Consider the following 288,358-nt stretch of genomic DNA (forward strand, 5'->3'; position numbering starts at 1 on the left):
TTGGAGGTCATCCAAACTTGCTGATATACAGTACATTATATTTGGGGCAGAATCATGGAGCCATTTGGATCAAATAGTGTAAGGATTAAAACACAAGTAATATAAGGAAAGCAGAAGCAGAATCCACTATAATATACCCTGCTCAAAAAAATAAAGGGAACATTTAAACAGCAGAATATAACTTCAAGTAAATCAAACTGTCCACTTAGGAAGCAACACTGATGGATGGACAGTCAATTTCACATGCTTTGGTAAATAAGTTGACCCCCTCCTCTTTAATAATAATAATAATAATAATAATAATAATAATAATAATAATAATAATAATTTATTAGATTTGTATTGGCAGTTCTGTGTTAGCAAAAACTTCAGAAGAAAAGGATTTAGGGGTAGTGATTTCTGACAGTCTCAAAATGGGTGAACAGTGCAGTCAGGCGGTAGGGAAAGCAAGTAGGATGCTTGGCTGCATAGGTAGAGGTATAACAAGCAGGAAGAGGGAGATTATGATCCTGCTATATAGAGCGCTAGTGAGACCACATTTGGAATACTGTGTTCAGTTCTGGAGACCTCACCTACAAAAAGATATTGACAAAATTGAACGGGTCCAAAGACGGGCTACAAGAATGGTGGAAGGTCTTAAGCATAAAACGTTTCGGGAAAGACTTCATGGACTCAATCTGTATAGTCTGGAGGACAGAAGGAAAAGGGGGGACATGATCGAAACATTTAAATATGTTAAAGGGTTAAATAAGGTCCAGAAGGGAATTGTTTTTAATAGGAAAGTGAACACAAGAACAAGGGGACACAATCTGAAGTTAGTTGGGGGAAAGATCAAAAGCAACATGAGAAAATATTATTTTACAGAAAGACTAGTAGATCCTTGGAACAAACTTCCAGCAGACGTGGTTGCTAAACCCACAGTAACTGAATTTAAACATGCCTGGGATAAACATATATCCATCCTAAGATAAAATACAGAAAATAGTATAAGGGCAGAGTAGATGGACCATGAGGTCTTTTTCTGCCGTCAGTCTTCTATGTTTCTATTTGTATGCCGCCCCTCTCCAAAGACTCTTTGTAGCAACTTCTCAAACACCGGACCATTGCTATCAATATTCAGTGCAGAGATGGGTTCCTCTCAGTTTGGACCAGTTCACCTGAACCGGTAGCAAAACTCTGATGATGTCATGATGACATAACGGAACTGGTTTGGTTGGTGCTGGTCTGTGGATACCGCCATCTTTTAAAAAAATGTCTTTCCAGGGTTTTTTTCCTTTTGTGCATGCGCTGTGCATGTGTCGCCATCTTTGTTTTGGCTTTTTTTGTGGCTTTTTAAAAAAAGTTCATCACTGAGCACTTGGCCACATGGCGCAGGAGGAAGCAAACCATCAGCAAGGTAAGTTAATACCCACCCTTTCCCTAGTCCTTCTTTTTGTCTTAGACTATTTTATTTATTTATTTATTCATTCATTCATTCATTCATTCATTCATTCATTCCAATACACAATGAGGGTTTTAGTGGGTGTATATATATACATATACATATACATATACATATATATATATATATACATACATACACACACACACACACACACACACAGTAAAATACATGATGAAGGTTATAGAGGAGATACTCATAGTAAAATGTATCTAAGAAATAATAGAAAAGAAGATATAGTAATAGAACATATCAATGAAAGAATAGAAGAAGAGATAGAGGAATAGAAGGAAGGTATAGGAGATATAGGAGAGCAATAGGACAGGGGACGGAAGGCACTCTAGTGCACTTGTACTCACCCCTTACTGACCTCTTAGGAATCTGGATAGGTCAACTGTAGATAATCTAAGGGTAAAGTGTTGGGGGTTTGGGGATGACACTATGGAGTCCGGTAATGAGTTCCACGCTTCGACAACTCGGTTACTGAAGTCATATTTTTTACAGTCAAGTTTGGAGTGGTTAATATTAAGTTTAAATCTGTTGTGTACTCTTGTGTTGTTGTGGTTGAAGCTGAAGTAGTCACCGACAGGCAGGACATTGTAGGATATGATCTTGTGGGCAATACTTAGATCTTGTTTAAGGCGTCTTAGTTCTAAACTTTCTAGGCCCAGGATTGAAAGTCTAGTCTCACAGGGTATTCTATTTTGAGTGGAGGAGTGAAGGGCTCTTCTGGTGAAGTATCTTTGGACATTTTCAAGGGTGTTGATGTCTGAGATGCAATATGGGTTCCAAACGGATGAGCTGTATTCGAGGATGGGTCTGGCAAAAGTTGCCAAACACGAAAGTTTGCCAAACACAAATCTCGCAACCATTCTTCATATGTTTTAGTCTACGGCAAAAGGTGGAAAAAGCATCATAAAATGGAGCAAAACACACTTGTCTTGCTTAGCAATGAAAATGGGCTTTTGATTTTTTTTATTTTATTAATTGCTGTTCTGTTCGGGTCTATTTGACCCGAAGCCAAGTTTGAGTCCCTGTAAAAAATTTTCCCTGCATATCTGAAACTTGAAATTTCATGACTATTCATCATTTCAGGGGTTCTCTCTATGAGAATTTTTTGGGGGGGGCTGGGGGGCTTAGTTTTTGCTGGGCAAAAAAAGTTAAAAATCTTCTGTTCCCGGGTCACCCTGACCCGGACCGAAAACTCTTCATTTGCAGTGCTTATGTTTGGTCTTTTTGAAAGCTTTTTTCACTTGGAAAGTAGTCTGAACATTTCTGCACACAATGATATGAAAATTGAACTGAAAAAATTAAATCTTATTGGTTTATTTTGCTGATATAATGCAGCCCCCCCGTTTTTGTGAAAGTTTTTTCAATTTATGGATAGTTTTGCTTGCAAAATGCATTCTATTTTACTGAAGTTGGTGTGGGATTGGTACCTTGAACATTTCTGAATATAAGAAAAATATAAAGGAACTGAAAAAAATGATTCTTACTGGTTTTTTAACATCAGAAATAAGGCCTTCCCCCCCCCTCAGCTGCTTGCAACCATTTTCACTTTTTATTTTTTTATGCTCCAAATCCGAAATATTCTTTAAAATCTTAGGCATTCATTTACTCAATTTAACAATGCTGATCATCAAAAAAATATTTGTGGGGGTGGGGGAAATTTTTTTTTTCTGGGCAAAAAAAAAGTCACGTTTAGTCTGTTCGGGTCATATAGACCCGGACCAAAATGATTTTTTTTTAGGTACTTGAATTTGGTCTTTTTGAAAACTTTTTCAACTGGAAAACTAGTTTGAACATTTATGAACATAATGATATGAAAATTGAACTGGAAAAATTGAGACTTATATTTTTATTTTGATCAAAAAGCCCCTCCCCCCATCCTTTCTGAATTTTGTGTCAATTTCTATTTTTTAAGGCTACAAATCCCCAAGGAATTTCCCCCCAAAAGGTTTGATATACTAAATTGAACATTTATGAATATAAGAAAAATATAAATGAACTAGAAAAATGGTTCTTATTGGTTTATTTTTGCCACAAAAGGGCCACCCCCCCCCTCGGCCTTGCTGTGTGCCATTATTGTCACTTTTTATACATATTTGGCTAGAAATATTTGGAATATCCTTTTGAAAATCAACCACATTGTAGCCAGAGAATTAATTTTATGAAACAAATCCATTTTACTAAAAAAAAGTATGTAAGTTTGAAATTAACAGCATAATTTTTATATAAATTGAAATAATTGAACATGGGGGGAGGCATACATTTATGTGCAAAATAAACCAATATGCATCAATTTTTCCAGTTCAATTTTCATATCATTATGTTCAGAAATGTTTAAGCTACCAATCCCACACCAACTTTAGTAAAATAGAATGTATTTTGCTAGCAAAACTATCCATAAAGTGAAGACTATTTAAAAAAAATGGGGGGTGTGCATTTCATCAACAAAATAAACCAATATGCATCAATTTTTCCAGTTCAATTTTCATATCATTATGTTCAGAAATGTTCAAGCTACCAATCCCACACCAACTTTAGTAAAATAGAATGTATTTTGCAGGCATAATTATCAATAAACCTTAAAAAAATTCACAAAAATGGGGGGGGAGGTATATTTATGTGCAAAATAAACCAATAAGGATTAATTTCTTCAGTTCAATTTTCATATCATTGTGTGCAGAAATGTTCAGACTACTTTCCAAGTGAAAAAAGTATTCAAATTGACCAAACATAAGCACTGCAAATGAAGAGTTTTCGGTCCGGGTCAGGGTGACCCGGGAACAGAAGATTTGTAACTTTTTTTAAACAGAACAGCAGGGTTAAAAATAAGTTTTATTTGAATACATATGTACACACAATACACAAGACAAAACAATAACATTTTTTTAAAAATTGGACGGATGTGTAGAAAATCTATATAACGGTTCTATCTGACCTCACATTCTATTACATATCACCTTTTAAATACTTGTTATAAAGCACTTTTTAAAAGAAAACAATAATCATAATTGATATAAGTAATCTTATATCGCTATTTCCCATCACACTATTTGTCACCAAGAAATAACTCTTTTTAATTTAATTTTTTAAAAAATAATTTAATTTTTTTAAAAAAAAGAAATGTTGGGCTCATGTTTGATAAGTTGAGGACTACCTGTGCAATAGCACTGAAAAAAGTGACTTATGATGGGTCCGTACACCTACAACAGTTATAGCCTTCCACAGTAACGTCATCAAAGATTGGGCTCAGTACAGGCGGGGGTTGCTATCTTTTGCCACTATTGGAACACTCCTGAAGACTGGTGCGGGCATGCCTCCTGGCGTGAGATTTGGCTTCTGCGCATGCTCCAGAAGTCAAATCCCACATTAGGATCTGTGTGGAAGTGAGACTTCGGCAATTTTTGCTGATAATTTTGCTTCCGCACATGTGCGGAAGCAAAAAACCACCGAAAATGGGTGAAATCATGTGCAGGAGAGCATCCTCGCATGAGATTTTGCTTCTGGCGCATGTGCAGAAGCCGAATCTCACATTGGCACGCACATGTATGCATCACAGGCACGGAGATGTGTGTGCATCTCCATTTTCGCTACTGGAACCCCAATCCCAGTTGTACTGGGTGCAACCCATTACTGGCTGGGTAGTCTTGAATTGTGAACATGAAGCTTCTTTAACTGAGAAAGGCAGGGAAAGAAAAGACGCCACCAAGTCGCCTCTTTCTATACACTCTGCAGAAAATGCCAAATTGGTGCATCTCATAGAGGGTGGGGGAGGGGAAGTACGGACAAGCAAGGAAAAACAACTTGGGAGCATGGCTGGTTCCTCCCGATCCTTTTTCCTCTTGCATGTAAATGATTAATGGGAGATATTGTGGAAGCAGATGCGGTTGCCACAGTAACCAAGGGGAGTTGTGGAAAAAAAAAGGCATGCACAGAATACTAAGCCCTGCTTGCTCCTTTGCAATGCAGTAATCTTAGCCATCCTGAGATCCTCACCCAGCTGTCCTCACCCAAATGAGCCCATTTAAGCATGTGCATAGATCAAAGGTGGCCTAGTAGCACCTTTTTCTACTAACAGGTTTTGTTTGAAGACTTTCCTGAGCTGCAGCTGGCTTCATCAAATGCACAGAGCAGAGGTGTCAAACTGGACTCCTTCAAGGGCCGGAGAACATTGTAGTTCTCCTCCGTGGGACAGCTGGAGGGAGCACGGAGACAGGATGGATGCCTCTTGCAGCACTTTCCCAGCCAAAGCAATCCCCCCTGCATTTCAGTTTCAGCCCAGATGACCTCCTGCAGCACTCTGCTGGCCAAAATGGGGTCCAAAGGGCCCCCCTGCCCCTGTACCCCATTTTTGGCCTGGATGGGCTCCTGCAGCACTTTGCCAACCAAAATGGAGTGTGGCAGGTGGCGTGCAGCCCTCCTGCATCTCATTTTGGCTGGCAGGGTGCAGTGGGAGGCTCACCAGGCTGAAAATGGGCATAGTGGGGTGCTTGCTGCCCCTGTGTCCCGTTTTGGCTGACAGAGGCAGTGCAGGCCGCTCCTTTTCTATTTCCAGCCTGGCCTCACGGCCAGATTTAAGCACCATGCGGGCTGGATCTGGCCGTAGGCCTTGAGTTTGACACCTCTGGCATAGAGGCTTAGACTGGTGCAGGATTGGAAATGGGGTGAGGTACGGGATGGGGTTTCCACTTACTTTCCCTACTGGTTCGCATTGCGATGGAAGTGCGCCTACGTCACGTCGGGGAAATAACTGCCTGTGCATGCACAGAGAATTCTTTGCAAGTCGCTTTCCAGAAGCGGTGACCAGAGGACTGATTCCTGGGCGTGGACAGTCAGACATCGCTGTCGGCTTGGTGAGCGGGGCAAATTTCCACCACTGGTTTGGGCAAACTGGTTCAACTGGCAGCACCCCACCACTGACGTGGTAGGGAAGAGAGGGTAAAGGAGGTTGGTTTTGCAGAAGCAGGTTACAAGGGAGCGCATTGCAAGAACCTTGTATATATTGTCTGTGCCTTTGAGTCAATGTTGACTCCTGGTGGCTGCCTGGACTCGTTTTCTTGACAAGATTTCAGAAGTGGTTTGTCACGATACAAAAAGGATGCCAATGAGACCCTAGAAAGTGTGCAGAGGAAAGCAATAAAGAAGATAGAAGTTCTGCAGGCTACATCGTGTTTGATGAACGGTTGAGGGAATTAGGTATGTCTGGTCTATCGAAGAAGAAGGATTGCGGAGGGACATGACAGCTGCCTTCCAGTACTTGAGGGGCTGTCGCAGGAGAAGAGAGGATTGACGTATTCTACAAAGACTCCAGAGGGCAAGGCAAGAAGTAATGGATGAGAGTTTGTTAAAGAGAGATCCAACATAGAAGTAAGGAGAATTTTTTCTGACAGTGAAAACAATTAATCAATGGAACGGCTTACCTCCTGAAGTTGTGGGTGCTCTCACTTGAGGTGTTCAGAAATAAACTGGACAACTATTTGACTGAGATGGTGTAAGGACTCCTGCCGTGAGCTGGTGGTTGGAATAGAAGAACTCCAAGGTCCGTTCCAGCCCTATAATTCTTTTTTTTTGTTGCCTCCTTCCTAGGGATCAGAGAGAGGAACCAGCCCAAGATCACCTAGTTGGCTTTCCCCAACTAGAAGCCACCATCTCTCTGTTTGTAGCCTGCTGTCTTACCCACTACAGGTAGTCCTCGACTTACAACAGTTCATTTAATGAACTTTCAAAGTTTCACCAGCACTGAAAAAGTGACGTATGACCATTTCTCACAGTTACAACCTTTCTAGCATCCCCACGGTCCCATGTTCAAAATTCGGATACTTGCCCACTCACTCATATTTATGATGGTTACAGCGCCCCAGGTCATGCGATCACCATTTGTGACCTTCTGGCAAGCAAAGTCAATGGGAAAGCCAGATTCACTTAACAACATGGTTACTAACTTATCCACTGCCGTGGTTCACTTAACAACCGAGGCAAGAAAGGTTGTAAAATAGGCCAAAATTCTCATAACAAATGCCTTAGTAAACAACAGAAATTTTGGACTCAGTTGTGGTCATACGTCGAGGACTACGTTCATTCCAAGCCAAAGGTGAAATCCAGCAAGTTCTTAGAAGTTCTGGAGAACTGGTAGCGGAAATTTTAAGTAGTTTGGAGAACTGGCAAATATCATCTCTGGTTGGCCCCAAAATGGGGAGTGAATGGAGGTTTTGCAGAATCCTTCCCCTGACATGCCCTCCAAGCCACACCTGCCAGGCCACGCCCTCCAAGGCACACCACGCCCACCAAGCCATGCCCACAGAACCGGTAGTAAAAAAAATGGATTTCACCCAGTGATGGGCTCCTACGGGTACACTCAGGTACACGGAACCAGTAGAAAAAATTTGGTCAGGTACGCAGAACTGGTAGAGAAATTTTGATTTCCCCGCCCCTTTTTTCCCCTTCTGGGCTCTGGGTATATTTTTCCTATCACCATAAATGAAGTTGAATGTGTATAATTTTAGAAGAGCTGTGCGTGTGTGTGTTTGTGTACATACACATACAGTTTATATAGCAGATAATGTATATTCTTGTGTGCCTGTGTGTAATATATATGTAGACATATGGCATATATACATAGAATTAAATAGTATATTTTGGATGTTCAATAACAGTAAATAGCTAAGGGAATTGTATGTCTTTGACGCGAGGAGAGGCCAGGCATCCTAACCCTAACACTTGATGTGAGTGACGTCAAATTAGCCACGTTTAAAAACCAGTCACATGACCTTTAAGCCACCCCCGGTAACATGATCGTCAAGCCACTCCTACCTGGTCACATGGCCAGCAAGCCACACCCACAAAATAAGCCACGCCCCACAGTGTGGTAGTAAAAAAAATTGCAGCCCTTCACTGATTTCACCACTGTACCAAAGTTGCAGGGGTAGGTAAAGATGGCTCTTCTATGACATGTGGATTTCAACCCCCAGAATTCCTGATCTAGCATGATTGGCTCAGGAATTCTGGGAGTTGAAGTCCACAAGTCATAGAAGAGCCAACTTTGCCTACCCCCGCACCAAACTAACCTTGTATCTTCAAGTCAGTGTTAATTCCTGGCAATGGACTGGTCTAGTTGCTGCCATTTTCTTGGCTAGATTTCAGGAGCGGCTTGCCATTTCCTGCTTCCTCCTCTGGCTGAGCCTGAGAGACTGGCTCAAGGTCACCGAACTGGCTTCATGCGTTAGGCTGGACTAGAACTCCGCGACTCCCTGGTGCCTTAACCAGTACACCAAACTGGCTCTACGAGTACCTTATCAGATAATAATTGCAACTTCTTAAAAACCCCATTGAGTTTGTTGAGAACTTTGAGGATTGCCTGAAACCTTTTGAATGAGTTTCAGTTCTGCAATCTATTGCTCAATTGGGCTGTTTAAAGTCTCCTTTTTCCAAACTGGTCTCTTTGAGGTGTGCAACTACTGTGCAAATGCTGTGATATTACTGAGAACTAAACGGTCTGCTATTACTTTGTCCTAATTCTGAGTCCTGATATCAACCTTGTGCCCATTACTGCTAAAGGTAAAGGTTTCCCTCGCATATACAGTGGTACCTCTACTTACGAACTTAATTCGTTCCATGACCAGGTTCTTAAGTAGAAAAGTTTGTAAGTAGAAGCAATTTTTCCCATAGGAATCAATGTAAAAGGAAATAATGCATGCAAGCTCATTAGGAAAGAAATAAAAGCTCGGAATTTGGGTGGGAGGAGGAGGAGGAAGAAGAGGAGGAAGACAGTCACTGCCGAAGGAAGAAGGTGAGATGAAGGGAATCAAAAAAATCCAAAACTTTAAGGTTTTTTTAAAAAAAGAGAGAGACTCAGAGGTGGCGAGAAGGAGCATGTGCCTCCCAAACACTCAGCGCGAGGCTGCCTCCCATACACTGCACCAGAGAGAGAAACCCAGGGGGAATGGCAGGAAACTGGCTGGACCTTCGTGCCACTCTCAAATTTCCTGGGAAATTGTTCCGGGCTCGGGTTCTTAAGTAGAAAATGGTTCTTAAGAAGAGGCAAAAACTTGAACACCCAGTTCTTATCTAGAAAAGTTCTTAAGTAGAGGCGTTCTTAGGTAGAGGAACCACTGTATATACTAGTCATTCCCAACTCTAGGGAGCGGTGCTCATCTCCATTTCAAAGCCAAAGAACCAGTACTCTCTTCAGCATGACTAAATGGCAAAGGCGCATAGAACGCTGTTACCTTCCCTATTTTTCTACTTGCATTTTTTACATGCTTTCGAACTGCTAGGTTGCAGAGGCTGGGAACAGTAACGGGAGCTCACTCTGTTATGTGCCACTAGGGCAGTGATGGCGAACCTTCCCCCCCCCCCAGGTGCTAAAAGAGTGTGCATGCATGCTATCATGCATACGGAAGTGCCCACGCCCATAATTCAATGCCTGGGAATGGGAAAACAGTTTCCCCTGCCCCCCTGGAGGCTCCCTGGAGGCCGGAAACGCCCTGTTTCTCAAGTTCTGGTGGGTCCAGTAGGCTTGTGTTTTGCCCTCCCCAGGCTCCAAAGGCTTCCCTGCAGCCTCCCCCCCCCCCAGAGACTCTTTGGAAGCCAAAAGCGCCCTCCCAGAACCTCTGTGAGAAAATCAACTGGCCGGCACACACATGCACATTGGAGCTGAGCTAGGGCAACAGCTTACGTACCAGCAGATATGGCTCCGCCTACCACCTGTGGCACCCATGCCATAGGTTCGCCATCAAGGCACTAGGGATTTGAACTGCCAACCTTCTGATCAACAAGCTCAGCATTTTAGCCATTGGGCCCCCGTGTCCCTCCACTACCAGTAGCCCTTAGTTAATGACCACTCACTCAGCGACTTTTCAAAATCCTGAAGGTGCTGAATGAGGAGACTTATGGTTGGCCCACAAAGTAGTGGCTGGGGAAATTTGAGAGTTGAAGTCCACACGTTGCCAAGATTGGTGAAACACAGCACTTGTGAATCAGAATCCCTTGTGTGTAAAAATGACATCATGGCTTCCAGGAATCTCCAAAGATCTGATTTAAATTATTTATTGGATTGATTGAGTGCAGATGAATCGATTCAATTCAGGTCAAAAACTCTGTTGTTTCAGTTTCAAAGTTTATTGGTTAATCAGGTTAATTCTGGACTGCCAAGTCAAATGATTAAAGTGACTTGATTTTTTAAAAAATGTATGTTTAAGTGTACGAACATTGAATTTTCAAATCTATTTAAAGCTATTTGGCCTGGAACATTGAACCCATTTAACAATTTATTCAAAGTGGCCACTTGTGACTTTATGCAAACCTAATGAATTCCTTATTTGTATGTGGTTTTTAGTGAATTCACTGGATAATTGGTTTAATAAATTTAATTTGGTGAATTAAATTAATTAGGTGATGCACTGGCCTAGAGGTGGAGCTCTCGCCTAACAATCAGAAGGCTAGGAGTTCGATCCTAGGTAGAGGTAGATATTTCTCTCTCTGGGAACAATGAGGAATATATTTACTGAACAAAAGCAAATATAAAAGCAAATAGTCCTCGGAGAGGGGTGGCATATAAATCAATCAAACAAACAAACAAACAAACAATGAATGAACGAACAAACGAACGAACAAACAAACAAACAAACAAACAAACAAACAAACAAACAAATCTTTGCACTTGTGACAGGGAGGGCATCCTGCGAGTAAACATTCTGCTAGCTCCATTCAGTTGCCCAGACTCCACCCTGCAAGGGATTTTAAAAGTTAAAATAATAATAATAATAATAATAATAATAATAATAATAATAATAATAATAATATGATAATAATAATAACAACAACAACAACGAGTTGGAAGGGACCTTGGAGGTCTTCTAGTCCAACCCCCTACTTAGGCAAGAAACCCTACACTACTTCAGACAGATGACTATCCAACATCTGCTTTAAATCTTCTAGTGTTGGGGTATTCAAAACTTCTGGAGGCAAGCTGTTCCACTGATTAACTTTTCTGACTGTCAGGAATTTTCTCCCTAGTTCTAAGTTACTTGTCTCCTTGTTTAGTTTCCACCCATTGCTTCTTGTTCTACCCTCAGTTGCTTTGGAGAATAGGTTGACTCCCTCTTTGTGGATACTGGAAGACTGCTATCATGCCTCCCCTGGTCCTTCTTTTCATTAAACTAGCCATGCCCAGTTTATGCAACTGTTCTTCACATGTTTTAGCCTTCAGTCCCCTAATCATTTTTGTTGCTGTTCTCTGCACTTTTTCTAGAGTCTCAACATTCTTTTTGCATCGTGGCGATCAAAACTGAATGCAGTATTCCAAATGTGGCTTTGCCAAGACCTTATAAAGTGGTATTAACACTTTGCATGAATTTGATTCTATCCTTCTGTTAAATGCAGCCTAGAACTGTGTCGGCTTGATTTAATAGTAATAATAATAATGGATTAATAATAATTTTAATTTTGTGCATTTTTCACATTTTGCCTTCTAGAAAAACCATAGCGTATAAAGAACCTCCAAACAGCAATAGCAATTAGACTTATATACTGCTTCATAGGTTGAGTGTGTACGAGTGCATAGTTGTGATTTTATGATATGGACTATTTATATTAATGTTTTAATTGACTTTTTAAAATTTAACATTAGATTTGTCATGTACTGTACTACTGTTATGTTGTGAGCCATCCCAAGTCTTTGGAGAGGGGCGGCATACAAATCTAATTAATAATAATAATAATAATAATAATAATAATAATAATAATAATAATAGTGCTTTACAGCACTCTCTAAGCACTTTTCCACTTTTGTTAGTGAAGCTGGTGGGAAAAAAAAGCTCCGCAAATACTTTGACTGGATTGAACTGTAAAGCAGTGTTTCTCAATCATTTTCTGTTATGCCCACCCCAGGAAGAAGTAAACATTTCGCACTGCCGGGATAATTGTTTGCAATATTCAGCACATTTTCTTTGGAAAAAACTCAAGTGGCTTATCAGCTTTATTGGGGTGTAATGTGTTCAAGTGACACCTTAATTTATTTGGCTTCATGCTGTCTACTGCCAACATTTTTATACACAGTAAACATACCGGTCTTTCCTCATCTCCCACCGTAGTCACAGTGAAGCCAAGCGCTACATACACTTTGCATATTTCCTCGTCTTAGCTTTCAGGAGACTTAACATTTGTCTCATTATTTCCATCTCTCTCCTCCTTTCTTTTCATCCCTCTTAAATATTTTTCTTTTTTCTTTTCTTTTTTTCTTTTCCATTATAGATATTTATATCAGCAGATTACAACATATCAGGATGGAAATTCTAACAATGAAATTAGTACATTTTTATCTTAACTTTGAAACAGCCATAAATCCTACGCAGGCGTCTCTTCTTCAGATCACGAGACTTTGAGCCACTTCACTTTCATAATCACTTTGTACACAGGTAACTTTCATTTTTATTCACTTTCATGACAAGTTTGATACATGTGCTTTAATTCATGTATTATAACTAATTTTTTCAGAAGCATACTGTATGATAAAAGTTTTACTAGTTATATTGATACCAAGCATCTGTTTCAGAGGTGGGTTCCTCCCGGTTTGCACTGGTTATATAGAACTGGTAGTAAACTTAAATCCCTCTTAAATATTTTTCATGGTGTCTCTTAAACGTTTGTTATATGCACTTCATATCTCCTTCTCTGTGCTGTGTACTATTGTTTGGTGCAAAAAAAAAAAAACCCTACTCCCTGCGGCAAAAAAGTACATTTTCCAGGGTTAGGTGTCCCCCCTGACATTGCTCCATGCCCCCCCAGGACCTCCCCCCCCCATTATTTGAGAAACACTGCAAAAAGGAAACAGACCTGGTTCCCAAGATGAGCCTTGGCCTGCTGCCCTCTATTTCTTTTCCTTTTCTAATTTTTTAAAATTATCCTTCTATTTCTTCCTAATGAATCAGGCTTGCAGCTCTTCTATCTTGCTTTTAGATCAACTCCTTGCTCGAGATAGCTTGAATGGAAACCTCTGTCCGCGATCGTGGCATGGCTTTAGCGCTAGATAACAATTGGCCTTCGTGGAAACATTGACAGGCAGAGCAGGGTGCCAAGAAACAGCTCAACATTGTCAGCAATGTCCTCGCCTCCCCCCATTGTTAAAAATCAGGCAAACGTTCACCCCACCCACCAGAGCCTTCCTGACTTTGATAACGGAGGCGATCTGGCAAATTTTATGCTGATCCGTAGTGGCTCCAGGGATGCCATCGTCATCCTCCTTCAACGTAAATCATGCCTTCTGCACTTCCTCATATTGCTCGGGGCTTCCTATTATTTCATTTCTGGTTTTTGGTAGGACCTCCGGCTGAAATGCCCTCTTGAACCTGACTGTTTTCCTTTCCCTGGGAACTCCTTGGACTTTCTGAAACCACAACAGCAACACAAATGTTATTTGGAAGAGTGTGGAAGTCGCCCCCCCTCCCTCCACTTCTGTGGAATGTTAGGCGTCCTCAGATTCATGGAACCTGGATCCAGTCTTTGTTCTCCCGAGTCTTGTTTGGAGGTTTTTTTGTATTAATGGTCCTGGTTTCACAGGATCTGCAAATGCCACGGTGGCAGAAGTTCACAATTTTCCCTACGGGTTCTGTGGGCGTGGCTTGGGTGGGCGTGGCAGGGGAAGGATGCTGCAGAATCTCCATTCCCACCTCCCTCTGGAGCCAGCCAAAGGTGATATTTGCCAATTCTATGTACTACTCAAAATTTCCACTACTGGTTCTCCAGAACCTGTCAGAACCTGTTGAATTTCACCCCTGCATGAGGGCCTGCATTTTATTTGATATTTTATTTATTCATTTCATTTATTTATTTTGTCATGTACGTATTGTTAGTATACATAGATATAACAATCTACGAAAACAAAGATATAACAATGTTTATACATTGATACTATATACATGATACTAGTAAGAGAGGAACATTAGGACAGGGGATGGAAGGCACGTTGGTGCACTTATGCACGCCCCTTATCTTCTATATCACATGCTATCTTCTATAGCACATGCTTCAGAAGCAGATTTATGCTACAGATTGTGCATAGCCGCCCCGAGTCTATGGAGAGGGGTGGCATACAAATCTAATAAATAAAGAAATAAATAAAGTATAACTCAGCTTACTGTCCTAGTGCTTCCCACTTCTCTTCCTCCTCCTCCCTCTTCTCCTCCTCCTCCTCCCTCCCTTCTTCTCCTCCCTTCTTCCTTCCTTCTCTCCTTCCTCCTCCTCCTCCCTCCCTACTTCTCCTCCCTCCTCCCTCCTCCCTTCCTTCTCCTCTTCCTCCTCCCCCTTCCTCCTCCTTCTCCCTCCTCTTCTCCTTCTCCTCCTCCCTCCCTACTTCTCCTCCCTCCTCCCTCCCTCCTCCTCCCTTCCTTCTCCTCTTCCTCCTCCCCCTTCCTCCTCCTTCTCCCTCCTCTTCTCCTTCTCCTCCTCCCTCCCTACTTCTCCTCCCTCCTCCCTCCTCCCTTCCTTCTCCTCTTCCTCCTCCCCCTTCCTCCTCCTTCTCCCTCCTCTTCTCCTTCTCCTCCTCCCTCCCTACTTCTCCTCCCTCCTCCCTCCCTCCTCCTCCCTTCCTTCTCCTCTTCCTCCTCCCCCTTCCTCCTCCTTCTCCCTCCTCTTCTCCTTCTCCTCCTCCCTCCCTACTTCTCCTCCCTCCTCCCTCTTCCCTTCCTTCTCCTCTTCCTCCTCCCCCTTCCTCCTCCTCCTCCCTCCTCTTCTCCTTCTCCTCCTCCCTCCCTACTTCTCCTCCCTCCTCTCTCCCTCCTCCTCCCTTCCTTCTCCTCTTCCTCCTCCCCCTTCCTCCTCCCCCTTCCTCCTCCCCCTTCCTCCTCCTTCTCCCTCCTCTTCTCCTTCTCCTCCTCCCTTCCTACTTCTCCTTCCTTCCTTCCTTCTCCCCCTCCCCCTCCCTTCCTTCTCCTTCCTGCTCCTCTCCCTCCTCCTCCACCCTTCCTTCCTTCTCCTCCTCCCTTCCTTCTCCTCTTCCTCCTCCCCCTTCCTCCTCCTTCTCCCTCCTCTTCTCCTTCTCCTCCTCCCTTCCTACTTCTCCTTCCTTCCTTCCTTCCTTCTCCCCCTCCCCCTCCCTTCCTTCTCCTTCCTGCTCCTCTCCCTCCTCCTCCACCCTTCCTTCCTTCTTCTCCTCCCTTCCTCCTCCTCCTTCTTCCTATGGAATGAGACCTCCTTACTCAATTACTGTGCCATCTCCTGATTTCCCCATCAACCAGAAAGAGCTCAAAAACTTTCCAGCAGGGACGAGATGTTCAGTGTGCTAATAAAGACCAGGTGGGGTAGAGGTATTATACTGACAGATGAATGATTGACATTTCTCTGTCAGTAGGCTGTTTTGCTCAGCCCGCATGCATCTCTTTTATATAGACAAGTGTCTGCCTGCCTACTGTACTAAGAGAAACCTCAGAGTTATTCTGTCTAAATTTTCTTTCTTACTTACTGTACTGATTATTCTGAATTCATTTGTCATGAACTGTAAATATGTTTATAGTAAGGATCAAGGTTTCTCTTGCTCTCTCTTTTTTAATTTTTTTAAATTAAATACATTAAAAACAGTACCAAAAATACATACATTACATACAATACATACGAAAAGAAAAGCAAAACAAGAAAAACAAGAAATAACACAGAGAGACAAGAAGAAAAAAACAATACCCCAATATTAATTAATTCATTCACTTGACTTACAACCATTTGTTCAGAGGTCATTGGAAGTTAAAGTGGGGCTGAAAAGTTTCTTCACCTTTACAACCACTGCAATATTCTTATGGTCACAAGATCTCTCTTGCTTGTCAACCAACATGTATCTTCGATTGTGGAATATCTGTGATCACCGTTTATGAGTTTCCCAGCCAACTTCAGGCAAACTGGATTTGCTTAATGACCATATAGGTAATTTCATTAATTTTTTTCTCAATGCATACATCCATACAGTGCAATATATCATCTGTTTTCCATACAGTAAAAGGCAATATAGTATTAGTAAATCATATATCATCTAAAAAACCCTTAATTCATCAATTTAAATTCAGTATCAATCACTTCTTTTTCACCACCAAGTTTCTAATTTTGTCATCCAGATAAACCCAATCATATTCTAAATATATTTCACATTATCATTCCTTCCTGTATTTAATACAAACAATGTCTCCAACACATCAAATGTTAAGCCGTAGTGCCTCTTTCTTCTCTTTATGCATTTTCTAAAAAAAGCTAAAAACCCTTATATGACCTTTATTATTAAAAACTAAAAATAACAAATAAAAACAAACAAATTTGAAACTTTTCCAACTCCCTCTTTGTAAAGCAATACATATTAACTAATCTCAGGTTTTAAATTTAACTCCAAACCTAATTAATATCCAACCAAGTAATAATAATTAATTCACATCATCAGACCTTTCCCCTCTTCCTTTTAATAACAGATTTTTCCATAGGCTTAAATTTCTATATTTCTATATCACTCCCAATTAACACTCAATCCATTAGCAATTCAATTAACACTCAATCCATTAGCAATTCAAATTTCCCTCTGCATATAATAATAAATGCACAATAACAAAAAAGAGAACATCAATATGATGCTTATCAATGTATCATTTTATATCTCATTAGTAAATTTCATTTATAATACTTATACAAATCAGTTTGTAAATTAACCAAATTTAATACCACTACCAATATTAAAAACCAATTCAAAATAATTTCTTTTAAAAATACTATAACCCCCCCCCAAAAAAAACCCTAATCATCCGTTTTCAAACTGCTGATCCCTTTGTTTAAGATCAACCACTTTCTGTTCAAAATTAAAAACTTTCTTGTCTTTTTGTACTGCCTTTTTATTCCCTTTCTCTTCTTCCCTTTCCTTCTTTACAGATTTTAACACTCCATTTTTCCTTGTCTTTTTAATTTCCATTTTACTTTTAATTTATTTTTTTTTAGTTTGCCAAATCCTGTGCCTCTGCTCACATCTTCTCCCTTTTTTGTCATATTAATACTAGCATTAACTAGCATTACTCCCATTAGCCCATTCATTAACCAAACCATTTTAAGTTTTTTATTTTATTTTATAGGAATGCAAGGAATACCATGTCACCATGGCGGTTGAGCATACCCCCTCCACTTAATGACCATATGATTCCCTTAAGAACTGAGCTGATTTGCTTAATACCCCCTTGGCCTAAAGATTGCAAAACCAGGTGTGACTCACTTAGCAACAGAAGGTCTGGCCCCAGTTGTGGTTTTAACCTATGGACCAACTGTACTCTATTCCAGGAAATTTGAGAAGGGGAATTAAAAATGGTAGAGCTGAAAAATGGGCAAATAGCTGGACAGAAGGACACTAAGATAAGGAACATAATCTTAACAAAACGTAGCTATCACTATGGTCTTTGTTGAAGCTCAATCCAGATATTTTGAGGAAGGGCAACTGACTTCATCTGAGATTATGGTTTTGAATATCATGGATATTGTTCAATTCTTCAAGATAGGCCAGGCCTGGAACAATCACCAGAACATCCGGGGGTGGGGGTGTTTCCTACCAGTTTGGACCAGTTCGGGCAAACTGGTAGAAGCGGCAGCCGGGTGTCATCAAGAATGCTCTGCACATGATCCAATTCCTGAACCGGTAGCAAAAGTAAGTGAAACCCACCACTGGTACAATACAGGTAATCTTCAACTGATGGTCATCATTTTGCCCTAGATAATGATTTTTCTTGCCACAGTTGTAACTGTGGTTGGCTGAAGTGGCAAAACTTTTGTTTTCACATGGAAACCATTTCTGAACTTTGTGTTTGAGATGGAAAAGAATGAAACTTTGATTCCGGGTTTTACAGATTAGACTGATATAGCTTTATATAAATAGCTCATTTATACTATTTTGGTAAAACAAAAAGTTGTGATTTGTTGTCAGTGCCTTATTCTACTGTAAGACAGAGTCGGAAGTCAATGTTTCTTTTTCTTTCCCTACCCTTCCTCACTTTTCTTTCCTCTTTACCCTTCCCCTCCCTATCCTCTTATTTGCTTCTGTATTTTATAAAACTTTAAAACCTAATAAAAACGTAAAAGTAACAATGGTTCACAGTGTCATGTGATCCCTGTTTGTGACCTTTGGCAGAGCAAAATCATTAGGGAAGTCAGATTCCTGAAATAACCGTGTTACTAACTGAACAATACAGTAGTCCCTCGCTATACCGCGCTTCACCTACTGCGGCTTCACTTCAGCGCGGGTTTCTGAGGAAGCCGATCGGCAGATTTAAACAGCCCGCCGAACTCGATCGGCAGGTTTAAAAAAAAAAAAATCTAAAATTGTAAATACCGTATTTAAATACTGTATCTAAAATAAATACTGTGTGGGAAGGGTTTATAAACACTTAAAACAATGAAAACTTACCAAACAATTACAATATAAATACTTAAATAAGTACTATCAGTTGATAAATTCCCCATCGCGGATTTCACCTATCGCGGCCAGGTCTGGAACGTAACACCAGCGATAGGTGAGGACTACTGTAGTATGATTCACTTAATAATTGTGGCATGAATGGTCATAAAATGGGGCAAAACTCACTTAACACATGTTACTCTTAGTGACAGAAATGTTGGACTCAATTGAAGTCGTAAGTTGAGAGCTACCTGTATTTTTCCCTCTTTCTCTTCTCTCTCTCTTACCAATCTTTCTGTTGTGGTTAGCTCTGGCCCAGCTCCTGCCCCAAGGACTGTGGATGTGGGGGAGACATCCACATGCTGCAGGCCTGTTTTGCCCCAGTGGAATCTGCTGATGAAGGCTCCTCTGACCAAGAAGACATGAGTGACAGGGAGGAGGAGAGTGTGGCAGACAGCTCAGAAGCAGATCAATTATCTAGCTCCTCCTTGGATTCAGAACAAGAGTTAATGATACAGCCATGCATGCGGAGAGCGATGCATAGGCAACAACAACTGAGAGATTATTATCAAAGAAAATGAGGCCACCTGTGGTTGGGCGGGGCTGTGGTAATTAGTGAGGCTGCTATAAATAGCAGCCTGTGGGTTTGGCCATTGAGGAGGATTATCTGATCGTTGTGTTTCGTGCTTGCTTTGCTGCGTTTGACCTTTTTTGTGCTGATTTTTCCCCGCTTTGAAACTAAACCAGAGCAAAGTATGTTTCACTTTGTGAAAGAAGAAGGACTGTGAATTGCCTCACAGCTGCAAGCTAAGTATCACAGAACTGATAAGGGACTTGTACCAATTACCAGTTTGTTTGGAGACGAGTGCTCTTGGCTATACCAAAAGAGGGCTTAGTTTAAGTGAATTTTCATTATAAAGAACATTGTTTTGAATTTTCAAGCGTGTGTGTGTCTGAAATTTGTACCTGTGAATTTTAGGGAGGAGTCTACCAGAGAGCCCGACAGAACACTTTCTATTATCTATTTTCTATTTATACACACACACACACAAACACACATAGACACAAATGAATATGGGACTGAGTGATGGGCAATGTTGAAAATATAGAAAGGTAATGAAATAAGAAAAATAATTGAAAAAGGCATTAAAAGCAATAAAAAGTAACATATAAATCTACCATGCACTTAGATTAAAAAAGCATTATCCTTGGGCTTTGTTTTGTTTTTTGCAAAAAGATTAAGAGGGTTGCATTTTCTCCTTAAACTATATATAATTGTGATGTGTTAATTTGAGAATAAATGCATTCATTTTCTTTTACCAGTTATACTTTCTTTCTGCCCATGTTTGGCTTGTAAATAGCACCACTAATGGTGTAAGAAACCACTTCTCCATGTATCACTGGCACATTGTTGATATTTCTTAGTTTTTAAAAAAGGCAGGCCTCTCTATTGGTTGAAAAATATATTTCTTTAATAAAATGGTAATATAACAAACCCTCCTACTGGTAGAAAAACTGAGACTGCGTTCATAATTAACCAGGTCAGTTACAAGTGATATTTTTATATTAAGCAAAGCTTGATTGATGTTAGCCTTGGTTAGTAGTCTTGTGTTTTAAAATAATTTAATGCATTATGCAATCTAGACAATGATATATATACACACAAAAATTAGGTGTAAACAGTCAGGTTAATCAGAGAAGTATTTGTTGTTGTTTGCATTATGGTTTGCCGGATCTCTTTTCCGATTCTTGTTTTTAAAATCCTTCACGATGCAGGATGAAACTTCACACCCTGTGGTGAGAATCCATTCCACTGAACTAAGGGAGATTTGCTTGTGAGAACATCTGTATAAGATTATAGTGCAATAAAGACAGACGAGCAATCCCCTTCCATTGCTTTCTATTTCATATCGAGGAGTAAGAGGAGGGTGAGAAGGATGAGATGGAGGAGGAGGATGAGAAGGAAGAGAAGGAAAAAAAAGAGATGAGAAGTGGTAGGGGCAGGGGAAGTAGATGGAGGAGGAGGCGGAAAAAGAATAGGAAGTTGAATTGGTGGTGGTGGTGGTGGTGGAGGAGGAGGAGGAGGAGGAGGAGGAAAGGGAGGAGTAGGATTAGGAGGAGAAGAAGAAAAAGTAATAGAAGAAGAAGAAGAGTAAGTAGAAGAGTAGGTAGAGACTGTAGTAAAGGAAGCAGAGGAAGAGGAGGAAGAAGAGAAGGAAGAGGAGAAGGAGAAAGAAGAAGTGAAAAAAAAGGAAGAGGAGTAAGAGAAAGAAGCGGCGGAAGAAGAGGAAGAGGCAGAGGAGGAGGAAGAAGAGGAAGAGGCGGAGGCGGAAGAAGAAGAGGCAGAGGCAGAAGAGGAGGAGGAAGCAGAAGAGGAAGCAGAGGAAGAAGCAGAAGAGGCAGAGGAGGAAGCAGAGGAGGAGGCGGATGAGGAGGAGGCAGAAGAGGAAGAGGAGGCATAAGCAAAGGAGGCAGTGGGGGAGGAGGCAGTGGGGGAGGAGGAGGCAGTGGGGGAGGAGGAGGCAGTGGGGGAGGAGGAGGCAGAGGATGCAGAGGCAGTGGGGGAGGAGGACTTAGTGGATGAGGAGGCAGTGGGGGAGGAGGAGGCAGTGGGGGAGGAGGAGGCAGAGGATGCAGAGGCAGTGGGGGAGGAGGAGGCAGAGGATGCAGAGGCAGTGGGGGAGGAGGAGGCAGAGGATGCAGAGGCAGTGGGGGAGGAGGACTTAGTGGATGAGGAGGCAGTGGGGGAGGAGGAGGCAGTGGGGGAGGAGGAGGCAGTGGGGGAGGAGGAGGCAGTGGGGGAGGAGGAGGCAGTGGGGGAGGAGGAGGCAGAGGATGCAGAGGCAGTGGGGGAGGAGGAGGCAGAGGATGCAGAGGCAGTGGGGGAGGAGGACTTAGTGGATGAGGAGGCAGTGGGGGAGGAGGAGGCAGTGGGGGAGGAGGAGGCAGTGGGGGAAGAGGAGGCAGTGGGGGAGGAGGAGGCAGTGGGGGAGGAGGAGGCAGTGGGGGAGGAGGAGGCAGTGGGGGAAGAGGAGGCAGTGGGGGAGGAGGAGGCAGTGGGGGAGGAGGAGGCAGTGGGGGAGGAGGAGGCAGTGGGGGAGGAGGAGGCAGTGGGGGAAGAGGAGGCAGTGGGGGAGGAGGAGGCAGTGGGGGAGGAGGAGGCAGAGGATGCAGAGACAGTGACGGAGGAGGACTTAGTGGATGAGGAGGCAGTGGGGGAGGAGGAGGCAGTGGGGGAGGAGCCGGTGGGGGAGGAGCCAGAGGGGGAGGAGCCGGAGGGGGTGGAGCCAGCAGAGGAGGAGCCAGCAGAGGAGGAGCCAGCAGAGGAGGAGCCAGCAGAGGAGGAGCCAGCAGGGGAGGAGCCAGCAGAGGAGGAGCCAGCAGAGGAGGAGCCAGCAGAGGAGGAGCCAGCAGGGGAGGAGCCAGCAGAGGAGGAGCCAGCAGAGGAGGAGCCAGCAGAGGAGGAGCCAGCAGGGGAGGAGCCAGCAGAGGAGGAGCCAGCAGAGGAGGAGCCAGCAGGGGATGAGCCAGCAGAGGAGGAGCCAGCAGAGGAGGAGCCAGCGGAGGAGGAGCCAGCAGGGGAGGAGCCAGCGGAGGAGGAGCCAGCGGAGGAGGAGCCAGCGGAGGAGGAGCCTGCGGAGGAGGAGCCAGCAGGGGAGGAGCCAGCAGGGGAGGAGCCAGCAGGGGAGGAGCCAGCGGCGGAGGACGCAGCAGAGGAGGCAGCGGGGGAGGATATTTGAGGCTTTTTTGTTTCTGTCCCTTCTTTTGTCATCTTGGGCGTATTGATCTAGCAGAGTTTTTGCTTCAAGAAAATAATTTTGCAAGCATCCAGGCTTCTGTTTAAAAAAGTTTTCCAAAAGAATACAGTTCAGGACTAGTGCATCTTCCTAGATGAAGAGTTGTCTTCTAATGACCTCAGCAATACCGGGTAGCACACCATAAAGGTTAAGATATCGATATAAACACCTACGTAGGGAGGAAAAAACCAGACAATTTAATACAGGTCTGCCAAGTGGTGTCCCCCTTTTGCAGCAAAGCCTGCCGTGGAAATGGCATTTCTAAATAAGTCATGAGAGGTTTGGGTTTGGGAGGCAGTAGCTGTCGTGTGGAGACAAAGGTTCTTCTCAGAAGAACTTTTTCAGGTTTCTCTCTTGGGGTGGCTAAGCATTCTGTGTTACCAAGGATAGTCCTATATCAGTGGTGGGATTCAAATATGTTTACACTGGTTCTGCGGCCATGGCTTGGTAGGCATGGCGTGGCTAGGGAAGGATATTGCAAACTGCCCATTCCCTCCCCATTCCAGGGGAAGGATACTGTAAAACTCTCCATTCCCTCCCCACTCCAAGGGAAGGATAATGCTAAATCTCCATTCTCTCCCCACTCCAGGGGAAGGATACTGCGAAATCTCCATTCTCTCCCCACTCCTGGGGAAGGATACTGCAAAATCCCCATTCTCACGCCACTCCTGGGGAAGGATACTGCAAAACTCTCCATTCCCTCCCCACTCCAAGGGAAGGATACTGCTAAATCTCCATTCTCTCCCCACTCCAGGGGAAGGATGTTGTAAAATCTCCATTCTCTCCCCACTCCAGGGGAAGGATACTGCAAAACTCTCCATTCCCTCCCCATTCCAAGGGAAGGATACTGCTAAATCTCCATTCTCTCCCCACTCCAGGGGAAGGATGTTGTAAAATCTCCATTCTCTCCCCACTCCAGGGGAAGGATACTGCAAAATCCCCATTCTCACACCACTCCAGGGGAAGGATGTTGTAAAATCTCCATTCTCTCCCCACTCCAGGGGAAGGATACTGCAAAACTCTCCATTCCCTCCCCATTCCAAGGGAAGGATACTGCTAAATCTCCATTCTCTCCCCACTCCAGGGGAAGGATGTTGTAAGATCTCCATTCTCTCCCCACTCCAGGGGAAGGATACTGCAAAATCCCCATTCTCACGCCACTCCAGGGGAAGGATGTTGTAAAATCTCCATTCTCTCCCCACTCCAGGGGAAGGATACTGCAAAATCCCCATTCTCACGCCACTCCAGGGGAAGGATGTTGTAAAATCTCCATTCTCTCCCCACTCCAGGGGAAGGATACTGCAAAACTCTCCATTCCCTCCCCATTCCAAGGGAAGGATACTGCGAAATCTCCATTCTCTCCCCACTCCAGGGGAAGGATGTTGTAAAATCTCCATTCCCTCCCCACTCCAGGGGAAGGATGTTGTAAAATCTCCATTCCCTCCCCACTCCAGGGGAAGGATACTGCGAAATCTCCATTCTCTCCCCACTCCAGGGGAAGAATGTTGCAAAATCTCCACTCCTTTCCTACTCCAGGAGAAGGATACTGGGGACTCAGCTGGGACTCAGGAGGCAGAGAATAATGGGGGCAGGGCCAGTCAGAACGTGGCATTTACCAGTTCTCTTAACTGCTCAAAATTACAGCTATTGGTTCTCCAAACCAGTGTTTCCCAACCGGTGTGCCGCGGCACACTGGTGTGCCGCGAGACATGGTCAGGTGTGCCGCGAAGAAATAAGCTCAGCTTCTGGTCTCGCAACTTTTTGCGAAGAGCAAAAAGTCGTGAGACTGGAAGCTGAGCTTCCTTCTTTGCGCCTTCCAAATTTTCCAGCAGCTGCAGCGCCCCGCCCGGCTGGAGTTTCCCTGGTGATGGCAGCGGGTGAGCTTTGGGGCTTGGTGGGAGGGCAGCAGCAGCGGGAGGGCGGCGCACAGCGGGAGGGTGATGGCGGCGGCAGCGGGCAGTATGGGGTGGCCAGCTGTGAGGCGGAGCTCCGGAATGGAGGCACCGACCGGCGGCGGCTGGACATTTTGCTGTAGCCATGGGGCGACGGCAGGGTGATCAGCTGTGAGGCGGAGCTCCGGAAGGGAGGCACAGACGGCGGCGGCTAAACGTGTTGCTAGACGCCGTACATATCTAGCGCTGGGCATGGACGCAGCCCCACGTCCATGCCCAGCGCTAGATATGTACGGCGTCTAGCAACACGTTTAGCCGCCGCCGTCTGTGCCTCCCTTCCGGAGCTCCCCCTCACAGCTGATCACCCTGCCGTCGCCCCATGGCTACAGCAAAATGTCCAGCCGCCGCCGGTCGGTGCCTCCATTCCGGAGCTCCGCCCAATGCCGCTGCTGAGAGAAAGAGAGAGGGGGGAGAGAAAGAGAGAGAAAGAGATAGCAAGAGAGGGAGAGAGAGAAAGAGAGAGGGAGAGGGGGGATAGAAAGAGAGAGAAAGAGATAGCAAGAGAGGGAGAGAGAGAAAGAGAGGGAGAGAGGGGGGAGAGAAAGAGGGAAAGAGATAGCAAGAGAGGGAGAGAGAGGAAGAGAGGGGGGAGAGAAAGAGAGAGCAAGAGAGGGGGAGAGGGGGAGAGAAAGAGATAGCAAGGGAGGGAGAGAGAGAAAGAGAGGGAGAGAGGGGGGAGAGAAAGAGAGAGAAAGAGATAGCAAGAGAGGGAGAGAGAGAAAGAGGGAGAGAGGGGGAGAGAAAGAGAGAAAGCAAAAGAGTGATAGCAAGAGAGAGAAAGAGAGAGGGAGAGAGAGAGGGAGAGAAAAAGACAGCAAGAGAGAGAGAGAAAGCAAGAGAGAGAGAGAAAGAGGGGGGAAGGAGGGTGAGGGAAAGACATAGAGGGAGGGATGGAGGGAGAGAGAAGGAGGGAGAAAAAGAGAGGAAGGAAGGGAGAAACAAAGAGAGATGGAGAGAGAGGGGGAAAGAAAGAGGAAGGAAGGGAGAGAGAGAAAGAGGGAGAGAGAGAGAGAAATAGAGCGAAAGGGAGGAAGAGAGATATTTTTTTGTCCAAACTTTTTTTAAAACACCCCCCCCCCCCCCAATGTTCCCCAGGATTTTGTAAATGTGAATACTGTGCCGCGGCTCAAAAAAGGTTGGGAAACACTGCTCCAAACTACTCAAAATGTTCACTATTGGTTCTCCAGGGCTGATTTGAACCTGCTGAAATCCACCTCTCTCCTATAACCCCCTCCATTGTTTTGTAGGGCTATGCAATCCAATGAAGAATTAGAATAAAAAGACAAGTAGAGTCCATAAAACCATTGAAGAACAGTTAGCATTTTGGAGCCAACTTAATAGGCAGGAACATGGGTCAAGTCCCCCAATCACAGCCCTTCTGCTAAAGTAAAGTATAATTTTAAATATGCATACCTAATCAACAATAATCTCTATTTATACCTACAGCAGGTCCTTTTAAAAACCCAGAATACAGTCATACCTCGTCTTACGAACCTAATTGGTTCCAGGGGGAGGTTCGTAAGATGAAAGGTTCGTAAGACGAAACATTGTTTCCCATAGGAAACAATGTAAAGTCAATTAATCTGTGCAACCCCCAAAAAACCCCCGCAAAAAAACGTTGCCGCGCGGCTGTCACCTTTTAAAACAGCCTGGGGACTTCTCAGCGACCTCCCGAACGCCGAACGCCAAACCCGAACTTCCGGGTTTGGCGTTCGGGAGGCCGCCGAGAAGCCCCCAGGCTGTTTTAAAAGGTGACAGCCGGGCGGCGGGGCTTCCCAGCAGCCTCCGAACGCCGAACGCGGAAGTTCGGGTTTGGCGTTCGGCTTCGGGAGGCTGCTGGGAAGCCGCCCGGCTGTTTTAAAAGGTGACAGCCGGGCTGGGGCGCTTCCCAGCAGCCTCCCGAACCCCAAACCTGGAAGTTCGGGTTTGGCATTCGTAACACGAAAAAAGTTCGTAAGAAGAGGCAATTTTTTTCTGAACCCCGGGTTCGTATCTCGAGTTGTTCGTAAGACGAGGGGTTCGTATCTTGAGGTACCACTGTATTGTAATGATGGAAGACCTGTTAGCAGACCATAGTTTTAAAGGAGAGTGGATTTCTGCTGGTTCGGACTGGCTCTGTGGAACCGGTAACGGGAATTTCCTGCTACTCGCTAAATTGGCTGGACACGCCCCCAAACCATCTATCTCGGTGCCACCATTGTTGGCACTCTTGAGGAAGTGAAACGGCAGTGAAGTAAGTCAGAACCCACCGCTGTTTTAAAGATACCTCCAATGGCTGCAGGAAAGCAGAACAAGGCTTGGGTTATTACCCCTCCTCTTTTCTTTATTGGTTGGGGGGGGGAGACAAATTTCCAACATTTTTTGGAAAAGAGGGAATACATTACCAAGAAAACTGGGACGACTTGTCCAGGGAGTTGCCAGAAGTCAAGACTGACTTGAAGGCATCAAAAAGTTTACATGAGCTCACCAATCTGTGGATTAAAGCAGAAGGGTTTTTTAATCACTTACAGATTCCTAGCATAATTTAAGTGTAGATTAACATTAAAACTTTAGCACCTCCAAATGTTTTGGATGATAAATTGTCACCTATCTTCTTCTTCTTCTGCTTCTTCTTCTTCTTCTTCTTCTTCTTCTTCTTCTTCTTCTTCTTCTTCTTCTTCTTCTTCTTCTCCTCCTTCTTCTCCTTCTCCTTCTCTTCCTTCTCTCCTTCTCCTTCTCCTTCTCCTCCTTCTTCTCCTTCTTCTCTTTCTCCTTCTTCTTCTCCTTCTTCTCTTTATCCTCCTCCTCCTCCTCCTCCTCCTCCTTCTATCTTTTCTTTTACGTCCACTGAGAGCATATGTCCCAAAGACAAATTCCTTGTGTGTCCAATCACACTTGCCCAATAAATAGTTCTGTTCTTATTATTATTATTATTCTTCCTCTTCTTCTTATTCCTCCTCCTCTTCCTCCCCCTCCCCCCTCAGACTATCTCCCCCTCCCCAAAGACCCCCTGTTCAAGCAGGACCCTATATCATTTCAGATAGTCTTTTCTTAAAAACCTCCAGTGATGGAACACCGACAGTTTATGGAGGCAAGTGGTTTCACTGATCAAGTGGTCTCACTGACAGGAAGGCTCTCCTTAATTTCAGGTTGCTTCTCTCCTTGATTAGTTTTCACCCATTGCTTCTTGTCTTGCCTTCTTGTGCTTTGAAGAATAAGTTGACCCCCTCTTCTTTGTGGCAGTCCCTTAAATACTGAAATACTGCGATCATGTCACCCCAGTCTGTCTTTTCTCTAGATTAGCCATACCCAATTCATTCAACCGTTCTTCATATGTTTTTGTCTCCGGGCCTTTAATCATCTTCATTGCTGTTCCCTGAATTTTATCCAAAGTCTCAACATCTTTTTTAAAAATGTGGTGACAAAAATAGGATGTAGTATTCCAGGTGGGGTCTTACTAAGGATTTATAAAGTGGTACTAATATTTAACATGATTTTGATTCAGTGCCTCTCTTTATACAACCAAGGATTGTACAGTGTTCCCTCGATTTTCGCGGGTTCGAACTTCGCGAAAAGTCTATACCACGGTTTTTCAAAAATATTAATTAAAAAATACTTTGCAGTTTTTCCCCCTATATCACGATGCCCGATGATGTCATATGTCTTGCCAAACTTTTGTCCACCTTTAATAAATATTTTTTAAAATAAACTTTAATAAATAAACATGGTGAGTAATAATCTAAATGGTTGCTAAGGGAATGGGAAATTGTAATTTAGGGGTTTAAAGTGTTAAGGGAAGGCTTGTGATACTGTTCATAGCCAAAAATAGTGTATTTACTTCCGCATCTCTACTTCGCGGAAATTCTTTCTTGTGTATAAGTTTCATTCTGTTCAATAAATAATTGTTGAAGGGGGAAAAAATGTAGTGCATTACTTTCTGGGTGACCCTCTTAAGTATTATAGATGTCTCACAGATACCTCAAAACGAAACAAAACAAAATATATGGAGCTGTTTTAATTTCTCCTACTTGGACAGGGAGTCATTGCTCACAGTCGTTCATGCCCTCATACTGCAACACTCTCTACATGGGGCTACCTTTGAAAAGTGTTCGGAAACTTCAGATCGTGCAGAATGAGGCCGCGAGAGCTATTGTGGGGCTTCCCAGATTCGCCCACGTTTCCACAACACTCCGTGGCCTGCACTGGCTGCCGATCAGTTTCCGGCCACAATTCAAAGTGTTGGTAATGACCTTTAAAGCCCTACATGGCAGTGGACCAGAATACCTCTGGAACCGCCTTCTACCACACAAATCCCAGCGGCCAATAAGGTTCCACAGAGTTGGCCTTCTCCGGGTCCCGTCGACCAAACAATGTCGTTTGGTGGGCCCCAGGGGAAGAGCCTTCTCTGTGGTGGCCCCGCCCCTCTGGAATCAACTCCCCCCGGAGATTAGAACGGCCCCCATCCTCCTTGTCTTTCGTAAATTACTCAAGACCCACCTACATCGCCAGGCATGGAGGAACTGAGACACCTCCCCTAGGCTTTTATATTTTATCTTTTTGGTATGTATGTGTTGCATGGTTTTTAATTGTTGGGGTTTTATATATTGTCCTCTTTTAATATTAGATTTGTTGCAATGTTATATTGTCTTGATTATTGTTGTGAGCCGCCCCGAGCCTTCGGAGAGGGGCGGCATACAAATCTAATAAATTATTATTATTATTATTATTAATTATTATTATTCTCCATCTCTAATTTATAAAACACCTTCACCTTTATTGCTTATCTGTGGGCACAGCTGCCACTGTCTACCCATATCCATGATCTGTTGTATGCTTTTCTAACCCACCCCCCCACCAAGAATTTCTCTGCAAAGGGGCCGAAGTTTGGGATGTTTTCTGAACAAATTCCTGTAGACAGTTTTGCGTTGTAATTAGCACACACCCAGCATTGGAGCATGGGGAGGAAGGGCAACTAAAGGCAAGCTAATGAGGTCAGAGGATGGCAGGCTGCCATCCCACGAACAAGGGAAACAAAAAGAGCAAGGAGAAAGCCATCTGCCTAGAAACGTATCCCGGGGCTCTGGTGTCAAATGCAGATGGATTTGTTGAAGAAGCTGGAGACTTGGAGATACTTCATTCTGTTTGTTGTTTCAGAGGCTAATTGGGTCAATGGAAGGCTTGTCAAATCGAGGCAGACTCTGCCTTTGTTCAATCTAGGGCTAATACTTTTTTATTTATTTATTTATTTATTTTGTCCAATACACAATGAGGGTTTTAGTGGGTATATATATCTATATACACATATAGTAAAATACATGATGAAGGCTATAGAGGAGATACTCATAGTAAAATATATCTGAGAAATAATAGAAGATATAGTAATAGAACGTATCAATGAAAGAATAGAAGAAGAGATATAGGAATATAAGAAAGGTATAGGAGATATAGGAGAGCAATAGGACAGGGAACGGAAGGCACTCTAGTGCATTTGTACTCGCCCCTTACTGACCTCTTAGGAATCTGGATAGGTCAACCGTAGATAATCTAAGGGTAAAGTGTTGGGGGTTTGGGGATAACACTATGGAGTCCGGTAATGAGTTCCATGCTTCGACAACTCGGTTACTGAAGTCATATTTTTTACAGTCAAGTTTGGAGAGGTTAATATTAAGTTTAAATCTGTTGTGTGCTCTTGTGTTGTTGTGGTTGAAGCTGAAGTAGTCGCCAACAGGCAGGACGTTGCAGCATATGATCCTGTGGGCAATATTAGATCTTGTTTAAAGAGCAAAACATCTTCAAAGAAAAAAAAAAGACAGTGGTTTTTTAAAAAAATCCTATCTTTATTACACTGGTCAACACAAAAAAAATTATCAGCAAAAGTAATATGTCTGTTTTATGGAGTTTGATGTGCTGATTCCAAAAATATGCTTAGTTTTGCTCTATCACAAAGTGTCTGATATAGAAGCATTTTTGTTATTATGTTTTCTGATCTGTAGATGACTGTTTTCTGAATGTTGCGAGTATATTTCTTATACCTTATAATAATGATGCTGCTGCGTGGAAAGTATACCTGCTACAGAAAAACTACCGTATTTTTCAGAGTATAAGACACATCTTTTTTTCTCCCTAAAAGAGGCTTCAAATTCAGGTGCATCTTATACTTGAATTTTTTTCTGAAGCTTTTTTCCATCAGCCCTAAGTGCTAACAATCTTTCCAGCTGTTATCTTGCAGGTTCTTTCATTGTTACTGTTTGTGAAGAACATTTTCCAAGCCCTAAGTCTTTGCAGAGTTTTTTCCATTGCTCTAACTTGCTCCAAGTAAGTTTCTTTCCAGCCTTAACCAGGTGCTAACAATTATTATTATTATTATTATTATTATTATTATTATTTATTAGATTTGTATGCCGTCCCTCTCCGCAGACTCGGGGCGGCTCACAACAGTGATAAAAAACAATATATATTGACAAATCTAATAATTTAAAATCTAAAATAGCAATTGTACATTTAAAAAATCTAAAAACAAGGAACCCCAATATAAAAACATACATACAGTCATATCATGCACTAAAACTACATAGGCAGGGGGAGATGTCTCAGTTCCACCACGCTTGACGACAGAGGTGGGTTTTTAAGGAGTTTACGAAAGGCAAGGAGGGTGGGGGCAGTTCTAATCTCTTACCCGCTTGCAAGCTCTTTCACTGTTACTCTCTGTGAATAATGTTTTCCAAACCTTGTCTTTGTAGGGTTTTATTTTATTTTTCTACTTGCTCCAAATGGTTTCTTTCCAGCCCTAACCAGGTGCTAACCATGTCCCCAGGTCTTACCGCTTGCAAGCTCTTTCACTATTACTCTCTGTGAATAATGTTTTCCAAACCTTGTCTTTGTAGAGTTTTTAAATTTTTTCTACTTGCTCCAAATGGTTTCTTTCCAGCCCTAACCATGTGCTAACCATGTTCCCAGGTCTTACCGCTTGCAAGCTCTTTCACTGTTACTCTCTGTGAATAATGTTTTCCAAACCTTGTCTTTGTAGGGTTTTATTTTATTTTTCTACTTGCTCCAAATGGTTTCTTTCCAGCCCTAACCAGGTGCTAACCATGTCCCCAGGTCTTACCGCTTGCAAGCTCTTTCACTATTACTCTCTGTGAATAATGTTTTCCAAACCTTGTCTTTGTAGAGTTTTTTAAATTTTTTCTACTTGCTCCAAATGGTTTCTTTCCAGCCCTAACCAGGTGCTAACCATGTTCCAGCTTTTATTGGCTTGCAAAGTCTTTCATTGTTACTCTTTTCGAAGAATGTTTTCCAAGCCCTAAGTCTTTGCAGGGTTTTGTTTTCATTGCTCTACTTGCAATGAAATAATTTTTTCTTTCCAGCCCTAACCAGGTTCTAACAATGTTCCCAGCTCTTACTGGCTTGCAAGCTCTTTCACTGTTACTCTCTCCAAATAAGGTGAGGATAAAATAATGTGCTGAAACTGACCAGACTAAGGACACAAGTCAGATGAATACTTGGTAAGCAGATTCCCACCCCCCTATTTCCTCCCCCAAAACTAAGGTGCATCTTATATTCTGGTGCGTCTTATACTCCGAAAAATATGGTATATACATTTTTTAGATCAGAACAAAAAATGATTCAGAAACATACAAGGTCAACTGTGATAATTACAAAAAATACTTTTTGCAGACCTGTGTTATTTTTATAAATAAACTCATACATACCTCATACTCCTTCTTTCTCTTTTTCCCCACAACAACAGTCCTATGTGGTTTGTTGGGTTGAGGGAGAGAGACTGATCCAAAGTTACCCAGCCAGCTTTCATGCCTAAGGCGGGAATAGAACTCTGAGTCCCCTAGTGATTGGCCCAAAGTCACCCAGCTGGCTTTTATGCCTAAAGCAGGATTAGAACTCCCAGTCTCCTGGTGATTGGCCCAAAGTCAACCAGCCAACTTTCATGCCTAAGCCGCAGAGGTAAGCTAAGTTGGCTCTTCTATGACTTGTGGACTTCAACTCCCAGGATTCCTGAGACAATCATGCTAGCTCAGGAATTCTGGGAGTTGAAGTCCACATGTCATAGAAGAGCCAACTTTGCCTACCCCTAGTAATGCAATTAGAACTCACAGTTTCCTGGCGATTGGCCCAAAGTTATCCAGTCAGTTTTCATGAACAACAACAACAACAACAACAGAAGCAGAGCTGGGAGGGACCTTGGAGGTCTTCTAGTCCAACCCCGTGCTTAAGCAGGAAACCCTACACTACTTCAGACAAATGGTTATCCAGCATCTTCTTAAAAACTTCCAGTGTTGGAGCAACCGGGGTGGCGCAGCAGGTAGAGTGCTGTACTGCAGGCCACTGAAGCTGACTGTAGATCTGAAGGTCAGCGGTTCAAATCTCATCACCGGCTCAAGGTTGACTCAGCCTTCCATCCTTCCGAGGTGGGTAAAATGAGGACCCAGATTGTGGGGGCGATAGGCTGCCTTTGTTAAAAAGTGCTATTGCTAACATGTTGTAAGCCGCCCTGAGTCTAAGGAGAAGGGCGGCATAAAAATTGAAATAATAAATAAATAATAAATAAATATTCACAACTTCTGGAGGCAAGCTGTTCCACTGGTTAATTGTTCTAACTGTCAGGAAATTTTTCCTTAAGGGGAGGGGAAGGGAGAGGAGAGGAGAGGAGAAGAGAAGAGAAGAAACCAGGAGAAGATTCCTGCCAAAAACGGTGCTTATAAAAGACTTGGACTTCTATTTAAGATGCAGGAACAATGATGCCAAATGAATGTTCGGAAAAACGTCTCAAGAGCAAGAACATTTTTGGCCCTGTAGCCAATTTCCAAGGAAGGGTGTAGGCTTCTCTGCACTGGATATGTGTTTTCAAGTAGACGTGTCACATAAGGAAATTCTCTGGAAATGTCATGCAAGAAAAAAACAACAACACCCTCCACTTAAATGTGTGATTTAGGATTCAAAGTTATCTGGAAGTCATATCTCTGCCAGCTAAATCCAAAAGTGATTGGAAACAGGTCACTCAAACATTGCCACTGCCAATGAGTGCCACATTGTCATTCAAGCAATAGGCCATCACAAAATCTGCATGGTCATGCCTCCTTTAGGATGATTTATTTGTTTGTTCGTTCATTTATTCATTCAATTTTTATGCCGCCCTTCTCCTTAGACTCAGGGCGGTGTACATCATGTTAGCAATAGCACTTTTTTAAAACAGAGCCCGCCTATTGCCCCCAACAATCTGGGTCCTCATTTTACCCCCCTCGGAAGGATGGAAGGCTGAGACGGTGATGAGATTTGAACCGCTGACCTACAAATCTACAGCCAGCTTCAGTGGCCTGCAGTACAGCACTCTACCTGCTGTGCCACCCTGGCTCTTAATTGATTGCAAGGTTATTGTAAGAGGAGAAAAACAAAGCTATTGGGTAACGTAAGCTTAGTGTAATTCACCTAGAACAGTGATGGCAAACCTATGGTACGGGTGCCACAGGTGGCACGCGGGGCTATATCTCCTGGTAGGTGAGCCATTGTCCTACCTCCATTCTAACATGCATGGGTGTGCCGGCCAGCTGATTTTTGGCTCTCACAGAGGCTCTGGGAGGGCGTTTTTAGCTTCCAGAGAGCCTTCGGAGGGATGGGCAGATCATTTTTACCCTTCGAGCTTCAGAGAAGCCTTTGGAGCCTGGGGAGGGTAAAACATGAGCCTACTGGGCCCATCAGAAGTTTGGAAACAGGCCCTTTCCAGCCTCCAAAGGGCTTCCAGGGGGTGCGGGAAGCTGTTTTCCCCCTGCCCAGGCATTGCATTATGGGTGTGGGCATTCACGCATGCGCGATAGCACACAGGCATGCTCTTTTGGCACCCGAGGAAAAAAAGGTTCGACATCACTGACCTAGAAAATTCCAATGTATGAGTTGTTGGCTTCAGAGTTCTGTGCCATGCCTACCAACCTCCATTTTTGGGCATACTGCCCAGAGTGGTTCTGAGGTTAGGTGGTCATGGATAGATGATAGAGACATGATCAGTGAAGGCCTGCTACTGGGATGTTAAGGTGCTATGTTCTGGTAGCGATTTTGGAGATGTGTGCACAGCTATGCGCCCCTGACATGCTCACATGCACCCCGTGCAAGATTTGGCTGCTGCGCATGCACAGCAAGTGAAATCTTGTGTGAAGACTCTCGTGCAACTGAGATTTCAATGATTTTCAGCTATTTTTTTGCTTCTGCGCATGCGCGGAAGCAAAAACATCAGCGAAAATTGACAAAATCTCACTTTTGTGCACGTCCTCACACAAGAGTTTACTTGCTGTACATGCGCAGCAGCCAAATCTCACGTTGACGGGCGCGCAGGCACAGGTGCACCCGCAACAGCCTCGGAAGGCGCACCAATAGCATCAAGGATGGCATGTTTTCTCTGGACATGATAGATATAAAATGATAGATGTCAGCCCTGAAAACCATTTTGGGAGCATCTTCAGGGCTGCCGCAGCAAGGCCAGGTGGACCTGTGATAATGTGAGGGGGGGAGAATAGAAATAGCGGGGGGGGGATGTGTAAGCCAAAATAGCATTCTTTTCTATAGGAGCCAAGGATGTGCTATCAGATGTTGGAGGGGCGTGGACAAAAGCCAGCCGGAATTGGGACTGCAATATGATTGGACCATGTGATAGACGTGTGACCCGGCGACAGGAACTTTGGGTTTTGATTTGGGTGAGGGAAACCCCGGGTCCTTCAGAGTTGGGTTTTCACCAGCTGTGCCAATATGACATTCCTAATGAAGTTGTGCTTTGAGGGAGTGCTAAGCCTCAGAGTTTTGATTGCTTTGGGTTTGTTATTTGGAACTCTGGCAATAGATAGATGATGATAGATGGATGGATGGATAGATAATAGATAGATGACAATCGATAGATAGATAGATAGATAGATAGATAGATAGATAGATGGATGGATGGATGGATGGATGGATGGATGGATGGATGGATGGATGGATGGACGGACGGACGGATGGATGGATGGATGGATAGATAATAGATAGGTAGGTAGGTAGGTAGGTAGGTAGTAGGTATATACATAGATGAAAGATGATATATAGGTAGGCAGGTAGATAGGTAAGGTAGGTAGGTACAGGGATGGGCTGCTGCCTGGATGGGGGGAACGCAATGGGGGTAGCGAAAATGGAGCTCCACCCCAGAGCACCCAATTTGCACTGAAAGATATTGAAAGAAAATGTAGGGCATCCTTCATAAGCCACACCCACAGTGTGGTAGTAAAAATTTTGGTAGCTTTTCACTGGGTAGGTACTCTATTTGGATACTCTGAAAACACAACCCACCCCCAAAAGAAGGCCAGCACTGTTTTGTGTACATGTGTTAAAATTAAGCCCTACTCCTAAAATTTGGTCCTATTGAAGTGCATGCATGGCCAGATTTGCCAGAGTGGACGACGGCAGACTTTTTCTGGTAGACAGCAACTGGTAGCTGGAGTAACCATTACAGGTAGACAAGGGGAAGCGAGGCGCATGGGTCTCATCGCTTGCGATTTTCAGCCATGAAAGAAGTGATTAAGTCAGTGATGGCGAACCTATGGCACGGGGGCCACAGGTGGCACGCGGAGCCATATTTGCTGGCACGCAAGCTGTTGTCCTAGCTTAGCTCCAACATGCATGTGTGTGCTGGCCAGCTAATTTTTGGGTCACACAGAAGCTCTGGGAGGGCTTTTCTGGCTTCCAGAGAGCCTCCGAGGGGATGGGAGTGGGCATAAACTCCTTAAAACCCACCTTTGCCGTCAGGCATGGGGGAACTGAAACATCTCCCCCTGGGCACGTTTAATTTATGCATGGTATGTCTGTGTGTGTGACTGTTAGCATATGGGGTTTTTAAATATTTAAATATTTTAAATTTGTCTGATTGCTTATGATTTGTTTCTACATGTTGTGAGCCGCCCCGAGTCTTCGGAGAGGGGCGGCATACAAATCTAAGTAATAAATAAATAAATAATAAATAAATAAATAAATTTTTACCCTCCCTTGACTCCAATGAAGCCTTTGGAGCCTGGGGAGGTTAAAACACAAGCCTGCTGGGCCACCAAAAGTTGGGAAACAGGCCATTTCCAGTCTCCAGATGGCCTCGGGGGTAGTGGTGAGGGAAGCTATTTTTGCTCTCCCCAGGCATTGAATTATGGGTGTGGGCACTCGTGCATGTGCAATAGCATACGCGCACGCTGTTTCGGCACCTGGGGGGAAAATGTTTTGCCACCACTGGGAAAATAAGACACCTTTGAAAAGAAGGCCCAGCCATTTTTTTCGGGGGGGTGAAACAAAAATAAGACTTGGTTGTATTTTCAAAGAAACAAAGTATGTAGGTAGATAGGCAGGCAGGCAGGCAGATATGCTTGTTGTCTACCATACAACGAGTGTAAGAATTTTATATGCAATGAATGGACTGGAGTTCCTTCTTTTTTTGAGCGACTATAGACATTCTTGATCATCCAGGCTATGATTGTCCCCAAAGTACTTTTTTCAGGAGGCGACTGGACTTTATTACAGTGATCCCTCGATTTTCACGATCTCGATCTTCGCGAAACGCTATATCGCGATTTTTCCCACCCGATGACGTCACTCTCTTCCTTCCTTTCTCATCTTTCTTTCTCTCTCTCTTTCTCTATCTTGCTTCTTCCTCTCTCACACTCTCTTCCTCCCTCTCTCATCTCTTTCTTTCCTTCTCTCTCTTTCTCTATCTCTCCCCCTCTTGCTGGCGGGCGGCGGGCGGGCGGGCGGACGAGCGGGGGCATCAGCGAGGAGCCGGGCTTTCCCCTTTGCGTGGGCGGCGGGGAAACCCCGATCTTCGTCTGCTCGCTGCTGCTGCAGCAGCAGCAAGCAGACGAAGATCCGGGTTTCCCCGCCGCCCACGCAAAGGGGAAAGCCCGATTCGGCTCCTCGCTGCTGCCGCCGAGCAGATCAGCTGCTGGGCGGCCGCAGCAGCAGCGAGCAGACGAAGATCCGGGTTTCCCCGCCGCCCACGCAAACTCCACCATCTGCGCATGCGCGGCCATGGAAAAAGGGCGCGCATGCGCAGATGGTGTTTTTACTTCCGCAACCCTACATCGTGAAAAATCGAGGGGTCTTGGAACGGAACCCTCGCGATAATCGAGGGATCACTGTATTTGGTATTATATGGTTAGTTTATTATGGCTTTAAATTATGGCTTTATAGTTCATATTCTATATTTGACTTCTTCTTTACTGTTTTTGTATTTTATACTGTTGTAAACTGCCCTGAGTCCTTCGGGATTGGGCGACATAGAAGTCGGATTAATAAATTCATTCATTCATTCATTCATTCATTCATTCATTCATTCATTCATTCATTGGATTTCTATGCCATCCCTCACCAAAGACTCGGGGTGGCTTACAACATATACTGCTCGAAAAAATAAGGGGAACACTCAAATAACACATCCTAGATCTGAATGAATGAAACATTCTCATTGAATACTTTGTTCTGATTGACAAAGTTGATTGTCAATCAGTGTTGCTTCTTAAGTGGACAGTTTGATTTCACCGAAGTTTGATTTACTTGGATTTATATTGTGTTGTTTAAGTGTTCCCTTTATTTTTTTGAGCAGTGTATATAAAAAACAGTAAATTACAATAAAATAAATCTAATTAAATTAAAATGATAAAGCAATCTAAAATCCCTAATTAAATTAAAAATCAATCATACCCATTCGTACAACAATCATACAATCATTCAATGGCCAGGGACTAAGATCTAATCGGCCCAAGCCTGATGACATAAATGAGTCTTAAGACTCTTACAAAAGGCGAGGAGGGTGGAGGCAGTACAAATCTCTGGGAAAGCTGATTCCAGAGGGCCGGGCCCCCCACAGAGAAGGCTCTTCCCCTAGGTCCTGCCAAACCACATTGTCTAGTTGACAGGACCTGGAGACGGCCGACTCTATGGGACCTAACTGGTCGCTGGGATTCATGTGGCAGTAGTTCGGTCCTGCAAGTAATCTGGTCTGATGCCATGTAGGGCTTTATAGGTCATAACCAACAGTTTGAATTGAGTCCGGAAACCAATTGGCAGCCAATGCAGACTGTATTGTTTTTTCTTTGAAGACGTCTTACTTCTTGGATAAAGAGCAAAACATCTTCAAAGGAAAAAAAAAGACAGTTTTTGTTTAAAAAATCCTACCTTTATTACACTGGTCAACACAAAAAAAATCATCAGCAAAAGTAAGATATCTGTTTTATGGAGTTTGATGTGCTGATTCCAAAAATATGCTTAGTTTTGCTCTATCACATAAAGTGTCTGAAATAGAAGCATTTTTGTTCTTATTTATTTTATTCATTTGTCCAATACATAGCAAGAAAAATAGACATGTAGTAATATATATAAGGGTAAAAGTGAACTTAGAGGAGAGGATATATGAAAGAAAGAAAATATATATGATAAGTGAGAGAAAGGAAAGACAATTGGACAGGGGACGAAAGGCACACCAGTGCACTTATGTACGCCCCTTACTGGCCTCTTAGGAACCTGGAGAGGTCAATCATGGAGAGTCTAAGGGAGAAATGTTGGGGGTTAGGGGTTGACACAATTGAGTCCGGTAATCAGTTCAACGCTTCGATAACTGTTATTCTGTTTTCTGATCTGTAGATTACTGATTTCCGAATGTATCTTCCTTGAAATACAGTGATACCTTATCTTACAAACGCCTCGTCATACAAACTTTTCGAGATACAAACCCGGGGTTTAAGATTTTTTTGCCTCTTCTTACAAACTATTTTCACCTTACAAACCCACCGCCCCCGCTGGGATGACTCGCCTCCAGACTTCCGTTGCCAGCGAAACACCCGTTTTTGAGTTGCTGGGATTCCCCTGAGGCTCCTCTCCATGGGAAACCCCACCTCCAGACTTCCGTTGACAGCAAAGCACTTGTTTTTGCAATGCTGGGATTCCCCTGCAGCATCGCAAAAACACCGAAGTCCAGAGGTGGGGTTTCCTATGGAGGGGAACCTCAGGTGAATCCCAGCAGCACAAAAACGGGCGCTTTGGCTGGCAAAAGGGGTGAATTTTGGGCTTGCACGCATTAATCGCTTTTCCATTGATTCCTATGGGAAACATTGTTTCGTCTTACAAACTTTTCACCTTAAGAACCTTGTCCCGGAACCAATTAAGTTTGTAAAACAAGGTATCACTGTACCTTCCTTCTGTGGCCGCTTCTGGGAGGCTAAAACAGCCATCTCTGGACCCTGGGCTAAACCGAGGGTGGGACTTAATGACCTCAAGAGCTCCTTCCAACCAACGCTAGGCTTCTGTCGTTTATTGCCAGATTGAGTGTCCTTTGTGGCTTTATTTGGGAGAGAGAGAGAGAAAGAGTCTTGTTAAAAACTGCTCCAACAGAAGGCTTCGCCTCTTGCCTCTCAGGAAGGAAGCTCGGTGCCAATCTGCATTTCTAATCTGACGCGGATAAAAATTATTCCTGGAGAAATGGTGGATGACAGCCTGGAGCCTACTTATTCTTTTCTCCTTAACGAAGAGGCCCCGGCAGCTCCCATCCCATATTGTCCCTTGGATAATGGGAAGGACGTTCTTTCCATTTCATTTCCTTCCTCATCACCAGCCTTTCCTTTTGTCTTGCTTCTCCTTTAGAAATGTTAATTCTAGCGGATCTATCGACAGTACTCATTTTCCCCGCATTGTCATTTTCAAGAGAACTTGCGCTTTTATTTTTGCAAAAATAAATGAAAGAAAGGGGGAGGGAAAAAAAAGACGGCAGAGTGGGCCAAAGCAGCTGCACCGCGGAAGGGAGGGCTACCAATAATGACTGGGATAATTAGAATAATAATAATTTTCTTCAGGCGGGCGCGGAGGGCAGGCGGGGGACCTGCTTGTAAACTACTGTTCTTGGAGCATCGTGACTTTAGTACTTTCTGAAATGTGGAGTTAAGGATACAAAAAGAATGAGTGTGTCGGGCCTCATGTTGCTTCCGCGTTAGGAATTAGTGTCTTTTTTTTTCAGTTTTGTTTTTTCTTCTTCTAGTGCATTGTTGCACAATCACACAAGCCCAGGCTTTTTTAAAGAAGAGGGTGGGGAATTGAAGCCTGCGTTAGCATGATATCTTTGTCTCATGGTTTTGAATGTGTCATCACATTTTTCCCCATTACCGCCCTTCTCCTGTTTTTATTTGAGGGCTGACATCCTTTGTGTATGTGTGTGTGTGTGTGTGTATGAGATTTACATACATAGATACATAAGTACATACATACATACATACATACATACATACTGTTCTGCCGGGCTCTCTGATAGAAGCCTCCCGAAAATTCAAGGATACAAATTTCAGACACACACACGTTTGAAAATTCAAAACAATGTTCTTTATCACAAAATGCAAAATAAACAAAGCACTCTTTTTGTATGGCAAAGAGCACTCGTCCCAAAACAACCGGGTACTCTGTACAATTACCCTTAAGCAGTCATTAAGTACTTAGCTAGCATCTGTGAAGAAAATTCACACCCCTTCTTTTTCCAACGAAGTGAGACACACACACACACACACGTTGCTCTGCTTTGTTTTCCAAGGCATGAAAAAGCAACAAAGTCCAGAAGACACAGGATTCCTGACAAACTGCGATCAGATATTCTTCCACAATGGCCAAACCCACATGCTGCTATTTATAGCAGCAGCCCTAATTACTGGAGCCCCACCCAAACACAGGTGGCCTCCCTTATTTCCTGTAATATGTTCTTACTTGGTCTCTTCTACGCATAATTCTGTGCTTGCGTGGGTCCAAAACTTCATCATCTGAATCAAAGGAAGATAATGGAGATTGACTGCCTGGGCTGTGTGCCAAGCCCTCCTCTGCCGAGTCACTCCCACCTTCTTCTTCGTCCAAGGAAACTAAACTCTGAACTGATTCTGTCGGCAATAACACAGGCCTGTGACATGTTGAAGTTTCCCCTGCATCCACCTCCCCATTCCCTGGGGCAGGAGCTGGGCCAGAGGCAACCACAACACATACATACATACATACATACATACATACATACATACATACATACATACATACGGGCTGATGAGACCATAGCAAGATCAAAATGGATCTCTAACAGGCTCCCTTCCTTTTCAGAAAAAATATTTAACCATATATATATATGGTTGTTTTCTGGTATCACCCTGGTATCCCCAAATATGGGAGGAAGCAACTTTGCTTTCCTTTTGCCTCTCGGCCCTTCGCAGGGGCCATTTCAAGGCAAATATTTTTTTTAATAGTTGACAACTATAATTTACATGGTTACATATTTTTGCTATAGTGAAAAGAAAGAGAGCCAAGTATAGATTTATTTTGAGCTTGTTATGCTCTCGTTAGCTAGACATACCCTTACTGGGATTTGAACTTGTGGCCTTCTGCATGCAAGGCAGGATATTAACTTTAAGATACCAGGGTGATTTGGACAGAAAACAATCATATGATTCTTCCCTGGTAAAAGCTGATTCAGAGGTGAGCCTGTAGCTTTGAGGTTAATATCCTGCCTTATATTCAGAAGGCTACAAGTTCAAATCCCAGTAAGGGTATGTCTAGCTGACAAGAGCATAACAAGCTCGAAATAGATCTTTACTAGACTCCCTTTCTTTTCACTATCAGCACAAATATGTATCTATGTATGTATGTAGGTAGGTAGGTAGGTCTTGGCATATTCAGGTCTTTTCACATGTAAGATTGATATATATACAGTGGTGCCTCTACTTACGAACTTAATTCATTCCGTGACCAGGTTCTTAAGTAAAAAATGTTTGTAAGAAGCAATTTTTCACATAGGAATCAATGTAAAAGCAAATAATGTGTGAGATTGGGGAAACCACAGGGAGGGTGGAGGGTCTGTTTCTTCCCAGGAGATTCCTAGAGAGGCCCCACGGAGGCTTCTCCCCGACTTTTCCGGCCCTGTTTCCTCCCAGGAAATTCCTAGAGAAGCCCCACGGAGGCTTCTTCCTGCCTTTTCCAGTTACAGTTTCGGAGGCTTGGGTTTGTAAGTGGAAAATGGTTCTTGAGAAGAGGCAAAAAAATCATGAACACCCGTTTTTTATCTAGAAAAGTTTGTAAGTAGAGGCATTTGTAGGTAGAGGTACCACTGTATAGGATGTCAGCCATCAAACAAACAAACAAACAACAAAGAAACACACACACACACACGTGTAATGTGTATAATTTTTATTGATGAGTTTTATACAGCAATAGAAGTGAAATTAAATTTAAGAAAAATAAAGAGTAAAGAAAAGTAATGAATAGATAAATAGAAGAAAAAGAAAGGAACAAGGGTAAGGAAAAAGATATAAAAAGTAGCCTCTAGGTTTCTTTACAGCAGAGGTCCCCAACCTTTTTTGCACCAGGGACCGGCTTTCAACTAGACCAGTTTTCCATGGCCCGGTGGGGGGGGGGGGAGCTAGCTGTCAGCGGCGCCGTAAAAGGGGCGATCAAGAGAGGAATGGGTGAATGAATGGACGGAGGGTGGGAAGGAAGGAAGGAAAGAGGGAAGGTACAGGAACAGAAGAAGGGTGCAAAGAAGCAAAGAAAGGTGTGAAAGGGGAGAGTAAGAGAGGAAGGAGTGAAAGAAGGGAATGAGGGAGGAAAGAAGGGAGGAAGGAAAAGGAAAGCAAGAAATGGAGGGAGGAAAGGAAGGGAGGAAAGGAAGGAAGGAAGGAAGAAAGAAGGAAAGAGGGAAGGGACAGGAACAGAGGAAGGAAGCAAGGAAACTTATGAAAGGGGAGAGTAAGAGAGGAAGGACTGGAGGGAGGGAGGGAAGAAGGTAGGAAGGAGAAAGAAAAGAAATAGAGGAAGGAAAGGTAAAAGAGAGAAAGAAAAAGAGCAAGAAAGAAAGAAAGAAAGAAAGAAAGAAAGAAAGAAAGAAAGAAAGAAAGAAAGAAAGGCAACTTCAAAGAAAGGCTCACTGAGCATCTCTCACTCTCTCTCTCTTTCTATCCCTCTTTCTTTCTTTCTCTTCCTTTCTCTCTCTCCTCTTCCTTTATCTTCTCTTTCTCTCCCCCCTCTCTCCCCCTTTCCCTCTCTCTTTCTCTCTCCCTCTCTTGCTATCTCTCCCCCCTTTCCCTCTCTTTCTCCCTCTCTTTCTCTCTCTCCCCCCTCTCTCTTTCTCTCTCTCTCCCCCTCTTTCTCTCTCTTCTTCTCACTTTCTCTCTCTTGTTTTCTTTCTGTCTCTTTTGCTTTCTCTCTCTCTCTCTTTCTCTCTTGTTTTGTTTCTCACGCTCTTTCTCTCTCTTGTTCTCTCTCTCTTGCTATCTCTTTCTCTCCCCCCCTTTCTCTCACTCTCTCTTTCTCACTTTCTCTCTATCTTGCTGTCTGTTGCTTTCACTCACTCTCGTTCTCTCTCCGTTCTTCTCAGCGGTGACGCGCGCACGCCCTGCCCGCCTCACATTTGCCGAGAGGACTTTCGCCCCGGGCTCTCAGCAAGGGGGTTTGCATGAGAGGCGGGGCCGGCGGAAGGTGATATTCAATGTCGGGGGCGCACGGGCGGTCTTGCGCGCGCTCCCTATCTCCCTGCTAGCCCACTCGGAATACGTATTCAAAATAAGAAAAGCCTTTGCCGGCGAAGGCTTTTCTTATTTTGAATACAGTATTCCGAGTGGGCTAGCAGGGAGATAGGGAGCGCGCGCAAGACCGCCCGTGCGCCCCCGACATTGAATATCACCTTCCGCCGGCCCCGCCTCTCATGCAGCCCCCTTGCTGAGAGCCCGGGGCGAAAGTCCTCTCGGCAAATGTGAGGCGGGCAGGGCGTGCGTTCCGGGTGCGGGAGGAGCTGCGGTGAAAGGCAGGAGGTGGCAGAGGAGCAGAGGGGGCAAATCGGGCGGGCGGTGGGCAGCGCGGAAAGGCCGAGGGGGCCCTGGCGCCGCGGACCGGCTGAAAACCCCCAGCGGCCCGGTGCCGGTCCGCGGACCGGCGGTTGGAGACCCCTGGCTTAGACCATGAGTCTCCATTCAACCTTGGCAACTTTAAGACTGGTGGACTTCAACTCCCAGAGTTCCTCAGCCAACAAACTGGCTGAGGAATTCTGGGAGTTGAAGTCCACCAGTCTTAAAGCTGCCAAGGTTGGAGACCCCTGGCTTAGACATTAATTTGCTGTATTTCAACCTGGCCTTGAAGGTCATTTGGAGGTTTCAGCTAGTTGAGCAGATGGCTGTCCAGTTAATTATAAGCACTCTGAGGATTGCCCATATAACACCACTACTGCGACAGTTGTATTGTTCATCAGTTAGCTTCCAGATGGGTATACTGCTCAAAAAAATAAAGGGAACAGTTAAAGAACCCATCCTAGATCGGAATAAATGAAATATTCTTATTGAATACTTTGTTCTGTACAAAGTTGAGTGTGCACAACAGCATGTGAAATTGATTGTCAATCAGTGTTGCTTCCTTTTTTTTAAAAAAATATTTTTTATTATTTTCAAAAAAGGACAAACAAAGACATACAACATTAAACATTTAAGGAGCTGCCATTGCTCCGCTTATTGTAGAAGTCTAACTAATACAGAATATAAAAAACTCTGACTGTTACCACATCTATGCAGAAGTACCACACTTGTGAATTACATTCTTGTTGAATTTAATTCTATGTTTTTAATATTAAACTTGTTAATTAAATTTCTTTGTATTTTAAAAAAGTGATATACTTGTGTGTGTGTGTTTGTGTGTGTGTGTGTGTGTGTGTGTGTGTGTATATATATATATATATATATATATATATATATATATATATATATATATATATATAAAGAGAAATAAACAAATTATTAGTAATACAGAAAAAAGATAAGATAAGCACTTCTAAGTTAGTTATAATATAAACTATTTCATTCTATCTTATAATTCTTCAAATAGTCATTTATTCTTACATATTTAATTTTTAATACTATTTTTAACATTCCACCAATCATATACTTTATCCCATATTTTATAAAATTCTGTTTCGGTTTGATTGTTCAAACGTTTAGTCATCATGTCTAATTCTGCACATTCTATCATTTTTTTGAATACCTCAATATCTTTCGGTATCTTCTTTTCTTTCCATTTCTGTGCAAATACTATTCGTGCCGCCACCAATATATGTATTATTAAATAATAAATTTCTTTTTTATACTTTATATTTGAAATACCCAATAAAAAAAGTTCAGGAGATTTTTTAATCCTCTCCTTTGTTATTTCATTTATCCAATTCTCTACTTTATTCCAAAATATTTTGGTCTCAGAACAAATCCACCATGTATGATAATATGTGCCGACTTCTTTTTTGCATTTCCAACAAATAGGCGATACAGATGGAAACATTTTAGAAATTCTATATGGTGGAAGGTGCCATCTATAAAACATCTTGATTTGGTTTTCTTTAAAAGAAATTGATTTTGTTATTTTCCAATTATACAGTGTTGCTTCCTAAGCGGACAGTTGGATTTCACAGAAGTTTGATTTACTTGGAGTTATACTCTGTTGTTTAAGTGTTCCCTTTATTTTTTTGAGCAGGGTATATTTCTAAGACCTCTTTCTCTGGGTTGAATCCGTCTCCGGAGTAAATGGCTTGCTGAGGATACCACTCTCAAAGGACTGAATCTAGGCTGAATCTGATGTCAGATCATCTTCTCACTAATAGCTCCTTCCCAGTGAAGGGCTGCAAAAAATTTTACTACCACATTGTGGTGTGTGGCTTATTTTGTGGGTGTGGCTTGCTGGCTATGTGACCAGGTGAGAATGGCTTGATGATCATGTGACTGGGGGGGATTGGCTTAAAGGTCATGTGATTGGATTAAAGGTGGCCAATTTGACATCACTCCTTGCCTCAAAGAGATACAATTTCCCTATCTATTTACTATTACTGAACATCCAAAATACACTATTTACTTCTATGTATATACGCCATATGTTTGCATACATATTACACACAGGCACACAAAAGTATACATTGTCTGCTATATAAACTGTACACACACACACACATGCACAGCTCTTCTAAAATTATACACATTCAACCTCATTTATAGGAAAAACCCAGAGCCCAAAAAGGAAAAAAAGAAAAAAAATCAAAAATTTTCTACCGGTTCTGCGTACCTGAATGTACCTGTAGGAACCCATCACTGCTCTTTCCCTTTGGAATAGTTTAACCCTGAATATCGATTCCTTACTATCTTTTTAAAAAACTGTGAAAACTTTTAGGATAGGGGTCGGCAACTTTAAACCATCAAAGAGCTACAAAGGTCCTAAACCGGAAGTCCCCCATTCAATTTTGAGACCCGGTTTCCCACCATATGTTCTGTCTGGGTCCCTCCAGAAGCCAACACCAACCAAAAAGAGAATCCAGACACACTGGTAAAAAGCAACGGCAGTTTATATAATTCAAAGCAAACACAGGTAACAGAAACTGTTCTTACAGACAGGAACACGCTGGAACCTCACAGAGGTTTCACGAAGGCCATGAAATAAAACAGCATTCTTGCTGTCAAAAACAATGCTGGAGATAACAAAACCCACGCCTCCCCCAAGTCTTCCAGACTTCTAGGCCACAAGCCAAGATCAGAGACGCCGAGAAGTGAAGCAGGGTCACAGAACTTCCAGTTGATAACTCTCCACAAGGCTGCAAGGGCGGGCCTGCCTTTTAAACCCTGCTGAGGAGAACCACACCCAAACCCAGCTGTTGCCAATTCAGGGATGCAATTACCTTTCTAATTGGTCGCGTCTCTGAGCTGCACGTCGCTGCCTCATGTCAATTATAGCCTGTGCTTCTTCATCCAATGAGTCCAGGCTACTAGCTGGGGAGAGCCCCCCCACGGGGCTCTCAGGCTGCTCTCCCTCCTCCTCTTCCTGACTTTCCTCTCCCCCGTCTGCCTGGTCCTCCCCCTCCTGTTCACTGTCCTCCTCCTCTGGGCATGGATCCAGCAGAGACGCAGCCGGTCCCTGAGGAGCCTCAGGCTGAATCACAACACCATAGAACCTCGTCCTAGCACAATGTCCTTTTTCTTCTACTTGTCCTAACCAAAAGCTGTAACGATTGTGGAACTTACTGGAAAACCCACCCCTTGCCACAGAGTGTCCTCCTACCACGCCCTGCTTCCCCACAGCCTAACCAGAAGCTCCTCTCAAAATTGTGGTGCCGATCGGCGACAGAGAGCCACAGCAGAGGGATGAAAGAGCCACATGCAGCTCAAGAGCCGCGGGTTGCTGACTCCTGTTTTAGGACCACAATGCCACCAACTGGTTGGGCATCAGGTTGGTGTCGATATGTTGAAAATTACTGCCAAACTTTTATATTTATTTCTGCTGGTTTGTGGCAAGTGGGGGAACACCATGGAATGTAAATAGTAAAATAATCAGTAAATCAGTGAACAAATTCCTACAATTCCGTGCATGTCTAGTTGGTTGTAGTAAATAGAAATTGGGTACATAAATTTTCAGCAGCTGGAAGACTTTACATTTGGGAGGTATCCATGCAGTGGCAGGCAGCAACTGGTGTGCCCAGGTACCCAGTTCCGGCAGGTCTCATGCACCCAGGGGCACAGCTCCAGTAATGTCTGGAGCCATGCACGCGTGCAACCAGCGAGATACTGGCGATTTTTGCCAATTTTTGTATGGGAAAGTAGGAATAAGTAGGGAAAAATCACCATAATCTCATGAGCGTCCTCACGCAAGCAAAATTTGGGCAAAAATAGCAACTTTTCACCCAAATCTCGTTCACGCGAGGACGCTCATGCGAGATTTTGGTTGCTACGAATGCGCAGCAGCCGAATCTCATTCGAGTGAGTGTGCAAGCACGCACGCACCGAGCGTACTGTGAGCTCCGGTGATTGGCGGCCCATCACTGTATCTATGTTAGGAAAGATTGCTCTGGTCTAGAGAATAATAGCATATCCATCACTGTGAGTTGCTCCCAGTTCAGCCCAGTTCTGTGAATTGGTAGCGGCAGAAGCCGAAGACTCTGCCCACCTGCCCGGGATGCTTCTGCGCATAGCAGAACTGATAGCAACGGGTTTTAGGACCCACCATTGATATCCATGTAGTAACAATTATTCAGCATTAATTTAAAAACCACAACAACCTCTTAAATTCCTGCTCTTGCTGAAATTCTAGCCTCTATAATTAAAAATATGTTCATTTCCTCCCTCCCTCCTTTTCATAACAAGCTGTTCAAACACAATGCCTCTTGATGCCTGGGAAGCGCGTTTCAAATCTGTTCATTGTTTACAGTGAAAGGGCAGATTTGCAACCTATTTATTTATTTATTTACTTACTTACTTACTTACTTACTTACTTACTTACTTACTTACTTACTTACTTACTTACTTACTTACTTACTTACTTACTTACTTACTTACTTACTTACTTATTGGATTTGTATGCCGCCCCTCTCCGGAGACTCGGGGCGCCTAACAGCAACAATAAAGCAGTGTACAATAGTAGTCTGATGTTAGAAACAATTAAAAACCTATTAATATAAAAAACCAAACATACATACATACATACATACCATGCATAGAATTGTAAAGGCCTAGGGGGAAGAGGGTCTCAATTCCCCCATGCCTGACGGCAGAGGTGGGTTTTAAGCAGCTTACGAAAGGCAAGGAGGGTGGGGGCAATTCTAATCTTTGGGGGGAGTTGGTTCCAGAGGGCCGGGGCTGCCACAGAGAAGGCTCTTCCCCTGGGTCCCGCCAAGTGACATTCTTTAGTTGATGGGACACGGAGAAGATTCACTCTGTGGGACCTAACTGGTCGCTGGGATTCGTGCAGCAGAAGGCGGTCCCTGAGATAATCTGGTCCGGTGCCATGAAGGGCTTTATAGGTCATAACCAACACTTTGAATTGTGATCGGAAACTGATCGGCAACCAATGCAGACTGCGGAGTGTTGGTGTAACATGGGCATATTTGGGAAAGCCCATGATTGCTCTCGCAGCTGCATTCTGCACGATCTGAAGTTTCCGAACATTTTTCAAAGAGAGCATTACAGTAGTCGAGTTTCGAGGTGATGAGGGCATGAGTGACTGTGAGCAGTGACTCCCGGTCCAAGTAAGGTCGCAACTGGTGCACCAGGCGAACCTGGGCAAACGCCCCCCTCGCCACAGCTGAAAGATGTTTCTCTAATGTGAGCTGTGGGTCGAGGAGGACGCCCAAGTTGCGGACCTTCTCTGAGGGGGCCAGCTACTCTTCTTCCAGTTCCTTGTTGTTGGCCTTTGCCACCAGCCGACATTCCCAGGTCTCCTCTCTCTGTCTCCTCTCTCTTTTCTCTGTCCGGCAAATGATATTGTTCGGTGTCCAAACACTCCTAGCACCGCCTCGGCGTCGCCTCAACCTCATCCCCAGCCTCCTCACTCCTCTCATGGGTCTCTTTCTCAGTGGCAAAGCCAGCCCGGTCTCTTCACCTGACAGATCTTCTGATGTTGGGTGTCCCCACCTAGCAGTGCACCAGCGTTCCTGGTTTGTCCGGAGGGTCCCGCTGTTTTTGGCCGCTTCAGGCAGCAACACCTCCAACCAGCAGCCTCTAAGACTCCCGTTCTCTCGAATCATCCAGGGCAGCCGCCATGATTACTCAGCAATATCCCCGTTGCGAAAGTGATTAAACCAAACGCCACGGAGCAGGGGGCACCGGAGTCTTCATAGACTGGATGCAAAGAAAAACTTTCTTCTGGGAGTTCCTGACCTCCTCTCTGTCCTCCCCAGTGTGGATGTACGAGAGGAGGCAGCAGGCAGCGTGTCGCAATGTTACAGATGACAGGCGGCTCAGTTTGGTGTCGCGGCCGCCATTTTCTGACGCCCAGCTGATTAAAGTACCGATTCCGGGGCGAAGAAAGAAACAGAAGAAAGGAGCAGAAAACAACACAGGGGACAGGAAGCGAGGGTTTTCTTGTCCAGCGGCTACTCACCTCACCAAACTATAGTGTCGCAGATGACAGGCGGCTCAGTTTCGTCTCTGTTTCAGCTCATTGTCAGTTTCATCTCGCTGTCATGATCGCGTTTGCCATTTTCCGGAGCCCAGCTGATTATAGGCTCCAGACGAAAAAAGACAGCGCAGAAAAGTGCAGAACAGCATGGAGAGACAGAGAATGTGGATCTTCTTGGGCAGTAACTGCTCAACTCTCTGAACTATAAGTCCAGTGCTGAATAAAACCACAGTTCCCCTATATTTCTTGATGTTATCGCCGTAGTCCTCAGATTGTCTACAGTTGACCTCTCCCCTTTTCTAATAGGTTTTTATACACCGTGAACTGTAATTTTCTCCAATTTGCTTAGTGACTTTTGTAACCAATCCCCAGACATTTTGATAAATCTTCAGGGAAAAATTTGCACTTTTAATACTGTGCCTTTAAATTTTCTCCTCACACACTCCCCAACTGTCACAGAAATTCCATCTACGGCAGTTAACACCACCAACTGCCACAGCTTTGCTGCTCCTCTTAGTTGTTGATGTAGCTTTTGCTGGGAAAGCACTATTCCTTCTAGACAAATTTGACCCAATTCACTAGCTATTATCCTGATTTTATCCTGTTATAAATTGGAGAATATTTTTTTAGCTTATTTCCTATTTTTAACCTATTTTTGACCTAGCGTTAGGACTAGCAATGAAACCTAAGCATCTACCCAGGTCGCCATCTTGATTTCCAATTTTGGATTTTTTTGATTCCCCTCCCCTTCTTCCTTCGGCAGTGACTGTCCTCCTCCTCTTCTTCCTCCTCCTCCTGCCACCCTAATTCTGAGCTATAGTTAGACTCAGACTCGTCTAACACCTGACAACTTCAAATATCAACCAACAAATGCTCTATCCTCCATATTGGCAAAAAGAATCCTAACCGCACATACGAACTGAATAAACAATCTCTCACTGCCAACCCACATTCTGTAGAAGACCTTGGAATACTAATATCGAATGACCTAAGTTCTAAAGCCCACTGCAACAATATCGCCAAAAAAGCCTCTAGAGTTGTTAACCTGATCCTACGCAGCTTCTGCTCAGGCAATCTCACTCTACTCACAAGAGCCTACAAAACTTTTGCCAGACCCATCTTAGACTACTGCTCATCTGTCTGGAACCCATACCACATCTCAGACATCAACACCCTTGAAAATGTCCAAAGATATTTCACCAGAAGAGCTCTTCACTCCTCCACTCGAAACAGAATATCCTACGAAAATAGACTTACAATCCTAGGCCTAGAAAGCCTAGAACTACGGCGTCTAAAACATGATTTGAGTATTGCCCACAAGATCATATGCTGCAATGTCCTACCAGTCAATGACTACTTCAGCTTCAACCGCAACAACACAAGAGCACGCAACAGATTCAAACTTAATACGAACCGCTCCAAACTTGACTGTAAAAAATACGATTTCAACAATCGAGTTATCGAAGCGTGGAACTCATTACCGGACTCAATTGTGTCAACCCCTAGCCCCCAACATTTCTCCCTTAGGCTCTCCACGATTGGCCTCTCCAGGTTCCTAAGAGGCCAGTAAGGGGCGTACTTAAGTGCACTGGTGTGCCTTTCGTCCCCTGTCCAATTGTCTTTCCTTTCTTTCACTTATCATATATATTCTCTTCCTGTCATATATCCTCTCCTCTAAGCCCACTTTCACCCTTTTTATATTATCACATGTCTATTTTCTTCCTATGTACTTGTGTATTGGACAAATGAATAAATAAAAAATTTCCAACTCTTTCCAAGGCAGAAGGCTCTTGCAGTTGTATACAAAGGGGCATCTCTCCTTAAGCAACTGGAAAGGAAAACCACCTGTTTTTTTTCCCTTAGACCCAGCAAATAACAGAGTTGGAAGGGACCTTGAAGGTCTTCTAGTCCCACCCCCCAACTCAGGCAGGAAATCATCAGCCCTACCAAATGATCTTGAATGTAACAGTTTTATTTATTTGTTTATTGTATTTATATGCTGCTCACTCTGAAATGGACTCTGAGCAGCTAACAACAGTTATAAATATAATACAGATAGAAAGAGCAATAAAAAAACATCAATACAAAAACTACTATATAAAAAACCCCATACGTACTAACATTCAATCTTAATTCTAGGCCTGCCGGAAAAACCAAGTCTTGATGGCTTTCCGAAAGACCGCTAGGGAGGAGATAATGTGAATCTCTGGGGGCAGTTGATTCCACAGAGTCGGAGCCGCCACAGAGAAGGCTCTTCCCTGAGGTCCTGCCAATCAACATTTTTTGGCGGATGGGACCTGGAGAAGGCCGACTCTGTGGGCACTTGCTGGTCGCAGCAAGGTATGAGGGAGGAGGCGGTCATTAACTTTTTAATGTTTCTTCCTCATGTATTTCACTCTTTTCCCCTTTGGTCATATCAAAACTTACATTTTGGCACTATCTTTAGAAATTATTTGACGCCATGTTATTGGAAGAATATTATTTGCTGGATTTCTCCACTAAACACTCGGAGACATCTGTTGCATGAATAGGAGTCTGCTAAATTCTGATATCTTGAGGTTCTCCAGAATTGCAAAGAGTTAAATATTTATTTATTTATTTATTTATTTGTTTATTTATTATTTATTTATTTATTTATTTATTTATTTATTTATTATTTAGGTTTGTATGCCGCCCCTCTCCGCAGACTCGGGGCGGCTCACAACAAAATGAAAAAACAATCTACAACAAATCTAAATTACTGTTTAAAAATATTTAAAAGACCCCATTTTCTAAACACACATACATACAAACATACCATTCATAAATTGTATCTGCCCGGGGGAGATGTTTCAGTTCCCCCATGCCTGACGACAGAGGTGGGTCTTAAGGAGCTTACGAAAGGCAAGGAGAGTAGGGGCAGTTCTAATCTCCGGGGGGAGTTGATTCCAGAGGGCCGGGGCTGCCACAGAGAAGGCTCTGTGTTTAGTTGACGGGACCCGGAGAAGGCCTACTCTGTGGGACCTAATCGGTCGCTGGGATTCGTGCGGCAGCAGGCGGTCTCGGAGATATTCTGGTCCAGTGCCATGAAGGAAGAAGAGAGAAATTTGCTGCAATTCACACTTTTTTGCTAGAAGAACAAAAGCATCTCGCGGGGATAGTTGCCGTGATCTTAAAAGGATTGGATTAGCCAGTTTTATATTATGCACAGGGGACAAATTGCCCTTCCAGCTAATTCAATCTCAGTTACGGTTGACTTGCTGGTTAATTTGATCAAGAGACACAGAGCTAGCCATTTGCATTCCCAGCTTTGCTGCGCGTTACGATCCATTGGGCCATAATTCACTTTATAGTAATATCTTAGTACAAGTGGGAAAGAAAAAACCTGGTGTCTCATTTCTGGAGCTCATTGAGAGCTCATCCATTTCATAAGTAATATTCTCTGTCATTTGTTGGGATTATCTCTGAAAATGACAACACTGGAGCAGTGTTCCCTCTAATTTTTTGGGGGGGGAGGGCGGAAAAGTATAGTGTCTGAGCGGCAGTCCCTTTGGGACTGGGTGGCACAGAAATAATAAATAAATAAATAAATAAATAAATGAACGAACAAACAAACAAACAAACAAACAAACAAACAAACAAACAAAAAACCCACCTTGTTTTGCCTCAGAAAATTTCAAAATAAAATACTGTACTGTGTGTCTATAACAGTGAGCTCATAATAGGGCAACTCTATCAATATCAAAATGCCACTTAAATAGTTGAGCTAGTTTCAAACTAGATTTTGATTTTCTTTCTCTCTTCCTTACTCCCATTCTTTTTCTTTCTCTTTTCCTTCCTCTCTTTTTTCTACCTGTTTCTCTCTCTTCCTCTCTTCCTCTCTCTCTCCTTCCCTCTCACTCTTTCCCTCTTGGCTTCTGGGCAGGTTTGGAAAACTCTGAGTTGATGATGATTTTTAAATGAGCGATTGCTCACTGCTCAGCTTAGAGGGAACTATGGTTAAAACCCCACTATCATTAAAATACAATTGATACTACACAGTCATAACCATAGCAAATAACTAAGTAAAGGAGAAAACATTTGGTGTCCATTGAGTGATGTGTCAACATTTAACACAGAAATTTCACAATCAATTTTTCTCCCGAACGATCGCAATTTCAAAGTAAAACTCGAACCCTTATAGGGCAAGTATTTCAACCTTCTCTCATTGAGACAAATGACAGCTGTCTAGGGATGACACTTATTTTGGTGGTTGAATTCTTTTGAATCAGATGTAATCCAGATCATGGATTAATTCTGACATCTAGTGGTCACATCCTCTATTTGCACACTTGTGTTGTACATCTATTCCACAGGTCTACCAAAAAAAATATTTTTTTTTGTAATCATTGCAGTTGACCGTGTACTTTTCTGAATCATTTTTGTTCTGATTTCAAAAATGTATATAGTTTTCTGTAAGCAGGTATAGTTTCCACGGAGCAGAGATTAGAACTGCCCTCACCCTCCTTAAAACCCACCTCTGCCGTCAGGCATGGGGGAATTGAGACATCTCTCCCGGGCCGATACAGTTTATGCATGGTAACTGCTGTTATGGTTTATGTATGGTATGATTGGGTTGTGTGGTATATTTTAACGATAAAGGTTTTTGTTTATTATTGTTATGAGTCACTCCGTGCCTTTGGAGAGGGGCGGCATACAAATCTAATAAATAATAATAATAATAATAATAATAATAATTATTATTATTATTATTATTTTTTTTGTTGTTGTTATTTCAGACACATTATGTAGAAACCTAGCTCTCTTGCGAAGGCTCTAAAGCTGGGAACGCAATGTGGATGAATTCAGTTACGGTGGCAACGGGGTTTTACCCTTTGAAATATCCCCAAAGGAGGAACTGAAACTAGAATGAGTACTAACTTATTTGGAAACTGTCCAGTAGAATAAGGCTGCTTTTGATATGGACAAAAATTCATCCAGGATCTCCTATACTCAATCATTTGTTTTTAAAGCCGAGGCTCTTTAGGACACTCTTCCAGCATTTCCATTCAAAGACCTTCCTACTTTGGTAGTAGGAGGCAACATGCATTTTTACTACATCGATTATAAATTTTCAGGATTTGTATCAAAGAAGCAGGGCACTCTGTTTCCTTGAATATTGTAGGGATTAAAGCAGAAAAGAAGAAGTATGCAGCTCTGAAAAGTATCTTCAGTTCAATGGAACTTGAGAGATGGACAATAATATAAAGGACATATTTTGCCGTAAAAGATCCCTCCCCCAATTCTGGTATGTCAGAGTTGAAAATATTGTATATGCCAAATAAGCCACAAGAATAGAACCACTTTTGTAAGTTAGAGCAGCTAGTTTAGAGAAATAGGATGGAGAGAAAATAACTTCTGGCACGTAAATATTGTCTTCATTGGCATCCTGAAATGCTTTGTGAATGATTGGCATTGCGATTTTAGTATTTTAAAGTAAACGCTGTCAGCCCACTGTCTTGTCAGCTATATAGAATTAAAACAATGCAAAATGACATTCCCAGTGGCAATTCTGGGCAGTTGTTTTTCATAAAGGGATGGGGGCTAAATGATCCAAGATTCAGTCTCCCTAGCATTCAATGGGATGTCATTAATACAATGGAAAAATATAGCCCAGTTATAGCACTATTAGTTGCATTCTTAAATTATTTATTTATTTATTTATTTGATTTCTATGCCACCCTATTCCCAATGGAACTCAGGGTGGCTTACAATATGAAAAAAATACAATATAAAGGAAGTCAAACATTAAATTAAGACAGTAAAACCCTATATTAAAACCTACAAGGCAAATAATCCAATACAGTGATCCCCCGAGTTTCGCGATCCCGATCATTGCGAATCGCTATATCGCGATTTTTCCACCCGATGACGTCACTCCCTTCCTTTCTCATCTTTCTTTCTCTCTCTCTTACTCTATCTTGCTTCTTCCTCTCTCACACTCTCTTCCTCCCTCTCTCATCTCTTTCTTTCCTTTTCTCTCTTTCTCTATCTCTCCCCCTCTTGCTCTCGAGCGGCAAGCGAGCAGCAGGGCGGGCGAACGGGCAAGCGGCAAGCGGCAAGCGAGCAGCCGGGCGGGCGGGCGAACGGGCAAGCGGCAAGCGAACAGCCGGGCGGGCGGGTGAACGGGCAAGCGGCAAGTGGCAAGCGAGCAGCCGGGCGGGCGGGCGAACGGGCAAGCGGCAAGCGAGCAGCCGGGCGAGCGGGTGACGGACAAGCGGCAAGCGGCAAGCGATCTTGGGGTTTCCCCTTTGCCTGGGCAGCGGGAAGACCCAGGGAAGGTTCCTTCGGCCGCCCAACAGCTGATCTGCTCCGCAGCGCGGCAGCAGCGAGGAGCCGAAGATGGGGTTTCCCTGTTGCCTGGGCAACGGGGAAACCCCATCTTCGGCTCCTCGCTGCTGCTGCGCTGCGGAGCAGATCAGCTGTTGGGCGGCCGAAGGGTCTTCCCCGCCGCCCACACGCAAACTCCACCATCTGCGCATGTGCGGCCATGGAAAAAGGGGCGCGCATGCGCAGATGGTGTTTTTACTTCTGTGCCGCTACATCACGAGTTATCGATTATCGCGAGGGGTCTTGGAACGGAACCCTCACGATAATCGGGGGATCACTGTATACATACATACATACATTCCACTCATACACAATTTGGCCATGACAGATGTAATATTCATGGTTTCCACGCCTGCTGGCAAAGCCAGGTTTTCATGGCTTTTCAGAAGGCCACTTGGGTAGGAGTACGGACATCAGGGTGGAGTTCGTTCTATAATTCCTAAATGATCACCCTGATTCATAAATGATTCCACTTACTGGGCTCAGGGCTGTTCAACATTTTAATGATTTGGACAAAAAGGGGAACGTATCAGTGCAAAAACTAGGAATGTCTCACCCTTTGGAAGAGGAATGCAAAAAAGAAGCTTAGACAGAGGACTGAAACAAATGGGATGATATTTATGAAGAAATGCAAACTTTCTCTGAGAATGGAAGGGCAGAGGGGCCTGACTTGGCAGGAAGAAATGAATCTAGGTGTCGTTTTGAGTTGTGCATGAGCCATTAACTGTGGTGCAGCTGCTAAAAAGACAAATGTGCTTGCTAGTATAGTTGAGGATATACGGGCACAAAGCCAGGCACATTACAAGTTAATTCATTCCCCTTATCTTCTTGTTCAGCCCACTTGGATTACAACTTCTAAATTGAAATCGGGATAAAGGAACTGTCCCTATTTTGCTACAGAAGATCAGTCTTGTTTGTGGCTGCCTTTCAAAGTGGGGACAGGACTGGTCAATTATAGCTACAATTAAATATACTGCTCAAAAAAATAAAGGGAACACTCAAATAATACATCCTAGATCTGAATGAAATATTCTCATTGAATATTTTGTTCTGTACAAAGGTGAATGTGCACAACAGCATGTGAAATTGATTGTCAATCATTGATGCTTCCTAAGTGGACAGTTTGATTTCACAAAAGTTTGAGTTATATTGTGTTGTTTAAGTGTTCCCTTTATTTTTTGAGCAGTGTAGATTCAAGTTAGATATTAGGAAGAATTTACTGAGATTTCAGCTGCCAACCAGCAGAAAGGGTTGCCAGGAGTAACATGTTCTTTTATTGGTGATCTTCAACATTGCTTCAGCAATCCCTCCACTGAGAAGGTTGACCCTTCCCTTCCTTAGCCCCAGTTTCTTGTTTTAAAATCTGGGCTGCCCTGTGCTTCAACTAAATACTATTTAGTTGCTTCAGAATGTTACCTGATGTAGTAGCATAGTTAACTTTCTGCTACTTTCTAAATGCAGTACTTCCAAAATAGGTGCAAAATATAAAAAGAACCAAAAAGCATTCCAACAGGCTTGATCATCAGTAAAAAAAAATATTATAATTTAATGGATATCATTTAATATGGTGGAACTTTATCTCAAGCAATTAACTGGAGACAGTAGGACTGATGAGGTTGCCCATTTTGGAAATATAACATCTACAAGAAAATCACAAAGTTTAAAGAGCACCAACGGTGCATTTATTTTGAGAAGTTAATAAAAACAAGGATATAAGTTAAGGCAAGGATGTTTTTAAAGGCAACTATAAACCATAAATTAAAAATTGCTTAAAAGTTTTTTGGAGAATACATCTTGAAAACTCATATTTAACTAATGTACACTTTAACAGGGATATTTGCTATCCACAACATTTCAAATAGATACTAACATATTTAGAAATTTTAAAAAGATTCCCCCCTCCTTTGATATTCTGTTAATTAGCACCAAAATATCAGTTCTCTCTCTCTCTCTCTCAATTTGGTCGGGGAGCTGCATTAGCCAATACTGTAGACAGATGTCATATATTCATGGAACTGAACAGTCTAATCTAACCTCAACATGTGCACAGAACCAGATTTAACATTTCCCCAACTCTTCTTTTTTTTTCTTTTTTTCAAAAAATAAACACAACTATTTATGAACTTCCCTCAGAAAGGTCATCAGGTTCTTTCGTTGGGATAACATCAACCAGGGAGGGGGAAACTTTAGATCTTTCAAGAACGACCACTGGCCGCATGTAATGGAGTTGTTTCAAGGCTTGTTGTGCCCAGCCTGTCAATGTGTCGTCCAAAATGGTCCTCAGGTTCTCCACAGAAGGGAGGGAAGGAGACTCCGTGGATGAGAGGGGCTGCATTCCTCTCAGCTGCCCATCAGCTTTGGCGCCATCGTTTTTCTTGGACATGGCCGCAGGGGGGACACTCGCATACAGGCCCCTGCCCTGTGACACATCCCATTTGGAATTTTTGGACTTGACCACACAGTCGACTCCATCGGGTCCAACTGGCTTCCTCTCATTCTCAAGGAGGTCAGCGTTGTCGTTTTCTTCCTCCTCCTCCTCTTCTCGTTCTTGGCTTTCCTGAATGAATTTTAAAAATGAAGATTCAAAGCCCATGGGCTTGAAAGACTTTAGATCAAAGGGCTTCTGGACTTTCTCTTTTGGAGCAGGAAACGGAAGGTTTTTGGTCGCCTCCTCTGAGGTGGACTGCCCGCCAGCAGCATCTTCTTCTCTAGGTAACGGCAGGTTCGATTCCGCAGAGTCAGAGGTGTTCTCTTGTCCATGATTTCTCAGGACATTCTCTGCCTCGGGCTGCTGAGGTGAAGCCACTTGGTTACAATCTTCTGAAGAGTTGACTTTGGAAGGATCGGTCTGTTTTAAAGTGCCTGAATCCACAGGGACAGCTGCCTCCGCGGAGTCCTCCCCTTCAGCATGCTGACCCAGTTGGCTGCCCTCCTCGTTGCAACCGGAGTTCGGAAGATGGCTCTCACTTTTGTGCTCATCTGCAGGGGGTCCTGCGACGTCCAGGTCAGAGTCACTGTCCCGCTCTGAACTGGCTTCCATGCAGAGGTCATTCAGTGTTGTGCCGCAGTCGACACACAGGACAAGCTTGCCGTACTGCTGCTCAATGTAAGCACTCGTCATCTGATGGGTGCGCTTATAGTGCCTCACAATGCTGCTTTCCAGCTTGACCACGGAGGGACATCGCCGCACGATACAAGGGTACTGTGTCTGATTGCAGTTGTTTCTGCAGATCTTCAGGGCTTCCACCCTCGTTCTGAAGGCATATGTTTTCCTTTATTTCGGATGCTCCACCTTTCACGTAATCCTCTGACTGGCCTCCTCTTCAGGCTTCTATCAGGTGGACTGAGGCGCGGATACTTTAAGCCCTTGAGCCCCTCTTCGTCGTCAAGGTCTCCCCCCTTCCTTTTGGCTCCCCGCAAGGCCCCGTGGCGCTTCATTTTGTGCTCGAGTTCTCCGTCCAAGCTAATGTTGAAAATTGACATTGAATCTTCTGTGCTGTTCAGCACATCCTCAGCACATACATTCATATCCTCAAAGCTTTCACCTGCAAAAAGGTTCTGGGCAACTGATATGTTGCCAAGTTTATGCTTGCTTCTCTGTTCTTTGGAGAAGTGGTCAGAGGTAGATTCGTCTTCAGAGTTGGTAAACTTCAAGCCCAGGAGAAGCTCTGACATGCTGTCTTCGACAATTGACATTTCGGAATGAAATGAGCTTTCTGGGGAAAAAGGACAAAGCTCTTCCATCAAACAGTTTCCGCTGCTGCAGAAATGGTTACAATCTCCAATATCCTGAGAGTCCGAGTTCATCTCTTCCATGGGGCTTTCCAGCTGACGGATATCTTTATTTTTCCTTCTTGGTATGAAATGGTAGGGATGGATCCTTCGTAGAAGCTTCTGTACCCTCTTTGAATGTTTGCATCTTGATCTGCAGCCTTCAAAACCACAGGTGAACTTTTTCCCATCGAAGTAGACAGCCGTGTTAGAGTCGCGCTCTTCCAAACTGGAGGGAAGACAGGCTTTCTCCTGATGTAGCACAGCCTCTGAAATGCTCTGGCCGCAATCCATGGCATCAGTCACCGAGGTTGTCGAATTCTCACTGGCCAGTAATAAAGCGTGATTTTTAAAGCTGCCGTTGTTTTGGCCATCCTCTTCTCCACCAGAAAGGGGCTCTTGTTTCACGACCAGTACTTGTTCTGTCTCGGTAGATCCAGAAGGCAAACTAAGATTTTCCTGCTGATCAGGAGATTCTTTTTTTTCTAACGCTTCCAAATTCAAAGGGCCGGCGACTCCGTCCTGAGAAACATTATCAAAATTATTCTCTTCCCTGCTTTCTTCAAAGTCACTGGGAAGACTATCTAGGAGCTCAGTTTCGTTGAGTGACAACACCTCATTAATGCTCAGGTCGTCCTCTGACTCGGAAACTTCTTCCCCCAACAATTTGAGGCAGTGCCGCCTCAAGGTTTTCCAGTCCCAAAATTCTGGATCGAAGGGCCAATACGCCTTCAGAGCTAACAGAAGCTCACAACGGAGTGAGTTTGGAATGGGTGCATTTTGTTCACCGAATTGCTGATCTGGTTGAATATGCAATGCTTCTAGTTGACTGTATCCTTCTTCACTTGGCTGCAGTAAGTATTCGGTGAGCTGGCAGGCCCTTCTGACCTCAAGGTCTTCTGGCAGCAAATATGCAATAGTTTTGCAAATGTAGGTCTTCATATCGTTATATTCATTGGACTGGAGCTGCAGAGCTCTGACACAGAGAAAAATGCCCACACCAATGCCGGCATCTTCGGCCTGAGAAAATGAAAAGAAAGAAAAGGAAACACAGACAAATCAATGACTTGTTTTTCTCTGAATTTTCTCTCAATACAGTGGTACCTCTACCTACGAATGCCTCTACTTATGAACTTTTCTAGAGAAGAACCGGGTGTTCAAGACTTTTTTGCCTCTTCTCAAGAACCATTTTCCACTTACAAACTTGAGTCTCCAAAACTGTAACCGGAAAAGGCAGGGAGAAGCCTCTGTGTGGCCTCTCTGGGAATCTCCTCGGAGGAAACAGGACTGGAAAAGGCGTGGAGACCCCTCTGTGGGGCCTCTCTAGGAATCTCCTGGGAGGAAATAGAGCTTCTACCCTCCCTGTGGTTTCCCCGATCGCAACCATTATTTGCTTTTACATTGATTCCTATGGGAAAAACTACTTCTTCTTACAAACTTTTCTACTTAAGAATCTGGCCGCGGAATGAATTAAGTTCGTAAGTAGAGGAACCACTGTACTTTTGGAGGGTAACAAGTTGGAGAAGGCTAATCTGTTTCCCCCCCCCCCTCCAAACTGCAACATCCAATATCCAACAATAACACCATTCTTACTGTACCATCTCCCAAACTGAATAAAGAGGGGTTTGAAAATATATATCTTTAGCTTAATAAATGGTGTTTTATAGGAGTCTACGGAGAGGGGCGGCATACAAATTTAATAAATAAATAAATAATAATAATAATAATAATAATAATAATAATAATAATAATAATGTGGGCACTTAAATTTGTAGAGGACTCAGCTGTAAGTTTGAAACTGGCCAGAGATGTTAGTAGCCAGACGTCTATTTCTAGATTATCTTCTGATGCAAAACAAGAAGTCTCTCTCTATTGCTGTGCAATTCCTTATCACTTCCTGTTTCAGCTCCAGGCTTTTACACTGTTGAATTATTTCTCTTATCTACTCAGACAGAAACTACTGTGAAAAATCAGCAGAAGAGCAACATAAACAGAGTGCAAATGTTTGCAAACTGGGATAAAGAGGCCTTGAAAGATAGGCAATTCCACTGGCAAGAACTCTCTAAAAGGCAGCCTGAAGCAGAAGGAACCTCAGCTAGCGAGAGTAAAGAAAGCTTTAGTCTCACAGGTTGAGCGAGAATAGAAAGAAAGATGTGCAAGCTAGAAGGCAGCAAGCTATAATTTTTAGTGGCAAAAATATGAGTTGTGTAAGTATACAAACTGTCAATGGAATCTTCAGTCTATGGAATCTATCCATACTAAAGTGCAATCAATTACCTTGCCTTCTGAAGTCAAGGCAAAAATGCACCTCCAAGTTATTTATATATATATATTTAATAATCCTTACACACAGTCTCCATTATATGATACACTTTCACCCTCCACAAAATCAAACAGCAGATGTTAGTAGACCGGAAATAGATACGTACTTCAGATTGTAGGACTTTTATGAGGAACAACAAGTGTGGCAATGTTCTGGCAATGATGCCAAATTGTCGACATCTCTCTATAAATAAATCTAATGATGGTTCAATACTTAGTTGTAATTTGCTCCAGAATAATGTAAGTTCCCTGAAAAAGAAGTTTAGGGTAGAAAAAAAGGAATTAGAGGGAATGTAAGACAATTCACACAACTTCCACAATTGCCAGTCAAACCCAGCCAAAACATGAGCGAATATAGCCCAACGTATTTATGTAGTGTCAAGCCTGGAAAATAGGATCTAGGGTAGAGGTCTTCAAACATGGCAATTTTAAGTGTTTTGGACTTTAACTCCTGGAGAATTCTGGGAGTTGAAATCCACAAGTCTTAAAATTGGCAAGTTTGAGGATCCCTGATCTAAGGAAACATCTGAGTCAATTTTATCATCTAAGTCAATTTCACCTTCTTTTAATGGGACCCACAGATTACTTTAAAATAAACTGAATATCCAAGGATGCAGAGTCCAGGTAATAATGTCCCTTAGGGACCCAAAACATACAGTCTCTTTTGTATTTAATTTAAAAAACCCAAATGATACAACTAACAAGGATTTAACACACTTCATCTGCTTTTTATTTATACTTAAAACAACCTGGAAAATTGTTCTTGAATTTTAATGATGCAGGTGTAGTAAATTGCAAGAAAAAGACCTGCACACCTGTTGCATTCAGTTAATTTTACCATGTGAAGTAGGACATGGCTTTTGTTATCAACACACTATTACTTATTGAAATATAGCAGCAAATATAGCAGACTTTAACATTTTTAAATATTTGGTTTCTCTTTTATTTTAATGCCTTCCATCAACAGACCAGAATGCACCCTAGTGTATTTTTGTCAGCTGTTGAATTAGAAACTTTTAAACGCTGTTTTGGTTACAATGGGAAAATCTGAAAGCCAATTCTTGGACAGGCCACTTACCAAGAGCAAGACACGTTTTCCGTGTGAAGTTGGAGAGTGAAATATATTGTGCAGAGAGCGAAAGCAATGCCGACTTGTCCTTCGGCTTCTAAATTACTGATCATCTCTAGGACCTCTTCGCCGTCCACTTTTGAAATCTTTTTGAAAAAAGAGGGGGAGGGGATTACAAGGTAAGTACCGTAGTTTAAGACAAAACCTCCTTTCTTGCTAAACAAGGTGTGATAAAAATATTTCCCCGACAAAAAAGTAAACACAGATAAACCACAAATAACACGTCTTGCTTTGAGATTCAGAGATTTATTACAAGAGCAATTTAGATCATGAAGGGAAAGCCGTTATTAAAGATACAACTTACATCAATAACTCATTGCAATGAAGTCCAGGGACAATGGCTAGGTCCAGCAAGGAGCAGCTACAATCAATGGCCCAGATTTGGGACTCATCCACTGTTTTTATACCTTTTTTCATTTGGCCATATATCATAATTGTGCAAGCACATAGCAGATTGCAAATAGAATTTCATTTTTGCACAACCATTCTCAACCAAATTGTGCTAGTACAAATCCGATAAATAAATAAATAAATAAATAAATAAATAATACATAGCAATTATGTTTGAGGCCCATTATTTTCTTCCGATGTTTGAAGACCCCACGGTGGGCTTCTCACAAAGGTAAGCTACCCACCCACCCAGAACCTCTGCATTCTGTTCTAATACTGGGAGTTAATTTGGTAACCTGTTTAAAGTCCATGATAGTTAATCACAATAATAATAATAATTGAATGTGGATTCCTACATGCAGTAGCTGCAAAAGGTGAGGCTTCTGACACCAAACAAGAAGGTACATTTATTTTTATTTCTGATAAGGACAAAGAGAAATAGCACAGGGCTAACTCACACAATGGAACCACCTGTTTCCTCAAACCTTCTTCAGAGTAGAAAGAGGGTTCACACCCTGCTGAGATGGGAGCCAATCTTCTGATACCTTTCCAAATTTGATCACATCACAGTTTGGATACTAAAATTAATATCAGTTGTCTTAAGAGTAACAAGCTATATAGTGAAAGGCCATTTACCTCTATGATGGACTCTTCATTTAGAGGCATTAAACACAAGCATGTGATGTAGGACTGAAGAAAAGGGGAGATGTCGGCAATTTCTGTAGATTCCGTACATAACCGAGATAAGAAAGCAGCCTGAGAAAGGCGTTGTGTCTTCATCAAATGTCTTATTCTCATTTGCAGAAATGACACGCCTTCATGTTGAATCAATTGATTCACTAGAAAAAAAGGCAATAAAATGTTATTAAGTACTAATGTTAAATACTACTTTATTATGAAAGCTTAGATGTTCAAGGGAAAGATCTTGACAGCAACTACTCTCTAAGAATTCCTGAATGCCTCACACATTACTTTCAGTTTATTAGGAAATTCACTAGGAAAATGATTTGCCCTTTTTTGCTCCTACTAGACAAATATTTGTGGCACTGGACTGAGACTGTATGATCCACCAAATCTCTTCTACAAGATTGCTCATACATCTTTTGATGCAGAAGACTGCATTTTATCTGTTAGTTTTGGCAACTAAGACTTATGGACTTCAACTCCCAGAATTCTCCAGCCAGCATAGTCCACAAGTCTTAAAGTTGCCAAGTTTGGGGTTCCCTGGTCTAAGGCAAGACAGTGTGGATTATCTGTTTTCAATATAACTGATTTTAAATAGAGATTTGAAAAGTAAATAAATAAAAGCAGTGGCGAATTTGCAATAAACCATAAAGAGAAAAACAATCATAATATTATAGTTTCTCAAGAACTAATATCTAATATTTTGCAGACTTTTAAAAAATGCTTTCGAAAGATGAAAATAACTTTTTTTTAAAGGGGGGGGGCTTCTTTTACTACAATAGAGGAAGGTGCCAATCTAAATAAAAATGGTGAATAAGTGTAAGTTAGGAGACTTAAAATGACAGCTCAATTATTATTTCAAGTTTGTTATGACAGTAGTTCTCCATCTTTGCTCCATAGACCCTTGGAGGGGCCCACAATGTCATTATATACGGGATTTGCAAAGGCTTGTAGAAGTGTTATGATTTAAATCTTGAATTAAGTCTTGGGGGTCCATGATGAAGAAAAGGTTGAGAGCCACTGTGCTTATTACACATAGCAGTTTTTCAACGTCTATCTTCTTGGTTGGCTCCTCAGAAGCAAAATAAAACAAAATCCACTGTGAAAAGACAGATTTGGTTTACACTGGAGAGGAAGCAAAGTAACATGAATGCTCAAAAGCACAGCTGAACAGCTTACCTTCTTCGGCTTCTACCGACTGATGGGAAAGGATCTTTACAAGGACTGGATTCTTCCATATGCCTTGTCTTGAGATATCAGCTAGAATTTCAAAGCTATTATCTAGAAACTCAAGTAAAGTCCGATGGGAGTCCTGCAAGGGGAGGAAAAAAGCCTTTGAAATTGTTATGCTTAACTTGGAATCATTGCTGTTTATGACATCTCAATTTGAATGTTAATATACAAACACATTACAAGCATTTTTACAATGCTGATCTGTATGTTTTGGAAAGTTTTCACATTCCTCTCTTCAAATCCATAACCACCCACCCTTCTACTTCTTTGATCAACTGAACCAAAGACAGAGGATATTGCAGGAAAGGAGTGAATTAATATTACGGAACAAAAATGTGTCCTTGGGTTTCATCTATGAATTAATAAACATAAAGTTTCTATGCTTAGGTTGGATTCACGTTTTCCTTAACTTAATGTACCGGTAGTCTGTTTTTGCTTTTAGCAGGAGATGTGTCCAGTTTACTTTCTAAACCAGGGGTCCCCAACTTTTTGGACCTCAGGGACCACCAAATTCATAATTTTAAGTCCTGCAGACCACTAATATGTTTTTTAAAAAAAGATAAATATATTTGCAAAATAATGATCAGAGAACTTCCATTTTAATATGAAATGCACCTATTTAACTAACAAAATCATAAATGCTTATTTAATCATGACAAAATCTTTAAAGGTTGTTTAATTGTAACAAAATTATTAAAGATAGTATAATTATTACAAAATAATTGAAGCTTATTTGACGGTGGCTTGCTGATGTTGGGAAAATCATTCCTATATTCCACAACTTTAGCTGTAGTCCCTTCCCTTTCTTCTTCCTTTCCTTTCCTCTTCCTGGACTGGATTAATTGTTCGGCCATATCTGGCCCATGGGCCAAGATTTTTTCACAAACTACCTAAATTTTCTCGTGGATCACCAGTAGTCCACGGACCACAGGTTGGTGACTTGTGTTCTCTAAACTACAGTTCATAGCTTTGGGAATTATACCCTGGTTGGTTCAGTTAATGAGGATTAAACGAGTTGTGGTTTCACCCAAATATCCCAACCAGGCCTTGATATCTTTCAAATAATCACACACAGACATAAGACTCATTGATTATGAATGACAGATGTTGAAACAATGTTTTTTGCAGATAAAACAGTCAATATACTTACCTGTATGGACTGACATAATCTAAAAAGTGATTCATCTTCAGCTACAGAAAGCATTTGTTCAAAACAGCTCCTGAAATAAGCAAGTTGTTAAAAAGACAGGAAGTGGCAACTGTTATTGTTGAAAAAGATATACAAGCAAGGTAAAAGTTCAAGGACTTTTTATTTAGCCCAAATAAATTTTGTTTTAATAATTTGTGAATAAAGAATATGCCTTCCCATAATTGTGGGAAGGCATGTTCTTTATTCACAAATGCCAGTTTAATACTAAAGGATGGCGTTTCACAACCTCTACATTTGTGTAAAAACATGGAATTGCACATTGTAAATCACTGTGGAAATCTGGCCTCTTGCATGAAAAGTTCATGATGTTGAACGCCATTGATTTGAGGTTTCAGCATAACAACATAACTGCTAATAATACACAGACATGGGGGGGGGGGAGAATCAAGATTTTTAAACCATTTTTATATATTAGCATCAATGTAGGGTTCTTTTTTTTAAACAAAAACCCCTCCTTTCCACAATTCTTCCTTCCTATAGTTCTTAGGATCTCATGGATACCATCCAAAGTTGTTGTTGTTTTTTTAAATTCTACGTAAGATATGTAACTTGGTATCTTTCATATGTTTTGAACTGGGGTCTCCAACCTTAGCAACTTTAAGACTTGTGGACTTCAATTGCCAGAATTCCTCAGCCAGGGAGTTGAAGTCCACAAGTCTTAAAGTTGCCAAGGTTGGAGACCCCTGTTTGGACTACAATTCCTACAACAGACACCTCGTTGGGGCCAGAATAGTTGGATGGTGCTAGACTGTCTGAATATAAAATAGGCCACAGGTGTATATATATTAGAAGAGAAGAAAAGATTTTATCACAGAACAAAATTTCCATTAAAACAAAATGCCTGGAACCCAACGTACAATGCTAGCTGGCCAAGTACCACAAGAACATCTTCACAATTTGTATTCAAGAAAGGCCGGGCATTGGCAAAACTCTGAATGGCCACTCGATGTAATTCCGAAAAAGGCAAAACTTCCTCCGAAGTCTCCTGATTCCCCACATGTTGTAACAGTGCCTAAAAACAAAAACAGATCAGGAACAAAAATTGGTTATCAGCTGGACATTTGAAAATTCTGGGCTGCCAAGCAATACTGGATTCAATAGCAACACGCTTCTCAACCCTCCGTTGATTGAGGCTGCAAGGAAGGAAATTGCTTGGAGGGAGAGGCAGAATTTTTACTTTTTTGTGCTAATCAGACTGCTGAAACTATAAATGTCTGTGGAATGTTCAAATTATTACTTATTTCTTAAAGACTGCTTTATTATTGTTTTAGACGACTTAACAAAATGAAGCAGCTTTTTAAAATTAATGTTTGATCTGAAGAGGCCCAGTGCTTTTGTATTTTCTTTTAAATAGCAGAGAATAAAGTATAATTCCAGAAAGCCACATCAATTTTAACAACATCTGTACAAGTATAGTCTGAAATGTAACAGTGTCCTGTTTTAGTAACAAAATTAAGCAGCAGAGTTAGACCCTGACTTAGTCATTTTTTTCTTTCTCTCCCTCCCTTTCTCTCTATCCTTTCATTCCCTCCCTCTTTCTCTCTATCCTTTCTATCTCTCACTCTTTCTTTCTCTCCCTCCTTCATTCCCTCTTTCTTTCATGTCCAGTTGGGTGGGCGTTGGGTATATTGTGTGAACGCAAAAGTTGGGTCGCTTGGATACTCCGGGCCTTGAGTTTATGTAGACCAGTGTTTCCCAACCTTGGCAACCTGATGATATTTGGACTTCAAGTCCCAGAATTCCTCAGCCAGTGTTCGCTGGCTGGGGAATTCTGGGAGTTGAAGTCCAAATATCTTCAAGTTGCCAAGGTTGGGAAACACTGACATAGAAGGTCAAATAATCCAAGGTAAGTAGGCACTGACTTTGAAATTATTCAGCAACAAAGTAACATTTTTTACATTTTTGTATACATAAATTGTTGACATTTTCAGCTTCATACTATTATAAAAAATATTATACTGTCCAGAGGAATACCATACAAAGATTAATTTCCAAAATATTGACAAATATATTATTGATCTCAGATTTCATTATTATTCTCTCCCTCCCTTTCTCTCTTTCTTTTCTTTCCCTCCCTCTTTCTCTCTATCCTTTCTATCTGTCACTCTTTCTTTCTTTCCCTCCTTCAATCCTTCTTTCCCTCCCTTTCTCTCTTTCTTTTCTCTCCCTACCTCTTTCTCTCTATCCTTTCTATCACTCTTTCTTTCTTTCTTTCCCTCCTTCAATCCCTCTTTCCCTCCCTTTCTCTCTTTCTTTCCTCTCCCCCTTTCTCTCTATCCTTTCTATCTGTCACTCTTTCTTTCTGTCCCTCCTTCATTCCCTCTTTCCCTCCCTTTCTCTCTTTCTTTTCTCTCCCTCCCTCCCTCTTTCTTTCTATCCTTTCTATCTGTCACTTTCTGTCCCTCCTTCATTCCCTCTTTCTCTCCCTCCCTTTCTCTCCCCCCTCTTTCTCTCTATCCTTTCTATCTGTCACTCTTTCTTTCTGTCCCTCCTTCATTCCCTCTTTCCCTCCCTTTCTCTCTTTCTTTTCTCTCCCTCTTTCTTTCTATCCTTTCTATCTGTCACTCTTTCTTTCTGTCCCTCCTTCATTCCCTTTTTCTCTCCCTCCCTTTCTCTCCCTCCCTCTTTCTCTCCTGGGGCTGCCTGTGCCTGCCCTGCAACCCCCCCCTTCGCCCCACGGACGGACAGTGTTCGGAATCGGCGCCTCCCCCTCCCACCCCACAACGGTCGGCAAGAATCTCGGTGTTAAGCCGCTTGCCTTTCAGCATCTGCGCCACTCCCCCACCCCCGCCCACGAACGGACATCGGGCTGGCGGCTCCGCCCCTCCCAGCCCCCTGGACTGTCCGCTCCCTTCTCCCCTCTGTGGTCCCGGCGCAGGAAAGCTTTGCTGGCCGGCGCGTCCTCCCCTTGGCTCTGCCTCCCGCTCGGTTACTCTCTTTCAGCTCAGACCCATCCAGAGGGGCAGCCTGACTAAGTCGGGGGACCTATACCGTCCGCTTGGTTGCCTTCCTCCTGCAGCTCAGACCCATCCAGAGGGGCAGCCTGACTAAGTCGGGGGACCTATACAGTCCGCTTGGTTGCCTTCCTCCTGCAGCTCAGACCCATCCAGAGGGGCAGCCTGACTAAGTCGGGGGACCTATACCGTCCACTTGGTTGCCTTCCTCCTGCAGCTCAGACCCATCCAGAGGGGCAGCCTGACTAAGTCGGGGGACCTATACCGTCCACTTGGTTGCCTTCCTCCTGCAGCTCAGACCCATCCAGAGGGGCAGCCTGACTAAGTCGGGGGACCTATACCGTCCACTTGGTTGCCTTCCTCCTGCAGCTCAGACCCATCCAGAGGGGCAGCCTGACTAAGTCGGGGGACCTATACCGTCCACTTGGTTGCCTTCCTCCTGCAGCTCAGACCCATCCAGAGGGGCAGCCTGACTAAGTCGGGGGACCTATACAGTCCGCTTGGTTGCCTTCCTCCTGCAGATCCATCCAGAGGGGTAGCGTCACTAGATTGAGGGGTCTAGACCAGTGTTTCCCAACCTTGGCAACTTGAGAGATATTTGGACTTCACCTCCCAGAAACCCCCAGCCAGCTGGCTGGGGGTTTCTGGGAGGTGAAGTCCAAATATCTCCAAGTTGCCAAGGTTGAGAAACACTGGTCTAGAAGATCCGCTTAGTTACTCTCTTTCGGCTCAGACGCATTCAGAGCGGGTAGAGCCCGACTCGGTCGAGGGACCTTACGGGCTGTTCCGTTACTTGCCTCGGGATCCATCCAGAAGGGTAGTCCGAGTAGGTGGGCTCAGTGGCTAACACCCTCCGGAGATCGTCGAAACAAAATCGGTCGACCGTTTTGAATCTCAAAACAGGGTCTCCTGCGTGAGAAGGCGGGAGAGGTCGTACTACACGACCTTCCTCCCTATTCCCGACACTGCTACTGAGAAGACGGTTGAAAGCAGGAGAACCTTGCGCTCCCCGGGAATCGATCCACGCGGACAGTTCAAACCTTCATTAAATGAGAACTAAGTATATTAAGTTCATTGCAGACTTGAAACGTAAGGGTTTCAACCTACCAAAATCCTGGGATTTTGAGACCCAACTGGGTGGATTTTTTTTAAAAAGATAGACTTGGGCTTGTGAGCCGCCCCGAGTCTGCAGGGGCGGCATACAAATCTAATAAATAATAATAATAATAATAATAATAATAATAATAATAATAATAATACTGACATTAAGAAAACAGTAATCTACATATTAGAAATAACGTAATAACAAAAATGCTTCTATGTCAGATAGAGCAAAACGAAGCACATTTTTAAAATCAGCACATCAAACTCCATAAAACAGGCATATTACTTTTGCCGATGATTTTTTTGTGTGTGTGTTGACCAGTGTTATTTGCACAGAAAAGCAATGGCAAGATGACTTCTGTATTGTGCTAAGAAAAGTACACTACACAAATATACCCATAAAATCAGCAGTTATAAAGTCTTTATGTTACAGGAGAATGCCATAAACCTGATTCACATGTCATGCTAAATTATAATGTGAATTTTGGTTTTAGCTGTTATGTGAATGTGGGCACTGTGGCTTATAAATCAGGGTTTGTGCTTAATGTGTTGTATGAATCCAGTCAATTGTGGTTTCTTTAAAAAAAAATCAAGATTAGGCACACACTAGCTTAGTGAAGTGTAAAACCAAGCCACCTAATCCTTGCCTCTAATGTCACTTGAAAACTAGCTTTAGACTTTAATCTGAAAAATTGAGTAGCTCTAAAATAGCCTTGTTCAGTTGCTTCTGATTCTTCATGAGTTAACTGATCAGCAGAATTTTATATCTGGAAATGCTTCTTTGAGATCTTATAAACTTCTAATGGTGTCATCAGTCATAGCATCAAGTCAACTTGTTCTCTTTGGATTTATTTGTGGATTGCCTTTGATTTTCCCACACATTAAGATCTACTCCAATAACTTTTGCCTTCCTCTTATATGGCCAAATATTTCAGATTTAGCTTTATTATTCCTGCATCCCAAACCAGTCTGATTTTATCTCATTTCTTTTTGAATGAATTTTCTTGAATCAAAGATACAGTGGTACCCCTACTTAAGAGCGCCTCTCCTTAAGAACTTTTCTAGATAAGAACTGGATGTTCAAATTTTTTGGCCTCTTCTTAAGAACCATTTTTTTAAGAATCTGAGCCCAGAAAAATTTCCCAGGAAATTTGAGAGCGGCACGAAGGCCCGGGCAGTTTCCTGCCATTCCCCCTTTAATCCCAGCCATCTCGGTCTTTTCTGGGCTGCGAGAGGAGCCTTTCGGTGGTGCTTAAGGAGGCTTTGGCAGTCCAGAGCAAACAAAGCGTTTTCCTTTCTCTGGCTGCTTGGAGAGGGAATAAACCTGAGCCTTCACTCTGGGCAGGGACTGTCCTTCTCTTCTTCCTCCTCCTCCTCCTCCCACCCAAATTCTGAGCTTTTATTTCTTTCCTAATGGGTTTGCAAGCATTATTTGTGTTTACATTGATTCCTATGGGAAAAAGTGCTTCTTTTCTACTACAAACTTCTACAAACTTTTCTACTTAAGAACCTGGTCATGGAAAGAATTAAGTTCTTTAGTAGAGATACCACTGTACTCTCAACTGTTGTCTCTGGTGCCACAGTTCAAAAGAGATTTCCAATCATCCAGGTCATGGTTGTCCCAAATGTGCTTTTTCAAAAGGCAAGGATAATGACTACAAGGAATATAAATCCTTCCATTACCCAACATTCAATCAGAACTGAAGAAGCTTCCTGGACGAGAAGCAAAACATTTTGAAGGAAAAACCAAGGAAGTCCAGTTGCCTTTTGAAAAAGCACTTTTGGGACAATTCAAAGATATCTCCTTTTCTGAGTTCAGCCTTTCTATTGTCCAGTCATCTGTTACAATTGGCAAAGCCATGATCTTAACAATACACTTCTTTGTTGTCATTGTGATGTCTTCAATATGTTGTCTAGATCTGTCATATTTCATGACTACAGTATTTCATGGCTAGTTACCATCCCTGTGAATTTTTGAGCCTGGAAACATGAAACCTGTCAATTCTAAAATGTGCTCAAATATCAGGTAAGGTTAACACTACATATCATAATTTCAGGGTTTTTAAAAAAATACTATTGTCAACAGAGCTTTTGCCTTCATTTTCTTTCTACCAGTACATGTATGGGTATTTTTCTTCTTTTTAATGTCACAACTTTCAATCCATAATTCTTCAAGCAAACAAATTTAATCCATTAAATTTTTCTTTCCCCTGTTTAGAAAAATCTATGTGACCTGCAGAACTTTCAGTTCATTATGTGCCAGAAAAATTCATTTTGGATTCCCAGGGACAACTTAGACCAGTGTTTCTAAACCCTTGCAAACTTGTGGACTTCAACTCCCAGAATTCCCCAGCCAAATATGTAGGGTGGGTGATTCTGGGAGTTGAAGTCCACTCATTTTAAAGTTGGCAAGTTTGAGAAACATCGATTTAGATAGGATTTTCTCCATGGTCGTCTGATCCTAACATGGTCCTTCAGTTCTTCCAAGGGTGCACCACATCCATCACCACTGTAACTAAGTTCATCCATTTTACTGCTTGCCATCCTCTTGCTCCCCAGCTTTCCCAGCGTTATAGTCTTTTTGTATATTTATTTTGCTACATCTTTGCACAATATGTCTGAGTAGGATAATTTGGGCAGAGTCATTATTGCCTAAAGTTATTGTGTCCAACTTTCACTTTGATAGGCTGCATTGCTATCTTTAATTTCATGTGTGTGACACATGACACACTACTATCTCGTGTCTCATTACTATCTTTCATATGTCATGTGTGACACACGATACATGAAATTAAAGATTTGTATCTTTAATTTAATCTATCTTTAATTTTGTGTATTGTGTGTATCACACACACACACATGAATTTAAATTGCCTTGCGTTGAGTTCTCACCAGTGCAAAATGGCTGTGCTATACTAGAGATCAAATAAATATATGTAAGCAAATAAATCGATGCTATTCTATCAGGACTGCATTGCTAAATACGCTGCTCAAAAAATAAAGGGAACACTTACACAACAGAATACCCTGTTTCCCCGATAGTAAGACACCCCCGATTGTAAGACGTATCAGGGGTTTCAGGGGGGTCGGCTAATATAAGCCATACCCCGAAAGTAAGACATATGTCTTACTTTCGGGGAAACACGGGGGTATTGCCGCCTCCCTCTCATCTAGCTGCGCACCGCCTCCTGCCCACGTCCGCACCGTCCCCCTCTCCATACGTCGCCGCGTCTGCCACCTCCCTCTGATCTTAATGAGCGCCGCCTCCTGCCCACTTCCGTGCCACCCCTCTCCATACGTCACCGCGTCTGCCGCCTCCGTCTGATCCAAATGAGCGCCGCCTCCTGCCCACTTCCGCACCGCCCCCCTCTCCACACGTCACCACGCCGTCCCCCTCTCCATACGTCACCGCGCCGTCCCTTGCACTTGTCACTGCCGCCTCCTGCTTAAAATACGGTAATGCACACAGTATTAATCATACATCAGTAAAACATACACACTGGCATACTGGGGTATCATCTGCTGTTTTGTGGTGAATACAATACTGTTCAGGTTGTTAATAAATGTTAATTTTATGGTTAAAACAAAAAAATTGACAATTTTTTCCCAATATAAGACATACCCCGAAAGTAAGACATAGTGGGGCTTTTGGGGATAAAAAGAAAGTAAGACACTGTCTTACTTTCGGGGAAACACGGTATAACTCCAAGTAGGCATGGAGTTATATTCACTAGGCATGGGGGAATTGAGACATCTCCTACAGGCTTATATAGTTTTATGTATGGTATGCTAGTATTGTATGGTTTTTAAATGTCGGGTTTTTATACGTTTTCTTTTAAATATTAGGTTTGTCACATTGTACATTGTTTTATTATTGTTGTGAGCCGCCCCGAATCTGCAGAGAGGGGCGGCATACAAATCTAATAAATTATTATGATTATTATTAAATCAAATTTCTGTGAAATCAAACTGTCTACTTAGGAAGCAACACTGATTGACAATCAATTTTACATGCTTTTGTGCAAATGGAATAGTTGTGCAAATGAAATATTCAACGAGAATATTTCATTCATTCAGATCTAGGCTGTGTTAATTTGAGTGTTCCCTTATTTTTTTTGAGCAGTGTATATATACCCTCTCTCTGCCACTTTTGCTCATTCATTCTGGCCCGTTCAATTTCGGTTTCTCGGAGACACGCCCCCTCACCCCGCCCCCTTCTGAAATCCCAACCTATAGAAAAGCACCTTTGGGAAGAAGGCGGAACAACCGCGTTCTCCAAGTTAGCGCAGGCGTATTACCTAAAAAACATATATAAAATGCGTTTTTCCCATCGCGCCCGCCAGTACTCCGGCCCGCCTCTGGCTCCGCCCTTTCTCCCCCCACCCCCGCGTGCGTTTTAAGCGCGCGCGCGCGCCGGCTCCATGCGTTCGTAGTCGGCTGTCGTCCCGGCTCTCGCCCAAAGATTCTTTTGCCGACGCGGACGGGCTCCTTTTTTTTTTTTTTAAAGAATTCTCTCTCTTAAGAATAAAGCCTCGGGAGGGTTCCGCGTCCACGCGCCTGCGCAATTAACAGGCCCTGTGGCGGGTCAGTATCTGAGGGAGCGGAATTCGGGCGGGGAGGGGGGGCTTTCCCGGGTTTGGCTCGGGTTGCAGGGGGCGACGAGGCTCTCTGGAGCAGCGCCTGTCAAACGCCGGAGCCGGTCTGCTTCCGTGCTGGGATAACAGCTGCCCCGGGGCAGGGGGAGGGAGTCTCTTTTCCCCTCCACCTCCTCGGACTACAAAGCCCATCATTCCCGGCCGGGCCGTCTTTCCGTGCGGGGATGTGTCCGACCCTGGATCTTTGGCGGGGAGGGATGGATACAGTGGCTGCCATTGCTTGCCCTTCGGGGAGTCTCCCCTCGATCCTTTGGGGCGACCCCCGCGTCGCCACGTGGACGGGAGGGTTGGCGGCTTCACACAAGCGAGGGGTGCCCGCATCCTTTTGCTCGGCGGCTGCCGGTCATCTCAGTTTTTGGGAGACATTGCGCTGGGCCATCCCGCCCCGGACGGCCTTTCAGCGGAGGGTTCTGGTCCCCTGCATTAACCCCCTCCCCCCTGGTCCCAACCTGGAAATGGATCTGTTGGGTAACTTGGGTGCAAGTGGTCGTGGGAAAGCAACCCTGGAGAAGTTGACAGCCTTTTGGGAAAAAAGGTCCAGGAGATTTTGCAGTGGTGGGCCTTAAATGCATCAATCGGGGTTGTGGGCATCATCCATGTGCTGAGCTCTACTGTCACTCTGGCCATTTTTTCTCTTCTTAAACTCTTGTCTCTCGAGATGCCTTCCTTTTCTACTTTTAAGTTTTATATATATATATGTATGTATGTATATATGTATGTGTATATTTTTGCTGATAATGAAAAGGAAGGGAGATTACTATAGATCAATTTTGGACTCAACAAAAAAAATCACACACATATATATGTGTGTGTCTATATATATATAGTGCTCAAAAATATAAAGGGAACACTTAAACAACAGAATACAACTCCAAATCAATAAATTGATTTCTGTGAAATCAAAGTGTCCACTTAGGAAGCAACACTGATTGACAATTTCATTTTGTTGTCAGCACATTCAACTTTGTATAGAACAAAGTATTCAATGAGAATATTTCATTCATTAAGATCTGGGATGTGTTATTTGAGTGTTCCCTTTATTTTATTTTTATTTTTTTTGAGCAGTGTATGTATATTTATTTATTTTTATTTTATTTATTTATTTTGTCCAATACACAATAATACACAATGAAGGTTATAGAGGATATAGTAGAGAAGAAATACAAGATATAGGAGAGATTATAGGACAGAGGACGGAAGGCACTCTAGTGCGCTTATGTACGCTCCTTACTGACCTCTTAGGAATCTGGAGAGGTCAACTGTGGATAGTCTAAGGGTAAAATGTTGGGTATTAGGGGATGATTCTACGGAGTCCGGTAATGAGTTCCACGCTTCGACAACCCGATTACTAAAGTCATATTTTTTACAGTCAAGTTTGGAATGGTTAATATTAAGCTTGAATCTGTTGTGTGCTCTTGTGTTGTTGTGGTTGAAGCTGAAGTAGTCTTTGACAGGCAGGACATTGCAGCATATGATCTTGTGGGCAATACTTAGATCATGTTTAAGGCGTCGTAGTTCTACGTTTTCAAGACCTAGGATTGTAAGTCTAGTTTCGTAGGGTATTCTATTTCGAGTGGAGGAGTGAAGGGCTCTTCTTGTGAAGTATCTTTGGACATTTTCAAGGGTGTTGATGTCTGAGATGTGATATGGGTTCCAAACAGATGAGCTGTATTTGAGGATGGGTCTGGCAAAATTTTTGTAAGTAGTGTGAGATTTCCGGAGCAGAATCTATGTAGGATTAGATTAACAACTCTTGAGGCCTTCTTAGTGATGTTGTTGCAGTGGGCTTTGGCACTTAGATCTTTAGTTATTAGTATCCTGAGGTCCGTGGGGATTATCTGTGATAATTTGTTTATTAAGTTTGTATTTGAAGTTCTGATTCTTTTTGTCAATGTGTAGGACAGTATTTGCTGGTTGAGATTTGGAGTTGCCATGTGTTGGACCAGTCAGAAACTGAGTCTAGGTCTTTTTATAGAGTAGTTGTGTTATCAGTGGTGTTGAAGAGTATGTCTGTCTGTCTGTCTGTCTGTCTGTCTGTCTGTCTGTCTGTCTGTATATCAAGAATTGTCCTAAAAATGCGAGTTCCAAGTATATTTACAAATGAGGGGGAAAAGCCATCATGATCTTGGGAATGTTTAACATTTATTTAAAACTACTAAAATTACTTTGCTTTCATTAGTCCTATACTGACTTTGTCAGAGTATTAAAATCCCCATTGAAGACATAGTTGATCTTATATAATGCTGCTCAATTTATATAATATACATATGTTTTTGTAGATGTTCATGAGTATAGGTATGTAGGTCTTAGCATATTTGGGTCTTTTCCCATATAAGGTTGTATATATAGGTTGTGTTTCCTGTGTACATATATATATAGTGTGTGTGTGTGTACTCAAGTCAAAAGGTTTATGGAGATTCTTAGGTATCCAGGTCATGGTTGTCCCAAAGGTGCTTTTTTCCAAGAAGCAACTGGACTTTATGAATAACAGCAACAACAACAACAACAGAGTTGGAAGGGACCTTGGAGGTCTTCTAGTCCAACCCCCTGCTTAGGCAGGAAACCCTACACTACTTTAGACAGATAGTCAGCCAACATCTTAACAACTTCCAATGTTGGTGCACTCACAACTTCTGGAGTCAAGCTGTTCCACTGATTAATTGTTCTAAATGTCAGGAAATTTTTCCTTAGTTCTAAGTTGCTTCTTTCCTTGTTTAGTTTCCACCCATTGCTTCTACCCTCAGGTGCTTTGGAGAATTAGGTTGACTCTCTCTTCTTTGTGGCAACCCCTGAGATATTGCAACATTACTATCGCGTCTTTGAAGATGTTTCGCTTCTCTGCAAGAAGCTTCTTCAGCTCTGACCACCACATCCAGTCAGAATCGAAGAAGCTTTCGGGATGAGAATCCAAAAGTATTCAAAGAAAAACCCCCAGAAATTCCAGTTGCCTCTTGAAAAAAGCAGAGTTTGGGATGCTCAAGTCAAAAAGTTGATTTTTTTGCCAAATGCCTGGTCTTGTCTGAACGATTTGTCTGGCAAATGTTCGGGGGGAGGCATTGCCATTGCTTCCCTCCTGGAGCTGAAAGAAAGACTGGCCCAAGATCCCTACCCCCACCCCACCACCAGCTTCATTTATTTATTCATTCATTCATTCATTCATTCATTCATTCATTCATTCATTCATTTTGTCCAATACACAATGAGGGTTTCAGTGGGTATATATCTATATTCGCATAGTAAAATACATGATGAAGGTTATAGAGGAGATACTCATAGTAAAATATATCTAAGAAATAGTAAAAAAGAAGATATAGTAATAGAACATATCAATGAAAGAATAGAAGAAGAGATATAGGAATAGAAGAAAGGTATAGGAGATATAGGAGAGCAATAGGACAGGGGACGGAAGGCACTCTAGTGCACTTGTATTCGCCCCTTACTGACCTCAGGAATCTGGATAGGTCAACCATAGATAATCTAAGGGTAAAGTGTTGGGGGTTTGGGGATGACACTATGGAGTCCGGTAATGAGTTCCACGCTTCGACAACTCGGTTACTGAAGTCATATTTTTTACAGTCAAGTTTGGAGCGGTTAATATTAAGCTTTAATCTGTTGTGTGCTTTTGTGTTGTGGGTGAAGCTGAAGTAGTCGCCGACAGGCAGGACGTTGCAGCATATGGTCTTGTGGGCAATACTTGGATCTTGTTTAAGGTGTCTTAGTTCTAAACTTTCTAGGCCCAGGATTGAAAGTCTAGTCTCATAGGGTATTCTATTTCGAGTGGAGGAGTGAAGGGCTCTTCTGGTGAAGTATCTTTGGACATTTTCAATTTTCATGCCTAAATCAGGATTGGAACTCCCAGCTTTCTCATTCCTAACGTGGCACCTTCACTATTACACCGAAGGTATTTTGATTTTGCAGACCTTGAGGATTCTCCAGCGGTCCTCAGATCATATTTTTTAAAAACATTGGCTGAGGAGGGGAAAAAATAACATACATGAGGGAAAACACCATGTAATCAGCAAGGTGAAAATTAGCATTGATTAAATGTAATGCATTTAATTATGCTCAGTATTTTTCTTGTATCTTTTCATTCATCCCCCACTCCCCCAAACGTGTGTCTTAATTGCTCCAGAAGAAAGCTGTCACCTGCCTTGTAACTTTTTGGCAACCTTATTAAGTTAGGGAGTAACAGAAGGAAAAGTAGTGGGAGATTTCAAGACACAGGTCCTTCTATCAGCTACCTTTGATAACATTCTTTGTCATCAACTCTGCCTTGAAGGTGTATTCTAGCCCTTAAAATATGATGAGGCGAACATCTAGGAAATTCTGAAACAATTCTTTGGCTGGCAGTGTTCCTGTTTATTGAATTTTTATGTTGTTTTACTAAATCTTTATCCCTCTCACTTCTGATCTAAAAATATTCCCTCTTAACTTTTCTCTTTTTCTGGCTATGCTTGGCAACAGTCCTACAATAACCCTGATTGTCTGTTCCTCTCCAACTGCATTGCTGCTTGTGCTTATATGAATTTTCATTATGTGAAGTCTCTTGCATGAAATAATTGAGCATCCTATATTGCTTTTTCCATGATTTCATTGAGAATATTACCTTACATCTCTCAAATACCCTATATTATCTGTTTATCTGCCCATCCATCCATCTATCCATCTATCCATCCATATTACCTATCAAACTTAAGTGACCCTAAGCGGTTTATATACCTATAACCGAGGCTTTCTTATTTCAGATTTTTAATCTAATGCAAAATATTTATTGCTGCTGTCTGCTTAATCTTTCTCCTGATCCATTGCGCTCTTTATTTATTTTAAGGTATAGTGGGCCCATGTTGTGTTCTTTTGTGGAATAAAATGAATTAGCAATTGCTCCCATTTTCATTCTGTTTTTTATCCTCATCTTGATCTGGAAACACATGCATTTTGCTGTCTCATGATCCTCTTAATAAAACATTGTTTTTCAACCTTGGCAACCTTAAAATGTGTGTCAAGGTTGAAGCACACTGTTTTAAAGAAAATGAAGGATTGTAAATAGGACAGTTTGCTAAAGTCTTTAGTTGTTCTGACCTTTGTCAAAGTGAGTCACTTGGTACTAAGTTATGTATTGTAGAGGCCATGAAGGGTATAGGTACATTTGTTGCTAATTCCTATTTTATGGGGTGAGGAAAAAGCGGAAAATGACTCTGATTTTCATTAGTATCTTGTTTATGAACTGGGAGCATGGCGTTTTATTTTATTAAACTACTTTATAAATAAAGTAGCTTGCAAAGCAAAGACAAGGACAAAACAAGATTGCAGTGTTATATGGAAAACAAATGGGCAGCAAAACCAATAACACTTTAAAATTGAACTGTGGCTTTAAATCTTCAAGATATACAATAGATATAATCTTGTTTTATGTTAAGAGATACATATTGGTCAGCAAAACTGATCAAAGCCAAAACCAATAAGTCTGCGGAGAGGGGCGGCATACAAATCTAAATAATCAATCAATCAATCAATCAATCAGCAATGTTTTATGAAATTCAACTTTTTTCCCTTTTTTAGACATTGAAACAAATGAAGTACATTTTGGTAACAGGCGGTGTCATTTCTGGGATTGGAAAAGGAATCATTGCCAGCAGCGTCGGGACAATCCTCAAATCATGTGGATTACATGTCACTTCCATTAAAATTGACCCTTATATTAACATTGATGCAGGCACCTTCTCTCCTTATGAACATGGTAAGACGAGATGAAAATATCCTCTTAATATAGCAGCAAGGACTGTACATCTCGATTCCAGTACTGAAGACACCTTTTATTGAGTAGAGAATAGAGTGTAGAGAGTAGTAGAGAATAGAATGGAATAGAAATAATAGGAATAGAATAGTTGGAAGGGATTGTTTTTAACATCTGCCCTTTTCCTACTCGCATCTATAAAATGGGCAGCCATATGCATAGATTGAATGTGGACTTCAGGGAGTCATTGCTCACAGTCACTCATGCCCTCATTACCTTAAGGTTCGATTATTGCAATGCTCTCTACATGGGGCTACCCTTGAAAAGTGTTCGGAAACTTCAGATCGTGCAGAATGCGGCCGCGAGAACCATTGTGGGGCTCCCTAGATTTGCCCACGTTTCTGCAACACTCCGTGGCCTGCATTGGCTGCCGATCAGTTTCCGGTCACAATTCTAATTGTTGGTAATGACCTTTAAAGCCCTACATGGCATTGGACCAGAATGCCTCCAGAACCGCCTTCTACCGCACGAATCCCAGTGGCCGATAAGGTCCCACAGAGTTGGCCTTCCCCGGTGCCGTCGACCAAACAGTGTTGTTTGGCGGGCCCCAGGGGAAGAGCCTTCTTTGTGGCGGCCCCAGCCCTCTGGAATCAACTCCCCCCAGAGATTAGAACGGCCCCCACCCTCCTTGTCTTTCGCAAATTACTCAAGACCCACCTTTATCGCCAGGCATGGGGGAATTGAGACATCCTCCCCCAGGCTTCTATATTTTATGTTTGGTATGTATGTGTTGTAAGGTTTTAATTGCTGGGATTTTAGATATGTTTTATTTTTTAATGTTAGATTTGTTTCACTGTTATATTGTTTTTATTATTGTTGTGAGCCGCCCCGAGTCTTCGGAGAGCGCGGCATACAAATCTAATAAATAATAATAATAATAATAATAATAATAATAATAATAATAATAATCTTAAAGATACCAGGAGGGAGAAACACTGCTTTGATTATTCAAATAATAAAACGACAAGTGGCAGAATCTTGCTGGGGGTTGCTCTACAGTGGGAAGCAAATGAGAAGGTTGTACAGTAGATCCTAAGATACTCAGCTGCCATCGCCATTGCTGACCAATTGGAAATATGCTAGGCTTGGGAAAGGTGTATTGGTGGATGCATTCAGTACACAAACATGGATATGCGGAGGAAGGCGACAGAAAGCTTACCTGTGGGTGTCATTTTGCTTTAGGTGAGGTCTTTGTGTTGGACGATGGAGGAGAAGTGGATTTGGATCTGGGTAACTATGAACGGTTTCTTGATATCCGGCTCACCAAGGACAATAATCTGACCACAGGGAAAATATACCAATATGTCATCAACAAGGAAAGGAAGGGAGACTACTTAGGTAAAACTGTGCAAGGTAAAGTATTATACATGGATTCATTCTCCTTTGACCGCTGCCTTTGGCATCCTGCTCCGGCCGATAGTATGAGAGTATGATTGTGATGGGACGAATATGGTTGATTGGTTTTTTTAAAATTACAATGGGTTTTATATCAGATTTTATGTTTGGGTTTCTTAAATGTCGTATTTTGTATTTGCTTTTATCTTGTAAGCCACCGAGTCCACAGGACAAGGGTGGCCTAGAAATCTCTCATTCTCTCTCTCTCTCCCTCCCTCCCTACCTATCTACATTTTTCTTCCTTGCTTCCTTCCTTGCTTCCTTGCTTCCTTCCTTCCTTGCTTCCTTCCTTGCTTCCTTCCTTGCTTCCTTGCTTCCTTCCTTCCTTCCTTCCTTGCTTCCTTCCTTGCTTCCTTCCTTGCTTCCTTGCTTCCTTCCTTCCTTCCTTCCTTGCTTCCTTGCTTCCTTCCTTCCTTCCTTCCTTGCTTCCTTCCTTGCTTCCTTCCTTGCTTCCTTGCTTCCTTGCTTCCTTCCTTCCTTGCTTCCTTCCTTGCTTCCTTCCTTGCTTCCTTGCTTCCTTCCTTCCTTCCTTGCTTCCTTCCTTGCTTCCTTGCTTCCTTGCTTCCTTCCCTCCTTGCTTCCTTCCTTCCTTCCTTCCTTCCATACATACATACATACATACAGTACATACAGTACATACATAATGTCTAGTACTTAGCTACGATCTCTCCTGGTTGTTTTTATACCCTGTAGATGAGGTAATTTCGGCACTGTGAGACACAATTGAAAATATTATTTTTTTTAAAAACATTTCCTTTCCAGTACTATAAATAAATAAAGAAAAGAATAATGGTTAGAGTAATTAAAGGATGTCTTTAGGGAGTTGTAAAAAAAAAATTAAGCTATCAGCCACAGTGAAACAAAGCTTTATAGTGATCAAAACTTCATAGTTTTGTATGTGCATCATGTACATGGCGCTTTGATTGCATTGTTAAAGTCACCATCTTGACTTTTTTGATCTTACCTTGCTGGAATACCTTCTAGTTGAATTTGCAGGTTGCTGTAAGCCAACAGGAATGATAAAATATGCAGTAACCGGGTCTCCGGAGGGGGGGGGGGGCATACAAGTCTAATAACAACAACAATAACCTTATTGGATAAAATAAAATAGCCAAATTGGTTAGAATTGGACAGCATCTAGATTGAATTAATGAAAGCAAATATTCATAAATTCACCCAAAAATTGAACGTTTAGTGTTAACATGAGATGATTCTAATTGATGTAGTATGTAGCAGAAATGATTGAAACAGTAACTTTTAAAATTTTTATTATTATTTTACAGTTGTGCCCCACATTACTGATGCCATCCAGGAATGGGTGATGAGGCAAGCACGGATCCCAGTGGATGAAGATGGTGTGGAACCCCAAGTCTGTGTGATTGAGGTTGGTGTCCATGGCCTTCTATGTCACTTGCCAGGATTTCAGATAAACTAAATCTGTAAAGTGTTGGTTGAGGATTACCTCTTGGATCAGCAGTGGGTTCTAAAATCTGTGGCTACCAGTTTGCGCACAATGCTTCTGCGCATGCGCAGAAGTGTCCTGGGAGAATGGGCGAAGAATCCCACCACTACCGGTTTGCAGAACTGAGCCAAACCGGGATCAACCCACAATTGATCTGGATATTGCTGGAGGTACTGAATTAATGGCGATAAAGTATGGTAATGGTTTTACCTTATTTATGGCCATTATGCAGCACAAGAAAATTAATATGCAAATATTCAAAATATCCAAAGGTAAATTGATAATGCCGGGATAGCTGTGGGCAACATGCTGACTCTAAACCGCTTAAAGAAGGCTGTAAACAGTTTCCAGCAAACTTGGAAAACAGAGAAATCGCGGAATTATCAGGGAAATTGGCGGTTTTGGAAATATCGGAATTATCGGGATTCATGAAAAAAAACGGAACAAATCTGGGAAAAAGAAACTATTAAAATGTTAAAAACCCGGGAAAATTGTGTTTTTTTAAACGGATCGTGCTGCCTGGCAGAGTCAGGCAAAAATGGGCATAACTGTGGCAACAACTTGCTTCCTCAACTAATGATATTTCTCCACGGCTTAGCCGTTTGGTTAAACATCATCTACGACCGTGCCTTAACTGGATTGCAAGTTACATGGAAATGCCAGGGAAATATCAGAGAATTTCAAAATGCTTTCCCCCTGGACACCCTGTGTAAAGCACTATGAAGTGGTATAAGTCCAAGTGATGTTGCTATTGCTATAGCAATAGAAAAATACACGAACGACAAACTGTAAACATCGATTGACACGAACTTTAAATTACAAAGAAAACAAACCCTTAAACCACTGATACGTATTGGCACTAACAATTACATCAAAAACATATGGATAAAACTTTAGGGATATCTACACCACCTATGTGCTTAAACCACAGGCCGCAAAGCATGAAAGCCCCAGCTCTAACGCTGGCCTTCTCTTCTTACCACTCCCCTTTTGCTCCAATTTCCTATCCCCCTTCCCCTTATATCTCTCTCCATTCTTCCCCACCCCCTACCTTTCTTCTTTTCTCCCTCCCCACCTACGTGTACTATATAAGTAAATTATAAATGTTAGAATGTATATTATATATATCCCTTTTGCTTTTCTGTACCCTGTTTTTAATGTATATATTCAATAAAAATATTTTAAAAAAATACACAAAGGGATTTGGCTGAAATATTGTTAAATTTTAATATGGTAAAAGGAAATGTGGGACGACAACAGGATTTGTCCTTTTACGAAAAGATCATAGGATTTCATTTTCGATGTCTGTATTTTAGCTCGGAGGAACGGTGGGAGATATTGAAAGCATGCCTTTCATTGAAGCATTCCGCCAATTTCAATTCAAAGTCAAGCGAGAGAACTTCTGTAATATACACGTCAGTCTTGTTCCCCAGGTAAGATTCCATTGGGCAGTTCCTTGTGTTGGCCCTAGAGCAGTGTTTCCCAACCTTGGCAACTTGAAGATAATTGGACTTCAACTCCCAGAATTCCCCAGCCAGCGAATGCTGGCTGGGGACTTCTGGGAGTTGAAGTCCAGATATCTTCAAGTTGCCAAGGTTGGGAAACACTGCCCAAGAGAATCAAGGTGGCTCTTTTGGGTTAGGATATGCAAAAGATTGGAAATTGTTTCATCTTGTGAAATAAGACCAGGTTATTATTGCTATTTTTAATCATATGAAGCTGTTTGTGGAATTGGGTGGCCTAGAAACCTGATAAATAAAAAAATGAATAAACAGATTGCAGGAATGACCTGAGGGTTTCCAAGAGGTAGGGAAATAAATCTGATCTTAATTTGACACATGGTCTTTTTGTTTCTATTTCTTGGCTTGGCTCTTATTAGCCAAGTTCTACAGGGGAGCAGAAGACAAAACCTACCCAGAATAGTGTTCGTGAACTTCGGGGCCTGGGTCTATCACCAGATCTAGTAAGTTTTGCTATGACGTGTGAGAAATACACTCAATAATTCAGGCAAATGAACAATAAATAAATGAGCATTCATTAGAAGCTTTTGCAAAAGGTCTTCGAAAAGGCAAAAGGCCTAGACCAATGATGGCAAACCTTTTTTGGCTGAGGTGCTCAGAGGGTATGCACGTGATTACAAAAAAGATATTGACAAAATTGAACGGATCCAAAGACGGGTTACAAGAATGGTGGAAGGTCTTAAGCATAAAACGTATCAGGAAAGACTTCATGAACTCAATCTGTATAGTCTGGAGGACAGAAGGAAAAGGGGGGACATGATCGAAACATTTAAATATGTTAAAGGGTTAAATAAGGTCCAGGAGGGAAGTATTTTTAATAGGAAAATGAACACAAGAACAAGGGGACACAATCTGAAGTTAGTTGGGAGAAAGATCAGAAGCAACATGAGAAAATATTATTTTACTGAAAGAGTAGTAGATCCTTGGAACAAACTTCCAGCAGACGTGGTTGGTAAATCCACAGTAACTGAATTTCAACATGCCTGGGATAAACATAGATCCATCCTAAGATAAAATACAGGAAATAGTATAAGGGCAGACTAGATGGATCATGAGGTCTTTTTCTGCCGTCAGTCTTCTATGTTTCTATGTTTCTACCCATAATGCAATGCCCCCCCTTGCATGTGCCCTACCGCTGCACTGCACCCCCCCTGTCGTGCCCCCCCCCCCCTAAGCACATGCGCACAGGCCTCACTGAAGCCTCCAGACTTCCAGTCGGCCTTTGGGCCCTTTTTCACCATCCCCAGGGTTTAGGAGGCTTTGCTGAAGCCTGAAGAGAGTGAAAATGGCAGAAAAGAAGGCAGAAAATCAGCTGACCAGCACACATGTGTTGGAGCTGACATAGGGCAACTCCTCTTGTGCCTTCAGATATGGCTTTGCGTGCTACCTGTGGCATCTGTGCTATGGGTTTGCCATCACTGTCCTAGACCAAGCGGCATTCTGGTTTGTATATATCGTACAAATACAGTTTGCCTTTACTCCTCTCATTCCATCATCCACTCATTTTATTTAACACTTTGGGACTTCCCAGTATGGCAATTCCCTAGCATTTTCACACACCAATTCCCTAGCATCTGCGCATCTCATTCTGTGCATTTCCTTTCCTAGTGTCGGCATGTCCCAGTCTTACATTATGTCTTCCTGTATATGCCAGCATTACAATGTGTTATTTCCTTTTTCTCTGGGAACAGAGGAGCAGCAAGAAATAACATTCTGATTATACAAAATAATATGTCATACAAAATGGCTGTGTTTCAGCTGTGGCGAGGGGGACGTTTGCCCAGGTTCGCCTGGTGCACCAGTTGTGGCCCTATTTGGACCGGGGCTCACTGCTCACAGTCACTCATGCCCTCATCACCTCGAGGTTCGACTACTGTAATGCTCTCTACATGGGGCTACCTTTGAAAAGTGTTCGGAAACTTCAGATCGTGCAGAATGCAGCTGCGAGAGCAATCATGGGCTTTCCCAAATATGCCCATGTTACACCAACACTCTGCAGTCTGCATTGGTTGTCGATCAATTTCCGGTCACAATTCAAAGTGTTGGTTATGACCTATAAAGCCCTTCATGGCATCGGACCAGAATATCTCCGGGACCGCTTTCTGCCGCACGAATCCCTGCGACCGATTAGGTCCCACAGAGTGGGCCTTCTCCTGGTCCCGTTGACTAAACAATGTCGGTTGGCAGGGCCCAGGGGAAGAGCCTTCTCTGTGGTGGCCCCAACTGTCTGGAACCAGCTCCCCCCGGAGATTAGAACTTTCCCCACCCTCCTTGCCTTCTGTAAACTCCTTAAAGCTCACCTCTGCCGTCAGGCATGGGGGAATTGAGGCATTCCCCTCCCCTCCCCCGGGCCTATACAATTTATGTATGGTATGTCTGTGTGTATATGTGGTTTAATAATGTGGTTTTTAAATGTTTTTTAAATTTATTAGATTTGTTGTGAATTGTTCTATTGTATGTTGTGAGCCGCCCCGAGTCTACAGAGAGGGGCGGCATACAAATCTGAATGAATGAATGAATGAATGAATGAATAAATAAATAAATTTTTACAAGAATCAGATTCCATTTCTCACAAGACATATGTAAAAAAAAATACTGGCTGGGTTTCAAATTGCTCTCAGGCTGAGGATGGGAAGATGTTTTTCAGCGATTTGAGAAATATAAAATAAATTGCTGTGAAAGAGATAATAATCTGTTCCCAGAAGCTCAGAAAGTATAATGTGGTTAATTGTTCTTCAGTGAGCTAACCAAATTCTGTTTGGCTAGATTTAAACCTTGGGCAAATCTTCTGAAGGTTTCGCTTCTTTCTTTACTAGATCGTGTGCAGATGTTCCACGCCTCTGGATACCTCGGTGAAAGAGAAAATTTCTATGTTTTGTCATGTAGAACCAGAACAGGTAAAGTTGCTTCCCATTAACATAGTAACTTTTGGCATGTGTGTGCATTTGCTGCACGCTTTTGATGTCACGTAATAGTTTCTGCATGCACAGAACAGATCGAAATTACGAATTCCTAAGTAACTTCTTAATTATCTAGGAAAAAAAAAAGAAATGCACAGGGTGGATTTTTAGTCATTTATCAGCGAATCCCAGTGGTGGCAAATTGTAAAACAGGTGTTGAAACATTGCCTGTAGGCTGCTGGTTGCCTATCTTTCCCTTTCATCAAAGCTTGGGAGACCCACATCTAGGTCAAATCAGAGAATTCTGTGCAGCAGACTTTATGTAAACCCCCTTTCCCCAAATAGCTGGACTTGCAATGCACATTATTTTAATTTTTCTGTTTGCCAGAGCAGCAGTTAATTCTATGCAGCTAGCTGTAAGGGTTCCGACTGATGCCCTAATGCGGTGGTTCTCAGCCTGGGCGTCGGGACCACTTTGGGGGTTGAACGACTCTTTCACAGGGGTCGCCCAAGGCCATTGGAAAAGACAAATTTCTCATGGGGCTAGGAACTAAAGCTTCTATTTTGGTGCCTTGGAATATATTTTTACAATCCAACCAATCAGGTGTTTGCAGTGGGGGTATGCTTCTGACCTTCCCGCCAATCAGCTTAAAACTCTGTTGGGAGAATTGGCGCTTGACTTATGGTTGGGGGTCACCACAACATGAGGAACTGAATTAAGGGGTCACGGCATTAGAAAGGTTGAGAACCACTGCCCTAATGAAATCATGAGCCTCGAGTGCAGGCCAGGGATACTTTGCGAGTTGACAACATTGTTATGTGTATTTGCGGATACGGCTCTAAGATACTACTACTACAGTGGAACCCCGACATACGAGCTGCTCCACTTGCGAGCAACTCGAGATAAGAGCTTGGGAGGGAGCGTCATTTCCGTTCGCCTCCCGAGCTCACATCCGGGATACGAGCCACGCCTCCCTGACACTTTCGGCAGCGAAGGAAGGAAGGCAAGGAAGCGCCCGGCTCCTCTCTGCTCGTAGTATCCCACTTGGTAAGCATTCGCTTGGCTTCTGCTTGGGGGTGGGGGGGTCCTTGGCTTCTGCTTGGGGGTGGGGTGGGCCGTCCCCGCTTTAGGAGCAGCAAAGAAGCCACGCGCCGGTTTTGAAAGATCGGAGCCAGCATGGAAAGCTTCCCCAGGCTGGCTCCGATCTTTTAGAACAGACGCGCGGCTTTTCCGCTGACTCCTAAAGCGGGGAAGTTCGCCAGGAGTCAGCAAAGAAGCCGCGCGTGTGTTTTAAAAGATCGGAGCCGGCATGGGGAGGCTTTCAATCAACCCCCGAGTCAATCTACCCCTCTGTTAATGCAGCCTAGAATTGGGTTGGCTTTTTTGGCAGCTGCTGCACACTGCTGGTTTATATTTAAATGGTCGTCCACTAGGACTCCAAGATCCCTCTCACAGTTACTACTGTTGAGCAATATACCCCATATACCGTACCTGTACATTTTGTTTTATTTTAATAATATTTTATTAATAATAATAATAATAGTAATATTTTTATTAATAAAAAATAGTAATATTTTGCTTGAGCAAATAATTTGTTTGACTTCAACAGGTCATCTGTGTCCATGACCTCTCTTCCATCTATCGGGTTCCTTTGTTACTAGAGGAGCAAGGAGTGGTGGGTTATTTTAGACACAGGCTCAACCTCCCCATTGAAAAGCAACCCCAGAGAATGCTGATGAAGTGGAAGGAGATGGCAGACAGGTAAGAGCTTCTGTGGGCAAAGAGTAATTCTGTCTAGTTTCACACAATATAATAAACTTTTAAACTTAAGACAACAAAGCATCATGGCTGTGCAGTTTGAGATGCTCAAAGGAAGTACAGTGATACCTCGTCTTACAAACTTAATTGGTTCTGGGACGAGGTTTGTAAGGTGAAAAGTTAGTAAGATGAAACAATGTTTCCCATAGGAATCAATGGAAAAGTGATTAATGCGTGCAAGCCCAAAACTTACCCCTTTTGCCAGCTGAAGCACCTGTTTTTGCGATCCTGGGATTCCCCTGAGGCTCCCCTCCATGAGAAACCCCACCTCCTTCTGTGTTTTTGTGATGCTACAGGAGAATCCCAGTAGGGGAATCCCAGCAGCGCAAAAATGGGTGTTTTGCTGGCAACGGAAGTCCGGGGGTAGGGTTTTCCAGTGAGGGGAGCCTCATCGAAATTGCAGCATCGCAAAAACATGGAAGTCCTCGAAACCCCACCTCCGGACTTCCGTGTTTTTGCGATGCTGCAATTTCGCTGAGGCTCCCCTCGCTGGGAAACCCCACCTCCGGACTTCCATTGCCAGCGAAGTCCCCGTTTATGCGCTGCTGGGATTCCCCTGCAGCATCGCAAAAACACGGAAGTCCAGAGGTGGTGTTTCCCATGGAGGGGAACTTCAGGAGAATCCCAGCAGCGCAAAAACGGGTGCTTCACTGGCAATAGAAGTCCGGAGGCGGGGCATCCCAGTGGCAGTGGTTTGGGTTTGTAAGGTGAAAATAGTTTGGAAGAAGAGGCAAAAAAATCTTAAACCCCGGGTTTGTATCTTGAAAAGTTTGTATGGCGAGGGGTTAGACGAGGTATCACTGTATATTATTGCTTGCATTGATTGCCTGGTTACCCCAACCAGCTAGGTGGACTCTCAGAACAATGAACCATACAGCACACAAATTTAGATGGCCATGGTGGAAGCCGCACCACTTCAGACCACAGATGAAAAGGGTAGGACCTGGAATCCTCCATTATAATGGTGGAGCCGTGACGGCGCAGTGGCTAGAATGCAGTATTACAGGCTGACTCTGCTTACTGTCAGAAATTCAATTCCTTCAATCTTAACTGGATCAAGGTTGACTCAGCCTTCCATCTTTTCCGAGGTCGGTAAAACAAGGAGCCCAGATTTCTGGGGCCAGTATGCTGACTCTAAACTTCTCAGAGAGTCCATAAATTAGCACTGTAAAGCGGTATATAAATGCTGTTGCTATTGCTATTTTTTTAAAAAGACCTTTTGGACTAGTTTATCTCCTGACTTGAAGATACAATTTGTTTAGCTCTGCTGTGGCTAAGCTAAGTTTTAGTTTGCAGAATGTCTTTTATGAAGCCACCTCTGCATTCAAGCGCATAGTGTACCTTTTTAGAAGTTACAGTCTACTTGCTTTGGACAGAGAGATGGGGGATGGGGCATAATTTTTTTTTAATAATTTTTTAAATAAAAAATAAATTTAGCAGTGTTAATAATTTGCATTTTATCTAATTTACTGAATATGTGGATTTGGATGGGGTGGTAATGGCAACGGTGTTTTGAGTTGGAATTGAGTTTGGATATTCACTTTTTAAATATGAGGTTTTGGGTTTTTTTACACAGATACGATCGCTTATTGGAGACCTGTTCTATCGTCCTGGTTGGCAAATATACAAAATTTTCAGATTCATATGCCTCTGTCATTAAAGCCTTGGAACATTCTGCTCTAGCAATCAATCACAAACTTGAGATAAAGGTAAGCTTTTTCCACTAACTATGCCCCCCCAATATATATATATATATATGTATGTATGTATGTATGTATGTATGTATGTATGTATGTATCACATGTTTTTTGCTGAAATTTTAAAATTAAGGGAGACTAGGATGGCACCATTTCGGCCTTGTTCTAGCCTCATCAGCTAGCCACACCCTTACTGGGATTTGACCTGGCAGCTTCTGCCTTGTAAGGCAGAGAATTAACAGCTGAGTCACCAGACCTGATCCCTTCAGCTCTGTGCCAGGGAGGGGCTATATGTTTTTTATGTCGGATTACCCTGGTATATTGAAGGAAAATCATAGCCCCCCCCCCCTGCCTCTAGGCCCAACCCAGGGCCATTTCAAGGCAGTCAATTCATTCATAGCCGACAACTATATTCTGTATGCATCACATGTATATATTCTTGCTTGGTTTAGTTTGAAACTTAAAATCTATATTTTTATTATTATTTTATTAATTGGATTTGTATGCTGCCCCTCTCTGAGGACTCGGGGCAGTTCACAACATAATAAAAAACAGTATGCAATATCAAAATCTAAAATCCAATTAATATAATTAATTACTCTAAAAACAATGGAACCATTCATTCACATTCAACAACAAGCATACATTGCACTCATCGGCTGGAAGCTAGGGTCTAGTGGCCCCAAGCCTGGCAGCATAGATGGGTTTTCAGGTTCTTACAGAAGATGAGGAGGGTGGGGGCAGTATGAATCTCTGGGGGGAGCAGACATCTGCTCAAGACCCTCTTGGATGTACGAAGTAAGAACTATTTGCCAGATATTGAAGATATTCGAAGAAATGTAAAACATGTTACTCCAGCACTCCGCAGTCTGCATTGGTTCCTGATCAGTTTCCGGTCACAATTCAAAGTGTTGGTTATGACCTATAAAGCCCTTCATGGCATCGGGCCAGATTATCTGTGAGACCGCCTTCTGCCGCACGAATCCCAGCGACCAGTTAGGTCCCACAGAGTCGGCCTTCTCCGGGTCCCGTCGACTAAACAATGCCGTCTGGCGGGACCAGGAAGAGCCTTCTCTGTGGCGGCTCCGACCCTCTGGAATCAGCTCCCCCCGGAGATTAGGACTGCCCCCACCCTCCTTGCCTTTCGTAAACTCCTCAAAACCCATCTCTGTCGTCAAACTTGGGGAAACTGAGACACTTTCCCCTTGCCTATGTAGTTGCTGTGCACAATATGACTGTATGTATGCTTTTATTTACTGGAGTTTCTCTTTTAGATTTTTATATGTATAATTGCTATTTTAGATTCTAATTATTAGATTTGTCATTATGTATTGTTTTTATCACTGTTGTGAGCCGCCCCGAGTCTACGGAGAGGGGCGGCATACAAATCTAACAAATAATAATAATAAATATTATTATTATTTTTTATTGGTTAAAATAGTTTTTCATGATTTTTTTTTGTTAATATGTTTAATATTATTTTTACACCATTCAATAAATATTCTATGAAATGTGTTGATTTTAATACAATATTAATCAACCTAACCTGCACAGACAAGTGCTCTTTTGGGGTCCTTCATAATTTTTAAAAGTGAGAAGGGGTCCTCAGAGCCAAAAGTTAAAAGATTGGCATTGGGAATTTCTTCTGTTCTCCAAAAGAGGACTGAAAGCTCTCCAAGAATGTTGATTGCTTTGAAGGCCTCATGATGATGTGGTCATTTAAATTACCTTTTTTAAAAAAATCATCAGCTTCCTACAGCGATGTTTTTTGTTGATTATTAAACTATTTTAAGATGAAAAACCTTCTAAAGTCTGTAACTTGGAAGAGAAGTTGTTTTAAAAAAAAATCGTAAGGATCATTTGGTCCCTATTTTGTCAGTTAATAGAGTAATCAAGGCAGTGATCCTCAAACATTGACATTCAAGGTCTAAAATTAGACTTACTTACTTACTTCCCCCCCCCCCTTTTTCTCTCTTCTTTCTTTCCAGTATATTGATTCTGCTAATTTGGAACCGGTTACATTACAAGAAGAACCAGTTCGATACCACGAAGCCTGGCAGAAACTTTGCAGTGCCGAGTAAGGCATTCGTCGTCTTCCTTTCTGTGATGAGAAAGTGTCTCCTCATTTTGTTGAAGGTGTTTTTGTACTTCTCCCAGAGATAACATCCTTTTTTATTAGGCCAGACTGGTTGAGGCAGTGTTGAAATACCGTAGCTTCCTTTTATAAGTTAGGCACCAGGTCTTGTTTTCTGTTTCTGAACAACAGGATGACATACTGTATCAGAAACAAGTTTATATTGCTGGTTCTAATTCAAAGGTGACTTGGAATTCTATTTAAAGTATAGGATGACATATGGTCTAATAGGGTGAGAAGCAGAGGTAGGTTCTGATTTAACTCATAGATGCTTCCTCATGTGCCATGTGGGTGCACTTCATGCGCAGTGCTAAATACCCAGCTGGGCATGCGCAGAAGCGAAAAACAAGATGGCGGAGCCTATGGTGCTGCCAAGCTCTTTCACTGTTACTGCAAGCTCTGCAACACTCCACGGCCTGCACTGGCTGTTGATCGGTTTCCGGTCGCAATTCAAAGTGTTGGTCATGACTTTTAAAGCCCTACATGGCATTGGGCCAGAATACATCCGGAACCGCCTTCTACCGCACGAATCCCAGCGGCCGATAAGGTCCCACAGAGTTGGCCTTCTCCGGGTCCCGTCGACCAAACAATGTCGTTTGGCGGGCCCCAGGGGAAGAGCCTTCTCTGTGGTGGCCCCGGCCCTCTGGAATCAACTCCCCCCAGAGATTAGAACGGCCCCCACCCTCCTTGTCTTTCGCAAATTACTCAAGACCCACCTTTGTCGCCAGGCACGGGGGAGTTAGGATATTCCTTCCCCTAGGCCATTACAAGTTATGTATGGTATGTTTGTGTGTATGTTTGGTTTTTATAATAAGGGTTTTTAGTTGTTTTATTAAATTGGATTGTTACATGTTGTTTTTTATCATTGTTGTTAGCCGCTCCGAGTCTGCGGAGAGGGGCGGCATACAAATCAAATAAAATAAAAAAATAAATCAATAAATCAATAAATAAGCAAGCCAGTTCAAGGATGTGTCCAGCTGGCCATCACTGCCAATTCGGTGTGTATTTTACTGTGTGAATTCAATTCATTTTCAAAGGACTTAGGGTAATGCAAAAGTGTAGTGAACGCTCAGGGTTATCCAATCGGTGTCCTCTTTTTTTTGTTTAGTGGAGTCTTGGTTCCAGGTGGTTTTGGTGTTCGAGGCACAGAAGGAAAAATCCAAGCCATTTCCTGGGCAAGAAAGCAGAAGAAACCTTTCCTAGGTACGAATAGATGCTTGGATGTAATTTTTTTGTATCGAGGAAGAGGCAGCAGAACTTTAGTTTACAAGGCATCGGGTCTCTTCTTTGATCTCTGTGTCCAACATTTTCTGCCTGTCCAGTCGGAGCAGTAGAAAGGATGCCCTCCAAACTCTTTCAATTAATCAGTGTCATTTCTTTCGAGCTAAGTCACAGCACATGCCCTCTGGAAGAGCATTTCTGCAGAGATTCATGTGACCTACCCTTGTGATGTTCCCAGAGTCTTTAAAGACTTGGCTTTGCTCCCAGGCCTGGGGATAGAGTGGTTGTTGAGTCCGTTGAATTTTCTTTGGCGTGTTGATGTTTGTTTCCCCTTGCCCATACATGATCTTTTTCTCATAGTTTTTTATTACAGCATAAACTGCTGGGGTGGGTGGGTGGGGGCTCTAAAGTTACTCCAATCAACCAATCAAACTCTCTATTGATTAAATAAAATTCAACTAATTGCTTTGAATGTGAATCAGAATTGAAATGATTCTTTCTGTATCAGTTTGCTTGAAAGAGTTGAAGTGAACTCTTTCAAGCATGTTAAAAGAAATATTGTTCAGTGTTATCGCAAGAAACCTCTGTCTGGTTTCTTTGAAACCATGTATGGCCAGACTAATGCATAATTGTAAGGCCATAAATTATCCCAAAGTTCTTCCTGAACCTGATCTTCATCTGCTTATGTAGAGTCTAATAAAGAAGGATAATAGGAATTCTGCTGGGTATTTGAGAATACCAGTACAAGTTTTTAAAAAATATATCCCCTTGCTCTGTTTTCTTTTAGGAGTCTGTCTGGGAATGCAGTTGGCTGTTGTGGAGTTTGCCCGCAACGTCCTTGGCTGGCAAGGTAAAAGTGTGGGAAAATAAACATTTGTTCCTGTCTTTAAGAATGTTAATCCTTCCTCAATGCAATAGCAGACAAAAATAAAGACCATAAAGCAACACCAAACACCACTCTCGCAATACTCTACCCTCAACCTTTAATCAAACAATATATGAATTTGCTTTAAAAGATATATGGAGATACTATCACCCAGAAACCATACAATATACAGTGGAACCTCAAGATACGAACCTAATTGGTTCCAGGGGGAGGTTCGTAACACGAAAGGTTCATAAGACGAAACATTGTTTCCCATAGGAAACAATGTAAAGTCAATTAATCCGTGCAACAAAAAAAAAACAAACGCAAAAAACCGCTGCCGCCTGGCTGTCACCTTTTAAAACAGCCCGGGGGCTGTTTTAAAAGGTGACAGCCGGGCAGGGGGGCTTCCCAGCAGCCTCCCGAACCTGGAAGTTCGGCAAACGTTCGGGGTTCGGGAGGTTCCGGGCCGCATTCGCCTTCCTCCGCCACCACCAGCATCCAGCTCTTCCTCCGCTTCTCCCTTCTCTACAAAATGACAGCCTGGCGGTGGCCTGGAAGCTGGGAGGGGTACGGAATACGGGAGAAGGAGGGAGGCAGCGTCCACGCTTTTCTTTGTTTGGCTAATTGGCCAAAGACGTTCCCAGCCCAGCGGCGCTTTTATATTGATCCCTTTCTCTGGCCACTTAGCTCTTCCTCCGAAAGGAAAGCGTGGAGGCTGCCTCTCTCCTCCCGTATTCCGCCCCCCTCCAAGCCGCATTCGCCTTCCTCCGCCACCACCAGCATCCAGCTCTTCCTCCGCTTCTCGCTTCTCTACAAAATGACAGCTGGGCGGCGGCCTGGAAGCTGGGAGGGGGGCGGAATATGGGAGGAGAGAGGCAGCCTCCATGCTTTTCTTTCGGCGGAGCGAGAAGCGGAGGAAGAGCTGGATGCTGGTGGTGGCGGAGGAAGGCAAATTTCAAAGACGTTCCGCCCCCCACCCCAGCACTTTGCATCCCGCCGGCAAAGAGCAATCAGGCAGCAGCTTCTTCTAGATACGTGCGATGGGTGGGACAGAGGGGTGGGGTTAAGCCCACGTGGCTGGGCTCTGCAACAGAGACCCGGCGGGGAGGAGAGCGGAGCTCACAGGGCTGGGCTCCGCAACAGAGACCGTCGGCCAGCTGGTCGGGCCGGTGAGGAAAGGGGCGGAGCCCACATGGCAGGGCTCCGCGGCGGCTGCCTGCTGGGCTGGTAAGAGGGGGAACGGAGCCCACATGGCTGGGCTCCGCAATGGAGACCGCCGGCCTTCCCAGGCTGCTGGGAAGCCGCCCGGCTGTTTTAAAAGGTGACAGCCAGGCTGGGGGACTTCCCAGCAGCCTCCCGAACCCCGAACCCGGAGGTTCGGCAAAAGTTCGGGGTTCGGGAGGCTGCTGAGAAGCTCCCCAGCCTGGCTGTCACCTTTTAAAACAGCCGGGCGGCTTTCCAGGAGCCTTCCGAAGCCGAACGCCAAACCCGAACTTCCGCGTTCGGCGTTCGGAGGCTCCTGGAAAGCCGCGCGGCTGTTTTAAAAGGTGACAGCCAGGCTGGGGAGCTTCTCAGCAGCCTCCCGAACCCCGAACTTTTGCCGAACTTCCGGGTTCGGGGTTCGGGAGGCTGCTGGGAAGTCCCCCAGCCCGGCTGTCACCTTTTAAAACAGCCGGGGGGCTTCCCAGCAGCCTCCCGAACGCCGGTTCGTAACTCGAAAAAAGTTCGTAAGAAGAGGCCAAATTTTTCTGAACCCCGGGTTTGTATCACGAGTTGTTCGTAAGATGAGGGGTTCGTATCTTGAGGTACCACTGTACCTTCTTTTCTCCCCCCCACAAAACCTGTTCACGCATTGACATGGCTTGGTCTAATCTCGAAATCATAAATGAAATTACAGACATACCAATATTAAATGCAACTTGGGCAGATCATAATCCCTTATTGTTAACATTCAAAGATACCAATTATAATACTTTTCATAGATGGTCTATGTACCAAACGATTATTAATCAACAAGAATTTCAACATAAAATACAAAACGATCTCCCCTCATTTGTTAAAATTAATTTCAATGGTGAGATACCTAATCAAATAGCATGGGACGCTACTAAAGCCTATGTTCGTGGCATTTGCATCTCTTACTCCGCAAACAAAACAAAAGAAAAATATGCTCAATTACAAAAATTAAATACATCCTTACAACTTGCCGAAAAAACATTACACAATGATCCCAAAAATAATACAACTTTACTTGAAATAAAAACAGTTAAACATGGAATAAATTTAATAACACAACAACATATTGCACAAAAAATAAAAACTGCAAAACAAACTCATTTTGAATTCGCCAACAAACCAGGCCGTTGGTTATCTCTTAAATTAGCTCACCAAAAACTTGACAGGAATATAGATGCATTAGCAGACCCTTCTGGACACTTAAAAACAACTAATTCTGCCAAAAAACAAATTATTCAGGACTTTTATCAACAACTCTACAAAACTTCAAATCTGGATGGTGATTTACTATCGAATTATTTACAACAAAATGAAGAAAAAACATTAATAACTGACGATCAAAGATCTTCCTTAAATAAGTTAATCACCACTACAGAAATTGAAATCGCAATAACAGCAAAAAAACAATAAAACCCCAGATTCTGACGGAATTCCATCTGAATTCTATAAACAGCACTTAGAAACAATCACACCTATACTTTTAGAAATTTACAATAATGCACTTAGCAATGCAAAATTTCCCACTTCTTGGTCCGAAGCATACATAACGCTCATTCCCAAAGACACCCAAAATAAATACCTTTTAGAGAATTATAGGCCCATAGCACTACTTAACACAGATTACAAAATATTCACATCAATAATGGTGGATTATTAAAATATACAACATGGTATGTTAATGATTTGGGTATTGACCATGTGAAGCGTTTGCTGTGAGTCTTGGGTTGCAATGTCATTAATGCTAATTAATGGAAAAGCTGCTTTCTACTGGAAATATAGATTTTTTTTTCTTTATGTGACTTTATATGTGACCAAAGCCTTCTCATCCACAGATGCCAACTCTACCGAATTTGACCCTAAAACCACACACCCAGTAGTAAGTGCGATTATACTTTTTAAAAATCCATTGTGGTTTCTTTTCATGTATACCAGGGCTGTCAAACACGTGATCTGCGACCCAAATGCGTCATGCACTGGCTATGCCCACACCAAGTTTAGCGAAGGGGGAAAAAGTTACGTGACATCATCATGGCATATTTGAACATTTCCCTCCCTCCTTCCCACAACAATTATTTTGAAAAGAAATGTAAAAAATGGCCTAACTAAAATGAATTACAATGTACTGTATTACAATGAATGAATGAATTAAAATAATCATATTTTTCCATAGTGTTACGATTGATGAACTCGTTAGTGTTGGCTTACATTTGAGTTAGGTGTTTCTCTGAGAGTTGCTCTGCCTTTTGTTTTGTAGATCTGAAAATCCATATTTTATTTAGAGCCAGTGAATCTTTCAATTTGACCAAACAGGACGTGTGTTACATTTACTTGACTCTCTATTCAAGAGTGTTTTAGATACCTTAAAAGTAAACTTTTGCATGTTTGTATATGTGTATGTTACATATGTATGTAATAATACACATTACACACCCACGTGAATACACTCTTAAAACTCATGCTAGACATGAAAAATACTGTACTGTATTAGCAATTAAAATGGGGGTTTAAGCCCTGTGATTGATTACAAATACTAGAAACTATCAATTTTTTTTAGAAGCAAATGAATCAGGAATCACCATCTGCCGCACGAATCCCAGCGACCGATTAGGTCCCACAGAGTTGGCCTTCTCCGGGTCCTGTTGACGAAACAATGTTGTCTGACGGGACCCAGGGGAAGAGCCTTCTCTGTGGCGGCCCCAATCCTCTGGAATCAACTCCCCCTGGAGATTAGGATTGCCCCCACCCTCCTTGCCTTTCGCAAACTCCTTAAAACCCACCTGCTGTCAGGCATGGGGAAATTGATTCCCCTGGGCTGTTTCCGCTTTACGTATGGTTTGTATGAGATGTATGATTGTTTTTTTATATTAAGGGTTTTAAATTGTTTTAACCATTGGATTTGTACTGTTTTGTTGTTGTGAGCCGCTCCGAGTCTCCAGAGAGGGGCGGCATACAATCTACCTACCTATCTACCTATCTACCTATCTACCTATCTACCTATCTACCTATCTACCTATCTACCTATCTACCTATCTACCTATCTACCTATCTACCTATCTACCTATCTATCTATCTATCTATCTATCTATCTATCTATCTATCTATCTATAAATATATATATATTATATATATATATCAGCTTACATATTTTGTTTACCCTGCATTCTCGCTTAACATTCTTAGTTGTCTTATCTCTTTCTTCATCCCATCATACTCTTTGGCTTTTCAGGTAATTGACATGCCGGAACACAATCCAGGTCAAATGGGTGGAACCATGAGGCTGGGCAAGAGGAGAACCATCTTCCAAACCAAGAATTCAGTCATGAGTATGCATTTCTGGGCCTCATTTTAGTCCCCACCCCCCAAGCCTTCCTTTCTTTTGACTCCTGGTTGTATTTTGATTATACAAACGCCTAGGCTGCCTTAAAGTATGGGAAATTATAGCTAGCGGCCATCCCACTTTCCTAAGACATTTGGGGCAACTTTGATGACCTTTGGTAGTAACTCCACAAAGAAAAAAAATATATACATCAAACTTTGTATCTTAAACATAGGTATTTACTAGACCAGTGTTTCCCAACCTTGGCAACTTGAAGAGGTCTGGACTTCAACTCCCAGAATTCCCCAGCCAGCAAATGCTGGCTGGGGTATTCTGGGAGTTGAAGTCCAGATCTCTTCAAGTTGCCAAGGTTGGGAAACACTGTACTAGACCACCCTTGGGTCATTTCAGAAATATTTCCTTGCCTAGATTCCTCAATGCTTTCAGCAGTGGCAGAGCTAATACCCCTTAGTTCCTCATGTTTTGGTGACCCCCACCTGTAAGTCTAACACCAATTCTCCCAACAGAGCTTTAAGCTGATTGGCAGGAAGGTCAGAAGGACACCCCCCACTGATTGATCAGATTGTAAAAATATGTTCCAAAGTGCCTGAATAGAAGCTTTAGTTCCTAACACCACGGGAAATTTGTCTTTTCCCATGGTCTTAGGCCACCCCTGTGAAACGGTTGTTCGACCCCCAAAGGGGTCCCGATCTCCAGGTTGAGAACCACCGTTCTAGTGTAAACTTGAAAAGTTCTGTAAAATTCAGGGAAGTTGTTCAGAGATATATCTCTCTTGAAAGTAATCCATGTTAAACTGTGTAGCACACTCAAAATATCAGGATTTGTCGACTAAAGGAAATGTTTTATGATGTTTAGAATTATGTCATAAAATGATTTAGGATCATGTTCAGGTCAAAAAAAATGTTTTATAAATATGGACATGTTTCAATTCCACAGGAGAGTCATGGGGTCCTGGATTTTGGATGCGTTCTGTAAACTACTTCATTTGAGGCACCTTGGTCCAGAACGTTTTGCCCTGTGATGCATTTTTTTGTCAATTGAAGATTACAGACACACAGTATACACAGGGGGATGTTTGCCCAGGTTCGCCTGGTGCACCAGTTGCGGCCCTATTTGGACCGGGAGTCACTGCTCACAGTCACTCAGGCCCTCATCACCTCGAGGCTCAACTACTGTAATGCTCTCTACATGAGGCTACCTTTGAAAAGTGTTTGGAAACTTCAGGTCGTGCAGAATGCAGCTGCGAGAGCAATCATGGGCTTTCCCAAAAATGCCCATGTTACACCAACACTCTGCAGTCTGCATTGGTTGCCGATCAGTTTCCGGTCACAATTCAAAGTGTTGGTTATGACCTATAAAGCTCTTCATGGCACCGGACCAGATTATCTCAGGGACCGCCTTCTGCTGCACGAATCCCAGCGACCAGTTAGGTCCCACAGAGTGGGTCTTCTCCGGGTCCCGTCAACTAAACAATGTCGTTTGGCGGGACCCAGGGGAAGAGCCTTCTCTGTGGCGGCACGGCCCTCTAGAACCAACTCCCCCCCCAGAGATTAGAATTGCCCCAACCCTCCTTGCCTTTCGTAAGCTTCTTAAAATCCACTTCTGCCGCCAGGCATGGGGGAACTGAGATACCCTTTCCCCCTAGGCCTTTACAATTTTATGCATGGTATGTCTGTATGTATGTTTGGTTTTATAATAAGTGTTTTTAACTGTTTGGATTGTTACATGCTGTTTTAATTATTGTTGTGAGCCGCCCCGAGTCTACGGAGAGGGGCGGCATACAAATCCAATAAATAAATAAATAAAATATAGATAACAGCAAGATATTGTGATAACAAGTTAGCAATTGAACACATTCACAGAGGAAAAGTCAGTTTGGGGTTATTAATTGTAACATAAAAGGCCAGGTACAGAGAGGGTGTATGACACCACTGAATAACAGGTGCTGGGGAATCACAGGTGGGGAAAGCTATTGTCTTTGCACCATTGATGGTTCAGATGAAAAGCTTAGAGATATAGCATATCTGAGAGCCAGTTTGGTCTAAGGCACCAGGCTAGAAAGCAAGAGACAGTGAGTTCGAGTCACGCTAAAGCCAGCGGAGGTGACTTTGAGCCTATCCCTCTCTTACCTCAAATTAGCAAGAGGGCGGTTTGTTCGTTATATAGGCAGGTTACAAATAAATGAATAAATATTAGACTAGATCCAGGGGCTGGATCTGGCCCGTGGGATGCTTAGATCTGGCCCTAGGGAGCCACACTGGAAATAGGAAAGGACCAACTGGCAGTGCCTCTGCCAGTCAAAACTGAGTTTGTGAGGGTCACATGGCCCTCCCGAGCTCAGTTTTTGCTGGCAGTGGGTTGCATGAGGCCGTCGCAGCAAAAAACAGCTGGTGAGGGCTGTGGGCAACATTTCCAACTCTATTTTTACTGGCAGAGGGTTGCAGGAGGCCTCCACAGCCAGAAATGGAGCTTGGAAGCCCATTTGGGGTCAGACCCCCCTGGGCTGTGAGATAGGCTCATGCAGTCTTTCTTTGGTGACATGTTGGTAAACACAGGAACCGCTTTCTAATTAAGTTTTCTGTAAGAGGAAGAAAATTATACCAGGAAAAGGCAAAGTGAAGGTATCGTATTAATCAGCATGCTAGTTTCAAATAATCAAATGTCCATATACAGTGATACCTTGTCTTACAAACTTAATTGGTTCTAGGACGAGGTTCTTAAGGTGAAAAGTTTGTAAGACGAAACAATGTTTCTCATGGGAATCAATGGAAAAGCAATTAATGCATGCAAGCCCAAAACTCACCCCTTTTGCCAGCCGAAGCGCCCGTTTTTGCGCTGCTGGGATTTCCCTGAGGCTCCCCTCCATGGGAAACCCCACCTCCAGACTTCTGTGTTTTTGTAATGCTGCAGGGGAATCCCAGTAGGGGAATCCCAACATAGCAAAAACGAGCACTTCGCTGGCAACGGAAGTCCGGAGGTGAGGTTTCCCAGCGAAGGGAGCATCAGTGAAATCGCAGCATCGCAAAAACACCGAAGTCCTCCAAACCCCATCTCCGGACCTCTGTGTTTTTGCGATGCTGCGATTTCACTGAGGCTCCCCTTGCTGGGAAACCCCACCTCCGGACTTCCATTGCCAGCGAAGCACTTGTTTTTGCGATGCTGGGATTCCCCTGCAGCATTACAAAAACACGGAAGTCCGGAGGTGGGGTTTCCCATGGAGGGGAGCCTCAGGGTAATCCCAGCAGTGCAAAAACGGGTGCTTCGCTGGCAACGGAAGTCCAGAGGCGGGGCATCCCAGTGGCGGCAGTGGGTTTGTAAGGTGAAAATAGTTTGTAAGAAGAGGCAAAAAAATCTTAAACCTCAAGTTCGTATCTCGAAAAGTTTGTATGACGAGGCGTTTGTAAGACGAGGTATCACTGTATTTTTTCTACCAATAGGAAAACTCTATGGAGATGGTGACTACTTAGAAGAAAGGCACAGACACAGATTTGAGGTATGGCTACTTGGGAGTAGAGAAAGGTGGGGGATGACAACCCTTTTTTCTCCAAAGTCCAGTTTAAAAAATAAAGTCAGCTGGTGTAATCTCCTGTTCGTAGGTAAACCCAGAGCTCAAAGACTCGTTTGAAGAGAAAGGCATGAAGTTTGTGGGCCAGGATGTGGAAGGAGAGCGGATGGAAGTGGTTGAGTTGGAAGGTGAGCATTGATCCGTTAACCAGAAGGTTGCTATTATTGAGGGAAATTTTTAGGGGTTTCTCTGAGATGTGTGGAAGTGATCTTTCCTTAGATCCGTGACACAGAGCCCTCTCTGCTGACCCCAGGTCAGATCTCCATGGCATTTCTTTCGTGAGCTTCCATTACCCTGTGAACGACAAAACAGAAGCTCACGATAGAAAAAGGTCATGCCTCTTACCACACTGTCTGGTTTTCAGGTCTCGCGCATATGTGCATGTTTGTACATGTGCACACACATATCCATGCATGTGTACGTTCATGCGCGCACTTACACACCTTTCAGTTTGGGCATGTGTGCAGGTGCAATGTGGGTATTTGGTGTCTAAAAGGCAGTTCTGTGTTAGCAAATACTTCAGAAGAAAAGGATTTAGGGGTAGTGATTTCTGACAGTCTCAAAATGGGTGAACAGTGCAGTCAGGCGGTAGGGAAAGCATGTAGGAGGCTTGGCTGCATAGATAGAGGTATAACAAGCAGGAAGAGGGAGATTATGATCCCGCTATATAGAGCGCTGGTGAGACCACATTTGGAATACTGTGTTCAGTTTTGGAGACCTCACCTACAAAAAGATATTGACAAAATTGAACGGGTCCAAAGACGGGCTACAAAACTGGTGGAAGGTCTTAAGCATAAAACGTATCAGGAAAGACTTCATGAACTCAATCTGTATAGTCTGGAGGACAGAAGGGAAAGGGGGGACATGATCGAAACATTTAAATATGTCAAAGGGTTAAATAAGATCCAGGAGGGAAGTGTTTTTAATAGGAAAGTGAATACAAGAACATGGGGACACAATCTGAAGTTAGTTGGGGGAAAGATCGAAAGCAACATGAGAAAATATTATTTTACTGAAAGAGTAGTAGATCCTTGGAACAAACTTCCAGCAGACGTGGTAGATAAATTCACAGTAACTGAATTTAAACATGCCTGGGATAAACATATATCCATCCTAAGATAAAATACAGAAAATAGTATAAGGGCAGACTAGATGGACCAGGAGGTCTTTTTCTGCCGTCAGTCTTCTATGTTTCTATGTTTCACCATCAATTATACATGCAGTAATGGCTGCGAGGATTATATATGCACAAAATTGGAAATTGAATAGGGAAGTTTTGAGGAAAATTATGGATTGCGCAGAGATAAATAGATTGACTTTGAAACTTACAGACAAACAAGATTCTGATTATTATAAAATTTGGGGAAAATTTTAGGATTGGATAGAAAGGTAAGATTTTTAATGTTTTGATAATTAGCTATTTTTTGGAAAACAGAGACAAGAAAATTGAGGTTTAAATAGTAGAACCCAGATGGTTAGAAATGGTGGTAGCACTACATGATGATAAAACACAAAATTTTGTTATTAATGTTAGTTTAAACATATATAATTTTAAAAAAATTATGTATAGTAACATGAGAAGTTTTTAAATACATAGTCTCTATTCATTATAAGATAATTGGGCATTGGATTAACTAGTTTAATAGACATATAAAATTAAATTAAGATTTGGATTAATGAGATCTTGTCAATTTCTAGGTTGATTTAATGTTTTATTGTAAGATGGAGAAAATATTTTTCTTCAGCGATTTAAGAATTTATAATGTTGTATAAGCTTGTAGAGTTTTTTAGAGGAGGAAAGAGATAGAAGAGCTTCCATTGAATGATTAATAAGAAAGGGGTGTGTGAATGTATATGTTTGATTATAAGCATTGTTGTTGTGTTTGAAGTTATGTATTGTCTGCCCTTATATTATTTCCAGTATTCCATCCTAAGATAAAATACAGGAAATAGTATAAGGGCAGACTAGATGGACCATGAGGTCTTTTTCTGCCATCAGTCTTTTATGTTTCTGTTTCTATTATTTTTATTCTATGTTGGAGAATATATATATATTCGACACAAAAATATTCCCTGGTGCAGAGCTGAAGGGATTGGATACTGTAGCCTAGAGGATAATTCTCTGCCTTACAAGGCAAAGGTTGCAGGTTCAGGTCCCAGTGGGTATGGCTAGCCAATGAGGCCAAAATAAGGCCGAAATAGATCTATCCTAGTCTCCCTTAATTTTCAAAATTGGCAAAAAAAACATGTGACATATATATATATGTTTTCGTACATTTTCACGGGTATATGTATGTAGATTGTTCTGAGTTTGGGTTTTGCCTTGTGCATAGACACTCAAAATATTACACGGGGCAAAACCTGAACTCAGAACAATCTACACACACACACACACACACACACACATATCATAAAAGGTTCACCATCACTGCCTTAAATAGAAAAAAAAGAGAGAATTGCTATATTAGTTCTTTAAAATTGAATTTCAGTGAGGATCCTTGGTGTTCTCTGAGCTTGATGCTCTCTGAGCTTGGTTTTCTTTTTCATTACCAAACAGGTTACATCAGTGATTTAACCAGTTTGGTAATGAAACATCTGCAAAAAAACCCATCCAAGCTCAGAGACCACCAAGGACCCCAGAGTTCAACCCGGAATACAAATATACTCTTCCATGGCTACACACCTGTAGCTTTTTAAAGGATATTCATGTAGCCTAATGAATAGTTTGGGCCATTAAGCTAATGAAGCAGTGATGGCAAACCTTTTTTTCCCTCGGGTGCCAAAAGAGTGGGCACGCTATCGCGCGTGAGCCCACACCCATCATTCAATGCCTGGGGAGGGTGAAAACAGCTTCCCCCACCACTCGGAGACCCTCTGGAGGCTGGAAACTGCCTGTTTCTCAACTTCTGGTGGGCCCAGTAGACTCATGTTTTGCCCTCCCCAGAGTCCAAAGACTTCCCTGGAGCCAGGGAAGGGTAAAACCCTCCCTGGAGGCTCTCTGGAAGCCAAAAACACCCTCCCAGGGCCTCTGTGTGTGCCAAAAATCAGCTGGCCGGCACACACATGCAGATTGGAGCTGAGCTAGTGCAACGGCTCGTGTGCCAGTAGATATGGCTCCGTGCCATAGGTTTGCCATCACTGTAATAAAGCATGCCTTATTCTTTTTCTCTAGAACATCCTTTTTTTGTGGGGGTTCAGTATCACCCAGAATTCCTATCCAGGCCCATAAAACCTTCGCCTCCATACTTTGGCCTCCTGCTGGCGTCTGCAGGAAGACTCTCACACTATCTCCAGAAAGGTTGCAGACTCTCCCCCAGGTAGGTCCAGCCGGCTGTACACCTTTGGAACTTGCTTTGGGAGTGTGCGAATGCAAGGTTTGCACCCGCCTTCCTGATCACATCCTTTATTTTCCCTTGCACCCAGACTAAAATATTAATAGCGCATCGCGGGGAAAGTGCGCCATAAAGGCCTCTATGCTGTGCCTGGGCTTCTGTTTCGATTCTCTGTGAAAGATAAATGGGGGGGGGGGTGTTTGGCGGTCAGCAATATTGATGACATATTTTGGGAAGATTTGGGTGCTGGTTCATGGTTAAAGGAAGGTCAGTTTTTTTTGTTTTTTTTGTTTTTTTATTGCCATTAAGCAAATACGTGGATCTCTGCCTCTCCCAAAGTCAGTTCTGATTCTGTGAATTTGGCAAAAGATAAAGGTTATGACAAATCATGAAATTTGTGAAGGTCAAAGGAGGAAGAAAACTCCTTTCCTTCCCTCCCACCCACCCACCCTCCTTTCCTCATTCTCCATCCATCCACCCCTCCTTCCCCATCCCTAAATCCCTCTCTTTCTTTCTTTACCTCCCTTCCTCCTCCTGTCCCCTCTCTCCGTCCCTCCTCTCTCTCCCCATCCCTAATTATTATTATTATTATTTATTACTATTTATTAGATTTCTATGCCGCCCCTCCCCGCAGACTCAGGGCGGCTCACAACAGTGATAAAACAATATACAATGACAAATCTAATATTAAAAGTCTAAAAGCCCCATTATTTAAAAATCATACACACAAACATACCATACATAAAACTACATAGGCAAGGGGAGATATCTCAGTTCCCCCATGCCTGACGTCAGAGGTGGGTTTTAAGGAGTTTATGAAAGGCAAGGAGGGTGGGGGCAATCCTAATCTCTGGGGGGGAGCTGGTTCCAGAGGGTCGGTGCCGCCACAGAGAAGGCACTTCCCCTGGGTCCCGCAAGTCGACATTGTTTAGTTGACGGGACCCGGAGAAGGCCAACTCTGTGGGACCTAACCGGCCGCTGGGATTCGTGCGGCAGAAGGCGGTCTCGCAGATATTGCCTTCTAATTCCTTCTCCTCTTTTCCTTACCTCCTTCATCCTGTTCCCTCCCTCTCTTTCTCCCTCTCCCCCTGCCCATAACTCCCTCTTTCCTTATCCTTCTCCCTCCTCCTGTCCGCTCTCTCCCTGGTCCCTAACTTACTCTCCTCCCTCTCTCCCTCCTTCCGTCCCTCCCATGTGCCTGTGGAAATGATTAATTCTAATTTACAATTTACTGTACTCTTCTGCCTTTTATGCTGAGGTATGAATGCCAAGTGTTTTGCTTTCTGCATCTAATCAAATAAGTACAGTGGTACCTCAAGATACGAACCCCTCGTCTTACGAACAACTCGAGATACGAACCCGGGGTTCAGAAAAAATTTGCCTCTTCTTACGAAGTTTTTTCATGTTACGAACGCCAAACCCGAACTTCCGGGTTTGGCGTTCAGCTTCAGGAGATGGCTGGGAAGCCACCCGGCTGTTTTAAAAGGTCACAGCCGGGCTGGAGGGCTTCCCAGCAACCTCCCGAACCCCGAACTTTAGCCAAACTTCTGGGTTCGGGGTTCGGGAGGTTGCTGGGAAGCCCCCCAGCCCGGCTGTGACCTTTTAAAACAGCCGCGCGGCTCCCCAGCAGTCTCCGAACGCAGAACGCAGTTTGCTCTCCGGAACCGGGAAGTTTGGCAAAATTTCGGGGTTCCGGAGGCTGCTGGGAAGCCCCGCAGCCCGGCTGTCACAACAACCGGGAGGCTTCCGCCTTTGGGTTTTCGGCTCGGGGGAGCAGGAGGACCTTCCTAACTCCCTCCTCCCCAGCCGAAAACACAAAGGCGGTCTGATGCCGCCCCGCTTGAGCCAGGAGGCATTCAGGGCGTGGAGGGTTTCTTAGCTTTCCTCTTCCTCATTCTCCGTGAAAGCTGGAGGACAAATAGAGAAGAAACGGTGAAGAGAAGAGCCTCCTTGAAAGGTTGAGGACACATGGAGATCAAACTGGGAAGAGGAGAGGTGAAAAACCCTCCGTGAAAGGTTGAGGACACATGGAGATCAAACTGGGAAGAGGAGAGGTGAAAAACCCTCCCTGAAAGGTTGGGGACACATGGAGATCAAACTGGGAAGAGGAGAGGTGAAAAACCCTCCGTGAAAGGTTGAGGACACATGGAGATCAAACTGGGAAGAGGAGAGGTGAAAAACCCTCCGTGAAAGGTTGATCTCCCAGTTTGATCTCCATGTGTCCCCAACCTTTCACGGAGGGTTTTTCACCTCTCCTCTTCCCAGTTTGATCTCCATGTGTCCTCAACCTTTCACGGAGGGTTTTTCACCTCTCCTCTTCCCAGTTTGCTCTCCATGTGTCCTCAACCTTTCATGGAGGGTTTTTCACCTCTCCTCTTCCCAGTTTGCTCTCCATGTGTCCTCAACCTTTCACGGAGGGTTTTTCACCTCTCCTCTTCCCAGTTTGATCTCCATGTGTCCCCAACCTTTCACGGAGGGTTTTTCACCTCTCCTCTTCCCAGTTTGATCTCCATGTGTCCCCAACCATTCACGGAGGGTTTTTCACCTCTCCTCTTCCCAGTTTGATCTCCATGTGTCCTCAACCTTTCACGGAGGGTTTTTCACCTCTCCTCTTCCCAGTTTGATCTCCATGTGTCCTCAACCTTTCACGGAGGGTTTTTCACCTCTCCTCTTCCCAGTTTGATCTCCATGTGTCCTCAACCTTTCACGGAGGGTTTTTCACCTCTCCTCTTCCCAGTTTGATCTCCATGTGTCCTCAACCTTTCACGGAGGGTTTTTCACCTCTCCTCTTCCCAGTTTGATCTCCATGTGTCCCCAACCTTTCACGGAGGGTTTTTCACCTCTCCTCTTCCCAGTTTGATCTCCATGTGTCCCCAACCTTTCACGGAGGGTTTTTCACCTCTCCTCTTCCCAGTTTGATCTCCATGTGTCCCCAACCTTTCACGGAGGGTTTTTCACCTCTCCTCTTCCCAGTTTGATCTCCATGTGTCCCCAACCTTTCACGGAGGGTTTTTCACCTCTCCTCTTCCCAGTTTGATCTCCATGTGTCCCCAACCTTTCACGGAGGGTTTTTCACCTCTCCTCTTCCCAGTTTGCTCTCCATGTGTCCCCAACCATTCACGGAGGGTTTTTCACCTCTCCTCTTCCCAGTTTGCTCTCCATGTGTCCCCAACCTTTCACGGAGGGTTTTTCACCTCTCCTCTTCCCAGTTTGATCTCCATGTGTCCCCAACCTTTCACGGAGGGTTTTTCACCTCTCCTCTTCCCAGTTTGATCTCCATGTGTCCCCAACCATTCACGGAGGGTTTTTCACCTCTCCTCTTCCCAGTTTGCTCTCCATGTGTCCTCAACCTTTCAAGGAGGCTCTTCTCTTCACCGTTTCTTCTCTATTTGTCCTCCAGCTTTCACGGAGAATGAGGAAGAGGAAAGCTAAGAAACCCTCCACGCCCTGAATGCCTCCTGGCTCAAGCTGGCGGCATCAGACCGCCTTTGTGTTTTCGGCTCGGGGAGGAGGGAGTTAGGAAGGTCCTCCTGCTCCCCCCGAGCGGAAAACCCAAAGGCGGAAGCCTCCAGGTTGTTGTGACAGCCGGGCTGCGGGGCTTCCCAGCAGCCTCCCGAACCCCGAAATTTTGCCAAACTTCCCAGTTCCGGAAGCTGCTGGGAAAGCCCCCCCCCCTATTTTAAAAGGTGACAGCCAGGCGGCAGCGGTTTTTTGCAGGTTTTTTTTTCTTGTTGCACGGATTAATTGACTTTACATTGTTTCCTATGGGAAACAATGTTTCGTCTTACGAACCTTTCGTCTTACGAACCTCCCCCTGGAACCAATTAGGTTCGTATCTTGAGGTACCACTGTATTTATCTTACTTTCATGTATTTCCATTTTTTAAAAATGGTTCAGATTAACCCGGCAGCAGAACCTTTGAAGACCCTTGTGACCTATCTAATGCAGGGTCCTCCTGTAACAGATCATGATGTTACAAAACAATATATATAAAAAGGGTTTTTTAATATATATATATATAAATACAGCCAAGCAACCTTATAATCAGGAATGTTGAGACCTCCAGTGTTTGCTCTAGATCACGGTATGTTCTTTCTCCTGATTTCTCTTGCCTCCATGGCCAGGAATTCTAGCTGAATTAGTATATCAGGAACAGAGGTTGTTTATGCATGTAAGAAAAATCCTGTTATTTTTCTAACGGCCTGAATTTTACAGGGATACCTACAGTGACAGAAGTGGAAGTAGTTCCCCCGATTCTGAGATCACAGAGATGAAATTTACTGCGGTGAATCATGAGTAAACGGCTGGTAAAATCTATTTTTCATTTTCCGGGTTTGTAGATGGTTTCTTTCCCTGTTTGCGTCACATTTCCTGGGAGCAGGGGATGGTGGTGTAGTCAAGATTACCAAGTTAAAAGAGTATTTTAAAAATACCGATAAATTTTACATAAAATATCTCTGATCTTCCTCTTTTTCTCTCCCTTCATCCCAACCTACCCAACCAACCATCCAGGCGTTTGAAAACTGGACAAGGATACATCCTGAGGATTTTATAGATCATGTTAATATAATTGTTTTTATTTTTTGGAGATAACTTGTCATTACTTTTATTTTATTTTTTTAAAGAAAGTATTCTGAGAAACAGGCAGTGCTGCTTGGTCGTGCTCAACTGTGACTGTTACAAACCTGAAGTGCAGAAGCTGAGTGGGGGGGAAGAGACATCACACGTTAAGGGAAGAGACATTTTGGACACGTTAAGGAGGTTAAACAGGCCATTGTAAATGTTCCCAGAAGAGGCCGCGCAGAATCTCTGTTCAAGATTTTGATTCTTCTCCATTGTTGGAGGTGTACATTCTATCGTTGGCATCTCAGTGGAAAGTCATACAAGGCAGGCTATCCCACGCTTCGAAAGTATTTTAAAACAAACCTAGCATGGCTTAACCTTTCGCAAGAGTATAGTTTCCCCATTCACAAGATAAAGTCTACTCTGTTGCTAAGCGAATCTGGCCCCACATTCAAAGATATTATTTCCAAAACAAGAGTGTGTCCATTCCCCCTGTCCTCCCCTGCCATTGTACACATTCACCGGAGGAGTGTGGTTTTCTATAGTTCAGCTTCCTGAACTGATTTGATTCCTTGCATCAAGGGGTGTGGCAGGGTGCACGTGTATGAAAAAAAATGACTTTTCAGCAGTTGCCTTTTGCACCTTCTCAATGAGAACTTTGCCTTGGACTAGAGAGAAGCGCTGAGAGAGAGAGAAGAGAGGCCACCCTATGCAGAACGAAGAGCTCCTGTTGGCCTAGGGGCTGTCCCAGGCACCTGTTTTTACAAGGGGGGATATTTGTGCCCAGGGACACACAGGTGCAGCCCTAGGAGAGAGAGCGAAAAGATGGGCCTGCAGATGTGGAGGTTGAAGAAAAACGTGGTTTACGATGTTTTCCCAGGGCAGGTTACAAACTATGTTTTCCAGCAAGTTAGGTGAAACAGTGTGCGAGTGCGAACGTATTGGATGTACAGATCCTTTTTGGTTCATTAAAACTTTGGGGAAACAATTGGTCTGCTCTGTCTTGTTTATATAATTTGAAAATACTTTCCACCCCCCCCCATGCCCTCCCCATTTTTCTTATTTAAAGAGTGGAATTTCTTTTGAAATTGCATCAAATCCTCCCTCCCTCCCTCCCACCTGATTATAGCTGGAATACTGGAAAGTAGCGGTGAAATCCAATTTTTTAAACTACAGGTTCTGTGGGCGTGGCTTGGTTGGTGTGGTGTGGATTGGTGGGCATGGCAGGGGAAGGATACTGCAAAATCTCCATTACCACCCCACTCGGGGTGGGGGTAGCATCTAGAGCTGGCATTTACCTGTTCTCTGAACTACTCAAAATTTCTGCTACCGGTTCTCCAGAACCTGTCAGAACCTGCTGGATTTCACCCTGCTAGAAAACGATAATAGAAACAGTACCGTCCCAACCACTGTCCACAAATCACACTTAAGGGCCAACTGAAAACTTCCTGGGACCCATTTGTTGTGAGTTGTTGTGGCTCAGTCGGTCACGGATTTCGAGGACCAGGAGACGGAGGAGTAATGACATCGCAGGCCAGTGATTTTGCCATCTGAGTCAGTGAGGAAAGGTCAGGGACTGAGGAATCACCAGCGACTGTAGTTAGGGTATTGTCTGAGTCAGAGGACGATTGGGACTTTGACGATCAGGACCCCCTGTTAGATGCAAGAGTAAGGAGAGTGAGATCCAGACATGAATATCTCTCTAGAAGGGGTTCTTGGCGTTGATTAGATCCATGGGACATTTGGCCACTCCTTGGCAGTGTATGCTGGGAAAGAGAGTGTGGCAAGCAACGTTCCCCATCATGGAAGATGGTGCCTGGGATTTGAGAGACTTATTCTGCTCCCATGGACTTTGTTTCGATCTTTTTGCATGAGCTGCTGCAGCTTGGTTTGTGAATGTGGTTAAACTAGTAGTAGAGATTTATGACTTTAGCTGGCCCGCTTCCCCGAATTGTCTTATCTCTTGGTATTTTAGATAACTCGGGCCAGCATGAAATCCTTTGCATTCATCATTTTATTGTATAAAATTATTTTACCAACAGACCTTGCTTATTGAGACTTTGGAAAAGGCCAGACAGAATATCATTGCCTAATGTTTACTCAAGGAATTGACTCGGCTGCTCTTAACACATGGAAAAGAGGCCGCTGTTCTTTTATGATCTGAAACAACCTCCGATGTAAATGCTGGTGGATGTCAAGAATATTAGTCATAATCCAAGATTAGACTTTTAACCTGTTTTGAACGTCCCAGAAGCAACTGTTTGCCTTCCCCCCACCCCCCAGGAGAGAATTGCCGATAGCAGTAATAACCACACGGTGAAACACAGGCAGAGGAAAGGACAGGAAATTGCCATGTTAATAGCTAATAATTGCAAATAATGTTTCCCCTCTAAATACTGAGTCCTTTGGGATTGAGCAGCATAGAAGTCAAATAAACAAATAAATACATTGCTCAAAAAAATAAAGGGAACTCTTAAACAACAGAATATAACTCCAGTCAGACTTCTGTGAAATCAAACTGTCTACTTAGGGAGCAACACTGATTGACAATCAATTTCACATGCGGTTGTGCAAATGGAATAGTTGTGCAAATGAAATACTCTGAGAATATTTCATTCATTCAGATCTAGGATGTCTTATTTGAGTGTTCCTTTTATTTTTTTGAGCAGTATATGTACATACATACATGCATACATGCATATGTATATAAAAGGGTAGGATTTCCATCACTCATTAACTTGACTGGTTTGAACAAACAAACACACACACACACACACACACACACAGAGGGAGAGAGGGTAAACTGGCTTTTTCCAATGTTGGTTGCAATGGATACTCTACATGTATTGGAAAGAGGTAAGCAGAGCCTAATAATGGCCACCTGGCACAAGATGACTGTAGGTACAGCAAAGCTTTTAATGGGGCCATGTTTTCTTTGCCCAGGTATGTAGCTGTCCTCCAGTTTATTACGGATGGCGTGGCTTAAATGTTACAAGATGACGCAGCATTTCCTGGTGGTGTTCTCCGAGCGTACCTGCTGTTGCAGGTTTTCTTTCTCCTTCAGCAAGTCGCCTATTTTCACTTCCAGCTTCTTGATTTCCTCTGTCCATTTCTGGGAAATTGACAAAGTCATGGTCATTCCTTTCCCTGTAATAGTGGCCCAACGATGGCGTAAGGAAAGCTAGGAAGTCTTAAAACGGGTCTCCAACCTTGGCAACTTTAAGCCTTGTGGACCAATTCCCCCTTTAGAAGGCCAGATCTTGAAGATGAAACTCAAATAATTTGGCCACCTAGTGAAAAGGAAGGATTGACCGGAGAAGAGCCTAATGCTGGGGAAGGTTGAGGGCAAAAGAAGAAGGGGATGGCACAGAATGAGGTGGCTGGATGGAGTCACTGAAACAGTTGGCATGAGCTTAAATAGACTCCAGAGGATGGTCGAGGACAGGAAGGCCTGGAGGAACATTGTCCGTCGAGCACCACAACCCCGCGATGGGTCGGACATGACTTTACAACTGACGCACTTTTTTCTTCCCTAAAATGATGATAATTTGGGTGTGTCTTATTTTTTGAATGTAGCTCTCCCCCAGCCCTAATCAGGTACTAAAAGTGTTCCCAGCATCGTTTCTCAGCGTTTTGGCTAAGATCAAGTGTAGTAAAAGTGTTCCCAGCTCTTACCAGCTTCCAAGCTCTTTCACTGTTACTCTCTGCGAAGAATGTTTTCCAAACCCTGTCTTTCCGACCCTAACCAGGTACAATGTCCCCAGCTCTTACTGGCTTGCAAGCTCTTTCATTGTTACTCTCTGCGAAGAATGTTTTCCAAAACCTGTCTTTCCGACCCTAACCAGGTACAATGTCCCCAGCTCTACTCTGTAAAGAATGTTTTCCAAACCCTGTCTTTCCGACCCTAACCAGGTACAATGTCCCCAGCTCTTACTGGCTTGCAAGCTCTTTCATTGTTACTCTCTGCGAAGAATGTTTTCCAAACCCTGTCTTTCCGACCCTAACCAGGTACAATGTCCCCAGCTCTTACTGGCTTGCAAGCTCTTTCATTGTTACTCTCTGCGAAGAATGTTTTCCAAACCCAGTCTTTCCGACCCTAACCAGGTACAATGTCCCCAGCTCTTACTGGCTTGCAAGCTCTTTCATTGTTACTCTCTGCGAAGAATGTTTTCCAAACCCTGTCTTTCCGACCCTAACCAGGTACAATGTCCCCAGCTCTTACTGGCTTGCAAGCTCTTTCATTGTTACTCTCTGCAAAGAATGTTTTCCAAACCCAGTCTTTCCGACCCTAACCAGGTACAATGTCCCCAGCTCTTACTGGCTTGCAAGCTCTTTCATTGTTACTCTCTGCAAAGAATGTTTTCCAAACCCAGTCTTTCCGACCCTAACCAGGTACAATGTCCCCAGCTCTTACTGGCTTGCAAGCTCTTTCACTCTTACTCTCTGCGAAGAATGTTTTCCAAACCCTGTCTTTCCGACCCTAACCAGGTACAATGTCCCCAGCTCTTACTGGCTTGCAAGCTCTTTCACTGTTACTCTGTGCGAAGAATGTTTTCCAAACCCTGTCTTTCCGACCCCAACCAGGTACAATGTCCCCAGCTCTTACTGGCTTGCAAGCTCTTTCATTGTTACTCTCTGCGAAGAATGTTTTCCAAACCCTGTCTTTCCGACCCTAACCAGGTACAATGTCCCCAGCTCTTACTGGCTTGCAAGCTCTTTCATTGTTACTCTCTCGGAATAAAGTTGTTTTAAAGCCCTAACTAGGGGATAAAATAATGTGCTGACTAAGGACGCTAGCCAGATGAATACCTGGTAAGCAGATTCTTTTCCCTATTTTCCTCCCCAAAAACCAAGGTGTGTCTTATACTCTGGGGCATCTTATACTCCAAAAAATATGGTACTTCTTTGTGTGACTTGTATGTCCCCAAAGCGCTTTATACAAAAACCTGAATGTTACCTGCCGGCACCACTCCTGGATAGCGCTTCCAGAGAGGGGTCCTTGGATGCTGCCATCTCGCCTCAGGTACACTTCCCCCTGGTCCGTTTCATACAGGATCGGTTCTGCGTGCGGCTTGGGAGGATGGACGCTCAGCCGGATGACCTTGAGAAAGATGCCTGTGTCTTCCGCTTTGACCACTGGGATGAAGCTCAGCGTGTAGGCTATCGGGAACACCTGGGGCTTGAAGGTTTTCAAAAGAGAATCGGTCAGCAGGCGAATCCGGTCTTCTTCCTTGTGGTCGCATTTGACGCCACACACCAGGCCGTTATCCTCAACCCCCACGAAGAGACTTCCCCCTTCGCTGTTGAGAAAGGCACAGGTGTACTTCCGCAAGTGATGCTTCAGCGTGGTCGTCAGGTAGTCTCTGCTTCCTTGCTTGAATTCCACGTTCCGCGTCTCTCCACCGACGAAAGCGCCATAGAACAGGCACTCTCTCCCGACAATCTCTCGATGCACAATGGCACTGTCTGAGCGGGTGCTGTTCAGAAAAGTCGCTGGCCAGTCCACCAGTCGCCAAGGGTAACGGATGCTTTTCCTGATGGGATTAGCTCGGGTGTCGTTTGGCAGCGGCTTCCTTCCCTCGGGCCCTGGCGGTGCTCCTAGGAGAACATCGGATCTGCTTCCCTTGGAATCACTCTGTAGGCATGATGAGTAAAATTCAAGCGTATAATCAAATGCCACCAGTAAAAGGACTTGCGGCTTTGCAAGAATGTAGGTTCCTGTTTTGGTTGAGCAATTGTGATAAAAATTACATACCCGTATAGATCCAATATTTCTTCTTGTGCTTTATAGAGTTGATGCACGGAACTGACTACCAGACTCTGTAGTATCCTCACCTGACCCCCAAAACTTTACCCTTAGACTATCCACTGTTGACCTCTCCTGATTCTTAAGATGTCAGTATGGGGTGTGCATAAGTGCGCCAGTGTGCCTTCCGTCCCCTGTCCTAATGCTTCTTTACTAGTATCATTATCTTTGTATATCACAAATACGTACTTGACAAAATCAAACAAATAAAATAAATACATGGGGAAGGGGAGAGCTTAAGTCCAGGGGCTCTGATTATTTTTGGAATTCAAAAAGCTGAATGGTTGTCCCAAAAGTGCTTTTTCTAAAGGACTCCCTTTGTTTTTCCTCGAAGACTTCACTCCTCATCTAAGGAAGCCTTTTCAGTTCATGAACTGAAGAAGCTCCCAGGATGAGAAGCGAAAGGTCTTCAGGGGAAGAGAAGTCCATTTGGGGGGAAAAATAAACACGTTTGAGGCAATCATGACTTAGATGACTAAGTATCTCCATAGACACTGAATGGCTGTCATTTCCGAAAACTCTGAAATCAGGGAAGAGCTATAATTTAAGATCTACACCAGTGGTTCTCAACTTGGAGGTCAGGACCCCTCTGGGGATCGAATGACTGTTTCACAGGGGTCTCCTAACACCACGGCAAAAGACAAATTTCCCATGGAGTTAGGAACTAAAGCTACTATTCTGGCGCCTTGGAACATATTTTTACAATCCAACCAATCAGGCGTTTACAGTGGGGGTGTCCCTTTGACCTTCCTGCCAATCAGCTTAAAGCTCTGTTGGGAGAATTGGCGCTAGACTTATGGTTGGGGGTCACCACAACATGAGGACCTGTATTAAGGGGTCACAGCATTAGAAAGGTTGAGAACCACCGATCTATATTGAGTTTGTCTCCTTTGTTGGTTTAAAACCGCCAACTGTTATTATATATAACATAGGATACTTTGGGTCCTTGTGGAGGAATCGTAATTGGCTTTGCATCCTAGCATGCCATGGACATATTTTCCCCCAAACTTTGCAGGCTAATAGCCCCCCCACAACAAAATAACCTCTGTAAGCAGTAATGGGCAGCCAAAATTTTTACTACCACACCGTGGGTGTGGCTTATTTTGTGGGTGTGACTTAATGCTCATGTGACTGGGTAGGAGTGGCTTGCCGGCTATGTGACCAGGTGGGAGTGGCTTGAACGATCATTGAACTGTTAAGTCCTTGACTTACAACCTCGCCAGTGTCACTCGCTGGGGTGACAATTTGCATCGCGTTTCCTGCGCTCTCCTTCCTGGGTCACCCCCCCAGCTCATGCTGGGTAGCTAGGCGAATGGGTGCTGCCAAAAGCATAAATGCTGCCAGCGCCACTTCCGCCCACATCTTCTGCTTGCACCTCAGGCGGGAGGTGACCACGTGAGGCTGGAGCGGTGCCGGGCAGGAGAGAGGGAAGCTCGTTCAAGGCCAGGAAGGAGGAAAGAGGAAAAAAGCAAGGAGCGCAGATGCAGCAGTAGCAGGGGAAAAAAGGAGAGCTGAGCTGAGACCAGTAATCCAGGAAGTGACAGCTGCCGATCAGCTGTAGCTATGCATGCATCTTCATTTCTGCCGGTGGAACTGTGTTCCACCCCATCCTGCCTGCTGCGCACCCCTGCCTGTAAGTTCTCCAGAGCTATATGGTCCAGCAATTATGGGTGTAGCAATCAAATACATTTAAATTGGGGTGGGTTCCGGTTTTCTTCATTGCTGGTTCGTTTCAGAGATGCGCTGTGGGGGTGCATACAGAGTGCTAAAAAAATGACTCCTGTGCATTTGCAGAAGGAAAAAAAAATGGCACCATAGGTACCACCGAGAGAAATGGCTCGGGCATGTGGCAGGGCTGGATCCCTGCCGGTTCTAGTGACCCAGACCACCACATTATTACTGGTTCTATAGAACCGGTTCCAACTGGTAGGAACACACTTTTGTTTTAAAATATGTTGATGTACCACACCGAGGTTGAGGCTCATATAAAGTAAGTCAGCTTGGAAGTCTAATCATGACCACATTTGTCTAAATTTCCTATTGTCTGTTGGCATCAATGTGCTCTAAAGCTTATTGCCATAACTTGGGAGTTATTTAGCCAAATGGAACCAACGTCTCCAAAGAACAAATTTGTTCTTGTTAATAAATTTTGAAGAGACACTTAAAAGCTGAGATTACCCTGCCTGCTGCAAATTAAACCTTGCTTAAGGGAACACAAGAATCGTGGTGTTAGACTTGAAAGAAGGTAGCTGAGTCCTGGAAATATGCTAAATCTCAAATCTTTTGTGGATATTTTTAAAAGGGGGGGAGCAATTACTACAAAATGTGATGTCTGGAAACAATGCTTAGATTTACCCTGACTTGCTTATTTTAGTGCATGGTAGGTACACAGTTAAGACTATTCTGCTTTAATACTATTTATATATATATATATATATATATTTAAATTTATTTAATACTATTTTAAAGGAATGTGGGGGGAAATCTAGATGTGCTATGAATATTTTGGAATATACTGCCCCCCAAAAATAAAGGGAACACTCAAATAACACATCCTAGATCTGAATGAATGAAATATTCTCATTGAATATTTCATTTGCACAACTATTCCATTTGCACAATAGCATGTGGAAATCAGTGTTGCTTCCTTTGATTTCAGAGAAGTTTGATTTACTTGGAGTTATATTCTGTTGTTTAAGTGTTCCCTTTATTTTTTTGAGCAGTGTACATGAAGGCAGCCTCTGTTAGGTCATGGTGAATTAGATTGGGTGCTATCTTTTTGCTGAAAGACAAAAGATTTAGGGCTTATCCAAGAAATATATCCCTTATAACAACAGCTAAGCTTATCCCTGCTATTGTGGTGCAAAGAAATCATTGACTGTTATTTCCTTGCAAGGGAGAGAATAAAGCAAAAGGCATACATTTCATGTACCTTGCTTCCTGCACATGTATGTGCATCTTTTATGTATGTGTGTGTTTGGATAATGGGAGGATTTCAAGGACTTTTAAGAACCAATTCACTGGTTCCTAAACTTTGACCTCTCCACTATTCTGGTCTGCTTCAAGATTCTAACCGGATATTTAATATCTTTTATTGTTCATTTTAAATTTAAATTTGTACAGGTATTTTAAGAACATGAATGATCTGTCTGGGGCAGTTTGTGTCAGTCGTGATTTCTGTCTTCTCGGTATTGCATAGGTGAGAAGCAGAGGTGGGATTCAGCAGGTTCTGACCAGTTCTGGAGAACCGGGAGTGGAAATTTTGAGTAGTTTGGGAGAGCCAGCAAATATCACCTCTGGCTGGCCCCAGAGTGGGGTGGGGACAGTGATGGGCTCCTATGGATACGCAGAACCGGTAGCAAAATTTTGGTTAGGTACGTAGAACTGATAGAAAAATGTTGAATATTTTTCTTTGGGTTCTGGGTATATTTTTCCTATCACAGTAAATGAAGTCGAATGTGTAGAATTTTAGAAGAACTGTGCATGCATGTGTGTGTGTACATACACATATAGTTTATAATAGTAGATAGTGTATATTTTTATGTGCTTGTGTGTAATATGCATGTACACATATGGCATATATACATAGAATTTTGGATGTTCAGAAATATAATTGTATCTCTTTAAGGCGAGGAGAGGTCAAGCACCCTAACCCTAACCCTTGATGTAAGTGATGTCAAGTTGGCCACCTTTAAGCCAGTCAAATGACCTTTAAGCCACTCCTTGGTCATAGGATCATCAAACCACTCCCACCTGGTCACATGGTCAGCAAGCCACACCCACAAAATATGCCATGCGCACAGTGTGGTAGTAAAATTTTTTGCAGCCCTTCACTGGGTGGGAATGGGGGTTTTACGATATCCTTCCCCTGCTATGTCCGCCAGCCATTTTACCCCTGCGCTCTGCTCCCATCTATTCTCTGCCTCCTGAGTCCCAGCTGATTGGGAGGAAATAGAGATTTTAGAGTATGCGTTCCCTGCCTCACACACCAAGCCATCCTCACAAAACCAGCAGTAAAATTTTTGGAATCCAACAAAGCTCTTTTATATCCTCATGATATAACCGCTATCCTGCTTTTTCAAACTCTTAGAAACATAGACACATAAAAGACTGACGGCAGAAAAAGACCTCATGATCCATTTAGTCTGCCCTTATACTATTTTTTGTATTTTATCTTAGGATGGATCTATGTTTATCCCAGGCATGTTTAAATTCAGTTACTGTGGATTTACCAACCACGTCTGCTGGAAGTTTTTTCCAAGGATCTACCACTCTTTCCGTAAAATAATATTTTCTCATGTTGCTTTTGATGTTTCCCCCAACTAACCTCAGATTGTGTCCCCTTGTTCTTGTGTTCACTTTACTATTAAAAACACTTCCCTCCTGAACCTTATTTAACCCTTTAACATATTTAAATGTTTCGATCGTGTCCCCCCTTTTCCTTCTGTCCTCCAGACTATACAGATTGAGTTCATTAAGTCTTTCCTGATATGTTTTATCACTTTTAGCGTGAAATCCCTAGTATAATGGAAGAGTTAGCTTTCTGGCACCTTACCTCTCTGCTAGTTCTGGTAGCGGGTACAGGCTTTCTGCCTTGTCCCACCACAAGATTTTTCCCCTTCTGCACAAGCTCTTTGGAGAGGTTGTGTTCTGCCTCCGAAGCAAGCAGCAGTTGCTTGAGGACTTGCTCCAGGCTGATTTCTGCAGCGACCTGAACCAAAGCGTAGGCATGCTTGCGTTTTTTATTGATGACTTCAATATCGTATCTTTGGAGCGTTACACTCGTCATGCCGAGGATGTCCTTCAACATACTGCCAAGCTCGTCACTGGAATGTTTGGGGTTTAAGTTTCCAACGTAAAGGAGAAAGGTTTGGGTCTGTCCAGAACCATCTTCAGCTTTGGCTTCTTCCAAAGCTGCCTCTGGAACCTGATCTAAGTCACCTGCTACTTGTTTGGCTTCTACTACGATTTCTGGAATCACATCCATTTTCAAGGCCTTAACGGAAGGTTCACATTTGGTGGTATTTCTCGGCGGTTGCTAGACGGAGCGCAGAAGAGCTGATTAGGTCATTCTACATGGATCTTGCTTGAAGGTGTCAGTGGTACATGATTCAAGACTGATCTCTTCTATGGTTTGTCTCTGCGAAGGAGAAACAGAATTTGGCTCTTACAAATGGCCAAGGGGCTAAAACAGTGATGGCAAACCTCCCCCCCCCAGGTGCTGAAAGAGTATACACATCTGCTATCGTGCATGCGCGAGTGCCCACACCCATAATTCAATGCCTGGAGAGGGCGAAAAAAAACCTCCCACCCTCCAGAGATTCTCTGGGGACCAGAAATCACCTGTTTCTCAACTTCTGGTGGGACCAATAGGCTTGTGTTTTGCCCTCCACAGGCTTCAAAGGCTTCGCTGGAGCCGGGGGTGGGTAAAAACGCCCTCCCTCACCTCCCCGGAAGCTCTCTGGAAGACAAAAACACCCTCCCAGAGTCTCTGCAAGCCAAAAATCAGTTGGTTGACACACGTGCATGTTGGAGCTGAGTTAGGGCAACAGCTTGCGTGCCACCTGTGGCAACCGTGCAATTGGTTCGTGTTCTGTCTGGGTTCCCCCAGATGCCAACGCCAACTAAAAAGAGTAGCCAGACACGCTGATAAAAAGCAAAGTCATTTTATATCTTTGAAAACAAACACAGATAACAAAAACTGTTCTTACAAACTGGAATGCTATGAAGCTTCACAGAAGAGTCACGACGGCCAGACAATACAACAGGCTTCTTGCTGGCACACACACCACTGTAGATAATAAAACCCACGCCTCCCCCAAGTTTTCAGCCTTCGAGGCCACAAGCCAGAATCAGAGACGCCAAGGATCGAAGCAAGGTCACAGAACTCCCAAAAGATAACTCTCCACAATACAGGAAGGGCGGGCCTGCTTTTTCAACCTTTCTGAGGAGAACCACACCCAAACCCAGCTGTTGCCTATTAGGGATGGAAATACCTGGCTAATTATCCCCTTTGTTGTGCTGCCCTTCTCTGCCTCATATCTATGATGGCTTGTGCGTTCTCATCTAATGATTCCAGGCTACTCGCTGGGGAGAGCTTCCCCCCGGGGGTCTCAGGCTGTTCTCCCTCCTCCTCGTCCTGACATTCCTCTTCCCCGTCTGCCTGGTCCTCCTCCTCCTCCTGTTCCTCGTCCTCCCCCTCTGAGCATGGAGCAGGCAGAGTTCCAGCCGTTCCCTGAGGAGCCTCAGGCTGAACCACAACAGTTCGCCATCACTGGCCTAAAATCTTGGTATGGAGATTAAAGAAGTCAGGGTGGCGCAGCAGGTAGAGTGCTGTACTGCAGGCCACTGAAGCTGACTTGTAGATCTGAAGGTCAGCGGTTCAAATCTCATCACCGGCTCAAGGTTGACTCAGCCTTCCATCCTTCCGAGGTGGGTAAAATGAGGACCCGGTTTGTGGGGGCAATAGGCTGGCTATGTTAAAAAGTGCTATTGCTAACATGTTGTAAGCCGCCCTGAGTCTAAGGAGAAGGGTGGCATAAAAATTGAATGAATGAATGAATGAATGAATGAATGAATGAATGAATGAATGAATAAATAAATAAATAAATACTGTAAATAATAAAGCAAGCTTATGAGAGAAACAACCTCCCCTGCCACAAAATGACACATAGAAGTGGTGTGTGTGTGTTAATTGTAATCTGGTAATTGGAGATTGCTGCTGGTGTTACTTAGCAGCTATCTTTCAAACAATAATGAAATTTTACGGATTTGACTGAATAGATCATATAATGAAGATTCAGATATTAGATTTATGCAATGACTTCATGCTTTTTTCCCAGTGACTATTTTCTACGCGTTTCCCAAGAAGCTTCTTTAATTATGAAGTAACTTCTCTCTTCGGGAGACATTAGCTACACTTAGTTCATTCTCCCAGGTAATTCTGGTACTTTAGGAATAGGGCTAGCTATAATGACTGTGTCATCTATACCAGTGTTTCCCAACCTTGACAACTTGAAGATATCTGGACTTCAACTCCCAGAATTCCCCAGCCAGCATTTGCTGGCTGGGGAATTCTGGGAATTGAAGTCCAAATATCTTCAAGTTGCCAAGGTTGGGAAACACTGATCTATACTAATTCCAGGTTGTATGAGGGTCGCCCAGAAAGCAATGCACCAATTTTTTTCCTCAGCCTACAGTAATAGTACGAATGTGAAATTTTAGATATATGTTGTTTGAATTGTCAGGAGTGTGTGTGTGTACATTTTGCGTTTCTTCAGACAGCATAGCTGCAGCAGTGTTTCAAAATGGCGTCTGTAAGTGATGTACATTACAAGCAGCGTTTCGCCATTGTATTTCTCACTGCGGAGAAAGAAACTGTTGGGAACATTCACAATGTTTGTGTAGTTTATGGAGAATCTATAGTTGACAGAAGTACGGTTAGTTGTGGAATCTGCAGTCGACAGAAGTTCAGTTAGTCGCGGAAGACATTTCGAGGATGACGAAGAGATGATTTGCACAGTACAGAAATGACTGTGTAGCGACAGGGCATACACACCCTTGTTTCTTGCTGGAGGAAGGCCGTAGAACAGGACGGAGATTACATGGAAAAATAGGGAGCGAAGAAGAAACATCATTCTTTCTTGTGTGTAAGTTTCATTGCGTCCAATAAATAATTGTTGAAGGAAAAAAATGTGGTGCATTACTTTCAGGGCGACCCTTGTATGTTTACTCTGTACTTTACTAGAATGTTGAGATCTACTTGTGGTTGTAAAAAGGGAAACATTATGAATTCGGGGATTTGTTCCATGTGTGCATTTCCTTCCCTTTCTCCACTGCATCTGGAAGGAGAGTCCAACATGGGTATTTAACCAATCCTATTGGTAGAGACTGAGTAAAAAATTTACATAATAATAGGTACCGCCCCCTTGCAGTCCCCCCATGAGCTCAGTTTTAAAAACTCAGTCCCAGAGTAGAGACATACTGAGTTTTGCTAAATAAATTTAATGGTTGTTATTACCAGTTTAATCTTGTTTCTTTTGTCTCCTTACAGATTTGATCAACGTTGGAGGAAGGGGTCTCTGTCCTCCGCGGACAACACCCCCAACGATCTCCTTAGGGGCTGTTTCCCCCCGAGGGAACTGCCCCCAAGAGGAGCACCTCAGCCCGGAGTCCCTGGCCCCAGCGGTCAAACAAGGGCTGCGAGCCGAAGGTGGGGGGGTCCGCCCCCCCCACTGGGAGGCTCGAGGAGAACGGCTGCCCCCGGAGGGGCTCGCAGGCAGCGCCGGAGCCCGAATCAGCTGTAAAGCGGCGAGAGGAATGCCGCCACAGCCGCCAGCGCTGGGATCGCCGCGGCTGGCCTGGGCGAGCCCCAGACGGCCGAGATCGGGCTGGGTGAGCCCTTTGAAGCGGCGAGAGCGGGGGGTGGGCGCAAAAGCCCGCGAAACCGCTGGGCAGCGCCATTTTGGCAAGACCCCCCCACGGAGCGCAAGGGCGCCAACCGGAAGGGCTTCCGGCAGCTGAGAGGCACGAATTGGGCTACGGCTCTAATGCGCAGCCGCAAGGGCGAGGCCAGCAGCAGCAGCCATTTTTCTATTTGTGACGAAGCTGTTGAGAGGCATTTTTCTCGCAATACACCTGTTACAACCACCGGAGCTGTGAGTACAATGGAGGATAAGCCCAATACCGAGAAAGCCAGCTCCCCAGTGGTGAGCAAGGAGAAGTCTAAGGGGAAAGATAAGGAGAGGTCAAAGCCCTCCCAGTCCCCTGCTTTGGTGGCCTCATTAAAAGAGGCAGAAAAGCGCATAAAAGCGCTAGAGAAGAAATTGGAGGCAGCCTTGCACCCCTCCCCCTCACCAGTACCACTGACTCAGAGGCAGTCAACCACACCTGAGCCTGGGACCCCTCAATCAGCCTTTGGACACCTGGGGCCCCTACAGGAGGGTGACTGGTCCCCAGAGGGGCAGTTTATGTCGTTGCCACAGGCCCTGTCTCCAGCCTTGTCCTGGACTAGGCCTGAACCTTCCGGGCTCCCAAGAAGGGGCACCCAGGCACCTTCGGCTACATTTACACCTACAGCGGCGGGGCTGCGCCCCCAGACTGGTTCGTGGCAGCAATTGCCTCCAGACCTACAGGAGATGTTTGCAAATGTCTATGCTCAAGGAGTGAATGCCGGGACAGGTCAGCAGGTGAACCGTCCTCAGACTCAAGCAAGAAACCTTTGGCCAATACCGCCCCCTTCGGGCTTGGGGTCTCTTTCAGAGGATCCGGACTTTGGCGAGGACAGTGATAAAGAGTACGAATTCTCAGAGGATGAGAACACCCCAGAACAGCAGCCAGTGGCTGGTCTGTTTAAACCCACACTGTTTCCGACTCTGCTTTTTAAGGCAAGGCAGGTAATGGACCTGCAAGGAGCGGCCAAGACACCAGAAGCAGAGACCGGCAAGACATCTGCTTCCCTTTTACGAGAACCCCAACCCGAGTCGGACCACATCCCGGCCTCGCATATCTTTGTTGAGGGAGTTAAAAAACCCTGGCAGCACCCCGCAGCGGCTCAGGGACCTTCGAATTTGGAGCGCAAGTTCTACACATTCGACGAAGAGGTGGAAAAACTTTTGGAGTTTCCCCCCATTGACCAGCCGGTAGTCACGCTGGTTTCTAGTGCCCTTGTACCGTCAGAGATGGGGGAGAGTTTGAAACCAGAGGACAGGAAGGCGGAAACCCTATTACGCAAGACCCACCAAATGGCGGGCTGGGGTTTCCGAGCGGCTGCCGCGGCCTCCTTCTTCAACAGGGCCTCCATCATGTGGCTCCAGGAGCTGCAGTCACGCCTCGGCCCGGAGGAGGCCAGACTTCGCCAGGATATCAGCAAACTGCAGGCCGCAGCTGAGTTTTCCGCCGACGCCACCCTACACGCAGCTAACTTTGCCAGTAGAGGCATGGCCACTACACTGTCGTCACGCCGACTGTTGTGGCTGAGAAATTGGCCAGCGGACTTGAAATCAAAATGGCGCCTGGCATCAGCTCCGCTGCAGGGATCGATGCTCTTCGGTGACATTTTGGATAAAGTCCTCATAGAGGACAAGGACAAGAGGAAGGTCCTCCTTAAGTCCAATAAACGCCAGGACCGTCGTTTTACTCCCTACACTAGACGGCAGAACCCACGTTGGGATGCTTCTACCGGACAAGGACAGGCGCAGAGAGGTTTTCACCAGAATCAATATTCCCAGCAATCATTCAGGAATGATCGCGGATCTTATCAGGATCGTTCCAGAGGCTTCCAGCAGTCCAGGCGGCCCTTTCGAGGAGGCAACCAGAGGGGATATCGTCGTTCCAAATGACGCCTCCGGACCTCTACCTTTAGGAGGGAAGCTGCAACACTTCAGCCCCTCCTGGCTGCTCACTTCCTCGGACAAGTGGGTTCTAGCCACCGTATCGGAAGGACTTCGTCTGGAATTCATGGGGCATCCTCCTCATCGCTTTGTAAGTTGCCCGAGGCTTTGGGACCTACACAAGAGGCAGCAGATCCGCAAGGAGATTGCCCATTTATTGGAAATACAAGCCATCGAACAGGTACCTCGGCAAGAAGTTGGCAGGGGATTTTACTCCAGGATCTTCCTGGTACCCAAGACTTCAGGAGGATACCGAATGATACTGAATTTGAAACAACTCAATATCTACATCAAATACAGGAGGTTCCACATGCACTCCTTACAGACTATTCTTCCCTCAATACGTTCCAGGGACCTGTTGACTTCAATAGATTTAAAGGAGGCCTACCTCCACGTTCCTGTGCACCCGACACACCGGGAATTTCTCAGGTTCTGTTCAGAAGGCGTACATTACCAATACAGGGCGATGCCCTTCGGCCTCTCCTCGGCCCCACGGACTTTTACCAAGTTGCTGGACGCCCTGACGCCCAGCCTTCGGTCTCATTCTATCAGACTGATGGCCTACCTGGACGACATAATTATTTTGTCCAGGTCCCCCGAGCAGGCCAGAGAGGACCTAGCCAGAACAATACGGACACTAGAAGCGCATGGCTTCACGATAAACGTGGAGAAAAGTCAGCTGTCCCCGGCAACCAGACTACAACACCTGGGTTCCATCATCAATACCATATCAGGCAAGGTAACCCTTTCTCCCGAGAGACAGGAGAATATTCATCGTCTGGTTTCCGGCTTGATCCGCCTCAGACGGGCCCCGCTGGCACTGTTGTCGAAAGTGCTAGGAACATTGGTGTCAGCCATAGGTATAGTTCCCTGGGCCAGGCACCATATAAGAGGCCTTCAGTGGTTTCTTTTACCAGCTCAGAGGGCCAAGGTCAGCCACTCACAAAGGATTATCTCCCTACCAAAGAGAGTCAGAGAGTCGTTGAAGTGGTGGCTCACCACAGCAATTCAGGAGGGCTCCCACTTTCGCACTCAGGACCGTCTCATTCTCACCACAGACGCCAGTTTATACGGGTGGGGTGCCCACCTGGGACGACATATGGCCCAAGGACAATGGACAGTGGAGGAATTGGCTTCGGTCAATATCAACTTCTTAGAACTAAGGGCAGTGTTTCTAGCCCTGCTGGCCTTTGCCCCCCTAGTAGAGGGCAAACACATACTTATCTTAACAGACAATGTAGCAACCAGGGCCCACCTGAATCACCAGGGAGGCACAAGGTCTCAACGTCTTATGGAGGAAACTATGCGGCTTTTCAACTGGGCCGAGACCCATCTAGCGTCGCTGACCGCGGAACATATCGCAGGGATCAGCAATTCCACAGCGGATTGGCTCAGCAGGGCTACACTGGACCCGTCGGAGTGGCGACTCGATCCAGACCTGTTCTACCAGTTGACCCAGAGGTTCGGGGTTCCCCTAGTGGACCTATTTGCCAGCAGCCAGAACACTCAGCTCCTGCGGTTTTTCACACGGTTTCCGGATCCCAGGGCAGAAGGGACCAACGCCCTACTGTCATCTTGGCCTCCCGGTCTCCTGTACGCCTTTCCCCCCGTGAATCTCATCCCGAGGGTGGTGGAGAAGATTCTTCACGAGGAGGCGGAAGTGATCTTACTAGCACCGTACTGGCCACGTCGCCCGTGGTTCGCGGACTTGGTGGAACTTTCAGTGTCACCCCCGTGGAGGATCCCGGATCAGATCATCTCGTTGAGCCAGGGGAATCTGAAACACCCAGATCCTCAGTGGCTACACTTGACAGGTTGGCACTTGAAAGGCATAAATTGAAGCAGTTGGACTTACCAGAGAAGGTCATAGATACCATGCAGGCTGCCAGGCGCCCATCGACTTCACGGATTTATCAGGCGACCTGGGCTGCGTTTTGTAAATTTTGCAACAAAGATTTACGGGACCCTAGGGAAGCTTCTGTAATTACTGTTTTAGAATTTCTGCAAGCAGGGGTGGAACGTGGCTTAGCCCCTAATACTTTGAGACGACAGGTGGCAGCCCTAGCCACCATGATTCAGACTCCGGAGTCTCGTCCCTTGGCTCAGCATGCTTGGATCAGAGACTTTATTAAAGGAGCCACGAATAAACATTCCCCGCCTATCAGGAGATTTCCATCTTGGGACCTCACGTGGGTACTTAAGGCCTTAACTAAGCCTCCCTTTGAACCATTGAGGTCTATACCAATTAGGCTACTTTCCATCAAGACAGCCTTCCTTGTAGCTGTTACATCTGCGCGCAGGGTGTCGGAGATATCGGCCTTATCCGTGAGACCTGACCTCTGTGTCTTTTATCCGGATAGGGTGGTTCTTCGCTTGGACCCCACCTTTGTACCAAAGGTAAATACAGCGTTCCATAGGAAGCAGGAACTCATTCTTCCGGATTTCTGCTCTCATGGGAGTCATCCATCGGAGCTACTGTGGCATAAGGTGGATGTCCGGAGGGCTCTAAAGATTTACATTAGAAGGACAGAGGAGTTTCGTAAGTCTGAGACTCTATTTCATTTTCTGAATATAGGAAGGGACTTGGACTATCGGCAAAAACAATTAGTAGGTGGATTAAGGACTGTATCTTGGAGGCCTACAAGGCCGGAGGACACACAGTTCCAGAAGGATTGACGGCTCACTCAACCAGGAGTGCGGCGACTTCGGCGGCTTGGTCTACTCAAGCATCGATAGAGGACATTTGTCGGGCTGCAACCTGGGCAGCCCCTACAACATTTATTAGACATTATAAGTTGGACTCCTTTGCTTCAGCGGAAGCGGCCTTTGGCAGGAGGGTTCTTCAAAGAGTTTGTGTTTCTCCTAAGTCCCTAGTTAGACCTTCTCCCTCCCATGGGCTTTAAAGATCTTTGGTATATCCCATGTTGGACTCTCCTTCCAGATGCAGTGGAGAAGACCCATTGTACCTACCTGAACGGTCTTCTCGATGCACTGGAAGGAGAGTCCAAACCCACCCGGTAGTTGAAGTTCAGGGACACCGGAGGTTGGGTTGGTTCATGAGTTATTGCATTGGTCAATAAAAATTGGTTATCCTCTTAAGTGCCTTTCGTTTTTAAAACTGAGCTCATGGGGGGACTGCAAGGGGGCGGTACCTATTATTATGTAAATTTTTTACTCAGTCTCTACCAATAGGATTGGTTAAATACCCATGTTGGACTCTCCTTCCAGTGCATCGAGAAGACCGTTCAGGTAGGTACAACAGGTCTTCTCATCTTTCTTAATTTCACCAAAATCACCATTTGGGCCAGGTGGAGACGTCATTAGATTAGATTAGATTTATTGGATTTATATGCCGCCCCTCTCCGCAAACTCAGGGCGGCTCACAACAAAGTAAAAACAATACATAATAGCAAATCCAATACCCACCAATCCAATTACAATTTTAAGCTAAAAAAATCATAAAAAATAACCCCAGAATATTAAAAAAAACAAGCCCACAACCAATCTAACACCAAAACAACATAGGCAAGGGGGAGATGTTTCAGTTCCCCCATGCCTGACGGCAGAGGTGGGTTTTAAGGAGTTTGCGAAAGGCAAGGAGGGTGGGGGCAATCCTAATCTCAGGGGGGAGCTGGTTCCAGAGGGTCGGAGCTGCCACAGAGAAGGCTCTTCCCCTGGGTCCCGCCAGACGACATTGTTGTCGACGGGACCCGGAGAAGGCCAACTCTGGGACCGAACCGGTCGGAGATATTCTGGCCCGTTGCCATGAAGGGCTTTATAGGTCATAACCAACACTTTGAATTGTGACCGGAAACTGATTGGCAACCAATGCAGACTGCGGAGTGTTGGAGTGATATGGGCATACTTAGAGAAGCCCATAATTGCTCTCGCAGCTGCATTCTGCACGATCTGAAATTTCCGAACACTTTTCAAAGGTAGCCCCATGTAGAGAGCGTTACAGTAGTCGAGCCTCGAGGTGATGAGGGCATGAGCGACTGTGAGCAATGACTCCCGGTCCAAATAGGGCCGCAACTGGTGCACCAGGCGAACCTGGGCAAACGCCCCCCTCGCCACAGCTGAAAGATGTTTCTCTAATGTGAGCTGTTTCCTCTGTTGCCATTTTTTAAAATATTGGGAATGACAATTCATTGTCCTGCTACGAGTCATCCACTGCCTGTCTTTCTACCTTGTGTCCACTCTATGTTTACCATACCTCGCCGTGACCGAATGTCATATAGCCTGTTGTGACTATAGTTGATGGAAAAAAGGTGGAAATACAACACTGATGAAATGGCCTGAACAGATGGCAAAAATGAACAAAAGCTACTCATCGTTCCTGTTACTGAGCCCATAGTACAAGTAACTTGACACTCCATCCAAAGCTTGTACAAACTTGGTCTTACCTTCAGTTTCACATCCTTAAAAACCTTGGGCCATGTAAGGAGTTGGTTCTCATGCATTTCTTAATAGCTCCAGGTTTGTTCAAAAAGTGTGCTATTTCTCAGGCACATATTCCAAGCCTTTCTTAAGAGTTTAAATTGTGAGGTCATAGATGTTCTTGTGACAAGTCTAACGTATTTGCTTGAGCCCATGATAGACTACATGGTTAGGAGGCATTTCTCCATATAAAAAGATATTGGCTCCAGTCTGAACTTTTTAAAAATCAATTTACAATAGAACTATGGGAAAGTAATAGTTGTTGCTATTGAAACTAACCAGTTTTAAGATTGGTAAATAGTGTATAGAAGGGGTGTCAAATTTCATTGAGGGCCACATCAGGCTTATTGCTTGACCTTGGAGGGAGCGGGGTTTGTATGGCCAAAGTGGGCATAGCCAGCTCAACCCTCACTTGCATAGGGTTGCCTGTGGTGGCCGACTGCTCTGCCAGCAAAATCGGACTCCCGAGCTCCGTTTTCACCTGCGACAGCCTCCTGCAATGAGAACAGCATGAAGGCCCGGCCAGTTTCCTGCCATTCCCCCTCTAATCCCAGCCATCTCAGGCTTTTCTGGGCTGCCAGAGGAGCCTTTCGGTGGTGCTTAAGGAGGCTTTGGCAGTCCAGAGCGAATGAAGCATTTTCCTTTCTCTAGGCCTGTGTTTCCCAACCTTGACAACTTGGAGATATCTGGACTTCAACTCCCAGAATACCCCAGCCAGCATTCACTGGCTGGGGAATTCTGGGAGTTGAAGTCCAAATATCTTTAAGTTGCCAAGGTTGGGAAACACTGCTCTAGGCGCTTGGAGAGGGAATGAACCTCTGCCAGTGCGTTTTCCTTTTTCTGGGTGCCGCCTCAGAGTCCCTTTTATTTTCTTAAGCCTTAAAGTTTTGGATTTTTTTTATTCCCCTCTCCTCACCTTCCTCCTTGGGCAGCGACTGTCCTCCTCCTCTTCTTCCTCCTCCTCCTCCCACCCAAATTCCGAGCTTTTATTTTTCCCCTAATGTGTTTGCACGCATTATTTGCTTTCACATTGATTCCTATGGGAAAAGAACCTGGTCACGGACCGAATTAAGTTCTTAAGTAGAGGTACCACTGTGTATATATGTATGTGTGTATGCATTTTTATTGGACTTGTATGCTGCCCCTCTCCGTGGACTCGGGGCGCCTCACAACATATCAAAGAACAATATACAATAAAACATCTGAAACCCAATAAATAACTAATCTAACACCGTTCTAAAGAAGCTAAAACATTAAAAATCCTTCATACAGATTCAGAGCACTATCTTCATTGGCAGAGGCACCACTGGCTAGTCCCTGTTTCCAGGGCGGCCTCACGGGCTAGTTCCAAGCACCCTGCAGGCCGGATCTGGCCCCCAGGTTGACAATCCGGCTGTATAGCAAACCTGTGTCATAAATTGCTTCCACTGTGGCCAGGAAACAATTGCCAGTCATTAAGCAGTCCTATAGTGTTAGCCATGGACTTCTCTTGCACTGGCCATAAACCCTGGTTTCTGAAAGTTGTAAATTATGATCATGTGATCACAGAGCAGTGCAAACAGTTGTAAATGCAGTCTGGTTCAGAGGTGGAATTTGGCAGGTTCTGGGTCCAGATGTAAGGTGGGTTTTTTGGTTGGGGAGGAGGCAGGCATTGTAACTCCAAATGGCTCCTGAGAAACTGGTAGTAAGTCAAGGACTCCCTGTAATTATTGTATTATTCTACTTGTAATTATACAACCAATTTAGGTGAACCAATTATTCACCCGAATTGGTGGTAAGATGGGCAGCTAAATATATCTTCTAAATCAGGAGTCCTCAAACATTTTAAACAAGGCGCCAATTCAGTCCCTCACACCGGCTGGGTGGGTGTGGCTAGGTGGTCATGTGACTGGGTGGGTGTGGCCAATTTAGTAGTCCATTAAACAATACACACAAATTAAACTTAGTTATGCTCCTGGGATTGGAAAAGTTAATGAAGGAATGTAGCTGCCTTGGGATGTGTGTGTGTGAAGGAATTGTGTTTGTGTGCTGTTCCCTTCCTCCCTCTCTCTAGAGGCCGGGGAGGCCAAAAACGGGCCTATTTTTGGCGTCAGACAGTGGGTGAAGGCTGGTGGGGTGATGTGGGAGGGGCAGCCTTGTGTCCCACATGGGCCAGATTAATGGCTTCAACGGGCCACATCTGGCTCACGGGCCATTAGTTTGAAGACCTGTGTTCTCAATAAATTTATTTTCTACGTCCTAACAGTTCATGGGGTAGAAGTACAAAACAATAATTCCCACCAATCTGAGACTGTGTAGTTATCCAAGTAAAACTGTTTTCCAAAATTACTGGCTTACTGAAGCAACTTTAAATGTCCATGGAGCTTCTCAGTCATCCAGGTCATGGTTGTCCCACAGGTGCTTTTTCAAGAGGCAACTGTACTCTCTGGTTTTTCTTTGTTGGGCGTTTTGCTTCTCATCCAACAAGCTTCTTTAGCTCCGAAGAAGGTTCTCGGATGAGAAGCGAAACGTCTTCAAAGAAAAACCAGAAACTCCAGCTGCCTCTTGAAAAAGCCACCCATGAATATATCCATCCTAAGATAAAATACAGAAAATAGTATAAGGGCAGACTAGATGGACCATGAGGTCTTTTTCTGCCGTCAGACTTCTATGTTTCTATGAAGCAACTTTAACCTTCTTTTGGGCTGTGTTATGAACTCAAGATCTTGGGAGGCCTGCGTTCAGTCTCTTGCTGATTGACTTGAGCCAACAGAAACCCGCTCAGCTTTTCATTTTATTTTTTAAAATTTTATTTATAAACAAAATCATCGGAGTAAGTGCAGAAAAGAACGCTGGCAGGATTCTCCCCGCTACCTGCCCTGGGCAGTGCTTACAGAAACATTATTCTGCAACCAGGCAGTAATAGCAGAAACAGGTGGCCTAAATTGGACAACCAAGATGGTGGCAGTCACTGCTGGATCCTCTTTCCTGGAATTGGGTTTATTGCCTGTGAATTTTCATTCTTTTCTTTTAGAGGCCCTCTTGCCTTGCCCTCTGGCCTGGCCTGCGGAGCTCCTCTTCCGGAAGTGTTTGGGAGAGAAAGAAGCAACCCGGGAAGGAGCAGCAGGGAGTGTAACTCGGCAGAAAGAAAGGCTGTGAAAGGCTTGTACCTTTGCCTAAACCCCTTTTTCCCAGTTCGGGAATCGGAGAAGGCGAACCAGCCATGGGCAACTGAGTCTCAGCATTCCATTTGTCTGCATCCTGAAGGACAAGCTGCTATGGGTATTCTGGAGGAATTTTTTTTTTTTTAAAGCATCACAGACTTGCTTTCCACAAAGCAGACTTCAGTGGAGGACCTGGAGAAAAAGCAGAATTGTGGGGCACCGGGTTAAGACCTCCTCCTCCTCTTCCTCTTCTCACCTGCCAGCAGCAAAACCTTTCTAACTACAGCACGATGGGGTCACCCGTTCAAGTGCCATCAAAATAAATACATTGTTTTCCAGCATACGTGTAACCAATGGTCCAGGTTTCCCTACTGCAGTGTTTCCCAACCTTGCTAACTTGAAGATATCTGGACTTCAATTCCCAGAACTCCCCAGCCAGCGAATGCTGGCTGGGGAATTCTGGGAGTTGAAGCCCAAAGAGCTTCAAGTTGCCAAGGTTGGGAAACACTGCCCTACTGGAATCGGTGGAGCAACATGAAAAAAAAAAAAAAAGGAGCCCATTTCTGCATCTCTGTTATTCCACACGCTCGCCAGGTAGGTAGCTGTCCAGGATACACTGCCAGGGTGAAGGGGGGGAGGTATATTAAATGGTACCACGTTAGGAGACGTTGTGGAACTCCCCAGGGGAAGAGTTAAAAGTCAGGAGCAATTAGAAAACTGTCGAGCCAAGGACAGGAGTGTGGGGGGGAGAGGGTTGCTTAATTGTTATGCCCTGTGTCACCCCAGTATAGGACCACACACCTCCCACCCTCCTGGCTCACGTGTAGTGTTGGAATGGTGAACGACACAAATGCAGAGTCACTGCTTGTGTCAAAATAAATATAAAGAACTGCCTGCCTATCAACCAGCAGTGGGTGCATAAGGTGTGTGTAAGAACATAAGAAGAGCCAGGCTGAATCGGGCCAAAGCCCATCGAGTCCAGCATTCTGTCTCACACAGTGGCCCACCAATCGTACATGGGGATCTTGAGCAGAAAGAGAAGGCAAGACCCTCCCTTGACCCCCAACAAATGGTACCCAAGGGAATCCTGCCTGCCTCAAGCGACAGAGAGGCGGCACTTGGACATCCAACTCCAAGAGTGTGTGTGTGTGTGTGTGTGTGTACAGCTTGAGTCCTCAATACAGGAAGAGGTTAACAGCACCAAGTGAGAAGTAGGAAGTGAGCTCTGCAGGCAGGGAAGTAGAGCTTGCTGGAGAGGCTCCTGCCAAAACTCCCACCCCACCCCTGCACCCAAGGGAGGGAGTGCATCCTCTGGAGAGCAGCCGCCCCTTGTCCTCCACAGGTGGCTCCTTCTTCTAATCAGTTTCTTCTGTGGGGCACTGAAAAGTGACCTCTTGGCGTCCTCCTCCAATGGCACGAAGAGGCTTCCCAAAAAGAGCAGCAGCGAAAGGAGAAGGTGTGATTAAAAGAGACGGGCCAGAACCCGCCAAGTCGAATGCAAGGAGGGTGTGTGTGTGCCCTGCCACAGCTCCGCCTACCGGAGGCCTCCTCGCCCCTGCCGGATACGCTCCCCAGAGGCTCCCAGGGGAGAGTCGAGGAAACTTCTCCCCTTTGGGAGGGTCCACCTGAAGCTTCGTACAATGATTCGGGAGGCCTAGGGACCTCCCCCCACTGCGGGAAGTCACCTTCCTTCTGCCGGTGAAGAAAGGGGTCCTAGGGATTCCGTGGACGCGGCGGCTGCGGGAGGGAGTCACGCGATCTGCGTGCCGTTTGTGGAGAGCTGAGAGGGCCAACGATTGTGCCGGGGAAGAGTCCTTTTCAGAACTTGCCCTGTTTCAACTTATCAATGTGGTAGGTGAGCTTCAGCGCCGGCCCCAGTTTCAAGCCCATGTACTTCATCATCATGTCGCTGCGCAACAAGAGCAAGGCCTTGCCGTCAATCTCCTGCAGGCATAGAGCAGAAAGAGAGAGAGGTGAGAAGAGGCTGGGTCATGACTGCTGATCTATGAGATAATACATGACAGGGCTGCCTAATTTTGAAACGTCAGCTGCATTAGGAAAAAGAAAGGATTTCTTTCACATGCCTCCACGTTAGGAGTGACACTTCTCAAAACCCCTTCGTTTGCATAAGCTTTACATGGAGATTAGAGGCTTAGGGTTTGGCTTCTTTCTTAGCTACCTGGGGAAAGTCTTTAAAAGTGGAAGTCAGCCTTTTTATAAGATTCCTCAAGTAAAGCTCCTGGGAACAGCTCTTTACCTCTGCTCTTCTCTCTTTCAGGGGGGTCAAACTTGATTTCATTGAGAGCCGCAGAGTCATAGGGGCTCTCGGGGTAGGAGGCAGGGTGTCCATGACCAGCTGGACATCACTCCAGGGGTGAAATCCTGCAGGTTCTGGAGACCTAGTAGGGGGAATTTTGAGTGGTTCAGAGAAGCGGCAAATGCCACCTCTGGCTGGCCCCAGAGTGGGGTGGGAATGGAGATTTATAGCATCCTTCCCCTGCCACACCCACAGAACCTGTAGTAAAAAAAATCTGGATTTTACCACTGCATCCCTCGTGTCGGGGTGCCTATGGCAACCCGAGCGCCCTGCCAGTGAAAACTGGCTCCCAAGCTCTGTTTTTGGCTGTGACGGCCTCCTGCAACCTTCTGCCAGCAAAACTGGAGCTCCGTGTGGCCCTTCTGAGTTCCATTTCCTCTGGCAGAGGCCACCCAGGGCTACTCCTTCGCTGTTTCCAGGGCGGCCCCACAAAATCTAAGCACCCAGCAGGCCGGATCTAGCCTGCAGGCCTTGCGTTTGACACCTCTGCTCTACTTCAATTCTTAAGCTAAGATTGATGGTCATCCTGCTTACTGCTGGAAGGCCCCCAAAGCTTTGCCTCTACAGTGTGTCACTAAGAGATCTTGACCTTCTCAGAGGGAAGAAAGCCTCACAGAACGGTCAATCTTGTGTTAAATGCTGCTTCACGAGCAGGAACATTGTATTTTACATTGTGTTTTACATTGTATTGCTATTGCTGTGAGCCGCCCCGAGTCTGCGGAGAGGGGCGGCATACAAATCTGATTAAACTTAAAACTTAAACTTAAACCATCAAGAGGGAAAGTACTACTGATGACCCAGAATTCATATTTACGTGTTTCCGGAAGAGATCTGCATGGGGTCCCAGCTGGGGGTCAGCGTCTCTTACAAACTGCATGACGTCTTCTACTGTCCAGGCAGAGGGGTCCCGGGTACCCAACCGTGACGTGTCTCGAGAACTCAGGTATCTGTCAGCGCCTAAGGGCACAGTGACAAAATGCAAGTAAACCCTGGTGTTGCAGAAGCTCAGGGATCCATGCTATTGAAAGAACGGTTTCTGGTGACACCTTTTATTTAAAAAAAATCACCACCACTATTATCAAATTGAATGAATTAACCATTTATCATTTGTATAGAAAGAAGCAGGGCGAGGCTGCTGATGGGTTTGTAGGGGTTTGGGAGAACCCCTAGCTAAGATTCGGTGCTCTTTGGAGAACCCCCAAAACGGGCCTACTAGAAGTTCAAGATGTTTCCTGCCTGTAGAGGGCCTACAGAGCCGGGGGAGGCTGTTTTTGCCCTCCTGGAGGCTCAAACAAAGCCTGGGAAGGGCAAATACACCCCCCCCTACGTGGTGCAGATGTCCGACTATGCCACGCCCATCATGGCCACGCCCACCCAGCACCCACGCCCACCCAGCACCCAGGCAGAGAACCCCTTGCTAAATGCTGGATTACAGCATTCCTGTCAAACAGACAACAAGTGGTCAAAATAGGAAGCACCATATCCACCCCCGTCCCAGTTAAAAGCGGTGTTCCCCAAGGTAGTGTACTGGGACCAACACTCTTCATTCTCTACATCAATGACCTTTGCGATTACATCACAAGCAACTGTGTCCTCTTCGCCGATGATGTAAAACTCTTCAACACCACTGATAACACAACTACTCTCCAAAAAGACCTTGACGCTGTTTCTGAGTGGTCTAACACATGGCAACTCCAAATCTCAACTAGCAAATGCTCTGTCCTACACATTGGGAAGAAGAATCTAAACTCCAAATACGAACTGAATAATCAAATTATTACAGATAATCCCCACTCGGTTAAAGACCTTGGTATACTAATAACAAAAGATTTAAGTGCCAAAACCCACTGCAACAATATAGCCAAGAAGGCTTCAAGAGTTGTAAACCTAATCCTACGTAGCTTCTGCTCTGGCAATCTCACACTACTTACCAGAGCTTACAAAACTTTTGCCAGACCCATTCTTGAATACAGCTCATCTGTTTGGAACCCATATCGCATCTCAGACATTAACACCCTTGAAAATGTCCAAAGATACTTCACCAGAAGAGCCCTTCACTCCTCCACTCGAAACAGAAGACCCTACGAGACTAGACTTTCAATCCTGGGCCTAGAAAGCCTAGAACTAAGATGCCTTAAACAAGATCTAAGTACAGTATTGCCCACAAGATCATATGCTGCAACGTCCTGCCTGTCAGCGACTACTTCTGCTTCAACAACAACACAAGAGCACACAACAGATTTAAACTTAATATTAACCGCTCCAAACTTGACTGTAAAAAATATGACTTCAGTAACCGAGTTGTCGAAGCGTGGAACTCATTACCGGACTCCATAGTGTCATCCCCAAACCCCCAACACTTTACCCTTAGATTATCTACGGTTGACCTATCCAGATTCCTAAGAGGTCAGTAAGGGGGCGAGTACAAGTGCACTAGAGTGCCTTCCGTCCCCTGTCTTATTTGCTCTCCTCTATCTCCTATACCTTTCTTCTATTCTTTCATTGATATGTTCTATTACTATATCTTCTTTTCTATTATTTCTTAGATATATTTTACTATGAGTATCTCCTCTATAACCTTCATCATGTATTTTACTATGTGTATATTGATATATACCCACTAAAACCCTCATTGTGTAATGGACAAAATAAATAAATAAATAAATAAAAATAAATAAGTCCCTCCACTCCTGTTAATAGGACAAAGGTCAAGCTAGACTGCTCCATAGAAGAAGGGTGTTGAGGTCTCTTACCCCCAGCACTCAGTCTATGCCCAGCAGGGGTACTGCACTGAGTGAGGCTGGAGGGCTGATAAAGGTGTCGGTATCCCTGAAGTCGGAAGTCCCTTGAGTTCCGGACGGGACTGGACACGCTAACGGCATTCAAGGCTGAGTCGATCGGGTCCAAGCGAGGCTCCAGAGGACCAGGGAGACTGTCGTTCAAGACAAAGGTTTCACCTGGAAGACATAAGCAACTGCTGAGGGAGGTGCGAGTAACAGGGGTCTGTGTGCTGTGACATACACAAATATCTCGAGTTGTAAGAGCAAATTTATTCAGCTAGAAAGTTGGGCAGAAGGAATTGCGTTCACCACTTTGTATCAGGTTCTTCAAGATAATTTATCAAGCCACGGTGGCGCAGTGCAGTACTGCAGGCTACTTCTGCTGCCTGCCAGCTGCCTGCAATTTGGCAGTTCGAATCTCAGCAGGCTCAAGGTTGACTCAGCCTTCCAACTTCCGAGGTAGGTAAAATGAGGACCCAGATTGTTGGGGGTAATATATGCTGACGTAAACTGCTTAGAGAGGGCTGCAAAGCACTGTGAAGCAGTCTAAACCAGTGTTTCCCAACCTTGGCAACTTGAAGATATCTGGACTTCAACTCCCAGAATTCCCCAGCCAGCATTCGCTGGCTGGGGAATTCTGGGAATTGAAGTCCAAATATCTTCAAGTTGCCAAGGTTGGGAAACACTGGTCTAAACGATACTGCTATTGCTATTCTTCCTACGTAACCAAATTCAGCCATTCTCTTCATGTCTTCTGCATGCCATTATAATATTGTTTTTATCGTTGTGAGCTGCCCCGAGTCTTCGGAGAGGGGTGGCATACAAATCTAATAAATTAATTATTAATTATTATTATTATTATTATTATTATTTATTTATTATTATTATTGTTGTTGTTGTTGTTGAAAACAGTAGATACATTCACCCTGGAGCACCCCTGAGATTTCTACGATCAGCCAATGGAGTGGAAAGACCAAGCCTTTTCTTGCTAAGAGAGACCATCTTAACATTCCCTAGGCCCATTATGGCAGGACTGCATTAAAACAAAGACCAAGAATCCTATAACTTTGTTTTGCTTCTGCTTTTTCAATTGGAAGCTATCTAGACATTCCTTCATCTAAATTTTGCTGTCTTTTTGTTCTCGGGTGCCAGCTCTTGGGTTAAATAAACATGGAGCATTATCTGGCATCCATTCCTCATTTCATTCTGGCAGGAAAGTAAATTGTGGTTAAGGCAGGAGAAACTCCAAAAATTCTGAAGTCCAGTAGGGAAACATTCAAGCCAAATTCCAACAAGCAGCCATTTCTTATGTGCTGCTGTTGGTTCAATGCTACATGAAGGATGCAGAGAAAGACTTAGGCCAGTAAATATGTTAAAGGGTTAAATAGGGTTCAGGAGGGAAGTGTTTTTAACAGGAAAGTGAACACAAGAACAAGGGGGCACAATCTGAAGTTAGTTGGGGGAAAGATCAAAGGCAACATGAGAAAGTATTATTTTACTGAAAGAGTAGTAGATCCTTGGAACAAACTTCCAGCAGACGTGGTTGGTAAATCCACAGTAATCGAATTTAAACATGCCTGGGATAAACATATATCCATCCTAAGATAAAATACAGGAAATAGTAAAAGGGCAGACTAGATGGACCATGGGGTCTTTTTCTGCCGTCAGTCTTCTATGTTTCTATGTTTCTATGTAACACGTCTGGGCCACATATGCCATCTTCTATCACATCTTCTGTGCATGAGATTTTGATCTGCTGAGCTACGGCATCATCTTTAAAACATCACCAAAGGAGTGTCACACATTGGTCAGCCAATGGCATCAGAGTGTGTTCACAGGTCAGCTAATGAGAGAGGTTCAAATTACTTTAAAAAAAATCACATCTTACTTGAGCTGTTCATTATAAGCCTTTAAACATAGAAAACAACCCACAGTCCATACAAACTTTCCCTTTGGTGTACAGAACAACAGAATTGGAAACGAAATCTGAGATCTTCTAGTCCTCAAGACCCAAGATTGGACAAATGGCTGTCTAATTTTTTCTTGAAAAACTCTAGTTTGTTTGAATGTTTGTTTTATTGGATTTATATGCCGCCCCTCTCCGAAAACTTGGGGCGGCTAACAACAATCATGAACAATATACAATAAAATAGTGATGGAGCACCTCTAAATTCTATGGCCAAGTCGTTTCACTGATTGTTCTGTCAGGAAATTCCTCCTTAGTTCTAGGTTGCTTCTCTCCTTGATTAGTTTCCATCCGTTGCTTCAGGTGATTTGGAGAACAGGCAACCCCTCAAGTATTGCAACATTGCTATCATGTCTCCCCTGGTCCTTCTTTTCATTAGACTAGACCAGCTATCTGCAACCTCGGGCTCCGGAGCTGCATGTGGCTCTTTCATCCCCCTGCTCTGGCTCCCTCTCTGCTGAAGACATCACTGGCTGGCTCCGCCCCTCGCCCTTCCCTCCCCATCCCTCCTCACCTGGCCTGAGAAGGTGAGAGCAGCAGAGACGGATGGAGACTCACTCCCTATTCCAGAGCAGGCGTGAAGCACCGCTGTACTTGCCCTATTTCACAGATGCTTCCAGCCCTAGTTGGTGCTACACATACCTCGGTCACTCAGGGAGATACACGACTTGCTCTCTGCTCTGGGACACTCGCCCAACCCGGCAGCGGCCGATGCTCTGCATTGTAATGGGCTCCAGGAGGAGAGGACGCCGTTTCCCCCATTGTGAAGCCTGCTAAGTTTAACTGTGCTGCACAAGGTGCTGTGAGAGCAGCGGGCAGGCTGTGGAGGTGGCAACAGCCGGGGCGTTGGCTGCAGGTAGGCTGAGCCAGTGTCTCAGGGTGGAGAGCAAGTTACACATCTCCCTAAGTGACCAAGGTGTGTGCAGCACCAACAAGGGCTGTAAGAAGCGCCTGCAAGACATGGGGCTTTGCTCCCACTCTGGAATATGCAGCGTGTCACCCACCATCACCCTTACCTTCTCAGGCCAGGCAAGGGGGCTCCAGCTGATAGGGAGCCACAGCAGGGGGATGAAAGTGCTTCATTTATCTGGGAACCTGAAATGACTCTCGATTTAAATATGGTAAAAAGGCACCCGAAGAAGAAGAAAGAACATCATCAGTCAAAGAAACCCCACACCCCACCAACTCTCACCTTTTTTTCCGAAATGGTTCAAGAGGGAACACACACACACATGAGACAGAGAGAGAGGGACAGAGAAAGGGAGATGAGAGGGAGAGAAAGAGAGACACAAATAGACACAAAGAGAGAGGGAAACCTGTTTCCAGGAGCGCGCTAACATTCCTGGTCCTACTGGAACGGGCCGGGAGCGCACCCCTGCTGCCCCCCGTCGCCTGAACCCGGAAATGGGCAAACAAGTAAGTGCCCGCTCGCTGCTACCCGCCCGTTTGCTCCCCCACTGCCCGCTTGCTGCCACTCTCCTCTCGCTCTTGGGGCAAATGGCAGCAGCCCAGGCGGTGGGGGAGCTGGCGCGAGGCAAGCAAGGGGTGAATGGCGGGGGAAGGCAATGCTCGTGGCAGGGCAGGCTTAGGTCTGGGGAAGCGCCGGTGGTGCGCACACGCCCGGCATTGCCACCGGAGCTAGGCTACGCGCTACATGGCCGCCACCAGAACCGCGTCCCCCACCGTTTAGGCTGGGGCTCACCACTGCCTGTTTCCCCCAGAAAACAGCAGGAGTCACAAAATCTGGGAAGCGTGGTTGGGGGGGATCATATGAATGGGTGGGAGTGAGGTCGAGTTGGCCACACCCACCCAGGTTTTGTGGCTCCCGGGGATTTCTTTTCTGTGGGAAATGGGTCCAGATGGGTCTTTGAGTGTTTAAGGTTGTAAACCCCTGGACCAGACGCACCCAATTCCTGCAACATTTTTGCTTATGTTTCAACCTCCAGTCCCCTAATCCTTTTTGTTGCTCTTCCTGAATTCTTTCCCGAGTCTCAACATCTGTTTTATATTGTGGTGACCCAAAGTGGAATGCAATATTCCAAGCGTGGTCTTGCTTTCCTGGCACTTCCTACTGGAAGCAAAACAAATTGCTGCAAGCATAAGAACTATTTCCCCTCCTGAAAGAGTTGTAAAGGCTTCTGTGCCCATTGTCATATGCCAACATCCATTCATAAATGAGAAGACACCTTTTTACTAAGAACAGACTAGTCGCCATGAGTGGCAGGCAGAAAGTACTTGTCTGGCAGAAGCTGAGGGGGCTCTCAGTAAGATGTTACGAATTTTGAGGGCTCACTTACTTAAAGAAAAGAAAAAAAAACATTAACCAAGAGTTCAACGAGCTCAGAGATCTGTTTCATCCAGCCATGAACCCTATTCCCAAGTATGACCTTAGATGCTACCTGGGAAGCTCACTAGAACATGAAGGCATTGTTGTTGTTCTTAATAACTGGTATCCAAAAGGCATAAGAAACATGTTCCATAGAATTGTCATGAAATAAGAAGTAGTGACAAAAAACATGGGCAAGAGGCCTAATTTTGCTTTTCAAAATGGGAACAATGGGAACTGAACATTCATCTTCAGCCTACGAAACTTCTTGCAACTTGACTTGGAATCAACTCCCCCCCTCCCCCCAATGTCTTTAGTGCTCCCACCCTACTGGCCTTCCGTAAGGCCACAAAGACCTGGCTTTGCTGGCAGGTCTGGGGGCCATGAATTAACAACTATCACGGCCAAATTGCATGAATGGTATGCATGTATGGTGTCTGGATAGTTTTAGTTATAATTAGGGTTTTATAGTTTAGATTTACATTTGACTTCTTTTTATTGTTTTGTATTTTGTATTGTTGTAATCTGCCCTGAGTCCTTTGGGATTGGGCAGCACAGAAGTCAAATTAAATAATCAATCAATCAATCAATCCTTCTTGGGCTTGCTTGTTCTGAGAAATAAGCTTGCACTAGAGAAGAACCCTCACCCCATCTTCACAGAAATGGAAGAACTGATCGGATGCCTTCTGAACACAACCAAATAACGTCTTGCATGGGGACACGAGAGGCTGATATTTTATTTTGGGATATTGTGACTGCATAGAAGAGCCATGATGGCACAATGGTTAGAATGCAGCATCCTAAGCTAACTCTGCCAACTGCCAGCAGTTCGATTTTGACTGAATCAAGGTTGACTCATGTGTTCCATCTTTCTGAGGTCAGTAAAATGAGGACACAGAGTGTTGGGGGCAATATGCTGGCTCTGTAAACTGCTTGGAGGGAGACTGAAAAGCACTGTGAAGTAGCATGTAAGTCTAATTGCTATTGCTATAAAGTGTAGAAAGAACCTCAATCCCACTGATTTAAATGTATAGATGACTTTTGTTCTCATAGTTATGCACAGATAATCTGGAGCATATAGATTAAAGAGACCACCCAAGAAGTTAGAAGAAAGGAAATTTGCTGTGGCCCGCTGTCTGCAATCCTGCTTGAGGAAGAGGGAGATTGTGATCCCGTTGTATAGAGCGCTGGTGAGACCACATTTGGAATAATACTGTGTTCAGTTCTGGAGACCTCACCTACAAAAAGACATTGATAAAATTGAAGGGGTCCAAACGACGGGCTACAAAAATAATGGAAGGTCTTAAGCATAAAACTTATCAGGAAAGACTTCATGAACTCAATCTGTATCGTCTGGAGGACAGAAGGGAAAGGGGGGACATGATCGAAACATTTAAATATGTTAAAGGGTTAACTAAGGTTCAGGAGGGAAGTGTTTTTAATAGGAAAGTGAACAAAAGAACAAGAGGGCACAATCTGAGGTTAGTTGGGGGAAAGACCAGAAGCCACATGAGAAAATATTATTTTACTGAAAGAGTAGTAGATGCTTGGAACAAACTTCCAGCAGACGTGGTTGCTAAACCCACAGTAACTGAATTTAAACATGCCTGGGATAAACATCTATCCATCCTAAGATAAAATACAGAAAATCGTATAAGGGGAGACTAGATGGACCATGAGGTCTTTTTTTGCCGTCAATCTTCTATGTTTCTATGAAGAACAGCAGAAGGCAGCGTCCAGTTGAGCTAGAAGTAGAACGTGGACATGACTTTCAACCTATGCTGCTTGATAAAGGAATGATATCAGCAAGGCTGGGAAAAGAGGCTGTGCTCACCTTCCAAAGGGTGATGGTCATTCTTTGGCAACTTGGGGGACAGAGGAGCACTGTAGGGAAGGAACTCTTGGGAATACCTCTTTGTACCTCGGCCTGGTCCCTGCAGAGAGCCGTCTAACGAAATACTCCTGTCTTGGAAGAGAGAACAAGCCCTGCTTAAGATCAGCACCTTCGTTGGGAAACGGACCTTCTACCTTGTCTCAGCAGGATTGCCATATGATATGGATTACTCATTGGCTTTCTTCTCCCAAATGGCCTACACCAGCGTCTATCATTACACCAGCAGAAACAGCTCTACTGCCGAACTGAAAGATGATATTGAAAACTCTGGATGTATTGTATTTTTCAGAGTACAGTATAAGACACACCTTTTTCCTTCCTAAAAGAGGCTGAAAATTCAGGTGAGTCTTCTACTCTGAATGCAGCTTTTTTCCGAAGCCCCCCAACCCAGCCCTAACTAGGTGCTAACGATCTTCCCAGCTCTTATCTTGCAGGTTCTTTCAATGTTACTGTCTGTGAAGAAGGTTTTCCAAGCTCTAAGTCTTTGCAGAGGTTTTTTTTCATTACTCTAACTTGCTCCAAGTAAGTTTCTTTCCAGCCCTAACCAAGTGACAACAATGTTCCCAGCTCTTAAGGCTTGCAAGGTCTTTCATTGTTATTCTCTGCAAATAATTTTTTCCAAGCGTTATGTCTTTCCAGGTTTTTTTCCATTGCTCTACTTGCTCAGAATTTTTCTTTCTAGCTCTAACCAGGTTCTAACAATGTTCCCAGCTTTTACTGGCTTGCAAGCTCTTTCATTGTTACTCTCTCCAAATAAGGGTTTTTTTTAAAAAAAGCCTAACCAGGGAATAAAAGAATGTGCTGAAACTGGCCAGATATGCTAGCCAGATGAATATCAGGTAAGCAAATTCTTTTCCCTATTTTCTTCCCCAAAAACTAAGGTGTGTCTTATACTCTGAAAAATATGGTAACTAACCGTCTCATTATTGGTTCTATACAATAATTGGAGAAATTTTATGAATGGCATTTCCAGGGCCAATAATTGCTTCATTTGGAGAGCTTTAAATTTTTTAAAAGTCTTTTTGTTCTCCTAACTGAAAAATTGGTGGTACCCATATCTTAATCCTTATAGACCCGATGGGAATCTGTTGCATGCTCTTAATAGAGTTGGAGAATGACAAAATGCCTCTTTATAGTTAATTTGATCCCCTCAGTTGTTTTGCGCAATTACTTGTTTCAAGCTTCCTGCATCTCATTATTCCTTGATTGTTTGCAGTGGTGCTTTTCAAAGTGATTCTTAAATGTATTTTTGCTCATCACAGGGAAATTTCAAAGCCTTTTGTTTGGCTGACTGGGTAAGCCTCAGAATATGTAGCTAAATGCCAAGACAGCTGTTGGTGAAAATCATGTAGAGCTCAATATTAAAATACACAAAAAAGCTACAAAAATATTCAACATTTCCTTGGTCTACTTTTCTACTTTTCTGACCCAAGTTTCTTAAGGCTGGCACTGACTGGTATTAAAACATATGGGACCTCCTCCCAGGAAATTGATTAATTAGATTTAAAATTTACAAGTGGTTCTCTAAATTAATTTAGTATCTTCTGTGAATTTCAGATGTACAAGAAACACAATCCCTATCTTTTTCATATTACATAATAAAAACAATCATAGTTGTTCTAATTTTATTTTATTTTTTATTGGAATTATTGGCTGCTCTAATCACAAATTACTCAGTTATATACATTTTAGTCACCATAAGATGGCTCAATAACAATATGATGAAAAGGAACAAATGAATAATATTATTATACAACCTACATATAGTCCTTGGATGTCTGATGATTGGCCACCTCAACTGGTCAAATTTGATATCTCCAAGTCATTCTAGTAACATAACCCTCAAGTGTTAAGTCAAGTCGCAACAGGGAAACACACACAGGTTATTTCAAAAACCTCATACCGCATCTTTGACATATCAAATGGAATTTGGGGCAAGCATTTCTGACAGCTGCTCAAAAATAAGACAAATAAAGTGGAACTTCAGCTTAATGACACCCCAACTTAATGGACTTTGGATGCAACCAATTTCCATCCAGAGATTCTCCTAAAATAACTGATCAATTTACGGCATCCAAAGTAGCCTGGACATTTATGCTAATGATGCTAAGCGGCACAAATGAAATAATGGCAATGAATGAGGCAAACTTCCATTTCCACAGGTATTTGCCGTAATCGCACTCGCTTTATCCCCAACTGGTCTATTCAAACTGTCGTTATAACGCACTGCTTTTTAGTTTTCAAGTGAGCTGTCATATCAATCATCATTGTCGCCACCAACAACAACTCATGAACAATAGTAAGTCTGTCATTGTATTTTTGTCAGAGGTAACGTACTTAGAATCTGAGGCACTTAAATAACATCATTAGAAGGAAAGGCCCTATCAATATGTTCTGTGCTGTATCAGGCAAAATAAAATGCATACAGATACACCTTGACTTACAACTAGTTGCTTAGTGACGATTTGAAGTTATGACGGATTCCCCCAAAAGTATTTATGGCCCGATTCTAAAGTTCACACTGGCAAACAGCCCCTCTCCCCGCAAATAATTATATGACATATCAGGTACTTGGAAACCAGATTGCTTTGCAGCACGTTTTACAACAGTTTTGCTAAAACTAGCATTTACTTCTGGTTTTCAGGGAGGGAAAAAGCCCCATAGGAAACAACGAGTTCATTTTACAACTACAGTGTTTGTGTTAAGATTCCAATGGTCACTTTATGACCATGGCATTTGCTTAACGTCCGTTGCAAAAAAAAAAAGGTCTTAACATGAGATCATTCATGTGGCTCATCTGTTTTATGACTGTCGTGAATTACAACTGAAATGGGTCGTAAATTGAGAACTTGACATGTAGCTTTGCCCCAAGTTTAAAAGAGGCACACAATAGGCAGGTAGCAGGAATAGTTCAAAATGATTAATGCTGGACAAATAGTTTGGAATCTATTTGGAATCTATCAAAAAGAGGGCTGTGAAAATATCTATCTGACACCCTGGACATAAATTGTTTCAACTTCTGCCCTCAAAAAGACACCATACGAACAACTAGACACAAGGGCATTTTTACCCGAATGGCATCACTGCTTAACAAATAATTCCCACAACAGTCAAATAATTTACTAAAATTGTATTACTATTATTCTTATTTATTTATTTATTTATTTATTTATTTATTTATTTATTTATTTATTTATTTATTTATTTATTTATTAGATTTGTATGCCGCCCCTCTCCGAAGACTCGGGGCGGCTCACAACAAGAATACAAAATACAAATCCAATGATTAAAACAGGATTAAAACTAGTATCTATCTCTTCCCACTTATTATGATGACCATGCTGCTTGTATCTTTCCATTTATATTGTTTTTATTTGTTTCCTGATACGTTCTGATAGCTTAGCAGTAACGTTGATTATCACTAAGTGTTGTATCTTTTTATTCTTGATGAATGTATTTTATTCTCCTTATGTACACTGAGAGCATACACACCAAAGACAAATTCCTGTGTGTCCAATCACACTTGGCCAATAAAGAATTCAATTCAATTCTATACTATTCTATTCTATACTACACTATGCTATACTGTTCTGTACTCCGCCTGCAGAGATTTCCACGACAGCTCTCCGCCCCAATCCTTACCTGGTAGGTATTTGTCATGGTCGTACTCTCTGGAATGATGCATGTGGTGCTGAGTGAAGGGCTGGTTTCCAAAGAGGTTGTCACTACGCAGGTTGTGGCAAAGTTTCTCAAGGAAACGGAGGACATACGTTATGCTATTCACTGCTGGTAAGTTTAGAGTGTGCTGCTCATGATCAAACACAGCTGAAAGAGGAAACCAACAAAGCCAAATATATGAAAATGTTACAGAGATGACCAGCAGAACTCGACACCCCCCCCCTCCTCAAGCTCTCTGTTGTTGTTCAGTGGAATAAAATGCATTCCAGATTTCCTGGGACTTCAATATTCCACCCACAATAAATTGGAACATTGCTCCATTAGACTAGAACGTTATTGCAATGCAGGGGTAGGCAATAATGATCCTTTTACTCCTTGTGGACTTCAAGTCCCAGAATTCCTGAGGCAGCCAGAATTCTGGGACTTGAAGTCCACAGGCTGTAAAGGAGCCACAGTTGCCCACTCTTGTGCCAAAGGTTTCTAAAAAGCCCAGGATGCTGCATTGCTACTATTAGAACCTCATGGCTGGCAGACATGTATCTCTGGACACAGTTTATTTGTTTGTTTGATTGATTGATTTCTATGCCGCCCTTCTCCTAAGACTCAGGGCGGCTTACAACAAGGCATTGGTTGCCGATCAGTTTCCAGTCACAATTCAAAGTGTTGGTTATGACCTATAAAGCCCTTCATGGCACAGGACCAGATTATCTCAGGGACCGCCTTCTGCCGCACGAATCCCAACGACCGATTAGGTCCCACAGAGTGGGCCTTCTCCGGGTCCCGTCAACTAAACAATGTCATTTGGTAGGACCCAGGGGAAGAGCCTTCTCTGTGGCAGTCCCGGCCCTCTGGAACCAACTCCCTCCAGAGATCAGAATTGCCCCCACCCTCCTCACCTTTCGTAAGCTCCTTAAAACCCACCTCTGCCGTCAGGCATGGGGGAACTGAGATATTCTTTCCCCCTGGGCATCTACAGTTTATGCATGGTATGTCAGTATGTATGTCTGGTTTTTATAATAAGGGTTTTTAGTTGTTTTATTATTGGATTGCTACATATTGTTTTTAGTTAGCCGCCCCGAGTCCACGGAGAGGGGCGGCATACAAATCCAATAAATAAATAAATAAAAATAAATAAAAATAAATAAATAAAAATAAATAAAAATAAACATAATAGAAATCTAGATAAAATTGCAACTAAAAATCCCCATAGTTAAAAATCAGCCAAACGGATTCAAACATCAGGCATCAAACATTCATTCACTGGGTGGGGAAAGGTATTAAAATATCAATGGCCCCAGGCCTGCCAGCAAAAATGGGTCTTTAAAATGTTATTTTCCCAGCGAAGTAGGACAGATCAACCTGAACGTTACCTGAAATAACCTCTCCTCCATGGCCTTGCTTAAGGAATGAGAAGACAGTCTTCTGGTGGTAAGCGCAGTCGATGCACGCTTGGACTGCTTGCTGCAGGACGACGGATGCTCGAGCCGGACCAAAATGGTCAGGCAATTGCTGGATTTTCTTTTTGTCCAGGTGAGGCCCAGGGCTACCGTTTTTATTCAGGTAGATGCAAACTAGGGGGGAGGGGGGGGGAGAGGAGAAAGGAGAAGGAAACATATTAAAAAGCCTTCAATATTTAATTTGAAAAAGCAGAGATAAATTTATTGTAACTCTGGATCAGGCAACAGCCCCTTAATCTCTCTTTTCTGCAAATGAGTTATCTAACCTGGCTGAGTTCCAGAGAACAGATTCACGGGCTGCATTAGTTTCTGAAAATCTATATATCCTGAAAATTGCTCTTTTTTCCCTTCCATTATATACAGTGGTACCTCTACCTACAAACGCTTCTACTTACGAACTTTTCTAGATAAGAACCGGATGTTCAAGATTTTTTTGCCTCTTCTCAAGAACCATTTTCCACTTACAAATCCGAGCCTCCGAAACTGTAACCAGAAAAGGCAGGGAGAAGCCTCTGTAGGCCTCTCTGGGAATCTCTTGGGAGGAAACAGGGCTGGAAAAGGCAGGGAGAAGTCTCTGTGGGGCCTCTGTAGGAATCTCCTGGGAGGAAACAGGGGCAGAAAAGGCGGAGAGAAGCCTCCATGGGGCCTCTCTAGGAATCTCCTGGGAGAAAACGGCCTCCAATCTCCCTGTGGTTTCCCCAATCGCACACATAATTTGCCTATGGGAAAAATTGCTTCTTCTTACAAACTTTTCTACTTAAGAACCTGGTCATGGAACAAATTAAGTTCGTAAGTAGAGATACCACTGTAATTAAATTTTCCAAAAGCTGCTTGATAAACCATGAAGATGAGAGGATGAGACTCGACATCCAGATATGTGCTCTGTTTCTCAACCCTGGCAACTCTTAAGATGTGTGTACATCAGTTCCCAGAATTCCCTCATCCAGCATCCCTCTGTAATGAACTATCATATTTTTCGGACTATAAGATGCACTGGTGTATAAGATGCACCAAGATTTCAAAGAGGTAAATAAGAAAAACCCTGAACCCGTGTCTGCAACAGCCCTGAACCTTTTAATTGAAGATTCTTCAGGGTGAGTGATCATAGCTATGTTTAGAAATCTATTCAGCAGGCTTTAATAGAGACATTTGAGACTTGCAGAATGAATTGTTCAATACATGTCAAACATTCAGATTCTGCTCCTTTATAATAGGGAAATTTGTTGGTTAATTTGGTTAATTTATTCCTAATACATGAACATGTGTAAATGCATGAGCCGAGGTGGCACAGTGGGTAGAGTGCAGTACTGCAGGCTACTAAAGCTGACTGCTAGATCTGCAGGTCAGCGGTTCAAATCTCATCACTGGCTCAAGGTTGACTCAGCCTTCCATCCTTCCGAGGTGGGTAAAATGAGGACCCAGATTGTGGGGGCAATATGCTGGCTCTGTTAAAAAGTGCTATTGCTAACATGTTGTAAGCCGCCCTGAGTCTAAGGAAAAGGGCGACATAAAAAAAAGAAAAGAATGAATGAATGAATAAGAAATGGCTTTTTTAAAACAATTTTTTCTAGTATATGAGATTGCAATGAAGATATACTTTCTTCTTCTTTTTATATGCTTATGAATCCACCTTCAAACATTGTCTCATAATTCCTAGAGAAATTGTGCAGTTTGATGCCAGTTACATGAACATGAAGACCCAAGGAAAGAATTATTTTGGATAATTATTCTTTTGCCCCAACTATTTCCCCCCCTCTATCGTATGAAGTTGCTACTTAAAAAAAAAATCTCCCTCATTAGGTTTGTCATCCATTTATATATTTGTTCCTTTATTCAATTTCTAGTTCCATCCAAGTGCTAAATGATTCCAGGTGGCTTACAAAGAACATGGATTTGAAAATGTCAAGCTGCTGTAATAAACTACAAAAATCAAGATAGAAGAACGACCACACCAGAGGAAAAGAAAAAAAATAAAGTTCATTGCCATGAGTTCACTAATCATCCCAGCGAACTATCTGCGGGAGCAGCCAGTTTTTAAAGGGGACACAATCTGAAGTTAGTTGGGGGAAAGATCAAAAGCAACAAGAGAAAATATTATTTTACTGAAAGAGTAGTAGATCCTTGGAACAAACTTTAAGCAGACGTGGTTGGTAAATCCACGGTAACTGAATTTAAACATGCCTGGGATAAACATATATCCATTGTAAGATAAAATACAGGAAATAGTATAAGGGCAGACTAGATGGACTATGAGGTCTTTTTCTGCCGTCAGTCTTCTATGTTTCTAGGCTTTTTTCAGAAGGTAGAAGGAACTTTCAGAATTAATAGGAGGCCATTCCTTACCTGTAGGGGCCTGCATAGCAGAACTGGGAATAGTAGCTGCATCTTGTGGTACCGTACTTGTGTCAGGCTCAGGAGTGCTAGTTGTCGGGGAAGTAGGTGCTGGATTTAGTAACGTTCGCTGCTTTCTCTGAAAGAAAACAAAAGTTCAATAGCTTTCAATGGAGGAACAAAGTCTACTAGGTAAAAAGGAAGAAGCTGTTCAGAACTGATATCTACTGCATCAAGGATGGGCTCTCAGGAATATAAAGAGGAAATGGCATCTCTGTGACAAAAGTGCACGAGCGATAACGAGTGATAAAAATCTCAAGTCACTGGCAACCACCACAGGGACTGGCAGAAAAATTGTGATTTATAGCGGTGACAAAGATTTTAAGCAGTTGGCTGCCTTTGCTTCCTGCTTTTTCTCTATGGAGCTTGAAAGCAGCCTACACAGAACCCTGTCCAGTCCACAGCCTGCTCCGCTTTAGAATCAAGCTCTTTCAGAGGGGTCAGTCCTGGGGAGTCCTTTCAGTGATTTTAATTAATTTCCAGCTTGGTCTGGTGGTTAAGGTGCTGATCTAGAAACCAGGAAACCACGAGTTCTAGTCTTGCCTTAGGTATGAAAGCCGCCTGGCTCACATTGGACCAATTGCAAGGAAACTCTGACTTCAAGTCCTGCCTTAAGTATGGCATGAAAGCCAGCTGGGTGATTTTCGATCAATTACTAGGAAACGTAGACTTCTAGTCCTGCAATAGGAATGCAAGTCAGCTGGGGGACTTTGGACCAGTCACACTCTCTCACTCCAACCTACCTCAGAGCTGTTGTAGGGAAATTAGGAGGAGGAAAGAGTATTATATATGTTTGCCACAAGTTATTTATAAAACAAGTAAAGTTGAGGTCATCAGCAAGAAAATATTATTCTTCCATCGTTGGACATACAATAATCTTGCTGCAGTGGTCATATCAAAGAAGGAGGGGCTTATGCTTGATAGACATTATTATTATTATTATTATTATTATTATTATTATTATTATTAATAAAAAAATTAATTTAATAGATTTGTATGCTGCCCCTCTCTGAAGACTTGGGGTAGCTTCACAGCATATAATATAAAACAGTAAATACAAAGAGAAATCTAATCTAAAAAACTACATAAGCTAAAAACCCGATATATTAAAAATCAATCAAACAAATTCAAATCACAGCTATACATCACATTTATTGGCCAGGGGGCCAAGATCTAATTACCCCAAGCCTGGTGACATCAATGAGTCTTAAGACTCTTGTGAAAGGCGAGGAGGGTGGGGGCAGTGCAAATCTCCAGGGGGAGCTGATTCCAGAGGGCCGGGCCCTCCATAGAGAAGGCTCTTCCCCTAGGTCCCACCAAATGACATTGTGTAGTTAACGGGACACAGAGAAAGCCAACTCTGTGGGACCTCACCGGTCTCTGGGATTCATAGGGCAGAAGGCGGTCCCGCAAGTAATCTGGCCCAATGCCATGTAGGGCTTTGTAGGTCATCACCAACCCTTTGAATTGCATCCGGAAACCAATCAGCAACCAATGCAGTCCGCAGAGTGTTGGAGAGTCATGGGCGTGTCTGGGGAGGCCCATGACCACTCACGTGGCTGCATTTTGCACAATTTGAAGTTTCCGAACACTCTTCAAAGGTAGCCCCATGTAGAGAGCATTAACCACCTACCTTCCCACCAGGTTTTGGGCCCCTTTTTTTGGGGAATTTTAAAGGCTCCACTGCCTTGGAAGGGTTGGGGTTGGGGTGGCTGGTCAGCACCTTGGGTGTCCGGCCTCTTTTACGACCAGGTTTGCGGCCTCTTTGTCCAGGCAGATGTTCCAGGATACTCCTTGTGGGGTTCTGCATGGTGCTTTTTTCGGGTATCACGTCTGGGGCAGGGAACGGGGTCTTTGGAATGACAACTGGAATAAAAGAGGAAGGAGAGGAGATGGTCAAGGATCACCCTAGCCTCATTCAAAAGACTGTCTGGAAGATCCAAAGCAACGTAATCACTCTGCTGGTGGGTTTGTTAGTAAAGTTTCATCTAGGGGTGTCCAACTTTGGCACCTTGAAGGCTGACGGACTTCCTTTCCAAGAATTCCCCAGCCAGCAGGACTGGCTGGACAATTCTGGGAGTTGAAGTCCACTGGTCTCAAAATTTTCCAAGTTTGGACACTCCTGATTAAACACTTGGAACTTTTTTCTGAAATAATTACTTGTTTTGTACGTGAGTAGTTCTTTTAAATTGTCTCTGTAAGGAAAGCAATGTGACAACTGGTTAAATCAGCAAAATGAATGGACCCCTTGAAATGATGTCACGATTTTACTGCATTTTCAACATGAATCCATTTTAAAATATGCACCCAGTGTTGACAGGGTTTAGCAACAAGCTTTAGCCATACAACGCTTTTCATACTACAGCCTTTTCATTTGATGAGAACATCTGGAAGACTGTTTTTCATCCCATGAAATCACTCAATCTGAGACAGATTGTGTATATCAGGGGTGTCAAGCTCAAGGCCCAGGGGCTGGATCTGGCCTGCAGAGGGCTTACATCTGGCCCACGGGGCTGCCCTGGAAACAGCAAAGAACTCCCAAGCTCTGTTTTTACTGGCCGAGGGATGCAGGAGGCTGTTACAGGCAAAAACGGAGCTCAGGAGCCCGTTTTCACTGGCAGAGCGCTTGGGCCACCAGTCGCCCCCAACAGGAGTGACATCGAGTTGGCCACGCCCACTCTGGCCACACCCACCCCAGCCCTCTGATGTCAAACACAATGCTGATATGCCCCTCAATGAAATCAAGTTTGATACCCCTGGTCTATATGAAAGGAGAGTGAAGGACATCTAGAATTAGAATATCCTCACAACATGTCCAATCTCTATTTGTTCAGGGAGGGGGGGAGATTCCATATTTGTCTAGGAAATGGTCTCTGCTATCGGACCTTATGTACGTTCAAGGGATTTCTCCCAACGTTCTACCCTAAGTGTCTGTACGTACTTAAAAGAGTGGATGCTAATTATTTGCACATGAAATATCTCATCATTATAGAAACACTGTCTCTTTTCAACATGTAGAAATATACATAAGGGATATAAGCTAACATTCTGCAATCTGTACAGCATTAAAATTCACTTTAAATAAACCATAAAATGATTATGAGCTATCTCCAAGACAATGCTAATATTATATTCCAAGACTGCCATAAAACCAGGGTAAAATTGAATCCCTATTTTATGTCCCATATTAGTAATAGGGCATTAAATAATCCTTGTGTATTAAAAATTGAGCTCACCAAATATTCTTCTAAGTCCAGTGTTTTACCTTTATCTATCCCCCAAAATGGAACTATTTAACTTGAAACAAACATTAGAATCCTCCTCTGTCATAACTCTTTTGATGGGTACTAAAATCTATGTCCTTTCTCTCCAGAATGCATTATTCCAAGCATCTCACCCACAACAAAGCTTAAGGGAAAGTTAGTACAAATCCAAGAATATCGTTGCATTTGGCATGTTGCAATCCAACAATATTAAATCTGTTACTTCCATTATTTGGGACAGGATATTTGGAAATAGAATAAGAGAGTTGGAAGGGACCATGGAGGTCTTCTAGTCCAACCTCCTGCTTAGGTAGGAAACCCTACACCATTTCAGACAAACGGTTATCCAACTTCATTCAAATTTGACTGATTATGGACCATCAAGTCATTTTCAATTCTCAGCAACCACAAAGATTGATTCTCTCCATGACAATCCATCCCTATCCTGGTCTTTTAAGTCTTCCAACTATCACTCTTCACCATGGAAAATGAATCCATTGACCTTCTGCTGATTGTCCTCTTCTTCAACTTCCTTCCACTTTTCTCAGCATTTAAGCCTTCTCTAGTGAGCTCGGTCGTTGAATAATGGGTCCCAAGTATGATGAGAATTTCAGTCAGCACAAGAATGCCTATTTACTAGGACCATATGACACCCACAAAACCAGTGTTTCTCAACCTGGGCAATTTTAAGAGGTATACACTTCAATGCAATTCAAGGTGTTGGTTATTACCTTTAAAGCCCTAAATGGCTCAGGGCCAGACTATTTACGGGATCGCCTCCAACTTCATACACCATTGCGGCCAGTAAAATCCCACAGAGTTGGCCTTCTCTCCTTTCCACCAAGCAATGTTGGTCGGCAGGAGTTTGGGGAAGAGCCTTCTCTGTGGCAGCTCCGAACCTATGTAATCAACTGCCCCCCAGAGATTCTCCTCCCTACCGGTCTTCCAGAAAGCCGTTAAGACCTGGCTTTTCCGGTAGGCCTGGAATTATATTGACTGTAGTTTATGTATGGTTCTTTTAGGATATTATTATTTTATTATATTATTGATTTTACTGTGTATATATACTGTGAAATACTGTGATGTATTTTACTATTGTTGTATTTATGCCGCTTGTTAGCCGCCCTGAGTCTATTTTGGAATGAGCGGCATATAAATACAATAAATACAATCAATCAACAAACAAACAAACAAACAAATTCTCAGAATTCCCCATCCAGCATTGCTGACAGAGGAATTCTGGAGTCCACATCTCTTACTGTTGCCCAGGTTGAGAAACACTGCATCGGCCAGAATGCTCACCTGCTGGTACTCTGGAACATGTCACCCCAAAGTAGGTGATGCACCCTGCCTCCTTGCCCTCTGCAAGGTCATTAACATTGTTTTCTTCTATTGTGCTTTTGGTATTAATTATTCTGGGCATTCAAATCTTTCTTGACCCCGTTGAAGAAAATAATTACGATAGATATCAGGTGCCTCATTTTGTGCAAGTTCTAAGAGTCTGCAATAATTGTTTGCCTAATGTAAATAGCACCAATGAAAAACAGGATTGGAAGTCTCTGTAGGCTATTATGGAATGTCGAATGTTAATGCACAACTCCTTGAATGGTTGAATTTTAGGGATTTTAATAATTTTATTTTTATTCATCAAATTGATATAGCCAATCTCATGGACGGTGACTCTGGGCAGTGTACAATAAAACCAATTATCTGAATCGGTTGTCACCAATCATACCATCCAGACAAAGTAATGAGAGTGGGCAAGCACATACTTTTAATATGCTGTCATGTATTGTGCGTTATATATTTTATTTTTACTGTTTCTGAATTTTTAAAAAATAATTGGAAGCTTTGCTGAACAGCAGTCTGGCGAGCTTTTAAAGAAAAGCCACACAGAGAAAATGTGTAGAAATGTGTGAAGTGAAAAGGACTTCATTTCAGAAAATACCCGTGGATGGAGCACAAAATCAACTAGGTCAACACACCTATGCCCAAGAGCTAACCGTTCACACACTTACCGCTCATAATCAGATGCAAGCATGTTCCTGAAGCCATAAAACTCAACAACAAGGGCTATAGAATGATTCTAACCCCCACATTACATCTTCTGCCACTACACAATACAGTAAGGTACCAAGTTTTCTGTTCAATTCAATTCAATTTATTAGATTTGTATGCTGCCCCTCTCCGAAGACTCGGGGAGGCTCACAACAACGATAAAAACAATATTATAATGGCACAAATTTAATATTAAAAATAACTAAAAACCTTATCATAATTAAAAACCAAACAGCACATACATACCAAACATAAATTATAATGAGCCTGGGGGAAAGATGTCCCAAATTCCCCATGCCTGGCGGTATAGGTGGGTCTTAAGTAGTTTACAGAAGACAAGGAGGGTGGGAGCAATTATAATCTCCGGGGGAGAGTTGATTCCAGAGGGCCGGGGCCGCCACAGAGAAGGCTCTTCCCCTGGGGCCTGCCAGACGACATTGTTTAGTCGACGGGACCTGGAGAAGGCCAACTCTGTGGGACCTTATCAGACGCTGGGAAACGTGTGGTAGCAGGCGGTTCTGGAGGTACTCTGGTCCAATGCCATGTAGGACTTTAAAGGTCATGACCAACACTTTGAATTGTGACCGGAAACTGATCGGCAGCCAATGCAAGCCACGGAGTGTTGTAGATACGTGGGCAAATCTGGGAAGCCCCACGATGGCTCTCGCGGCCGCGTTCTGCATGATCTGGAGTTTCCAAACACTTTTCAAAGGTATTTTCAAAGGTTCAGCTTTCAAAGCAGGCAGAGAACTGGGAAATGGTGAAGTCTAGACAGACAAATCTAGAGTTATGTCAGGGTTTATCTTCTGGCAATTGAACCGAATGAGGAGGAGGGACAGAGATACATGGTCCTCTGAAAGAGACATCATTCCTACCAATTTCTTCCTGAAGCTATTCTCCCTTCCAGCCCAAAGTATCAAAGCTGACTAAACCCTTAATCTGTTCACAGTCATTTGGGGGGGAAAAACGGTTGACAGGTACGAATGTCAGGTGCCATTTAACACACAGCTATAGTAACTTTAAAAATAATTAACTTTTGCATGCCTGCTGAGCACAATGAAGTTGTTTGAGCGGGTTGACTGCATCAACCAGAACAAAGAAAACTGGGACGAATGCCTATAGCTGTGCCCCGGTGCTGAAACTTCCATTGCCCTTGGCACAGCCATAAAAAAAAGTGCATCCTTTTGAAATGTCTCCTTTGCTTGGCAAGACCTCCCTGCATCCCGGCCAGCTGGAAGGGTGCCAAGGTTGAAACTCCTCTCTTCGCACTCCAGATCTCTTGATAATGCAGAAAATTGCCTCTAGCTCACAGTCTGTCCAAAGACAATTAACTCTTACGTGCCTGTCTCCCAGCTGCTAAGAATGGCAGGCAATCCAGTTCTCTTAGTGTTGACCAGGCGTTCTCAAACTTAGCAACTTTTAAGACTTGTGGATTTCAACTCCCAGAATTCTCCAGCCAGCTTAGGACAGGGGTCCCCAAACTTGGCAACTTTAAGACTTCAATAAGCTGGCTGGAGAATTCGTCCACAAGTCTTAAAGTTGCTAAGTTTGAAGACCTCTGAGTGTTGACTAATTCTACCAGGGGTCACTCTGAATCCAAAGACCACAGCTTGATCCAGAGTGGAGCACATTAGGGTTAAAAATTCAGTACATGTTGATTTTTGCCAGTAATTTTTAACATTGCTTGTTAACTATGGGTAGTCCTCAATGTAGGACCATAAATTGAGGCCAAAATTTCTGTGGCTAAGTCAGACAATTGTTGAGTGAGTTTTGCCCATTTTTACGACCTCTCTTGCCACCATTGTTAACCACTGCGGTTGTTAAGTTAGTAAAGCAGACTTTTGGAAGCAGGCTGACAAGCACCAACATTTATCTTGCTTGACACCTGATTTAATTGAGCCGAGGTGGCACAGTGGGCAGAGTGCAATACTGCAGGCCACTAAAGCTGACTACTATATCTGCAGGTCAACGGTTCAAATCTCATCACCGGCTCAAGGTTGACTCAGCCTTCCATCCTTCCGAGGTGGGTAAAATGAGGACCTGGATTGTGGGGGCAATATGCTGGCTCTGTTAAAAAGTGCTATTGCTAACATGTTGTAAGCTGCCCTGACTCTAAGGAGCAGGACGGCATAAAGAAATTGAATGAATGAATGAATAAATAATTGGCAAGGAGCTTTGCAAGGCCAAACCGAACAAAGTCAGAACAGAGTTACACAGATCAGAATTGAACCAAGTTGCTTCCTGCAATGACCACATCTGATTGGTCCTTTTATGTCCTATGGGAGGGGCCAATCATCTCCAAGCCTTACTCCCGATTAGTCCTTTCTTCTGTAACTGTTCTTGCCTTCTGGCAGCTCTGGGCATGCGCGCATTGGAGACAGGCTCCCCCTGTTCCTCTGCCTCGCTCATATCAGCTTTTGGAGGCTCTGGAGTCAGCACAGAACTCCCAGATGGCCTGGGCCCCATCTCTGGCTCCAGCACAGACTATGGTCCTCCCTAGCCTCCTCGCTGTCCGACTCTGCTGCCAGCTCCGCAATAACAAAGATTATTTTCCTGAGCAGCTCTGCTGATAAAGGCATCCTCCTTTACAATTAATCATTAGTTCTCCTCTCCATGATCTGGAAGATTTACAACAAGGCTACCAGCAGCACACAATCATTGCATAAATCCTAAAGCCAAGAGAGCAACAAAGATTATGCAGAAGGATTCTGAAAAGAACTACGTGGCACAACTTGCCAGCCAAGAGGTGAAGAGGCATGCGAAGGGATCATTAGCTGAAGCAAAATCAGTTGCTAGTACATCACTCTTAAAATAGGAACTGAGGATCTGGCTTGTTAGTTTCTCTCTCCCTGAAAAAAAAAATCATCTCTAAAAATCAGATGCAGACAAAGAAAAAATAATTAATCTTAATCCATTTTTTTTAAAAAAAGGGGGTTAATTGTTCCTGTGATATGCATGTGAGTTGGCCTTCTCTGGGTTCCATCGACTAAACCAGTGTTTTTCAACCAGTGTGCCGTGGCACACTAGTGTGCCGCGAGACATGGTCAGGTGTGCCGCGAAGCTCAGAGAGAGAAAGAAAACAAGAGAAAGAAAGAGCAAGAGAGAGAGAAAGAAAACAAGAGAGAGAGAAAGAAAGAAAGCAAGAGAGAGAGAAAGAAAGAGAAAGAAAGAAAGCAAGAGAGAGAAAGAGAACAAGAGAGAGAAAGCAAGAGAGAGAGAAAGACATAGAGGGAACTAGGGAGGTAGAGAGAGTAGGAAAGAGGAAAGAAGGAAGAGAGAAAGAAAGAAAGAGGGATGGAGAGAGAGAGAAAAAAGAGGGAGAGAGAAATAGAGCGAAAGGGAGGAAGACATAATTTTTTTGTCCAAACTTTTTTTAGCCCCCCCCCCATGTGCCCCATGGTTTTGTAAATGTAAAAAATGTGCCGCTGCTCAAAAAAGGTTGAAAATCACTGTACTAAACAATGTCGTTTAGCGGGACCCAGGGGAGGAGCCTTCTCTGTGGCGGCCCCGACCCTATGGAACCAACTCCCCCCAGATATCAGAGTTGCCCCCACCCTCCTTGCCTTTCGTAAGCTCTTAAAAACCCACCTCTGTCGTCAGGCATGGGGGAATTGAAATATTCCCTTCCCCATGGCTTATAAAATTTATGTATGGTATGATTGTATGTATGACTGATCTCTTAAATTGGGGGTTTTAGATTTTTTAATATTAGATTTGTTTATGTTGTCTTTTTATTGTTGTTAGCCGCCCAGAGTCTGCGGAGAGGGGCGGCATACAAATCTAATAAATAAATAAATAAATAAATAAATAAATAAATAAATAAATAAATAAATAAATAATAAATAAATATGTCCATAAAAACTGTCATCAACAGCGAATATCTTCAAGTTGCCAAGGTTGGGAAACACTGTTCTATAGTTTGGTTTTTACTTCTTATATCTATTCTGGGAGTTGAAGTCCAGATATCTTCAAGTTGCCAAGGTTGGGAAATACTGCTATAGAACAGTGATTTTCAACCTTTTTTGAGCCGCGGCACATTTTTTACATTTACAAAACCATGGGGCACATTGAGTGTGGATGGGGGGGCAGCTAAAAAAAGTTTGGACAAAAAAATTATCTCTCTCTCTTTTCCTCCCTTTTGCTCTATTTCTCTCTCCTTCCCTCCCTCTTTCTCTCTTTCTCTTTTTTCTCTCTCTCCTTCCCTCTTTCTTTCTCTCTTCCTTCCTTCCTTCCTTCCTCTTTTTTGCTCTTTCTCTCCCTACCTCCCTTTATGTCTTTCTCTCTCCCACCTTCCCTCCCTCTCTTTCTCTCTCTCTTTCTTTCTTTCTCTTTCTCTCTTGTTCTCTTTCTCTCTCTTCCTTTCTCTCTCTCTCTCATTCTCTTTCTTTTTCCCTCTCTTGCTTTCTCTCTCTCTCTTGCTTTATTTCTCTCTCTCTCTTTCTTTCTCTCTGTTTTCTTTCTCTCTCTCTTTCTTGCTTGCTTTCTCTCTCTCTTGCTCTTACTCTCTCTCTCTTTCTTTCTCTCTCTCTCTTGCTTTCTCTCTCTTTCTTTCTTTCTCTCTCTCTTGTTTTCCTTCTCTCTCTGAGCTTCGCGGCACACCTGACCATGTCTCACGGCACACTAGTGTGCCGCGGCACACTGGTTGAAAAACACTGCTATAGAAGACTAATATTTTTGCCTTTTTCATTTAGCAATCAATGTCGGTATTTTACTGAATTTCTCCATCAGCTCCCTGAAAAGCTGATTCATAGTTATTCTGATGGTTACTAAAACATATATAACATAGAATCACGAGGCAAGAATCCTTGAAATCAGAGCTTTGTTTTAAATGGAGAGTTGCTTAGAAACATAGAAAATTGATGGCAGAAAAAGTCCTCATGGTCCATCTAGTCTGCCCTTATACTATTTCCTGTATTTTATCTTAGGATGGGTCTATGTTTATCCCAGGCATGTTTAACTTCAGTTACTGTGGATTTACCAACCACGTCTGCTGGAAGTTTGTTCCAAGCATCTACTACCCAGATTACATACATAAAGCTGGCAGCTCCTGTAAACACAATATTATCAAAACATAGTCTGCTCCCTCTAGTGCTAAAAATGCTAAATTGCTCCAGGGTCTTTGCTGTCAGCTAGCCAGACTCTAGCCCTAAAATATCAGCATATGCTCATTTTCCAACTATTTGCAAAACTTACATTATCAGTAATAACCAAAGGGGGACAATTTGCAGACTACATGTATACTTAGAATAATTGTCTTCAATTATTCAATTGCCCAATAGAGACTGTGTAAAATAATTAGAAGGATATCTGATTAGAGAAAAACCATATTTGTATGACATCACTGCCCATTTAGGCTTCTACTGTTGAACTGGGTTGAACTTGGGGTCTTTAGCATATAAAGAACATGTTCCACCATTAAGCTACAATCCAAAGATGCATAGTTCAATGGCTGGGAATTTTTTTAAAAAAATTAATTGATTTAAAAATTAATGCTGAAAGGGACAGAACTGATTTATAAATAAATACAAAGAATAAACTTGAAGCGCTAACCACAATCTTCTAATTTACATTAGACTTACATTTAGATTCTTCTTTTACCATATAAATAGAACTACTGGACATACTTATTTGATTTATAAATAGATTTACAAGCCACCCAACTCCCAACAGATTCCAAAGCTTTGCTTTCTAAAATGCTATCAAAACTTGCAATTTTGTTCAGGGGGCACCTCTAAGCCATACCGCGCCTCTGATAAATCTTATGGTGATTTGAACAGAAGTGGAGGATTTATCAGCACTGATGAAAGCAGCACAGCACACCAGCAAATTGTGATAAGGTAATGCATCATCGTTTGCAACAGGGACCGAAAGCTATTTCCCTGCCATGGAAATGCAAATATTCCATTGGATATTGAGCATCTCCCCTTTTGACCACATCACAAATGACACCATTTGACAATATTTTGGTGTGGCACCAATTATAGAAAAGATGAGAGAAGGCTGGCTCTGCTGGTATGGACATGTCCAGAGACACGGTCCATGGCCAAGAGTGCCTACCAACTAGAAGTTAATGGCCGGTGACCTTGCAGGCATCCAAAACAGAAATGGCAAGTTACCATCAACAAAGTTATACAAGGTGCGAGCTTGTGCCATGGAGGTGCAGGTGACTGTTGCAAAGTGGTGTTTAATGATCTAAAAAGTGGACCCTGTACCTGCGGGAATATAAGAAGAATAAAAAGAAGGAGGAGGAGGAGGAGAAAGAAGAAGGAAGAAAATAGAAGAGGAAGAGGAGAAAAAGGAAGAGGAGGAAGAGGAAGAAGGAGGAGGATGACAACAATGACGACGACCACAACAACAACAACAATCTTTTGCAATCCTGTATACATTTTTGGGTGGGTGGGAATAGGTTTGCAATTTTGAGAAAATAATGGCTTGGGCCCTTTATTATTATTGTCCTAATCAATAATTCCAGAAAATCCAGAAGAATATTCTGCACCTGCTTCTAAACTTGGTGTATGTTCAAGAAATCAAGGAGAATGTGTGACTGCACTGATACTGCTTGTTTCAATATGTGTGGTAGAATTGCCAGCACTCAAATCAGAGTTGCAATGCATTATTAGCATTATGGGGATTCAGCAACAGTCAACCCAAACAGAAATGATAGGAAGAACTAATACATAGCAATTGTTGTTGATGCGAACTGGAGCAAGGCCTTGATTTCAAAGCACCTAATGAGCTGGAGTACCAATGGAGACCAAGGCCAAAGAGAAAAGGATGCAGAGGGGGAACAGGAGAGAGACAGACAGTTCTTCAGTGGATTCTATCTTTCAAACCAGAGCCATTCCCTCTTCCCTTCCGTGTTCCCCAATCCTAGCTGGCTATATTACAAAATACCCTGGCATACAAAGCTGACAGAGATACACGCTTCCCTTATATTCGACACAAAAATATGTAACCCTTCCCTGGTGCAGAGCTGAAGGGATTGGATACTGTAGCCTAGAGGATAATTCTCTGCCTTACAAGGCAAAGGTTGCAGGTTCAAGTCCCAGTGGGTATGGCTAGCTGATGAGGCCAAAATAAGGCCGAAATAGATCTATCCTAGTCTCCCTTAATTTTCAAATTCAGCAAAAAAACATGTGACACACACACACATATATATATACATATATATATATGACGGTCTTGTCATATATGTAGATTATTCTGAGTTCGGGTTTTGCCCCGTGTAATATTTTGAGTGTCTATGCGACGTTTCGGTGAAATCACATTCACCATCATCAGGCTGATGTAAGCTTCGTGCTGCTGTAAATATGTATCACATGTTTTTTGCTGAAATATATATATCAGTCAGAACTCTGATGGCATGTTTGCACTTTCATGCAAGATTAAATTATGGCTAATAGAGAAGTTTTACTAAAGGATTTAGAATTAAAAAACAATTAAGTTGGAGGAGCCACCATCACTATTGCTTTGTCTTCCTTAGATTAGCTTATACTTGAAAGGAAGAGGTATCATTAGCTACCCTTCTTGGTCCTACAATGACCAAGGTGTAGCATCCTCCTATTAGTTAGTACTTTAAGGATTGGCCCAGGCCATCTTCAATGCCTCCCTCTCTGACTTTCTGAGAGGATGAAATACAGATGGGTGAACGGTGGTAGAAACTGTGATGGTGCACTTACCTTTTGTCCCAGGGGGCTGCAAATTGTCACCAGTCAATGAGCACCAGCCAACGGGAAAGATGTCGCGAGAATCATAGCGGCACCAGTAATCAAAGGCTCCCCTCCAGCCATCAAAAGTGATAAGGACTTCAGAACCTCGTACCTCACCAATAGTGGCTGGGCAGATGAAATGTGGGTTCTTCCTGTCTACGGCCTCAAGTTTCATCCCCATCTTAAAGAAATTCTGGGATGGAGATGGTGGTTCCTGGGGGAGAAAGACCCAGCAAACATCCTTAAGTCAACCATAGGTCAAGACTTGTCTAGTCACGCTTCTCAAAATGCTCTTCCACAAGGTACCATAAGAGGTCAAGATTCTGCATCAGAATGACTCAAATGTTTCAAAGCTCACTGTGAAATTCTGGTGTGTTTTTTTCCCTTTTAATCTGATTAGGTTCTACATCTAAGCAATAATTTATTTATTTATTTATTTATTTATTTATTAAATTTGTATGCCGCCCCTCTCCGCAGACTCGGGGCGGCTCACAACAGCAACAGAAAACAATATATAATACAAATTCAATAATTAGAAAGCTAAAAACCCATAATTAAAAAAAAACATGCACACAACATACCATACATAAACAGTATAGGCCTGGGGAAGATATTTCAGTTCCCCCATGCCTGACGGCAGAGGTGGGTTTTAAGGAGTTTGCGGAAGGCAAGGAGGGTGGGGGCAGTTCTAATCTCAGGGGGGAGTTGGTTCCAGAAGGTCGGGCCGCCACAGAGAAGGCTCTTCCCCTGGGACCCGCCAAACGACATAGTTTAGTCGACGGGACCCGGAGAAAGCCAACTCTGTGGGACCTAATCGGTCGTTGGGATTCGTGCTGCAGAAGGCGGTCCCGGAGATATTCTGGTCCGATGCCATGAAGGGCTTTATAGGTCAAGACCAACACTTTGAATTGTGACCGGAAACTGATCAGCAACCAATGCAGATTGCGGAGTGTTGGTGTGACATGGGCATACTTAGAGAAGCCCATGATTGCTCTTGCAGCTGCATTCTGCACGATAATAGTAGCCAGATATCATTTTTTAACTGACTTCATTTTAAGAAACCATCTTGCGTGGGAGGGCTATATTTGGGAAGTTCTTATCTATGTTCACCCAAAGGATAACTTAGTTCAAACCAAGTGATCCTGAATGGTGATAGTGCAGAGGTGTGCTGAAAGTATCAAGTAACCCATTTGAAAAGCACTATGGAGAACAATAATATAATGAGAGAAATAGCATTCTGCTCTGTGAATAGTAACTGCTCCATCTGGGCAGCAGTAAAGGAAGGGGGTTAAAAATACATTCTGATTTTTTAAAAAGGAGGCTTGAACATTATGACTGCAAGTCCAGACTTTTTGAAATAGCCAGGCAACCTTCCTTCTCCTAACATTCCTTCCCTTTTCCGGTGGTCAGGTTGAATTACCGTTTCTCCCAAATGTCAAGGCTGCTGTCAGACACCTGCAATAATTCTTACTAAAACCTGGCACACTCTAAGGAAATCTAGGACTCAACTTGATTATATAAATGTCTTTTGTTGCAGTTAAAGCAAGCCAAAAAGGATAAAGAGCAGTTTCTACCAAGCTAGAGTCCAGTCATCCATAAAAGCATAACACAGCCTAAAATCTTGGTTCTGCCCCATCCTTAGATCTCAATTGTCTGGTAGCTATTATTTTCCCAAGTGTATCTCTTGCACTCACGTTAATCCTTAAATGGATTTTTCTATATTCAGTTTTCCCTCATTAGCCTTTAATCTTAGCACAAACACGTTCGCACAGAATGAATCCCGACTTAACCTGATTCTATTCTATTGCTTACAGAGACTCATTCTCCCAAGATTTATCTCTTTAGCCTGCAGATATTATTCACAGAATCTCATCCAGAAATCCCAGCAGATGTCCAAATGCAATTGAAGGTGCTGATTGTACGTAAAGGGCCAAGTTACTTGTGGGACTGCTTCTCCCTGATGGGTTTCTGCCTGTCCCACCAGACTGGAGAGTGAACGAAGTCTGGGCCCCAAATGAAACATGTGTTCTCTATCATGGTGGCTTGCCCTGTGGAACAGCCTCCCCACCTCTGAAATATGGACAACCCAATCAGTCCTCCAGAAGCACTGGACCAGGGGGCTGATAGAGCTGTCATGAGGTTGCAGCTTAATCTGTTAGGGGCCTTGGATTTGGTATTTTTTAATGTAAATGATTGTGATTGTGTTTGGTTGTTATCCAGTCTGCTTTTATATGTACCTTGGCAGATGGGCAGGTGTTGTGGTTAGCTCTGGCCCAGCTCCTGCCTCAAGGACTGTGGATGTGGGGGAGACATCAACATGCTGCAGGCCTGTTTTGCCCCAGGTGGAATCTGCTGATGAAGGCTCCTCTGACCAAGAAGACATGAGTGACAGGGAGGAGGAGAGTGTGGCAGACAGCTCAGAAGGAGATCAATTATCTAGCTCCTCCTTGGATTCAGAACAAGAGTTAATGATACAGCCACGCATGCGGAGAGAGATGCATAGGCAGCAACAACTGAGAGATTATTATCAAAGAAAATGAGGCCACCTGTGGTTGGGTGGGGCTGTGGTGATTAGTGAGGCTGCTATAAAGAGCAGCCTGTGGGTTTGGCCATTGTGGAGGATTATCTGATCGTTGTGTTTCGTGACTGCTTTACTGACTTTGACCTTTTGTGTGCTGATTTTCCCCGCTTTGAAACTAAACCAGAGCAAAGTGTGTTTCACTTTGTGAAAGAAGAAGGACTGTGAATTGTCTCACAGCTGCAAGCTAAGTATCACAGAACTGATAAGGGACTTGTACCAATTACCAGTTTGTTTGGAGACGAGTGCTCTTTGCTATACCAAAAGAGGGCTTAGGTTAAGTGAATTTTCATTATAAAGAACATTGTTTTGAATTTTCAAACGTGTGTATGTGTCTGAAATTTGTACCTGTGAATTTTTGGGAGGAGTCTACCAGAGAGCCCGACAGAACAGGCAAGTATATAGATATACTAAATAAATATATATATTTTTCCAATGAGCAGAATTAGCCAAACTTATTTATCACAATACATGTGGTTTCAGGGATCAGAAGGGCTACATGCGACAGTACCTTATGGAAAATCCGAATGGGAGCCATTTCTGCTCCGTTCAGAGTCTTCAGAAGAAACATAGGCCAAGAGGAAGCATTCAGACGAAAACCTGAAGCAGAGATGGAGGCTTTTAAAATAGTAACTGCAACGAAGAGCTTCCTAGCAGTGATCCTTCCATTATGAAGACACCAGCGCAGCATTGAGCAATACTGATCTCTAAGTAACAACGTTTAAGTAAATATTTCCACAGTGCATTAATCTAGGAAATGTAAAGGAAGTACAGAAATTACAGACCTGAGAAACTGAATGGAATAATCCTGATAGGAAAACTTCAGAGCAATATGGGAAGTTCATAATTGTAATGGCAATGAACAATGAACTACAGAGGAATCATTGAGTCTGTCATCTGCACCTCTATAACTGTCTGGTTTGGTGCTGCAACCCAATAGGACCGACACAGACTTCAGAGGATAATCAGAGCTGCAGAAAAAACAATTGCTGCCAACCTGCCTTCCATTGAGAACCTGTATACTTCATGAGTCAAAAAGAGGGTGGGGAAAATATTTACAGTAGTCCCTCGCTATATCGCGCTTCACCTACTGCGGCTTCACTTCATCGCGGGTTTTCAAGAAATATTATTGAGAAAAATCATTCGCGGATCTTCGCTGGTTCGCGGGTTTTTGAGGAAGTCGATCAGCAGATTTAAACAGCCCGCGGAAATTGATGGGCAGGTTTTTCAAAAAAAATATATCTAAAATTGTAAATACTGTATTTAAATACTGTATCTAAAATAAATACTGTGTGGGAAGGGTTTATAAACACTTAAAACAATGAAAGCTTACCAAACAATTACAATATAAATACTTAAATAAGTACTATCAGTCGATAAATTCCCCATCACGGATTTCACCTATCGCGGCCAGGTCTGGAACGTAACACCAGCGATAGGTGGGCTTACTGTACTGACCCCTCGCATCGTGGACACAAACTGTTTCAACTCCTACCCTCAAAACGTCAGTACAGAGCAATGCACACCAAAACAACTAGACACAAGAACAGTTTTTTCCCGAACGCCGTCACTCTACTAAACAAATAATTCCCTCAACACTGTCAGACTTTTTACTAAATCTGCACTTCTATTCTACTAGTTTCTCTCATCATTCCTATCATCCTTTTCCTCCCACTTATGACTGTATGACTGTAACTTGTTGCTTGTATCCTAAGATTTTTATTAATATTGATTGTTTCTTCATTGCTTATTTGACCCCTGTGACAATCATTAAGTGTTGTACCACATGATTCTTGACAAATGTATCTTTTTCTTTTATGTATGTTGAGAGCATATGCATCAAGACAAAATCCTTGTGTGTCCAATCACACTTGGCCAATAAAATTCTATTCTATTCTATTCTATTCAAAGGGAGGCAAAGGAAATGGTGCTGATGCAGTTCAATAAAACATAATGGTTATAACCCTTTACCGCCGATTCCAATAACACCACTTTACTCAGATAAACAGTAATAATTATGTTGAAAAAACTCTCCCAGACCAGTAAGTCGACAAATGTTCAAGGAATGATCAATCTCATGAGCTACACTGGAACAAAAGCCTTCAAAACAGGGGTGAAATTCAGTAGGCTCTGGAAAACCGGTAGCGGAAATTTTGTGTAGTTCGCAGAACCAGCAAATGACACCTCTGACTGGCCCCAGAGTGGGGTGGGAATGGAGATTTTGCAATATCCTTTCCCCAGAAGTGGGGAGGGAATGGAGATTTTGAAGTATCTTAGGTCATACAATCTCAGATCATGTGACTTCTAGCTGTTTTGAATTAGATCAGTGTGATTATTACAAAACCCTCCACTGTTGGAACATTTACAACTTCTGTAGGCAAGTTGTTCCCCTGCTTAATTGTTCTCTCTATCAGGACATTTCTCCTTAGTTCTAAGTTGCCTCCCTCCTTGATTAATTTCCACCCATTGCTTCCTGTTCTTCCTTCTGGTGCTTTGGAGAATAGCTTGACCCGTCTTCCTTATGGCAGCCTCTGAGATATTGGAAGACTGCTATCATGTCACTCCTAGTCCTTCTTTTCACCAGACTAGATATACCCAATTCCAGCAACTGTTCTTCATATGGTTTAGCCTCCAGTCCCATAATCATCTTTGTCGCTCTTCTCTACACTCTTTCTAGAGTCTCAACATCTTTTTTACATCATGGAGACCAAAACTGGATGCAGTATTTCAAGTGTGGCCTTACCAAAGCATTGTAAATTGGTATTAACACGTCACATGATCTTGATTCTATCTCTCTGTTAATGCAGCCTAGAACTGTGTTGGCTTTTTTGGTTGCTGCTGCACACTGCTGGCTCATATTTAAATTGTTGTCCACTAGGACTCCAAGATCCCTCTCACAGTTACTACTATTGAGTGAGGTACCACATATAATGTACCTGTGCATTTTGTTTTTCTTGTCTATAAGTAGAACCTTATTTTTTTCACCATTCAGTTTCATTTTTTTAGATAGTGCCCAATGATCAAGTCTGTCACGAACATCATATTTGTAAAAACATCATATGCCAGGGATACCATTCCTGGTACTGATGAAAGCAGTAACCCTGTTTTGGGCCAGAGGAGGCTTCAACTCACCTAAAGGAGGTTGGAGCATCCCACCATTTTTTTCACAGTTGCCAATGGGCTGGATTTCCGAAGAATCTACCAGACGCCAGAAGTCGTTCTTGTTGTCACTGCCATCGAGACGTAATCGGAGACGGGCACCTGTCAGCCCAACCACAGTGGCAATACAAGTTGACGTGGTGTTTCTGGGGTCTTGGGCTTCTAACTTCATGCTGATCTTGAATTCATTGCTGGGTGGGTCATAAGACTGAGGAGAACAAGGTTTCTGGTCATACTTCATCCTTTAGGCACTTCATTTTATGTCCTCCCCAAACTCCTCTTCCTTCCTCCTCATTCCCTACATTGTTCCTGGCATCTGAACATCAATAAAACCTTTGGGGCTGTGATTCATAGTCAGCATGCCAAGAGAAACTAACAGGATAAGGAACAGGGGGAAGAGAGGAGAATCCAACCATCAATGGAAGGTTGATTCTCTTCCATTAAAATCTAACTTTTCTCCTTCCTTCTGTTCTTCAGTATCTTTTGAAGTAAAACAGTTAGATTTTCATACTCCAACTAAACGGTCCTATTTTATTACTATTAAACCAGTCGCATGCTTACCTTCTTCGTTAAACACTCTTGAGGTCATGCCTTATGCACGTCAGGCAGACCATTTACCCAATTCCCATGATATTGCCTCCCATTGAACTGAACATGCTAGGAATTACACCCAGTGCCTTTATAAACATATTACGTCGGACACTTCCACAGTACTCCAAAATCTTTGCTTCTCCTACCTTCGCTTTGCAAATGATGTTAAAACAACAAGCATGCTAAGAATTATACATCAGACTAAATTTTTTTTGGCAATCATACCCTTTAGTGTATTCCATCTAGGCAAAGGTGGCTTTTATTTTAAAATTCTAGTCAAAGACAATGCCCAGGTCACATCTGAGCTCAGATATTATGACAATAATCCTGTGAAATTAACAGTCTAAAGCAGTGTTTCCCAACCTTGGCAACTTGAAGATATCTGGACTTCAACTCCCAGAATTCCCCAGCCAGCGTTCGCTGGCTGGGGAATTCTGGGAGTTGAAGTCCAAATATCTTCAAGTTGCCAAGGTTGGGAAACACTGGTCTAAAGCAATTATTCACATCAAGTCTAAAACAATCATAATGTATTATGAATGCATATGCAGTGGTGTAGGTCCTTCCAGGCTAGTTCCTCACATTGTCAGTGTTTTTTCTGCCTCTTTCCCTCTAATAGATTTCAATGTTAAAAACAAGTATAAGCAGTGTGGGAAAAGAAGAGAGGGAGAAGTCACAAGCGGGAAGCACTAGTGAATGATTTCCCCCCCCCTGGAATTCTTTTGTAAGAAACACACAGGAAATGTCCTATCTGGATGTGCAGGGAGTCCTCAACTTACAAACATTTGTTTAGCGACCATTTGTAATTATGACTTAAAACTGGCTCTCACACTTACAATCATTGTGGTACCCCCCACCCCCACTCTCCGGAGTCAAACTTTGGGTGTGTAGCAATCGTCATGCGTTTTATGATGGTTACAGTATCCCAGTGATGGCAAACCTATGGTTCGGGTGCCACAGGTGGCACGCGGAGCCATATCTGCTGGCAAGCGAACCATTACCCTAGTTCAGCTCCAATGTGTATGTGAGTGCCAGCCAGCTGATTTTCAGCTTGCTCGGAAGCTCTGGGAGGGCATTTTCGGCTTCCAGAGAGTCTCCAGGGGGATGGGGGAGGGCATATTTGCCCTCCCCAGGCTCCAGAGAAGCCTCTCAAGTAGTGTTTCTCAACCTTGGCCGCTGGAAGATGTGTGGACTTCAACTCCCAGAATTCCCCAGCCAGCTTGCTATAGAGTCTGGGGAGGGCGAAAAACAGACCTACCAGGCCCACCAGAGGTCAGGAAACGGGCTGTTTCAGGCCTCCAGAGGGCTTCTGGGGGGCAGGGGAGGCCATTTTTGCCATCCCCAGGCATTGAATTATGAGTGTGAGCACTTGCGCCTGCATGATAGCACACGTGCTTTTGGCACCCAAGGAAAAAATGGTTCACCATCACTGCAGTATCCCGATATCACCTCAATGCCATTTGCAACCATCCCCATCTAGCTTCCAAGGACCAAAGTCAAGGGTGGAAGCTGGATTCATTTAACGGCTGTACGATTCACTTAACAATTACAGTGATTCAGTTAACAATCATGGCAAAGAGAAGCTAAAACTGTGCATGACTCAGCCTTTGGTTCGCGATGGAAATTCCGGTCTCAGCTTTGGCTGTAGGCCGAGGACTACATTCAGCCCATGTTAAATCAGCGATACCCGCAGACTAAGGTTCCTGAGCTATTTCAACAACTCTAGAACTCATAGTGCACCTTTTTTTTTTCAGTTTCTGTTCTAGTATAGAATTTACAACCGGGTACCTGCTTTGTTTGTTCTTCTCCCACCAACAGAAGGCAGAGGAGTCTATTCCATACTTGCATATGAGCCGACTAGAAGCAGACCCCTTCATCCCAACTCTTTTAGAACATGGAATGCTCCATTACCTGCTTGAAGCAATGGGCAGGAGCTGGGATGGAACATGTCTCTTTCAAGTATTTATCCCAGGCAAAATGACCTGAAGAGAAGAGGGAGAACAAAGGTTGGCTCATGACGAAAAGTTTAGAAGGCAAGGTTGGAAAAAAAAATGCAACTTGGTCTTTCATAAACAGTTTGTAGCTGGGCTGGTTACTGAAGGCCCCCTTTTTGCCTCTTTGCAGGGGGTGGGGGAAATCATCAACTCTTTTTCAATAATTCTTGGTCTGAACGGAGGCCTGAGACGTGATAAATTACATGGGCGTTAGTCCTCAAAGGATCAGCACAGGAGGAGAACGTTTAACTTAGCCAAAGCTTAAATCTAATTTAGCTTTTAGTTTATTTGCTGCCCTTATCGCATTTTCCAGTTTCGTTTTCCCAGGGACACACAGCAGTACATTTATTCTAGCAAGTGGCTTTTCTTTTATAGCGGAATCAGAGTGTGTGCTTTTATATTCTTCTTCCTTTATTCTTCACAAGGCATGTTCTCCATGCCTCTGGAATCCCAGTATTATTGCATGTTATTAAAAAGATTGTTGCTTACTTGTTTTTTTAAAAACATTCCATCCCGCTCTTAGCTAACAAATCTTCCAAAGCAGCTTGTAAATATCAGTAGTAAAGGTGTTCCTGCCACAAACAGCTTCCTCGTCCAAACAAGGAATTCAAGGTGGACTGTTAGGGTGGAATGGCATGTTATGACGTTTGAGACATGGCAATGTAAATGGAAGTTGTGAATTAAGTTCCCTTCTCTAATGTCTATTTCAACATACTGGCATTTTATAGTTTTTGTATCATTATAACAAGATTTCACTTTGCTCCTCATTCTCAGGGATATGTTTATAGTACTGGTGTCAGAATATGGGGTATCAGGAATTCAAGGAGGAGGAGAAGGGAAGACATAAACCTGACATTTTGCCAATATTCTCATGTTATCTAAAACAGGTACTTTGTTTTTAATTGGTAGGCAAGAGTATATAGTAATATTCCTCCAACAGTTGTGTACTGTACTCTTAAAACAGGAAACCCTAACCATTTCAGACAAATTGTTGTGTTATCTTAGATCATGTAAACTTATATGATTGTCTTACTTGAATATACATATTTATTATATCATTATTATATTACATATATTATACTGCCTTAAATAGTTATCTTATCTTAGACCATATATTCTCACATCATGTGACTTCTGGCTGCTTTGAATTAGTTTAACATGATTATTACATCAAGATTTGGAAATAGCAATAGTCAGCCTTGAATATGGATTGTGCATAATAAGGCAAGGACTTGTACACAGTCTCAAAATGATTTTGTAAAGGGACATAAAATTAAAAAGTTTGCATAACCTTATGCTTAGATAAGATAAAAAAGAGGTCGGCTAATTTGTGTATTTTAGGATTCAAATCATCACATCAAACCCTAATGTGATTTATTTTATTGGGTTTAGGTTATTCTATGGATAATCCTATTCTATTTGATTCTCTGATTTAGAGTTTACTATGGTGCACAAGCTGAGCCAGTATGAAAAGTTCAAGTATTGTACTTTTAACAATATCCAAGTATAGAATTTCACACTTTAATAATTACCACATGACCTTTTAATATAGCAAAAAAGGAAGAAGGGGGTTTCAGTTTATAAGAGAATTAACAAAACATCATTTGTTTTTATAGTTTTTCATGCAACAATTAGCTTCGTTACATTTTTGATAATCATCCAACTGTTTTCAGTGGCAACCTGCCCTCTTTTCTCTAAGGGCTTGCTCATATTGCCAGCTCCATATGGCTCATACTATGGGAATGCAGCAAAATTAACTCAAAGAAAGATACAAATAAACTCACATAAACAGCACACACACACACATATATAACATATACAAGCCAATTAAATAAGCATACCCAGCCCAATCATGTCTCCATAGTAAACAAAATAAGAAGGCAATTTTCCTCCCTACTGTTGGTCCTAAATATTAGATATTAGTAATAAAGCGTTCCTGGTTTAAGGGTTGAGCAATAGTGATAAAAAGGCCATCCCTCCAAGAATCCAATCCTCCTTTTGAAGTTATCTGGATTAATGACCATCACTTTATTGGTCAGCGAGCTGAACAGTAAGGCCTGCACAAGAGAAGGCCAAATTTGATAAGAGGGTTACATCCTTCCTACACCTAAACCCTGGAACCTTTAAAAGGCCACTAGTCCTTAACTGATAACTTGAATTTCACTACTACAGCACTCCTCATAGATGGCTCCCCAGCCTCTGTTTTTGTAAACAAAACTCACACACACATAGATACAAAGAGGAACAATTAAGTACTACAGATTAACCATATGCTGTTATGTGGGAATTAGATGAGACTTTTCACATCTAGGAACAACAACAAAAAGGTCAATAACCATGAGCCAGCAAAGAAAACACCTTGTCTTGCATTGGTTCACATATATTGTGTTTATCAAAATGGCAGCGACTTCAAGCAAAGAATGATCATAGAATCCCAGGGCTGGAAGGAACCTTGGAGGTCTTTTAGTCCAACCGCTGCCCAAGGAGCCCTGGAAAAATGGTTGTCCAACCTTTTTATGAAAATCTACAGAGATGGAACACATTGGAAAGCAAGCTGTTCCACTGATTAATTGTTCTCGCTGCCAATTATATTTATAGAAATATGCTTTCTAACGTAGAGAGCTTGTGTGATTAAATGCATACATTGAATTTTGAATCCATCAACGATCTTGCACTCCCTAGCTTTATGCATCCTTATTGCAGTTCACAAACGGCATTTTTGCAAACTGCTTGCCCAGAACAGACGTCTATGATTATGATTTATCAGCACAGACAGAAACCAAGATTCTTCAAGTAAAAGCATCAGTTCTACAAAATCTCAGAGGTCTCTGGCATCTTTTCCTGAACTCATTTAAAAGAGCTAAGGAAAGCCTCTGCTTGAAACTCCGGAGCTAGAATTAATTTTAATTAACCTAATTAAGTGAGTTAAGTATAAGGCAGCTTCCTGGACACTTTAGATGGGATCATTTAATTGTTTTGTCATTCCCTTTTCTTAAGAATTACATCCCAATTCTCCGACGAAGGAAAAAAGAAAGAAACATCCATACCTTGATACTGAGAAGGGGGCTCAGACAGACGTCCATACTTGTGCTTTTTGCCATCTTTCCAATCTATTGCTAAGATCATTAAAAGTGAGTAAAAAGAAAATAACCCCACATTAATCACATTACGGTATTATAACTTTTTTTCCCCACCCAAGCAAGTATGCAACATATTGCCTGCTAGAACTTGGAGAGAGAGAGAGAGAGAGAAAGAAAGAGAGAGAGGGAGAAGGTTGCCATATGGGCTAAATGTCAGACACAGTATTGCCTGTAATGCTATGTCTCATGTTTTGCAAATGTACCCCCCCCCCCTCACGGGTTAGGGTTAGGCTGGCAAAACCAGGATTCAGCAATCTAATGCCTAGACATCATGGCATCCTTGGTCTCCAGGTCTCCATAATTAAATAAAAACATATTTATTCATTTTCAGTTAAGTGCCAAACGAATCATGGCATTTCACAAGATACTTTATAGTGTTTTCAGCTGAAAATTCTAATGCTCTCTAGACATTGTTTAGGAACTATTGGTCTATTGACTGCAGCAAACTGTTTCCTGGCTTTCAAAAGGTGAAACTGTATTTGCAAGCTGTCGCTGATTTTGAGAGAAACAAATCCTGATGAGGACAGATGTTCAAAACTGAGAGAAAGAGAAGCTACCACCATAACAAAAACCAAAAACCACCAGCCCCTGTGTATCCTTCAATGGCTTTTAAGACACGTGCACGGAGAATGATCTGCCTGGTTAAAAACACAGGTGCTGGTTCTGAACTGCATTATAGAGCAGTCATAACCAGAGACCACAGCAGCAGTTTCAGCGGAAGGATTTGTGCTCTGTGAAAATAATGATAAACTGAGCCCTGAGTCTTACATCCACAGAGGCCGGGCTCTGTCTTAACTAATCAAGCAGCATCTTTATTTATTTTATTATATTTATTTATTTATTTATTTATTGGATTTGTATGCCGCCCCTCTCCGGAGACTCGGGGCGGCTAACAACAGTAATAAAACAATGTACAATAATAATCCAATAAATACTAAAAATGATTTAAAAACCCATTAATATAAAAAGCAAACATACATATAGACATACCATACATGAAATTGTAAAGGCCCAGGGGGAAAGAGCATCTCAATTCCCCCATATCTGGCGGCAGAGGTGGGTTTTAAGTAGCTTACGAAAGGCAAGGAGGGTGGGGGCAATTCTAATCTCTGGGGGGAGTTGGTTCCAGAGGGCCGGGGCCGCCACAGAAAAGGCTCCTCCCCTGAGTCCCGCCAGGCGGCATTGTTTAGTTGACGGGACCCGGAGAAGACCCACTCTATGGGACCTAACTGGTTGCTGGGATTCGTGCAGCAGAAGGAGGTCCCTGAGATAATCTGGTCCGGTGCCATGAAGGGCTTTATAGGTCATAACCAACACTTTGAACATCTTTACTATCAAGGGCTCCAGCGGCTTCTCAGCAGGCTCACCTGGATTGCTCTTCTCCTCCTTACTTGCTCTCATTTTAAGGAGCAACAGGGAGGGCAGACGGGAAGGGGCTAACCAATCATGAGGGAGGAGCCATCAGTGACACAAAAGCAATTCAAAGCAGGAGGGAGTTAAAAACTGAGAAGCAGCAAGCGGCAGCAGCGGCATAAACTTGGCATGAGAAATTGTTCCAAAAACCATTCTGCTCTCTGTAGTAAACGAAGAGTAAGAACAGTGAAGAGTGGAACCTGTGCTCTTCAACTACAATCTCCTCTTATTTTATTCTGAGTAAATTTAGCAGAAACCAAACCAACCATCAACAATCACAACAAAAATCTTGGTTTAATCAGAAACTCTTCTTTCTTTCCAAAGATGATTAGTTGTGTGGCGTAGGAGGTGGAGGAGAAGGAGGCAATGGAGAGCAGTTAAACAGAGAGAGTTTTAAGGAAAATCTGCTTGGCGTGCATATGCCGCAACCCAAGCATAATTTCTCTTGGAGAAGAAAAGATTACAGCCGCTAGAGGAAAGTACTGTGAGGTTGCCTGGTTGTTGGTTTCATGCCTCATTAAAAGGCAAGGAGGCATCTGCCAACACAGTACTGGCTTTCACCATGCTGGGATTGTAAGCATATGGCGCCAAAGAGCTCCCTTCAGCCCGTTCTCAGAATGGCAAGCTAGGACTGCCTCAAAAACTGTCAGGAGGGCAAAAATCGTCACCAGTGAGCAAGAAGGTAGGGAGTCTGCGGGGCTGAAATCCAAAAGGTGGCCAGGCAAAATAAGTGAATAGTCAGCATCACTAGCAGATCATTCATTGCAACACTGATCCAGGGAAGCCTTTGGAGCCTGCGTAGGGTGAAACACGAGTCTACTGGGCCCACTAGGAGTTGGGAAACAGGACGTTTCTGGCCTCCAGAGGGCTTCAGGGGAGGGGAGCTGTTTTTGCCCTCCCCAGGCATTGAATTATGGGTGTGGGCACTCGCACATTCATGATAGTGCGCGCCCACACTCCTTGGGCACCCAAGGAAGAAAAGGTTTGCCATCACTGCTCTAGGTTAAATCAGGTCCGTCTAATCCAGCATTCTTTCTCACCATGGTTCTCTAGTGCAGGGGTGTCAAACTCAATTGAGGGCCACATCAGGGTTATGTTTGACCTCGGGAGTAGGGGGAATGGGGTGGCCGGGCTGGGCGTGGCCAGCTCAATGTCACTCATGTCGCGGGCACCTACGGCGGCCAGAGCTCTCTGCAAGCGAAAACGGGCTCCCGAGCTCCCTGCCAGCCTAAATGAGCTACTGAGCTACCTGCCAGCAAAAACAGGCTCCCGAGCTCCATTTTCAGCTGTGACAGCCTTCTGCAACCTCTGCCAGCAAAAATAGACCTCTGTAGTACTAGTACTAGTTACACACATATAGGAGAGGATTACAGTGGGTATTTTTTTTATTATTCCTGAGAACCAACTAGAACAGGGGTGTCAAACTCAAGGCCCCGGGGCCAAATCTGGCCATTAGGTGCTTGGATCTGGCCCGGAGGCCGCCCTAGAACAGGAAAGGACTGGCCCCACGGTGTGCCTCTGCCAGCAAAAACGGAGACCCTCCCGAGGTCTGTTTTTGCTGGCAGAGGTTGCAGAAGGCTGTCACAGCTGAAAAGAAAGCTCGGGAGCCTGTTTTTGCTGGCAGGTAGCTCAGTAGCTCGTTTAGGCTAGCAGGGAGCTTGGGAGCCAGTTTTCGCTTGCAGAGAGCTCTGGCCGCCATAGGTGCCTGCGACATGAGTGACATTGAGATGGTCACGCCCAGCCTGGCCACCCCCATTCCCCTCACTCCTGAGGTCAAACATAACCCTGATGTGGCCCTCAATTGAGTTTGACACCCCTGCACTAGAGAACCATGGTGAGAAAGAATGCTGGATTAGATGGACCTGATTTAACCTAGAGCAGTGATGGCGAACCTTTTTTTCCTTGGGTGCCCAAGGAGTGTGGGCGCGCACTATCATGAATGCGCGAGTGCCCACACCCATAATTCAATGCCTGGGGAGGGCAAAAACAGCTCCCCCCACCCAAAGCCCTCTGGAGGCCAGAAACGGCCTGTTTCCCAACTCCCAGTGGGCCCAGTAGACTCGTGTTTCACCCTACCCAGGCTCCAAAGGCTTCCCTGGAGCCAGAAGAGGGTAAATACATCCCCGGGAGCCTCTCTGGAAGCCAAAAACGCCTTTCCAGAATCTCTGTGCAAGCCAATAATCAACTGGCCAGCACACACACATGCACATTGGAGCTGAGCTAGGACAACAGCTTGCGTACCAGCAGATATGGCTTTGCATGCCACCTGTGGCATCTATGTCATAGGTTCGCCATCACTGACCTAGAGAAATGTCATGTTCTTATTGAAAGGGTTTTCATGATAAAGATAAAATTCTATACTGTACAGTTTACTTGAGAGCAGTAATGAGGCCTTTAATGAAGCCAACCAACGTATTTATTGTAGGTTTGTCTAAAAGAGTGTCAGCATGTGGGCAATAGAGGTAAAAAAGGATGAAACAACAACCCAACAAAAGGCATGAAAAAAGAGAAAGGGATAGTGTTGTGGTTAGCTCTGGCCCAGCTCCTACCCCAAGGACTGTGGATGTGGGGGAGACATCAACACGCTGCAGGCCTGTTTTGCCCCAGGTGGAATCTGCTGATGAAGGCTCCTCTGACCAAGAAGTCACGAGTGACAGGGAGGAGGAGAGTGTGGCAGACAGCTCAGAAGGAGATCAATTATCTAGCTCCTCCTTGGATTCAGAACAAGAGTTAATGGTACAGCCACGCATGTGGAGAGCGATACATAGGCAACAAGAACTGAGAGATTATTATCAAAGAAAAGGAGGCTACCTGTGGTTGGGTGGGGCTGTGGTCATTAGTGAGGCTGCTATAAAGAGCAGCCTGTGGGTTTGGCCATTGTGGAAGATTATCTGATCGTTGTGTTTCGTGACTGCTTTACTGACTTTGACCTTTTGGGTGCTGATTTTTCCCCACTTTGAAACTAAACCAGAGCAAAGTGTGTTTCACTTTGTGAAAGAAGAAGGACTGTGACTTGTCTCACAGCTGCAAGCTAAGTATCACAGAACTGATAAGGGAGTTGTACAAATTACCAGTTTTTTTGGAGACGAGTGCTCTTTGCTATCCCAAAAGAGGGCTTAGGTTAAGTGAATTTTCATTATAAAGAACATTGTTTTGAATTTTCAAGCGTGTGTGTGTCTGAAATTTGTACCTGTGAATTTTTGGGAGGAGTCTACCTGAGAGCCCGACAGAACAGATAGAAATGAACTTGAACCGGTTTTCTAGCTATTGGTATTTAAAGTAACCCAATGTCCTTCTTGTCTGGATGTTTGCTTAAGAGCATACACTCCCTTCACCAATGGCCTTATTCATTACTGAAGCGATTAGCAAACTGAATATCCTGACTTACCTTTTTGAGGGCTTGGTTTCCGCATTATATTGCCTGATACAGGGCCTCACTCTGCAACCGGCTTAGGTTTACTTATCTGAAGAGGGCTGGAAGTAAAAAAAGAGAACACACACAAAATTGTCTTGAGAAGCAGTGGAGAACTTTAAGCAGCCCTACTGCCAATTAAGTTCTTTAATTCCAAACTTCAAACCATATTCTTTGCAAACATCGGTATTTTAGTTCCAGGGCTTATGAATGAATCAACTATTTGTAACTATTCCATTCTGTTTCTTTGCAGTGATATTTTTTGCAGGTGAAACTGCCTTAGCCTTTGCCAGACCCATCCTCGAATACAGCTCATCTGTATGGAACCCATATCGCATCTCAGACATTAACACCCTTGAAAATGTCCAAAGATACTTCACCAGAAGAGCCTTTCACTCCTCCACTCGAAATAGAATACCCTATGAGACTAGACTTTCAATCCTGGGCCTAGAAAGTTTAGAACTAAGAGGCCTTAAACAAGATCTAAGTATTGCCCACAAGATCATAGGCTGCAACGTCCTGCCTGTCGGCGACTACTTCAGCTTCAACCACAACAACACAAGAGCACACAACAGATTTAAACTTAATATTAACCGCTCCAAACTTGACTGTAAAAAATATGACTTCAGTAACCGAGTTGTCAAAGTGTGGAACTCATTACCGGACTCCATAGTGTCATCCCCAAACCCCCAACACTTTACCCTTAGATTATCTACAGTTGACCTATCCAGATTCCTAAGAGGTCAGTAAGGGGTGAGTACAAGTGCACTAGAGTGCCTTCCGTCCCCTGTCCTATTGCTCTCCTATATCTCCTATACCTTCCTTCTATTCCTCTATCTCTTCTTCTATTCTTTCATTGATATGTTCTATTACTATATCTTCTTTTCTATTATTTCTTAGATATGAGTATCTCCTCTATAACCTTCATCATGTATTTTACTATGTGTATAATGATATATACCCACTAAAACCCTTATTGTGTATTGGACAAAATAAATAAACAAAATAAAAATAAATAAATAGCTGCTTTGGTATTGCACTCCCTTTGAAGGAGCAGGTTTATCATTCATAAATTTTTGGTTTCTTTTAAAAAAAAGACATCTTTTTTCCCCTGCTGTCAAGAGGAAACTGTGGCTGAGAATCCTGTTTGTCAGCCTCATACGTTAGTATATATGCAATCTGTGACCTCACCAGAAGCCAACAGTCTGTGACCTCACCAGAGGTTATCAGTCATACTTTCAGAATAGACTATGGTGAAACAGACTATGTATAACCTCAACTCTGGAATGTCCTTTAACCTGAAACATACACGTTTGGATGTCTTATGCAAAAAAAAAAACACCTTTTCTTGTGATGTACAACATCCTAATTTGATTATTATGTTTGAATGTACACTTTTAAAATTCTTGCTACTTAATTAGATTTCCCTTTATATGACTTCAAGGATGAGAACAGAATTATTTTATTCTGCTACCAAGAGTATGCTCACTGTTCAAAAAAACTTCTTTTCAGAACACATGTATCTTGGGAAGATCCTATTAAAAACCTTTTGGAAAATAACCAGGATTTATACGTATCACTATCCCATATTCCCAGGAACTTACTGCTAACCAATTAGGTCCCACAGAGTTGGCCTTCTCCAGGCCCCGTCACCCAGACAATGTCGCTTGGTGGGGCCTAGGGGAAGAGCCTTCTCTGTGGGGCCCCCGGCGCTCTGGAATCAGCTCCCCCTGGAGACCCGTATTGCCCCCACCCTCCTTGCCTTCCGTAAGAGCCTTAAGACTCACCTATGTCGCCAGGCTTCGGGCAATTAGGTCTCAGCCCCCTGGCCAACGAAATGAGATATATGTTGTATGATTGAACTGGTATGATTGTTTTTAAATATTGAATTTTTAGATTGTAATTTTAAATTATTTATTCATTCATTCATTCATTCGATTTTATGCCGCCCTTCTCCTTAGACTCAGGGTGGCTTACAACATGTTATCAATAGCACTTTTTAACAGCCAGCATATTGTCCCCACAATCCGGGTCCTCATTTTACCCACCTTGTAAGGATGGAATGCTGAGTCAACCTTGAGCTGGTGATGAGATTTGAACCGCTGACCTACAGATCTACAGTCAGCTTCAGTGACCTGCAATGCAGCACTCTACCTGCTGCGCCATCCCGGCTCTCTAATTAGTTAGTTTTGCCATTGTACTGTATTGTTATACTATATGCTGTTAGCTGCCCCGAGTCCTTGGAGAAGGGCGGCATACAAATCTGATAAACTAACTAACTATCTATCTATCTATCTATCTATCTATCTATCTATCTATCTATCTATCTATCTATCTATCTATCTATCTATCTATCTACCTACCTACCTACCTACCTACCTACCTACCTACCTAACTAACTAACTAACTAACTAACTAACTAACTAACATCAGGAATGTCCAGCAAGCCCTTCTTCTGAATTGCTCCCCTGCAGACTTCTTTCCAATGGCTGGCCTCCTCTTAAAAATTGCAAAATAGCAAGGAAAACAGAAAGGCTAGAACAGGCCAAAACACTTCTGGCAAGCAGCCCGGTCAAGCCTGGAGCTAAGAGACATGCCACGAGGCAGGGAGCAAATGTAATTTTCCTGGCTACTAAAAGTCTCTTGGCTACGGTTTCTGCAAGGACAGAGAGGGTCGGGGAAGGACTGTCAGGAAGATGGCAAGAAGGATCTTACTTAGAAGACGACTATACATTTTAAGAAAGGAAAGCAAGCTTGGCTCCTTTCTCACTGTTGATGTTAAAGAATTGAGATCACAGGCAAGATTCAGGACTAAGGCGCTTTAATAAATTCCACCACAGCAATTATTGTGTGCACTTGGAAAGACCGTCTCTCCTGACCCTCACTTCTCTCACTGTCAATACCAACACCGCATTGGGAGAAGCCCTGCTTTTATCTCTGCTCAATGGGACAAATAGCGAATAGCTCTGGCAATTCATTCATCAGTACAGTTCCCTAGACACAGTTATCACAAAGAACTAGGAGCCTCCTGTAATTTCTGGCGCAGAGTCAGATGCTCTAATAGTGGAGAAGCGGCGTTTGTCTGGGTATACATATTATTCTGAATGGGAGAAGGCTAACACACCCGTGCGGTCACAGCGGCATATCAGCGTTGGAGGGTGAAGGGGAAACCACCCAGCAGGAAGAGATTCCTGGACTGATTTGCTGTTGTAGACCACAAGAGCAAAACGGAGCAGGAGCCAATTTTTTGGAAGAGTATAGCAGTGGCAAGATAGAGGGAGAGTAACCTCCAGGAAAGTGTGAGAATTCAATTTATTCCCATCCCTAGAAGACACTAAAGTTGTTAACCATTTTCAGATTAGAAATAACCGGGGGAGTAAAAGCTGTGAATTCTAATTAGGAGATGTTCCCTTGTCTGCACATATTCTTGAAGATCCAGGATAGAAAGAGAATGGGGGAGGGAAAACACCTCTTAAAACTTTGCCTTGTTCTGAGCTGAAGAAACTTAGCATTTCTTTCATACCTGAATATCAAACACTCAGCAAACATTCTCAAATTATTAAAGTATCTATATTTTGCTGAGCATTAGAAGAATCGAGGAAGAATGAAGCCATTATCTATCTATCTATCTATCTATCTATCTATCTATCTATCTATCTATCTATCTATCTATCTATCTATCTATCTATCTATCTATCTATCTATCTATCTATCTATTGGATTTGTATGCTGCCGGGCAGCTCACAGCATATCAGAAACAATATAACAAATACACATCTAAAAATCCAATTAATATGGCTAAAAAGACTTTAAAAAGACCTAATATGATTTAAAAACATTCATCACCATTCAATCAGCAAAACATACTAGTACACTCGTCGGTCAGGGGGCTAGGATCTAATGGCCCCAAGCCTGGCGGCATAAGTAGGTCTTTAAGCTTTTAACGGAAGGCGAGGAGGATGGGGGACAGTGTGAATCTCTGGGGGGAGCGGATTCCAGAGGGCCGGGGCCCCCCAGAGAAGGCTTTTCCTCTAGACCCTGCCATATGACATTGTCTGGTTGACGGGACCTGGAGAAGGCCGACTCTGTGGGACCTGACCGGATGCTGGGATTCATGCGGCAGAAGGCAGTTACCTACAATTTAGCTATTAAATGCATTTAGGAAATGCAGTTTTAGCTTGTGTTTTACATTTGTTACATTTTGTTATTGTGTTAATAAACTTTGCACTGTTCCTTGTAAGCTGCCCTGACCAGTTCGTATGTGGAAAAAAAGGTAAGCTGAAATAATAATAATAATAATAATAATAATAATAATAATAATAATAACCTTTTCTCATTTAAAAAATGCAATTAGAAAAATAACCTTAACTGATTTATCAGCTAGAATATTTTTGTAGAATAATTAGTGTTTGGTCACAAGAGTTTAAAGTGATATGCCTGCCAAGATATTTTATCTCTAAATTTGACAGAAAGCAGAAGGATTTTTCAACATCTGAAGCATTTCAGGAAAATACATCAAAATATATATACCAACCAGAGAGGCAGCCTTCAGCAACATTGCAAATGGCCAGTCTTAGGAGAGGAAGCCACGTCCACTTCCTGTGACATGGAGATAAAAGGGAAAGATAATTCACAATTAATGGAAAGTGTTAATGGAAAGTCTCATTTTCAGCAATTCAATTTACCGTACTCTCCTTTTCACTTTGTTTTCTGGATATGAAAACATATTTGGAAACCCTGAGTACTAAATCCTATATCATGAACACGATCATGATTTTAACCATTGTCTATCCACTGTTCTCTAATCCATGCGCAGGTCTTTCTATCTTGTCTTGTAATGTCAACCATCTATCTTTCCTGTCTAGGGTATAAATACTGGATTTCCACTGAATCTTCCCTCTGGCTCTGCAGACTATCAGCAAAGCCACTGGAAGGCACAAAATCATCTATTATACATTAAAGTGAGATGCTTAAATATCTTGGTGCTAACTCATAGCTTACATGTAATCTATACACACACACAGAGCCCCCATGTCTTGTTTCTTATTGTGAGTAGTTTGGAAATCATTCTTTTCCACAAAGAATTTAATTCCCACCCACAGCCCATTTCCTAATGCAACGGCTATAGGTTATTTTAAAAAAACATAACATCACACATTATCACAAGCTATGTGACAAATGTTACATCTAACTTGGCTTAAACTGAACATCTTTAAAGTGCCACTTAATCAAAGGTAGGATTCTTAGGGGTCATTCAAATAATGCTTCAACTATCCATGAATACAAGAACATAAAACAGGAGATGGAGAAAGAATGCCAGACTTTTGGTGGATCTAACCCAGCCTTCTTTTCTGCATAGGAGACGTCCAAATCTCCTCTGCTGTTTCCCTCACTAACAAGTGCAGAACCCATTAATGATTATAGCCAACAACCATAGACCATCTCCCCTCTATGGTTTTATCTCTTTTTAGAAAGACTCACTTGCCAGGATGTAATTTATTGAATAATGCATTGTTCAAAAAGATAGCTTTGCCTGTCCTAAAACTGCCCAGTTTACTAGTAGTTCTTATATCATGAGAAATAAATTATCTCTAGTAAGTCTCTGCAGCGTGCATAATTCTATACATTGACAATCTATTGATTTCAAGACTTTTTTGAAACACAATTCCTGTAATTTAACCACTGGCCAGACTGCTGCCGGAAGTGCAATCCCAAAATCTATGGAGAACAGAAAATACAGGTGACAATTTTGCAACACTGCAATGTTCCTTCATAGTTTGTTTTAGATTTAAACTTCCCACAAAACCCATTCCAAGTTAATTTGACTTTAAGCACTCAAAGCTTTATATTAAAGAGAGTTATTAGTTTTTGTTTTATTGTACAGGGACAAGTAAACTATTTTGTGAGCTTAACTTCAAGAACAAAACAATCAGAACCGACACAAATCTACAGAATCACCTCAGTCTAAACTGAATGCTAGAAGCAGATACCTCAGCATTGTTTCGTTTAATCCAGGGATCGACTTTTATATCTCTTTCCAATGTGAAATTAAATTATCTAAGACACAAGAGGCATTTTAATAGCAAGGGCTTTAGTAGTTTTATTTCAGCGAATATAACCACAGCTTTCTTCCAATATTTGGGCTCAGAAGGTAAGTCTTTCATCTCAGAATCTGTATCTTGTTCAAGTTTTGCTTTTTCTTTTGAAAAATAAACTACAACTGAAAATCACAGCTTTTGTTGATGAAAAGATAGGTTTTCCATTGTCTTGTTTAAACTGCCCTTTCTTAAAGCATTTTCATTTTGAACTGTGCTTAGTGGTCTGGAAAACAAATTGTCCATTTTCTTCTTTCACAGCATGATAGATGGAGTTCCACATTTAAAAAAAATATTTATCTCTCCTCATGGAATTTAAGACAACCTACATAAGGTTTCCAGATAATCTTCCATCCATTTGCCAACCAGATTAAAACCTCCTTATCTTCAGCAAGGCAGCTGCATTAGGTATCTCTGAGCAATTCATAATTTAAAAAAAAATCCTATTTAGAGTGAGTGCAAAAAGCTGAGGGAAGATTTTGATGGCTAGGCAAGGAAAAAGATCTCTTCTTTATGCAAAATGGCAAAACAATTGAGATTGAAATTTCATTATATCCCCTTTTTATAGATACATTTGACACTTTAACTATATATTCACTGTGGATCACTAAATTGGAAAAAGGTTCAGTCATGCAATAGCATTTCAGCTTTAAGCATCTGAACTACAAAATGGATGATTGTCCATCCAATTATATGGCCTTCATTTCAGTAATATGGAATTGTCTCAGAAAGAATAGCTACCCCTTTAGGCCTCTTCTAATATTTCTACGTAGCCAACACAATCCTTTCATTGAGAGATTACATGTACCCTGTTCCTGACAGGTAAGCCAAATTTACAGTTGAATGAATAACCATCAAGACAGAGCAAATTAAAGGCCAAGCAAGTTTTAAAAATCAAAGGGGCTACTGAATCTAGCCTATCAAAGGAATATACCACAGACTACTGTAATAGAGCTCTTTACCATAGATATACCCCGGACTTCACATCGCTTTTGAAAAGTAAGCTCCTTCCTACATGGATGAATTTAGAAACTTTAATTTGTACATCAATCTATTTCTAAAACAAAATATTGGCATCGATCAGTGATATTTTTGGCTGAAGTTCAAACATGTAATCCACATTTAAAATTAAGCATCAAGGGAAAAAAACAGTCTAAATTTCAAAAAGTAACTGTGACACGGGCATCAAAACTGTAACAACAGCATGCTTGCATGACAAAATCCGAAACACATGCACATATATCTGTAAACAAAATGGCTGAGTTCATACAACACATTTAAAACAATTCTGTTCCATACTAGCGCCTGCATTCACACAGCATGTTAAGCTTGCCTGCCTATAGTACGGAATGATTAGCTTTTCTGCAGATTAGTGTGTTTTGTTAACCCAGACCATTGGGTTAGTTGACAGTTGAAAATATGCAAAGCCACAAAATGGATTATCTGATTTGTGAAGTAGCCAATTCAAGTTAAATCTGCAGAAGTGTGTGTGTATATGTGTGAGTGAGTGAGAGAGAGGAGGAGGAAGAGGCAAAGAGAGAACTATCCCACCCCCCAAGTCACTACAATTATTACAGTATCAGTATTATTACACATATTAAGGCTTCCCATTCCAGACAATCCTGAGTGGTTTACAGTTGCCAAATGCTTCCCAAGAGGGAGATAATTAACTTAATAATAAAGTTGGGGTGTTTTTTTTAAAAAGACCCAAGCTAAAATCATATTTCCTCTATTTATACTTAGGACTTCTTCCTACTCTGTAAACTCACAAGAAAGAAAACCCAAAGCATGCATCTAACTATCCCAAATTGCTTTAGAATAGAATAGAATAGAATTCTTTATTGGCCAAGTATGATTGGACACACAAGGAATTTGTCTTTGGTGCAGATGCTTTGGTGCATATTGGGGAAACATCAAACAATTAGGGAAGGTTTCTGACGAAATCCATGAGTAGCCCAGAGCCAGGTAGAGGACAAGAGAGGAACGAGAGAGGAAATCCTTATCAAATCAGGAACAAATCAGGAATGGAGGGGTGGGGGGAGGATTCAAGAAATCTATTAGGAAGAGACAAATGGTCTCAACTCCCGATTTCTGCAGCAAAAGTGACTTCAGGAAGCTCAACTACACCATGGAAAAACAACTACCCTTGTCCTGCTTTCATGTCACACATACACACAAATCTGCTTTTCTGCTGCCCCTCACCCTGCAGAATCTATTTAGCAACCCAGGTCCACATCTCTCCCCCCCCAAGGCTCCTTTTCAGGACCCATAAATCATCTCTCCCCAAATGCATCCCAGGACAACCCCTTCATAAGTTTCCATTTGGCTGGGTCTCCTTTTCCAAGGATGGGGCTGCCCCTTCAGACCCTCTTTGGGGGGTCCGGGGTCTCCCGTGGGGAGCCTTCTTCTCCCCCCCCACCTCCACAGGAAAAGGAGGCCATGGTGCCTCAGGTCAGAGGATGCGCTGCAGAAGGCCGGACACCCCCCCCCCCAAATAAGGCAATCGATTTTTTTTTTACTAGCATCATGTATGTGAATATTATTATTTCTAATGTTTTCTAATCTTTTGTTTCTTTACTATATAAATACTATTGTATCTTCACGTACCTCTGTTATGTACTAGACAAAACAAAACAAATAAAATAAATAAATAAAAAGTAGCTAGAGCAGACCCCTCGGCCGAGAAAGCGAGGGGCTGCCCGCTCCCCCCGAGGCAGGGACGCCCCCATCTCCTCACAGCACACACACAAACAGACACCCCCTCCCCACAGTGCAGGCCCATCCGCGGCGCCCTGGGAGGCAGCCAAGCCCGCCGAAGAGAGAACGGGCCGGCCGCTGTCACTCAGCCAGGATGGCCCGGGCTACCTCAGGAGGGCCGGGCCTACGCGGGGCGGAGGCGTCCCGTCCCCGGCGGCTAGGCCGCCTCCGCCCCCCACCTTGAGCTCGTCCTTCCCCGCGCGGTGGCCGGCGGTGGCGGCCTCCCCGCCCCCGGGCTCACCTGCGGCCGAGCGCCGGCCTGCTTCAGTAGTCCCTCGCCGCCGTTATCGCCGCCGCCATGTTCCGAAGCGGAGGGAGGTGGGGAAGGGGAGGGACGGGGAAGGAAGCCGCCTGCCCGGCCCGACGCCGCCCCCTGCCGCCTGAGGAGGCGCTGGGGAGGCCGGCCGGAGGGATGCCAGGCCCGGGCCGCGGCGGGGCGGGCGAGCTCCTCCAGGGCCTGAGCGGCCAGGAGGAACGGCCTCGTTTCCCCATTTCGGTCGCTTTGGAGGGGGCTGCCCCGCTATTGTTCGCGGGAGAAGGCTGGGCCCTTTCCGTTTGGGTCCTCTTTTTTTATTGTACTGTTATAATTCTCGATCCAAGTCTTTTTACTAAAAGTGCAGATTTCAGCGCAGGAGTGTGTGTGTGTGTGTGTTTGTGTATGTATGTATTTATGTATGTATGCATGTACGTAGGTGTGTATGTATGTATATATATGTATATATATATATGTGTTTGTATAACATTTTTGCTGATAATGAAAATGTTATGAAAATGAACAATAATAATGAAAAATAATTCCGACAGAAAAAAACGTGTGTATGTATATGTAGTGTATGTACAGTATATGTATGTGTGTGTGCATATATACATACACACGTATGTATGTGTGTATGTGTGCATATATATATGTGTGTGTGTATGTGTGCATATATATGTGTGTGTGTGTGACGATTAGACTGTAGCCCCCTTGCCCATGAATGTCACGTTTGTGAGTGAGTATGACTGGTTTTTAATAAAATTGGGGACTTTAGATTAGGATATTTAGTTTAAATTAATTGGATTTAGGTTGCTATATTGTATTGTTTTCTTTTATATGTTGTGAGCCGCCCTGAGTACTCGGAGAGGGGCGGCATATAAATCAAATAAGTAACTAAGTTAACTAAGTAAGTAAGTAAGTAAGTAAGTAAGTAAGTAAGTAAGTAAGTAAGTAAGTAAGTAAGTAAGTAAGTGTATGTATGTACGTACGTACATATGTACGTACCGTATGTATGTATGTATGTTTGGTTTCTTTCTCCCCCCCCCCCCCCCCCCATCTTACTGTAATGTTATAACTCTTCAGCTGTTGGCTACTTCAATGCAGATTTCAGTGCAAGAATATTTTAAATTTATAGTGCTTGGTTTTTTAAAATTGTAATGTTTAACGGTTGATCTTTTGTAATTACTTTAATGAAGCTTTCGATGCAGTAAGATTTAAATTCAGCATGGTCCTCTCTTTTAGGGAAATGTTATGCAGTAAATCTTTATCCATTCTATTATTTCAGCATACATTTTAATGTTTAGGTTTGGTGGTGTTTCTTTCCCCTTTTATTGAATAAAGTTATACATCTCAATTCATTGTATTATTTCAATACAGATTTCTGTATATTTAAATTTGGTGGATTTGGGGGCGGGATCTGTAGATAGACTTTGATCCTGTATCTCTTGCTTTTCCATGTGTTTTTCCTGAAGATACCTAATACTTCTTTGTGTTTTCCCCACAACAACAATAACCCTGTGAGGTGGGTTGGGCTCAGAGAGTGGTCTGGTGGTCTGGTCTGCACAGCCTGCTTTCATGGACTAGACTTCACCATCTCCTGGTTTCTTGCCTGGTGCCTTAATCAGTAGACCCATGATGAACCAAACCTACATTTGGGACATTCCTGTGGCTGTCCATGGTGAATGGTCCAGAATCAGCTAAGGATGCTTGTATGTACTGTATATAAACATGAATATAGACGACCCTTCCTTTAGCTGTATTCTGAATCTGGGTAGAATCAATGTATTTGCAAGAGTGACTGCCATCAATTTTTAGCCTTTATGTCTGTACATAGAGCTTTGGAAGGTCCTTTCTCCCAGAATTATGGTATCACTCCCTGCACCAAACTCATAGAAAGGACCTCAGGAAGCCCAGCCCTCTGTCCAATGCAGGACTTGCTCAAGTTATTGAATACAGAACAAGAGATGGATGGTTTTGCTCTCTGGGAATTTGAAGAAAAAGTAATAGTTTTCAAGCTGTTCTATTTTTACTAAGTGATGATTATAACATTGTCTTGGCAATAACTGACCTACTTGAGAGATGTCTGAAGTATTGATGTTAAAAATGAATCAGTATTTCATATAGGAAAAATGCCTACATTGCTACATAACTAAAATAAACTTTACATGTGATTAGAGGAGGAAATGATTGTTTTATTGAATGATTAGATTTATATGCTGCCTTTCATGAGCTCAAGGCAGCATACATAGCACTTCTTCCTTTCTTTTCTGTGAAGTAGTTTGGGCTGAGAGAGAATAATTGGCCCAAAGTACAAACTATAGAATATAGAGAATTAACAATGTCAAATGCAGTAAATTTAATTTAAATAGCTTTTACATTAAATGTAATTCAATATGTGTCTGGCCCTCCCCGTTTTCTGAATCCATCAGAAAGGTAACTCCGATACCATTCAAGCCTTAAAACTTAGTTAAGTTAATGAGAAACCCCCAAATCACTTTCTACCACACCTCTGGCAGGTACCTCATAATTTATACAAGCACATGGTTTTATAAAAACCATCCACTTTAACACTGTGTGTGTGTTCCATTATGGATCTGATTTGTAGGAAGATGGCAGTAATAAGCCACTTTTTTTTCAACTGTTGAAAAAGACATAGAGCTCCCTAAGTAATCATCACTATGATCTGTTTAGGTCAAAGACCCATAATCCGAAGAACTCATTCACTTACCCACAAAAGAAACGAAAAAGAGCATTTTTTTAAAAAAAGGAATAATACAATTAGAATTAATCAACCAACATTAAATACTAAAAAACCCTCAAGCTTAGTACACCCAGGAGCAGATATAATCACTTATTAATGAGACAAAGCCAGACTCCAAGTCCCCTTACAGTGATTTCAGTTGAGCAAAACTTGGCTACCCTTCTTGAAATTTCAGTCGACTGTTGTGAAATTCTCACTTGACCCATGCAGATGGTTAACTAGCTGAAGCATTAATATATCAAAGCTTTCGTTTTGTAGGAGAAGTATCCCAATAGTGCACGGAAGACTGGTTCAATTGTCTGCTTTGGACAGGGGCAGTGACAATCTTCTAAGCCCATGTCCTGTCTCTTTTCTAGCTACTGGGAGGGCAGGGCTTTGAGACCAGCCAGAGAAAAGGCTATTCTGCAAAGAACAGGAGAGAATATTTGTAAGATAATTAGCAGGGGTGAAGGGTCTCCTGAGCAATCCATCTTTGTATTAATGAGTTTGCTTTCATGTCACCCGGCGATATCTTGATATGCTTTATACAGCATTGTGCATTAAATGTGCAGCTCGAGAAGCTTAAAATGGAAGGGATACCTTCCTGATGCAAAAGACCTGACACAAAGAAAGGAGAGTCTTTATGTGCCATGTGTATATCTTGGTGCTGTTTGGGCTAGCACTTCCTAAGGAAAAGAGCATTTAGCAACAGCTGGGAAATCTGTTCCAGTCCCTTGCAGCTCAGCCTCCATCTGTGCTTGTAACTGTCAAGGGCCTGCAAATACATGCATATATGTGCATGTGTGTATGGAGAGATACGTTTCAGTGCAAAGAAGCCGGTTGGGTACCATTCTCCAACTCGTCCCTATTCCTAGCTTCTTTCCGTTGTCTTTTTGTGAGGCCTGTTAAAAAAAAAAAGGGAGGGATGTACACATTACATTTTGTTCAGAGTCCCCCCAAGAATCTGTCTGCAACGGGGAGAAAATTATTCTGTTTATGTATCTTGAATCCAAGTGCTCCATATGGAAATATGTAATCACTGAGATTTACAGCTTGGTTGTCTCAGAGGCTTGCAAGTGAGTAAAAGTATTATACAAATAACCCTTGTCCCAAAGGAACAGAATCACAAGTAGCAAAAGAAAAGAGGTAGCTTGTGTTTGTAGAGGGGGGGAAAGGAGGGAGGGGGCGGTGAACAAAAGAAAATGGGGAAAATAAACTGGTAGAATTAAAGTAGTTCCAGGTATTTCAGACAGCCATGAAGTCGAAGAGAATTTATAATTCTCTTTGTTTCCACCCTCAGAAAATGTTTTCTGCTCTCCTGGGAATGTATATTTTAATGGCAAGCACAGATGTCCCTCGTGCAGCAATTTTCTCTCACTTTCCAAAGATGTGTTAATTTTCTGCATTCATGGCCCTACTGTTAAATTAAAACTTGCAGCAAGACAAAAATTAGTTCTTAAAAATTAGCAACTCCCTACCCCCACCCGCGGTAGAGGTTTTGTTTCCTTAGGAGAGGATACAGAAATAACTTTTAAGACGGGCGTTTTGGATTGGCAGTCCTTCACGACAACTTTCACTCTTGTTGAAGTTTATGCAACATTAAAAAGAAAAGCTTTTACATGGTTGGTTTCACTGCACATTATTTTGCAGCATCGGAAGTGGGAATAGCGCATGCAAACCTCTGTCATCCTGCTTCTTCAACCTGGACTGAAATATTAGCTTGGATTCATGAACCAGAAGCAAGCAAACATTGAGAGAAATTAGGGACTGTTTGGATTTTATAGATTATGTCACTGTTTTCCAAAATGGTTCCTACAGAATAGATCTTACTGATTCCCAGAATGTTGGGTATAATCTGACAGGAACCCATATCGCATCTCAGACATTAACACCCTTGAAAATGTCCAAAGATACTTCACCAGAAGAGCCCTTCACTCCTCCACTCGAAATAGAATACCCTATGAGACTAGACTTTCAATCCTGGGCCTAGAAAGTTTAGAACTAAGGCGCCTTAAACAAGATCTAAGTATTGCCCACAAGATCATATGCTGCAACGTCCTGCCTGTCGGCGACTACTTCAGCTTCAACCACAACAACACAATAGCACACAACAGATTTAAACTTAATATTAACCGCTCCAAACTTGACTGTAAAAAATATGACTTCAGTAACCGAGTTGTCGAAGCGTGGAACTCATTACCAGACTCCATAGTGTCATTCCCAAACCCCCAACACTTTACCCTTAGATTATCTACGGTTGACCTATCCAGATTCCTAAGAGGTCAGTAAGGGGCGAGTACAAGTGCACTAGAGTGCCTTCCGTCCCGTGTCCTATTGCTCTCCTATATCTCCTATACCTTTCTTCTATTCCTATATCTCTTCTTCTACTCTTTCATTGATATGTTCTATTCCTATATCTTCTTTTCTATTATTTCTTAGATATATTTTACTATGAGTATCTCCTCTATAACCTTCATCATGTATTTTACTATGTGTATATAGATATATACCCACTAAAACCCTCATTGTGTATTGGACAAAATAAATAAATACATAAATAAATGACACAGTTGAGTCTTCCCTCTTCTACTACGATATTTTTTACCATCCTACTTTTCCAATCAGAATAGAGCCGGAAGGGACCATAGATGTCTTTTAATGCAACCCTCTGCTCAAACAGGAAACCCCATGCCTATACCATTTCTTGACAAATGAATATTTTCTTTTATGCACACTGAGAGCATATGCACCAAAGACAAATTCCTTGTGTGTCCAATCACACTTGACCAATAAAGAATTCTATTCTATTCCGACAAGTGACTGTCCTATCTCTTCTTAAAATCCTCTGATTATGAAGCATCCACAACTTCTAATGGCAAGTGGTTCCACTGGTTAATTATCCTCACTGTTAGTAAATTTCTCCTTAATTCCAGGTTGTTTCTCTCCTTAATTAGTTTCTACCCATTGTTTCTCCTGCCCTCTGGTGCTTTGGAAAATAAGTTAACCCTCCCTTTTTATAGCAGCCTCTCAAATGTTTATATTTGAGAGGCTGCCACACAAATGCAACTTTCTGTAATTGCACTTGTATTTCTTTTTTCCTCCTGTGCAAGGCATTAAATTTCAACCCCAATTGGCTGTAACTGCAGGTGATCCTGGAAAGTGACAACAGAGGAAAACATGCATAGAATTTCACTGAAGTGTCATCAGAAGAAGCCAAGAAATTAATTTTAGGCACCTTTGAAATGGATTGACTGTTCATTGCAAGAGCCACTCAAACATCAGAAAAGATCATGTTCTACAAAACTCTCCTGAAATCATTATGCAACCCTGTTGGGAATGTTAAGGATGATAGAAATCTCTCATATCTTACAAAACAAGAATTAAGTTAGGGAATTTAAAGGTCAGGCATTTTTCCAAATTCTGGGAATTGCAATTTTATGCATCTAGAAAGGTAATCATGTGCTATCAGAAGAGAAATAATCATTGTTAAATAAAATGAGCTGCAGGTACAATGGTTTAATAATGAAGTTTTTAAAAATGTTTTCTACATTTATTAGATTTATTGTGAATTGTTCTATTGTGTGTTGTGAGCCGCCCCAAGTCTACGGAGAGGGGCGGCATACAAATCTAATAAGTAAGTAAGTAAGTAAGTAAGTAAGTAAGTAAGTAAGTAAGTAAGTAAGTAAATAAATAAATAAATAAATAAATGGATACATTCCTTGTAAAATGGTCTTTCCATGAATACCATGTTTATTTGGTTTATTAATTGGCTGAAACTTGGACTACAAATGTAGACCTTGGTCGTTAAAATCAGAAACTGATAGAAACAGTAGAACTGAGATGGACAGGCTAACAATTGACTTGCGAGGCCGGAAAGACTCAGAGTATTTTGAAACATGGACTAGATGATACCATTGGATCGAGCATAGAAAAAAACAAAAACAAAAAGTTAAAATAGAAGCATAACATATAAATATGTACATAGTACAGTATAGGTATTTTAACTATTGTAATAACATAATATCAGTACAATATGTCCATATATATAAAATGTGAGGAAACTCAAACAAAAGAAGAAAGAAAATGCAATGATGTAACAATGCAGTATTACTGTATTTATTGTATTGTTTTTTTTACAAAAACACTAAAAATTAATAAACTATTTTTTTTAAAAAAAAGACAGTACTCTATAATTGACTAGTCTGTTTCTGCTTTTTTGTCTTTGTGCTAGGCTGCTGGACTTAATCAGGGCCAGTTACAATTTTCTACCTGCTGTAGGGTTCTGTTTTGAAGTTGTCCTTGCAACAGTGATCCTTCGTTGTTAATGAAGAATAACCATCACTTCCTCTGAGGTGGGGCAGTAACAGCATGCACCTATGATTCATATCCCACTGAAATTTCCTTCAAATGCTTTTATACAGTAAATGGTATCCCTGCAAAGACCCTTGTGTGGAATGTGTTCTGTCTGGGTTCCCCCAGACCTCAACACCAACTGGAAAAAACAGCCAGACACTCTGGTAAAAGCCAAAAGTATTTTATAGCTGGAAAAAATAAACACAGAGGAAAACCTGTTCTTCCCAACAGACAGGCTATAATACGTTACAGCAGAGTCCTGATGTCCAGACAATACAGCAAGCTTCTTGCTGGCACCCCCCCCCCCCCAAGGTTTCAATAGTCAAAGGCTCAAACCAGGATTCCAAAACGCCAAAGTTCACAGCCAGGTCCCACGACTCTCAAAGATAAAACTCCACAAGCCAGGAAGGGTGGGTCTGCCTTTTAGCCTTTCCCAAGAGCACCACACCCAAACCCAGCTGTTGCCTCTTTAATGCTGAAAGTACTTAGCCAATTGATTTCTTCTCTGAGTAGCTCTTCTTTGTCGCAGATCAATTATGGCTTGTGCATTTTCCTCTAAGGAATCCAGGCTGCTTGCTGGGGAGAGCTCCCCCTGGTGGGACTCTGGCTGTCCTCCCTCTTCTTCAGCCTGGGATTCCTCCTCCTCGTCTGTCTGCACCTCCTGTTCCTCAGCCTCTCCCTCTGAGCTGGAAACCGACAGAAGATCAGCCGTTCCCTGAGGGGCCTCAGACGGAACCACAACAGAATGCAACGACTCTTTTGATAAAAAATCATGATTTGGCTTTAATTAGTGCACAAACTGCATTTGCTACCCGGACAAAGTTCATCATATTAGTAGTTATGGATAACATTGAAATAAGTTCATAGCTTTCCCAAGGATGCAATTGGACTTTCTTGTTTTTCTTCTGAAGACGTTTCACTTCTCATCCAAGAAGCTTCTTCCACTCTGACAGGATAGTGAGGAATGGAAGGATTTATACTCCTTGAAGGCATCTTATCATTTGCATGGTCTTTGAAGCATTTGAAGGTCTATCTTCAAGGTCACCTGAGTACTGGTTCCTGTAGTCTGCAATTTTTCCCACCTCTGGAAATTTATTTATTTTTATTTTATTTATTTATTTTGTCCAATACATAATGTAAATTTCAGAGGATATGATCATAGTAAAATACGCCAATAAAATAATGGAAGAAAAGACATTAGGAATAATATGGAAGAAATAATCATTGGGAATAATAGAGTACAAGTGCACTAGAGTGCCTTTCGTCCCCTGTCCTATTGCTCTGCTATGTCTCCTATTCCTTTCTTCTATTCCTATATCTCTTCTTCTATTCTTTCATTGATATGTTCTAGTACTATATCTTCTTTTCTATTCTTTCATAGATATATTTTACTATGAGTACCTCCTCTATAAACTTCATCATGTATTTTTCTATGTGTGTATATATATATATATACCCACTGAAACTCTCATTGTGTATTGGACAAATAAATAAATAAATAAATAAATAAAAGTTTGTATTATGGAGCTAGTAGAAATATAAGAGAGACATTAGGACGGGATGGAAAGCATGCTGGTGCACTTATTGCACACTCCTTAAATTCATTCCTACTTTCCACACCACTTGAAAGGTGTCCATCACCAATTGTATAGTTAAAGGCCTGTGGATATTCTCAGTCATCCAGGTCATGGGGTATTTGTTAATTCACCTTTTCTAAATGAGTTCTTCTTAATTGTTGTAGTTTCAGGCTTTTGTCATGGGACAATGAGTAAAATGCAAGGTTGCAAATCCCAAAACAAAAGTTGGCAACCGGTTTGGGTTGAATGCTAATTCCCATAACCTCTAACCAAAGTGGCCAATAGTGCAGGATAGTAAATTAAGCTACTCAGAGTCACTTGGGTAGTGAATTGAGTGGCCTATAAATTTAATGAATAAACGAATGAAAAATGTAATATCTGAAGGATTGCCAATGCTCCACCACTGGCCTGCCTTTAATAAAGCCAACAAATATGCTTATGTCCTTATAAAGATGGCTCTTCCTTCTTGTGGAAATTGCAATTAGATATTTGACAAAGGCTTTTTCAAAGGAGCAACAGCTCCTCTCTGGGCAACCCCCTTTTCTCCTGCAGAGTTTGTGTTTGCTACCGAATGTCAGCCTGCGTTTTAATTTAATGTTATTTCACAGCCCAATCCTGCTGTAGAATGAAGGCGAGTGTGACAGCTGACTAAATGGATTTGTGCAGCATGGAAAGGTGGAACAAACCTTTCCCTGCCTGAGTTTATTAGCATGTTTCGCGTCTCAGTTTCCCAATCTTCCTTTTCAAGCAATAAGAAAATTTTCAGCGACACAAGGAGCTTCCCTCCATTAAAAAGGCATTGCAGAGCCGTCTGTTCCAGGAGACTGTTCCACTAATACTAAGACTTGTCCTTTCGCTCCTCAAGAGAAATGCTGCTTGTGAACCTCATGCCATGTGCTCTGTCCTGCTGTTAGCCATTTGCTTCTGTCACTCTAGCTAAAAACAACAAAGCACAGAAAGTGAAAATCAATGCAAGCCATAGTGTATTAAAAAGAGGCAGGGAGATGAATTTTTTAAAAACACAATATTAGAGATAAACAGTAGAGGTATCAACCTCCTTTACAGTAGAGCTGTATTGAGAATTCCTGCATTCTTATAGAAACATAGAAACATAGTACATGGGTACCCTATCAGACTAATGTCATGTATGTGCTATTCATTAGATAGAAACATAGAAACATAGAAGACTGACGGCAGAAAAAGACCTCCTGGTCCATCTAGTCTGCCCTAATACTATTTCCTGTATTTTATCTTAGGATGGATCTATGTTTATCCCAGGCATGTTTAAATTCAGTTACTGTGGATTTACCAACCATGTCTGCTGGAAGTTTGTTCCAAGGATCTACTACTCTTTCAGTAAAATAATATTTTCTCATGTTGCTTTTGATCTTTCCCCCAACTAACTTCAGATTGTGCCCCCTTGTTCTTGTGTTCACTTTCCTATTAAAAACACTTCCCTCCTGTTGTGGTTCAGCCTGAGGCAGATCAAAGGCCAGCTGCGTCTCTGCTGGCTCCATGCCCGGAGGAGGCTGACAGCGAAGAGGAGGGGGCTGAGCAGTCAGACGGGGGAGGGTCCAGTCAGGAATGTGACGAGGAAGAACAGCATGGGAGCCCCGGGGAGGGGCCCTCCCCTGCCAATAGCTTGGAGTCATTAGGTGACGAGGCACAAGCTGTCACTGACATGCGACAGAGACGTTTAGATCAAAGGAAGGATCAATTGAGGAGATATTATCAGCATTGAATAAGGAACATCAGGGCTTGGGTGTGGTCCTCATTAGCAGGGAAGGGTTTATAAGGCAGGCAAGCTATTGGAGCCATGTGGAGTGTTATCAGTTTGGAGTTCCTGTAACCTGCATTGTTTCTCGGCGTCTCTGTTCCTGGCTTGTGGCCCAGCAGTCTTGAAGAACCGTGGGCGGTGTATGTCTGTTATCTACAGCCTCATCTTGGCAGCAAGAATCCTATATTGATGCATGGACAATTACCTTCGTGTATATATTTGGAGTTCCAGTGTTTTCCTGCTTTGTAAGGACATTTTCTGTTAGCTTCGTTTTCCTTGAACATTATAAAACTGTATTTGAATTTTATGGTGTGTCTGGCTTATCTTTTTGGGTTGGTAATAGCTTCCGGAGTGACCCAGACAGAATACCTCCTGAATCTTATTTAACCCTTTAACATATTTAAACGTTTCGATCCTGTCCCCCCTTTTCCTTCTGTCCTCCAGACTATACAGATGGAGTCCATGAAGTCTTTCCTGATACGTTTTATGCTTAAGACCTTCCACCATTCTTGTAGACCGTCTTTGGACCCGTTCAGTTTTGTCAATATCTTATAAATTATTGCATTTTTATTTTCAACTTTCCCGTTCAGTAGTAAAGCAAAGCAAAACCTCCTTCAGATTTTCTTCCTCAGAGAAGAAGAAAACGAGAGGAAAATGGAATGTAAGAATTGGAAGGGAGTTTGGAGATCATCTATTCCAGCCCTTGGCCATGCTAGGATCCGTCTCTGCAGTTTCTTTTGCAACTGGCTCTTGGGCTTTTATTTGAATTGGCTATGGTGAGTTGTCCCATTCCATGAGCAGAATCTTCCACCTATCAAGTCAATCTGTTTCGCTGTTGAACAGCTCATACTATTAGGCATGTTATTTCCTTCTAAATTTATTTATTATTTTGTCTTCAGGAATAACAAAGACTACTATGTGTTCTATAGGAAGACAGTTGGCAGATCTCTAAATTAAAGGAACCCAGAGCCTCCAACCATTCACTACAGATTTATTTATTTATTTGTTTGTTTGTTTGTTTGTTTGATTGATTGATTGATTTATATGCCACCCCTCTCCGAAGAGTCAGAGTGGCTTACAACATATAAAAGAACAATAGAAGCATCCTAAATCCAAATTTAAAATTAAACTAACTAATCAGAAACCCCAGTTCCTTAAAAACCAATCATTCTCATTCAGACAGTTGCGGCCCTATTTGGACCGGGAGTCACTGCTCACAGTCACTCATGCCCTCATCACCTCGAGGCTCGACTACTGTAACACTCTCTACATGGGGCTACCTTTGAAGAGTGTTTGGAAACTTCAGATCGTGTAGAATGCAGCTGCGAGAGCAATCATGGGCTTTCCAAAATATGCCCATGTTACTCCAACACTCCGCAGTCTGCATTGGTTGCCGATCAGTTTCCGGTCACAATTCAAAGTGTTGGTCATCACCTATAAAGTCCTTCATGGCACCGGACCAGGGTATCTATGAGACCGCCTTCTGCCGCACGAATCCCAGCGACCGGTTAGGTCCCACAGAGTTGGCCTTCTCCGGGTCCCATCAACTAAACAATGTCATTTGGCGGGACCCAGAGGAAGAGCCTTCTCTGTGGCGGCTCCGACCCTCTGGAATCAGCCCCCTCCAGAGATTAGAACTGCCTCCACCATCCTTGCCTTTCGTAAACTCCTTAAAACCCACCTCTGTCGTCAGGCTTGGGGGAACTGAAACATCTCCCCCTGCCTAGGTAGTTCTTTGTGTATGATATGACTGTATGTATGTTTTTTAATACAGTATATATACAGTATTGGGTTTTCTTGTTTTTTAGACTTTTTAAATGTATTATTGTTATTTTAGATTCTATTAGATTTGTTTTTATCATTGCTGTAAGCTGCCCCGAGTCTACGAAGAGGGGCGGCATACAAATCTAATTAATAATAATAATAATAATAATAATAATAATAATAATAATAATACTAGATGCACTTTGCCTAATATAGAATAGAGAGAAACAGTGGGTGATAGATTTGTTGGGTGTCGTGTGCAGGCAAGGAAAGGAAATACTTGAAGGTATTGTAGTTTTATCCCAAAGAATGACTATGTTACAGTATGTTAGTCAAGGCTTGTGGTCATTTATGATAAATCTGGATCAACATGACTCTGATGGGATTTTTAGGAATTCTCATTCATTCTGTGGTGTCAGATCTTGCATTTCCCATATGGACATTAGGAAATGTACATTTGTCTATCTTTTATCACAACCAATAGAAGATTTGGCTGGTGAGGCCATACCTTGAGTCCTGGGTCCGGTTCTGACCAAGACATTTCCAGAAGGATATTTAATAGAGTTAAGAGGAAACAGGGAACTGAATCCACGCCTACATGAAGATAAATTGAAAGAACAGGGGGGAAACATCAAGAAAAGAAGACTTGATGGAAACACAAGAGCTGTATTCAAGTACATAAGGGAAGTGCCAAGGAAGTTTTCTACAGCCAAAGAAGCTAGGATCAGAAATAATGGGTATAAATTCTGGCATTGGGCCAGAATACATCCGGAACCGCCTTCTACCGCATGAATCCCAGCGGCCGATAAGGTCCCACAGAGTTGGCCTTTTCCGGGTCCCGTCGACCAAACAATGTCGTTTGGCGGGCCCCAGGGGAAGAGCCTTCTCTGTGGCGGCCCCGGCCCTCTGGAATCAACTCCCTCCAGAGATTAGAATGGCCCCCACCCTCCTTGTCTTTCGCAAATTACTCAAGACCCACCTTTGTCGCCAGGCATGGGGGAGTTAGGATATTCCTTCCCCTAGGCCATTACAAGTTATGCATGGTATGTTTGCGTGTATGTTTGGTTTTTATAATAAGGGTTTTTAGTTGTTTTATTAAATTGGATTGTTACATGTTGTTTTTAATCATTGTTGTTAGCCGCCCCGAGTCTGCGGAGAGGGGCGGCATACAAATCCAATAAATAATAAATAAATAAATTGTAGCCCCTAGGATTTTGCTTAAATACAAGGGGAAACTACTTGATATTGAGATGTGTACAACAGTGAAACAGCTTAATTATGGAAGCTGTAGGTTTTTCACCTCTGGGAGTTTTTCAGAAGAGACTGGACAGCCACTCTCCAAGATGGCTTAATTGTTTTTGCTATGCATTGCAAACAATTGGACTAGATGATCCTTGTATCTCTTTGAATTTTACCATTATATGATTATTCTATGAGATGTCTTGTTGCCTAAACTTAGGCTAGACTGCCAGGTGCAAATGCCCTAAAGCAGGATGTGGTAACAGATTTTCATGTACAATATAGTAGTTTCATGTACTGTCGCTGTCCCTTTCCTGGTGCTGAAGTGAGATTCATCTCTCACTCTGGTTGTCTTTTGTAAGTGTGTAGAATAAAAGGGACACCTTAGCTTTATTTTCCAGGCAAGAAGGTGACATGAGCGGGTTATGACAATACTTATCAGTCCACAGGTTACTCAATGAGTAAGCAGAAAAACAACCGGCCAGTCAATTAATCTATTCATCAAGAATGCCCTCCCCAGAGATAATTTGCCTGTTACCAGTATTGTAACTTTTCTAGCACCAAAGATAATATATTTTACCAAACGGTTTGTGAATCTATTTTAATGTTATCACACAAATATACAACTTGGTCTGATGCAATTTATTAAACGGATTTAACAATCTTTTGATTTGGAAAGCTGAACTGAATGAATGAATTGGGTCGATTTGGTTATATATATATTTCCCATCTGCTTGATTTAGAGAGTTATTTTGATTTGGAGAATAGAACTATGTGACTGAACTGTGCTGCTAGAGGTGATGTAGTCTTCACCACCAGCACTATCACTTTTGAATTTTTGTATTTTGTATTTTATTTTACTATATTACTTGTACATGAGACAGAATATAATCTTTGACAGTCTAGAAGTGTAATGAAAATGCTGTTCCCAAACCAACTCAAGGAGGCAGTAGCTCCTTTCTGACTAATGTTAGTTAGTCTTATTGACTTTCTAGAAATCAGGATTTAGCACAGATTCCCAGTCTTCAATCCATGGGCTACTTTGCATGTTAAAAAAGAGGAAGCCCCCGCAGGTAGACCCAGGCCAAAAATCAACGCTACAGGAAGACAAGAATTATACTTTATTGAGAAATGCTACAATACAGTAGCAGAATCTTGTGCTGTACCTCATTATATCTCAGTGATTTAGGGATATGCCTTCCTGAACCTTTTCTGAATGTTATAGAAACATAGAAGATTGACGGCAGAAAAAGACCTCCTGGTCCATCTAGCCTGCCCTTATACTATTTCCTGTATTTTATCTTAGGATGGATCTATGTTTATCCCAGGCATGTTAAATCCAGTTACTGTGAATCTATCTGTCTGTCTGTCTGTCTGTCTGTCTGTCTGTCTGTCTATCATCTATCTATCTATCTATCTATCTATCTATCTATCTATCTATCTATCTATCTATCTATCTATCATCTATCTATCTATCTATCTATCTATCTATCTATCTATCTATCTATCTATCTATCTACTTGCTTATTTATCTATTTTATCTATCTGTCTGTCTGTCTGTCTGTCTGTCTGTCTGTCTGTCTGTCTGTCTGTCTGTCTATCTATCTATCTACCTACCTACCTTCCTACCTTCCTACCTTCCTACCTACCTACCTACCTATTTATCTGTCTGTCTGTTTATCTACCTACCTACCTACCTACCTACCTACCTACCTACCTACCTATCTATCTATCTATCTATCTATCTATCTATCTATCTATCTATCTATCTATCTATCTATCTACTTGCTTATTTATCTATTTTATCTATCTATCTATCTATCTATCTATCTATCTATCTATCTATCTATCTATCTATCTATCTATCTATCTATCTATCTACTTGCTTATTTATCTATTTTATCTATCTATCTATCTATCTATCATCTATCTATCTATCTATCTATCTATCTATCTATCTATCTATCTATCTATCTATCTATCTATCTATCTATCTATCTATCTACTTGCTTATTTATCTATTTTATCTATCTGTCTGTCTGTCTGTCTGTCTGCCTGCCTACCTACCTACCTACCTACCTTCCTACCTTCCTACCTTCCTACCTTCCTACCTACCTACCTACCTACCTACCTACCTACCTACCTACCTATCTATCTATCTATCTATCTATCTATCTATCTATCTATCTATCTATCTATCTACTTGCTTATTTATCTATTTTATCTATCTGTCTGTCTGTCTGTCTGTCTGTCTGTCTGTCTGTCTGTCTGTCTATCTATCTATCTATCTATCTATCTATCTATCTATCTATCTATCTATCTATCTATCTATCTACTTGCTTATTTATCTATTGTATCTATCTATCTATCTATCTATCTATCTATCTATCTATCATCTATCTATCTATCTATCTATCTATCTATCTATCTATCTATCTATCTATCTATCTAGTCTGTCTATCTATTTATTTGATTTCTATGCCACCCTTCTCGAGGTGACTCAGGGTGGATTTACCAACCACAGTACAGTATCTCATTGCTCTGGATTTTTTAAAAAAAGTCTCAGACCCTTTTGTTAAGTAATGATTTCTGCATACTTCCCTTAAGATCATCACATTTATTCTCCATCTCATTTGGTTAAGAATGGCTTATTTATTAAGTTGCAATTGGCTTCAGACATTAGGCGACATCGTAAGTCATGGTTTGCAAATCACAGTGGCTGGATTCTTAAAACATGCTAACCCCAAGCAAAACAAATCATACAATGACTTTTTTATGTTGTTTGAATCTGGTCTGGCAGTTCCCCCCCCCCCTCGTGCTTTTTAAAAAATCAATGTTGAAACTATCTTTGAAATGAACTTGAGAACCTGGCTCCACCCTTCAGAACTACCCCCCAAATATGTCTTTGTTGCACGCAGTGCAGACAGGCGGTAGGGAAAGCAAGTAGGATGCTTGGCTATAACAAGCAGGAAGAGGGAGATTATGATCCCGCTGTATAGAGCGCTGGTGAGACCACATTTGCAATACTGTGTTCAGTTCTGGAGACCTCACCTACAAAAAGATATTGACAAAATTGAACGGGTCCATAGATGGGCTACAAGAATGGTGTAAGGTCTTAAGCATAAAACGTATCAGGAAAGACTTAATGAACTCAATCTGTATAGTCTGGAGGACAGAAGGAAAAGGGGGGCCATTATTGAAACATTTAAATATGTTAAAGGGTTAAATAAGGTCCAGGAGGGAAGTGTTTTTAATAGGAAAGTGAACACAAGAACAAGGGGACACAATCTGAAGTTAGTTGGGGGAAAGATCAAAAGCAACATGGGAAAATATTATTTCACTGAAAGAGTAGTAGATCCTTGGAACAAACTTCCAGCAGACGTGGTTGATAAATCCACAGTAACTGAATTTAAACATGCCTGGGATAAACATAGATCCATCCTAAGATAAAATACAGAAAATAGTATAAGGGCAGACTAAATGGATCATGAAGTCTTTTTCTGCCGTCAGTCTTCTATATTTCTATGTTTCTATCTAATGAACAGCACATACATGACATTAGTCTGATAGGGCATTGTTTCCCAACCTTGGCAACTTGAAGATATCTGGACTTCAACTCCCAGAATTCTCCAGCCAGCATTCGCTGGCTGGGGAATTCTGGGAGTTGAAGTCCAAATATCTTCAAGTTGCCAAGGTTGGGAAACACTGTGATAGGGTACCCATGTATTTTGCATTTGGAATTCTTGGCTCAAATGTAATAAAATATATATTTTAAAGGAAATGCTCCTCTACCATCTCAAGGAGGTCTAAAGGATCTGTGTGCATTTGATGAGCATGTGTGAATGGCTTGTCAGAGCTTCTGAATCATAGATTAAGTCGGTTACAGCTCTCTTCCCCCCCTCCCACACTACATGCTTCAGTCCTGCTCCAGAGCCTGATACGCAGAGGGGTAACACTGCCAAAGTAAATGTGCATAACACGATAAAGAGCAGAACGCACAGTTTCCTTGGCAACAGAATCTTTCAGGTAATTTGAGCACTTTGGGGCTTCAAAGGGTAAGACGTATATATTTTTCTCCAGTGGAGGGCGCTAGATGTTTACTTGATAGTCGGATCTTCCTTATCCTCTCTCTATAAAATCTGGATGCAAATCCAGTTATGATAAAGAAATGTCTACCAGGGATTTTTTAGTGCAGCTATTCAAACTGGCTTGCAGAATTTCATTTGAACTTGCTGCAGGTCTGTAGAATGCAAATAATTGCTGTTAATTGATCCGGCACAAGTCGATTAATCCTAGGCTTGATGATTACTTCAATAAATTCAATCCTATCTGTTTTATTCCTATCAATTGGTAGCTGGAATGGCTTGTATAAAAAAGAAAATAAACATTTTAATTGGCATTAAACGCATATTACTCTAAACATCTTTTTAAAAAGAGGGAAAGTAAAACTACACTTCTATCAAGACTGCCATTCACATCAGCCCCCTTCAATCCATTGTCTTTCCCATATAAAGAAATGAAGTTCTGTCATTTGCCAATCAGCACAGATAAACGGAATAATCCATGACTTTTTAAACCATTCACTATGGTCAGGTGGGTTTTCATAATATGCCAAGATAAACTACAGTTTTCGAATCACAATGGGTGTTCTGCTGGGCTTTCTGGTAGAAGCCTCCCGAAAATTCACGGGTACAAATTTCAGACACACACACACGTTTGAAAGTTCTAAAACAATGTCCTTTATCACAAAATTCAAAAGAAACAAAGCACCCTTTTTGTATTGCAAAGAGCACTCAAAACAACCTTGTCGGCTGTACAAGTCTCTTAATCAGTCCTTAAGTACTTAGCTAGTAGCTGTGAAGAAACGTCACAGCCCTCCTTCTTCCCACGAAGTGAAACACACACACACTTTGGTGTCAAAGGCATGAAAAATCCACAAAGTTCTGAAACAGCGAGGCACGATCCTGAAGAACTGCGATCAGATAATCTTCCACAACGGCCAAACCAGCACACTGCTATTTATAGCAGCAGCTCTAATTACTGGAGCCCCACCCAAACACACGTGCCCTCTCTTATCTCCTGTAATATTTCCTCAATTGGTCTCTTCGATGCATAAGTCTGCGGCTGCGTGGGTTTAACACTTTGTCATCCGAATCAACTGAAGATAATGGTGATTGGCTTTCTGGGCTGTGTGCCAAGCCCCCCTCTTCCAAGTCACCCCACCTTCTTCTTCATCCGAGGAAACTGCACTCCCTGACACTGCCAGCAACAAAACAGATCTAGGACATGTTGACGTTTCCCCTGCCTCCAAATTACCTGGGGCAGGAGCTGGGCCAGAGCCAACCCCAACAATGGGTAAGTTCCTAAAACAGGCTAAAACCCAAATCCCACATGTTGAATGGCACATGTATGCCACTAAATAAATGAATACTTTATTGTCATTGTATATACACAGTATACACATACAATGAAATTCACATTACACCTAAAGACCAGTCCCAACACACATAACAATCCCCCAAAATCATGCCCCACCCACCACAAATTCCCCGCCCTGAACTACCCAAATATATACCCAACAGACCAAGTAATACTGTCCAAGAGCTCACTGATGGTGACCCTTTAGTTCTGATCCGATACAACTGTACATACAATATTGTGTACAGTTTTGTATTTGGAATCCTGTGCTCAAATGTAAATGAAATCTTTTTGGGGAACCTGGCCACCGAAACCTGGCAGGCAGTCTAAAGATTTTGTGCATCCTAGGAAGAACTGTGGATGGCTTTCTAAGCCTCTTAACTCACCTCCACAATCTACAGTAGTTGCTGTCTCTCATCATCCCCTGATCAGGAGGGATGAAATTTGGTGCCAAAATGCCTTTTGGGAAAGTTGGAAGGATAATGGAGTCTATGCCCACCCCAAACAGGTATAAAACTAAATAGTATGTAACCTGATTCCTTTTGGTATTACTAATTATTGGATCACTTTCTATGGGATTCAAGAAGGTTGAGGAACCAAGTTCCCCAAGCCTTGCCCTTTATCTAACTGAATGGATTTGTGGCAAACTTTTCTTTTTAAATATTCTTTATTAATTTTCCACTTTAAAAAAATACAAATATAGATACAGAAAAGTCAAAGAAAATAAAAAATAAAAAAATAAACAAAAGCAAACAAATCCAAAATATGTACAGATATAAATTTTAAAGGAACTATACATTTTACAGTAATTTGTTATATATATATATATATATATATATATATATATATATATATATATATATATATATATATGTATAAAACAAAATATGAACAAGTGGGATGATACCTCCCACCTACCAGACATCTGGAAACCAGCCCTCATTAACAAATGTATCCCAGCCATAGAAACTGAAACCAGACTCAGAACACACATTGCAAAACAAGCAAGTAGCCTGCGAGCTCCAACTACTCAGGATATCACCCCTAATCCACAATCATTAACTAATCAGCATACCTCAGTTAAATCAGGTGTTACCCCACTGACTCACCAGGAAGTTTCTACACAGCAGGCAATTGCTGAGCCATCAAACCACACCCAGCCACCAGTATTTATAGAAGGAAGTCAGCTCAGGTCTTGCTGTGTTCGCCCTAGAACAAGGACAGAAGCACCAGCCTGAAGATGACGAGTGGGACCTCGTCGAAACGTCGCCAGAAATTTCTGAATCCTACACGGGAAGAATTTTTCTACTTCAGTATATAAATTGGTACATGTTTTTTGCCATTAGTAGATTAACCTATAATTTCATATATACTTAAATAATTTATCATTCAGCCTTTATTTTTTTCCCTCACATTGATTCCTAATTTCTCACCAATTGTAAAATCTAAACTTTATATGATACATATTTTAAATTAGAAATAAAATAAAGATGATAATTGGACATGCATATTAAAACACCTATAAATTTTGCAGCAAACTTTTCAATGGGTTTGCTCTCCTTTCCAAAAGCAATTCAGGATCCATGTACTGTATATATTTTCCCCCAACTGATGTTTATTCTTACAACTTAGCCCTATGGATTTTAGCTGAACTAGCAATTGTATTCACCTAACATTTGCACAATAGTAAGAATACGGAAAAAACCAACAACCCAGAAGCAACTAGTATGTTGCTTTCACTGGATAAACCGGAGGATGAAGAAATGGAATTGGCTTGATGATGCTGGGATCGTTATTCTTCGCAGGGTTTCGCTTCCTTATTCGCATTATTATTTCAATGCACTTTTCCCATTTTGTCAAAAACTGACCGTAAAATAGAGACCTGTCCCCAGGAAAAAAATAAAATAATTTGAAGTATCAGTCTAATTCTTCTCTCACTTGCTAATCCAAACACTCTCTGATCATGATAGAGCGAGTTTCCTATGGAGGAGTAGCTGCCCTTATTATTATTATTTCCTATGGAGGAGTAGCTGCACTTATTATTATTTTTTTTAAATACAGCATCTATGACAAATTTCCCACCTCAGCATTTCAGGGGTCCTTTTGCTCCTTTCAAAGCCGGTGCTAACATTGTTTGGAGAAGCCTTCCATTTCATGCACTTCATACCATTAAGATTGAACTCTGGTTCACTTATCAATGGGGCATTTTGCCACTTCAGCAGAAAAAGTGACAAGGCAGCAAAGTCTCCGAGGAACCTACTGAGGTTTTCTTCCAATGGCTCGCAATTGCAGGAGGATGTATTTGTATTTATTAGTCTGTCAAACATGTACATAACAATAGCACTTAGACTTATATACCACTTTACAGTGCTTTACAGCTCTCTCTAAGCAGGCTGCAGAATCAGCATCTTGCCCCCAATATGTATGAGTATGAGTATGAGTAGATCTCCACCAGGAAGTAACCAAAGGGAATGTGTCTGTGTATATTAAAACCCCCAAACAGTGTGAATCTAACTGCAATGTGGACAGACCAGAAATGTAATGATAAAGATCACATTTTGCATGAAGTTCCTATATGAAAGTTGTTGGCATTTTCACAGAAATCTGTGAAGTCTTCTCTGCGTGAAATAGCATTTAGCAATAGCATTTCTCCCTTAGACTCTCCACGATTGACCTCTCCAGGTTCCTAAGAGGTCAGTAAGGGGCGTACATAAGTGCACTAGTGTGCCTTTCGTCCCCTGTCCAATTGTCTTTCCTTTATCTCATATATCATATATATTTTCTTCCTTTCATATATCTTCTCCTCTATTTTTACATATTATCTTTATCTATATTACTTCATGTCTATTCTCTTCCATATGTATTGTGTATTGGACAAATGAATAAATAAAATAAACAAATAAATAAATAAATTTAGACTTATATACCGCTTCATAGTGTTTTTACAGCCCTCTTTAAGTGATTTACAGAATCAGTATATTGCCCCCAACAATCTGGGTCCTCATTTTACCCACCTCGGAAGGATGGAAGGCTGAGTCAACCTTGAGCCTGGTGAGATTTGAACTGCTGAACTACAGCCAGCAGTCAGCAGAAGTAGCTTGCAGTACTGCACTCTAACCACTGTGCCGCCAAGACATGATAGCAGGTATAAATATAAACATGGATATGATAGAAATAAATGAATACAAATAAATGGGGACAGTAGGACAGGGATGGTAGGCACGCTGGTGAGTTGATTCACTCCCCCTTTACAGACCTCTTAGGAATGGAGTGAGGTCCACGGTTGTTCTGCCCAGCTCTCTGATAGGAGCCTCCCGAAAATTCAAGGATACAAATTTCAGGCACACACATGTTTGAAAATTCAAAACAATGTTCTTTATCACAAAAGTCAAAATAAACTAAGCACTCTTTTTGTATTGCAAAGAACACTCTTCCCAAAACACCCAAGTAGTCTGTACAATGTCCCTTAAGCAGTCATTAAGTACTTAGCCAGCAGCTGTGGAGAAACTTCACACCCCTTCTTCTTCCAACGAAGTGAGACACACACACTATTGTACATTTTATTTATTTATTTTTATTTATTTATTGGATTTGTGTGCCGCCCCTCTCTGCAGACTCGGGGCGGCTAACAACAATGATAAAAACAGCATGTGACAATCCAATAATAAAACAACTAAAAATCCTTATTATAAAACCAAACATACACACAAACATACCATGCATAACTTGTAATGGCCTAGGGGGAATGAATATCTCATCTCCCCTATGCCTGGCGGTATAAGTGAGTCTTGAGTAGTTTACGAAAGGCAGGGAGGGTGGGTGCAGCTCTAATCTCCGGGGGGAGTTGGTTCCAGAGGGCCGGGGCCGCCACAGAGAAGGCTCTTCCCCTGGGGCCCGCCAAACGACATTGTTTAGTCAACAGGACCCAGAGAAGGCCAACTCTATGGGACCTTATCGGTCGCTGGGATTCGTGCGGTAGCAGGCGGTTCCGGAGGTAATCTGGTCCAATGCCATGTAGGGCTTTAAAGGTGATGACCAACACTTTGAATTGTGACCGGAAACTGATCGGCAGCCAATGCAGGACACGGAGTGTTGAAGAAACATGGGCGAATCTTGGAAGCCCCACGATGGCTCTCGCAGCTGCGTTCTGCATGATCTGAAGTTTCCGAACACTTTTCAAAGGCAGCCCCATGTAGAGAGCGTTGCAGTAATCGAACCTCGAGGTGATGAGGGCATGAGTGGCTGTGAGCAGTGACCCCCTGTCCAAATAGGGCCGCAACTGGTGCACCAGGCGAACCTGGGCAAACGCCCTCCTCGCCACAGCCGAAAGAAAAAGCACCCACCAAACGTGGATGCTTTTCCTCGCAGCAAAAACATGACTTATTGTAATAGAGCAACTTTGCCTACAGAGGGACCCAATGACCAGCCAAATTCAAAGAACCAGAAACCTGGGTGGCTGAACGCAATGAAAAAGTCAAAGTCTTTATTCATGTTTCAAATTCTTCCACTGGAAAGCACAAGAAAGCTTCATTGTGGTTCAACTTCACAAGAGGATGGCAAGGGCAGTTCTTATATCAGGTGGGTGAAATAAATCAGCATTCCACATTTTTGGATTCAGTTAAAAAATCATTGCAGAAGCCTCGCTAAATTTTTCAATTTCAATACTCAATTAGAATAGAAAGACAAGGTGTAAATCAAACGGTCAATTGATCAACCACTCAGTTCTGAAGCAGAGGAAACGTTTATGATTTGAGTTCAATTTTTCTGAGACTTCTGGCTAATTTTTGGGAAGAATTAAGAGGGGAAAAAATTATTGCCAGGCTGTATCGAACAACCATTCAACTTGGCAATTAAGTGATTAAATGGCACCTTGTGAAATTGGGGAAGTAGTTTTAATATTGAAATGGAGGATACAATAAATAGAGAAAAGTGTTGAACAAATGTGCTGCTAATCACTTCCGTAGAAACATAGAAGATTCGTGGCAGAAAAAGACCTCATGGTCCATCTAGTCTGCCCTTATACTATTTCCTGTATTTTATCTTAGGATGGATATATGTTTATCCCAGGCATGTTTAAATTCAGTTTCTGTGGATCTACCAACCATGTCTGCTGGAAGTTTGTTCCAAGGATCTACTACTCTTTCAGTTAAATAATATTTTCTCATGTTGCTTTTGATCTTTCCCCCAACTAACTTCAGATTGTGTCCCCTTGTTCTTGTGTTCACTTTATTAAAAACACTTCCCTCCCGAACCTTATTTAATCCTTTAACATATTTAAATGTTTCGATCATGTCCCCCCTTTTCCTTCTGTCCTCCAGACTATACAGATTGAGTTCATGAAGTCTTTCCTGATAAGTTTTGTGCACAGGTTAAATGCAATCCAATTTCTTACCCAGTAACTAGGAAATTGAGTCCAATTCCAAAGTCCAGAAAGTCCACACACAATCTTGAACAGTGAAACAGCAAAACCACGATCTTGACAAAACTATGAATCAGATAAACTTCCACAAGGCTAAACCAGCACGCTGTTCTTTTTATCTGTAGCACTAATTACAGCAGCTCCACCCAACCACAGGTGGCCTCACTAATTTCCTGTAATAATCCTTCAGTTGTTCTCTCCTATGCATCACTCTATGCATGCGTAGGTCTGTCATAAGTTCTTGTTCAGAATCCAGGGATAAAGATGATTGATCTCCTCCTGGGCTGTCTGCCAAACTCCCCCCTTCCCTGCTACTCACACTTCCTTCGTCAGGAGATTCTATCGGGAGCAAAACAGGCCTGTGGCATGTGGATGTTTCCCCCACCTCCACCTGCACATTCCTTGGGGCAGGAGCTGGGCCAGAGTCAACCACAACAAAGTCCATACATCTTAAAGTTGCTGACATTGAAAAACATCATTCCAGAATATTAGATGTACAGTATCTGGTTAATCCTTGCCAGCATAGCACCATTGATTGATTGATACTCCACTTTACTTACAGTATATAACACGCAATCACTCAGCGTGGTCCAGTTTATGTTATGTATGCAGCTCGTGGCATGCCAAACAAAACTGCAAAAACCATCATCGCCAGTCGGCATTGTGACCCATGGGACTTGCCATTTGGAGGACACTAATTTCTGTAGTGTTATATACCTCCCCCATCTTTTACAATACAGTTGGTTGGGTGTGAGTGACTGTCGAGGGGTGGGTGTGGGGTCTGTGCATAATAGTTAACTAGGATTATTACTGGGTAATTCTTTGTCAAGTGGACCAATTTTCTAGAGCTCCTCAAACTTGACAAAAAGCTTTGCGGAGCTCACACGACATTTTGTCATCCTGTACTTAAACGACTCTGAAATCTTGAATGTTTGGAATATGGACCTAAACTTTTGCACACCTCAGTTTTCTACCACAAGGAACAGATGTGCAAAGTTTCATTGAAATTGAGGGTGCTTGAGTGGGAACACCTGGTCCACTTGACAAAGAATGACCCTACTAACAGTTGTGAGCTTACAGTTGAATCTTTGTGGGTTCATACATTTTGTTGATCCATCATGCATCCTTGGTTTTGACTGAGTGTGGAATCTGAACAGGACCACTGTGATTTGCAGATCACAGAATAGAATAGAATAGAATTTTATTGGCCAAGTGTGACTGGACACACAAGGAATTTGTCTTGGTGCAGATGCTCTCAATGTACATAAAATGTACATACATTTGTCAAGAATCATGTGGTACAACACTTAATGATTGTCATAGGGGTCAAATAAGCAATGAAGAAGCAATATTAATAAAAACCTTAGGATATACGCAATAAGTTACAGTCATACAGTCAACATGGGAGGAAATGGGTGATAGGAATGATGAGAAAAACTAGTAGAATAGAAGTGCAGATTTAGTAGAAAGTCTGACAGTGTTGAGGGAATTATTTGTTTAGTAGAGTGATGGCGTTCGGGAAAAAACTGTTCTTGTGTCTAGTTGTCTTGGTATGCAGTACTCTGTAGCGACGTTTTGAGGGTAGGAGTTGAAACAATTTGTGTCCAGGATGTGAGGGGTCAGTAAATATGTTACCCGCCCTCTTTTTGGCTCGTGCAGTATACAGGTCCTCAATGGAAGGCAGATTGGCAGCAATTGTTTTTTCTGCAATTCTGATTATCCTCTGAAGTCTGTGTCGGTCCTGTTGGGTTGCAGCACCAAACCAGACCAGTTTGTCCCATATTATGATCTGTTCCAGAACCTACAGTTAACTCCTTCCAGTGACTTAGTGCAAAATGTGAGTATAGTCTATATTTATCTAACCCCTGCTCCAAGGTTACAGGTCTTTCCTGGGCAAATTTATTAGCACCCCTCTTGCTTCAAAGTAAGAAAATAAAAATAAAAATACGGGCAGTCAACTCATCAACCCAAAGTGATCAAACCCATGTTGCCGTATCTAGGCATGTCTAAATGAGACATGTAATAATAATAATAATAATAATAATAATAATAATAATAATAATAATAACAACAACAACAACAACAACAACAACAACAATGACAACAGAGTTGCAAATATCAGCAGAGAGACTTGTGGCCTCTCACTTCTCATGCTAGATGTTGGAACAGGTCCTTAATTCACACCACAAGCAATTTATTTGTGTGTTGGTGTTGAAAAGGAGGCGAGAACAAAGAGGTAATTTCCAGAGGTGTGGTGCAAAGTGGCATAGATGTATGCATTGCATTTCAACTGTGGGGAATAATTCTTTAAAACCAGGGAGATTAGCTCCAGAAAGTGATGACCCTTAATAGATGCAGTCTTAATTGAGAATAAACATGGAGAATAAACACACATGCTTCATCCAGGGTGAATTGCTCCCAGTTTGCTCATGCCTGTAGGTTGTAGGGCTACTTATACACATACTTATGATACAAGAGACCAACCTGCAGCTTATGAACAGTTCTAGTAGTTGTAATACCTGGTCTTTTCCTGCCACTTCTATTGGATGATTGTGAGTGCTGGTATTAGGAGAGAGGGAGAAAAATGAATTCCTTTGTGCTTGTCATTATTTATTAATATCATTCATTATCTTCCTATCCCTTTTCTCTTATTTATTTATTTATTTATTTACTTACTTACTTACTTACTTACTTACTTACTTACTTACTTACTTACTTACTTATTAGATTTGTATGCCGCCCCTCTCCGTACACTCGGGGCGGCTAACAACAGTAATAAACAGCATGTAATTAATCTAATGTTTAAAATAATTAAAAAAAAACCTTATTAAAACCAAACATACACACAAACATATCATGCATAAATTGTATAGGCCTAGGGGGAAAAGGGTAGTTCAGTTCCCCCAAGCTTGATGACAGAGGTGGGTTTTGAGGAGCTTACGAAAGGCAAGGAGGGTGGGGGCAATTCTGATCTCTGGGGGGAGCTGGTTTCAGAGGGTTGGGGCCGCCACAGAGAAGGCTTTTCCCCTGGGTCCCGCCAGACAACATTGTTTAGTCGACGGGACCCAAAGAAGACCGACTCTGTGGGACCTAACCGGTTGCTGGGATTCGTGCGGCAGAAGGCGGTCTCGGAGATATTCTGGTCCGATGCCATGAAGGGCTTTATAGGTCATAACCAACACTTTGAATTGTGACCGGAAACTGATCGGCAACCAATGTAGACGGTGGAGTGTTGGTGTAACATGGGCATACCTGGGGAAGCCCATGATTGCTCTCGCAGCTGCATTCTGCACGATCTGAAGTTTCCGAACACTTTTCAAAGGTAGCCCCATGTAGAGAGCGTTACAGTAGTCGAGCCTCGAGGTGATGAGGGCATGAGTGACTGTGAGCAGTGACTCCCGGTCCAAATAGGGCCGCAACTTGTGCACCTGGTGAACCTGGGCAAACGCCCCCCTCATCACAGCTGAAAGATGTTTCTCTAATGTGAGCTGTGGCTCGAGGAGGATGCCCAAGTTGCGGACCCTCTCTGAGGGGGGGGTCAATGTTTCCCCCCCCCCCAGGTAATGGACAGACAGATGGAATTGTCCTTGGGAGGCAAAACCCACAGCCATTCCGTCTTATACAGTGTTTCCCAACCTTGGCAACTTGGAGATATCTAGACTTCTGGATGCTGGCTGGGGAATTCTGGGAGTTGAAGTCCAGATATCTCCAAGTTGCCAAGGTTGGGAAACACTGCTCTAATAAGTCCACTGTGCATGTGAATTGTAGAAGCAGACCTACAGTAGGGCACATTGAAGCAGAAACTATATTTTGGCTTGGCTGATGTTGTTCAATCCCACTAGGTAGACCAGACCCCAAAACCAATTCCGTAGGAAGGTTCAAACTCAATTTACAAGGATTGGCTGCAGTCGAAAGTGCTTTTCAGCCAGTTCAGACCAGTTTGGGCGAACTGGTAGTGGCGACCTATGGGTGGTCTAGCCCACCCCCACCCACCCAGCGCTATGCCATCCTATCTGGGCACATTTTGAAGCTGCACACATATGTGTAAGCCACGTGAACTGATAGGGAAAGTAAGTGAATATCAGCTCTTGCTACCGTATAATAACAGAATCTTGCAAATCTCATTGTGCTGTATCTCTTTCCCTCTTCAGTGAATTAGGGAGGTATCTATCTGAGCCATTTCGAAGCATTATCTGGGCAATCTGGACTTAAAAAATGTTTCATCCCTTGTTGCCTTGGCAACAGAGTTTGCATATCTCCTTCAAAGTCATCTTCCTTACGGTCTATTAACAGGGGTCTCCAACCTTCTCAACTTTAAGACTTGTGGACTTCAACTCCCAGAATTCATCAGCCAGCAAAGCTGGGAGTTGAAGTCCACAAGTCTTAAAGTTGTCAAGGTTGGAGACCTCTGATCTATAAAATCCAACCCATGTGGTTAATTTCTGGTTCAGGATATTGTTCAAACTCAGAAAACTAAATTAATAAAACCGTAAGAAAGTCTGTTGTGTGAATGGTTAAACTGTAATCCTTGGGGCAAACGTCCTTACTTCCATATATGTTTGGCATATATTGTATACATTTGAATTAATACACTATAAATATTTTACATAAAGCAAATATGTATACTTCAGGGCATTCTGAAATAAAGTAATCTCTGGTAAAAAAAAATCTAAGGATTTCCTCCTTTAGGGAAGTGGAGATCACCCAGCAGTACAATACGTCGGTTTTCCCAATTTCAAATTTGTAAATCTGATTCAGATTTTGATGCCAGACTTTGCTGGCTGGATCATACATCATGCTAAGTTATAATCTGGTTTGTTTCATTTTGGCCTCAGTGTGAAATGCATGTGGTTTGTAAATTATGATGATGGCTTAGCCCAGGCGTCCCCAAACTTGGCAACTTTTAAGACTTGTGGACTTCAACTCCCAGAATTCTCCAGCCAGCTGGGAGTTGAAGTCCATAAATCTTAAAGTTGTCAGGTTTCAAGACCTCTGGCTTAGCATGATGTGCAAACCCAGGGAAACTAAGCAGGGATGGGCCTGACTAATATTTGAATGGGGAATATGTTATATTGTATATTATATTATATTATATTATATTATATTATATTATATTATATTATATTATATTATATTATATTATATTATATTATTATACTATATTAATTATATTATATTATATTATTATACTATATTAATTATATTATATTATATTATATTATATTATATTATATTATATTATATTATATTACGCTACACTACACTACATTACATTACATTACATTATATTATATTATATATTTGAATTAGGGAAATTCAGATAAAGAAACTAGACAAGGAAGAAAACAAATGAAAATTAAAAGGAAGAAAACAAATGAAAATTAAAAAGAAGAAAACAAATGAAAATTAAAAGGAAGAAAACAAAAGGAAGTGACAAATTAACTCCATACTTGGCTAAGGAAAATATTAATGGAAAGGTCTTGGAGCATCAGGAGACTTAAGTCAACCAAAAATAACTCTAAACCCCTCTCCTAAGCATTAATCAGGCTCCCAAATATAATATCTTGATCTTTTTCCAAAGTTTGTTGAATGTTTAGCTCTTCTTAAGCTTCTTTTCAGACATTTGGAAAAGCTAACTATGGAGGAGTATGATTTAGCTTTCTCCTGCATTCCTAAACTCCTCCTGTTAGTAAGATTTTTTTTTTTTTTGGAGGAGCTCCGTACACGGAGTCCTCAACTTTTGACTACAATTAAGCCCAACATTTCTGATGCTAAGTGAAACAGTTGTTAAGTGAGTTTTGCCCAAGTTTACGATCTGTCCTGTCAAATGAATCTAATTTAGCAATTGCTAAATTAGTAACGCAGTTGTTAAGGGAATCTGGCTACCCCACCGAAGGTCAGAAGGTCACAAAAAGTGATCTGCAACCGTCATAAATATGAACCAGTTGCCAAGCACCTGAATTTAGATCACCTGACCATGGAGATGCTACAATGGTCGTAAGTATACGGAGTCTATGGAGAGGGGCGGCATACAAATCTAATAAATAAAATAAAATAAATAAATAAAGTATGAGAAAAGGCCATAAAATCACTTTTTTAAAAGTGCCCTTGTAACTTTGAATGGTCACTAAACAAATGGTTATAAGTGAAGTGTTAATACCACTTTATAATGCCTTGGTAAGGCCACAATTGGAATACTGCATTCAGTTTTGGTCACCATGATGCAAAAAGGATGTTGAGACTCTAGAAAATGTGCAGAGAAGAGCAACAAAGATGATTAGAGGACTAGAAGTTAAAACATATGAAGAAATGTCTTTGCAACAGAAGTGGCTTCCTCATGGTTCGGATTGAGAAGAAGCAGTAGTGACCTGCTGGTGATGTCATGATGATGTCACGGAACCGATTTGGTCAGTGCCTGTCTGTGGCCGCCACCATCTTTTTTTGAATTTTTAAAATTTTATTTTATTTTATTATTATTATTTCTTCTCAGCGTGCACAGAAGCTGAGTTTCCGGCACTGTGCATGGGGTTGCAATCTTGTTTTTGGTTTTTATTTCATTTTATTGTTTTGGGTTTTTTCAGCATTGAGCATTCAAATAACTGGCCCATGAAGCGTGCCCATGCGGTGCGGGAGGAAGCAAATTTGCAGCAAGGTAAATTAGGACTCACCTGGAGGCGGGTCACCATTTCCTGTTGCTACTGGAATGGGCTGGGAGCATGTGTGAGTGCAGGCACTCCTGGCACATATTTCAGCTTCTGCGCATGCGCAGAATCTCACATAAGAATGAGATTTTTGCCTTTTTTTTGCTTCTGCACATGTGTGGAAGCAAAAAAGGCCAAAGATGGACAAAAACAAGGTAGGTCCAGCCCCAGTCGATGCTCCTGTGCCACGACCACGGCATGCTGCCCTCCCACAGCCCTGGGGTTCATGGCCTAGACTGGAGACTCGTGGCCAGGGGCGGGCAGCAGGCAGAACGGGGTGGAACGCAGTTCCACTGGTGGAAATGAAGATGCATGTACAGCTCCAACTGATTGGCGTCTGTCACTTTCTGGATTACTGTTCTCGGCTCTCCTTTTTTTCCTTGCTGCTGCTGCGTCTGCATCTGGGCTCCTTGCTTTTTTCCTCTTTCCTCCTTCCTGGCCTCAGATGAGCTTCCCTCTCTCCTGCCTGGCTCCCCTCCAGCCTCATGCGGCTGTGGAAGAAGGCATGTGGAAGCGGCGCCGGCAGCATTTATGCTTCTGGCAGTACCCGTTCGCCTAGCTACCCAGCCTGAGGCAGGGGGGCGACCCAGGAAGGAGAGCGGGGGAAACACAAAGCAAATTGTCATCCCAGCGAGTGACACTGATAAGGTTGTAAGTCGAGGATTTAACAGTTCACTTGAACGATGGTGATCGTTCAAGCCACTCCCACCTGATCACATGGCCGGCAAGTCACTCCTACCCAGTCACATGAACATTAAGCCACACCCACAAAATAAGCCACACCCACAGTGTGGCAGTAAAAATTTTGGCTGCCCATTACTGCTTGTGGCCCAGCGGCTCTCCAATTCCCAGCCCCAGCGGCTCTCTCGGCATGCCTGACCCTGGCCCTTACCTTTTGAAGAAGAGCCGAATCTGCGTTCTTTCTTGCTTTTTGGCGTGCCCTTCCTGAAGCAGCAGCAGCAGCATCGTCTTCCTGGTTCGCCCTCACCGCACCGAGAAGCTGCAGCACGGGGAGCAGGCTGGGTGGCAAGAGCTTGGCGCTACCACCGCTGCTGCTGCCTACCTAGCTGTGGCTGTGCCGCTCTAGGTGCCATGGTGAAATTCGGCTGCTGAGCATGTGCAGCAACCGAAATCTCACGCGAACGTCCCACGCGCAGTGAGATTTTGGCAAAAATTGCCATTTCTTTGCTTCTGCGCGTGCATGGAAGGAAAAAAAAATGGTGATTTTTACTGGAATTGTGCCAGTTGCAGGTGCACAGCTGGCAGCTCCATTTCTGCTACTGGAACGGCATTCTCCCGTGTAGGGCGGGGCCCAGCCCTGGACCCACCCATACTTCGGAAGAGCTTGCTCAATAGCTTTGAAATGGAGATCAGCACCAAGTTAGCAATGAATAGTGGAGTAAAATCCACAGGTTTTGGAGGTTTTTTTTTTTTGCAAACATAGCTATGGTTTTTCTCCTGGCCGGCGGCAGGCATGGTTTGCTTTAAAAAAAAGGACGAGGAGACCATGATGAGAGCACGGAGGCTGATGCATGCTCAGCAGAGACAAGATCATATAATCCCCAGCGGAGAGGTGGTTGGCCCCTCTCAAAATGCTCATCCCACCGGACCCTCCTCCACCGGACCCGAAATCCTCTTCTTGTCCGAGGTCACATTCCGCAACCGGTCTCTTACTAATATCATTAAGATTCCCTTTTCTGGCGCCTGCATAATAAGCGAAGGCGGGGATGCTGTGATTAATGGGGGTTTGATGGATGAAGCCCCCCCCTGTCACCATTTAATACCTGTAACAATAGATTCATTAACTGGGATTAGTTTCAGACATAAGCTTTTCTATACCCATGGCTATTACTCACTCAGTTCATTAACGGGACAGCATTAGTTCTGCTACCTTCGAACAGGGACGCATCCTGCATACCAATTACATTCGCTCTCTCTACTTTCATGGATTTGGAAGCGGTTCTGTGTAAGAGCTGGAATATCTTAATTCAGAGCTGTCAAGGAAGACGGTCTGGCTTTGGTTCCACTCCCCACACCCCACTTGTTCCCCACCTAATTCCTAAGGTAGAGGATGTTAAGTTAGGTGCCAAGCAGTGGAGGGCTGCAAAATTTTTACTACCACACTATTCTATGCATGTATGGCATATGTGTACGTATATATTACACACAGGCACACAAAAATATACATTATCTACTATATAAACTGTATGTGTATGTATACACACACACACACACAGACGCACAGCTCTTCTAAAATTATGCACATTCAACCTTACTGCAATAGGAAAAACATACCCAGAACCCAGAAGGTAAAAAAAGAAAAAATTCTAAACTTTTCTACAGGTACTGTGTACCTGACCGTACCCGTAGGAGCCCATCACTGCTAAATGGAAATTCTCAAATACAGTTCTCCTGTCTACAACCTGCACTGCATGTCAGACATTAATACAATTTTAGCAAGTCCAGAGATATTTCACATGAAGAGTCTTCCACATGAAGAGTCTTCACATGAAGAGCCTTCTCTGTGGCGGCCCCGGCCCTCTGGAACCAACTCCCCCTGGAGATTAGAACTGCCCCCACCCTCCCTGTCTTTCGTAAACTACTCAAGACTCATTTATGCCGCTAGGCATGGGGGAGTTAAGATATTCCTTCCCCCTAGGCCATTACAAGTTATGCATGGTATGTTTGTGTGTATGTTTGGTTTTATAATAAGGGTTTTTAGTTGTTTTATTAATTGGATTTCTACATGCTGTTTTTATCATTGTTGTTAGCCGCCCCGAGTCTGCGGAGAGGGGCGGCATACAAATCATATCAAATCAAATCAAATCAAATCAAATCAAATCAAATCAAATCAAATCAAATCAAATCAAATCAAATCAAATCAAATCAAATCAAATCAAATCAAATCAAATCAAATCAAATCAAATCAAATCAAATCAAATCAAATCAAATCAAATCAAATAAATAAATAAATAAATACATAAATAAATAAATAAATAAATATTTGAAACAAAAACTTTTTTTTTTAAGGCAAGAAAAACAAAATGCACAGATACAGTATATGTGGTACATTGCTCAACAGTAGTAACTGGAGAGGGATCTTGGAGTCCTAGTGGACAACCATTTAAATATGAGCCAGCCGTGTGCAGCAGCTGCCAAAAAAGCCAACACAGTTCTAGGCTGCATTAACAGAGGGATAGAATCAAGATCACGTGAAGTGTTAATACCACTTTATAAAGCCTTGGTAAGGCCACACTTGGAATACTGTGTTCAGTTTTGAGCATCTTATACTCCAGTGCGTCTTATACTCTGGAAAATACGGTAGTCTGGAGTGTAAACAGGACTCAGCCGCTGACTTTTATAAACCACAACATTTAGTTTCGCACATCTAAAGCCCAGCAAACCACATTAGAGCTTGATGTATAAGGGAACACAGTCCAATTGTTGTGGTTCAGGACAAAGGACGCAAACTGGGGAGATTTGGAAACAAAACACCCCCAAAGCTTGTGGGTTGGTGGACACAGAAATATTGAGCTTTGTGAGAAGGTAGGATTTTAAAATCCACCTCTCTCTCTCTCTCTCTCTCTTTCTCTCTCTCTTTTTTTCTCTCTCTCTTTCTCTCTCTCTCCCTTTCTCTCTCTCTCTCTTTTTCTCTCTCTTTCTCTTTCTCTCTCTCTCTCTTTCTCTCTCTCTCTCTTTCTCTCTCTTTCTCTCTCTTTCTCTCTCTCTCTCTTTCTTTCTCTCTCTTTCTCTTTCTCTCTCTCTCTCTCTCTCTCGCTCTTTCTCTCTCTCTTTCTCTCTCTCTTTCTCTCTCTCTCTCTCTCTTTTTCTCTCTCTCTCAGCACACTAAAGCTTGGCAGGATGGAATAGAACATAATTATATTAAGCATGCTTTTAAATTTTTAAAGGTTTCCTTACACCACGATTTTTAGAGGCACCAGATTAAAATTGCATTTTACAAAGCTCAAAAATCGCTCCACTCTAAATGTGATGTTACCCAGGGATGAGCCAAAATGGGTGCAGAGCCTCCATATTCATAAACCATCCGCTTCTCAACCTTGGCAATTCGAAGCTCGTTGGCGAGGGAATTCTTAGAAATTGAAGTCAAGGTACCTTATAATTTCCAAGGTTGCGAAACATCGTCACAAACACTATACAGTTAGTCCTTGGTTTATGGCCATAAGTGAATTGTGCCTGTTTTTATAAACTTTTTTGGGGCCACGGTTATTAAGCAAATTGCAGTGGTTGTTAAGCGAAACACGCTGTCATTAAGCAAACCTGGCTTCCCACCTTGACTTTCCTTACCTGAAGCTGGCTGGGAAGGTTGCAAATGCTGATCATGTGGCCGTGGGACGCTGCAACTGTCATGAATGCCAATTCAGTGAAGCAGTGGGTGTGATGTGATGGGTAGGATGAGAAGCAATGGGTGGAAACTAAACAAGGAGAGAAGTAACTTAGAAAACTAAGGAGAAATTTCCAGACAGTTAGAACAATTAATCCGTGGAACTGCTTGCCTCCAGAAGTTGTGAAGGCTCCAACACTGGAAGTTTTTAAGCAGATGTTGGATAACTGTCTGTCTGAAGTAGTGTAGGGTTCCCTGCCTAAGCTGTGGGTTGGATTAGAAGACCTCCAAGTTCACTTCCAACTCTGTTGTTGTTGTTGTTGTTGTTGTTGTTGTTGTTGTTCTTCTTCTTCTTCTTCTTCTTATTATTATTATTATTATTATTATTATTATTATTATTATTTCTTCTCTGTCTCCACAAGCATCCATCTATCCATTCATCATTTATTGTCTGCCTGCCAGCCTGCCCGCCTCTCTATCTATCTTTTTTCTGCCTGCCTGCCTGCCTACCTACCTACCTACCGTCTCCATTCATTCCTTGGAAGAAGACAATGCCATGCAATTTTTTATCTATCTTTCTGTCTTTCTGTCTTTCTGTCTTTCTGTCTTTCTGTCTGTCTGTCTGTCTGTCTGTCTGTCTGTCTGTCTGTCTGTCTGTCTGTCTGTCTGTCTGTCTGTCTGTCTGTCTGTCTATCTATCTATCTATCTATCTATCTATCTATCTATCTATCTATCTATCTATCTCTATTCTTTCCTCGGAAGAAGACAATGCCATGCAATTTTTTATCTATATATCTTTCTGTCTTTCTGTCTTTCTGTCTTTCTGTCTTTCTGTCTTTCTGTCTTTCTGTCTTTCTGTCTTTCTGTCTTTCTGTCTTTCTGTCTTTCTGTCTTTCTGTCTTTCTGTCTGTCTGTCTGTCTGTCTGTCTGTCTGTCTGTCTGTCTGTCTGTCTGTCTGTCTGTCTATCTATCTATCTATCTATCTATCTATCTATCTATCTATCTATCTATCTATCTATCTCTATTCTTTCCTCGGAAGAAGACAATGGCATGCAATTTTGTATCATTGCTAAATAAACGTCGCATAGACATGCAAAATATTACACAGGGCAAAACCCGAACTCAGAACAATCTACATATATATATCACATTCACATTCACCATCATCAGGCTGAAGTTTCAAGCTTCGTGCTGTTGTAAAAATGGAATCTATATCTAAATCTATATAAATATGACCCATGGAGTTGAGCTCCACTTCTTTTTATTTTTCATTTTCTTCCCCTCCGGACCCAGGATTAAAATCATTTGCTGCCCTCGGGTGCCTCCCCCAAATCTGCAGCTGGAGGCGGCCCCCTCATTCCGTCTAATGACAGCAGCGGCCTTGCTACTGTCACTCTTCCTGCTGCCAGAGGCTCCACTGCACGGATCTGCCTTCTCGCCTTCATTAATGCTGCTGGCATGAAAAGAGGAAGAGAGAAAGTGAGCGTGTTTGTGTGCGTGTGTGTGTGTGTGAGTGTGTGTGTGAGAGAGAAGCATTTTGTTCTTTGGGGCTCAGTGGTTCAAGTGTTTTGAAAGGGCAGCGCTTCTCCAACGTGGGGGCTAATGATAATCTAAATTAGTTATTGGAAATAATTACTGCAGCTTTTATTGTGCCAAGCTGAGCAGCGCCCTGGAGAGCCGTCTCGCGCAGGCACAGCCGCGCAGCTAAAAGCTTTGAGGCTTCATTAATATTCAAGGAGAGCTCTGCCAGGCCTCCTTCGCTCCCCTTCCCGAACGAGCTTGGGTGAGGCTCGCCGCGAGCGAAGGAGTGAACCGACACAGCAGGGCAACCTCGCGTCCCTCCTGCTTTCCTTTCAACCTCGCGTCCATCCTGCTTTCCCTCCACCCGGTCTGCCTCCCCCTTTAAACCCGACAGGGATACAGTGGTTGCAAACTGGGTTGCCTTGCTGGGCCTTGCTGGGGGAAACAGGTGGGTTTTTAGGAGACTGGGTCTCAAACTGGGGGGAAAGGGAGCAGTAATAGGCCTTCCCAGATATGCCCATGTTTCTCCAACACTCAATGAGTTGCACTGGCTGCCGATTAGTCTACGAACACAATTCAAAGTGTTGGTTATGACCTATAAAGCCCTACATGGCATGGGACCAGACAACCTACAGGACCATCTTCTGCCTCACGTATCCCAGCGACCACTGTCAAATTGCAGGCAGCCGGCCATCCGCAAAGGAGAGAAAGAAAATGTGGTATGGAACCCATACCACATCTCGGACATCAACACCCTTGAAAATGTCCAAAGATATTTCACCAGAAGAGCCCTTCGCTCCTCCACTCGAAACAGAATATCCTACGAAAATAGACTAACAATCCTGGGCCTAGAAAGCCTAGAACTACGGCGCCTAAAACACAATTTGAGTATTGCCCACAAGATCATATGCTGCAACGTCCTACCGGTCAATGACTACTTCAGCTTCAACCGCAATAACACAAGAGCACGCAACAGATTCAAACTGAATACGAACCGCTCCAAACTTGACTGTAAAAAATATGATTTCAACAATCGAGTTATTGAAGCGTGGAACTCATTACCGGACTCAATTGTGTCAACCCCTAACCCCCAACATTTCTCCCTTAGACTCTCCACGATTGACCTCTCCAGGTTCCTAAGAGGCCAGTAAGGGGCGTACTTAAGTGCACTGGTGTGCCTTTCGTCCCCTGTCCAATTGCCTTTCCTTTCTTTCACATATCATATATATTCTCTTCCTTTCATATATCCTCTCCTCTAAGTTCACTTCCACCCTCATTTATATTATATGTCTATTTTTCTTCCTATGTATTTGTGTATTGGACAAATGAATTAAATAAATAAATAAATAAATAACCTACAGGACCATCCTCTGCCTCACGTATCCCAGCGACCTGTCAGGTCCCACAACTGCCAAATTGCAGGCAGCCGGACATCCACAAAGGAGAGAAAGAAAATGAAGAAAGCTGAACCAGGGATAACGAGGACCATTTTTGATTGACACGAGTGCCTTGCACGATGGTGCTTCCTGGCTTGACCTTGTAGTGAGTTATGTGGCTTCCCATTTTCTACGTGGGCACGAATCACCTAGCAGGCAGAATAATGCAGGCTCCCTGCAAAAGTTTCCCCTCGATCTGTAAAAATTATGACTTTAGCAATTGAGTTGTCGAAACGTGGAACTCATTACTGGACTCAATAGTGTCAACCCCTAACCTCCAACATTTCTCCCTTAGACTATCCACAATTGACCTCTCCAGGTTCCTAAGAGGTCAGTAAGGGGCGTGCATAAGTGCACTGGTGTGCCTTTCGTCCTCTGTCCAATTGTCTCTCCTTTATCTCATATATCACATATCTTTTCTTCCTTTCATATATCGTCTACTCTATTTTTATATCTTTTCTTCTATCCTTTTCTTTATATATATATATTACTACATGTCTTTTTAAAAAATAGAATTTATTAAGTTATATACATATATAAAAGACACACATAGACAGATCATTGTGTTTATAGTGTGTGAGTACAATTATAGCTTTTCTGATAAAGAACAATACAACATATAATTCCATCCCACCCCTACCCCTGCTGCCTCTCTGCAGCATATCTTATTATAATTTTACGGATATTCATATCAGCGAAATAATATACATATATATTTATAAATTGTACATATATACATATCTATTCTTATATCGAAATAACAATAATATTTCAGTTGAAAAGAATTGTCAACAAATAAATAAAGTGATGTTTGTCTATATTTGGGTTGTTATTGTGTTTTCATTCCATACCTCTGTTTCCCCCCCCTGATCATTGACCCAATTATAAAAGTTTTTTCATGTGTCTATATCTTGTGATTTTTTTTATCGTTTTCCAATTTTTGTGTTAATGTATCGTATTCAGCACAGTCTAGCATTTTTTTGATCAATTCTCTCTCTGTTGGTGGTTCTTCCTTCTTCCAGTTTTGTGCTATAGTGATCCTGCTTGCCGTTATTATGTGTTGTATTAGATGGTATTCTTCTTTCTTAACTGTTAAATCTATTATACCTAGTAAAAAAAAATCTCTGATTTGAATTGTAGTTTCATTTTAGTAATTTGATATATCCAATTTCTAATTTTAATTCATATTGTTCTGATTTTTGGACAAGTCCACCACATGTGGAAGAATGTGCCATTTGTGTTTGTACATCTCCAACGGTTTGGTTTTAATTTGGGATAAATTTGGGCTAGTCTTGATGGTGATATATGCCACCTATAAAACATTTTTATAATATTTTCTTTGTATGCCTATTCTCTTCAATATGTATTGTGTATTGGAAAAAATAAATAAATAAAAATAAAATTAAAATAAGATGGATGCCCATTAAGCCTCTCTAGGTCTGAGTTCAAGACCTGGTATTTCCTTTCCTTTCTTTAGTTCTTTCTTCCCCGTTCTGCTCTGTTCCTCCTCGCCCTGTTGGCGAGGAGGAACAGGCACTTATAATCAGGTCTGCTAGCGCGAACCAGTAACGTGTCTCTCTGGGAAGGGAGAAATGGTTCCTTGAAAAAAGAAAGAGTTATGAGGAGTCAATTATTTAACCTAACAGGACTGGCTAGTTGGCTGCTGCCCAGTAGTGTTCCGTCTGGACAATGCTTTCTAGGAAAGAGAAGCTGGGTTCTTTCTCTCTGAAGCTCCAGACCAGTAATGGGTAGCAGCAGGCACGGCTAGGATCGGGGCTCCGGTAGCAGAAATGGAGATGTGCATGCATCTCCATGCTCCCGATGCATGCCCCTGTGCACCCTTGTGAGATTTGGCTTATGCGCAGCGAACGGAATCTCACATGAGGATGCATGCGAGATTTTGCCGATTTTCAGCGTTTTTCTATTTCTGCGCATGTGCCTGCGGTGATCCCGGGGAGCGTACTGCTAGCAGCCATTAAGTGCAACCCCTGCCTGCTCCTGATGTAGAAGTGAAAAGCTATCAGTTCAGACTGGTTGTCCCGAACTGGTAGTAGAAAAATGCTACCGGTTCGGACAAACCAGTATATCCGATGATGAGCTGATTTCCTGCTTTCTAGCTCAGCGATGGTGAACCTATGGCATGGGTGCCACAGGTGACATGGAGAGCCCTATCTGATGGCACACAAGCCGTTGCCCGAGCTGAGCTCCAATGTGCATGTGTGTGCCAGCCAGCTGATTTTTGACTCATACAGAGGCTCTGGGAGGGCGTTTTTGGCTTCCAGAGAGCCTCCAGGGGGATAGAGAGGGCGGTTTTTCCTTCCCCCAGCTCCAGTGAAGCCTTTGGAGCCTGGGGAGGGTGAAACACAAGCCTACTGGGCCCTCCAGAAGTTGGGAAACAGGCCAGTTTTGGCCCCCAGAGGACATTGTGCCTTTTGATTTTGAAGTTTGTTGACTCCTATTATGGGATGGGGGAGGAGAAGCTTCCTTGTGAAAACATCGAGAGAACTTTTGCCATAACAGAATCCTCCCAGACCTCATTTTCCCTTCATGGACAGCCAACGTTCCTCAAGCAGATGCAAGACAACACACAATGTTTGTGCATCGTGTTTCTTGTGTTGATTGACAGAGCTGACAATCAGAGAGACTAAACAGCTATATATTTTTAGTCTGCAGCTGGGGCATCTCATTCTGGAGGGCTTTGAAAGGTTGATTTGGACCATAAGAACATTAAGGGGGAAGAAAATAGTTCAAGGTGACCAGTTTTTGCATTTCTTTTCCTCCCAAAATGGAAAACAGAGACGACTGATTTGCATGAAATGTGCGAGCTCTTATTTATGTCAGAAATGCAAACTTGCAGGGATTGTGAGTGAAATTGACATTTATTACAAGAAAAACCCTTACTGGAGAAAATGATGATGAGAATCTTCCATCTCTGCTCTCTAATCTCAGGAGACATGACGGGTTGATGGTCAAGTTAAAAGCTGAAAGCTCCCATAGCTTTCCTGAGATCTAGCATCTTGGTCTTTAAACAAGTCTTGGACAGCTTTTCAAAAAAGAGGAACATTTTCAAGCACATCTTACCCAGGAAAGGGCTGCTTGTCTTCAGCACTCCCAGTTGTGCTCTCCAAGATTGGAGGAAGGAATTTTGTTTTAGCTTTAGGAATTACAAGGGACATTTCGACTAGCAAAAGTGAATATCAGTTGGGAAAATATGAATGGGGCATCTTATATTTTTTTTAAAAAAAAAACACTAAAAACAAACAATTGGACATTTCCAAAAGTTTTTTTTTTCTCTCCAAGACTTTTGCCAGACCCATCTTCAAATACAGCTCATCTGTTTGGAACCCATATCGCATCTCGGACATGAATACCCTTGAAAATGTCCAAAGATACTTCACCAGAAGAGCCCTTCACTCCTCCTCTCGAAACAGAATACCCTACGAAAGCAGACTATCAATCCTAGGTCTAGAAAGCTTAGAACTACGTTGCCTAAAACACGATCTAAGTATTGCCCACAAGATCATATGCTTCAACGTTCTACCTGTCAATGACTACTTCAGCTTCAATCGCAACAACACAAGAGCACGCAACAGATTCAAACTTAATATTAACCGCTCCAAACTTGACTGTAAAAAATATGACTTCAGCAACCGAGTTGTCGAAACGTGGAACTCATTACCTGTCTCAGTAGTGTCAACCCCTAACCCCCAACATTTTTCCCTTAGACTATCCACGATTGACCTCTCCAGGTTCCTTAGAGGTCAGTAAGGGGCGTGCATAAGTGCACCAGTGTGCCTTCCGTCCCCTGTCCAATTGTCTCTCCTTATCTCATTTATCTTTTCTTCCTTTCAAATATGTTCACCTATACTTTGATATCTTTTCTTCTATTCTTTTCTTTTTTTATATTATTACATATCTTTCTCTTCAATGTGTATTATGTATTGGACAAAATAAATAAATAAAATAAAATAAAATAAATAAATAAAATTTCCAAAAGTTATTTTTTTAAACACGTTCAGTTGCAGACTATATTGTATAAAGATCTCAGTCTATAAAAGGAGAAGTTATGAAATCCCTGCTCGGCTCTTGTCAGGTGTTTTAGAGAGAGCATTTCAAAGTTTGAAACATTCTCTCTTCAAAGCCTCTTTCGCTGAATGCAGGCCTGAGGCTTTGATCTATGGCCTGCATAAACTGAGATAACAGGATGGCCAGAAAACATGGGGAAACTTCAAGGAGTCACCACTACAAGTGTGTGTGTGTAAGAGCGACATGCAATGCTTCACAAACAAAATGGGTAGACTCATACGCTGCCTCCAGCTTTCAGTTAAACCTAATTTTAGCCATCAAACACCTGCCAAATTGATTTTATGGGCTTGATACCAGTTAATCACTTTACATTTCAAGCTCCAGCAACATTTGCAATCTACTAAACTAAACTCTGGGTCCGAGGTACACCTGCAGGAAATGAGGCAGTTGGAGTTGGAGGTGACAAAACAGGCTTGGGAGGGTCCTCTCATTTTATTGAGTGGGTAGGTAGGGGAAAGTCCAGCTTCCTTAGAATTTATTCATTCATTCATTCATTCATTCATTCATTCATTTATTTATTTATTTATTTATTATTAGAGTTGAAAGGGACCATGAAGGCCATCGAGTTCAACCCCCTGCCCAAGCAAGAACCCTATAGTACACCAGTCAAGTGGCATTTCAATCTCCTCTTAAAAATGTCCAGAGTGTTGGAGTTCACAACGTCCGCTGGTAGGTTGTTCCATTGGTTGATTACTCTGACCGTCAGGAAGTTCCTCCTTATCTCCATGTTGAATCTCTCCTTGGTCAGCTTCCAGCCGTTGTTCCTAATCCGGCCCTCTGGTGCCCTGGAGAATAAAGTGATCCCCTCCTCTCTGTGACATCCCCTCGTATACTTGTAGACTGCTATCATGTCCCCTCTGGCCCTCCTTTTCTCTAGGCTATCCATGCCCAGTTCCCTCAGTCTCTCTTTGTAAGTCTTGGTTTCCAGTCCCTTAATCATCTTGGTTGCTCTTTTTTGCACCTTCTCCAGAGTTTCAATGTCTCTTTTGAAGTGTGGTGACCAGAACTGAATACAGTACTCCAGATGTGGTCGGACCAGGGTGTAGTAGAGTGGTATTAAGACTTCCCTGGTCTTGGAGTGAATATATGTTTTGATTAGGTCAACCAATGGAAAGTTTGGATAGGAGTTACAAACTCTGGAAATTCAATTCTTTAGTAAACAAATAGGTTAGAAGTTGGTAGAAGAAAGGTAGAAGTACAGTATGTGATAAGAAAAGCATGGCTGATGTTTATTTTTGTTTTATTTATTTATTTTCAGAGGTGGAAGGGACCTTGCAGGTCATCTAGTCCAACCCCCGCTGCTGCAAAAGACCCTACATCACATTAGTCCAATAGTAATCCAGTCTTTTCTTGAAAGTCTCTAATGTTGGAGCGTTCATCACCTCTGCAGGCAAGCTGTTCCACTGGTTGATCGCTCTCACTGTCTGAAAATTCCTCCTTATTTCCAGGTTGAATCTCTCCTTGGACAGCTTCCATCCATTATTCCTTGTCTGAACTTCTGGTGCTTTGGAAAATAATGTAACCCCCTCCTCCCTGTGGCAGCCTCTCAGGTATTTTATTTATTTTATTTATTCATTTGTCCAATACACAAATACATAGGAAGAAAAATAGACATGTAGTATAAGGGTAAAAGTGAACTTAGAGAAGAGGATATATGGAGTCTACAGAGAGGGGCGGCATACAAATCTAATAAATAATAATAATAATAATAATAATAATAATAATAATAATAATATATGAAAGAAAGAAAATATATATGATAAGTGAGAGAAAGGAAAGACAATTGGACAGGGGACGAAAGGACATGACTGCTATCATGTCCACCCTGGACCTCTTCTTTGCTAGACTATCCATGCCCAGTTCCTGCAACCTTTCCTTTGTATGTTTTAGTTTGCAGTCCCTTTATCATTATCAGCTTAAGACAGGGTTTCTAAACTTCAGCAAGTTGAAGAAGTGTGGACTGTAACTCCCATAATGCTCAACCAGCACGTCAGCAGCAAACACGTTGCGGGAGGAAGTTCTGGATTTTGGGAATCTACATCTCAAAGTTGCTGAGGTTTAGAAACACTGGTTTAAGCTACTTTATAAAAACCAGTCATGGACTGATCATAGAAATGAACCACGCAGTTGTCAAGGACATTGAATTTCAGGGGGAAAATGGTAGAAATAACAGGTAGAGGCACAGAGTGCAGCTTATATTGTTTGTCTAGAGTTGCTGTGCAGGTTTATTTTATTTATTCATTTGTCCAATACACAATACATATGGAAGAGAATAGACATGAAGTCATACATATAAAGATAATATGTAAAAATAGAGGAGAAGATATATGAAAGGAAGAAAATATATATGATTTATGAGATAAAGGAAAGGGGACGGAAGGCACACTAGTGCACTTATGTACGCCCCTTACTGGCCTCTTAGGAACCTGGAGAGGTCAATCGTGGATAATCTAAGGGAGAAATGTTGGGGGCTATGGGTTGACACTATTGAGTCCGGTAATGAGTTCCATGCTTTGACAACTCGATTGTTAAAGTCATATTTTTTACAGTCAAGTTTGGAGCGGTTAATATTAAGTTTGAATCTGTTGCGCGTGCTCTTGTTGCGGTTGAAGCTGAAGTAGTCATTGACTGGTAGGACGTTGCAGCATATGATCTTGTGGGCAATACTTAAAACGTGTTTCAGGCGCCGTAGTTCTAAGCTTTCTAGATCCAGGATTGTTAGTCTATTTTTGTAGCATATTCTGTTTCGAGTGGAGGAGTGAAGGGCTCTTCTGGTGAAGTATCTTTGGACATTTTCAAGGGTGTTAATGTCTGAGATGCAATATGGGTTCCAGACAGATGAGCTGTATTCAAGGATGGGTCTGGCAAAAGTTTTATAGGCTCTTGTGAGTAGTGTGAGATTGCCGGAGCAGAAGCTAGGATCAGATTAACAACTCTAGATCTGGCACAAAAAAGTGGTCTCAAAATGTTCAGAGTCAAGAATAAGATATTCCATAAGAATATTCAATAAGGATATCTTCTCTGTATATCTTCTAGTTTGCAAACAAACAGCCTCTCTCGCAGTGTGAGACCTATGTGCAGGTTTTAATGTCCTCCAGTTCCAGGGTTGATGTGAAGTTTTCTCAGGTTGAAGTTTGACAGTTTTGCACCGTTTGACCACGAGGCAATAACAGGTGGAAAGGTTGGTGATTTTATTCTACCCACTCTTATTCTTCTAGCTTTTGTGGGTTGAAGCCTTGGTACAATTGGCGGCTGGCATAAAATAACCCTGGAGAGCATTTACTCATTTTAAGAAACACTGCAAAATTTTGTACTCAGATTTTTTAAAAAAAAAGATATTTTGCAGGAACAATTATGGGTGTTTCCAGAAAGCAGAAGATCTCAGGAACTCCAGAACGTGGTTGCACCTCCACTAAGGAAGTGGGTGAGTTTGTTTTAATGCTAAACTAAAACCAGATAAATTGCATGATGGCTTAATATTATATGTAAATGAGAGACTTTTACTTATGAGCTACTTATGGCAAGAAGAATGAATCTGCCCTTGGTTTCCATTGATCTTCAACTATCATTTAATGAGATCTCCAGCTTGTTTTCCTCTTTACTTTGAGGCTTCCAGGTTGGGTGGTACAAAATGGACAGAAGGTATCCATTTAAATGAAGGAATGACATCCAGATTTAATTTTGTGAAGAAGAAAAATCTGCTTCATTAAGGTGAATCTGGGCCTTGTGGCATCTCCTCAGCTGCTTCTATTTTCACTGGCTGGATGTTAGGAGATGGTTCTGATGGGCCTTAATTCCCAAGAGGAAATTAGGTAGCTTTTCAACATTATTCAATCATTGGTTGCAAAGGCATTGGAATAGATTTATTTATTTATTTTATTTATTTATTCAGTTCTGGAGACCTCACCTACAAAAAGATATTGACAAAATTGAACGGGTCCAAAGACGGGCTACAAGAATGGTGGAAGGTCTTAAGCATAAAACCTTAATGAACTTAATGAACTCAATCTGTATAGTCTGGAGGACAGAAGGGAAAGGGGGGACATGATCGAAACATTTAAATATGTTAGAGGGTTAAATAAGGTTCAGGAGGGAAGTGTTTTTAATAGGAAAGTGAACACAAGAACAAGGGGACACAATCTGAAGTTAGTTGGGGGAAAGATCAAAAGCAACGTGAGAAAATATTATTTTACTGAAAGAGTAGTAGATCCTTGGAACAAACTGGTTGGTAAATCCACAGTAACTGAATTTAAACATGCCTGGGATAAACATAGATCCATCCTAAGATAAAATGGTATAAGGGCAGACTAGATGGACCATGAGGTCTTTTTCTGCCATCAGTCTTCTATGTTTCTATGTTTCTATGCACCTTAGTTTTTTGGGAGGAAAATAAGGAAAAGGAATCTGCTTACCAGGTATTCATCTATCTAGCGTCCTTAGTCTGGTCAGCTTCAGCACATTATTTTATCCCCTGGTTAGGGCTTTTAAAAAACTTTATTTGGAGAGAGTAACAATGAAAGAGCTTGCAAGCCAGTAAGAGCTGGGAACATCATTAGCACCTGGAAAGAAATATTGGAGCAAGTAGAGCAATGGAAAAAACCCTGCAAAGACAGGGCTTGGAAAGCATTCTTTGCAGAGAGTAACAATGAAAGAGCTTGCAAGGTAAGAGCTGGGAACATTGTTAGCACCTGGTTAGGGCTGGAAAGAAACTTATTCGGAGCAAGTTAGAGCAATGAAAAAAACAACAACCCTGCAAAAAGTTAGGACTTGGAAAACATTCTTGACAGAGAGAAACAATGAAAAAGCATGCAAGGTAAGAGCTGGGAAGATCGTTAGCTAATTAGGGCTGGGAGGAAAAAAAAGTTACATTCAGAGTATAAGATGCACCAAATTCTCGGCCAGGAAGGATGTCTTCGTCACATCAAAGCTCCACCCATGGAATTCCCTATTGGGATTCCCCACCTCGGTTTGAGCCTCCCGACCGGCCGACAGCTCTGCGGCTCTTCTGGCAAGGGGACAGCCGGGTGGCAGGGCTTCTCGGTGGCCTCCCGAACCCGAATGCTGAACCCAAGCTTTTGCCGAACTTCCGGGTTCAGCGTTCAGGTGGCGGGTTCGTAAGGCGAACAAAGTTTGTAAGAAGAGACAAAAAGTTTCCAAACCCTGGGTTCGTATCTTGAAAAGTTCGTATGACGAGGGGTTCGTATCACGAGATACTACTGTAAATATATTCTTTGTTTTATAGCAATCAATAATTAAACATAGATAGTTGTTTCATATCTAGTGATGGGCGAACTGAACATGCACAATTCGGGCCCGTACCGAATTTTGCGGTGTTCGGTATACCTTAGCAACCTGCCAGTCACGTCAAAGCTCCACCCCTGGAATCTCTTCTTGGATGGGATTCCCCGTTCGTGTTCGTGTTTGGGTTCGGTTCGGATTCGGCCGAATTTTGCATAAAGTTCGTCCGAACTTGCCGAACCCGAACACCATTGGGTTCGCCCATCACTATTCATATCTCTATGTGTCTTTATATTTGTATATTGATTTTCTTTCTGCTTGTGTACACTGATACTCTGTATTGTTAGATTTGACTTTTGTTGCGGATCCATTCATGCCATTTTTGCCAAGTCTCGTTGGTATCTTTACTTTTCGTTCTTTTAATTACATTCGTCATTTGGTCCATTTTTAATAATTAGATTTTCAGGTGGAATCTGATCATTTTTCCACATTTGCGCGGTAGAAATTCTTACTGCAGTCATTATATGCATCATAAGATATAACATTTTTGGGGGGTATTGTCTTTTTCTGCCATCAATCTTCTATGTTTCTATGTTTCTATGGAAGGTTCTCCCCGTGTCACTGTCCTTAACAAATGTGACACTCCAAATTGGTTGCTGCATCAGAGCTGGGAGCTCCCACCTCCAAGGATCACGGCCTCTGCAAAGAGATCCTGGATGGGTCACGCTCCTGTCGCATTACAGCAGTTACTGAAGCCTGCCAAGTGCTCTGTGCATGTCTGTTCCCAGAGGTTTCCCTCTTCCATCGCACTGCAAAAGAGGATAAGTGCCTCCGTGTGTAGGCTACGTTGTCTGGAGTCATCAAGGCTTGGCGCTTCCTTTGCAGAGAAACGAGCCAGCTCACTCCATCAGCGGAACATGTGGCGCAGGCAGAAGGGTGGGCAGGGAGCACCTCATTACCATGCTTGTTTTACATGCGAGGGTCCTTCGCTTGCATCCTCCTGCAGCACCAGAAGCCAGCCTTGATGAGAGGCAGAACTCAGCCAACCTCTGGGATTGGCTCTCGTGCCAGCATTGGGATGGGGAGGGCAGGCAGAAGGGAACACGTTTGGTGCATTTGCATTGGCTGCTTCTGTTAACAAAAGACATTCCCCAACCTTTGCCAGCCATTCCTTTGCATGTGAGGCAGTGATGTGCTCCTATGGGGACGGTCAGATATACACAGAACCAGTAGAAAAAGTTTGATCAGGTATGCAGAACCGGTAGAAAATTTACTGTGCTTAGATCATACCTCAGGCAGAGCAGTTCCAGGTTGTCCAAGCCTAAAATTTCAAGTCTGGTGACATAGGGAACACTATTGTGAGTAAAGGAGTGGAATCATGCCCATGTCACACCAACACTCCACAGTCTGCATTGGTTGCCGATCGGTTTCCGGTCACAATTCAAAGTGTTGGTTATGACCTATAAAGCCCTTCATGGCATCGGACCAGAATATCTCCGAGACCGCCTTCTCCCGCATGAATCCCAGTGACCAGTTAGGTCCCACAGAGTTGGCCTTCTCCGGGTCCCATCAACTAAACAATGTCGTTTGGCGGGACCCAGGGGAAGAGCCTTCTCTGTGGCGGCCCCAACCCTCTGGAACCAATTCCCCCTAGATATCAGAATTGCCCCACCCTCCTTGCCTTTCGTAAGTTCCTTAAAACCCACCTCTGTCGTCAGGCATGGGGGAACTGAGATATTCCCTTCCCCCTAGGCTTATAAAATTTATGCATGGTATGTCTGTATGTATGATTGGTTTCTTAAATTGGGGTTTTTTTTATATTACTTTTAATATTAGATTTGTTCATACTGTCTTTTTACTGTTGTTAGCTGCCCTGAGTCTACGGAGAGGGGCGGCATACAAATCTAATAACGCAGAACTGGTAGAAAAATTTTGAATTTTTTTTTCTCTTCTGGGCTCTGGGTATGTTTTTCCTTTTTTTTTTTTAAAAAAATAATTTTTATTGAAATATTTACTTAAAAAGCAAAACATATAAACACTTAAGACAAACAATTATACATACACATGAAAAAAAACCAATATTCAATGTATGTTTTTCCTATCGCAGTAAATGAGGTTGAATGTGTATAATTTTAGAAGAGCTGTGTGTGTGTGTGTGTATATACACTTTATATAGTAGATGATATATATATTTTGTGTGCCTGTATGTAATATGTATGTACACATATGGCATCCATACATAGAATTAAATAGTATATTTTGGATGTTCAGTAATAGTAAACAGATAGGGAAATTGTATCTCTTTGAGGCGAGGAAAGGCCAGGCACGCTAACTCAAACCCTTGACATGCCACATGATCTTTAAGCTGCCCCGTCACATGATCATCAAGCCACTCCTACCTGGTCACACCCACAAATAAGCTACTCCCACTGCGTGGTAGTAAAAATTTTTGCAGCCCTTCACTGGTTGACTCTAAAAAACAGGAAGGTGAGCTCCAGATGGTCAACCTGGAAACCAACCTCAACTGAAAGCAGGGCTCCAATGGGGTGCTTGATAGTCGAATTCTCTGTAAGTAGTATAGATTTTCTAATTCTCTGCAATAAATCTATGATCTGACTTCTGGTGCCTAAGGGAAGAGAGTTTAATCGACTTGGCCTGCAGCTTTGACCTGTACCGCAACGGACAAATCTTAGGAATTTAGAGAGTTCATAACTCAGCATGATATGAACACTGACAGATGTTCTGGGCAACCTGTTATGCCAAGGTGGGCAATCCGTCTACAAGGTAAGTAACCATCCTATGCCAAATGGGCAAAAAAGTGTCACCTTCTTTTCCTGCCATGCTCCCAATTATCCTCTTTCACCACAAATGTGAAGAAAAAAATGACATTTTTTCCTTTTGTGGGATTTGCATAAAAATAATATGCAATTATTTTTATTTAATGGTGATTGTTTAAAAAAAAGCAAAATTGAAACATGTTTGTGTTCATGATATGATGCAATTCCTGACTTCTGGCATTTCAAATGTATATAACAATAACAACAATGGAACTGCAGTTTAATGTTTCCAAATGTAAAATAATGCACTTGGGGAAAAGGAATCCTCAATCTGAGTATTGCATTGGCAGTTCTGTGTTAGCAAAAACTTCAGAAGAGAAGGATTTAGGGGTAGTGATTTCTGACAGTCTCAAAATGGGTGAGCAGTGTGGTCGGGCAGTAGGAAAAGCAAGTAGGATGCTTGGCTGCATGGCTAGAGGTATAACAAGCAGGAAGAGGGAGATTGTGATCCCCTTATATAGAGCGCTGGTGAGACCACGTTTGGAATACTGTGTTCAGTTCTGGAGACCTCACCTACAAAAAGATATTGACAAAATTGAACGGGTCCAAAGATGGGCTACAAGAATGGTGGAAGGTCTTAAGCATAAAACCTATCAGGAAAGACTTAATGAACTCAATCTGTATAGTCTGGAGGACAGAAGGAAAAGGGGGGACATGATCGAAACATTTAAATATGTTAAAGGGTTAAATAAGGTTCAGGAGGGAAGTGTTTTTAATAGGAAAGTGAACACAAGAACAAGGGGACACAATCTGAAGTTAGTTGGGGGAAAGATCAAAAGCAACGTGAGAAAATATTATTTTACTGAAAGAGTAGTAGATTCTTGGAACAAACTTCCAGCAGACGTGGTTGGTAAATCCACAGTAACTGAATTTAAACATGCCTGGGATAAACATATATCCATTGTAAGATAAAATACAGGAAATAATATAAGGGCAGACTAGATGGACCATGAGGTCTTTTTCTGCCATCAGTCTTCCATGTTTCTATGTTTCTAACAGAGTCGGAAGGAATCTTGGAGATCTCCTAATCCAGCTCCCTGCCTAGGCAGGAAACCCTACAATACTTCAGAGAGATAGTTACCCAACATCTTCTTAAAAACTTCCAGTGTTGGGGCATTCACAATTTCTGGAGGAAAGCCATTCCACTGATTAATTGTTCTAACTGTTAAGAACTTTCTCCTTAGTTCTAAGTTGCTTCTCTCCTTGTTCAGCTTCCGCCCATTGCTTCTTGTTCTACCCTCAGGTGCTTTGGAGAATAAGTTGACTCCCTCATCTTTGTGGCAACCCCTGAGAAATTGGAACACTGCTATCATGTCCCCCCTGATCCTTCTTTTCATTAAACTAGCCATGCCCAGTTCTTGCAACCGTTCTTCGTATGTTTTAACCTCCAGTCCCCTAATCATCTCTGTCGCTCTTGTCTGCACTTTTTCTAGAGTCTCAACACCCGTTTTGCATCGGGGCGACCAAAAGTGAATGCAGTATATAAGCCATAGCTTCCTACTGCAAACGAGTCCTTCACCCTTATGTGACACATTTGGGATTAATAGCCTTGATGCTGCTTCAAATAAGAATGTTAATTACCCAATCACTTGGTCTCTTAGGCAATTCTTTTTTTGTGACCAGCATGCGCATTAATAGTTATTAGGCATATGCAGAGGTTTAATTTGTAGCTTCGATTCGGCGGTGATTCCCTTGAATCATCCTTTCAAATTGAATCTTCAAGTGCAATTGCTGAATTGATTCAATGGATCAAAATTCAATTAGCAGATTCACTAGACTCCTAGGTATGCGTATGTGCTCGAGTGTGCACTCTCATTTTTTATCTGCTGAATTTAACAATTCAAATTACATTTTGGAAATAGTCTTTGCCCTGAATCACAACTTTGCACACACCCAATCTTTGTTACTTTGAGGGTTGGGGGAACCTCAGATTAACGGTGGTTAGGAATAAAGGAATCTTATAATGTAAGATCTTTGCAATTCAGCCACTACTTAGAAGCCTTGCCTTGGGTCTGTCCCTTCATAATATATTCTTGAAAGCAGCTGTATAATATTGGCTGGGGGCAGGGGTGGGCTGCTGACTGGACCGGGGGTAGGGGCAACGCAGTGGGGTAGCAAAAATGGAGCTCCACCCCAGAGCACCCAATTTGCAGTGAAAGTTGAAAGAAAATGCAGGGCATCCTGCATAAGCTATGCCCAAAATTTTGGTAGCCCTTCACTGGCTGGGGGTCACATAAAATGCTTAAACAGGGTGCTGAATGTACTGTATATGTAGTTTATGTACATGTATGTATGTGTGTATGTGTATGTGTGTATATATGTGTTTGTGTGTGTATGGGGCGATTAGACTATAACCCCCTTGCCGATGAATGTCACATTTTTGAGTATGACTGGTTTTTAATAAAATTGGGGATTTTATATTAGGATATTTAGTTTAAATTAATTGGATTTAGGTTACCATATTGTAGTATTGTTTTCTTTTATATGTTGTGTCATATATGTGTTTTCAGGGTTTGTACAGTATATGAAATCATAGCTTGATTTTGCATATTAAGCATATTAAGATATTAAGCATATTAAGTATATTAAGGTAATGTACTTAGATACCTACTAAGACATTATTCAAGCTGCGAATCTGGGAGAAACGTAGCCATTAGATCTTTAATAAGTTGTGCATCAGTTTGACTCCGAAAAGGAAAAGGACTTTTCAAACATTTGTGCTCACAAAAAGAATACCTGACTGCTACCCAGTGAAGGGCTGCAATTTGTTTTACTACCACCCTGTGGGTGTGGCTTATTTTGTGGGTGTGGAATGCTGGCCATGTGATCAGGTAGGAGTGGCTTGATGATCATGTGACTGGGGGTGGCTTAAAGTTATGTGATTCGCTTAAAGGTGACCAACTTGACGTCACTCACGTCAAGGGTTTGGGTTATGGTTAGGGTACCTCTCCTCTCCTCACCTAAAAGAGATACAATTTCCCTATGTATTTACTATTACTAAACATCCAAAATATACTATTCTATGTATATATGCCACATGTGTACATACATATTACAAACAGACACACAAAAATATACATTATCTACTATATAAACTATATACACGCACAGCTCTTCTAAAATTATATACCGTACATTCAACCTCATTTGTTGTGATAGGAAAAACATACCCAGAGCCCAGAAAGGAAAAAAAATATTTTTTTTCTACTGATTCTGCATACCTGGCCAAAATTTTTCTACCGAGGGAGGGGTCAAATGCACCATCAGCCTTGAGTCTCTTCACATCCACAAGATATCTAAATTCATCCCATCTTGAATTTCTTTCTTTCTTTCTTTCTTTCTTTCTTTCTTTCTTTCTTTCTTTCTTTCTTTCTTTCTTTCTTTCATTTGTCAAGCAAGTATAGTATTATAGTACACATTAACATAACATAACAACGTTCTACTTAGTAACAATATTACTAAGTAGAACGTAGTAATAGAAAGGATAATAAGACAGTAGGACAGGGACATTAGGCACATAAGTGCACTTATGCACGCCCCTTACAGACCTCTTAGAAAAGGGGAGAGGTCAATTGTAGATAATGTAAGGTTGAAGATTTTGGGGTTGGGGGAAGCAACAACAGAGTCAGGTAATGAGTTCCAGGCGGTGACCACTCTATTGCTGAAATCGTATTTTCTGCAGTCAAGTTTGGAGCGATTTACATTCAGTTTGTATCTGTTGACTTATATACCAATAATTTGTGTTGAACGTCAGTAGTTCAGATTCTTGTGGAGAGTATTAACATACAAAGAACCTGTATTCATTTGGATCACCTGGACTGCTGATTTCCTGTGCTTGACAATGCTCTCCACAAGAAAGTAGTCATAACTCTGGGGACAAAGTAGACTACGTATGATCCCAGCATTGACACCAGCTTAGTTCTCATGGCCCGTTTGTCCTCAGTTCCCCTAAGCAATTTCCCAAACTCTTCTTCCTCCACACCTACACTTGAGCAATCTGCCACACATCTAGTTCAGATGGAAGATTTTGTTTTCCCGCCTTTGAGACACACCCAACGCTTACGGGGAGTTGCCCAACAAATCTCCATTGCTCTGCCAATTCTGGGATATGGATTCCATTTCACCAGCTGACTTTTACATGCCTTTCAGGATGGAATCGTGCCTCTTCATGGCAAACATCTGCTTGGAAAATCACCAAATAGCTTAGCAACCAACTTCTGAGGTTCTGGAATCCGCCCTTACCTTCTGTCTCAATTTGAATGCTACATCCCAGGGAGGATTACGCAATACAAGGACTTCTCTTTTCTTTTTTTTTGAAAAAAGATTTTTTTTCCTCCAACACATCTATAACATTAAAAAAAAGAATACATCACATATACTTTCAATAAGAATCAATATACAGTGGTACCTGTACTTACGAACTTAATTCGTTCCGTGACCAGGTTCCTAAGTAGAAAGGTTTGTAAGAAGAAGCAATTTTTCCCATAGGAATCAATGTAAAAGGAAATAATGTGTGCGATTGGGGAAACCACAGGGAGGATGGAGGCCCTGTTTCCTCCCAAGAGATTCCTAGAGAGGCCCCACGGAGGCTTCTCCCCGCCTTTTCTGGCCCTGTGTCCTCCCAGGAGATTCCTAGAGAGGCCCCACAGAGGCTTCTCCCTGTCTTTTCCTGTTACAGTTTCAGAGACTCAGATTTGCAAGTGGAAAATGGTTCTTGAGAAGAGGCAAAAAAATCTTGAAGACCTGGTTGTTATCTAGAAAAGTTTGAAAGTAGAGGTGTTCTTAGGCAAAGGTACCACTGTACAAATATTTATCACTTAAAAAAACAATAGTAAATGACCTAAGTTGCACTCCAATTTTAATTTTATTATTTAATCCATCTCGATCTTCCCTCTCTCCACTCCCCTCTTTCTATCTCAGGTGGCTATTCCACCGCCAGTACCTACCTTCTTACACCTTCTCTCCCCATTCCTCCTACCATCTCCCCCTCCTTCTTTTTTCCTTCTCCACTTCTTCCAACTCTTTTCTTCCTCCTCTTTCCTTCCTCCTTCTCTACCTCCCCTTCTACGCCAACTCCCCTGTCTCTTTCTTGCCTACTTCCTCTTACAACCTCTAAATACTTCCCTCAGTGGATAGTTTAATTATAAAGATCTTTTTCTTAATTATTTTTCTCCCCACCAAAAAAAGAACCAACCTCATATAGATCAACATAGTACAGTCGTACCTCTACCTACAAACGCCTCTACTTACGAACTTTTCTAGATAAGAACCGGGTGTTCAAGATTTTTGTGCCTCTTCTCAAGAACCATTTTCCATTTTGAGCCTCCAAAACTGTAACCGGAAAAGGCAGGGAGAAGCCTCCGTGGGGCCTCTCTAGGAATCTCCTGGGAGGAAACAAGGCCAGAAAAGGCAGGGAGAAGCCTCCATGGGGCCTCTCTAGGAATCTCTTGGGAGGAAACAGGGCCAGAAAAGGCAGGGAGAAGCCTCCATGGGGCCTCTCTAGGAATCTTTTGGGAGGAAACAGGGCAGGAAAAGGCAGGGAGAAACCTCTGGGGAGCCTTTCTAGGAATTTCCTGGGAGGAAACAGGGCCAGAAAAGGTGGGGAAAAGCCTCCGTGGGGCCTCTCTAGGAATCTCCTGGGAGGAAACAGGGCCAGAAAAGGCAGGGAGAAGCCTCCATGGGGCCTCTCTAGGAATCTTTTGGGAGGAAACAGGGTCGGAAAAGGCAGGGAGAAGCCTTTGTGGGGCCTTTCTAGGAATCTCCTGGGAGGAAACAGGGCTGGAAAAGGTGGGGAGAAGCCTCTGTGGGGCCTCTCTAGGAATCTCCTGGGAGGAAACAGGGTCGGAAAAGGCGGGGAGAGGCCTCCGTGTGGCCTCTCTAGGAATCTCCTGGGAGGAAATAGGGCCGGAAAAGGCAGGGAGAAGCCTCCGTGGGCCTCTCTAGGAATCTCTTGGGAGGAAACAGGGCCGGAAAAGGTGGGGAGAAGCCTCCGTGGGGCCTCTCTAGGAATCTCCTGGGAGGAAACAAGGCTGGAAAAGGCAGGGAGAAGCCTCTGTGGGGCCTCTCTAGGATTCTCCTGGGAGGAAACAGGGCCGGAAAAGGCAGGGAGAAGCCTCCATGGGGCCTTTCTAGGAATTTCTTGGGTGTAGACAGGGCTGGAAAAGGCAGGGAGAAGCCTCCGTGGGGCCTCTCTGGGAATCTCCTGGGAGGAAACAGGGCCGGAAAAGGAAGGGAGAAGCCTCTGTGGGGCCTCTCTAGGAATCTCCTGGGAGGAAACAGGGCCTCCCTCTCCCTGTGGTTTCTCCAATCGCATGCATTATTTTATTATTATTATTATTATTATTATTATTATTATTATTATTATTATTATTATTATTATTATTTATTAGATTTGTATGCTGCCCCTCTCCGGAGACTCGGAGTGGCTTTTTGCTTTTACATTGATTCCTGTGGGAAAAATTGCTTCTTCTTACAACATTTCTACTTAAGAACCTGGTCATGGAACGAATTAAGTTCATAAGCAGAGGTACCACTGTATGTATATATCATCTACTAAATATTAATACTGTTTAATTACACATCTGTTTCTCATGGTATATGGTATTAATCTAAGGTCTTCTCTTTTCATAGAGTGCTGAAGCATTTCTCTAGCATTGAAAACTACCCTCTTATGGAAGCTGTTGAGCAACAAGGCCCTTGTGACTCCTGGCAGGAAAGTCGGGGTGGAGAGAAATATTTTTTCTAGCTGATAATTGATGTTGCGTCTCTGTCCCAAGGCAAGCCCCGGAGGAAATAACGCTGCTCTAGGCATAGCAGTAGAAGAAACCAAGCTGCGGAAGCCCCTGAGCAAGTGGGATTTCTCCATTTCCCCCTCCTCCAACAATCCTCTTTATGGCTTTTCTTGGCAAGATGCAAGAAATGGGGGTTTGAGCAAAGTGAGCTGAAGCCTTCGTCTTTGTTGTCAATTGTTTTCATTCTTGTGCCACTATTTTATGAAACTGGACCAGTGATGGGATTAAAATAATTTAACCACTGATTCTTATTTATTTATTTATTTATTTATTTACTTACTTACTTACTTACTTACTTACTTACTTACTTACTTACTTACTTACTTACTTATTTAGTCCAATACACAATAAGGGTTTTAGTGGGTATATATCTATATACACATAGTAAAATACATGATGAAGGTTATAGAGGAGATACTCATAGTAAAATATATCTAAGAAATAATAGAAAAGAAGGTATAGTAATAGAACATATCAATGAAAGAATAGAAGAAGAGATATAGGAATAGAAGAAAGATATAGGAGATATAGGAGAGCAATAGGACAGGGGACGGAAGGCACTCTAGTGCACTTGTACTCGCCCCTTACTGACCTCTTAGGAATCTGGATAGGTCAACCGTAGATAATCTAAGGGTAAAGTGTTGGGGGTTTGGGGATGACACTATGGAGTCCGGTAATGAGTTCCACGCTTCGACAACTCAGTTACTGAAGTCATATTTTTTACAGTCAAATTTGGAGCGGTTAATATTAAGTTTAAATCTGTTGTGTGCTCTTGTGTTGTTGTGGTTGAAGCTGAAGTAGTCGCCGACAGGCAGGACGTTGCAGCATATGATCTTGTGAGCAATACTTAGATCTTGTTTAAGGCATGTTAGTTCCAGGCTTTATAGGCCCAGGATTGAAAGTCTAGTCTCATAGGGTATTCTATTTCGAGTGGAGGAATGAAGGGCTCTTCTGGTGAAGTATCTTTGGACAACTTTACAACTTTGAAATTTCTTCCATCAAGTGAGGACAAAGTCTTAATCTGTTAATTTCTCACTTCATTCCTGGATTGGTGTGTTATACTCAACATCCTTGAAAACAGTCTTTGGAATCTTGTTTTTTTAAACAATAACAACAACAACAACCCTTTGGGTATATGGTCTGATAAGGAGGTTTTATATTGACCTCTTTGAATTTGGGAAAAAAGCAGGAAAAACTGGTTTAACTAGAGATGTGCAACTTTTTCCAGATTGAAAATTATCTTCAGCCACAAGTCCATGGCCCAATTTCTGGTCAGGGGAAAAAAAAAGGAGATTTTAAATAAACACTTAGTTTAGATGATTGTGGGTCCTGATGTGCCACCCTTCAGGCCTGTCCCTTGTTTCCCAGCTGTGATTCTAATAAATGCCATTATTCTGTCTGTTCTACTTGTCTACCACAGTCTCGGCTTTTGTGTTTTTGAAAACCCAAAGCGATTGCCTATACTCGCCTTTAAAGAAGCAATTTTACAAGGCTGTCTGAGTTGCCAACAGCATGGGGGGAGGGATCATTATGGGATTGTTGAAAGCAACACCCCTGGAACACTTTGAAAGCGGCGAATAATGTGGTGAAATGTGAATTGTGCCCAAATATCCTTTCCTGCTGCTTTTAGTAACAGGTTCTGCATTAGTAGCGTTCAAAGAGACCTTGACAAAAATACTCTGGAGATATCTGGAGCTGCTCACATTGCTTAGGACAGTGGCTGGGTCTGCACATAACATTTAGCCAAAGATTAAGATCCATTGAAGAAGGAAGAACTTCGGTGCAAGGTATGTCAGATTCAGGCTGAGAATACAAGGCCAAGGTTAACCATACTGTGAATTGTGTTTCAAATATAACAATGATGGAGCTTGCGAAAATGGCAAAGAATATAATAGAATTTTATTGGCCAAGTGTGATTGGACACACAAGGAATTTGTCTTCGTGCAGATGCTCTCAGCGTACATAAAATAAAATATACATTTGTCAAGAATCATGTGGTACAACACTTAATGATTGTCATAGGGGTCAAATAAGCAATGAAGAAGCAATGTTAATAAAAATCTTAGGATATAAGCAACAAGTTACAATCATACAGTCAACATGGGAGGAAATGGGTGAAAGGAATGATGAGAAAAACTAGTAGAATAGAAGTGCAGATTTAGTAGAAAGACTGACAGTGTTGAGGGAATTATTTGTTTAGTAGAGTGATGGCGTTTGGAAAAAAACTGTTCTTGTGTCTAGTTGTCTTGGTGTACAGTGCTCTGTAGCGACGTTTTGAGGGTAGGAGTTGAAACAGTTTGTGTCCAGGATGTGAGAGGTCACTAAATATTTTCCCTGCCCTCTTTTTGATTCGTGTAGTATACAGGTCCTCAATGGAAGGCAGGTTGGCAGCAATTGCTTTTTCTGCAGTTCTGATTGTCCTCTGAAGTCTGTGTCGGTCCTGTTGGGTTGCAGCACCAAACCAGACAGTTATAGAGGTGCAGATGACAGACTCAACGACTCCTCTGTAGAACTGTATCAGCATCCCATTTGGTTGGGAAAGAAAACAACAAAGAAGCCACTATGAAATGGCCCAGAAATCCATACCTTCCCACCTTACAGGCCTTGAAGAAACCCCACAGCATTGTGTAGATCAGTGTTTTTCAACCAGTGTGCCGTGGCACACTAGTGTGCCGCGAGACATGGTCAGGTGTGCCGCGAAGCTCAGAGAGAGAAAGAAAGCAAGAGAGAGAGAAAGAAAGAGAAAGAAAGAAAGCAAGAGAGAGAGAGAGAGAGAAAGAAAGCAAGAGAGAGAGAGAAAGAGAGAGAAAGAAAGCAGGAGAGAGAGAGAAAGACATAGAGGGAGGTAAGGAGGGAGAGAAAGAGAGCAAAAAAGAGAGGAAGGAAGGAAGAGAAAGAAAGAGGGATGGAGAGAGAGAACGAAAGAGGAAGGAAGGGAGAGAGAGAATTTTTTTGTCCAAACTTTTTTTAGCCCCCCGCCACCCTGCTCAATGTGCCCCAGGGTTTCGTAAATGTAAAAAATGTGCCATGGCTCAAAAAAGGTTGAAAATCACTGGTGTAGATGCACAGGTTGTGGTTGTGGCAAGATTCAGGGTTACATGTTAATTTGGTTTAATTCTGTTAATTCTATTTAATTCTGTTGTCAGTTTTTGAACTCGGTTAACCCGAAGCAGGGATGTAATTACCAACATACCAGTGATGGGTTCCTATGGGTAGAGTCAGGTACGCAGAACTGGTAGAAAATTTTTGATTTTTCTTCTTCTTTTTTCCCTTTTGGCCTCTGGGTATATTTTTCCTATCACAGTAAATGAGGTTGAATGTGTATAATTTTAGAAGAGTGCGTGTGTGTACATACACATACAGCTTATATAGTAGATAATGTATATTTTTGTGTGCCTGTGTGTAATATGTATGTATACATATGGCATATATACATAGAATTAAATAGTATATTTTAGATGTTCAGTAATAGTAAATAGATAGGAAGTTGTATCTCTTTGAGGCGAGGAGAGGCCAGGCACCCTAACCCTAACCAAAAACCTTGATGTGAATGACATCAAGTTGGCCGCCTTTAAACCAGTCACATGACCTTTAAGCCACTCCTGGTCACATGATCGCCAAGCCACTCCTACCTGATCATATAGCTGGCAAGCCACACCCACAAAATAAGCCACACCCACAGTGTGGTAGTAAAAAAAAATTGTAGCCCTTCACTGCCTGTGCCTCAATGTATGCCTTAGTTTAAGTCAAAATGCTGAGTGGCACATAGCAATAAAATGAAAATGAGGATGATGATTCTGATAGATGGAAGGATAGATGTCTAACAAAAAGGTAGTTGGACTCAATGACAGTGTTGGAGAAAGCTAGAATATCTGAACCACCAGGTTAGAGAAAATGTATGTGGTCACTAAGATTTAACCCTGTCTTGATAACACATCATCCATCCATCCATCCATCCATCCATCCATCCATCCATCCATCCATCCATCCATCCATCCATTGCTTTATTAGAATACATTTTTTTGGGAAAGCCATTAAAACATGGCTCTCCGGGATTTCATTTGGGGCTGAGTAAGATAAGGCAACCCTTGACTGATGGCAGTTTGGATTGACTGTTTAAAATTATATTTTTGTTTAGTTTTTAATCTTTTATTGGAAGTTACTCAGAGTCTCTTGAGATGGAGTGGCATATAGGTCATAATATCAACATCACCATTCACCACCATGCTCAAAATTAAGCAGAATAGAATAGAATAGTAGAATAGAATTCATTATTGGCCAAGTGTGATTGGACACGCAAGGAATTTGTCTTTGGTGCTCATGCTCTCAGTTGTTTGTTTGTTTGTTTGTTTGTTTGTTTGTTTATTTATTTATTCATTCATTCATTTATTTATTTATTTATTTATTTATTTATTGGATTTGTATGCTGCCCCTCTCCGCAGACTCGGGGCGGCTAACAACAATAGTAAAAAACAACATGTAACAATCCAATTTAATAAAACAACTAAAAGCCCTAATTATAAAAAACCAGAAATACACACAAACATACCATGCATAACTTGTAATGGCCTAGGGGAAGGAATATCTTAACTCCCCCATGCCTGGTGACAAAGGTGGGTCTTGAGTAGTTTGCGAAAGACAATGAGGGTGGGGTCCGTTCTAATCTCTGGGGGGGAGTTGATTCCAGAGGGCCGGGGCCGCCACAGAGAAGGCTCTTCCCCTGGGCCTTGCCAAACGACATTGTTTGGTCGACGGGACCCAGAGAAGGCCAACTCTATGGGACCTTATTGGCCGCTGGGATTCGTGCGGTAGAAGGGGGTTCCGGATGTATTCTGGCCCAGTGCCATGTAGCGCTTTAAAGGTCATTACCAACACTTTGCATTGTGACCGGAAACCAATTGGCAGCCAGTGTAGGCCGCGGAGTGTTGCAGAAACGTGGGCGAATCTAGGAAGCCCCACGATGGCTCTCGTGGCCGCATTCTGCACGATCTGAAGTTTCCGAACACTTTTCAAAGGTAGCCCCATGTAGAGAGCGTTGCAGTAATCGAACCTCGAGGTCATGAGGGCATGAGCGACTGTGAGCGACTGTTACTTACTAACTTACTCACTTACTAACCGTCTTTAACTTCCACAACCTATCACCTTCTGATTAAGGTAGATCACCAGCTTTAGAATATGAAAAGCTGGTTCCTAAGACTGCTGAAGCCCTTGTTCCATACTCTTCCTTTTGGTGGTGGTGGTGGTAAGGAAAGAAATGTTTTTAAAAAATGCACCAAAGCATCCACAAAACTAGGACTCTTCTCTATGCTTCTCTAAGCCGAATAAAATAAATTCAAAAATTTTTAATGAAAAAAAAAGGGTCATTTTTTTTTGAAGTCCCAACATTTAGTCATACAAATGTCTGCCATGAAATAACAAGAAAGAGAGATGGCTGTTTTTGCCCATTCAAGAGAATGACAACAAAATTGGATCTAAATGAATGTTTTCATGAGGATTCTTGTCATTTTGGTTTTTAAAGACTGTAAAAGCCTCAGAGGAGGAGGAAAAAAGGGGGAAGAAGGAAAAGTAAATTACAAATGGACTTTGTTCTGATGGCTGTGATGGAGTTGTGATAGCCTGAGTAACAAGCATTATGGGCATAATCTGAGCTTTGCATGTATGATTGATATTTTTTTTTTTGATCTGCTGTTTGAAGGAAAGCAATACGAGGCCCATTTTGTTAAGAAGCATTGATGTGGAGCACCACACTCAAGGAATCTCTCTCTCTCTCCAAGAGGCATAAATCATAAGGCAAGATCAAAGGAAAAGGCCAAACTAGGAGAGCTACAGGAACTGAGGATCCTGTCGTTCAATTATAATGAAAATCGAAACGGCACCTTCTTCCCCAGAGGATTTTGACAGCTAAATTGACACAAAAGGCTACACCGGTGGTTGTTTTAACCACTTACCAATAGAAAAGTATTGAAATAATCAACATGGGGGATAGGTGATTTTAAATGAGATTATGGCACAGGGCACAGATTCTCCACCCGTTTTATGTACCATACTCTTTTTTTAAAAAAAAATAAATTATTATTTTATTGAAAAAGGGGGGGTTGGAACAGGGGGTACAAAAAGATAAGAAGGGTATTAAAAAACGGCAAAAATGAGTACACATATCCTGTTAGCATCTGTAACATGTATAGCTTATTATATATCAGTTCGTGATATTAGATTAGAGATAAGTCTATTACATTCAAGATTTGCAATTGTGTTGAAGAAAGACATATATCCATATGAAATCGATGTCATATATTACTTCATATTGTCTATTCAAAGTAGTAAATCATACATAATCATATTGCTATCAACATTTAAGATTTATGGCACAGGGCACAGATTCCCCACCCGTTTTATGCAACATACTCTTATATCTTAATCTCAGAAGTGTGCACACTGTGTGGCTGTTTTTAAAAGAGTAGCACATATTTTAAAGGCATTGCCCTGTCATATAACCTGTACCTGCTTAATGATAATACCCAGAAGCAGTGAAGGGCTACAAATTTTTTTACTACCGTGCTGGGGGCATGGCTTATTTTGTGGGTGTGGCTTGCCAACCATGTGACCAGGTGGGAGTGGCTTGACGATCATGTGACCGGGGGTGGCTTAAAGGTCATGTTACTGGTTTAAAGGCGGCTAACTTGATGTCACTCGCGTCAAGGGTTTGGGTTAGGGTTAGGGTGCCTGGCCTCTCCTCGCCTCAAAGAGATACAATTTCCCTATCTATTATTGAACATCCAAAATATACCATTTAATTCTATGTATATATGCCATATGTGTACATACATTGCACACAGGCACATACGAAAATATACATTATCTACTATATAAAGTGTATGTACATACACACACACACAAGCACAGCTCTTCTAAAATTATACACATTCAACCTCACTTTCTGCAATAGAAAAAATATACCCAGAGCCCAGAAGGGAAAAAAAGAAAAAAAAATCAACATTTTTCTACCGGTTCTGTGTACCTGACTGTACCTGTAGCAGCCCATCACTGGTTCCACTGATTAATTGTTCTTACTGACACAAATTTTTCTTTAGTCCTAGGCTGGTTCTTGCCTTGATTAGTTTTCATCCATTGCTTTTTGTGTTGTCTTCTAATGCTCTGGAAAATGAGTTTATATCCTCTTTTTTGTGGCCATCCCTCAAATTTTGGAACACTGCTATATATATGTCATTCCAGTCTTTCTTTTATCTAGATCAGTGTTTCCCAACCTTGGCAACTTGAAGATATCTGGACTTCAACTCCCAGAATTCCCCAGCCAGCATTCGCTGGCTGGGGAATTCTGGGAGTTGAAGTCCAAATATCTTCAAGTTGCCACGGTTGGAAAACACTGGTCCAGACTAGCCATATCCGAATCCTGCAACCGTTTTTCACGTGTTTTAGTCTCCAGGTCTTTAATCATCTTAGTTGTTCTTCTTTGCACTTTCTCCCCCAAAATCCTATCATCTTTTTTATAATGTGGTGACCAAAACTGGATGCACCAAATGTATTTTGCAAATGTACACCCAAAGCTGAACATTTTCAAAGGTCCCCAAAGCACTTAGAGAGCCAACCGCTGGCCCAATTTGCAGTTTGGGCAGCTTCTGCAGCCTAATGCATTCAAAAAGGTACTTGACAAAAGTAAATAAAAAAATAAAAATAAAGTGGAAAGCAATTAAAAAAAAAAGAAATAGTTCATTTTCTCCCTTAGTTTCTCCTGGAACATATTTATTTCTCCTTTCCCCTCTACCTTTCTGTTAAACCTTAGTTCTAATTCATATATGCATGCATGTGTATAGCCATGCCCACACATCCACACGCTCGGGAGAATCAAGGAAAACCAATGCCGTTCCTGGAGCAGATCCACACCTGTTTTTGGAAGGCAAACCCAGGGCCAGATTTTCCAATCCTGCTCCGTGCCCAGTTTTTCACCCACGCTGCTGAGTTTTCTCGAAACCTGGCGCTTTGTGTCTCTGCTACCATATGAATTGAAACAGGAGGCCAGATCCCTGCTGGTGGCAACTGATGTCATTCCATCGCATGGAACCAACTCCTGCGGTGCATGCTGACTTGTGACAGCGGGGTTTGTGTGTGTGCGTGCGAGAGAGGGGAGGATCTGGCAGTCGTCTTCCGAAGCGTGACTGGGGATAACCTTGCTGCTCTCAGGATTTTTTTGGCAGACAAACTCTAAGCGTGATTTCGGGTGAATCCAACCTCTCCTGCCTTGTGGTCCGCATATGCTGGATTCCCGGGGATCCTGTGTTGTTGTTATTATTATTATTATTATTTATTAGATTTCCTGCGTCTCCTTCCTGGGTCGCCCTTTCCTCCTCAAGCTGGGTAGCTAGGCAAACGGGTGCTGCCAGAAGCATTATTATTATTATTATTATTATTATTATTATTATTATTATTATTATTTATTAATTAGATTTGTATGCTCCCCCTCTCCGTAGACTCGGGGCGGCTCACAACAATAACAAAGACAATGTACGAACAAATCTAATAATTTAAAAAACGCTAAAAACCCCATTATTAAAAGCAAACATACACACAAACATACCATGTATAAACTGTCTCAGTTCCCCCATGCCTGACCGCAGAGATGGGTCTTAAGAGCTTTACGAAAGGCAAGGAGGGTGGGGGCAGTTCTAATCTCCGGGGGGAGCTGGTTCCAAAGGGTCGGGGCCACCACAGAGAAGGCTCTTCTCCTGGGTCCCTCCAAATGACATTGTTTAGTCGACGGGACCCGGAGAAGGCCCACTCTGTGGGACCTAACCGGTCGCTGGGATTCGTGCAGCAGAAGGCGGTCCCGGAGGTATTCTGGTCCATGTTGAATCTGAAAAGTTCCCTGGAGCTGAAAGGTGCTGAGTACTTGCCAATAACTTAAGGCAGTGATGGCGAACCTTTTTTTCCTCGGGTGCCGAAAGACCGTGCAGGTGTGCTATCGTGCGTGCATGAGTGCCCACATCCATAATTCAATGCCTGGGGAGGGCAAAAACAGCTTCCTCCATCCCTTGGAGGCGCTCTGGAGGCAGGAAATGGCTGTTTCCCAACTTCTGGTAGGCCCAGTAGGCTTGTATTTGGCCTTCCCCAGGCTCCAAAGGCTTCCCTGGAGGTAAAAATGCCCTTCCCTATCCCCCTGGAGGCTCTCTGGCAGCCAAAAATGCCCTCCCAGAGCCTCTGTGTGAGCCATAAATCAGCTGGCCGGCACACACATGCACATTGGAGCTGAGCTAGGGCAATGTGCCAGCAGATATGGCTCCGAGTGCTACCTGTGACACCCGTGCCATAGGTTCACCATCACTGACTTAAGCGGTGTGGAGAAACATAGAAACATAGAAGACTGACGGCAGAAAAAGACCTCATGATCCATCTAGTCTGCCCTTACATTATTTTTTTTGTATTTTATCTTAGGATGGATATATGTTTATCCCAGGCATGTTTAAATTCAGTTACTGTGGATTTACCAACCACGTCTGCTGGAAGTTTCTTCCAAACATCTACTACTCTTTCAGTGAAATAATATTTTCTCATGTTGCTTTTGATCTTTCCCCCAACTAACCTCAGATTGTGTCACCTTGTTCTTGTGTTCACTTTCCTATTAAAACACTTCCATCCTGAACCTAATTTAACCCTTTGACATATTTAAATGTTTCGATCATATCCCCCCTTTCCCTTCTGTCCTCCACACTATACAGATTGAGTTCATTAAGTCTTTCCTGATATGTTTTATGCTTAAGACCTTCCACCATTCTTGCAGCCCATCTTTGGACCCGTTCAATTTTGTCAATATCTTTTTGTAGGTGAGGTCTCCAGAACTGAACACAGTATTCCAAATGTGGTCTCACCAGCGCTCTATACAGCGGGATCACAATCTCCCTCTTCCTGCTTGTTATACCTCTAGCTATGCAGCCAAGTATCCTACTTACTTTTCCTACTGCCCGACCACACTGCTCACCCACTTTTAGACTGCCAGAAATCACTACCCCTAAATCCTTCTCTTCTGAAGTTTTTGTTAACCCAGAACTGCCATTACATATTAGGTGACCCATAATTTTCTCTGCCTATTTTCCCCAACTGTAATTTTTAAAACTGGGCAAACGTTGAAGAGATGCTTTGTTTTGATGGTGCTTGGAGCCAAGTATTCCTTTTCTGGAACAGCAGTCCTTCCAGGAAAGGAGTGGAAATTTTCTGTTTCCTGGATTCTTCTCACCTGTAGCTCAGGTTGACTGTTCAAAAAACACATGCCTTCCAGGTCAACAAAACACAACTGTTGTTGTAGGTATCACCTGCTGCACCCAAGGAGGTAAACCACATTCTAACTGATGGTTTTGCTAAGAGAATACCTGGGTTGTTCACAAACAAGTCCATTTTAATTAACCTAACATTAATGCAGAGGTCTTCAAACATGGCAACATTAAGCTTTGCTGGCTGGAGAATTCTGGGAGTTGAAGTCCACAAGTCTTAAAGTTGCCAAGTTTGGAGACCCCTGCATGGGGTGGCTGTGGGTTTTGCCTCCCAAGGACAATTCCATCTGTCCTTCCATTACCCTGGGGGCGGAATTATTGACCCCCTCAGAGAGGGTCCGCAACTTGGGCATCCTTCTCGATCCACAGCTCACATTAGAGAACCATCTTTCAGCTGTGGCGAGGGGGGCGTTTGCCCAGGTTCGCCTGGTGCACCAGTTGCGACCCTATCTGGACCGGGACTCACTGCTCACAGTCACTCATGCCCTCATCACCTCGAGGTTCGACTACTGTAATGCTCTCTACATGGGGCTACCTTTGAAAAGTGTTCGGAAACTTCAGATCGTGCAGAATGCAGCTGCGAGAGCAGTCATGGGCTTTCCCAAATATGCCCATGTTACACCAACACTCTGCAGTCTGCATTGGTTGCCGATCAACTTCCGGTCACAATTCAAAGTGTTGGTTATGACCTTTAAAGCCCTTCATGGCACTGGACCAGAATATCTCCGAGACTGCCTGCTGCCGCACGAATCCCAGCGACCGATTAGGTCCCACAGAGTGGGCCTTCTCCGGGTCCCGTCAACTAAACAATGTCGGTTGGCGGGCCCCAGGGGAAGAGCTTTCTCTGTGGCGGCCCCAACCCTCTGGAACCAACTCCCCCCGGAGATTAGAACTGCCCCTACTCTCCTTGCCTTTCGTAAGCTCCTTAAGACCCACCTGTGTCGTCAGGCATGGGGGAACTGAGACATCTCCCCCGGGCATATACAATTTATGAATGGTATGTGTGTATGTATGTGTGTTTAGAAAATGGGGTTTTTAAAATGTTTTTAGTAGAAATTTAGATTTGTTATAAATTGTTTTTCACTTTGTTGTGAGCCGCCCCGAGTCTGCGGAGAGGGGCGGCATACAAATCTAAATAATAAATAATAAATAAATAAATGCTCTTTATGCTTCCCCCCAAACCGAGCACATGTAGACAGAACGAAATTCTAATTTAAAGGACCTTCTGTCTAGCTGAGACCACCCAAGCCAACTTTCAACCTATTATCTGGGGTCTGCTTTGGTTGGCTCATCGCAAAAAGCTACACGGTATCAGATCTGGTTAGCATTTGAATTTGGGAGACCATTTAGTAAATTCCTGGTGATGTACTGGAAGACAAAAGTTGAAAAAACATCTATAGCATTTAGATTTATATACCCTTTCAGTCAGTGATGGGCTACCAAATTTGTTACTACCACACTGTGGGCGTTAAAACAGAGGAGGCCTTATCAAAGAGATCACTTTAATACGGAATGCATGCCAGACAGGCAGGTACAGGCTTAAAGAAATCCAACAATACATACAGGGTTATATAGCAAGCCCTGGCTGAGGCAGGAACCAATCATATACACAGTAACTTTCCCGCTTACAAAGTAACTATGGAACGCGCCCTATCAGAACCTTGGATAGGGACGCCAATCGCACGGCTCTAACCGGCCGGCTGTTTCTAAGCAAACACAGCACTCCTAACCCCTTGATTGACACATACATAGTCTTTTAAATATGCCGGTTTGTAGCGCGTTCTCTCTGAGCGCCGGGGCATGCCCGCCTGCTCTGAAAATCTTTCCAAATTTGCTTCTTGCAATCCCTCCTCTGAGACCCTTATTTCCTCACCCCTTAAAGGTTCCGACGATGCGTTTTCCCCTGACAGTCTGACGGCCAGCTGCAGCGGATTCAGAAGCGATCCCGGCTGCTCCTCTTCTCCTTCCTTTTGACCCTCACACGCCCTATTGACCCGAATCTGGTCTAAATGCCTCTTCCAAACCCTTCCATCTTCCAGCTCAATTTCGAAAGATCGAGGTCCCAGCTCCCTCCTTACGATTCCCCTTTCCCAATTCAGTCCTCCAGAGTAAGCCCTGACAAACACCGTGTTACCTATTTTAACCTGTCGATTTGGGGTTACTGGCCACTGTACCGTTTGAGAGTACCATGGGTGCAGTCTGTCCAGAATGATGCGGAGCTTGCGACCCATCAACAGTTCGGCTGGGGTTTTACCTGTAGCCACGCAAGGGGTGGAATGTTGCGCTAGCAACAAATCTGCAATCTTTTCTTGCCATGAACCTTGTGGCATCCTCTTAAGGGCGTCCTTCACAGACCTAACTGCCCGTTCCGCCTGGCCATTACTGGCCGGATGCCAAGGCGAGCTTAATGCATGTCTGATGCCAGCAGATGCCAGGAATGTCTCAAAGTGCACCGCCGTGAACTGGGGACCGTTGTCCGAAACGAGAAGGTCGGGGAACCCATGAGTGGCAAATAGAGTCATCAGGGCGTCTATGACAGCTTGAGCGCAGGTAGATCTGAGCAGGACAACCTCCACCCACTTTGAATGGGCATCCACGACTATCAAAAAGGTCTGTCCCATAAAGGGACCGGCGAGATCAATATGTATGCGAGCCCAGGGACCAGCAGGCGGCTCCCATGCCAGCGGCTCGGCTCGAGGAGGGAAAGGGCGGCTTTCCTGGCAAACTGTACAACTGGCGACCCTTAATTCCACCTCCTTATCCAATCCAGGCCACCACACATAGTCCCGAGCTAAACTTTTCATGCGCACGATGCCTGGGTGATTTCTGTGCAACATTGCAAGCACCTGGCCCCGCAAGGTTTCCGGGATTACCACCCTGCTTCCACGCAGCACCACCCCTTTTTCCACAGAGAGCTCAGACTGACATCTAAAAAATGGGACAAACACATCGGCTGGGGCTGTGGCTGGCCATCCCCTTAATACCCATTGCCTTATTTGGGATAGAATGGCATCCCGGCCGGTCACTCCGGCCACTTCGGTTGCAGAGATGGGAATTCTGCTCTCAGATAGAGCAAACACGGAGCACGTTGGAGCAGGGTCGACGAGAACATCAGGCAGCGGACATCTGCTCAGGGCATCAGCGTGTGCTATGTGGCGACCTGGCTTGTAGATCAGCGTGTAACTATAGTTCGCTAGGAAGACGATCCAGCGTGACATCCTTGGTGATAGGACCACTGGGCTCTGACGGCTTCCCGATAACAGTCCTAGCAGTGGTTGGTGGTCTGTGACCAACTCGAACTGTCTCCCATATAAGTAATCGTGGAACCGCTTGACCCCTGCAATAAGTGCCAGCGCCTCTTTGTCTATATGACCATAGTTTCTTTCAGCTGGCGCCAATGTGCGAGAGAAAAATGCCAGGGGGGCTTCGGCTCCATTGGGCAACCTGTGACTAAGGACAGCACCCACCCCATGCTGTGAAGCATCACAGGTCAATGTTAAAGGTAAACCTGGGGAGTACTGGGCCAGCACGTTATTGGACAGCAGTAAGTCCTTGACCCCATTAAAAGCCGATTCCTCCCTTCCACCCCAGTGCCATTTCGCATGTTTGTCCAAAAGCCGGTGCAAAGGCTCGGCCACCGACGCCTTATGCGGAATGAATATCGCGTAAAAATTTAAAAGTCCTAGGAAGGCTTGTAGCTCAGCCTTAGATCGTGGCCTGGGGGCCTCCCTAATTGCCCGTGTCTTTTCAGGGGTGGGGTGAATTCCCTCCCCATCAACAATAAAGCCCAGGAATTCCACCCTTGGGACACCGAAAACACATTTTTTTTCCTTAAGCTTAAGCCCCGCATCCCTGAACTTGGACAAAACCTTTCGTACTCGATCCATCAACTCGTCGGTGGAACTCCCCGACACCAGGACGTCATCAAAGTAGGGCACCGTGCCATCGAGCCCATACAGTAACCTCTCCATCAGGCCCTGGAATAGCCCTGGGGCAATAGAGACCCCAAATTGTAAACGGTGACACTTGAAAACCCCTCGATGGGTAATGATTGACTGCGCCTCAGCAGCCAGGGGGTCAACTGGAAGCTGCTGATAAGCCTGAGATAAATCCAGCTTCGCGAACACCTGACCTTTTCCCAAAGTGTGCAGCAGCTGTTGCACCACTGGCAATGGATATGAGTGGTGTGCCAACGCTTTGTTAATGGAACATTTGTAGTCCCCACACAGCCTAATTCCTCCATCCCCCTTAAATGCAATGACTACTGGGGTTTCCCATTTAGCCTGATCAACCGGCTCTAGCACCCCCTGGGCGATCAGTCTGTCCAGTTCCTCATCAACTTTCGGCCGGAGGGGAATGGGCACCCTGCGGGCTTTCAAACGAACCGCTGGTTCCTGTGGGTTTAACCCGAATGAAATTGGGGATCCCTTGTAACAGCCCAACTGACCATCGAATACGGTAGGAAACTCCCGTGCCAAAATTTCAAACTTCCCCATATCAGTTACAGCATTTACCCCAGTCACAGAAAGTCCCAAAGCCTTGAACCAGTCCAACCCTAAGAGATTAGAGAATGGCCCATTAATAATAATAAGAGGCAAATTGCCCACAAAAGTTTTGTAACGAACTGGAAAATAGCCCTCCCCCACAATAGGTATTGGAGTCCCTTGATAGTCTTTAAGTTGCACCGAGCATGGAGACAGGCGACCTCTGCTGGCAGCTGGAAAACAGCGCTTCAATGTTGTCCAGGAGATCAAGGAATGGGCAGATCCAGTGTCCACCTGCATAGGGCACCTCGAAGAACCCAACTGGACCACCAAAGAAATCTTCTCCGCTGAACTGGACATCTCCTTCACGAAAGTGGTAGCCAAACGTGGCCGACTATAGATAGCGTTGCAATCCTCACGCCGGTTGGACGGAAATTTTTTCTGCCATCGGGGAATAAAACTCTGGGGCTCTCGTTGCTCTCGGCTAGCGGCTGTAGAAACTCTGCGAGAACGGCAGACCCTGGAAAGGTGCCCCTTTGCACCACACTGCCAGCAAACGGCATCACGGGACGGGCAGGAGGACCTCAGATGGTTGCCCCCGCAGCCCTGACAAGGAGCCTGGGGTGGCCTGGGACGGGTAACAGGAACGTCTCGGTTCCTCCTCGGTGCCAATTTACACACCTCCTCCTCCTCTGCTTCGTGACTTCCCTCCTCTTCTGGGAGAACGGTGGCCTTATCAGCGGCAACCGTAGCTTTTCGGGTTACATTGACGGTGCTGTCCATGGCTGCCAGCGACTGCGTTGACAGCTCAAACGCACGAGCCTCCGCCAGCGCAGCCTGAAATGTCAAATCCCTAATGGCCAGGAGACGCCGCTTAAGCCGACCGTCTCTCACCCCTATTACAAGCCTGTCTAGGAGATAATCATTCAGGTCTGCAAACTCGCAATAAAGTGCCGCGCGACGCAGGGCGGCCACATAGTCATTTATAGATTCCCCCTCAGCTTGATTCCGCTGGTAAAATTTGTAGCGCCTCGCACACCGGGACGGGGCTGGGGCATAATGATCCTGCAAGGTTTTTAGAAAGTCTTCCCAAGAGACATCGTGGATCGAAGTAGGGGCAAACAATGCTCGAGCCGTTTCGAACATCTCGGGGCCACAAAACCCCAGGAAATAAGATCTTTTCCTGTCACCGGATATCTCCATGTACCCATTGGAGATTAAAAAGCAATCGAAACGGGCAACATAGGAATCCCATGTCTCCCCTTGGGGATTGAAGGGGGCGAAAGTAAGTTGCACTGACATTGTCACTTACGTCCTAGCATAGAAATCCTGAAGAAATGGCGAGAATCCTCGTCGCCAGTAAAACAGAGGAGGCCTTATCAAAGAGATCACTTTAATACGGAATGCATGCCAGACAGGCAGGTACAGGCTTAAAGAAATCCAACAATACATACAGGGTTATATAGCAAGCCCTGGCTGAGGCAGGAACCAATCATATACACAGTAACTTTCCCGCTTACAAAGTAACTATGGAACGCGCCCTATCAGAACCTTGGATAGGGACGCCAATCGCACGGCTCTAACCGGCCGGCTGTTTCTAAGCAAACACAGCAGGCGTGGCTTATGCATTTTGTTTCAACATCTTTCAGTGCAAATTGGGTGCTCTGGAGCTCCATTTTCGCTACCCCACTGTGTTCTCCCTCATCCAGGCAGTAGCCCACCCCTGATTATCTACTATATAAGTTACTCAAGACCCACCTGTATCACCAGGCATGGGGGAACTAAGACATTTCCCCCAGGTTTTTAATATTTCATGTTTGGTATGAATGTGCTGTATGGTTTTTAATTGTTGGGGTTTTTATATATATTTTTATTATTAGATTTGTCCCATTGTTACACTGTTTCTTATTACTGTTGTGAGCTGCCCCGAGTCTTCGGAGAGGGGCGGCATACAAATCTAATTAATAATAATAATAATAATAATAATAATAATAATAATAATAATAGGCACAACTACTGTAAGGCTCTCTACATGGGGCTACCTTTGAAAAGTGTTCGGAAACTTCAGATCGTGCAGAATGCAGCTGCGAGAGCAATCATGGGCTTTCCCAAATATGCCCATGTTACACCAACACTCCGCAGTCTGCATTGGTTGCCGATCAGTTTCCGGTCACAATTCAAAGTGTTGGTTATGACCTATAAAGCCCTTCATGGCACTGGACCAGATTATCTCAGGGACCGCCTTCTGCTGCACGAATCCCAGCGACCAGTTAGGTCCCACAGAGTGGGTCTTCTCCGGGTCCCGTCAACTAAACAATGTCACTTGGTGGGACCCAGGGGAAGAGCCTTCTCTGTGGCGGCCCGGGCCCTCTGGAACCAACTCCCCCCAGAGATTAGAATTTCCCCCACCCTCCTTGCCTTCCGTAAACTGCTTAAAACCCACCTCTGCCGCCAGGCGTGGGGGAATTGAGATACTCTTTCCCCCTAGGCCTTTACAATTTTATGCATGGTATGTCTGTATGTATGTTTGGTTTTTATAATAATGGTTTTTTAGCTGTTTTTTAGTATTGGGTTATTATTATATGCTGTTTTATTATTGCTGTTAGCTGCCCCGAGTCTCCGGAGAGGGGCGGCATACAAATCCAATAAATAAATAAAGAAATAATAAATAAATAACTAACAACAACAACAACAATAATAATAATATAAACTGTATGTACACACACACATATAAACTGTATATACACATAATCATGCGCAGCTCTTCTAAAATTATACACATTCAACCTCATTTACTGTGATAGGAAAAACGTACCCAGAGCCCAGAAGGGAAAAAAGAAAATAAAATCACTGTCTTCAGTATTCTACCACCCTCTCTAAGCGATTTACATACAGAGAGTAAGCATATTGCCCTAACAATCTGGGTCCTCATTTTACTGACCTTGGAATGATGGAGGGCTGAGTCAACCTTGAGCCTACTGAGAATCGATCTGCCAAACTTCTGATAGCCAGTAATTGTTCTGTCGAGCTCTCTGGTAGACTCCTCCCGAAAATGCACAGATACAATTTCAGACACACACACGTTTGAAAATTCAAAACAATGTTCTTTATATCGAAAATTCAAAGAAACTAAGCCCTCTTTTGGTATAGCAAAGAGCACTTGTCTCCAAACAAACTAGTAATTTGTACAAGTCCCTTATCAGTTCTGTGATACAGTACTTAGCTTGCAGCTGTGAGGCAATTCACAGTCCTTCTTCTTTCACAAAGTGAAACACACTTTGCTCTGGTTTAGTTTCAAAGTGGGGAAAAATCAGCACACAAAAGGTCAAAGTCAGTAAAGCAGTCACGAAACACAACCATCAGATAAGCCTCCACAATGGCCAAACCCACAGGCTGCTATTTATAGCAGCCTCACTAATTACCACAGCCCCACCCAACCACAGGTGGCCTCATTTTTGTTGATAATAATCTCTCAGTTGTTGTTGCCTATGCATCGCTCTCCGCATGCGTGGCTGTATCATTAACTCTTGTTCCGAATCCAAGGAGGAGCTAGATAATTGATCTCCTTCTGAGCTGTCTGCCACACTCTCCTCCTCCCTGTCACTCGTGTCTTCTTGGTCAGAGGAGCCTTCATCAGCAGATTCCACCGGGAGCAAAACAGGCCTGTAGCATGTGGATGTCTCCCCCACATCCACAGTCCTTGGGGCAGGAGCTGGGCCAGAGCTAACCACAACAGTAATCAGCAGAAGTAGCTTGCAGTACTGCACTCTAACCACTGGGCCACCGACGTTCTTCTAGAAAGAAGACACTCACTAACCACTTTCTGATTTTCCCGTAAGAACTACATGAGCTATCCTTCACTACCTTGATTTAAAGATGTCTGTAGTTTGTTGCTCCTTTGAATCAAACCAGGCAATGAATTTTACTAAGACTCATTTTTGGAAGACAGTCACGATGGAATCCTTCACATCAGAATTTACCTGCTGGGAAGAAAAAGAGGAATAGGTTCTTTATTTTCCTTCTGAAAAATGGGAAAGCATCTACAAGAAGGTTGGTCTATTTGTCTATTTAGCTCAGTGCTGGCAGAATGTCTTGGACAACAAAGATATGTTTTTCCCATTATCTATTTCGAGTGGCTGCTTCAACTAGAATTGCCAGAGGGGGGAAAATCTTCCAGCCCTTCTACATACACAGCCTGTATTTTCTGAACTGTGACCTCCCTCTAACCTAGAGGTTCTCATCCTGGGGGTCGGGACCCCTTTGGGGGTTGAACAACCATTTCACAGGGGCAGTGATGGGCTGTGGGTGTGGCTTATTTTGTGGGTGTGGCTTGATGGTCATGTGACCGGGTAGGAGTGGCTTGCCAGCCATGTGACCAGGTGGGAGCGGCTTGAAAATCATGTGACCTGGGGGTGGCTTAAAGGTCATGTGATTGGGTGGGAATGGCTTACTGACCAAGATAAGTTTTCAAATAGGTGCTTGGACTCTTTTTCAGTGGATTAAGAACGTAAGAACATAAGAAGAGCCATGCTGAACCAGGCCAAAACCCATCGAGTCCAGCCTTCTGTGTCGCACAGTGGCCCACCAATTGTCCATGGGGATCTTGAGCAGAAAGAGAAGGCAAGACCCTCCCTTTCCCCTGACCCCCAACAAATGGTACTCAAGGGAATCAACCAACATAGAGGCGGCACATGGACATCTGTTTCAATAACTTAATAATTAAGTCACATTATCTGAATAGCCACAAAAGGACAAATGACAGACAGCATCATTTGCTGAGGAGCACAGTAACATCTTAAAGTTTTGAACTGAACCCACAAGGTTCAGTATGATAACAGATTAGGCAGGTAGCTAAATTTTCTTTAATTGCTATGAAAGTTCAATTCTAGATAATGATTAAAACTATTAAAGCACTTATGGGTAAAAACATACCATTTTATTATTTCCTACTTTAAAAGTAATTAAGGATCATAATAAGGTACTAGAGAAGGAAGGACAATAAAAAAAACAAGTATTCAATAAATAGTGCATAAAATTACTACACCCACTGTGCCCCCCCCCTCATTGGGGCAGCAGCCCATTACTGCACAGGGGTCATCTAAGACCATGGTCAAAGACAAATTTCCCATGGTGTTAGGATCTAAAGTTTCTATTCTGGCACCTTGGAACATATTTTTACAATCTGACCAATTGCCGTTTACAGTGGGGGTGTCCTTCTGACATAATAATAATAATAATAATAATAATAATAATAATAATAATAATAATAATAATGAAAAATCAGCAGACGATCCAAAGTGCAGACTCTGTAAAGAAACAGATGAAACAATCGATCACATACTCAGCTGCTGCAAAAAGATCACACAGACTGACTACAAACATAGACATGATGCCTTCTGCCACATGAATTCCAGTAACTGGTTAGGTCCCACAAAGTTGGCCTTCTCCAGGTCCCGTTGGCCAGACAATATTGTTTGGCGGGACCTAGGGACAGAGCCTTCTCTGTAGGGGCCCCGCCCCTCTGGAACCAGCTCCCCCCCAGAGATTCGTACTGCCACCACCCTCCTCTCCTTCCACAAGAGTCTTAAGATTCATCCATGTTGCCAGGCTTGGGGCAATTAGACCTTGCCTCTCTGACCAGTAAATGTGAAGTATGGTGTGATTAGGTTGTCTGACTGAGTGTTATATAGGGTTTTTGTTGTACTTTTAAAAATATATTAGATTTGTTCTATGTGCTTTGTTTTATACTTATTCTGTGAGCCACCCTGAGGTTTTGAAGAAGAGTGGCATACAAATCTAATAAATTGAATTGAACTGAATTTTTAATTCAAGGGGCGAGTACAAGTGCACTAGAGTGCCTTCCGTCCCCTGTCCTATTGCTCTCCTATCTCCTATACCTTTCTTCTATTCCTATATCTCTTCTTCTATTCTTTCATTGATATGTTCTATTCCTATATTTTCTCTTCTGTTCTTTCTTAGATATATTTTACTATGAGTATCTCCTCTATAACCTTCATCATGTATTTTACTATGTGTATACCCACTATATTTTATTTTATGTACGCTGAGAGCATATGCACCAAGACAAATTCCTTCTGTGTCCAATCACACTTGGCCAATAAAATTCTATTCTATTCTGTTCTGTTCTGTTCTTTTCTATTCTATTCTATTCTATTCTAAAACCGTCATTGTGTATTGGACAATTCAATAAATAAAATAAAATAAAATTCCCAAATAAAGAAGGGGTGTATGTGTGGAGAGACAAGTGCTTTCGCTTTAAGAAAGAAATTCTTGTTTGCTATTATCCGTTTTCTGCAGTCTCTCCCAGATCAAGCCGCTGCATCATGGGTCCGTTGTTCACCCAGCTTCTACTCCGGTCATGGGAAGGAGCTTAAGCTTGAGCTGCATTCCAGCGTGGCTTGTGGGATTGGGTGTTGCTAACATTGCCATCCCCGCTAAACGGGTGTGAACCAGTGCTGAAGAAGCAGGCAGATGGCGCACTCAAATACAGGAGGCCCTTGGAATGGAAAGAGATGAATAATTCCAGGAGACGCTCTTATGCCAGCTTTCCGAACACTTGGCTCCTTGCAAGAATCCGAGAACCTGGAGTACTGCCTGACACAGGATGGAATCTTAATTAGCTGAGCCGTCCTACGCAGCAAAACATAGAGGACATCAAGAGAATTGTTTGGGGGTGGAGCAATTGGTAGTGGGGGTGGGTGGGAATTAGTCAAAATCCACGTTCAGCAGAGACTCCGGTTCCAACTTTCCCCCCACCCCTGCTTCCAAAGAACAAGGAGGCTTGGAGAACCACTGGCCATGCCATCTAACCCTAATAGGAGTTAAGAGTCAAATGATATATTTGGAATTATGCCTTGGCTGACATGAAGCTGTTTTTGATACGGCCATCAGCATCCTGGAGGAATATTGGTTAGATTCACAGTGGTTCTCAACCTTTCCAATGCCGCGACCCCTTAATACAGTTCCTCATGTTGTGGTGACCCCCAGCCATAAGTCGAGCGCCAATTCTCCCAACAGAGCTTTAAGCTGATTGGCAGGAAGGTCATGATATACCCCTTGGCTGTTCCGCTTCATGTATGATTTGTTTGGATTGAATGATTGTTTTTAATAGGGGTTTTAAATATTGTTTTTAATATTGGATTTGTATATTGTATTGTTTGTTGTGAGCCGCTCCAAGGCATACAAATCTAATAACATTATTATTATTATTATTATTATTATTATTATTATTATTATTATTATGTCAATACAACTCAGTAAACGAGATCATTATGCTGGATTTCATATTTCATCACCAGTCGGGCACTTCCCAAGCACCTAGGACTGCGTGATGTAGCAGCAAATTGTTTGCCGATCCTAGTAAAGCAGCATTTTGCAATTGACAGATGGAGATTTTGTCAATTCCGATAGTTTTCAAATGTCCGCTGAGATCCTTTGGCACTGCGCCCAGCGTGCCAAGTACCACTGGGACCACTTTCACTGGCTTATGCCAGAGTCGTTGCAGCTTGATTTTTAGATCTTCGTATTTCACTAATTTCTCTAGCTGCTTCTCCTCAATTCTGCTGTCCCCTGGGATTACGATGTCGATGATCCATGCTTTCTTTTTTTCCACAATCAGGATGTCTGGTGTGTTATGCTTCAGAATTCAGTCAGTCTGAAGTCGGAAGTCCCACAGTAGTTTTGCTTGCTCATTTTCAACCACTTTTTTGGGCTTATGATCCCACCAGTTCTTTGCCACTGGTAAATGGTAGTTCCGGCAGAAGTTCCAGTGGATCATCTGTGCCACAGCATCATGTCTATGCTTGTAGTCAGTCTGTGCGATCTTTTTGCAGCAGCTGAGTATGTGATCGATTGTTTCATCTGTTTCTTTACAGAGTCTGCACTTTGGATCGTCTGTTGATTTTTCAATTCTGGCTTTGACAGCATTTGTTCTAATGGCCTGTTCTTGTGCCGCCAGTATTAGTCCTTCTGTCTCCTTTTTGAGTGTTCCACTTGTAAGCCATGACCAGGTCTTTTCTTTATCCACTTTGCCTTCAATCTTCTCCAAGAACTGGCCATGCAATGCTTTGTTCCGCCAACTGTCCATACAACATTGAGTTACAGTTTTTCTATACTGGTCCTTGGTTTGCTGATGGCAGAGGTGGGTTTTTAGGAGTTTGCGAAAGGCAAGGAGGGTGGGGGCAATTCTGATCTCCAGAGGGAGTTGGTTCCAGAGGGTCGGAGCCGCCAAAGAGAAGGCTCTTTCCCTGGGCCCCACCAGACAACATTGTTTAGTCGACGGGACCCGGAGAAGGCCAACTCTGTGGGACCCAATCGGTCGCTGGGATTCGTGCGGCAGAAGGCAGTCCTGGAGATATTCTGGTCCGATGTCACGAAGGGCTTTATAGGTCATAACCAACACTTTGAATTGTGACTGGAAACTGATCGGCAACCAATGCATACCTAGGGAAGCCCATGATTGCTCTCGCAGCTGCATTCTGCACAATCTGAAGTTTCCGAACACTCTTCAAAGGTAGCCCCATGTAGAGAGCATTACATTAGTCGAACCTCGAGGTGATGAGGGCATGAGTGACTGTGAGCAGTGACTCCCAGTTCAGATAACTTGCCTCCAGAAGTTGAAAATGCACCAACATTGGATGTTGGATAACCACTTGGTATAAGGTTTCCTACCTAAGCAGGGGGTTGGACTAGAAGACCTCCAAGGCCCCTTCCGACTCTGTTATTCTATATACTATTCTATACTAAATGATCTATTGTAAGTCGAGGACCGCATGTATTGGAATAATGTTCTGGACCTGTTTTTAATCTTTTATCTTTTGTAAAGCAAAACAATGCAGTGTCATCATCTAGTGGCAAGGAGTATCAGTGGATACAGACACTGATATGCAGATGAAGTCTTTAATAAGCACAGACATAGGGGCATTAATGCCCAAGCAAGAAAGGAAGAAAAAGGTTGGTTTAATAATTTCTCCCCATAGTATTTATTTATTGTTAGAGTTGAAAGGGACCATGAAGGCCATTAAGTTCAACCCCCTGCCCAAGCAGGACCCCTATAGCACCCCAGTCAAGTGGCAGTTCAATCTTCTCTTAAAAATGTCCAGAGTGTTGGAGTTCACAACGTCCGCTGGTAGGTTGTTCCATTGGTTGATTGCTCTGACCATCAGGAAGTTCATCCTTATCTCCACGTTGAATCTCTCCTTGGTCAGCTTCCAGCCGTTGTTCCTCATCCGGCCCTCTGGTGCCCTGGAGAATAAAGTGATCCCCTCCTCTCTGTGACATCCCCTCGTATAATTGTAGGAAGAACTCATTTAGATATTTGGGCTCTGTTGGGGCCTGACTGATTGCGGACAATCAGAAAATTTAATCAGCTTAGCCAGCAGTGGAATGTGGTGCATTTGGTCGATGCTGCTTCTGGCTAGGTTCACACGCTCTGCTAAATCCGGTTTTTAACTATTTACTGAACAGGCGCAATTGCCGGGTTTAAATAGGGACCTTGGCTAGGGACCACCGTCTACAAGTGACAGAGGCTGGATGGATTTAGCTAATATTAGTCAAATGCCCTGTAGGTTGAACAACCCCGTAGGTTGAGCCAAGCAGGGTGACTTCTGCTGTTTTCAATCTCCTTCAGTTTCCGTTGTTATGGCCCTTTCGGGTTACGTTACAGGCAGTAATGGGCAGCCAAAATTTTTACTGCCGCACTGTGAGTATGGCTTATTTTGTGGGTGTGGCTTGATGGTCATGTGACTGGGTAGGAGTGGCTTGCTGGCCATGTGACCAGGTGGGAGTGGCTTGAATGACTGAATTCAAACATGCCTGGGATAAACATAGATCCATCCTAAGATAAAATACAGGAAATAGTATAAGGGCAGACTAGATGGACCATGAGGTCTTTTTCTGCCGTCAGTCTTCTATGTTTCTATAATCTGCTCACTTTCTCCTATAGGCTGGATCTAAATATCCCATGGGCCAGAACTGCCTTTCTCCAAGCCTTGAGTTGACACCCTTGCCTTATAGCCATTGGTGAAGCTGCACCAATAGCGGGTTGCTACCCCGTACAGTGAAGAACGCCGCATCAGTAGTGATTGGTTATCTTGCATGCACACACATGTGTCACAGCATGTTTTTGCTTCTGCGCATGCGCAGGAAGCAATTTCTCATGAGGAGACGCATGTGCCCAGAGGTCTCAGTGCTTTTTTGCTTCTGCGAATGTGCGGAAGCAAAAAAACCCCATCGCCTCGTGAGATTTTGCTTCCTGTTCATGCGCAGAAGCAAAGACATGCTGGGACGCAAGCTAATACTTGGAATACTGTGTTCAGTTCTGGGGGCCCCCAATTTAAAAAGGACATTGATAAACTAGAGCAAGTTCAAAGGATGGTGAGTGGTCTGGAAACCATGTCCTATGGGGCAGTGTTTCCCAACCTTGGCAACTTGAAGGTATTTGGACTTCAACTCCCAGAATTCCCCAGCCAGCAAATGCTGGCTGGGGAATTCTGGGAGTTGAAGTCCAAATACCTTCAAGTTGCCAAGGTTGGGAAACACTGGTCTAACAGGTACACAGGTTTGCACAGGTACAGTATATTTAATTTAATTTAATTTGTTACACTTACTTCAAGTAGCTAAAGTTGGGAAACACTGCTATGGTGAACGGTTAAACAATGTTGCCTGGCGGGACCCAGGCAAGAGCCTTCTCTGTGGTGGCCCCGACCCTCTGGAATCAACTCCCCCCAGAGATTAGGATTGCCCCCACCCTCCTTGCCTTTCACAAACTCCTTAACAATATACAATATATATATCTGAAAAATCTAATTAATACAACTAAAAAAACTTTTAAAACTCTAATAATAATTAAAATCATTCATTCCCATTCATACAGCAAGACTTACTACACTCGTTGGCCAGGGGGTTAGGGTCTAATGGCTCCAAGCCTGGCAGCACAGATAGGTCTTTAAACTTTTATGGAAGGCGAGGAGGATGAGGGCAGTGTGAATCTCCAAGGGGAGCTGATTCCAGAGGGCCGGGCCCCGCACAGAGAAGGCTCTTCCCCTAGGTCCCACCAAGTGACATTATAGAATAGAATAGAATAGAATTTTATTGGCCAAGTGTGATTGGACACACAAGGAATTTGTCGTGGTGTATATGCTCTCAACGTACATAAAAGAAAAAGATACATTTGTCAAGAACCTCTGGTATGATTGTCATAGGGGTCAAATAAGCAATGAAGAAACAATCAATATTAATAAAAATCTTAGGATACAAGCAACAAGTTACAGTCACACAGTCCTAAGAGGGAGGAAAAGGATGATAGGAATGATGAGAAAAACTAGAAGAATAGAAGTGCAGATTTAGTAAAAAGTCTAACAGTGTTGAGGGAATTATTTATTTATCTTTATTTATTTATCTTTATTTGTTTATCACATTATCTACTTGACAGGACCTGGAGAAGGCCAACTCTGTGGGACCTAACCGGTCGCCGGGACTCATGTGGCAGAATGCGGACTCGGAGGTAATTGTTAATGTACAGAGAGTTATTGGCTGATTTGACTGTGTATGAGTAGACTGTATAACTTGACTGCAAATATTTGCTAAAGTAAATACTATTTTATATGCTTTAATACAGTGATTTTCAACCTTTTTTTTAGCTGCGGCACATTTTATACATTTATAAAATTCCGGGGCACACCACCAACCAAAATGACACAAAATGACACTCTAACACAGTACATATTATACATATAGTTAATAATATAGTTTCTAAATGTATTTATACTCACAGTGTGAAACCTGGGCCTGTTTCAATGAACACAAAAGGGATATCCTGGCAGGAATGGCAGTTTGGGGACCCATGTTTAATTTCCCCATGGCACACCTGACCATGTCTCACGGCACACTAGTGTGCCGCGGCACACTGGGTGAAAAACACTGCTTTAATATATCTGGGTTTTTTGACTGATCCAATACTCATATCTCTTGACTATCTGCTGGATATCGTCTAGGATTCTATGTTTCTTTTGCGCATGCACATCCTTGATAACTCAGGGATCATTCTTCATACCCTTTAACTTCTCCTACTACCAGCCGGAACGCTAAATTGCGCTTGCCGCGGCGGCTTGTAAGTGCTTGTGGGTCCAGGGCAATTTTTCTTCTGCACCTGTAGAGGTAGCAAAATCACGCACAGAGCCAAAGTTGTGTCTGTGTTTCGGCATGCGCAGAAGCAAAAAACCCTCACCAAAACACAGGCACACCTGTGGCTCCGTGCGAGGTTTTGCTACCTCCACAGGTTCGGAAGCAAAATCGCACTGGCCCCGCAAGTACTTATGAGCCGTGGTGGCAAGTGCAATTTAGCATTCCAGCTAGTAGCCCACTGCTGCCTACTACCCACCCTGTCAAATAATACGGCTTGGATCACACCTAATTCCTGCGTGACAGTTTTCCCTCTAAATCCAGCATTATCCAATGTTGCTGCTTCTAAAAGTCCATCATCGGGTAATCTAGGTGGGACGAATTAATAAATCAAAGCCATTGCTGGCTGTTTTCTTCTTCTTTAAAGCCAGCAAACTGAAAAAAAAGCAAGCTTTGCCTCCCCCCCCCATTTTTTTTAAAAAAACTTGAAACTCTGGCTGCTGTTTTATTTTCCCTGCTCTCCTGCTCACAAGCTGTTTCTGTTCGACGCAGATAGAAGGAAGAATGTTTGTGTGCCAGAGAAAAAGGCTCTGTTGACGGCTGCATTTAACAAAAAGAAATAGGACTCGGTTTTGCTGTTTATCTCCACTTGTAATTTGACATGGCACATATAAACCGGCTAAGAATGGAAGGAAGGAAAAAGGGAGTATGAATCATCAGTGATGATAATTGCTCTCAGATAGCGCTTTCATATTTTTTTTTTGACTTCTAGGGTTTGGTTGGAGCGCCAGCGAGAACCCTTTTATATCACTTTCGGTAGGGCTGGATGAATCAGTTCCCAACCCATGCCAGTTTCATTTCCATTCAATTATGCCAATTCCATCCAATTTCCACTGCAGTTAGTGAATTAAGGGTGCATGCACACATACATACAGCACGCCTTTTATCTACAATTTTCTTTAATCTGTGGTTTAATGTAGGTTGCAATGCGGAACACATTTGGGTAGGGGCTTTATTTGAGCCGAGAGCAGATTTTATTTTTTAAAAAATCAGTATGCTCCTATCCACATGCAGTACAGTGGTACCTCTACTTTAAGAACTTTATTCGTTCCGTGACCAGGTCCTTAAGTAGAAACATTTGTAAGAAAAAGCAATTTTTCCCATAGGAATCAATGTAAAAGCAAATAATGCATGCAAACCCATTAGGAAAGAAATAAAAGCTTGGAATTTGGGAGGGAGGAGGAGGAGGAAGAAGAGGAGGAGGACAGTTGCTGCTGAAGGAAGAAGGGGAAAATCCAAAACTTTAAGGCTTAAAAAAAAAAAGAGGGACTGAGATGGTGAGGAGGAGCACGTCCCTCCCATACACCCGGCACGAGGCTGCCTTCCATATACTGTACAAGAGAGAGAAACCAAGGGGGAATGGCAGGAAACTGACCGGGCCTTCGTGCCGCTCTCAAATTTCCTGGGAAATTTTTCCGGGCTCGGGTTCTTAAGTAGAAAATGGCTCTTAAGAAGAGGCAAAAAAATCTTGAACATCCGGTTCTTATCTAGAAAAGTTCTTAAGTAGAGGCCTTCTTAGGTAGAGGTACTACTGTATTTGGAAGGGGCAATAGAGGTGGGTTCGCTTAAAAATGCAGATCAAATGGAACCCTTTGTCAACCGTTGTCTTGTCAATTTACTGCTACTGTGCCTGATTTGACTTGTGCGTGATGTGGCCGTGTTTGACCAAAAGACACATTCACAAATGTCTCCCTTCTGCTACCTTATTCGATCCTGCTTTAACTCTGGTGGGTCAAGGCTCAGCAATTATTACTATGCTACCCAGTAATGGTTTGCAGCTGTTACGGGCCATTCTATAGAGTGGTAGTGAAAATGGAGCTGTGCAGCAGCTCTGCGTGACCGGTGAGTGGGCTCATGTGCCCATGTGAGATTTGGGTTCTGCGTATGCGCAGGAAGCCAAATCTCACCCAAGGATGCTCTTGTGTGTGAGATTTTGCCGATTTTTGCCAGGTTTTTTTGCTTTTGCACATGCATGGAATCACTGAAAAGCGGCAAAAATTGGCAAAATCTCATGTAAGATTTGGCTTCCTGTGCATGCACAGGAGTCAAATCTCATGCCAATGCATGCGCGCCCATGCCCATCACCGGGAGCAAACTGGGAGTGCTGGCAATGGGGGACCCTTGCCTGATGCTGCCTCACCTTACCTAGCGGGAGAATTGCTCTTAGATCTTCCTCTGCATCAAAACTCCTTGTAACTTTATTTTTTTATTTGTTGTTTTTTTCAAATATAACATAAAAAAGAAAAGACATACACAGAAACATACCCATACAACAATTGGGAAATGAAAGTTTCCCACTTTTTAGGTGTTCGATCAGAGAATTTTACTTCTTTCACAAAGTATTAATTTTTCAATTCTTTTATTCGATGTGTTGCTTTGCGTAAATTTTTATTTATTTCTTTGTTGCTCTTTTCTTTAACCAATCATAAAATTTTGCCCATATTTTATAATAATCTGAATCTTCTTTTCCCTCTAATCTTTTAGATAACCTTCCATCTCTGCACAGTCCAATATTTTTTTTATTACCATATTTTCTTCCGGTGGTTTGTCTATTTTCCATTGTTGGGCATATACTCCTTGTAACTTTAGAGCAGGAGTGGGGATTTTATGGGTATGAGGCAGGTGAAATGCTACCAGTTTGGCCCAGTTCGGGCGTACCGGTAGTGGCGGCCTCCCGTAATTCAGAAAATTGTATAGTCTGGAGGACAGAAGGAAAAGGGGGGACATGATCAAAACATTTAAATATGTTAAAGGGTTAAATAAGGTTCAGGAGGGAAGTGTTTTTAATGGGAAAGTGAACACAAGAACAAGGGGGCACAATCCGAGGTTAGTTGGGGGAAAGATCAGAAGCAACGTGAGAAAATATTATTTTACTGGAAGAGTAGTAGATCCTTTGAACAAATGTCCAGCAGTCGTGGTTGGTAAATCCACAGTAACTGAATTTAAACATGCCTGGGATAAACATATATCCATTGTAAGATAAAATACAGGAAATAGTATAAGGGCAGACTAGATAGACCAGGAGGTCTTTTTCTGCTGTCAATCTTCTATGTTTCTATGTTTCAAAATGGTAGTGGTGCTGGTGTGAGACTCTAATAAATAATAATAATAATAATAATAATAATAATAATAATAATAGTAATAGTAATAATAATAATAATAATAATAATAATAATAATTATTATTATTTTAAAAACCCTCTGCACACACGCAAATCCTACTGTGTTTGCGCAGAGGGTAAAAAAGCATGTGCAATGGTGGCGTGCAAGTGAGTAAAGTGAGTGTACATACATGTGCAAATGCACACTTCCAAACCGGTAGGGAAGGTGAGTAGATTTTACCGCTGGTGCAAGGGCTGTTCAGTGCAAGAAGGTGGAGCAGAACCCAAGTCGATATTTGGGGCAGGGGAGTAATGAATTTTGAAATGTGGGGAGAAGCCACTGCAGGTCATAAAATTCCCATTCTGCATTTGAAACACCCCTTCCCCATCTTCCCAAATGGAAAGAAAAGAGGGTAATTTCTGACCTGCTTACTCTCTAGAGCTCAGAAGTGAGTGGCAGGGTGTGTGTGAGAGAGAGACATAAAAGGGATGGTAACGAGCTACAGCAGTTGTATACCTGCTCCTAGCGTTTTTACAAACCTTATAACAAAGAGTTGACTAATGTATGTCCTAAATAAGAATGGCCAAAGCAGCATCTATGTTGATCTGTTGGAACAAAGACAACCCTGAGTTGTGGAATTGTATTAACAATTAATACATCACATTTGATGGGAGCGTGCTATCCATGGGCCACTTTGGTTTTGTGCTCACAGAGTTTTGAACTCTGGATTTTTCCTCTTTTTTTAAAAAAAAAAGAAAGGAAGAAAAGAAAAGAAAGGGAGATTGTGTTCCCGCTGTATAGAGCGCTGGTGAGACCACATTTGGAATACTGTGTCCAGTTCTGGAGACCTCACCTACAAAAAGATATTGACAAAATTGAACAGGTCCAAAGATGGGCTACAAAAATGGTGGAATGTCTTAAGCATAAAACTTATCAGGAAAGACTTCATGAACTCAATCTGTATAGTCTGGAGGACAGAAGGGACATGATCAAAACATTTAAATACTGTATGTTAAGGGTTAAATAAGGTTCAGGGGGGAAGTGTTTTTAATAGGAAAGTGAACACAAGAACAAGGGGGCAAAATCTGAGGATAGTTGGGGGAAAGATGAGAAGCAACATAAGAAAGTATTATTTTACTGAAAGAGTAGTAGATGCTTGGAACAAACTTCCAGCAGATGCGGTTGGTAAATCCACAGTAACTGAATTTAACATGCCTGGGATAAACATAGATCAATCCTAAGATAAAATACAGGAAATAGTATAAGGGGCAGGCTAGATGGACCACAAGGTCTTTTTCTGCCGTCAATCTTCTATGTTTTTATGTTTCTAAATGTTCTGTCTGGGTGCCCCCAGACTTCAACACCAACTGGAAAAAACAGCCAAACACGCTGGTAAAAGCAAAAGCACTTTATAGTTTGAAAAATAAACACAGAGAAAAACCTGTTCTTCCCAACAGGCAGGCTATGAGGCTTCACAACAGAGTCCTGACGGCCAGACAATACAGCAGACTTCTTGCTGGCACACACACCACTGTAGAGAATAAGACCCATGCCTTTCCCCCCAAGGTTTCAGCCTTCAAGGCCACAAGCCAGAATCAGAGACGCCAAAGATCACAGCCAGGTCCCAGGACTCCCAAAGATAATACTCCACAATACAGGAAGGGTGGGTCTGCCTTTTCAGCCTTTCTGGGGAGAACCACACCCAAACCCAGCTGTTGCCTATTTAGGGCTGGAAATACCTGGCTAATTGTCCCCTTCGTTGTGCTGCTCTTCTCTGCCTGAGATCAATGATGGCTTGTGCATTTTCATCTAAGGACTCCAGGCTGCTTGCTGGGGAGAGCTCCACCCCGGGGGACTCAGGCTGTTCTCCCTCTCCCTCGGCCTGATATTCCTCCTCCCCGTCTGCCTGGGCCTCCTCCTCCTCCTCCTCTTCCTCATCCTCCCCCTCTGAGCATGGAGCCGGCAGAGGTTCAGCCGTTCCCTGAGGAGCCTCAGACGGAATCACAACACTAAATAGCAAATAAAATACAGACACCGCCCTGATGGCCCAGCCAGGTCTGAGTTATACATGCCAGGGTTGGCTTCCTCCTCTATGATTAAATCACAAACGAGGGGAGCTTTGTTGACAATAGACCTGGCAGCATCTTGAGCCCAGGGTCCTGACATACCACGTCACCAGGTGTACGAGCTGAGCCGGAGGGTCTGCAACACGTAATCGCTTTGAAATTATGATTATGATGTAAACGTTCATATGCTGTGCCTCCTCCTTTGTCAGCGTTCTGACTCGAGGCCCGACAGTTCCTTGGCTCTTCAAAGGGAAAGAAATGCAGGAGATATTGACAAAGATACTTAACTACCGATAATCATCATTTCATGCAAACCACAACTGTGCCAGAAGTGGCTTAATGATGGCACAACAGCAGCGACCTCATTGCTGTTGTGTTTGCTTCTGTGCTTTTCAAAGAGGACACGCCGAAGCTACTAGGTGGAAAGGGGATGTAACAGGAGAGCAGTACCCTACTCCTATTTGAATCAGAGAAACGAGGCAGCTGTTAGAGCGGGAAAAAAAACCCTCTGAACTAATGCAGACGTCTTAATATCTTAGTATAGAGGAGTCTATTATGAATCATTCTTTGCTACCCTATTACTCAGCTTTTGATAGGGGCTTACTTGTCTCAAGTGCTTTTCATTACAGCCCTAATGCTGTCTATTAACATACTGGATGGAAGCTTCTTTCTCATCGGAGGAATGCATCACTGTGCTTTTAAAGATTATGGTGCTTGCAAATACATAACACTTTACCGCTTTGCAGGCGTAATTCACGCAGAACAAAAAATGGCACATATCCTGATAGGTAAATAGCTATCCTACCCCCCCCCCCTCTAGAACCCAGGTAAGGAGTAATAGGAGTGTTTAAGATTATTTGAGTCTCATTTATGAAAATGGAAACCAACCAGTTAAAGAAATTATAGTCTTGAGAATTAACTGCATTACAGAGCCAGCGGCTAGGAAAAAGGGAGTGGCCAAAGAATTCCTATTGCGATAGTTGACAGATTGGGGAAATGGTGCTTTTAATATTGCTCCTTTAAAATTATTTCCTGTCTCTTTAGAATACAGTGGTACCTCTATCTAAGAATGCCTCTACTTACGAACTTTTCTAGATAAGAACTGGGTGTTCAAGATTTTTTTGCCTCTTCTCAAATATCATAGGGTTTTATGTGCTTTTTAATATTAGATTTTTTTCTGCTGGAATATTGTTTTTATTATTGTTGTGAGCTGCCCCGAGTCTTTGGAGAGGGGCGGCATACAAATCTAATAAATTGAATTGAATTGAATTGAACCACTTTCCACTTACAAACCCGAGCCTCTGAAACTGTAACCGGAAAAGGCAGGGAGAAGCCTCTGTGGGGCCTCTCTAGGAATCTCTTGGGAGGAAACAGGGCCAGAAAAGGTGGGGAGAAGCCTCTGTGGGGCCTCTCTAGGAATCTCCTGGGAGGAAACAGGGCCTCCCCCCTCCCTGTGGTTTCCCAATCGCACACATTATTTGCTTTTATATTGATTCCTATGGGAGAAATTGCTTCTTCTTACAAACCTTTCTACTTAAGAACCTGGTCACGGAATGAATTAAGTTCGTAAGTAGAGGTACCACTGTACTTTCCTATAGGAAATAATAATAATAATAATAATAATAATAATAATAATAATAATAATTAATAATAATTATTTATTGGACTTGTATGCCGCCCCTCTCCGAAGACGCCAAAGAAAAAATGTCTTTTTCTTCTCCCTACACGATTTTTGATTTTCAATTTTTCTACAACAGTATCCAGGCGCACAGTGTCCAGATATGGGAGATACAAGCCAAATATCCCATTTTAAGTTTACCTGTGCCATTAGGTATTGCTGTTCTTAATGCCCCCCCCTCCCTGGCAATCCATGTCAGGTGGCCGGATGTTGTTTGAAGTCTTCCCACAATAAATGGAGATCCCAATGCTATGGATAAATTTGGTCTTCCAAATCCAAACCTCACTCTGAAAGTTAGCAGGGGTTAGGACTAGGGTTTGTGCTTCTTATCTGGACTACAAAGAGCTGATAGATGGTTTCATTGTTAACATAAATGGTAATGCATGAACATTAAAGTAGAACACTGCTATTTATTTATTATTGTCAGTTTTGGGCTGTTTAAGACTTCAACAACTCTGCACACTTTACAAACAGAAACATAGAAACATAGAAGATTGGCGGCAGAAAAAGACCTCATGGTCCATCTAATCTGCCCTTATACAATTTCCTGTATTTTATCTTAGGATGGATATACAGTGTTCCCTTGATTTTCGTGGCTTCGAACTTCATGAATAGCCTATACCACGGTTTTTCAAAAAATATTAATTAAAAAATACTTTGCGGGTTTTTTTCTATACCATGGTTTTTCCTGCCCAATGACGTCATATGTCATCGCCATATGTCATCGCCAAACTAATAATTTTTGCAAATAAATAACAAAAAAATAATTATTGTTAATAAATAATTATGTTTATAAATATCAGGATCACTAAGTGTCAATGGTGAGTACCAGTAATAATGGTGAGTAAATTGTTGTTAAGGGAATGGGAAATGATAAAATCGCTCAGATCCGGGCCGATCTCGACTCCAATTGGAAAACAGAGTCGAGTGACAACGAGTCAGTCGAGGTGACTGGGGCACGTACTTGTCCACCTGTCTGGGAAGAGTTTGATCTGGTGACACCTGATGAAGTGGACAAGGCCATTGGAGCTGTGAGTTCCGCCACCTGTTTAGTGGATCCGTGTCCCTCCTGGTTGGTCTCGGCCAGCAGGGAGGTGACACGGAGCTGGGTCCAGGAGATTATCAACGCTTCCTTGGGGAGGGGAGTTTTTCCAACACTCTATAAAGAGGCGCTCGTGCGCCCCCTCCTCAAGAAGCCTTCCCTGGACCCAGCCGTACTTAATAACTATCGCCCAGTCTCCAACCTTCCCTTTATGGGGAAGGTTGTTGAGAAGGTGGTGGCACTCCAGCTTCAAGGGTCCTTGGAAGAAGCCGATTATCTAGGTCCCCAGCAGTCGGGTTTCAGGCCCGGTTACAGCACGGAAACTGCTTTGGTCGCGTTGATGGATGATCTCTGGCGGGCCCGGGACAGGGGTTTATCCTCTGTCCTGGTGCTCCTTGACCTCTCAGTGGCTTTCTATACCATCGACCATGGTATCCTTCTGCACCGGCTGGAGTGGTTGGGGGTGGGAGGCACTGTTCTCCAGTGGTTCTCCTCCTACCTCTCCGGTCGGTTGCAGTCGGTGTTAGTGGGGGGTCAGAGGTCGACTCCGAGGTCTCTCCCTTGTGGGGTGCCTCAGGGGTCGGTCCTCTCTCCCCTGCTATTTAATATCTACATGAAACCGCTGGGTGAGATCATCCAAGGGCATGGGGTGAGGTATCATCAGTACGCTGATGATACCCAGCTTTACATCTCCACCCCATGTCCAGTCAACGAAGCAGTGGAAGTGATGTGCCAGTGTCTGGAGGCTGTTGGGGCCTGGATGGGTGTCAACAGACTCAAACTCAACCCTGATAAGACGGAGTGGCTGTGGGTTTTACCCCCCAAGGACAATCCCATCTGTCCATCCATTACCCTGGGGGGGATTTATTGACCCCCTCGGAGGGGGTCCGCAACTTGGGCATCCTCCTCGATCCACAGCTCACATTAGAGAACCATCTTTCAGCTGTGGCGAGAGGGGCGTTTGCCCAGGTTCGCCTGGTGCACCAGTTGCGGCCCTATTTGGACCGGGACTCATTGCTCACAGTCACTCATGCCCTCATCACCTCGAGGTTTGACTACTGTAATGCTCTCTACATGGGGCTACCTTTGAAAAGTATTCGGAAACTTCAGATCGTGCAGAATGCAGCTGCGAGAGCAGTCATGGGCTTACCTAGGTATGCCCATGTTTCACCATCACTCCGCAGTCTGCATTGGCTGCCGATCAATTTCCGGACACAATTCAAAGTGTTGGTTATGACCTTTAAAGCCCTTCATGGCACTGGACCAGAATATCTCCGAGACCGCCTTCTGCCGCACGAATCCCAGTGACCGATTAGGACCCACAGAGTGGGCCTTCTCCGGGTCCCATCAACTAAACAATGTCGGTTGGCGGGCCCCAGGGGAAGAGCCTTCTCTGTGGTGGCCCCGACTCTCTGGAACCAACTCCCCCCAGAGATTAGAACTGCCCCTACTCTCCCTGCCTTCTGTAAAACCCACCTCTGCCGTCAGGCATGGGGGAAATGAAACACCTCCCCCGGGCATGTTCAATTTATACATGGTATGTTTGTGTGTGTGTTTGTTAGTAAACGGGGTTCTTTTTAAATCTTTTTATATATTTTAAATTTATTTGGATTTGTCATGATTTGTTGTATCTTGTTGTGAGCCGCCCCGAGTCTGCGGAGAGGGGCGGCATACAAATCTAAATAATAAATGAAAATAAATAAAAATAAATAATTTAGGGATTTAAAGTGTTAAGGGATGGCTTATGATACTGTCCGTAGCCAAAAATGGTGTATTTACTTCCGTATCTCTACTTCGCAGAAATTTGACTTTTGCGGGTGGTCTTGGAACGCATCCCCTGCAAAAATCAAGGGAACACTGTATGTTTATCCCAGGCATGTTTAAATTCAGTTACCGTGGATTTACCAACCATGTCTGTTGGAAGTTTGTTCCAAGCATCTACTACTTTTTCAGTCAAATAATATTTTCTCACGTTGCTTCTGATCCCAACTAACCTCTGATTGAGCCCCCTTGTTCTTGTGTTCACTTTCCCATTAAAAACACTTCTCTCCTGAACCTTATTTAACCCGTTAGCATATGTTTCGATCATGTCCCCCCTTCCCCTTCTGTCCTCCAGA

General features: G+C 42.9%; 4 protein-coding genes and 1 long non-coding RNA gene across 13 annotated transcripts; 1 reads left to right on the forward strand and 4 right to left on the reverse strand.

Moving 5' to 3' along the window:
* Positions 1-22,653: 22,653 nt before the first annotated feature.
* On the reverse strand, positions 22,654-32,508 carry LOC139174242 (uncharacterized). The gene is made up of 3 exons (XR_011560331.1): positions 32,286-32,508; positions 26,979-27,065; positions 22,654-22,811 (listed from the first exon to the last, which is right to left on the reverse strand). It is a non-coding gene; the product is annotated as an uncharacterized lncRNA (long non-coding RNA).
* A 26,367-nt stretch (positions 32,509-58,875) lies between these two features.
* On the reverse strand, positions 58,876-73,764 carry LOC139174347 (zinc finger protein Rlf-like). Its single transcript, XM_070764644.1, is given in 10 exon segments — positions 58,876-60,121; positions 60,124-61,638; positions 63,048-63,189; positions 64,019-64,155; positions 65,096-65,298; positions 66,323-66,455; positions 67,527-67,596; positions 68,444-68,598; positions 71,319-71,511; positions 73,757-73,764. Coding segments are annotated over 10 exon segments (3,714 nt in total). The 3' UTR covers positions 58,876-58,963.
* Positions 73,765-75,953: 2,189 nt separating this feature from the next.
* CTPS1 (CTP synthase 1) lies at positions 75,954-144,187 on the forward strand. Of its 3 annotated transcripts, none has more exons than XM_070764004.1 (19): positions 75,954-76,228; positions 81,859-82,036; positions 83,276-83,446; positions 84,772-84,872; positions 86,267-86,383; positions 86,830-86,913; positions 89,287-89,367; positions 90,981-91,132; positions 92,766-92,898; positions 94,875-94,963; positions 96,129-96,223; positions 97,029-97,091; positions 100,178-100,221; positions 101,572-101,668; positions 105,120-105,175; positions 105,279-105,375; positions 108,420-108,564; positions 112,795-112,886; positions 113,092-114,130. In XM_070764004.1, the coding sequence occupies exons 2-18, from the start codon at positions 81,871-81,873 to the stop codon at positions 112,877-112,879; spliced, it is 1,776 nt and encodes a 591-aa protein (XP_070620105.1). In that variant the 5' UTR covers positions 75,954-76,228; positions 81,859-81,870; the 3' UTR covers positions 112,880-112,886; positions 113,092-114,130. The 3 variants fall into 3 exon arrangements, with proteins under 3 accessions (XP_070620105.1, XP_070620106.1, XP_070620107.1); XM_070764005.1 differs by lacking the exon at positions 113,092-114,130 and adding an exon at positions 142,929-144,187 and having other exon boundaries at positions 76,027-76,228; XM_070764006.1 differs by lacking the exon at positions 113,092-114,130 and adding an exon at positions 116,086-116,119 and having other exon boundaries at positions 76,027-76,228.
* SLFNL1 (schlafen like 1) lies at positions 116,076-127,411 on the reverse strand. Its single transcript, XM_070764645.1, has 4 exons — positions 127,184-127,411; positions 123,504-123,986; positions 118,100-118,777; positions 116,076-116,254 (listed from the first exon to the last, which is right to left on the reverse strand). Exons 1-4 carry the CDS (start codon positions 127,409-127,411, stop codon positions 116,132-116,134), a joined length of 1,512 nt encoding a protein of 503 aa, XP_070620746.1. The 3' UTR covers positions 116,076-116,131.
* On the reverse strand, positions 136,548-194,225 carry SCMH1 (Scm polycomb group protein homolog 1). 7 transcript variants are annotated; one of them, XM_070763997.1, is made up of 17 exons: positions 194,136-194,225; positions 189,577-189,641; positions 185,019-185,104; positions 180,125-180,193; positions 176,995-177,065; positions 174,469-174,703; positions 171,848-171,936; positions 168,729-168,972; positions 157,452-157,594; positions 155,681-155,807; positions 153,251-153,451; positions 151,845-152,027; positions 148,143-148,274; positions 141,990-142,193; positions 140,051-140,193; positions 138,749-138,863; positions 136,548-137,111 (listed from the first exon to the last, which is right to left on the reverse strand). In XM_070763997.1, exons 3-17 carry the CDS (start codon positions 185,041-185,043, stop codon positions 137,071-137,073), a joined length of 2,022 nt encoding a protein of 673 aa, XP_070620098.1. In that variant the 5' UTR covers positions 185,044-185,104; positions 189,577-189,641; positions 194,136-194,225; the 3' UTR covers positions 136,548-137,070. The 7 variants fall into 7 exon arrangements, with proteins under 7 accessions (XP_070620098.1, XP_070620096.1, XP_070620103.1 ...); XM_070763995.1 differs by having other exon boundaries at positions 157,362-157,594; XM_070764002.1 differs by lacking the exon at positions 148,143-148,274.
* Positions 194,226-288,358: the final 94,133 nt, after the last annotated feature.

Source organism: Erythrolamprus reginae, chromosome 11 (genome assembly GCF_031021105.1).
Source record: "Erythrolamprus reginae isolate rEryReg1 chromosome 11, rEryReg1.hap1, whole genome shotgun sequence".
NCBI lineage: Eukaryota > Metazoa > Chordata > Lepidosauria > Squamata > Dipsadidae > Erythrolamprus > Erythrolamprus reginae.

What these genes read in the sequence shown, in the direction of transcription:
- SLFNL1 (XM_070764645.1), bottom strand. Translation starts at nt 127,411, where the DNA reads ATGGCGCTGCCCAGCGGTTTCGCGGGCTTTTGCGCCCACCCCCCGCTC. An exon ending in CGTTCTCCTCGAGCCTCCCA is followed by an intron (nt 123,987 to 127,183) that starts GTGGGGGGGGCG and finishes CGCTCCGTCTAG; the next exon opens with CAACCGCCGAGAAATACCAC. An exon ending in CTACCAGAACTAGCAGAGAG is followed by an intron (nt 118,778 to 123,503) that starts GTAAGGTGCCAG and finishes TCATGCCTACAG; the next exon opens with AGTGATTCCAAGGGAAGCAG.
- SCMH1 (XM_070763995.1), bottom strand. Translation starts at nt 185,043, where the DNA reads ATGCGGAAACCAAGCCCTCAAAAAG. An exon ending in GCCCCCTTCTCAGTATCAAG is followed by an intron (nt 177,066 to 180,124) that starts GTATGGATGTTT and finishes TCTTCTCTTCAG; the next exon opens with GTCATTTTGCCTGGGATAAA. An exon ending in CTGCCCATTGCTTCAAGCAG is followed by an intron (nt 174,704 to 176,994) that starts GTAATGGAGCAT and finishes TGTTCTCCTCAG; the next exon opens with TCTTATGACCCACCCAGCAA.
- CTPS1 (XM_070764004.1), top strand. Translation starts at nt 81,871, where the DNA reads ATGAAGTACATTTTGGTAACAGGCGGTGTCATTTCTGGGATTGGAAAA. An exon ending in CTTAGGTAAAACTGTGCAAG is followed by an intron (nt 83,447 to 84,771) that starts GTAAAGTATTAT and finishes ATTATTTTACAG; the next exon opens with TTGTGCCCCACATTACTGAT. An exon ending in ATCACAAACTTGAGATAAAG is followed by an intron (nt 92,899 to 94,874) that starts GTAAGCTTTTTC and finishes CTTTCTTTCCAG; the next exon opens with TATATTGATTCTGCTAATTT.